General features: G+C 41.4%; 1 protein-coding gene and 1 long non-coding RNA gene across 2 annotated transcripts; one reads left to right on the forward strand and one right to left on the reverse strand.

Moving 5' to 3' along the window:
• Positions 1 to 90,725: 90,725 nt before the first annotated feature.
• EPHA4 (EPH receptor A4) lies at positions 90,726 to 197,853 on the reverse strand. The gene is made up of 18 exons (XM_055723927.1): positions 197,722 to 197,853; positions 196,861 to 196,928; positions 191,841 to 192,504; positions 155,025 to 155,180; positions 139,213 to 139,551; positions 118,578 to 118,702; positions 117,258 to 117,417; positions 116,066 to 116,177; positions 110,775 to 110,833; positions 109,876 to 109,989; positions 109,510 to 109,695; positions 105,405 to 105,466; positions 104,582 to 104,791; positions 101,908 to 102,057; positions 99,294 to 99,487; positions 96,664 to 96,819; positions 95,496 to 96,376; positions 90,726 to 93,219 (listed from the first exon to the last, which is right to left on the reverse strand). Exons 1-17 carry the CDS (start codon positions 197,810 to 197,812, stop codon positions 96,262 to 96,264), a joined length of 2,961 nt encoding a protein of 986 aa, XP_055579902.1. The 5' UTR covers positions 197,813 to 197,853; the 3' UTR covers positions 90,726 to 93,219; positions 95,496 to 96,261.
• Positions 120,692 to 121,877, forward strand: LOC129737074 (uncharacterized). Its single transcript, XR_008734494.1, has 4 exons — positions 120,692 to 120,861; positions 121,004 to 121,110; positions 121,204 to 121,428; positions 121,548 to 121,877. It is a non-coding gene; the product is annotated as an uncharacterized LOC129737074 (long non-coding RNA).
• Positions 197,854 to 288,358: the final 90,505 nt, after the last annotated feature.

A 288,358-nucleotide genomic window follows, 5' to 3' on the forward strand; every position in this document is an offset into this window, starting at 1 on the left:
AGAGAAAAATACACATGATTAAAGCCTAGGAACAAAACTGTGTGAACAAATTTTTTTTAAGTGAACAAACTGAAAATTGCATTCAGTTAACAAATTTGTCTTTTTTTGGTCAACCAAAAAGGCTACATTTCTTTTCCTTCTCTGCTTGATAGAGTTTAAACACTTCTTTCCAATGCTCAATCTAACTACTTCATTAGGGATATTTCAAAGCCAGCCTATTCAGACCTCAAGTCTTTTTGGAAAATGAAAGCAGCAAAGGACTAAACAACAAAAAAAATAAATCTGTTGTACTTTTATGTAATAGTACGAGAGTGGAACAGCAAAATTCATGTGTGTTGCCTGCATGAGAGGCCAGGAACACCGCTTGCAGCCCTGCACCTCTCCTGCAGCACACTGCGCACTGGGCTCCACAGCCCTCCTTCCCTCCCACTTACATGAAGAGGAGGAAGAGGCCTTACCTTCTCCAGAGTGGGCATGCTGAAAAATAAGTCTAAATAAAAAAAGTGAAAGCATTCATTTCAGCAGTTGGGAATCAAGCCCTTTTTTTTTTTTTTTTTTTTTTTCTTTCAACTTAGATAAAACTGTTGCATAAATTCTAGTCTAACTCACAAATAATTTCAGAATTATTGAAATTACATTGCTTGGGGAAAGAATAAAACAAAAAATTAACTGTTCTTCTTCAGAAAGAATGGCTCTGCATTCTCTTCTCTTCCTGACTATGCCACAAGCTTGTTGTCTGCTTAGTTAAGTTATTAAAATTCTCTTTTCCTGACTTCTTCTATTGTTCAGATGCTGATCATGATGCTGCCTGTCTCTAAGGGTGCTACAAAGTTGAATCACTATCAAAGGTCTTTGAGATTCCTGTATGGAAGACATCATGAAAATACAAAAAATTAGGTTTTTGTGCTGAGCAACAAAAATGTCTTTTACTCCTTTAAATATGAGGCAGATGGAAGAATCAAACGTATAGAGCCAAATCTAACTTCAGAAAAGAGAAACAGAAAATCTATGTTCTAAGGAGTGTAATACCGTAAGCAGTATTGCTGGATTTAATCAACATTCATCAATTCAGTGATGAAATATTGCTGCTGTCCAAAATCATCATTCCATCAAAAATTTTAACTCCTTGCTCCAGAAACTTAAAACATATAATTAATGATATCTTAATATTTGGTGGCATTAGTGATTGCTGTAAGTAGTTGGCCAAGGCCCCAACCAGCAGCTCTACCATCAGAGCATGGAAAAACCTGCAGCACAAGAGGAACCATGACATTGTGCAGAGCTCTTTGAGTAGCTTATAAGAAGTCATTCGGACTGGAAACATGCTTCTTTTTTTCAAGTTAATCACCACCAGATCACATTTTTTCCCCAAAGGTTAACCCACCCATCCTGCTGGGGTGGATGGTGCCCTTGGTTAACCACATTTCTCATGGAAGGTTATGAGTAACACAGCCTGACTTCAATCTGCAAAGGCACTAGACTCCTCCATAATAATCTGAGAAGGCAGCAGGAATGGAGGAAGGCTCGCACACTAGCAGCATGGTTGAACTGATACAGGTGGTCATAACTTATTGCAGATGGAAGTATATATTGCTAACATCTCTCACAGGACCATAGCGTTATGTATGTACAATACCATATACAAGAGTTTGAAGCCACAATCACTTCCTCAGAAGAAGCGGCATTTAGGGAACTGAATGGTGATTTTTTTTTTCTTTCATCAGCAGGAAAAGGCCCCAAAGGAGAAGTGATGAGGTGGTTGGTTTTTTGCATTTTTAAATGAGATGCTAAAAAAGAGAAATGTTGAAACATTTTCATCCTGGAAAGTGGAGAGACATTGTGGTCTCCTATTTTTAGCATGTAACAAGCCAATGGCATGAAAACAGTAAGGGATCTTCACTACACGCCAAGACAACCCATGTGTTTCAGGAGAAGGAAGTGCCTGTTTTTAAAACAGTTTAAAAGAGGGGGAAAGTTAGTGGGTTCAAGGGTCTAAGTTAAAAGGCCATCTATTTAAATTGCAACTGTGCAGTTTAGTTTGAAATATAACAGACTTTATAAGCTTCATACCTTAAACTCAGGAAAAGAAACCACCAATGGCTTCAATCTATGATTTTAGAGAAGACATTGGGGTAGATTGTGAAAATACGTACATCCTAGCGTGGCTGTGAGAATCTCTGCAGCTGCCTTTAACTCATACTGAAGAAGATGCCTTGCTAGGCTGGAAGCAGAGATTTTACCCAGTTGTTCCTGATTTAGGGATGTAGCAGTCCTACAAGAAAGATTACCAAACCATTAATTCAGATTCTCCTTATACCCTCTGACTGCATCCTGCTTCCCAAATCATGCTGAGTTCTCCAGACATTGTCCCAGATGCACAAAAATCAAATCTGTTCTTCCAGGCTAGGGAGCCTCTGTAGCATCACAGGGGTAGGGCTTGGATTTGATGCAATAGCAATGCAAGTTGTTCTACAGTTAACAAATATATTGGTATTTAATTCACCAAACATTGTAAACACTAGTGCAAACATTTTAATAAGCTACTGTGTAGTCATTAAATATTGAAATCTGTTCTTAATTAAGTGCTTTGTTTGACATAAAAATCCTCATTCTCAATGCAAGATTTAGCCCTGTTCCAACACAAGGGCAGCAGCATGACATGATGTGTTAGACCATCTGTGTTTACAATCACTGGCTTTCCTAATGTATATATGAAAATGAGGTCAAGCCTGAAACAGGTTGCTTCATTTAGTTAGAAGATAACTCAGGCTGTTACTAGACATCAAAATCCATGACTTTTCATAGGGCTGACCAATTACAGAAATGAACTGCTCTGTTGAAACAGCACTTCTGAAATATTTTCAAATTTCTTTCAAAAAGAGGCAGTGCTGTAGAATTACACAAATTTATCTGGGTTTTTTGCTGTTACAAGTACCTATGACAATGTGTATACTGAAAATTAGAGGAAAACAAAAGCCATGTTTTTGAAGATTTTATAAAATCTAAACCAAATTCCCCACTGTCTTTTTTGACTTTTTTTTTTCCTTCGGTCTATAGAGTTTGTACCTTCAAACAGAATTTAGATGATATACAATTTCATTTTAAAATTACATTTTCCAGGCCCATCCAAATGTAAATATCCTTTTACTATTGCTATTTCTAAATGCAAGGAAAATTACTGGCAGATTAATGGAAGATGATACTCAGCTATGCAGTCATTAACAAAAAGAATTATATCATCAAAAGCCTTACTTACATTGCATTAGTAAGGATATTGCTATTGAAGGAGGCCAAACCTGTGGATGAGGGAGAGGCTTGGCATGGGAAGAGAGGAAAGAGAGACATCACAGCGCAGTGGAGAAGTTCATAGTAATACCTAGAAGAAAACAAAGCCACTCCTGAGAACTGCGGCCACGACTACCAGCAGGCTGTGGAAATTCATAGGCAAGGCAGGAGCTCTCTGTTTCCCTTAATGTACCCTGGCAAAACATGTAGTTTGAGAGATCATTTCCTGCAAATATACGTGTTTCCTACCTCTACAACTCTATACCTAAGGGCAATAAACTTTTTCCCAAGAATAGTGAATGAAATTCAGAGGGTAGTTTTACGTGCCTAGAAGATACAAATCCCCACACTGGCCAGGAGTTATATTTCATCCTGGCAAAGAGACACCACACACCAGGCTTCTGAAATTCAACACATGAATATATGGAAGTGGGCTACTATTTCCTCACAATGTTTGGTGGTTTTATAAAATCATCAGTGCCTGTAGCCATGTGATAATTTGGCATTCTTTTAGAAAAACAGTCATGCCTCTAGCTTTCAAAGTTTCAAAAGAAAATTTTTAAAAATATAAGCTATACTAGCTCATATATCCAGATGGCAAATAAAATATAAGGAAAGCAACTGAAATGTACTTGGAATTTCTAATTATGTTGGCTTGAATTTTGATCACTAGAGCTAGCAAAGCCCTAACTTCTGTAAATGTATGAAAGGTTAGGATACCCAAGATGATGAAGAATTATCTACAGTGACTCCTAGAATTATAATGAGCAAAAGTTGCATTAAATCAAGGTAAGAATATTTAGAAAAAATAATGTTAAAATGTGGAAGATTGCAGACATTATTTTCAGTCACCATTTTTCTTTTCTTCCTATGCCTTTGATCTAGAGAGAGGCAATAAATGTAATATGAGCTATGAAAGGAAAATCATATAAAAGGGAGGCATCAGAGGCCCATTAAACACAATCAGTTACAGGGAATGAAGGACAATACATGAGCAAAGAAAAAAAAGAAGTGCTATTTTAGATTTTTAATCATGACAGGTTTTTTGATTTATAATTTTGGGCTAGTTTCTTTAAAACAACTGTGGTTTCCTAAAATCTTTTTGACCATTTGTAGACCTTGCTATACATTCTGTCTCAATATGCACAGACTTTATCAAGCAGTTTCTAGCCCATCAACTACTTGTTTTGTCATTACAAAACTTCTTTTTGCATTGCTTAACATTTAACTTCTGATAATGAAATATAAATAAGTACTTGACTATGGAACCTCACATTATTATTTTAGAGTGATCAGGTAGGATTTAATTTCATAACTGACAGCACGAATGATCAAAATAATAATTTATAGGAAAGATGCACTACAGATGGCAACCAGCACCTTATCTCCTGCAAACTGCTTCTCCGCTATACTCCCACTCTGATCTGGAGGAATACTATGAGAAGAGACAAACAAAGCAATGTATATGCTTTTTGATGAAAGAGCTAGAAAATATGCAAACTTCACTTCTCCTCACATGGGACAAATACCATTTCTGTCACTATTAAGTTGAGGTAGCAACAGGCCAAGAAACAAGACTTAAAACCACCCAGAAATATTGTATTTGCTTGCTTCATAAGAGATTCTTTTGTTTCAAACACTTTTCCGTTTTAAAACAGGAAAATTCTGTTTTGAAATTTACAGCAAAGTTTCAAAATATTGAAGCCATCTGTTTCAACATTTTTTCTGCATTTTTATTTGTTCTGTTTTTTCACTTAGTGTTATTTCTAAAGTTTTCTAAAGTAAAAAGACAGTTTAAAAATTTTTTAATGATCCCAAATAAGTTTACACTCTTTAGATTGCATCTTCATACATTTTTATACAATTTTTCTATCAGGACAGAATTTTGGCAAGCATCAGTACCTTTTTGACAAGCTGGTGTCTTTAAGAAAAAAAAATACCCAACTGGTAAAAAAACCCAAGTATGTTCCAGTAAAAAATAGAATAAAATATAGTTTATCTAGAAGGATTTGTATCCAGCAACCTTGGCTACACTCACTAGACAAGACACCTCACAATATTTAAACCCATCAAAGCAATCATTTATAGGCAATACTAGCTTTATGGAATCATATAATCTGCAAATATAAAGACAGGTCTTTATTAATTTTATATAATTATTTATTATTTTATATAAAATATAAAACTATATTATATAAAAATAAATACCAGTATATATTCAAGGAGCTAATTAAATCAGTCAAAAAACCCCAACCCTGTCTTCTTTAGCTACAATTTCACATCACCATCATTCCCTTCTTATCAGGGCTAAGTAATGGCATACGTATTAATGAATTTTGTTTCTGAAATCCCAGCACCCATTGTTGTAAGAAGAGGTCTGAAACAGTCATTTTTGTCTACATCTATGATACCTACATATGAGTGTGAGAAAACAAGCATGGTTACAAGAGAGATTTGAAACTTACATAGCTGAGAAGAATTAATAGAAGAGGAACACAAGTATGGAGAAGTGATGTGGAACTGACCATGCTGATATAAAACAAGAAAAAAATAGGTCAGTGATATTAATCTTTCTCATCTATATTTTTTTTTATCCTATTAAAAAAAATAAATAGATAAATAAATAAATGCAGGCATGCAAATTGGTAATAATCTGACTGCCATAAGCACTTATCTGTAGGACAGCATGTAATCATGCCTGCCTAAGAATTGCACAGCTTCTCCTTAAAGAAAAAAATGTGAAGCATCGAGCCAACACTAAAATATTAATTTTCTTTAATAGTAAAACCATTAAAATTTTACTCCTTTATTTGTTCATTTTCATATGTTACTTTTAATTACAATGGAACTTGGACTACTTACTGGTTTCTGTTGGATATGACCAGTCTGGGAATTCCCAAGATTTGCCTGAATAATAATATTCTATTCAATATTCAAGTTATGTTCAGCAGAGTGTAAAGCACATCTACACATAGCTTTTATTTCTTTTTGAACTATCATAACCACAATAGAAGGATCAGTGGGAGCACATAATTCATGCACTAATAAATAGAAATCGAAGTGGGAACTGCTGAAATGAAATCAGGAGTTAAAAGCCACTTGTTGTTATTCCCTGCACTCTATTGCATGACGCAATTATATAATAGACATAGTTAATTTCAGACATCCCAGGTACAGGGTGGCTATCAAATCATGTTCAGACCAAGTACTAAATTATACTGTGAGACGCCTCAGTACTTTCAATAGCACCATTAGTTGAATAAATGCTGCATAATGCAAGCATTAGTATTCAAATCTGACCATAATTTCTAAAATGAAATGTGATCGCTTTGGGTACTTACTTAAAGCAAAGGGTATTATCGTCAGCCAGTAGCATTACTAACAACGACTGAATGTATACATACAACTTCATACCAAAAAGTGTATGTACAGTAAGACTTTCATTTATTTGTTCTTATTTGTCTTTAAAATTTTCATTCAAAAAACAACTTCTATATACTTAGGGGAAGACATTTGTGATAAATAATTTCAAAAGTGGAGATCTACATCTAAAGTCTGAAGTTTTGTTTAGCGATGCTAATGAGAGTGTTGTCATAAATTTTAGCAGCACAAGAATCTACTTTTTATAATGCATTGTCACAGAAACATTCTTAAGGAAGGATTGTGTTCCCAGGGACTGAAACTTCAGCTGCAGCAGCATGCTGCTCATGTCTGAGCTCTGAGATTGCTTTGTTATTCCTCCCCTGAGAGTTCGATGGATTTGGTTCAAGCACCATTGAACGTGATGCTGTATTAATTGCCCTGGAGGGTAGCAAGGCCTTTGAACTGCGACTGAGTGATATTTTGCTATAAGACATGTGTCAGCACTTGGCTGGTTAACTCTAGGGCTGGGTTGTAGAGCATGCTGGGACCAAGTATCTGGAAAACTACTTTGCATCCTAATCTTACATCTGTTTTCTATCATGCTGTGAGATTGACTGGCCATTCTATCAGAGAAGCATCATTCTGGAATAGACAGTCTAAGTAAAAATATTGTACTGTCAAAGAATATTAAGGATATGGCATCACCCCTCATAGTTCATAAAACCAGCTGGCAGACAGAGACACCAAAGTAATACAGTGGCTGATGCGCTATCCTTTCTCCTGTAGAGGAAAAGGCTGTGTTCAACTTGGTACAGTAGAAACTAAAGTTAAAACACTTCCACAGTCCCACTTGTCCCTGTGTTTGTGTGTGTAACTTTTCTCCAAATATAACTGCAGGCAGAGTGTCTGTCACATGGTCATCTATCACATAATCCATTACCGTCTGCATTAGAATAGCACCAGGATGTCATACCAATGCTTTAGGAGTTATAGCACTCACCTGACCATTACAGACCTCCAGTTCAGTTCTGTCCTCCCAAAAGAGCTCAGATCCCTATCTCCTTTGCCTTTGAAGAGAAGTAAGCCAGAACACCACGCTGTATCCTGTCTCTGCACTCTTTTCTAAAGTCAGACCAGTTTGCATTATAAAGCACAACAAGCTTCTGCAGCTGAGGTATATGGGCATTCACCTCGTACTGAAACACCCAGGTTCTGATTCGTAGTCTGAAAACAGTTTCTGGTTTACATACCCAAGATGAAATACCTAAAAGTTACAACTTGCTTGTGCTCTGGCAATATCTTTGTATGGAAGGGATCATTGTCACAGTTTTTTGTGTGGTCCCCAGTCCTGGACTATTTGTTACATGTTTCAAACACAACAAGCTCCTTAGAGGACACAGGTAGAGAAACACCTAGAACAAAGCTCCTGATCTTCCTTAAGCACAGGAAGTTTCCAAGACTAAACTCTGACAGAATCTGGGTGGTCATGCTTGTGCACAAAAGCAGGAATTGGAGGAGTCTGCAGGATTTCAGTGAAGCAGAATCATTGTCATGGCTAGAGGCCGGTATGGAGGATAGGGAGAGTTAAACTAACTGGTGAGTTTAGGATTAAGATTTCAAGTTCCGCTTTCAGTGCCTAGATCATTTTTCTTATTTTCTCTCCTTTTTTCCTTCCTTTTTGCTTTCTTTCTGCTTCTCCTTTTCTTTCCCTTTACTTTTCTAATTTAGTCTATTAGGAATTCTCCAACAAAGCAGAAAACTAAACTTGCCACTATTATCAAAAAAACCTACCTCTCTTTCTAAAAGCACATGAGCTACACCTTCTCCTTTTATCCCTACTGATAATGTTTGGTAGTAAAATTACTCTCCTTATTTTAGAAACGTACATGAGGTTCAAGTGGATGCATAAAAAAAGCAACCATAAAGTCACAAGAGATGTTAACAATGGTACCATGTACAAATCTACATATTGACATATAAAGCAGAAAAATATTATATAAATTCCTGCACAAAATAATAAACCTTCCCTAGTCATTTATTTGATATTCTAAAATATCAGACAAAAGTAAGAAAAGACTAAGAATCCATACTAAACATTAAACCATGGGCTCTTTTTTTCTTTTTTTTTTTTTTTTTTTTACCACTCTACCAATCACAGCAGAAATATTTAGGAGAAAGAAATGTTGACATGTGAAGCTGAATATTTAACAAGGAGGTCACCTTAAGATTAAAAAGAGAATAATTTCCTAAATGCAAGATGCAGCATTTCAGATTTTACAGTCTGACAAAGCCACACCCTGTGTCATAAGAATTACAAAGTATAGCCACAGTCTTTTGATCTAGAACAAAAAGTTGTCCTTCATGTTGCTGACAATATGAACTAAATAACAGAAAAATATTACCAATGTGCCTGCAGCTTCTACCAGTGGAGAGGTGTACCTAACTTCCTTTTAGGATTGTATTCAGTATGATGACAGCAATCGTGCTTCTATGTGACAGTACAAGAATCTGGATAGAATCTTCTCTGCAAAGAGACGATACCCCATAGACACTTATACTTGATGATTAAATAATAATCCCTTGCTAAGTAAAATGTCTTAACCCACACTCATCTACTTTGCTAGGGCCCAGTGCAATTATTGAAGCTGATGGAAAAAAATTCCGTGAAAGCCGACATATGCAACAAAAGAGATAATGCCCTTAACAGGAGCAAGGGATTCATAGCACAGGATACCCAGTGCCATTGCATTTCCTCCCTTGGCCCAGATCCCTGGCTGGGGCAGTTTTATCATATATTGCAATTCAGCTGTTGACTGCCAGAGTCCATCTGTAAGTGTAAGAAGCACCTTTTCATGTCCTAAGATGTTACCTTGTTTTTAGTTTCAAAGGAAAAAGAGCTAGCTAGAAGTCTCTAAATATGTCAAACAAGAAAGTTTTTGCGCTAAGTAGCAGTATAGTCTGTACGCATTTATCAAGATAGCCCATCAGGTTGACACCTGACATGTAAATTGTATAGTAAATCTGACAGCTAAAATTTTAATGCATCCACCTAGTCCTGTCTATACACAGTTACTATTGCAATAAATTTTTTGAAAGGATCCTTAATATCCATTTCAAATCTGGCTGGTTTTTCAAGTTGACATCATATCAACCCCATTTATTTAGAACCAGCCATTTGAAGATAGCTCAATCTGTGATTAGTAAATTAATTACTGATGCAAGTGACAAGTATTATTTTGTATTCATATTCCCTGATAGTTTTTAATCAGCCAAAAAAAATTCTCAACACACACAATATATTGGACCATTTCAATAGAAAATACTACCATGCCTGTAGGCCACAGGATTACACTAAACTATCTCTCTCTTGTAGTTGCTTGCTCTGCAGGATATGTTTTCTTCTCATAATAACCTGAGATCCAAAGAAGCAATGAGTTAAGACTTCCAAGGCCAAGTCAAATACTCACAACCATCCAAAAGAAACAGCTCTGCTGTACTGCAAACAATGGAATAGGCACTTTCAAAGCACTGGTGCTATCTACAGCTTCATGTGCTAAGCTGCGGACTGCGTCGTCCTGGGTGCTGAGCAGCTTCGCTTCCTGCTGAGATCTGCAAGACCTCCTTGCAGGACCATCTCTGCATTTCATAACACTGGGCTGCAAAGTAGATAGGAGTTGTTTTGTAGGGTGGGATTTCTGGGCTGCACGTGGTCTAGAAAAAGTTAGTGTCTCTGAATTCTGTTTATACTAGCAAGGCTCTTTGGTAATAGGCAGGTTTAATGTTCCCTAGGAGGAATGTAAAGAACACTACTCTTTAATATGCCTTGTAAATAGCAAATTATAGGCTGAGGGAAGATACAAAATTGAAAACATTGCTGTTCTACTGAATAGGAATGACTCCAGCCTGCTCTAAGAATAGTATCTGTATTTATCACCAGGCTGGACAAAAAAAACCCCAAAACCACCTTCTTTCCCCACAATAGATCTTCAGTGTTGTTTTTAAAAAACATATTTACACCTACCTTGGATTAACTCTTTCGTTTTTAATAACAATTTATAAGAATCATTATCCAGTAGTGATTTGAGAGATGCAATGATAAAAATAACTCCCAAATTATTTCCCTCACTAATTGAATGGGACCTTTCTTCAAGTTTCCATTGTATTAATTTCACGCCTCTGTCTCATTTCATATCCAGACCAGCTTTTAGTATAAAAAAAAAAAAAGATTGCCTTTGGTTTTAGAAATAATGTCCTTTTCTCAGCCCTTTATGTTATTTATCATATGACTCCATCTGTTCCTTAGAAGAACCTATCCAAAACAGAATATTAGAAGCAGATACAAGAAAAAAGAATTCTTGACAATCCCATTTTATTCTATCTTTAAAATAATGGGAAGATACATGGAGAGAGAATGTGCATGTAAAATACAATGTTTTAGGGACTCATTATATCTTTGAGGACAAGTTCTATATGCCAGGATGCTTGAAAAACAGCAGAAAGAGACTTCAGGAATGCTCAGCTGCAAATGAGCAACTGCAAATGTGCAAGCGTGGATCAGGGTCTGGCAGATTAGTGTGATGTGGCTGAGGACAAGTACGTGTCTCGATAAACAGTAATAGTGAGACACTAATTTTGCTAAATTATATGGGGCCAAAAACATTGAAGTCAATTCTATTAAGATTATAGCTACAAGATCATTTTTTCATATGTAAGAACTTGTTCAATTAAAAAAGATATATTGGAACTATCAGATACCACATTTCTCAGGGAGAGGGATATAATTTTCATGGTTTTCCATTTTAAAACCTATTCTAGAACTAAATTTTTGCTGTTCTAACAAATAATTCAATTCACAATAAATCACATTCACAAAATAAACATAATTTTTATTTTGATCTGCATTAGGCATAACAAGCTCCTAGTCATACTAAACATGTTAGCTTCTGACTTTTAGATCCAAAGCTTCTGATATGTGTAAACCAAGATTTTAATGTAGCTAGAATCCAAATATTATTTTACGTCTACCTCTTACCTTCTTTCACACCTTAACCTTGTTTCCATCCAGTCTGCTTACTGGCCTATTTGTTGCACAGGTTTTCTTTTGCTACTTGAGAAAATACAGGTATTTTTCTGGCAGGACCAAACCAGCTGTGAGTTTTCATTCCCGTTGATTCAGACAGTTTAATGTCTCAAAGGAAGACAGGTTGGTGGCAAAGTTTATCTCTTCCTCTAGTACCACTAAGGAAAACAGGGAAAAAAATCTTCCCACCTCTTCACAGTTATGGTTAATTGATTTCCTCCTTCCCACCATGGTCATGGGGAAAGGCACTGCCTTCCTGTGTCTCCAGACCATCTGAGTTGAAAGGAGGGGTAGTAACTGCTAACTGCAGAGAAGCAGCAGGCTGTGCCTAGAAGACAGAGAAAGGAGGTAACAACAGAAAACCCAAATATCAGCCAAGAAAAAAAAATATCAGCCAAGAAAAAAAAAAAGATATGTCCATGCTTGTATTGCTAAAAATGGCAATCAGGATAAAGGCCCCAGGGATCTTTATTTAAAAGAATACAATTCCTAAGGTAGGTATAAATACAAAGTAATTAGCATGTAATAAAAACTGTTGGCAAGAATGATATAATACACCTTAAATTATTTGGCTCGATTAGAAGAGAGCAGTAGAATTGCTCCTAACAATAAATATTGTCCCGGTTTTCTGCTGGCGCAGTAAACTCTGATGGCAATGGCCTAATCTTTGAAAGATTACTCCTTTGGTTTCAGCATCAGTATTTGGAAAAGCTGGTCTCTGTGTTGCTACCTCATACCAGATGGTCAAGCAATGACCAGGGAAATATTTTACCTCTGCTGCAAAGGTCAGATTATTATCTTTTCTAAAGAGAAAAAAAAAATATCCCAAATTTCAGGTTTGATGCCATTTTGTATGCATATTTCCAGCTTATTAAGAAGTAGCACCAGATTTTGGCCTAAAGGTTCCCAACAGCTTTCAAAAAGTGTCCTGACAAGAACATTTGAAACCCATCCTGCCCTATACCTTGCCATCAACTGTCACAGATAATTGATCTTATACTCATTTCTCTGCATTTTGAAAACAAACAGGTTAGGTAATTGGAACACTGAAGCAAATATAATAATTCATAAATTTCTCATGCTTTATCCTGATTTTGCCTGTGCATGTGACTCATTAGTAATAAACATGTTTCTATCCAATCAAGCACCATATCTTTTCCGGCTTGAGTTGGTACAAAAGGCTATTTAGAAACATTTTGCAGGCAGTTACTACAGTTTTCATCTCAACTCCTATGTGGTCTGGTAGAAAGACAAGGACTTATTCTTTCCACAATAATTTCTGCTCTTGCTTTTTAACGGTCCATTTAAAACAAGCTGCTAAGTGATCTTGGTAAGAACCTGCAACTTTCAGATCATCCTAAGCAAGCTTAACAAAATGCTCAAGCATCTTAGAAGTCAGTCATGAGGGCTTCAGTATTTCTCTTCAGGTACCAGAACATAGTAGGAAGAAATGATGGATCCCATATGCCACAAGGACAATCCATGTATTTGCCCTACAGGACTTGAGAAATGACCAAAGGAAACACTTACCCACTTCGCAAATGGATGATCTCTTAAAGATACAGAGATGCTGTAGATGATCTTTGAATTCAGAGAGGTTTTTGGTAACTACATAAACACAAGAATTTATAAAGCCTAGCTCCTTTGTTGCTTGTTGTTATTATCATCATTTTCAAAGGCTCAGTATACGAATGCATTCACCTTAATACAGCCCACCTAAAATATAAACACAATAAAATCAATGATATTCTTTTAAAGTAAAAATAACATGACTTTACCTTTCTGTTCCTGCAGGTTTCCTCCTGAAGCAAATACTAGAAAAAGACCATTTTTCCCAAATAGAAGCAGAAAACTCACGGGGGACTTCATTACACAGGGCTTCTAGACTGCATCTGAGTGCTATTCAAAATCTCAAGATTTATGTGTATAAATTGTTTTAAAAGCTGATCAAGTCATTGTCATTGAAGCAAGAATGTTAGCTAATGAATTGGCCTTACCAGAAGACACCTGTATGTTTTATTTATAATTTATGAAATCATGTAGATACTCTTTGTATTCAAGGTATATTGATAAACGGGCTCATCATAAATATCTGTGGATGCAGCGCATCTAAACTGGCCCTAAACTGTTAAACTGGCATCTAAACTGTTAAGGATCAGGGGTTCATGTTTTCTGAAAAAATGCTACCTTTTCGGTAGAAATTTCTATGAAATAAGAATTTATACCGAATTCACCTGCAGTGATGTATGTTAATTAAAGTAGATCTACAATGTATATACTGTGTGCAAATACAAGCTTGCCTCATCTATGCTGCAAGCTAACCAAAAGCCAGTAGTCATGAATTAGCCACTGATTAGGTACAATTAGTAGAGCCCAACTGCTTTGCTTAATATATTAACTTATGTCTAATCTATTCCACTATATGAGTACTTGGTCTGGAGCTGACTCATATTCCACAGGATATAAGCAGGGACAGAAAAAGTTCTGTGCTGTGTATTTCACATAGATAATTGTCTAGCAAGTTGCAGGGAGTACCAAGTTAGGAAACTTGATCGTAATGTAAATAAACAATAGTGAAATGAACATCTGGGAAAGGGTTCACTCATTTGTCATTCAACAAGTATTGATATCAGACATGAAAGTTTAACTAGTGATGATAAGTCACTCAAAGACAAGTATTCCTTCAAAATTAAATTGCAGTTCACCAAGACAATGAATTAGTAAAAGTTTTGCAGTCAACTCAACAGCTTAGATACAACATTCTTTACAGCAACATCCTGAAAAACATCCAAACTTCTCTTGTGCTATACATTCCTGAGCGACCAGATACAGAGTCAAATGTCTGGATCTAAGAAACAGATTGAGACAATATATTAGTACTTGAAATGGAAAGAGAAAATATTTCTAAAATACCATCTTTCTGAGTTTGGAGCACTGCAGATGAAAGTTGTGTTGTCCTTCACTTTGACTTTCCCTCTTACCAAAAGTACATTACTTATGATCAAATGTCAGATTGACATGACTGAGTTCTGCTGATCTGCCAATATTACCAGCTTTTCTGATCTGATAAGATGTTCATTTCAAAAATACTTTACCTTATCAAAGAAAGATGAAGGTCTCAATGTCCTTCTACCATGTTATTTAACACTGAACATGCCCATGAATTCTTCAAGATTGTTTCACTCTAATGACTGGATTGCTCACAAGATACAAAGAAGATACCACATTTTAGAAATAGAGCTCTTACTTATTTGGTGATTTTTCTTTATTTATATTAATTTCATCCTGGTTTCAAAATGAGACTGAAAACATAAAACCTTCACACTAGTTCACTTTGTTGTTCCTTAAAATATTTTCACATCGTTAATTGACTTGCAAATGTATATGTTAATATTGATGAAGGAATTTGACATTTCAAACTATCTACCTGCTAATACAATAGAATGTAATTTCAACTAGGTTCAAAGTCACTAGTAAAAGGGGAACTCTGCTTCCTTAGACAAGAGGAGAAATACAATGACCTCCAATCATCTTTCCATCTAGTTTTAGTGTACAGAAGAGCATACTTGCCCGCAGCGGGGTGTGTGATAAAGCACCACATCATGGAGAAGAAAGCCTACAAACTTTAGGAAAAAAAATGAGATATCTTTGGAAAATGTAAAATAAAACCACTGGGAAATCTAGGTGCCTACACAGTGTATGGTTTTGTTGTTCATAACTCAGAAGTAAAAGCCAGAGACAACAGGAGGATATGCAATCTTAATAAAGAGAGCTTTAGAAAGCTACCAGCTTCCTCAGCCACATTTCCAGCTGGTACACATCAGCAGAGCTCCACTGAAGTCAAAGGCAACAAGTACACAAGCAGAAACCTAGAACTAAGCTCAACAGAGATTAGCTAAAGGTGGGGTGAACTTCACTGAGCTGGGTTTGTTTTTAATGGCCCCACCTATCTTTCCTACCAGCTCACTGTTCATCCAAATGTTTGTGTAAAACTAAATTGCAGATCTCTGCCCAAGAAACTAAACCAGGTTTGATTAAAAACAAACAGGAACTTTCGAGTTATTGCAGGGGTTTGTTTACTTAATTTGCTTCAGTCCGCACTTTGTTACCAGCGATCGTACAGCCTTCCTAGTGAATTCAAGATGTGAGCTATTCATGGCAAGCACAGGGTGAAACCTGATCACAACTTATTTGTATATCATTGCATTTTTAATACAATATTGAATTTACAAGAGGTACAGATATAGGGCAGACAAGCTGTAAATCAGCTGCAAGCCATTTCCACATCTCTAAGGTATGAACAGCATCACAGTCCTTCTCTTAGCAGGAAGCAATCAACAGCCAGAGAGAAAAGCCATGAAACATCTTAATCAATAGCATCAGGGCTAATAATTACTGTTGACTGCTTATTCTTAGTTTCTAAAGACAGGTGATATAATTTTCTGTGTTTTACAAAAGGCTGAATGTGCAGATATTTAGTAAATTTTAATAATTTTTTAAAATGCATTCAAAATATTTTTCAATTTTAAATATGTAAATGCAGTCCAACAACATTATGCTTCCAGGTTATAACGCATATAATAAAATATAACAAATATTTACAATAAGAACTCTTTCAATTAAAATATCCATTTTCAGCAGCATCTGTATTTTCTGTGAGAGCATATTGATCCTAAATTAACTTCCTCCCAACCATACAAAATATTCTTAGTTTTCCTTTCAAAATGGCTTTCCAATGACTGTTTCAGTTGATCCAAGAAAATTTTTTAGGTATGTATTTTGCAGAAATATTTTCTTGTGTCTGGATTTTCATTAAAAATGAAAAATTCCCAAATATCACGTTTTTCAAAAAATACAAATTCTATGTTTTGCTGGCTCCAGTACTCAGAATTATTTATTCCTTCAACATACAGAACAGTACCTTTAAAAAAAAATAGTTTTTCTTCGTATCATAGACAAAGGCAGATTATTCTTCACTATGAAATTACCCATTATTTTTTTCAAATTTCACTGTTGCATTTAAAAAAATTAAAAGTGCTAAGGCTCTGCTGGCAGAAATCTGGCTATATTCTTTTCACATGTAAGGACTCATAACAAAAAGAACGCTGCTTCACATAAAGCAATAAAATTTCAAGGACCTGATTCTAATATTAATCTGCCATTGTATCTGAAATTAATTACTATGTAATTATAATTAGACAAAACGCATATTTTTTTTTAACAGTATCAACAGCTGTTTGAAATTACATTTATCTGAAAACATTGGAAAACAGAAATGCTCCTTCACTATCTACATGGCACTGAATTTGCCAGCTATCTAGCACAGTATAGTGAAACCTGTTTCTTATATAAGGAGCCCTACATAACAGATATAATCATGAATATACAGCATGACTACTACAGCTCTTCCCCCAGCTCCTGCTAGGTAAGCAAGGGCATGTAAGAGAAGTATGTCTGAGAGAATGCCAGCACTCATGACCCCTTCGGTGTCAAGAAATTATCAGAAATACCTACCACAGGGAACTACACAGCTAATGAAAACAAAAATGATCTGAACCTCAAGGATAATGATAGTTCAATGTCTAATTATCCGAGATGAATTTTTGATGACACCTCCCCCGGCCAATTAGGTTGCTAGTCACCAAAGAGTGCTTTTGGCAAGGAGGGTTGAGCAGAAGGCTGGAAAAATAACAAGAGAAAATAGGACTGAAAACGCTGGAGCCAGAAGGGTACCAATTCTTCTGCCACTCTTCTCAGCAGCAGAAGTAGGCTCTGTGGGAGCCAGGAGAGCTACGACAGGTTTAAATCAGAGTGAGAAAGAGGATCAGCAGTCCTGGGAAGCTTCCCACAGCATCCAGGGTAAGTACTACCACCGCCGCGAAACCCAGTCCAAGCTGAGCGCTACCACCTCTCCCCACGACCCACAACACCGGTACCACACACAGCTGTGCAGCCTGCTCTGCCATTCACTGCCCTGACAGACAGGCTCTCTGAGCAAGGGCTGCAGTACAATGCCCAGAGACCTCAGCACTCCCTGTGTACACTAGAAATTGTGCATGCCCCTGCCACGGCCTTCAGGGCTTTGTCCATCATGTGGTAGCATGCGTGTTCCTCTCTGTGAACTGTGACACTGGTCTCAGACTTTGGCCAGAAAAAGATGAAAGGATATCAATTTGGCTGCTGGCCAGCAATAAAATAAAAAGTAGCTATAAAACAGTAGAAACTAGGTATACGAAAGGCCCTGTACTCCATGTATATAAATCAGCATAGCTCCATTAAACTTCTCGTTAACAATCCCAAATGCCAGCACCAACATCAGCCAGTAACACTTTCCTTTCTTAGCCCACTCAGGCATTCAGGGCATCATGTGGAAACAGCATTAGTTCACTCTTATTAAGCTTCTCCAGCTATTTTTCCAGCACAAGGAGAATAGTGACACGGCAACTTCTGGAGAAGACTGATGAAAATTTCACTTAGTTGGATTTAAAAACTTGTTTGGTTTAAAAGAGTTCTGTTATAAAGAACAGACCTCTGCAAACCAGTATGTCTGTATGGCAGGCTGGAAGAGTAGGGGGAAGACAGACAAAGAGAACAAACAGACGTCATTTTTCTTGATTTTTCTTCTTCCTCTTTGAATTTTACAAGTTTACAACTAGCAAAGCTCCAGTTTTTGATCTAGAGCCAGATAGACAATCTTTTTAACCAGAGCCAGCATTTACCATAGTGAAAAAATATCCACCAGAACCTTGTATCTTGTCATTTTCAATAATCCTACTGTATCCCACTAGGACTATTTTTCCCTGGGCAATAAATTTGTTCTCACCCAGTAACCTACCACCCTCTGATCCCCATTATTTCCGAAGCTTGTTACAGACAGATTTAGTTACAATTCTTTCTTTTTTTGCTATTCCATGAAGCAGAAGTACTATATCATACCTGCATAACACATTGCTCATTCTCTCTGAGAAGCTACTGAGACAGCTGGTATCTCACCGAAATGTTTATTTTAGACTTTTCTCCAGCTGATGAGAACAGTGCAGCAAAGGAGGTGATATAGGAGGTAGAGCAAAGATCTCACTAAAACAAGTCTAGAAAAAGTCTGAGGTGTAACCTGTTCCTCAGTTCTGGGAAATATAAAAAAATCATTTGTGTTAGATTTAGACTTGCTTGACTTCAAATTAATTTCTGCAATACCATCAGGCATTAATATTGACATTTCATGGTATTTGAGATGCTATTTATACTCTGTACACTAGGCGTACACCAGACAGTTTACCTTCAATGCAAGCAGCTGGCCACTCATTCGGGAAGCCAAGGTGCAATAGTGTGGCTACTATCACCTTATGACCCTTAAAGATGATTGAACAAAGACTGCGATGCCGAAATAGCTCCAGATGCCTCTTGTATTTGGAACTGACTGCAGTCACCACCTATACATAGAAGAAATCAGTGCTGCTCTGTACTGTATTTTTATCAGCCATACTAAATGACCTATCTTATGCCTGGTAGGCTGACCATGTATGTTGGCTCTATAACATAGACTAATACAATAATTTAAGTTGGAAGAGGCCCTTAAGTCCAATGTCTTCCTCAAAGCAGAACTAACTTTCAAGTTAGATTGCTCAGAGCCTCGTCCGGGTGAGTTCTGAACGGCTCCAGGGATGGTGATTCAACAGCCTTTCAGGGCCCTGTTCCATTGTTTGACCACCCTCATTGTGAAAAACAAACATACATTTCTTCTGGGCATACTTCAGAAATATCCAAGTGACAACAAGACCTAAAAGAGAGCAACAGACCGTGTTAAAAAGTTTGAGTAATTTCATGATATATAGTAAAGACTGCTTGTGAGTCTAACTGGTGGCAGTGGTATGACTGCAGGGCTACTTTATGTTTGCCCTGCTGCTATCTGAACAAAAATACAATAGTTCTGGCAAGCCCGTGCTGAAACAGACATTGCTATAGCACTAATGTGGTGTCACCAGTCTCCTGTTCTCAGCCCGACCATCCCAACACTTCTCTTTGATGCAGATGAACTTAAAATATTCTTGGGACAGTTTCACCACCAAGCTTCTATGGTTCAGTTTTCCACATTTTAGAAATTATTTTCCCTCTTTCAGACATGGGTGTATGCTAACTTCCCTTAGGCAAAAACATGATATCATTGATGTGTTCATAATCTAACCTTCTACCAACAAGAAAAAGCAAATTAACAATTTGAAAAAGCAGTTATTTGATACAACTTGATTCAGTTATGTTTATTTCCAAATAATGCCTAGGGTAGGGTTGATCTAAACCAGTGACAAGCACTGCTTTCTGCTGTATACCTAAACTAAGACTAAATTAACAAACTCTTTTAGTTTGTAATCAGGTTATAAAAATAAAGTGCGGCAAACAGAAACTAACCTGTTTGTTTTGTAAGTAATGTATGTTCTGTATCCAGACCTTAATTAGACCACATAGTAAGAGATTTTTATAGGCGGATTTTTATAGACACTTTTCCAGACATGCTGTGCTCCTGGATATTCCTTCCCCAAGCCCCAATCCACACCTTGCTAAATAACTTTTATAGGTCTAATTAAACAGGCTGGTGATTCAGTAGTAATCCTATTAAAACAACAGTACTTGAGAACTGGCGCTCTTACTATATCATCCTCCTTTCTTTCCAGTAGGATTCCATAAAAATTGCTACTAGTAAGATCTCAGGACATTTCTATGTTGCACAATCTGATGACATCCTAGAAACGCCTCACGTAATTCTGTGTGAGCTGGATTGCCTACACAGTTCAATGCAGCACCAGAAAAGACAGATTAACTCTACTGCCAGAAGCAGTATGGCAGCAGCAGAGCAGCACTGCGCCCAAGCTAATTACATGCTTTTCTGCTATACTCCTCCTTCTTATGGAACTAGGAGAGAGCAAGCATTATTCACTGAAAACACCTCCTCAGATCTTTTATATCTAATGTTATTGAAAGAGAAGATAAACCTCCGTCTTTAAAATGTTGCCTAGAATTTAATAGGAATCTATAAAACTTACTCTCCAAAATAGAAGAATTCGATGGAGAATGATTTAATTCATTTTATTCTGATATTATTAAATTTAAGGAACTATTCTATAGAAGGCATGCAGGCCCATTAAAGTTGATAACAAAGCTCCTGATACTGGAATTGAAGCCACAATTCCAGAAGATAACTCAGAAAAATCAGAGACTGGTTATAATACTCTATACAACTCTGCAGGCATTTTCCATGAAGAATAAAGTGTTGGAAAGCCCTCAGAAATTATTACAAAAAGATGATCATGCTCCAGGATTACCACTTTTCTAAGAACTCCCTTCAGTCACAAATATGTCTCTCACATAAGAATTTGTGTCTTGAATACTCCACCAGTACTATCCAGGTAATTCTGGGAGTTATGAAAGAATAGAGACAGTTGCTGTCAGTCAGTCCTGCTTTAGCCTTCCAGCATCGTCGTGGCACATTTTGTGAATGCAATATTGTAAGTTTGATTGTATTTAGCAAGCTGATGCTGCACTTTCCAAAATTAAGAGGATTTTTCTGGACTCTGTAAGAAACACAAAATTATGTGCTAAATTTTATTCTCAGTTATATAGAAGTATTTTTACTACTGATTGAGGCATTTTTTTTACTACTCTGAAGGAACAACTTCTGTGCTATAAAAGACTGAAAAAGGCTTCCTATCACACTTCCAGCAGGATCTTTAAACATATTGAAGTTATCCTCACACTTCAAACTCCACATCACAGTAAGAAGATTTTTCTTGTGTCAATTTTATCAGACATTTTTATGGCAGAAGGTGAAATAGTTTGAATAAAATAAGATATTCTCACCCAAAACTAATTCCATATTTTTAAAGGAAATTTTGCAATTCTAACATTTTTTAAAATACATGTTTTTCTATGGCTGAAACAACAATACATTTCTTCACTATGGATAAGGTTGATAGATGCTGCAGTCTAGAAATGCTTTTGTACTAAGAAAACAAAGTTGAATAGATGGTTTGCAGCCTCAGTCTCCCCAGAATTCCCTAATCTTGAGCCAAGAAACTAAAAATAGCTAGAAATATACGAATTTCCTGCAAAATCCAATCCTAACCCATATTTGTAGTTAGCAACTAACATTGTCAGGTCATCTGCAATGACCCCCAAAATCATAACACACAAACTCTACCTTACATAGTTTCCTGAGAAAGCTCCAGCCAACAAAGAGTTAAGCACTGCAGCAGCAAAACACTTCCTATCTGGGCAATCTGTGCCACTAAAATAACAATTCCTCTTATTTCCACCCTGCTCATAGGGAACCAGCAGGCCTTTTACTCATTATTATTTATTTCTTTGATCTTCTCTCCCCTTGAACCTTACTGCACTTCCTTTTACAAGTTCTCCAGTTCTTTGGCAAAGGTGTACATATCAACACCATCTGGCTGCATGTAAAGAAACATGACTACATGCTTCCCTGAAGACAAGCCTGCTGCGCTAGCCATGAGCCACTGACATTATTTCCAGCTCAGAACTTCAGAAGTGTTCTACTCAAACACCATTGTGAGCATTTCCTCACAACAGAGGAGACGGAAAAAAACCTAAACCTTCCACTGGATCTATAATAGCAGGGAATGTGCATCTCATGTTTTATGAACACAAAAATTGCAAGCTCGATTATGTGTTACCACTATGTGCTCTGCCTGCCAAGCCACTGCTCTGTTTCCGATAAGTATGCAGCCATATAATGAAAAGACAAACTATAGATCTTGTAAGTTGTTTTTAAGAACTGCTTTTTGCATGTTAAAACCATCATGGGAGAGGCTTTGCATCTTAGAAAGCATGTTGGCATACCTTGCCAGTTGTTACTATGTTTTACCAAAATATTTAACCAATTGAGTAATAATAACCTCTATTTAACATACTCGCAAGTGGTGAGCAACCTCTGCTTTCCAGCAGCAGATTTATGACAAAGTAACATTAGAAGCAGCATTCTTAAACCAAAGCCTGTCATTTGTTAGTTAATTTCCACAAGCACATATTTGTATGTCTAAATAACATAGGCAGGACTCCCATGACAAATTAAAGTTAATGGAAAGTGTATGCATCTCTTAATTCTTGGAATCGAAATAATATCAGCACTGCATGCAATACTAAATGAAAGCTCACTATGAGCCTTTTAAGCACAGCACTTTCTTCAGATCGCTACCTTTGGCTATGCAGTCCGTTTCAGTTTATATTCAGAAATTACCCATCGTTAAGCTGCTTTGACTAATTAACCAAACTGAGCCTTACATTTGTTGAAGTGTCGTAATCTGTTCAAGTCAAGCTCAGCTCCTTCTAGTGATACACTTATCAAAACCACAAATACAGCCAGAGGCAAATATTACAATCACTACTTTGCCCTCAGGACCCCAAAGGGTCCAAAGCTCAAGCCTAGACAACATATTGTCAGCAGAGGCCCCCTCTCTGCAGCGTGCTTCGTCTTGACCATATGCCAAAGCCAGGTTTGTTGCCATTTTGGCTATCGCACAGAGTACGTTACTGGATCTGGGCCTTAGCTTGAAGACTACTGATGACAATCAGCCAGCTCTGAATGAAACACGTTTACGTACAGAGAAGTGATTTGTTAAAAAAAAGGCAAACAAAATATTATGGAGGCAAATTCAAATTGATGGCTGGACCTTCATTTTGAGGCCTGCACCTTTTAAAGTAAAAAAATAAATTCAGAACTTTACTCCCCTTTACCAAATTGTCCATGACACAGAAGCATGCTGCACTTGGACACTATCCTGGCTTAATTCAGTCAATAAATTTTGCAGAGCAAAGGTCAGCACAGGACTTCAAAATAATCTCCAGCTTAATTCATTCCAATATATCTATATAAACCCCTCTGCATGTGCATGTGTAATAGTAAGGACATGTGTAAATGTAAGGACATGTGTAAGGCATGTGTAAATGTAAGGACAGAAATTTTCAGTCCACTGCAAAACCCAACTATACAAGAACTATATATATAGTTTATATATACAAGACCCAACTATACAAGAACTATATATATAGTATATCTATAACTACTAGAAATGCAAATAAAGTCCTACAACGTTAGAATTTTCAAATACATTTTTTATAAGTTTGCCATCTTTATTCTTCTAAAACTACGAATGTGATACCATAGATGCTTTCTAATCATCCTGAAGAAAATGTAGAACTGTTCTTTAAGATGCAGAGAATGTGCATCTCAAATATACCCTAAATTTAAAAAAAAGACAAAAAAAGACATAAAAAGGCTCCACATTAACAAACTTGAAGACAGATACTACCTTATTACATTAAACTGTATCAAGCACAACACCCACCTATAAAAATGAGAATAATATATCATACTCATTTTATTTCAAGACAGTCACTGATAGTGAATTTGGAAGCCAGCTGTACACAGATCATATAAATAGTCTTTATGGTCTTGTTTTATGCTAGGTTTCTGTGAATTTTCAGGCTTCTTATTCACTAATTCTTTAGGCATAAAAACACCAGCAAGTACCAAATGAAATTATCAGGCAGAAGGTTTAAAGCAAACAAAAGGAAGTACTTTTTCACACAATGCATAATTTAATTGTTGAATTCCTTGCCACAGGATGGTTTGTGTGCCAAAGTTATAGGTCACTTGAAGAAAAAAAAAGCATAATTTAAAGAACAGAGTTTCACCAAGGTCTATTGTATAAATAGGGCAAATATGATATTCAGCTCTGGAATTCGCAAAACCACAGAATGTTAGAATTTGACAGAGTAAGTAGGGGGAAGTGTCATTCCACTCTTGATTTACTCCCATTCCCCTCCCTGCAACCCCCCAATCTCCCTAAAAAAAGCCCCACACCAAAAAAAGCCAAACACAAGTCTGCTAGAGGGTACCATTGGAGAAGGATGTTACTGGGCTAGCTAACCTTTGGTTAAGCCTATCTGGCAGTGTTCTTTTTCCCATTCACTAAGTCTAGTGAGCATGCAAAAATGTCTATCTGTAAAGCGACATCTTCTTTATGTAAGACTTTTGACATCATATAGCAAAAGTTTCTAAACTGGCTTTTCTAGCTGCTTTTTTGTGTCAATGTTATCAAGGCAAATGCATCCCAATTTGCAACTGATAGTCTGTTCTTTTCAAATCAGACAAAGTTTGGATAATCATAGCTTACTAAAAATATCTGTTTAACATTTACATCTCAATTTAACTACAAACAGGCTATGTATATACGCTGACCTCACAAAAAAAAAAAAAAAAAAAAAAAAAGAGAGAGAAAGAAAAAGCTTGTCTCCTGCAGTTAGTTATTACTTTGATATTGAGTTGCAAGGTACATGCTGATATAATGCCAGGGATGGATCTGTACTGCTTCTAACTCTTGCATATGAATGAGCTCTGTTATGTGACCCAGACAAGACATTACCACTAAGGATGGAATTTATTCTTATTCAGAGAAATGCTTCTTTAATATGAGAAAAATACATGTTGATCAAGGATAGAATATGAATAATATATACCAATGCAATATAACAATTTTCTGTATGTTACCATGTAGATTATTTTCCTCCTCCAAAGCAGCTATCTACATGCCTACACATTGGTGCCATATTTACTACAGAAAATGAAAGCTCAGGCGATGCTTGGCTCTCAGCTCACTCTTAATTTTTGCAGTAGCAGATGTTGCCATAATTCTTTTTCATAGCATCACCTTTATGGTTTTATCTGCAAAGAGGGCTGTCAAATTTATCTTCTGTTTAGATCATCAGCAACAAAAATCAGATGCTTTTTGAAAAAAAGCCAACTTTTTGAGCTAGGTGAAGCATGAATGTTTTTAAATCTTGCTTGTTTATATTTCTAGCAGAAAACTAAGGGTACACGCACGCTTTGTTAAATCATGAAGTAACTCAAATTCTTTGGATTTTGTCATGTTTTCATTTTTGAAAGAATTTTCAAAAATAGTTAAGTTAAAATACTATGTAGAATCTCTCCTTTGGAATTAATATAAAATAAAGCAAATATATTTTAATTTACTACTATGTCTAACCTAACCTAAAGCAATTTTAATTTTGAATGAGGGTTCAGAGAAGGAACTGATGTCATTTAAGCAATCCCCATTAAATTCCAATGGATTAAGTTTCAGTTTAACTTTTCTAATACATAAGTATCAAGAAGTCATTGTTGCTTTTGAAGAAGTAATGAATATTTTAGAGAGACACTCCTTAATAGGTACATGGGTAATAGAGTAGATTTCTTTCCACTTTATTTATGGAAACCAATCTATGCTACAAAATACATTTAATTTGCTATTGAAACAAAAGACCTGAATATTAGGTTTATAAGCTTGTCAGAGAAAGGTACTTTAGAATCATGTAACAGCTTATCAAAATGCATCGTTTAATTTTTAACTAACAAAATGTTGCTGGAAAATGTGTGGGAAGAAGCTAATCAAAACCAGGAAGATTTTAATGGAAGAAAGTGTTCATAAAAGTGTTGAATGAAAGCCAGAGGAGTTTTTGAAAAAACTCCTGCTAAATCCAGTGCCTCGGTCAGCATTATGTATAGTGTGATTCACAGTCATGAAGTTGGGCAAACTTTTGAACAAGTTATTTTTTCTTGAATGGTTTCCCTGATTACATTACAGTAGGAAAATATGTTTACTGTATAAGGTCAAGTTAAGTGTTTTCATTTATTTTCACATTTAACAAGGTTTTCTAACAAAGTTCTGAAACACCCTAAAACATTAGCTGTTATGAGGCTGATATTGTTGCTAGGTGTCACTGTTTGCAGATGAGGATGAATTTCACTTGTAAGAGAAGATAAAAAGCCTACAATATTGGTGATACAAAATCTATTAGTGATAAAATAAAAAGATTTAATAAATAAATATATAATATTTCACATGTTTAAAAGCTAACTTGGGACAAACATAAGTTAGTAAAGGCATGCTACCTGGAAAAATGAACTGCAATAGTTCAACCAGCAGGTTGCTTTAGATGGTCTATCCCAACTCTGCTACTTTGTTCAGATCTTTAGCATGTGGGATTACAAACTGAAACAACCAGCTTAGCTGTAATACAGTTCTGATTAACTTGCCCAAGCCATGACTATTTTCCAGTGGAAAATTTTGTCTACAGTTAAAACACGGATACATTATTTACTCAAATACTTCACTGTTTCAATGATTTTTCTTGTATGAACTGCTTAAGGTCGAATGCAGCTTGCTGACTAGTACAACAGGATTTAGACAGTTTTCAGTCCAAACAAGAAAGCAATGTGAATACAGCTTTAACTACAACATGTTTCTGTCCACAGTGAATAAATGGATTTTTCACTCTTCTGCTTCTCCACACAGCTAGAAAGAGTTTGAGGATATTAGCGGCAAACATGCATCCTGAAGAATAATGGTGTTGACATTCTCAGAAAAAAAATCATCATCTAGTCCACATTTTGCAAACCATACGGACATTTCTAAGGCCACCTGCACTTCCTGTGGTTTAAAACAGTAGAAATCTCTCAAGGAGGGGCTATAACTCATTCAAAGGCACACTCATTGTATGATTTGAACATTTCTAAAATTTTATGTAAGAAAATTAACACAGGGTTTAAGGAAAAAAAACAAACAACCAAACTTGGAAGAAGTAAACTGTATCCAAACACCTGAAGAAACACATTAGTAAGTTGATGAGATTCTGATCAGTAGTCAGAGATGAGCCAGTATCACACAAATATGATGGAAGTTCCCAGACTGGAGATAATATCATCAGTACATGACAAAAAAACAAACAAACAAACAAACAAACAACAAACAAAAACAACTGTCTGACCTGCCAGCTGATACCACACTATATCTACAGAACCTGAACAGCCACCTCAGATTGTCTCTCTTGGAGTTGTCTATGCCAGTGGTGAAACACATGGAAGATCAGAGGTCAGTTATTTCACTACTAGTGGCATAGAGTAGAGATGATATAACTCATGAAGGTCAGTAAGAAAAACAATTATTAAATACAGTGTATCCTGCAAGATGTTTGGTGAAAAAGAAATAGGAAAAAGAAAAGTCTCCTGATTCTTCTTAATTTGGTTAGTTTTTACTTTCCCCAATAGTACGTCATATTTCCACCAGCCTGCTGTTCTAACTAAAGTCTATGTTCTCAGCAGTATAGTATTTAAACAGTAACAACAGCAAGAGTAATTTAATTACTTTAATCTTTAATCACTTCTTGGAGTAACACTTGCATAACAAACAAGTTTGTTTCTGTATGTGTGTATGTGACCAAGCACTTAAGGATAGAAAAATGATTTTTAGTTGGTTTTCTTTCTTAATAGAAGCAAAAGCTGAAGAGTTTCCTGAAATCTTTAGGGTCTGTAATTGCTTGTCAGCGCTGCAGACATGACCTTCTTAGTGAGGTTTTGGCTCACTGGAATGTCCTGATACTGGCAGACATACCAGCTGATTTTCAGGGGTCCTATGGATGTCAACCTCTCAGGGGGAGACTGAGAGAAAGAAAAATCTCTCACACATATATAAGCCAACCCTACAAAAAGTCTTCCTTATCAGGATAAAATACTATGGACAACTACATAGCTTGCTCTCTTCGTTAAATATAGAGTCTGCAACATCTTACAGTCTACACATCTTTTAGTAATACTTTATACGTACATTATTATTAGAGTTTTAACAGTACACAAATGTACGTCAATTTGGTGTTCATGAAAATGTACAGACTGTTAAAAAGGCTAGAACCCACTGGTCTCTGGGGAAACGTCTCTTTATGACACTCCTTCCCTGCCAATGGCCAGCTATCACATTGTGGAGCCTTTCTTGAATTCCTGTCAATGACACTGGATCATGCACAGTTTTGTAACAAAGCTAAAATCAACACCTCCAAACTAAATGGGAAGAAGACAAAGAAAAGGGAACTGGGACATCATAAGAGGAAATACGGTGAGGGTAAAGTCATTTAGGTCAGAAGAGAATAAAGGAGACTAGAAAAATATAGGAAGAAGAATGAGAGAACGGTATGGTATTGTACTGGCTCTGGCTGAGCCCCATGGCAGCCCAGAGTGCTGTACTTGTACTGGTAGCGAGAAAGGGGGTGATAACACACCAGGGGTTTGACTTCTGCCGAGCAGTGCTCACACAGCATCAAGGCTATCTCCCCAACCTTCCCACCCCTCCCAGTAGGCTGGGGGTGGGCAAGACCTTGGGAGGGGACACAGCCAGGGCAGCTGACCCAAAGTGACCAGTGGGATATCCCACACCATACAACAACTGCTCAGATATTAAAGCTATGAGAAAGGAGGAGGAAGATGGCAGGTATTCATTGCTTACATTTGTCTTCCAGAGCAACTGCTATGTATACCAAAGCCCTGCTTCCCAGGAAGTGACCGAACATCGCCTGCTGATGGGAAGTAGAGAATCACATTTTTTGTTTTCCTTCACTTTCACACATGTGATTTTGCTATTGCTTCATTAAACTGCCTTTATCATGACCAAGGTATTTTCCATCATATTTTCTCTCTTCCCATTCTGCTGAAGAGGGGGGTGATAGAGTGGCTTGGTGGGCACCTGGCATCCAGCCAAGGTCAATCCCCCACAGATATAAACAGTGACATAGATTTTTTTTTTGCCTCTTTTCTCTCCTGGCACTCACTGCTGTGTCAAGTGCACACTTGTCCCTTTTGTGAATGCTCACAATCAGCAGCTAGAAGAGAAATGGTCTGATGGCACTGTCCTGCTATGCAGCTTGCACAAATCAACAGTAGCATGAAACATTCTTTTTGGTTTAAAAAAAAAAAAAAGCACTTAGCTTCAGCACATCCAAAATCCTGAACTGGGGAAGAATACAAACACATGAACAGTTTTATTCTATTGCACACTATTAGAAGATGAAATTTCAGCCACCAAATGTTAATGTTCTCAGTACACTGCACAATTTCATTTATCTATCCTCACTTATCCAAAACGTTTTGTGACAGACTGCTTTGACACAGTGAATAACAAAAGACCCATGTTAAAGTACCAGTAAGGACCTTGGGAAGCAGCAGAACTACAGCATCGGGAGTCTAGAGCGAACGTAAAGTCTGTCCTCCCATTCACAGTTTGCTTACCAAAACAAAAATAAGAACACGTTAAAGTAGAGAAAAATGTTTCACATTAGTATTATTATGATTCACCTATTTCATTATTGCACTCTTCAAACAAGAAAATAGAGCTTCTAAGAAGAAGAACGCTTTTTTCAGGAAATCTAAGCTCAAGGATTGCTGTCAAACACAGAATCATAGAACGGTTTGGGTTGGAAGGGACCTTCAAGATCATCCATTCCCAGCCCCCCTGCCATGGGCAGGGACACCCCCCACCAGACCAGGTTGCTCCCAGCCCCGTCCAGCCTGGCCTTGGGCACTGCCAGGGATGGGGCACCCACAGCTGCTCTGGGCAGCCTGGGCCAGTGTCTCACCACCCTCACAGGAAAGAATTTCTCCCTAATATCTGATCTAAATCTGCCCTCTTCCAGCCTCCAGCCATTCCCCCTGTCCCGTCACTCCATGCCCTTGTCAGAAGTCCCTCCCCAGCTTTCCTGCGGGCCCCTTTAGGCACTGGGAGGCTGCCATAAGGTCTCCCCGGAGCCTTCTCTTCTCCAGGCTGAACAGCCCCGACTCTCTCAGCCTGTCTTCCTAGGAGAGGTGCTCCAGCCTCTGATCATCTTCCTGGCCTCCTCTGGACTTGCTGCAACAGGCCCATGTCCTTGTTACGTTGGGGGCCCCAGAATGAAACACAGTACTACAGGTGAGGTCTCATAAGAGCAGAGCAGAGGGGGAGAATCACCTCCCTCGACCTGCTGGTCACATTTCTTTTGATGCAGCCTGGGACACGTATTCATCAGATGTTGTTTTGTTGACATGTTTTCAGTTTATATTGTATCAACCTTTTTACAATTTGCACAAAACAAAATCTTTGTCAGGGACCATCTTCTCCAGCTGTTTTTTATTGCACCTGAGATTATGATCTTCTGTTCACATCATTATTCTCAGGGGAGTGTATGGAGGAGGGGGGTAAAGTTTTCATGCAGCAAGAGAGGTCAAATCTCTTCTCACAGGAAATACCTACTGTCTTCCAAGAACTATAAACTAAAACTAGATTTGAAAGTAGGATTAAGACATTTGTTGCAGACATGAACAATGTGGTCCACAAAGCACCTGGAGAAAAAGCCATGAAGAGATCATAATAAAAAGAACACAAAAACCCAAAAAAACCTAAACGTAGGGGAGGCAGGGGTGGGAAGAGAGAATTTGCCTTTGAACAGAGTTTTAAAGTCTTGTTGCCAATTGTTTCCTGGATGGCTGTGTGCAAGTTCTTTCACCCCTTTACACTTCTCTGCTCCCTGGTTTGTGCACAGTGTGTGTGTGTGTACATATATATATATATATATACACACACTAATAACTGCCCTTGTGAATTGCATTGAGATCTATAAAGAATGAAGTATGGTCAATAGATAACTAGCAATATCACATTTAAGCACATCCTTCTAATTCCAGCTCTTCTCATACCATCATTCTCTACAAAAAGTCACCTCAAGCATCTGTTATTTTTTTAAAAAAGCAATAGTTTCAAGTGATTACATTTATAATTTCAATAATGTAAGAGTTTTACAGTAAGATCCCATGCACCCAAGAATTCATTACTTTTGCTTGCAGATTTTAATAGAAATACACCGTGAATTATTTAAGCTAAATGAAACTTGTCAAGATAAATTAATTTAGTACATGTTGTGATGCGGTATATTCTGGCTTTAATTGTGTTTGCTACTTACTGAGTATAGTGATTTGTAAAGTCCAGTAATACATTTTCCCAGATATTAGAAACAAGAACCTTGGGAATGTTGTATCATTTTCATTACTCAGATTTTTTACTTGTTTTTTGATAAAAAGTTAAAGCTAGGTTATTGCACTAAAAAAAACCAAACAAACAAGTAGTGAAAATATTGAAGGGTTCAGAGGATTTCTCATGTACCTCTTCTAATTCAGCTCTAGTCAGCAGTACCTAGGAGTAATCCCAGGTTGATGTGTTTTCAGAAGCTGCTGTGCAAAAATTGTGAGATTCCATTTGTTACTGTTTAATTCTCATCACAAAGTAAGAACAGGGTCCCAGGAAAGTCAGTACAAATTTTGCTTCTGACATGAGCAAAATAGAAGACTCAATCCATTGCTTGAATATAGTTATTAGTGCCATGTGAGATGTCCTGGGGGACCCCACCTGGCTCCAGCTGACAGTCTAGCAGTGCCTGAGTTTCCTGAGTAGGTCCTGTTCCTGTACCTGTCAGCCTTATGGGGAATCCTTGGATGACTGGGACACCTAAAATAGCACTGAGCTCTACTTTAGATCACTGAACTGAGCCCAGGATGTCTCCCATTAGACGTTCCAGATTGATGGTGCCTTACACAGATACTGTTGTACATGTCTGCTGACAGCCCCAACCTAACAGATCTGATGGCATTCCTAACATAAAAATAAACATTAAGATATTTATATATAATTTACATATATTTATATACAAATATTTTTAAAAAAAGCTGCACATTTGAAAGGAATCATCCTTTCCATTCAGTTATGCCGTTAAGTCTCACAAAGGCTACATACCAAAAAAATCACAACCAATGCTATACAGGTAAAATTTGTATAAATCTCTTTTCCAAAATGTTTTGCAGGGTAATTTTCTGGAAGGATCAGGTTGCAGAAAGCAGGATTCACTTTTGGAAGTTCTATACTCTGTATTGCTGAGAATAACATTTGCTTCTAAAGAAAGAATTCTATGTCATTGCTAGCTTGTAAGAGAGATGTGGTTGTTCACTTTTATCAGAATGGGATAGTCTTCCAGTTTTTGCTCATTTTAATGGAATCTGCGAGTTCTCTGCATGTCTAGAAACCAGACAATCTATTTTTCAGTTTATGCTAGAAATGAAGCCTGTATTGAGTTTTCTGGGTAAATTAATCAAGAAAATAACCTCATTATCAGGAAGGCAGCTCAGTTTAGGAAGAATGATGCAACAGTCTTCCAGAGTCAATTAATACTCACTATCCAGGACAACAACATTTGAAACTCCAACAGTGCTAAAAAGCTGGAATTATATAATAAAATAAAGCAATCAAGTTTGTTTGGATGAACTCAGAATCAATTTTTTTTCCAAGAAAAGTAATGCGTATAGCACATACAATCTAAATTTCAAAATTGAATTTAAAAACTACTCTTTGGAACAAGTCTATAGATAGAGCAGTCATACAGTACTGTCTGAATAGTCCATAAGGCATTAACTTTTTTTCTTAGAGGTCGTTCAGTTCAAGAAGACTGATTCACATCTTGGTACAAGTAGAAACTTCATAACTTTGGCAGAAAAACACAGCTTTTAAATTTCTGAAAAGCCGTACACTCTTCTTGAGAGTAGGTATATTTAAAGATGCTGAATCAGGTTCTCTGTTTACTACAGTTGTCTTTATGCTGTACCATCTTCCCTTACCTTATCCACAAACTGAAGAGGTCACTCCATCATCATTGGACATAAGAGAGCACACCATGTTCTTCTTATATCTGACTAAATTCAAGCGCAGACGATCTCATCCAAAGCAAATGTCATGTGCAGACCCAGTGTGCCTAAACATCAGAGCTGAGTTACATGGTCAGTCAGAGCAACCTGACAGTGCTCTGGATTGCCCTCTGCAAAGTGAGCATTCCCATAGTGTCATTGACACTATTACTGCAGAGCTGTTTGCTCCTTTTTTCTTCCCATTTTTTTTCTTTTTCCAGTTTCATGTATTCCTTTAAAGACTTCTCCTGCTCTCACCCCCCTCACAGCACTTGCTGGTGGCTGATAGAAAAGTGACTGGCCTGGTACAGAATAAACTCGCCTTGCATCTCAAGGAAAATAAGACACCAAGATAGACATTTGCCTTGCATCTCAAGACACAAATGAGGTAGACTCTAAAATTATAAACGCGAATCTCCAGGTTTAGAAGAGAGGTCCAGGGGTTTTCACCAGTAATGAATACCTGTACAGCAAAAAATGAGGGAGGGATATTGCCACATACAAATGGGATATTTTATGCTGAATGAAAGGGTGGTCATAACATGTTGATAAGTCTAGCTGCCAGGAAATGGAAGGAGGAACAAAGAAAACATTGTGATTCACAACAAATCAACCTTCTCCAGTATATTGGGAATGTATGGGATGAGCTCTAAAGTGATTACATTTCCTCAACATAAATGCTAGGAAAAGGAATGTTGGGAAAGGCTGAACTGGTCTCATTCTTTGGAAAAAAATAACTTGCATTATAACAACTTTTTAACGTTTATATAATAGGTTTTCTTATGAAGAAACCCCAAGTTCTGCTCCTGGGTTGGGAAGCAGTAGTCCTAGTACATGTTGGTTTATGAGAGGAAATAGAGAAAAGAATACCATATCCAATTGATACTTCAGGGAGATTTGAAGGAGAAAGAATGCATATTTGGAATTAGGCCAGGACACTGGGGCTACTACGCCCTGTCCTACAAAAAGAGCCATTGGACTGTTAATAACCATAAGCAATCAGGCGCCTGGTTTTACGTCTGATCAGCGAGATTACACTATATATTCATTTAACTCACGCTTGCTTTTAAGTTCTCTCAGCTTCTATGGCTGGTGGGTTTAATTCTTTGTCTATCAATAAAGTGTGTTCCTTTACTTTTTATTCATCAGAAACCTGTAGCTGACTCATCTAGTACTACAGTGACCAAATCGTAAATGAAGAAATCCTGCACTGACAGAGAAAACAGATCAAGCAGCTTAACGTCCTCTTAAGATTTCTTATGTCTCTATACCATTCCTCATTTTACAGGCTTGAGATTTTTCTCAGATAAGATCTCTCTGAAATCATGAGATTCTTTTAAAATAGATTAATTCTTTTTTTTTTTTTTCCCCAAAATGGTGGTACACAGTAAAATTCAGACTTTTAAATACATGCTGATGAAGAGGACAAAATGTATACACACTAAAACAAATAAATTATTTACTTTACTGCCTTGATAAGCTGTGACAAACTTTTCCAGTTTTTGAGGAGTTTCTCAATCTTCTGTCTCCATTATTAAATTGCTAATAGATATAGCAATAAACTAAGAGTAAAACCAATGTGAGAGGGTGGGGAAAACTAGCATTTAATTGCTTCAGGAGATAATGTTCCTCTAATCTAGCAAGCTAAAAACAAGTTGTAAGGTTTTTGAACAGAAAATATCAGTTAGGAAGTAGTCTGGAGAAAGAATCCCAGTCATGTGTGCTCTAAGCTTCAAATTTGTTTATTTGTTCTGTAGTCCATATTTTATAAAACAGTTGCATTGAAAATTCAAATCTTCAGAAGTGCCTGAAGATTAATTCTGTGGAGCTCAGAAGCCTTCCTGTTTTGACTTTTCTTCAGAAACACATCCATTATACTGTCCAACTCTTACAAAGCAATATTTTCTAAGAGGACACCAATAAGCTCTCTTGCCATGTATGCTTCAGCTGTTCTGGGAAGGAAACCTGCATTTTCCAGTATTCAGCTTGAATGACAGCTTTCAGAGACCATTCTACAAACACTGTAAAAAGCTGTGGTTTTGAAGACATCTCTAGTTAGGTATTCTAAAATTTCTTGTGCTTTTTTGCAAAGAGCTTGCATATAGTTATTGCAGTGTAGTTGACAAACTATGAAGCCACATAATTTGATCAAGGCACTAGCAAATCACAAGCTTGTTTTAAAAGTCTAGTGTCATCCAAGTAAGACCTAGGCCACTTCATCACATAACATTAAACACACAATAAACCCCAGTCAAATGAATGCTCCCTTTGAAATAAGCTGCCTCAGTTAAAAAAAAAAAAAAAAAAAAAAGTTTAGTCCTGCACATTCCTTACCTGGTTCATGTCTGTTATTCCACTTGGATAATACAGTAAATTTCCAGACCATGCTACACTTCTCAAAATTTTGGTCTGTCACCTTCCTTGTTAGCTCTGTAATAGGAATGAAGCATGTAGTAACCGGTAAGACCAGATCACTAAACGATGCTATTTTAAAAGCTATATCTATAACGTTAACACCAGAGGGTAGAATTCAGGTTTCTGAATTAAAAAAAAAAAAATAAGATTAACTCTAACTGTTGTGTTAAATTACTAATTATATATTTATTTACATACCATGAGTACTGTTAACAGTCACACATCCATACTGTCCATAACATTTGCATCAAATCAGGAGGGTTATAATAAGGTCGGAGCAATATTGTGATACTCTTTGTTTTCAGAACTGAAGAACCCATCAGTTAGACACTTCTGCAAGAGACACGGGTTGAATTCACACAACCACTGTTTTCTGTGCTATTAGGGGTTTCATCTATATATGACTTCCAAAAACCCACAATCCTGCAAAGCAAAGCATATGAGCGGCAGCAGGACAGATCAAGGACAACTGTCTCTTTTCTACTTCTGTGAAAATTATGAGGGGAAAGTCCATTTAAGGCAGCACATTACGTTCATTTAGCAAATGGCACAACTAAAATGAGACTCAAAAAAAGTCAAAGCTGGGAACACACCCTGTCTGTAGCCTGTAGCACCCTGTAGCACCACTGAAAGTACAAAGCCTTGGGAAAAACAATGGTAGAAGGACCTCTTTATGTATTTCTTTTCACATAGTTACCTTTCTCTTAGGATAATTTATCCTATGTTGAACACATCAAGATTTTGCCTGATCATGAAAGTTAAACCACTCTAGGCGAGTGCAGTACAGAATACAGACCACCTAGAAATAGTAAGTATTGCAAGTACAAACCAAGTTGCCCCAGCTGAGCACTAGACCACTGAAACAGAGTATGCTGAAAGACTCCTTTTGGTCTTATCTATACTAATTAATAGAAGAATAAGAGATACTTAATGCTTATGGTCTCCAGATTTGGATGAAGCTATCTAAACTAATACTCTAAAGTTTTTATTTATATCAGCATGATTTCCAGCACCATCTACAGAGGACAGTTATTTGCACAAGGATCCAGTGCATCAAAGAAACAGAGACCACACTGCAGGATGTTCTTTACACAAATATGCACTCTCTAGATTTCTATAGACACAGGTACTTCTACCACATCCCAAGCAAAAGAAAAGTAGTGGGCATCCAAAGCAGCTTCACAACAGATACATATTGTACTGTAACAAAAACATTCTGATTGCATCTAAGTGGGCAAGCATTGCAAATTATCTGAAGCAACAACTTCACTCTTGTTAGCAACGTTCTGAGCTATTTATACTTACACTGATTGTTATCCTGTAGTCCTTGCCAAGAAGCATTTTGAGAGCCTTTTAGCCACCATTCGTCAGCTCTTCAAGAGCTAGGTCAGATGCTGAATATATATAAACAACCCTTTTGTGCTTGAACTTGAAAGGGAAATCAGTCATCTGTATATGATCTGTGTTACAGCAAAATGTAATTTTTTCCCCTGACAACGTGTTTATGGTTGTTAAGTTATCCTGATTGCCAAGAGAAATTTGTTTTCTGTGGAGAGTTCTGTAGCGTAAAATGTCACCTGTTTTACCCAACCCCCTCTTCATTCCCTTTTCAACTGATTCACAAATTAAGTTGACCCTCTGTTAGGTTGAAAAAATAAGATTCCTGAAAATTAAGAGTCTGGCACAATCCTATTCTAAGAGTCCATTTATCTTGTCTTTCCTACAAAGATAGTTTGCAGATTCTGGCAAAGATCCCATTTCCAGTAATAAAAATCCCCAAGGACTTCTGGTACCTAAGACCTTTTGTTCCTGGATCCTAACCACATTACTGTGATTAAACTATTACAGAAAATATTATTATTTGTATTTATTACAGTAAAAGGGAAAGAGCACAAAAATACTTGCATATTAAGTGCCGGATAATATTGTCACTGATGCATCTGAAGTGGCTTTGCAAGCCATAGGTTAAGTTCAAAGGTATTTTTTCTCTCTACACGTTGCTTTGTTACTTTGATCTGAGAGGGGTACTGGTATATCACACGCAGCATAGTCTTTGACTGCCCAGCAAAGTCATGGAATAAGGCAGACTATACAGAGCACGGAAATTAATCAGATTCTATAATCATCCATAAGTAGGTGCTGCCTGATACAATCATCTCTCTGCAAACTATCTGAAATTCAGCATTGGTTGTTACACATAGGTGTATAGTCTATAACCTTACCTTGCTTAATCTGTGCCTCACAGTGAATAAATTCTGAGGTACATGCTCCACATCCATTTGCCAACCAGTATTAATGTACATGTGCACCTCTCCCTGCCACTGGCAGGATGAGGTTTTCCTGGTGACCTCGAGCTTTTGCATTCCAAACATGAAGACCACTGTCTTCCCTGTAGCTCCAACTCACTCCAGTAAAATCTTTATAACAAACTGCTTCATCTTTCTCGGTGTTGAAGGATAAAGTGTGTGTGAAGAATTGCATGCCTGAAACTATTTCTGAGCACTGAGCAGTTTTGCAGATGGGGCTAGGAGGCTGTTCAAAGTTCTTGTGACATTTCCCTTTCTTTTAACCACGACTCTATTCACTAAGCAGTATAATCTTCATTTTACCATGGGGTACGCTAATGTAAAGCCACTTTGTCAGCAGGCAGGTGACACCACAATTGAAATATATATCAGTTCAATCATTCACAAACCAATGTGTGTATTCCTCCTAAGATTTAATGTCATTTTATCAATGCAGTCCTTACTTTGCAGTTATTGATACTGAATTCCAACATGATTACAAAATCACATTTTTCACTTTATTATATTTTGAATGTTGAAGGGGTTTCCCCTTTATTAAATTACACTATATTAAGAGAGTCTGAAAATCCTCTGATGCATGACCAAGGACATAGTTCCATCTGTTTTGTTTTTCTCATTCATGACATAAATGATTCTGTTTTAACCAGTACATATATATTATCACTTTAATTCAACTTCATGTCTGTCGGGTTACATCATTTCTGATGTGTGGATACTCTGCTACAGAGCTTTGCAAAGCGATTTAAGTTTAAAGTAAAACCAGCTTTTTGCATAGCTCAGGTGTTTGGAAATGAGATACGGGTACTTAAGTTACCAGTTTTAATCGAACACATGGCACAAAACCATATCAAAACCTGGCAAGACCAGTCTGGCTAAAAATAATTCTTATCTGAAAGTTGCTTGGTAGCCTATATAAAATGAATGGATTTCCTAGCAGTTTCTTAGTAATGCAGGTGTTTACACAACCAGAGCTGCTAGCACCATCGGTAGATTGTCAGCAGTCTTACCCAAATTCCAGGTGTTTAGTCTTGAACTCAAATACTGTACAGTAGACCAGGAGAAACTCTGTTCTATGTCTTAGAGTTACACCATGCAAGTTTATTGTTTCTATCACAAAAAACAAAAGACTGTGTAAAATGAGAGCAAGACTTCATGGCATTACATGTTGTACAAACACACATGTGCCTAAAATGAAGAGGGATTAATCCAAAATGAACTGAAACTTAACTTAGGAATCTAATAATCTTCAGCACTTTCAGGAGACACCTATGGAAAAAGTCAGACTGCAGTAAGCTGAATCACCTCCTAGAAGTACCTGTCTGTCTCTATGAAGCACCCAGCAAGCAGGCATACGTATAGCTCACAATAAGGGAACAGTCCCCAAGCTTCTTTGTCTAACAAACAAGTCTTCTAACCTAGAGTTCTCTACATTAAAAAAGAAGAAACAGACCATGTGAGATGAATTTAAAATTTCAAAGCTAAGCTATGGAGATTCATTGACCCAGACTGCTACACTCTCTGGTGATGGTACCACATTATCTCCTTGGTTCCTTTGATACAAATGTTGCCACATAGCAAAAGAAGAATAAGAATGCAGAAATCCAGGAGGATTTACTAGAAATATCATGTGAATACATAAATATTTTTAAAAAGGTTCACTTATTTCCTTGTGGACATTGCACTGTATTAATGACTATCCATTGGGTACTGAAAATAAAAAATAATCATGCTTATGTTGATCAGGGTATTCTGCCATTTCCTGTACAAACAGCACCTCCAGAAGCACACTAAATGAGGAACTAAACCACCACTGGTATATGAGGACATCGGGGAGAAGAGCTTTCATTAGTCACTGACCCTACCTCACCACAGAACAGCAGGCAATCCAAAGGCTTTTTTAATGGCTTATCATTTACAACGCGCAAGCTCAACATACAGACTAAGAAGTATTACCCTTCGTTTTGTTTTCAGGGAAAAAAATAAACCAAACAAAAAAACCAAAAACCTGCCATATCTTAGTTTTAAGGTTCAGAAGTGTATCATTGTAACAAAGAGGCCTGTTTCTTGCCTGCAACAAGGGGTGTTCAGATAGGAAAGCAGAGAGGAATAAATCACCTCCTTGCACAAAAATAACTTCAGTTATTTGCAGGATCTAAGCTGAAGCAGTGAAATTCTCATTTCTTCTCCTTTCGTGCCCAGGTGAAGGTTTATACCCTCATGACACTTTAAGGAATTCTCTTTCAACAGCAGATATCTTCTATTTGTAATGCTGCAGCTACATAAATGTGCGTGACTATGAATGTACATGTAAATTTTTGTTTTTCCATTAATGCTGCAGGTAGAAATTGACAGACTTGGTCTCCTTTCCCCCTAGACCAGTGATATTAACAGGCAACACACATTTACACCTCTCCAGAGATGGTGATTTTGCAGTTGAATGGCAATGAGGACAGCCCACAGCAGCAGAGGAAAGCCTGGACAATGGCAGAGGCTGGGTTCATGTACACCTCTATTTCAGAGAATAAATTATAAAACCATAAGTATGTGAGCTCTGAAGTTTAAAGCACATTACCCTTTCTCCCAGTTTAAACTACAATTAGATTAAAGCAATTTAGCTTGAGACAGAATTTCTCACTAGTACAGGAACAAAAATTAAATGTATCTATGCCCCCCATTCCCTCTCTGCTTCTTTCAGCACTTTTGCACTCCTGAATAGAAGAGAAATTGCTATCTCTATAGCACAGCAATTCTTCACGTTCTTAGTTCAGTTGGGCACAGCCATGTAAGAATGAAGTAATAAAATGAATTATTTAAGAGATTACAGACTATATATAGCAATATGCAAGGGTCTTAATGTTTTTTAACGTTTTAATGCACATTTCCCCCCCCCCCCCAGCAAAGAACAACAGCATTGTTTAAAGCTCTGCACAAATATAGGCATTGCACTGAAATCACTTTGGTGGGTTTTGGGGGTTTTTCTACCAATATAACAAAGAGTAGAATTTGTTCCATTAGCCCTGATATTTAAGGTCATTTTTACAAGTATTTGCTCAGAGATTGTGCTTCCCAGCTGTCCTCATTGTAATTTGCTTTGCTAATGTCATCAGAGGTTGCTGAAACTTGAATACGGGATGAAAAAACAGCAAAAAGCAGCTTGCTTTAAAGGTAGTTCTTTAACTGAAATGTAGCTTTTTGTTTTGAGGTTTCGGTATTCTATGTAACTCTCTTTAATAATTTTGAACTCACACATGCATAAGCAACATAAAATCATCATCAGGGTTATTACCTAGGAGACACAGGTGGGTTGCTCTCCTAAAGCAAGTACCATTTCCCAATCCATTACTCCTTCCTGTAACTCTATAAATAATTAAGACAATATGCCTGTTTCACAGGAACGACTTTTATCATGTGCCATCTACAAAGGCCTCCACAGCTTTACTGCACACCAGAGTGTGTGCTACAAACTGTACTGCTTTGATTTTCCGTGTGTATGTGGAAATGTTTGGCTCAAACATAAAAACATAAAGTGGCATGCACTGAAACTGTAAGTCTTCAGTACCTCCACTTGTAAACTAGTTTTACAGCTGTAAATTAAAGGGATTTAAAGGCTTTTGTGCAGATGCTAATAAATTCCATTCACAAAATATTTTTTCCTCTCCCTTACAGAACTCTCCCATGTGCTTTCACGTGATACACCTGTCCTCATTATGTGGGCATACACCACTGTCCTGTGATAAAGCATTCCTTCATCATAGAATAATTAAATGTCACATTTCTCTCATTCCTCTTGATTACTGAGTAAATACCTCATAGCAACAAAACAAATTGCAGTAAATGGACTGTACACAGTAAGGTACACTTCAATATTCTGAACAATATCTGACCACAACAAATTAAGACATTTCCATTCAGCATGAATTAGCGCACACATAAATAAGAAATTATATCTGTAACAAAGATAAGTTTATACTTTTCCTAATTTTGTGTAACATGTATGATATACAATGTGGAATAAAAATAGTTAAAGACACGTATATTTGAAGCATTGAATCTTGTTCAGCACACTGTTTGGAATGGTTACACAAGCTGGTTTGTGACTGAGGCACAGCCTTAGAAACAACAAATGATGAAAACTTACATCAGTTGAAAGCATTGGCTTTTGTTCAGTTGCATAAAGCTAATATAGCAGGATGTATTCCTGTACGAGTATATGGCAAATGCATGAATATGATTGACAGAATGAAGTATAAAACAATAGTTCCTCATTCTTTTTTGTAATATTTCTCATGCATAGCTCAAGGCAGCAGTAAGCTCCCTTCCTTCCCTTTAGAAAAAGATTATTCAGGTTTTAGGATGATCTCTTAATCTGCTGGTGCTGTGGGTTTAACTGGAAAAATGACGACTGCTGTCTAGTCTGTGAGCTGGGGAGGGCACCATCACAGCACTGAGCTGTTACCAGGAGTTCTGTACTGGGAATACCTCTGTGGATATCCTTGAAATATCGTAATGAAATCCTTCAAACATGCAAACTAAGGTTTGCATTCTATCGTTGGTAGTTGTGAGAAGGATAACCAAAGGTTCGGCCAACTGGACCCACGCAGCGTCTATACAAGCAGAAGACATGTCCCAAAGAATAGGCAGATAGATGCAGAGTGTACCATATTGATTAGCTTCAGGCATTTATATACCTGCACTGGATCTGAATTGCATTCCCATCCACTGTGACGAGTGTAGGGAGGTCAGTCAACCCCTAAACTGTGCACTAACTAGGTTAGGTATTGTGAATACACTGTTCTCCTTCCACATTCACCTGAACTCCATTCTTCACTGTGTCTGGTTAGGATGCTGGGCTGAACGTATGCAACATCAGAGTGCTGCATTAAAAAAAAAAAAAATATATATCTCAAAGATGTAGGGAGGAAATTAACCTTTAAGCAGCCTGTTCAGTTTATCAGCCTCTTAGGCTACTATACACACCAGAAATTTCTGCCAGTGCATCCCAGCTGGTGGAGAAGATATCTCTGCAGCCAGGTGAGTTCCCTAGGCTGCACAATTATGCTTTATATCAGGATCTAGGAACATGGAGATTTTTTGCCTTACTGCTGCCCCCAATTTAGCCAAGGTAAGGTAGGGAACCCATGTTCCCTACCATAATCAGTGATTGCTAAGGGAACATACAACATTTGCACAAAGGAAAAACAGACTGTCTTTGAAGACACAACCCCACTAATGACAGGAGACAAAAGGACACATCATAAATATGGATATTGGTTTTTGAAATAAGTACAATAATGCATTCACAGTTGAGTAAGCACATGAAAGACCAGCAGCGCACAGACAATGTTCAGGTCCTTTGCACAGAAGTGAGTTTACCCAGAAAAGAGAAATGTATTTCCATAAGCGGTTTTAATTTGGAGTGTTTTAATTGTTGGATGCACTTGTTTAGAGACATAGGTACTGTTTCTCTTTCAGAAGTTCTAAACATATAACACATTCCCCGCCCCTTGTAATCAGTGAGGTTACAGTGCCATAGGAGAGATCACAAATACGGACAGAGCATGATTTTTTCAGTGTCATTAAGTGAGGACAAATTCTAAAGTCAGGAGAGAACAGTCTTTTTCAAAAATGCAAGAGAAAGAGAAAGAAATTGATGCCGTTTAAATCACGCTTTATAAATGCTAACATCGTCACATTATCTTTATATCCAACTAAATTATGTGCGTTACACAGTAATAAGAGCTATATTTTCTGGAACAGGAAATCAGTAAAACAGTTTTCTATCAGACATTGCATCTGCTAGTGCCTCAGGACACTCAGACTGACTAATGCCAGTTAGGCTGATGTGTGACAATCATAGGCAAATTACATTTTTTCTGGTTGGTTTATTTTGTTTAAATTGTGTTAAGTGTATAAATTAAATAGCTTAAATGTATTCCTTCCAAAAAAATAAAGTTCTCCTACAAAAGCAAAAAGACTGACAGTCATGGAGTCCTCTAACTGGTGGGTGTATCTCCATGGAAGCTTGCACATTAAGCCATTTTAGTTGTCACTGAGTGCTACAATTATGTCACTTGGCTCTATATATTTATATATCTACCTCTGAAAACTACTGAGAAATCTGAGCAAACCTCCTTTAACTGAATAAATTGAAAACCCCAAGAAGAAATATAATTGCTTTGGGAAATTATTCCTAACCCTTAAAATTGTAACCATTCTCGTTGCTTTAATTAAGTGTGGTTTGGGAGAGTAGATGGCTCAAGAGATTGGTAATCAGCCATTGGTTTACCTCTAGTCCAGGTCAAGGACTCAACAAATGGGATGCTGAATTATTGCCTCTCACTAAAATGCGATTCCCTAATCACATTTTCCGGCCTAAGTGCTTGAATTCTTAAGAACCTTAGTGATACTAGTCCTCTAGCAAGCCTGAGTGAGAAATCAGGCAACGGCTCAGCTCCCAGACCACCTTTAAGCTCAAATTAAGTGTGTGTCATCCACTGGGCTGTGGGAAGCAGAGACCACAGAGAAATTCACTTCAGTCTGCAATCACTCTGGATCCACTGCCTTGTCTTTTGGACAGACAACGTTTCAGTCCCCGTGAAATAAGTGCAAAAAAGAGATTTAGAGAAAGATCTGCTGTTAGGTGGAAGCTCGACTTAGCTTCATTTATCTTTTACCCATGTCACGAATTCAGCAAGCAAATGGGTGTAGTTTATCCAAGCACTTAAAATATTTTCACTTTACAAGCAACCAACAAGCTCCTGTGCAAATGCATAAATGCTAACATCATAATCCCTTCTTAATCTGGCAAGGGGTGGATGTTTTCATCCTTTGGCATACTGAAAGGTAATATTATTGGAGAGTTATTTGCCCATTCCCTGGTGATTGAGTCTGCAGCATTCAGAATTTAACTATGGAAGTGGAATTCTTGCCTTTCAGGGTTTATTTACAGATTTTGCCAGATGAATGTGTAACCTGTGAACTATAATTAGGGATTTCCAGCTGTTACCAGAAAGCTTGGAATGCACAGCTTGCAAGCTTTGAACATATTTAAAAATCACTACTGGTAATCCTAAAAATGTTATTAAACTACTTGGGATGGAATAGCATACATTTAAAGGTGTATTAACCCTTTAGTCACTACAATTATAGCATCTGTCTGTTATAGACTATATGTGGAGACCTTTGTGTGTCTGTGAGGTATTTAAGCACAGTCTAATTCAAACACCACCAGCTCAGTATTGTATTTCTCTCATCTGCCCACTGGGAAAAACTGGAAATCCCTGATTTTTGTTCTGAACTGATCGAAAATAATTTTGTGGAGCCTGGAAGAGGCAGCCTTGGTCCTTTATTTAGGTATGTAGCTAGAAGAAACACTGAATAGAAGAGGAAAGAATCATCTCCATCCATTCCTCTATGTACTGCATTAATTACCTATTTTCCAGAAACCTTTAATTCAGAATGTTTACTGCATTTCCTACAGTACCCATTATAAGAGTTATTCCTCAACAGGTTTTGTTTTAAATACAATTTACACAGCTCAACATTCTCCAAAATCAAATCTTTGGAGAGTAGCCTGACATTTAGCTTGTCTGAAGACAAATTTGCTCTAAAAAACAACCAAAAAAAATCAACAGAAAAAGTGTTTATATCAACTAGAAAACCCAGATCTGAATTATGAAACTTTTTGAGAAGACAGATCTTAGGATATGGAAAATTGTTCTAATATTTTGGTTCATGACCAGCTCAAGCACTATTCGACATAAAAACCCACAGTTGTACCTTTACTACTTCCCAAACAAAGAACTGGTGAAGGACCTATTTATTTTTTTACTGTGTACAAAATTTTAAGTTCAGAGATGTTTGAGTTCTACACCTCAGTATTAGTTAAGAGGACTTTGTGTCTACACAAAAAGAGATCACCTAACTTTCCAAAACTCTCTCCTGCCTAAATGAACTCTTCAGCTAGGAAAAAGTGTATCTTCAGAGTAAGAGAGAGAAAAACCCAAATGACATTCTTGTTAAGAGGCAGGTCTGAATGGTTTCCATCACGGGAAACCATGATAGCTTCATTCCAAAATCCAGCCACAGTCCTGATTAACATATACTCTGAGACCATACACGTAAGTTCCCAGTGCTGGCCGCTTCAGTTTGAGCCATCTAGTTTATTATTTTTTCTCATCTGATTTCTAGTCAATATTTCCAGAGAGACATAAAACAAAAGCAATCAAGAGGTCCTTTTAAAAAATACAGACATGTGTAAGCTTCCATAAATTTTTTTTTTTTTCCTCATGTTACTAAGTACAGCAATTCAAGCTTTGGCTGTCTGCCTAAAATTACAGTTTCCTTAAGTTTTAATTCAAACTTTCATCTATAAAATTGATTGTGCCATTAAAATGAAAGTGACATAGTTACCAACTACTCTCTATAATTAGATACTGTTAGGTGCTTCCTGTTACTTGAAAAACATTCTTCATTTAATATACAGAGAGAGGTAGTGTTGACTAATGAGCTGCTCCATTACTAACTTTTACCATTTAGTAGTAATAGTTTTATCAGAGCTGCAAACACTTTTGAATAGCTAGAACTTTGTTTTGAGAGCTGAGCTGAAATGTTCCAAATACAGTAAAACTCTGGAGCACACATGCAATATGGATTCTTTGTTCACCTCCTATACAGGCTGAAAGAGACAACCTAGACATAAATGGCCATTTGTTCTCATTACTGATCCCAAAGAATATTGTGAAAGAATGCAGAAATTAATCTAAGTATCCTGGCTATGTGCCAGATTGGATAACTACATCCTCTACCTTAAACATCTCTATTTCTCTCCACTCTTTAATTTCATTTTAATAAATTACTCATTTCCCCAGTTATAAAACACTGCCTAGTGCTGCTGAGGAAGAAAGACTATCACGTTCCTCTCCAAGGATGGCTGCAGAACAAGCCTTACCTCCCCAGGGTCAGGCTGACTGGGGAGACAGCATCCCACCCACTTGAGTTGCTCCTCAATGGGAAATGCTGACTAAACCTAAGAGACAAGCAAAAGCTGGGAAGACCAAATCTGAAACAGTACATGAAACCTCTATAGGTAGGAGAATGTTCCAGCCTAGGAGGGGAAAGAGCTCACTGCCATATAAAAACACAGATTGTGTTTGCAGTTGTGGAGCCATATTCTCATCAGACTTTGAACATCTTTAACTTCAGGCTGTGGCCACACATTCTTAATTTCAGCTGTGTCAGCAGAAGAGGCCCCAACAGCCTATGTCCCCATCATAGCTTCCCTCTACCCTCTGGCTACTGCTCTCTTAGACCTCCCAGCTAAGCTACTTCTCCGAGTGCTTGTTTCAGCCAAAGTAAATCTGATTAGCATAAACAGCTTAATAACAGGTCTTTGCTAACACTAATCCAGTCCATGTTGACCGGAACAGGGTTAGAGAAAAGCGTAGCTCAGCTGCTAGATACCAGAGGACAGTGTATTCTTTCAGGGTGACAAAGACAGCCACCTGGAGGCTAGTCTTTTCTTCCAGCTTATCTGCAGCCAAAGAAGGATCTAAAGACAAGCATTACTGTAGACATAGCCAAAAATGTATAAAGCAGGATGCTCTGGCATTAAACTGGAAATCCCATCTCTTGTCATAAAGCAGAGTTCAGATGATTAAATTTATACAGAGGTAACGTAGCCACACGTAAGGGCACAGAAATATTGAAACATAAGTCTATAAGATCAAACTACTGTTTGAAGAGATCTGACTTTAATAACAGAGGTCTTTCAAAAACCTTTTATACCTCTTATCATATTTTGTTGGTTGAACTGAAGTTTTCCACTGTTGCCACATCCTATTAACACTAGAAAAAAATACTAAGGAGGGAAGGGAAGTGATTGTCAAAGGTGAGCAGCAACAAGGAAAAAAAGAAAAAAGAAAAAAAGGACAAGAGCCAAATATATGTAGTTCAGTAAATAGCAGTGATACAGTGCAAGTAGCTATCCTGTTCTCTAACATCTAGTTCACATTTTCAAAAAGTGAAGTGTGCACCCAATTCCTAATCAGTTTTCTGGACTGTACAAACTGAATAATCCTGGCTACATGACCTTAGAGGAGACTATGCTTTTCAGTAGGATTGAGAGGTACAAATGTTAATGGGATGTGACAAACCAGAGAGGAAAGGAGTTGTCACTTTGCTGTTTTTCCTGGCTGGAGTAGAGGTGATCTTTCCCTGCCTTTCCAGAATTTGGCATCCAACACCAGGCTTCATAGCACTTAGAAGTTACGCTTTCAGCTCGTCAAATGGCCAGTGTATCAGATCCACTCAAGTTTTCCAGAAAGGACACAACACTCACAATGTTATTACTCCAAATAAAATGGCACCCTGGGTTTGTCAGCATTAAGTAAGCTCATTGAAACATCAGTTCAAGGCTGGAAATATTAGAAGCATATCCTAGCAAAAGAAGGTTGAATACTGAAGGTGGATTGCAAAGTTGGAAACAAGGTTACAAAATAAAACGTCAAGCGAAGAATTTAAGAGGACTCGTTCCTGAGTCCCTTCCAATTAAGCCTACATTTTTCCCTTTCTTTCTTTACAACAAACTCCCAAACTATTCACAAATCTTAGGCTAACAATAGCTCTGATAATTTATATTTGCTTCTACCTTTTCCTCATGAGCCTGGCTTTTCCCTTTCTTCTTTCAGTACAAGTAAAGCATTTGGTGACTGGTGCTGGAACCAATTCAAGGCAAATCAAACATTTAGGGTATCTCTGGAAAGGAAGACAGATAAAGGGGAAAGGGGAGTTAACTTTCAAGACTATTAAAAAAAACTTTTATGAATCCAGTATCATAGGAAACGTTCACTGGATGCACATCCTGTCTCTGGCTCAGTTTAAGCTCTCCACAGGGACCAAACACAGCACATTAATAATATAGATGACAGAACTGGCATGTAGAGTCTTTGTCTGAACTGTATTCCCTACTCTCTTCTTGTCAGCTTTGAGGCTTGCAACAAGTGGGTTGCTTCATCCATCACTCTCTTTTATATATCCACAACGCTAGATCCAGCAACTAAAACACTACTTCAGATATTTCTCTTAAGTGTGGCAATAGTACCAGAGTTTAAATAAAGATGTTTCTCATTTTCTTTTCTTTTTATACACTTTATGTTCACACCAGATTTCTATTGTTTCAGTCAGAAAGAAGTGACATTGATTTTCTTCCTTATTTCTCTGTATAGCTTTACCCAGGGCACCCAGTTTTTGATTTGCAGTGCCAGTGATCATGACTAAATGGATAGTTAATCCATTCTGTAAACTAGGATGGCAGCTCAGTTCCTTTACCCTTTCTTTCAGAAGACATTATCCATGCTATCATAGAAAGAAAATTCTCTTATGAAACCATAAAAGCCTGAAAGCTGCTTTCTAACTTTCACCCCTCACTTTCCCTAAGAGCAGCTAATGGTTCTACCTATGTGGGCTATTAATTGGCTCTTAGTATCAGAACAGCTAAGCTCCCCGCAACCCTTAATTGTAGTTACCCTCACCACACTCCTGAGGTAAAGCAGTGGTACAATTTCTGCTGTACTAATAGGAGGCACAAAGAGTCTGTATAACTCTCTCAAAGCATTCATGAGGTCTGTGGTTGAGGCAAGGTTTCAGTGTTCCCTTTGCAAGCCAGGGCTCTTTTCCCTTCCAGAACCAGGCAGCACAGAAGCAGGGGAACTTATTTGCTCCCTCCCCATCACCCTCCTGCTCTTCCAGTTTTGATGGATAGGAGGGTCATATATTGGCAGTTGTCTATAAACCCCTTATTTTGTGGGCAGGAGGAATAAATGGTTCTGTGTTGCTGAAGGAGATGTTGCTACCAGTTCAGCAAGTCTGTGAATACAATCATTTCCTGTAGCATTTCCCTCAACCCAGCTAAAGATTCCCCCAGCCACAGAATAGACACGAATAGCACTTCAGCCTCTCTGGAGGTCTGTCATCTTTGCCATCAGTTCATACTTTCAGGAAGAACCAGATCAAACATGCAAGAACGTGGTTTTGTATAACATTTGCCAGCCTCAATACAGACTTATAAGGAAACTTCTGGGTTTCTGGGCATTCTGTAGTTATGGCAACTTAACTTAAAAACGTAAGTGTCCTGTCACAACTGAGACCATTCACCATTGTACTGAAAAGCATTCTGTTGTACACTTGCATTGGTAGCAGGCTAAGCACTCCCATCAATAGTCCCATAAGCAGTTTTCACACTTGTACTATCCAATTTAGGAGGGAATGTTGGTTTCATCTCAATTATATACTGTAATCCTCTATTTAATCCCTTCTTTCAGGTTTTACTGAAATTTATTCTATTCAAACTCTGCCTTTGCTGTTAAAGATGTTACTATCCAGTATGGGCATATGCAGTGCACTACTTTCTTCTTAGATCACACCAGATGCTTTCTAGGTTATAATTATTCCTTAGGCAATTTTTCACATTTTTTTTAACAAATGAAAGTAAAACGCTGAGCAAATTGTCCTGCGGCACCACAACTATGTAAAACAAGTTTCCTAACCATTTGCATCCTCCATTCTTTAGTGCTCCTCTCCTTCACACCCTTTCAATATTACACCTGCCTTCTCTCTTAGTTCATAGAAAACTTTTTAAACCAGAGAGATTAGTAGTTGCTGCTGTCAAACTTTAATTACATGTGTGATGACTGTCCAGCTGGCTGCTGCTTTCTGGAATGGCTAAGATGCCAAGTTATAATCATTCCGCTTCAGGGGGGACATGCATTCTAGCCTCTTCTGAGCCACCAATATGCACTGCTAACACCTTTGGAACTAATATCCCTTTATTAAATTTGGCTGAAGACGGCCAGTGAGTTCCAAAGCTACTAAGAACTTAAAGATGGACAGATTGACAGCAGGGTTACATGTATTTGTCTTGAAAGCATATTGCATCTCCCCATAACAATTCAGCCATTAGCTGTCTCTAGATTCAAGACAATGAGACAGGTTTAATGACATTCCAGTACAGTCAAAAGACACACATTTTAAAAGCATATGGTCAATCAACAATGATTATCCTTACTACAGTAAAAGTCAGTGGATCTGGTTACTACTCTGCCTGGGGGTGGGTAGCCTTCACTTCTGTCAGAAGCACAAAGAACAAGTGTCATATGGAAGCTCCACATTTAGCTTGTTTTGAAGTTTAAAAAATTGTCCCACCTCCCACCATATCTATGAGATTGCAGTGCTTTCCACACAAGCACACAAACCCCATCTCTGCCTTTGCCAGCCCAACTAACTATAATGACAAATACATTCCAGTTGTCATTATAATCCTGACAGGGGCAGGCAGGGTAGTTTAGGTGAGCAGATTTTTAAAGTAAATCCCTCTTTAAGCTTTACTTAAAGGTTCAAAATTAGTTCCGAGTTAGCTTTTCATGTCCCTTTTAATTTCTTTCATCTTCTGAAAATCTTGCTTGTGATGAACAGAGAGAAGCAAGCATTTCAAGGAAGCTAACTCTGGTTTTCTTCAGAACTTACTACTAAAAACATTCCTAAAGCCTCCATTATTTCTCGTGTAAATAATAATGAACGTCAACCTTATCAGATCAAGGTTGTTGTGGTAATGATGCATCCACTGCCTCCAGATCTTGAGAGCCTCTGCAGTGAGGCCTATGCTGTTCAAGTAGGATATGATCTGATTGTAAGCAAAAGTACTTTCTAACTTTACACATTGACTTCCTCTGTTCTGCCAATATATCTTCCAAACACATGTATGTCAATAAGGTTGTCCAGGTATCACTGGGTAGGTACACAGAAAGCAGTGCAATCATACAATCAATATATATTTTGACTTGGTTCCCTGTGCTTCATAACTACATGGTAAGCAGAGACATGAGGGACAACACAGTACTCGACTGCTTTTTTATAAAAGACCTTAGAACTTCAACACATTTCTTAGAAGCATGGGAATTTACAGTATCCAGATGATAGCCAAAAACCAAGTTACACTTTATGTTTACTTTTTATTGAGATAAAGTTTTGAAAGACCATCTAAAGGGCTTTAAAAAAAAATGATGTAGGAGCAGTAGTAAATAGGGACACATACACTGATAACAACATAAGTTTTCTGTGGGGATATGTGTTAGCAGAGGTATTGGAGTGTACCAGTTTCTGACTGTAGCCTCTTCCTGTGTACCTCAAGCAAAGTGAATTTACCTTTTTTGCAATTTACCACACCACCATCAAAAAATCTGGGTATTGAACTTACAACCAGTGGTCAGCTCTGAAACAGAAATTGCAGTGAGGTAGCAGAGTATAGAGGAGTTTTCAGGAAAAGCAGAAGTGCTGCCAGGACAGAGGGGCATCTTCTTGGAGAAAAGGCAAACAGGATAGTAGAGCCATAAGAAGATGACAAAAATGAATATTTTACTCCTAAAAGAAAAAAAGAAAGATTTAGAACCAAAGAAACAAGAAATCTAGGAATTTTTTTCTAGTAAGTTTTCCTCCCAGAAAGGGGAAAGATGGAAGGAAAGAGAGGTTAGGACAGTAATAGGTCTAGTGAAGTTTTCTGGGGTTTCCTTCTTTCATAATTCCTGAACAATGCTTGGAAAAATTTTGCATTTAAACCTTTTCCTTTGTAAAACTATGGCAGAAAGTGAGGCACTCCCCCAGACCAACAGGGATGTAAACTTTGAGCTATTCAGGATTTTGTTGAAGCTTGCAATCCTGCCAAATATGGAAGAGTTAAGAAAATGTAAGCTGTTTCTTTGTACAAATCCCACGTCAAGCAGAACCGCAACACTGTTGCCGTGCACAGCCAGAGACAGGTACCTCTGTGCTTAATCCATTGGGTTTATTCTCCCAAAAGGAATTCTCTGCTCCTTGATAGAACACTAATCTTCCATAATCTTACAAGATCAGGTTACCTGTTTATGCCCAGAAACTGTCTCTATCCTTATCCTAGCTTGCTTTCATGTCTTCTCCCTTTCTGAACAAATGCATTGTTTTGTGTCTGAGCAGGGGCTTACAATGTGTTTTCTCTTGTGAGTGGTATTGACCCAAAGGCATTTAGTACACCCTTCACTCAGACTCTGAGCAACATTTAGCATCACTTAGAAAAGGATGGCAATAAAATCTGTCACCCACAGCCAAAAAAAAAAAAAAAAAAAAAGCTAAACCTAAGACAAACTCCAAACAAAATAAAATTATGAAGACACAGAGATCAGCACATCTCCTTATATTTACCTGGAGGGGAATTTAAAACTACAGCACGTTTTGGAATGAATGAAAGGAACACAACAGAAAATGCAAAGAAAGTAAAGTTCCTTATAGTGTTAATTTCCCTGACTGCTTTGCACATGCTTTGAGGAAGATGCAGGGCAAATCGTTTCAAGATCACAGCATTCTGAGGCAATAATGTAGCTCATTTTGTCACCACTACAGATGGCAGGCTGTAATGAGCCCACGTTAATGACTACTATAGATATTCTATACACAGATATGCAATGGTGCGCTGTGAGATGTTGGCAATGAAAACAAATGCTGAGAGCCTTGGCCTCATTTCAGGTTTTGTTACAAGCACAAAACTCAGACCCAGTTTGCTCAAAGGTGGACATAAGATTAGTACATTCAGGAGAATTTGGTCCAAATTTAAAAAGCAAACACCTATTAATGGGTTTGTACCAAATCATTTCCTCTCAGATAAAACCAGGTGAATCTCACAGTTTTTTTTCTTGAACTGCCACATTCATTTTTGGGAATTATCTGACCGAACATAAATGACAAAACTGGACACCACAAAAACTGGAACTCAGAAGCACACCTGCTTGGATTGCTTTTAGAGGTCACAGAGACGTCCTTTTAGCATATAAAGCCACACAGAATCTTGCATAAACATGCATTTTAACTACATACAGGCAGGGCCCCGAGCACACCAATAGATCCTACCTGCACCTGCAGCCTCACCCAGGACCTGCACCCACACCATCCAGCAGTGTAATCTAAACTCAGCCCACCCATCCAGCAGTGTAATTTAAACTCAGGCCTAAGCCGGCAGTCCTGGCCTGAGCCGTGTCACAAGTATACCTGTTCCCTTTCTCACACCTGAGCTGCTGCTGTTTACACCGCCCACAGTGACCACAGACCTGTCACCTTACTCCCACCTGATGGTGGCTGGACTGCTGCTGTTACCACTCTGCTCTTCCAGCTCAAGACTGAAGGCCAGGTTTGAGCTTAAATAAGGCTCCTGAATGCCCACGTGAGGGTGGAGGTCTCAGATGAAGCTCATCAGCACAATTAAGGCTTATTGGTATACTCAGGGCCCTGACATATCCAAAATATGTGAAAGCTGGAAAAAAAGCCAAACAAAACCCAAACCAACTTGTACTGCTTATAGTCTTTCCAAAGAAGGTATTTCAGTGACAGCCTCCAGTCCAGGGAAGATAGAAAATGGCACCGTCTGGGGATGGGAAATTATTTTTCTCTTTGAAAAAAGGCTAGCATTTCCAACAGCAGTTAGGTGAAATGTGCTATAGAAATGCCTCTGACTCAACAACAGGCAGGCAACCTGACAAAGGATGTGCAATTACACATTTGCATGCAAAGCTGAAGCTACATTTTCAGCCCGTAGGTCACATCAAAACAAACACTACTTTACTTCTTCCTGAAGTAGGAGATGAGTGAAGGCCATACCATGTTGGTATATGGCATCTCCAAGAGCTCTATCACATGGAAGAATCAAATTACATTTGGGTTGACCAGCTATGCTTTGTGGAATGGAAGCAATTCTGAAGGACAAGAATTTATCATATGAAGAACTGGCATTTGGGATTAGTAAACGAAGAGGGATCATTTGAATAAACTACCAGATGGGAAACACACTCGTCATTAAGGTCCCCTTAACCAGCTCCAGCTCAAAGCTAATCTGAAAAAATGGGTTTGGACACAGCACCAAGAATCAACATCAGTAACTCAGGTAACAATGGCCCAGGAACCAGCTAAATTAATCTGATGCGAGGATTATAAGGGTGTCTGATGTCATAAAGTTCTAATGGAGGAATTATTGACCTTGTATAATTTCTGTCTGAAGGGGTGATAAACTAATCATTTGTCACAGCCACAGGAGCAAAATTAAAACAATGTGAGAGTACAAGCTGAGAAGCTTGGTACAGCTATGAAAATTCATTGCCTTGATATTAAAGACATCTTCCACTGCTCACTGTGAATAGTTTCACAGAATCTTGTTATCCTTTATTGAGCTACTGAGTGGGAGTGATTCTTATCTCTTTTCCAGTATCCTTACAGTGATGTCAACCTTTTCTTGTCAATGGAAATAGTTCTGATTTACTGCTTAACCAGTATAAAAACAGATGCACTAACTTTCCAGAAATGATATCTATATATTTGTAACATGGGCAAACAGAAAAGTTGTTTCTTTTTCAAGCTGCCACAATTTATTCCCAATAGGTATAAGGCTAATGGACAAACTTCTTAGACGCTACCTGAAATCCTCTTGGGGGAACTGCTTTTTCAATGTTAGCATCACTGTGTTTCAAAGAGTATGTTGTTCATAAAGCACACTTTTCCTGCTGCAAAAAAGCTCAAGACACTTAAGCCCTGCCTTTTACCTGAAATATCCCCCAAATATTTGTAGTGCCTCCTGTATAATAATAGGTTTTCTATATGAGACCCATGTTATACACAAAAAATACAGTAATTGGGGTTTATTATCTTAATAATTGTAAATTCCCTCATCTAATTGTGGTTAATTTAACATGTCTCTGTAATGCACTCCTAAATTACTAGTTTATAAAATAAATAAAAACAAAAACCAACCAAACAAAAAAAATGCAAAAAAAACCCCAAACCATGCTGATTCCAGGTTTCCACACATAGCATTAATTACCTAGGAATGTCTCTGAGACTTCCTAGAGCAGATTTTTCACAATTTCTTTAGTATCCCTGTACAGACGTTTTAAACATACTGTAGCTACTCCAAGTTCATCATCCTTGTAAATTACACAAACCTTGTAATTGATATTTGTAAGCACGGAAAATCTGGAAGTGAAAAGAAATATTAGATGGCCTCCTGCTTTTAGCTCACAGATCTTCCACTTGAACAGATGGACTGAGAACTGATGCTATAAAGAGATGCAGATCCCCTCTCCACTGAATCCTGGGGAAGTGACTGAGAGTGCACACAGCCTAGTCGTATTCTCTCCGTATGCTTATTTGTTGCTTAGGGAGATTTACTTGTGAGTCATGCAGTAAGCAGAACTTGGGGGGGTGTAGAAAATGGAATTGGGAAAACAAAACTATGCAAAAAAAACTTAAAGGCCTTCCTAACAGAGTAGAAAAATTATTGTAATGACTAGTAAGAGCATATGCAAATACCCAGTAAGCCACAAACTGAAAGGTATAACTAGATAATTCAGATATTAAAGTGAGTTCTTTCCTCCCTCTCCCACCATCAGTGTGAGAGCCAGAAGCCTAGATCCTGAATTTGCTAAATAAAACTGTGTGCGTACACACACACACACAAAATTGCACAGCTCAGTATATTCTGGACACAGATAACAACTGTTAGGAAGCAGAATGTAACAGGCAGAATATTTAATGTATGTCACAGTGTAGTGTAGAATCTGAGCATCTCTTCCACTTCCTATTTCTCTTGTGGTACCAGAGTCCAGTGTTCTCTGACAAGGTTCTTTTAGATATTCCATACTTGGAGGGTGCAATGTCTAATAATTAATTTACTTATTTAAATACAGCTGATGTTGCAGAGGATTTCTGATTTAGCAAAATAATAAAAAATACACTGAATAACATAATGTAACCATAACTTACACTTAGAAAAATATATAGCATTTGTAATACACAGTTTGATTGCAGTCCTAATGTGATTCCCATTACCAGTCTCTATGCTCACCATCACAACACTGGGCATCCATACTTGCCAGGAATGAATACGTGGCTTGAAGCCAGCTCAAACACTTTGCTTTCTTCAGTTTTTATATTCTGTGTTGGGCTGAGCAACATATTCACTCCCCACATGCTGGTCTGGCTAACTCAGGGAGACATTCACACTCTTTTAATGAACTCAGGGAGTTTATCTAAAACAAAGGTCATTTTACAGACACCTTTGTGCTGAGATAAAGTCAGCTTATTGTAACAGTTGTAGTCAGTCATATCCCTGCACTGTTCCCTGGGCTTCACAGGCACATCGCTGTGGCCCATCTTCCTCTGAGCCTTCTTCCATTTCAAGGGTGTACTGGTCAGTCACACAGCTCGCAATCCCTGTTTCTCAAGATACGCAGCATCACTTTCTTCTGAACAAGTTGAAATATGGGAGGGAGGCTGGGCAGCTTCCACCCTTTCTCTCAGGGAAAGAATGACATTATCTTGAGTGAAAAAGTATTTGTATCTGCTTCATCAAAGAAAGAGTACACAGCAGATCCACAATTTACACTTTAAAGAGTTTATCACCCATTACAGTGAACGGTTCACACATCCAAAACCTAGTTTGTGCCAGCTGCAGACCTGGAAAGGTGTTGCTGGACATCAGGTATCCTTCAGCCACATTGTGACTTAGGTCAGAAATATTTTTTCACAACCACGACAAATCATTCTTGGTAAAATAAGGTTGTTAGGGCTATGACTTTCAGACTTTTTAGGGCTATGTCTAATACATTTGAGTCTTAACCTAGTTGTGTCAGGTACAAAGAGCACAGATTTGAGGACAGCAGTAATACCGATTGCTGAACAAACAAGTTATGCACCAACAGAAGCTATGACCACGTAGTGGCAAAAGCTCTTGTATACATCTCACCGTCACTAGCAGACACACCTTCTAGCATAAAGCACTTTTGTGCAACAGCAGAAAACTGTAGGGGCTTTCACCACTACACCTTTTCCAGTGTCTTTGTTTGCCTCCAGCTACTGCAGAGGTTGCTGACAGCCTCTCTGTATCTCAAGGTGAAAGCACACAGGTGAAGGAAAACAAGACTGCCAGATACCTCTGGCACTCTCACAGGCAAATGTAATTCACAGAGAATGACCATGACAGTATTACTGCATGTGCTTTTGTGAGTAGTCCCACTGCAGACAAGGTGTCTACTCAAAAGAGTGGAGTTAGTTGCAAAATTTGACAAATATCTATTTACACTTGGAAGTCAGTAACAGAACAGTTAGGAGAAAGCTCTGCAATCAATTAATTTTGTACCATTCCAGAACTCAAGCTAAAGAACACACCAGTTGGGTTGTACCAGTGTTGGAGGCAAGGTCTACCCTATAGCAGCTACAAGCCTGATGGGAATGCTCTAATTGTCCTCACTGAGGCCCTAAACAGCGCCAGGCATGGCTAAGGAAGGCTTCTCTTTGTCAGTAGCAGTCCCTTGGACTATGACCCCAGAAAAATCCTGACAAAGCTTAAATTGTACCACTTACAAGGTATAATGCAAGATGCAGCTCCTTGTTCACCCTAATTTTATTATCTAGGACAATGGCAATTGACTGATGAGCTCTCAGGACTAGCCTGATTTAGGAAGTTGTACTGGTCTGTATGAAGGAAGAGAAATTATATGACTTCTTCCTGCTGGAATTCATGTATGGATGGGGGGTGGGGGTGGGGGTGGAGGGTGGGCAGGAAAAAAGAAAAAAGAAAAAAGGAAAAAAGAAAAAATACTTAACTGAAAGGCAAATGATCCATTTAGAGAAGAGCAAATTATATGTATGCACATCAGCGGGGCCTGAAAAGAAACAGTCTTGACCAGCAGTATATAAACACTTGGGCAGAGGAATGTTATGTTGATAAAAATACTGAAAGAAGTACTGAAATTTAGTCCTTGGCTCATTTATATATATATAGTATATTCCAATTCCCTTTGATCAGCCACACTCTTCAAGGTGTAGTTGTGATGGTTTGAGGCTTTTTCCCCAAAAATCCATGACAAAGCAAGCAAGTTACTGAATCACAGTCTTAGAAACTAGTAACTACATACTGGTGAGTTTGTGCCAGCCAAAGTACATAAAACATAACAATTGTTCTTTCCCCACCCACTGGCCATTTTCCACATTCCAGGTTTCCTTCTCATTTCCATCCTCCTTCATATTTCTTTATCTATTGCTACTGTTCTCTTAATTGTTGAGGAATTTGTCCAACTTCCTTGAAAAAGTCACCTTCTTTATCTCCTCCATTGGTTTTGATCTCACTTTAATTGTCAACTCTTCCTACCCTTGTGACTGTCATGTACTTGATTTTTTTTCCTCCCTTCTTTCAAAAAACTGTTGTTTCCGCAATCACCTTTTTTTTGGAAAAGCTTCCTAGAGTTTATCAGCCATGACATTACACCAAACCAGTTATTTGTTAGACCAGAGTTTAATAGGAGAAACTGAGCTCTGCTATTTATACGGTTGGATTGTTTGGATATGGTCCTGTTGTTTTGTTGGTTTTTTTTAGTTCTAGACTCACAAGGACATAGTAGCCTATTAAATGCTACAGAATGACCTGGAAAGCCTATTAAAACATTCACATTGTCTACTATATCGTATAAAGCAGTTTATAACAACTTCTTTCCTATAATATCTGAGTGTCTTATAATCAGTATTACAGCTGTACTTGTAGCATGCAGCATGGCATATAGCAAATGAATAGCCCTGTTTTACAGCTAAGACAGATACAGCTCTATATGCATAAAAGAGCACGCAGCAGCTTTTAGGTATGCAAGGCAGGCTATTTGAGACTCTGCGTTCTATGGCAGCGGGTTAGTGACCCTGTGTGCCAGGACTATGTCCCCACTGGCAAACAGATTGTTTTCTGACAGGGCTCCTAAGACACCTGCATCTCCCTACAGACTGTGATGGACCACTGGAGACCAGCGTACAAGGAATGCTACCCAGTGAAGCTGACTCAATGATCAGCTTTTGTCTGGTTTGCTCCTGGAGAAAAGGCTATAGGAACATGCTGTGTCTCCTCTGTTCCCTGTTGCAGCTATTATGACAGTCATCTCATTTCAACTAAATTTTTTATAGCAGAAAGATATCTCAAAAGAGCATTTCCTGCTGATTTCAGTCAAGTTGAAAAAAGAAGTATGTCCTGAGACCTGATTCTGAGAAGACTTATATCACTGTATCTCCTCATTAGACACCAGGGAATGTGCAGAAAATTTATAAATGCCCAGCCATAGGAAGGATTCATGCTTCTCAGGTACCAAAGGAAGAGCAACATAAGATACTTGTGCAGGAAACTGTAGGATCATACTCCATAAGGAATGAGGTTTTACTAGTGCCAGTACCCAAATAATTGCATGGTTGCAACTGGTGCCTGAACAATTAAAAAATAATAATAATAATTCAGAATAACTCAGAATTTAAATTGTAGCTTATGAGGTTCTCGCTGACAAAACAAAACATTCATCCTAAAATCAAAATATTTTGTGTCAAGCTGAAGATAAGCTTTCTGATTTTAAGACATTTAAGAGAACACACTTTCTTATGCACATCTAAATTCATGGCAAAAGTGGCAACTTGGAATTGTGCTTTGTTTTGAAACCATTTGCCTGTTTTGATCCTAACTCAGTAATTATTTTTGTTCTACTTGAACTCCCTTTTTCAGCAAAATCCCACTGGTCTTTAATTTTTGTAAAATTGTATTCCACATCATTTAAAAAAACCCTCAGTTCTGAAAAAAACAATTCTCATACATTCACTACTGCCTCACTGGCCAGTTTGTCTTATAGATTGAGACAAAAAATACCCGTGGAACAACTCTAGTGGGTAAAAAAATTGCCAAGTTCAACCTTCACATTAGGAAACAGGAAAACAGAATGAGATTTTTGGATGAGCTTTTCAATGTGCATTCTTCATCCAGTGCTACCACTTTTGCTTTAGATCACACAGAGGCAAACATCAAAGTCAGTAAAATCTCTCATCTTTATCTCCTGCCTTGTTTTTCTTTCCTCTGTTCACAATAGCAGCCCCCCTCAGTGTGGGATAATTCCCTGTAAAGATCTGTCTTGCTCCCTGGTCCTGTGTTGATTTTCTCTTTTCACACCACAAGCATCCCTTGAGTGGAATAATGCCCTGTAAAAGCTTAATAGTATGTGCTGCATGTTACCTATTTATGTTTTGAATTCCCCATATATTCTGAAAAAGTCTTAATTTCTAGAAAAAACTGTGCATATAAATAGGTGGTATTCTGTATAAAGCACCACTAGCAGTAAGTACTTGAACTGTTAGAGGCTGAGAGACAGGTGTACTAAGAATTTGAGGACAGACATTCAAATACTGTAGGTACACACAGCTCACACCTACTCTCATCCCAGTTTCTACAAGTAATAATAAGCAAAAATTAAACACAGTTGTGCTTACCCCACCCAGAGTGCAGGGGAGAAAAGAAGAGGATTTGATCTGGGATGATATTTCTATCTGTTATCTTCTCCAGCCTGCTGTTCAGGGAACAGAAAAATTAAGTTGCAGGGCTGTACACAGACAGCTCTCCATAATGTAGAGTAGCAGGAAGCCTGGATATGGTAGATAATGCAAAAGCATGAACAATATAGGCACTATATTCTGCAGAACACAGTGCTGAGACCCCAGACAAGCTCAGGTCCGCAAAAGCTGCTTAGCTCCTGCTCAGCTAGTTCTCATACTGTGTTCATTCCACTGCTTTTTCCCATTCTATCAGCACTATGCATGCTCATTTTCTTTTTAGCTAAAACCCCTTCATCACCCACAAGTGCAAAAAACAAGTCCCAGCAATGCTGGAGTTGGATGATCATTTTCAGTTACACGTTACTGCTTTACATATTTTCTGTGGCAAATCAACATTTATTCAGAAGTAATTTTCTGGTCTCAACTAATGAGCAATGAGTGTGACAAATACTGCTGTTAGTGACTGTGCTTTTTGAGGCAATTTCAGAGTGCATGATATCTGTGGGAATAGCCAAGCATATTTTGTTTCTCGTACATATAACTTCAAGTCCCAGTGATAAAGTCCCATTAAAGATATCCTACCCTCTTGACTGGGGTTTTTATCTTTGCTAATGTAATGCTAGTGGCCCTATGCAATATGGATGTCCTTGGACTGATTTAATTGGGCGGAAACCTTTGAAATATGCCACAGGCTAATTCTCTTTGAGGGTTAAAACAATGAATCCCTGTAGAAAATAATATATTAGTGGGTAAAAAGATGAATTAATGGCAGTACTCAAATATATCTCTACAGCAACCAGAACAGCTGAATTAATAACATACCAGGGTTTTATTATGGCTCGAGAATTACAGCTATGATGACACTATGAGTAGCTCAGCCTTCCCCTTTATTGGACCTTTGTAGACATGGTAATCCTTTGCCCCTGGAGAATTTGTTCTCTCATGATGATCAAGCAAGGTTACTCCATTTACATGATCATCTCCTCCCTTAACCATCTCTCTCTCACATGAATTTCTCCCCCTTCTCCCTTTCTCCCCCTTCAAGTTCACACACAGGTCACACACCAAAGTATCTGTGTTATACCTGGACTCGTGCAAATCAGTAGCTTTGAATTTCATTGCCCTAACTTCAAATTCATAGTTTTCAAGGGAATAAATGAGCTCTCCTTCTGCTGACAAAAAGTTTCTTGCAATAAATATAAAGGCATAAAAAAATCCTTCTTAAGTAATACTAAGAAATCAGGATGGAAACTTTCCTGTCACGTGCCTTGGTAAGAAGCTGGAATGGTTCTCTGTACAACCAGTGTAAATCTGGTATCCTTCATCTGGAGTAACAGTGGGCAGGCTGCACCTTGTGTTTCTATTCCTTTAATCTAATTGTCCAACGGAGGCCTCCTTGTGTGCTTCTGACACCAGAATATTTATCTTAATGTACTTTTTTCTGCAGCAAGAGTTTCAGGAGAAAAAATCCATCAGCTACAGCATTATCTTCAGTTGGCTAAGTGCTTCCTTGATTGATACGAGTGCCATCTTGTATCACAGAACCAGGGAGACATTTTTACCAGTATGTCTAGCTCTTGCAAGCGCAAGACGAGGCCATTGAATACTATACACATCTCCTAATATTATTTCTCACTTCAGTCAAAAACTTTATGTTGTTTGCCCTACAAAAATTGGTTCAAGCACCAAAAAAATCCAAACAAACCTCAAGAATTTTAAGAGGATTTGATTAACTTGAGGGACCAAACGGATAAAAGATCATTTACTATACTTTTAAAATCTCTTTATTTCAGTTTGCTGGAGAAAACAAGGGCTTTGGGTGGGACTAAGAGGACCTGAGATTTCTTGGCCAGTTGTTTGGGTTTTTATTTTTCCCCAGGTAATTTTTCTAGTTAGTAGAGGAAGCATTGAGTGTATTTAGAAATTTGTGTAACTACTTTTGATCAGCTCAGAATCAGAGCTGCACAGGGCTGTAGGCAGAACCACCATTCAGCTTCCAAATGCCTGGAAGAACCTGAAAGAAAGGAGGACAAAGACCTGCAAAAAGCAGCAGAGGCAATGGTGGAAGGAAATGAAAAGAGGAGGCAAGGAATTTAGTGTGGTAGCTTTACTTTAAAGCTAAAATTACTTTCCACTGCACTCAAACTCTTTTTACCACACATAATGATCACTTGGCCACATCTCTAGATATTTCTATTCTGTTTCATAGACATTTCCTGCAGATGGGGATTAGGCCATTTCAATCATGACCTGTTCACATAACAATTACTCAGGCAAAAGAGCTATTAAAATCAATGGGAGAGTTTGGCCCATTTAGAGAATGCAGAATAAACTCTATTACTGCTGGCATTTACCTAAATCTATGTTGTTACGGGTACTGAAAGGCGTCTTTTACTGTGCAGGGTTTCATAGAGGATAATTTCATCTTTAAAAGACTGCTATGTTAGGAACAGATCAAAATTACTTTGGCAAAAGCAATGCCTAGAGCTCTCAGGGTGAGAGCATGGAGCTTGGTTTGGCTCCAGACTTTTTCAGATATCCTTGTGCCACCACTAACCTCTCTGCACCTGGATCCCCACCTGCCCTATACTGGGTTTGCTTACTTATTGGTCCTTCTTCAGAGAGGAAATGGTGTTCGTCTACACTACAAGCAGGTATGAGTTTGAAGCATGCATAGACGTACCCAAGCTAACACCTACAGGAAAAACAGACCTAGTGGTAACAACAGTAGAAAAAAAGCCACAGACAAATGCAACAGCTAGAAATTAGTAAATCAGTTACTTCAGACTAGAACTAAGCCATATATTTTTAAATAGATAAGCTAATTAAGTCATTAGAAGACATTACCAGAGGAATGTTTTAGTTTCTCAGTCAGTTAAGTCTTTGAACTCTCTACATTTGAATATGTTTCCAGTACATTTCCCCATGTACAAATCTTTTCAGATGCAGTATCACTCAAACTGAAGTGGTAATCTTCATGCCAAAATTGCTAGTTTGGGTGCTCTGACCTACATCAGCACAATGCCAGGTACACATTAAAGAAGGTCTCCTCTTACTTCAGAAACTGGGAATTTCCTAATTAATTCCTGAGTGAAGTTCCAGAGACCAAGTAGGAAAACACGCTATCAAAAAAATTCCGGTCAGCTTTGTAGATTGACACTGCATCATATTTTGTATAACTGTCTGAATTCAGGGTGTTTACGTTAAACACCACCTTAGTAAACCTCCTTACCAGTCACTTACATCCATACAAGGAAATACCTCATTTAACTTTGCAAATAGATATATGCGAGACTGAAAAATCACATTAGAATTGATAGCAACAGGCCAAACAGAGAGATAGAGGGGGAGAGAGAACACAAGAATTGTCGCTCATTTGAGATAGGGCAAAAATGTCATCCTTTGCTGTAATAAATACTGCCTGTGTCAAAGCAATGCAATTATATACCTTGAGCAGAAATGTGAGTTATTACGAATCTGCCCCAGGCCAGTACGCTATGAACAGTGCATTGTCAGTGTGTGAGTGTAGTAGGAGCTGGTAATCTTCAGAGATTACAGGTGAGGGGGCAGGCCTGCCATCTTAAACTAACAAAATGCATGTTGTCTTTAGCTTACAGTTCCTCACAAACACTACCCTACATTCATTTTCAAGCCATTGTAAATTGGACCCTCAAAATCAGGTTTTCTTTGAGGTCTAGAAGTTGAGTTATTGACACTCCTTGGGGGAACAGGCTACTAAACTTTTGCATCAGAGTAATCTGGAATGTTTTGCGTGCTGTTTTCCGATCAGCTAGTTTGTCTAATGAATGAGATGTGAAATGAGTTCCTAGGGCTCAGGAGAAAGCTGAAGAAGGATTTCTCCATCTCTCTGAAACGCATAGCATTAACCCTGCATACGCTATTGCATGTCACTGTGTAACAAACACCTAGAGAAACCAATCCATCACCAAACCTTCTGCAAAGCATTAGCAGCCAAAAGCAATGGAAAGGGCAGGATGACCGAATTCCAAGAACTTTTAAAGAAAATAAAGTTTGACACACTAAGTTTTTGCCAGCATAACAGTGTCTGCTGGTGTTCTAAGGCTTTGTGCTGAAAAAAAGTCCCATACAAACACAATGCAAGATATCCCTAGGGCTATAGGTTGTTTTCATCCCAGAACCATACACAAGATACTGGCGAATGCACTTTTTTGCTGGTATAAAGAGTCCACACTAGGTCTGTTTGCCTGTGCAGGCATGTCAGTATTGCTAAAAAACACTGAAGGTGCTTGAAACCACAGTCTGAACCTCTTCCACAGCTAAGTCATTGCAGGAACTGAATAAGGACTCAGATTAAAGAAAAGAAAAAAAAAAAAAAAAAAGTTTCTCAGTTGTAAACTGCAAATGCTTTGTCACGTATTTGCATACATAAATGTAGAGCAGAGCATGTGGGTGCCACCCTAATATAAATGTTTCTTATAAGCTATAATAACATCATATTTCCATATATAATGTCCCATATATAAGCACTGAAGGGTTTCTCCCCAAATTCCCAGGCCTGCCCCTACCAGCCAAGCTAGGCTCTTTCCTTCTCATGCAAATGTTGTATAAAAAGGGTGTGAGCAGAGCAGGGAGCCGTAGTAGAAAGATTCCCCAGGCCAAACTGGAACTTCACTAACATCCGTGACAACCCTTGGCGTTATGCCTGTAAAGCCAACCTCTCTGCTACGCAGCTGAAGGTGCATACTGAGTAAGAGAATGCAGGACCTGCTACTGGTTCTCTTCCTAGAGCCAATAAAATTGACAAGGGTGAAGAGTTTAGAGAATTCACGGACAACTCAAATGAGGGAAGCCATCAGATGTGGGAAAAGGCTTATTTTTCTAATTGAACAGGATGAAAGAAGGCTTCCAAAATGGCATAAGCTTTCGGAGAAAAGGGAGGAAGCCAAAGCTGGCATTACTGTTGCCTCAGGTATCGTCCTTCTCTCCAATTACCAAAGATACTGTTATCATCAAATGCCATCAGTCATATTTATGCATTGATATTTCTAGATGAGTAAGATGCCCCCCTTTCTGGGCTGTATAAAAATCAGATTATATCTGCACAACAGTATAAGCATCTAAAATGTTTCCCAAACAGCAGAGGGATGACTACTAAAATGTATCAAAATCATTTATTGAAACAAATCTCCATCAGAAGCATAGCATTCAGAGCCAACAGTGATCAGCACTTTAAACAAGTGTAAGCAACAATAACTGTAGCTGCTCAGTAGGTTCCCAGTATCTCAGCTTCACTCAAAGTTCGTATTAAGGATTCTCCTGTGGCTCACACAGTCTTAGTATTTAGCGAGCTGCATTCTGATACAGAGCTTAAGAAGAAACAAATCCCACCACTTTGTGAGCAACTCTGAAACCAAATCCTTCGAGTATTATCCACTGTTTGAACTCTCTCACCACATAGTTCTTCAGCAAATAGCCTTTGTTACTAAAGTCACAGTTAAACAGTGTTCCTGTTTGTCATTTACACTCCATAGATATAAAGAAGTATAGATAAAAATCTGTTAGTACTGTATGGCACCCAACCACCATTCACTGGCAGTAATTAAATCCTGCTGTAAAACTGCTACAAATATTTCTCAAAAGCAGGAACAGATGTTTTTTTGCAACCAAGCAATGACGAAAATCTGACAAGCTCCATAAACCAAAGATGTGGGCACTTCAGAGAAAACTTCCTCTATGATTTTGTTACCATGCTGTCTCAATTTGCCAGCAATATTACAGAGATAAAACACGACCATTTTCTGGTATTATTATTCTTGTCTTTAGTAACACAATAAGTGTCAGGGGAACTGTGGAGGAAAAAAATAATAATCACAATAATGAGGCACAAGGCTTACAAATTTACATTTCTGTTTCCAAACCATAATAAATTAGCACAATCACTCAGACATAGTTATGATTCACAAATCATAATCTCATATGGCTTTTATAAACTATGATTGTCTAATTAATATCGGTACTTACAAACATCTCCTGGCTACTCAGTGCTACATTTTTGGGGGGAGGTACTGAAATTCAATTACAGCACATGAGATGTTCTGAGCTGTGCCCAAGCTGTGAGACAGTTAAATGTATTTGAGATGCGGTGGGGCAGTACATACTGCATTTTACTGGTTTAGGTTTGCTGCAGAGAGAACCTTAGTCTTTCCTTCAAAACATGTCACTAAGCCACCCTGAAGAATTGCTTTACAATAAAGCAAACCTCCCCTCCAGTTCCAGAGTGTGTATGTTCACCATGGCGTTGTCATGATAGCTTGTCAGTAGGGTGAGATGAAGAGATCTATTTGATCTGCAGGGATGTAAATTAATAGCAGATACACCATGTTCAATCAAGAGTCACAGTAGTGACTGAAAAGCAAGATTCTCAACCAAGCTGGCTTTAATCCAGTGAAATGCAGTTTAAACAAAGAAGAGGAAGACACAGATCAGCTTTTCAAGAATGCTTAGCACCCGCAACTGAGGTAATATTTTTAAAGAAACAGCTCAGATGCAAGATAGGCACCTGCAAAAACAAATGCTTCTGCTCGGTGTCAAGAATTTATGAAAACTGGGTCATTTGGACTAAATGTCTTAACAGCAGCTGAGCCACTTAAAAAATCTGACATGTAAATTACGAGGAAAATATAGTGCCTGTATAGGCTCTTTACTGAAAAGCATGATGACACCAGCTATCATTTATTTAAACTAGTGCATTTCATTATGTCAGTGCGATTGCTACCCTGGTACATATCTTATTAGTGCTTATTTATTATCAATGTTAAGGAGGTTAACTGCACTGTTATTTCCTCTACTACTGGGTTTTATTACATGTCTGAGGCACAGAGTTTTGACTAAGCTCAGGCAGCAAAGGAAGTAACACAGGCTGTGGCTTAATAAAAAATATCCTCTAAAGGAATATAGCAATCAGGTAGGGAAAAACAAAGCAAATTTCTTTTGAGGAATATCAACAGAGGAAACCTAAAGCATCCGGTCTGATGAGAGCTAGATGAATAACCCATAAAGGTCATTTATCCAAGAAACTGAGTAATTTTTTTCTGTTGTGAAATATCTGTAGAGAATGTGATCTTTGTTTGCTTGGCAAATTCCCAGTGTTCTTTGATTTAACATTATGGGTTGATTCCTATCAGTTGCCGTGGAAAGTAGTTTCTCATTGTACAAGTAACATTAATTAGTTGCTGCCTGGTCAGAAAAGTTACCTTGTACTACTGCTGATCTATCATTGCATGACCTCAAAAGCACTTCCACTACTGATGCTCATAGTCAATTGGAACATACACATGTTTAAAAGCTTTCCCATCAGACCTTCAAACACTTGCCAATGTGATTTCAAAGGAAAATTATATCAATAGGAGTCCATCTCTCAGAAGAAAATCATGGAGGGGGAAAAAAGAAAAAAAAAGTGTTGCATTAGTAGTAGCATTTTTGTGTTATTCATCCACTAAACAGGAGCTCTGGTACAAGAAAACAGTATAACAGTTAAGCTGCCAGCACACAAGTAAAGATACATTAAATAGACCACAAAAATTTGAAAAAATTAAGGAGAATAGCTACAATGGTAATCAAGCTGTAAACCAACAGCTGCAATTTTCTGTGCCTTTCCTAACAGTTGATGGTGAGTGCTACATTTTAAATTCCTTTACATATTGTTAAAATTAGATTAACTCACATAGATTTTTGAAAAAAAAAAAATATAGTCTTCTTAAACAGACAGGAAAGCATGGACTCATTTCACAAAATAAACCGCTTGTTTCTGACACAAAATTATGCTTATCCTCTTGTAATCTCAATTTACATGAGCAGGCTCATCTGTACACACAACAAAAACAGTCACTGGAGTTCCTGCAATATGCAAGCCAGGAGTTGGACCTGATGTTTCTTAAGGGAGAAAAATAAATCCTGGTTCTCAACAGGAAAAAAGGTTTGCTGCATGTTATGAGAGACATCTTGCAGCTTTCTGTGTTTGCTGAGACAGCAGCTAACATGTGACACACAGACGGGGAATCAGAGTAGCCACCTCAGCTGCTGCATGAGGCTTCTGGCTAAACAGACATTTTCCTTTACAATGATACTGGGAACACTGAAGCCTGGAGCGCATCTCAACCAGCGGTTGATACAATGGCTACTTCAGCTGTTGATTTTTACGTAACGTAACACTTGGGAATACATTTGTTGGACTTACTGTTGCACACTCAGAAAACACCTTTTATCTTCACTCCTCTCAGCTTGACTCCTTCAAATACGTGCATACCTATATCCATGGATACATTTTGTATGTATGTCTGTAAAATAGCTCTTACCTTTCAACATCGCTTTCATCAAGTCCTAGGAGGAATATAATCAGGATCAGCCCCCCCCCCCCCCCGCCCCAGCCTGAGGAGAGGCACCGGCTGCTGGGAAAAACCCAGCACCCTGGCAGAGGCAGGCAGGCAGCCCCAGAGGGGCATGGGGGTCCAGTGCACCAACCCAGCAAAAATAGCTGAAACAGGGGAAAGAAATTATCCCCTTTGCCTTCAGTTAGTACCCAAGCACGTCGCTGAACACCATTTGCTCCTGAGTGCTGTGGTTCGTTTTGCTGTAGGACTGCTGTGTGATTTCCATGAGCTGGGTCAGTTCTGTGGCATTAATACAGCCTCACAAGCAGCTATTACTTTCAAAAAAATCATTACTAGGCTTAGGAAAAATGCCTTGTGCAGATGAACTCACTGCTTACCTTTCCTTTGTGTTTCACACCCTGCCGGCAGCGTGGATGGACCCTACCAAAGGGCAGGCAGCGGGTTTTGGAGGGAAGCACCCTCCTGCCCCCCAACAGCTTTTTAACAAAAGCACTCACTGTGCTTGTTAACCCCAAACCAAATAAAATCACCCACTGGCAGTTAAAATACAGGTCACAAAAGACCACAGCACTGCAGGAGGCAGTGGGTCCCCTCACCCCTGAGCTGGGCCCGCAATGCTGTGGTGCCTCAGCGTGGGTCAGCAGCCACGGCCAGCCCTGTGCAGGGCACCCACTGCCACCTTTTGGGCTAGAAACTTTGTTCTCCTGGAGGATAAAAAAAATTCTCTCAATTGCCCCAAATTCTGCTTTTTCCTGTTAAATCAGCCTTTCCATCACCAGCCAGCCAGCGCTGCCCTGGCAGGGTGAGGTTCCTGTGAGGCCACTGGGCTCACGGGCGAGTGGCTGCCAGGCTTGGGCGAGCACCTCGGCCCCCCAGGATGGGACACCCCGGAGAGCCTGACCCCACCACCGCAGCCCTGCGGAAACTTTCTTGGCAATGCATTCCCAGGGAGAAAGCTTGACTACGAATAAAAAAGGGTCTCAGATCTGTGGTTTGCTCCTGCTGGAAGGGGTGGGCTGAGCAGGGAGCGGGCAGGGCCGGCAGCCATGGGGTGTGCGAGGGAGGGCTGGCGGCGGGGCTCAGTCCCCCACACCCACTCCCAGGGGCTGCCAGGCAGCATCAGGCGCACACATTTTACTCCCAAGCAGGTTTCTGTCACTTTTCCTCTCGTTGCTCCTTCCCTTGTAAAAATTTCTGCTCCATTTTGCTCCTTTTTTCCTTGACGTACTGCTTAAGAGGGTGTTACGTTGTACCTTCTGCTCTTCTCCCCTCCACATGGCTCATTTCTTTGCCCTTTTCCATTTGGTGCCTGCAGGGCTGCCTGGCTCCATGTTTCACCAGTTGGAGACATGGCTACTGCTTTTGCTCCTTCGTCTGCAATAAGGCAGAGGTGTTAGAGACAAAAAATATTGCACAGGCCATTTGGGCAGTCCCTCCAGGAGAGATAAAAATGCTGCCTATTGCAGGTTTATTGGTTCTTTAATTAACACCTACAGGATCAATTTTCAAGAATCCCCCAAAACCTCACTTGGGATGTCATCTGAAAGGCTTAAAGGCACTCCAGAATATTTTCCCTAATATTCAAATTAGTTTTTCCTTTTTATGTTCATTCTACAGCTCCTAATTATATCATAACTTCTATGGTGTGACTGAATCCTTGTTTTTCTTCTACATACATCAATTACATTATTTTGCATTAGTTTGCTCCTTAGCTGGCATCCTGCTAAGCATGTAATATTTATCAGAACATTTTACATTTACCTCTATACAGCAGTCCTTCCAGTACACTTTATTTCTCTGTTATCAGTATTTTTCAGGTCACTGATATCTTTATAAGATATCCCAAACACAAGTATGTGAGGATGCATGCAAAGATGTCAAGGCCTCAAGATACCACTTTGAAAAACTGAGGGCATCTAATCTAGGGGAAAACAGATTGCCATTAAAAACTCAAGGAGTTAAAGCCAGACGCAATCTATGGTTTGTTTGCTCCAGGACACATTCCAACAAATGTAACCTCAAACTGTGCTAGCCTTTCTTCCTGTTATATCACATCACAGATCAAAGCTAATTTTATGAAAACAATCGATCCCAAGTCTTTTCTTGCTTTACTTAGTAAAGAAAAAAATCATTTCTTGCAATATACTTCCTAATTTGGAGCATGCCGTAGACAGGTTTTGTACTCCTCTATATAAGTTTGCATTTTTCCACTGTATATTTCATTTTATTTTCAGCTCAAGAGTCAAATCTACCTGTGGAATTAATAGTTTTCACTAGATAAATCAGTTTTTGTCTATAGGCAAAAGCAAAGGGGGGGGGGGGGGGTGATGGAAAAAACAGAGAAATAAATCTCGTAAGAATATTCATTCAAATTTAAACACAAAGATGTTCCAGGTATATTAGCATCTATGATATCTTTGCTTTCTACCAATACCATTGAAACTGAGTTTTATGAATGCACGGGAAAGCAAATCTTAACTTTCTATACATGACCACTCACACAGGAATCTGATTAGGAGGGTTATGTTCATCTAGTTAAGTAAAAATAATACCATAGACTTTATGTCAATCAGTCCAATAGATTCACACAGAGCAGTGTGACAGTCAATTCCTTTCACTGCAGGACTGAATCCAAAATGAATAAACAGCCTGATAAGGACTGCTAAGTATGGAAATAGTTAACTACAGTGCAAGCAAAATCCATGAAACATTTAATCAAATCATTGTAAAATATGAATGAGCTTTAAAAGTAGTCAGAGACTGTACCCAAACACCATGAAAAGAAGAAAAAAGGAAAAAAAAAAAAAAGACAACATTGGAAAGATACTATTCACAGAGATTTACGTACTTTCTTCCTTAGGAGGTTAAGTTGGGCTACACAGTGTTAGACAACAATCAGGTGAGAAGACTTGTGAGGTAAAAAAGAACAAGACTGGGGGATAATAATTTGATCTACTCAATTTTGATGAGAAGCATGAAAAGAAATAGATGGGAGGAAAATCCTACTGGAAATCTGGATAAGCAGGCCCACAGGGAGCTTTCTAACCCCAGGAGATGCCCAGCCAAGCGTCATCATACCAAGGAGCACAGAGATGCTCAGAGCAGCCAGTTTGACCTCGCTGGCATTGCAGGGATCCTGCAACTCCCTTCCTTTGACCTTGTTTACTGCCTGGGACACAGGACTAGGGGTGAACCCTGCTGTGGATGAAGGCAGCTCAAATTTATTTCTAGATGCAGAGCCCAGATTTCCAAATTTCTTCTCTTCAGGATGCCTGTGCTCTGCTTACCTCAGCAAGCTGGTGGACTTCACAGCTTGCTTGCTGCAGACAGCTGCTATGCAGCAGTTGAAATCCTGTTTTAAAGCAACAATTCTTTCTGGAATAATGCAATAGAAAAACAAATTTGGAAGCAAATTATTCTGTTGGATTCAAGTGTTTCTTTCAACAGAAGCAGCCCAGCTGTATTGTGAGCCCTACCATATGGATGGCGTGATCACATTACCATTGTTCTCCTTCCCTGATTAAAATGGACACTGGATATGGAGAATGTATCTCTCAAGCCATTATGGATACTATATGCTGTAACAGAGCACTGTTCCTATAACATCTCAAAGGGGACATGAGAGATCACTTTCTTGCCATTCTTAGGTGACCATTGTTAAATAATCTATAGGCAAACAGGTGGTTTGTCATACAAGAGGGGGGGAAATATCTTTTTCTATGACCTCCAGTGTTACCTCAGTGAAACACTCAGAGACTTTATTTATTTAGATGCTTTTAGAAAGTGCCTGAGCCACCCAGGTGAGAAAAGAATGAACAAGTGTCCTCTGGAAAAGGAGATCCTGAACTAGGGTAATACTGGCCTTAACAGAGTTGTGCCTACGTTCAAGATGTGTCCCGCAATTTTCAGTCTTCCCAGCCTAGCAAAATGCTATGCATTGCCATACAGGTGATTCCAGGTTTGATTTTCATTTCCACTTCCCCTTTGTCTGATGAAGGTGCCAAATCTGCTTCAAGATAGTAATCGAAACCACATTCTCACTCCCAACCATGTTCTCAGCTCATTCAGTCTTCAAAGACAGAGTGTACCCCACTGTGAGGTCAAATTGGCAGGGGCTCTAGGAAAAGGCCTGGCAGGATGAGAAACACCCTGCTTTTAACAATCCAGAATTTGCCAGTTACCGTAGCAAAAAGAAAAGCCCAGGAAAAGCAAAGCACTTCTCAAGCCTTTTCAGGACCTGCCTTGCTCCATGCAGTGCAGAGCTGAGGAAATTCTTGCTTGGAAGCCCAGTTGATAGCACATAGATTAATCACATTGGTGTGCAAGAAAATAAGTAGGTGCATAAATTCCTTAGCTATGCTGTGCATTTCCCAATGCAGACTTCCTTCACTTTAATGCTGACAAGCTGTTGATTTTTTTATTTTAATTATGAACTGAAATTCCTTTTGCTGTCAGCTATAAATATAACAAACAGTCTGCTGTTTAACTTCAAATTCCATATCACTCATGCAAGTTGTAAGTTTAGTCAGCTTAGTATCTCTGAAATAAAATATTTGCCGGCAGGAAAATGAAAGGTTATCTCATATTAAATTAATACATAGTGATATGACTTGGTAGTGAAAATTCCAGCCGGATGACTACTGTTAATCTTGTAATACCATTAAACAAATCCACAGTCATAAAGGGTTTCTCAGCCCATTTCAAACAGTAAAAATGAAGGTGGAAAGATATTCTTGTGATTAAAGAACAGGTTTGTGAGCCTAACCATCTGACTTCTGTTCCTTGCCTTGTCACATACTGTCTGGGTAACATTTAATAAAATAACAACCTCTCAGTGTGCCTCAGTTCCTACTTTGTAAACTGGGGATAACCAAACATTCCCTTTTTTATGAATAGAAAAGAGTATCTTTGGTAGAGAAACTAACTGACGTCTTTAAATAACACAAGGGGAGCCTCAAAGACAGGGATCTTCTGACGTCTTAATAGAACTAACCTATAAAAATAGTAAGAAAATTACCACTGTTCTCATCTGGGGCAGAGGGGCTACTGACTGTGGAAATTAAGCTGCTAAATGACTTTATTATTATTATTATTATTATTTGATACATTCCCAAATGTCAGTGTCTCAGGCAGACTGATCCATTCTGCAGCTGCGGTGTTCACTTCTGCCCTGCTCTGTGAACGAGCTCTCCTCCTCCTTTCCCTGCCCTCCCCTCAGGTCCTTTACCTCTGTCTCCTTCCTATGTCTCCTTCACTCTATTTTCAAGACTGTCAGGGCTACAAGAGGTTCATGTTCAGAGCCTCTGACGCACTCAGAAGTCATAAAAAGAGGATGTCTGCCTTCTGCAGAGAAGCAGATAATCCTTCATTTTTCTTAGGACAGCAGGTTTATAAGAACTTGCTTTAACACACCTTGTCAGCTACTGGGATCAACAAATCTGTGAGAAGGAAATGCTGTTACCAAAAATATCTTTGAAAATCTGACTGGCATCTTTTTTTTTTTTTAATTTTATTTTATTTAAGAGGAGGAACAGAAAACCTAGCCAAACCCTTTGCTTACTTGACAGACATGCTATAGGGAAGAAAAAACGTCTCAAAAAATGAAGCTCTGTTGAAAGGCGGTACAACGCCTCACAACTCCAGTGAGTGGCAATAGGCAGCGTGGAAGAAAACAAGCTTGTCTTGAATTCATGAATCAACAAACTGGTTTCTTATAATAATTATGAATCATTATAAACTTTAAACTTCTAACTCATTATATATTATTAGCTGCTAATTCAGCCCTTCTCTTTCTTGTCTTTTGTCTCTTGGGAGAAATGGGAAGGTGTTTCAGAGCTGCCTTGGAACCTATCCCTCATGGTTGATTGCTTCAGTGCTATCCCCAGGACCATCTAGTTACCATCTCAAACATGGTTATTACTGTAATTTAGAATGGTATTAACAATTCTGTTAATCCATCTATGCTGGAAAAAAAAATGCGTCCAGATATAACCGCGCACACTGAGAAGGAAGTTTTTATAGCAAAACTATACTTTCATATCTATTATTCTGTTCTGAGCTTTTGAGGGTGGGATAAAACCCTGGCTTTGTTGTAGTCTTGCAATAGAAAATAAAGTGTTTACTAAGCAGAGGTAAGCCTTCCTGGGAATACACATTGCTAATCATCAGTCTTCACCCTTACTCCAGAGAATCAATGTCACAGACCGGGTGAAGCTCTTTCAGTGAAAGCAAGTTATTTTCAGGGTCATGAGGCCTCCTATAGCCTCAGCAACGTCTACAGTCTGTAACGTCATTTAAGTAAAATGTACAAACACAAGTAAACAAAACCTATTATTTTTACTACAAGTGAATGTATTTCCTTTAGAGAATAACTACTTATAAGCTCAAGGTAGAGTCTGTAATTTTTGCATTTTAAAAAACCTGTCACAACAGGTACGCTTACAAAAGACCATTTCCTGCTGGTGAAGTCAAGCAAGTAAAGAATATTTTCCAGTAATTTCAGAGAAGGCAAGCAAGACCTAAGACCCAGCCCTTGTGTGAATTTAAGCATCTAACCCCAAAAAGTTTGAAATTCAAGTGAGGTTCCTAACAAACATAGATGCACCCAACCTGAAGTGTCATAGATCTAAAAAAAGCATGTTTCTGATGAGAGAAACCATCTAGATTCTCTCACTACCCATATTGCTTCATAATGCTTTGATAGCATTAATTGTCCTTGGTGCAGACCTGGTTGGAGATCACTCAAAGGAGCTGAAAAGAGCCTCATGTATTTGGTTTCTTTGGATCTTGAGTGAAAGAATACAAGTCTTGCAAACAGCCTATTTAGAAAAAGTTGTTAAACTTAATTACAAGCACTTATCCTGTCTTTTTAAAATGAGTGGCTGCATAAAGTACTCAGCCCCCGCAACCAAAAAAACAGAATCAAAAACACCACAGAACCTCTTTAGTTCCCAAAGGTCATTTTGCAAAGTAACACATGAAAATGCAAAGAATTATTTGGAGTAGGGTATATAAACTTTTAAATTACAACTAGGGCAGCATCTGGGCTAATGGCATGAGCATGGACATCTGTCTATGGACCAAGCAATGGAAAGCTGTTTTACAGGCCACTGGACAAGCAATTTCTGTTATGTCAAGGCAAATATCAACCTTTAACTTTCATATGATACTCATTAGTCTGTTCAGATAGTGCATAATACAGCCGAACCAGCAAAAAGATTAGCTGCAAAAAAGCATTATTTCTTTAAAAGTGTTAACAAAATTAGTCAAACTTCTTCATTCCAACTGCTGTATCTATTTATCTGAATCTAAATATATTCCTGAGAAAGTAGCTCCAATGGTATGCAACAAAATGCTATGCTTCTATTAAAGCTAGGTGAAAACAGAGAGGAAATTAACCTAGTTTATCTCATTATCAGTGTGCGCTTCAACTGTATCAGGTCCCAGCCCTGCCCACCTGTACCAACACTTCTGTAATTGATTCCTACAAGTCCTCATATGCTCTGGCTCCCAGTTCCATTTAAATGCAGATGTGGACTAATGGAAGGGCTGCACATTTCTGAACAGAAACTCAGGGAAAATATTACTTGCCTATTCAGCGATCTGAAAGCTTTTATTCTTTCCCTTAACAGCCTTTATTTTGTTGTGTGTATTTTTTTTTTTTAATTTAAACAACATGGGGGTTTTTCCACACTCTGTTAAAGGAGGAAGGGGGAAAAGAGCTAATTATATCTGAACTGAAGTGTAACCATGGCCCTATTAAATAGGTAGCAGTTATGGGCTATTGATCGCAGTTCACAGGAAAAGCTTGTCATGTAGTGTCAAGAGGTTAATGTAATTACAAGAGCGGGCAGCAGGATCAGCTGTGTCCTCGAATAGGCGAATAACTAAAAGCTGCTTTAGAGACACATAATGTTGTCAAAGCATAAATAATTCATCCCAGCATTTGAGAAGAAATTACTGCTCCGTTCCAGCGTATTATTCAGCCATTAAAATCCTGCCCTTGTAAAGTCTTTTGATGTAGTCATATTTTCAGTTCTAAGAGCAGTTTTGGAGCATTCAGCTTTTATTAAGCCTTATATTGTGCAGTTTTCAAAGTATTAAAAAGGATATGAAATAGACTTACAATTTGTTTAATAACTGCATTGCGATTCAGATAAGAGGGAGAGAGCTGTGTGGATTTATAGAGTGCCTGTCCAGCATGAAGAGGAAGCCATGGCGTGATGTGATGGAATTTTTAAGTCCCCTAAGCTGGCCAGAATTAAAAGGGCTTCAGCTACTTACGAGCATTGATAGCTGCTGCAGTCTTCACAGCATTTGGTGACCCATTTCCTCGAGAGCCAGCTAAGCAGTTCTCCTGTTACAGCCCCTTGACTCCAGCTCTTTGCTTGTCCTTCTCAAAGTCTGTGGCAATTTGATACTGAATGGCTCCCACTCTTTGTATTTGTAGCCTGAGCCGTATCTTGCTGTTGGCCGTGATGTGTACAGTTGCTCACATTTGCTGTCAGGGTGTATGGTGCTAATTTATGTTAAATTACAAGAAAAAGGCCCTAAGTAATTGCTTCTCTACCAGACTGCAGATAGCCCCATGCAGATAGGTAGTTTGGTGGAATGACAGAAGAGAGAGAGGAAGGACAGGGTGTTAAAAGGATCTGCTCTCTCATCAATCCTCCTGTCCCCCTACCAAGTTAATCTGATGCTCAGGCATTTCTGTTACACAGCCAAAGCGCACAAACTGCCCTTCTCTAATAACTCCTAAATGAAATTCCCAGTTCAAATTTGCAAATAAAAGAGAGCTTTAGGGAATCAGCCCATCTATTCACAAATTTAGGGTTGCTGTGACTTCGACCACACATGTGAAGGAAAAAAAACCCATGGAATATGAATATATAATTTTGTTGTCTGATGACTTTTTATTCTAATATTGAAACAGAAAAACAATTGCTTGCTTGAGAACAGGCTAAACAGTTTGAATCTTTAAGGAGAAGGGATGTGGCTTGACAGAGAAAACAGGCTTTCATTTCAAGCTGACCGAAAGGAAAGTCACCCTGCACACAACCCCGCGACTGAGCTCTCCCCACCATAATTATTCATCTTACTCTCCTGCCGGAGCCTAGTCCTTGTCCTTCCCCTGCCCACAAATGTGACCAGAGCTGGAAACCTACAGCTGGAGACACGAGCCTTACCCTCCCCTCTGCCAACACCACTTCTGCAAGAGCATTGCCAATATCATGAAGTCTATAGTGGGCTTTCAGATAACGATGGCTGGCTGTGAAACACTGTTCATTTCTTATTAAAACAGCAGCCTGTATTTGGTATACTAGAGAAAACAATCACAGAATGAAATATTGCAGCTCTCAGATACTACAGGGGATTGGCAGCAATCTGACACAAAAGAAAAAAAAAAGGAATAAAAATTTAGTAATGAAGTCAGTCCAGCTAAAAAAAAAAAAAAAAAAGCAAAATAGAAACTAAAGGCAAAACTGAGAAGACCACAGCTGCATGAAGTGGAAGCTTAGAAACAATTCTGGGGGAGAAGTTCAGCAACACAGGAAAACATACAGAGAAAACCTGAAGAAAGCAAAAACTTAGATTGCCCATTATTGTTTGCCTTATGAAAGCCCTTAAAACACCACTATTCTGGTGTAGCAGTTTCTCTTCTGGCTTATTTTCAAGAAATACAAAACAAGTGAAGTCTTGCCAAAAACTGCTATTCTAATTTTAAATCATCTTTTGAACAGGACATCCCTCAAAGTTAGACATTTTGACAACACTACCAAAAGAGACCACATTTCTATGGTAAGTAACAGCTAGGTTTTATCCAGACATTTCTTTTCAACAACAAAAAATAAACAAATTTTCAGGAAAAAAAAAAAAAAGCCTCAGGGCAAGCAAGTTGGTCCTCACCATGAACATCCTCATCTTTGAGCCATGTATATATTGTTTTTCCATGTCTGCTTCCAACGCGCTGGTGTACGGATGTTTGCTGTGTTATGAGGGGAGTTTGTCTTGGCTTTGTGTATATCTTATGGTGTTGACAGTGGGATTTTGATGTTTCTTGCACTATTTCATTCAAGGCCTGGAAAACAGAGCCAAGTTTATTCCTAAGGGATGCTGAATTAGTATCTTAAAGTCACCATACATGAGTAAGATAATTAGGAATGTGTCGATGTTCTGTATACACAGGTTACAACTCCACATAGATAAACAGAAGAAACGACAAAAACAAGCCTAAATAGCAAACTAAATGCAGCTTTCTTACGGTTCAAAAGTTATAACCCATGAAAAACAAAGATAAACAATGCAAAAATAGGAGCTTTATGCTGTTTCTCTGTCCCTTAGGGTTTGTGTGGCCTGTGGCAGCCCTAAAATCACACCAAGTGTGCATAGGGATAGCTAAAGGCTGATCCCACATTGACTCCATCAGGTGGAGATTTAGTCCAGCTGAAGATCATGCTTTTTGTCATTCCTGTCATTAAATCTCATCACCCCCAGTCAGCCGGCTTGGTTCCCACCTTACAGCAGCGTTTGGCTTCCTTGAACATATCCTGTGATAAGCAAGGATCAACACCTGCTTCCTGTGCATGTCACATAGTAAAAAAGAGATCTATGCATGTGCTCCTGTGTTTGGTTAACAGCAGCTCAGTTGCCTACCATGACTAGGTGAAAACACGTTATTCATTGCCACAGGTTGGACGTAAACCCAAACTCTTCTTAGGAAACAAGCCAAAACCTGAAGTTTTTTCCTAGTTTAGATTCGAAAATTTGGCTGTTCAGCAGTTTTGAATAGTATCTGTGAAAAAAACAAACCACTAAAATTAAACAAAGGCTTGTTCAGAAGGTTTTTGACAGTTTTTTCCCGAAAGCTAGTTCCCTGTTTCTAGTTCATAAAGCAGCCTGAACACCATCCCTCCCACAGGGGAGCAGTGGCTGAGCTGAGGTTTTTTTACTGTTAAGAGATTCACTAGGTGGCTGAATAAAATAACTCACAGGTTAAAATATTTCTTCTTTTGAAGACAATGATACAACTCTCAGTGGGGCTGGGATTTAACTTGAGGATTACAGATGCTGTGAATCAATCCTCTACCAACTTTAGAGGAATTAGGCCAATTAACACCAGCCAAGGGCACAGCCCTTTCATTCTACCCAGAAAGCAATAATATCCATTATTGTTTTTCCCAGCCAGCACTCTGCCATTCTTCTTCACCACCATTTCCCCTCCATATCCCACCTTTTCTTGTTTCCCAGTTCTGACACTTGACTTGCAGAGCCCTCTGAACCCTTAAAAATATTTGCTTTCTAAAAGCTAATAGAAATGTTTAGATTTTTGCTTTGTCAGCAATCTGCTTTACTCATATCCAGTTAAAACAGCTAAAAAGTAATCTCCCCGTCTTCAGTGAGGAAGGAGCTGAGCTTTTCAAATATACAAATCAAGTGAAATAACAGCACAGGCTGCCAGCCCCAGATCAGATGGGCATGGAGGGACCTGTGCAATGCATCCACATCCCAGGCCACATCCAGGGACATCTCAGGTCCATTGCCCACATCCTGAACTCTGCAGCACACAACAGACTTTGCATTCTTAGAATATCTTTTGGTTTGATAATTAGGAAATATAGTTAGGTGGGTTTCATTCATCAGAGTGAACATTAACTTGTGACTTAACTTTTCATTATGACAACTCTAAAAATTAGCAAATTGTCCTCTTTGAAAAAAAAAAACCACCACCTTTGTAACATGCCCTTTTCCATATTTTTTTTTTTTTTGTTATAAGTTTTTCTTCTGCTCCTTTTCTCCTCTTTCCCAGCTTCCCTTTTGTTTCTCAGCCTGGCTGCAGCTGTGCCCCAGCCACCACCTTCTACTTTCAGACAAACTTTTCACAGCCCAGAGCCCAGACTGAAGCAAAAACAACCTCCTAACTCGTCAGGGCTGCCCAGATTTATACCTGCTTGCAATGCTTGGTCTGAACTGAAGAGCTGCGAGACAAACTGCACTAGCTCTGTGCTGTTTCATGCTAGGAAAACCCCCGTTGACTTCTTAAGCCATCTTTAAGGTTCCACACTTCTAAAAAGCTGGGCCATAGAATATGAACAGGGTTTTTCAGTTTTGTGGGGTTTTCTTTCAAATTACAGTTTCTCACTGAGAAAGTGTGATTGATTCAGGCAGCATAAAAAAATCCCGTGCAACTCAGCTGGCCAGTCACTGAATTTCTAATAGCGATGCATCAGAGGACAGTTCACAAGCTGAATGCTTGTCTGTGCTCTTCAGCAGATCCATTAAAACAATCAGGTTTGTTTTACGAAGTGATAGATAAACAAAAAAAGCAATACTGCATATATCAAATATCATCTACAGATGAGCACACAGCTGAAATGCAGCTGCTTTGACTGGGTTCCACTTGAGCCAAAGCCCCAGAACCCAATACTGATGCTGAAGAGAAAAGAAAAAGCTGCAAAATTAATCAAATGAAGCAACACAGCTCCGATCCCACCAGTTCAATCATGCCTGAGTTAAATACTCAACTGCAGGTCATCTCATCTACAGGGATAACTGCTAGGTCATGCAGTCACGTATGGAAGAGGCATGCTTTTTTTGTGCAGACTCAGACTTTACAATGGACACAATTTGTTCACAAATAAGACCTCCAGCTGCGCAACTTAAGATTCCATATCCTGTTCCTGCTGAGATACATCAACAACATGAGATATTAGATATTAAAGATTATGAGATAAAGCAACATGGCATTCTGATCCAAAAAGGTAAGCTTGTAAGTCCATGAAAATCCCTTTCTAATACAAGCAGAAAGGGCTTAGCATTAGCATAAGTTTGTTTGACAGTCAATAAAAATTAGAACCATTAAGGATTTATATTCCAGCAAGAAAACAAAACTTAGTGTTACAAAAATCATCTGGTGACTTGTCCTGTGCTAGGAAGCTGTTTGGGTTATGTGAACACTTCGAATTGCCTGGGCAGCCCCATGGCTGTTGACAGTACCACATACAGCTTCCCAGCCACCCGTAAGGGGCAAATCCATCCTCAGAACACGAAGCACATCTATAGGAACGTGTGTGATGTTTAAGAGCTGCTTTCTTTGTGAACAAAGGGAGGAAGTGTTCCAGTACCCAACAGCACATTGTCTTTATTTCCTCAATGATTTAGATCGAGCTGCTTCTCATTTATTACTGAAATATGTTTGTATCTGCATTAGATACATAGATGTGCTCTCTGGACACGTGACAAGCATGAGCCTCTCTAGTCCTGTAATGGGAGCGGGGCTGCCAGGAAATCATAGCGCATCCAGGCCTTGGGAAAAATGGAAAATCCTCACCAGTGGCAATATAAGAGTGAGGGACAAGGGACATTTAATGGTGGAAAGGAAAAAACCTGACATAAGTGGGAATTGGACAATAGGAAATATGAATAATTTGGGATGGGGAAATGAAGGAAGCAATCAAAAATACAGCAAGCCAGGACTTCATCAGACAGACTTTGACCTGAGATTGTCTGCATCAAGAATGAGCACGCTAAGGGACTGAAGAACCAAGCAGAGGTCAAGAAACCCAGTTCTGGCACTGCTGATAATAGTGGGTGGTGTAATTACCAGTTAATGTGATTTTTCAAACAAAAACATCCAGCTTGCTTGAGAGAGAAGGAGAATTCCAGGTGAAACCTGCCAAGCATACCTAGTGATTTTCTAATGACAGTCCAGACTAGACCCTTGGTTTATTTATTGCTCTATCTGGTTTCTTTGATCAATACAAAACAAATCTGAGCTCAGGCCCAGAGCTGACCATATACACTTCTGGAACACAAACCAATTCCATTCAGCCTTTCTTCCTCTGCTGTGAATAACAAAAGCTTATTTCAGTTGGCTCAGTGTTTAACAACAATTAACTCTGGAAGGAGGGAACAGAGACCGTATCATTTTTCAACAAACTGCAAAACTATAACTTAAAAAAAAAAAAAAAAAAATCAAAAAAGCCCCTGCTTTCAGTTAAAATACATACACAAACAAACTTAGCATGATTTTGCAGGTGTTTCTGATTTAAGCCACATTTATTTGTAGTTTGCTACTTTCCCCCACACCTTTAAGTAAACAATCTAAAGGCTTGCTATGACACAAAGCATACCCACCACAAAAGCACCAGCCAAGGCATCAGATCTGCAGCTTCCCAGCCCAGAAACGCCATCCCTCAGGATGCCCCAAGATGCGCAGAGCTTGGGTGCATCCCTGGCTGAGCCTGTAAGCACGCTGTAGTCAGGAAGGGCTTAGGGCCACTTCCACAATTAATTCCCATAGAGACAGCTTTTGCATCTCCTGATACTGTGACAACTCCCAGACATGCTACCTGGCCAAAAGAGGAAAAAATGACCTTGTATCCTCAGGCAACTGTCTCCTTGTGAGTTCTTCCTCCCCTTCCAAGCAGCGGCTGGCTAGCTAGTAGAGCCAAGAGCATGGGAGCACTGTAATTGTGGCTTGCAACTAAAAGAGATGCCCAGCAGCTGGGAAACACCACCTTGGATAATTTCCACAGCTGGCAAAGGCTAGATATACATTGACCACTGGAGGTTTTATACACCTTGCAAAGGTAATGTTGAAGAGAACCAGTTGCATTTACTGCAGATAGAAGCAATAATAACGTAGCTGAAGTCAAGGTAGCAAAAAGGTGCAATGTCAACAGTGTATTTGTTTTTTCTCCTTAACCACACTACCCCTATGCACAAGTAAAAAGTGGGCCCAGAGAAAGAATCTTACCAACCCAATCACTATCATTTTAATTTGTCATCATTCCCACCCAAACTCTTCAAGTCAAGCTCAGGGCCAGATTGGTGTGACTTACTTATGTTCTTCTATAAGACTGAAGACTTTGTGGTGTGGTTTGTTTTGTTGTGGGTTTTTTTCCTATTAAAATGTTTGCAACAAGATATTTCTTATTGTTATTAGAGAAAAGACGCTGAACAAGGAAGAAGCCTGCGCTTTACAGGGAAGGTGATTGCTCCCAGGGACTCTGATTGCTTGTGGCAAAAATCCCCACAGGTTCAGAAGCATTTTTTAAATGTTATCCATCAATCCCATGAGAGTCCTGGTCTCAGCCCATCACCAGATAGCTCTGAAAGCCAAGAGTGATGAATTAGTCCTGTCAAGTGAGGGCTTGTATCTTTGGATCCAACGGGTTGCTCTGTGTCAAACGAAGAGCATCCTTGTGTGTTATGCACAATCATTGCCAGCTGGAGTTGTCTTATTGTGTTGAAAATAAACAATAATGACTTTAATGATTTGCCCTAGAACACACACTGGCAGCAGCATTGCTGTGGAAATTGTACTTCAGTACTTGACAGGTTCATTTTCAGTTGTGCAAGTAAAAGTAGTTGTCAGTAAAGTGAAAATGCCAGTAAAAATCTGACACTGGTATTACAAAACCTGTCTGAATTGCCTGCTAAGGGTGGTCCTGCGACAGGCAGGTCCATGTGCACGGTGAGCTCATGGTCACATCCTCCAGAGCAAACTCTCGCTCAGCGTGTCGGTGCAAGGTCAGACACAACCTCAGCAGCTGCCTCCAGCAGCAGGTCTGCCAGAGGCAGGGGTGGACCAGTGGGGAGAGCAGAGGTGCAGCGCTCAGTGCTGCATCAGCCAGAACAACGCTCTTTTCATGCACATGTGTGTATACAGGGCAATTTCATAGACACATGGCTAGATAGAGACAGATTTTGGACTACTTTGTTGGGATCCAAGAAGTCTTTTTGCAAACTCCACTGCCAGATGCTACCAGGCAATATACCAGGAACTTTTTACTGGGAAAAACTTCTCAAACTCTTTTCAAAGGATCCAGAAACTTATTCCTCCCACCATATCACCTGTTACTCAGTAAGAGAAAAAAAACACCCACGCTTAATCCAGCACAGCTCCTGCACACCCGTCTCTGTATTTTGCTTATAATACTTGGTAGTGTTGAATTCAAGCACAGGTTTAACGCGTAACTTACAAGTTATTCCCAGAATTGAGAGAGTTGTGTAGACTTCGTTGGTTTTCAGAACAGCTACCTCATAGAAATGCCACAGTCAATCAATTAAGAAAGCTAAAAGTAATCAGTCACCCACAGTTAATTTGATTTAGCAGTTGGTGAATGCTTTTGTTCTTGGATCAACTACACTCACTTTCAAAGCTGATTAAAAACTTTTGATGATCTCTTCCACCTGTTCAGGATGACAAACTGGCTCCAAAACCAATCACCTCCAAAACCCTGGGTAAACCAAAAGTAGCTCTTAGCAGGCTGCAGCCTGGTGTGAAGAGAAAAACAGGTGAAAAGTGAAGCAACACGTGTGTAAGAAAAGTCCCTAGACACCAGTTTTTGAAGGCAGCTAACGCTTAGGAAAGCAGAATCCTTGGGCACAGGAAGAGTGGAGATGCTGTCTGCAAATATTTGGTAACTGCCAGTGGCTTGTCTCCTCCCTGCCTCACCCAGTGCTGCAGGGAGCCCCCACACAGGTGCACGTGGTGTGGAACGGTGTCGAGGGTGAATCTTCAAAACTTGAAACAACAGAAACTGAAAAGAGCAATAGCCAGCTTATTAGGGTGCTTCCCCTCTGTGAGGGATCAGCAATGTCATCAAAAGATTCCCACAGCTCCTGCAGGCAAGGCTGAGCTGCTGCTGCCCCTTTGGACGGCTGGGTGACTAGGAGCAGGTTGTGCCCCTGTGCACCTGCCCAAGCCTGAAACTCATGCAATGGTATCAGGGGGGTCTTCAGTTTTCCATTTCTTTCCTCCATCTGTGGATACTAGAGGTCAAAAGTTGGTGAATGATACACAGATGTCCTGCCTCCTCAACAACCATAGTGGAGCACTTTGAAAGAGTCTGCAAAAATGACAGAAAAGGTCTCCGAGGACATCACGTTGCAATCCTAACCATTTGGCCAAACAAACCCAATCTGCTGTCATAATATGAACCTGAAAACAAAGCTGACAAAGAGAGGAGTTGCAGGACTCCACAGAAACCTTCCCGTCTGTTGTTGGATACCATTACTTTATATTCTTAAACATGTACTTCAAATATTTGCATGAATAATAAAAAAGACCAACCTGAATGTGCTATCACTACTTGAGTCATTGCCAAAACGCACTTCAAACTGTATTTCCTGGTGAAAAATATGCATAAAAATTACCTTAGTTTCCTGTAGCATGCAGCTAAGATCCTTAAGCTGATGCAAGTCAGGGCAGCCCAAGTTAAATCAGTTCATACCACGTGCAGGACCAGATCAATCCATTTATCCTCATTTTCTTACTATTGTCAGTGTCACCCTCCCTAGGACATCCACGTTACGCTGCTTCAATCAAACCAGCAGCCTCTTTAAGTGTGGAAGAACATCGTCATTCAATTTTAACCTCATTTTTTTCCAGAAGCATTTTTTTTCCCAAGGGAAGTTTATCCAATTTTTCAAAAAGGTGAAAGTAAATGCTCTTTAATACTTGTTGTATATTGTGAATCTGCTGGCTGGAAAGTCCCAGGTAAGTGCTAAGGCACAGATTAATGAGGTAAACAGATGAACTGGGCACTCCCTGGCTTGCCTGGGGATTCTCGTGCTGAATTTTTAAGTGTTTGAGTTTCCAGGGGATCCCATTGGCACATGGCAACACGATGGCTCCCAGCTCCATAGCTCTTCTGAAAATGTGAGGCCAGAGTGTTTAAGGGGCTTTTGGATTTAAGTCTACTGAAAGCTCTCTCTCTGATGCCTGCTCACCTCCCAGATGTTTGTATTTTCAAAGCATGTATGACTTGGTCAGCCATCTGCTGCACAGCCTAAATACTGATGCTGTCCCAGAGCCCATGACCTTCCCTCAGCCTCCAAATGAGCAGGAGCTCAGAGAGCATCTCCCAGGATAGGGGACACCCACTCATCCCCTCACTTGTCAAAGAACCCTCCTGTACCTTTGACCCTGCTCAGCCCAGGTGACAGGAGGTGCAGGACCTGGACCTGACAGGAGGTCAGACCACCATGGCTGATAAGGAGGTGGCAAGACAACACCTTTCATGAAAGTCAACATCCCAGTAACACTTCGATTGTGCGAGAAGGATTGGCTGTGAAGGCCACGAGAGGCAGGCAGGAAGAAGGTCCTAGACGGGCAGGACCTGCCTCAGGCAGCTCTCACCAAGACTGGCTCAGGGCAGGGTATGCAGCAGGCTCCAAGGCGTGAGAGGCACCAGAGCAGCACAGCAAGTCCCTCAGTAGCTTTCCAACCTCTCCAAACTCACATGGCCTCTTGCTGTGACGGTTAGCTTCTCAAAACCCCTCCCCCAGGTGATTATGATGGAGACACTTTGGGAGCTTCATCAGCAAGATACTTAATGCAAGGCGGAAATCCAGCTGGGAAGCAGGAGTGCATTACGTGAGCTGCTGCACCCCTCGGCTGAGCAGCTCCAAAGCATCATTAGATGTTGGCAGTAGGCACCCACCTGCACCTGTAATTGCCTAACAGCCCCAGATTTTAGCTGTTGACCTCAGGGAAGGCAGGTTACCTTGGTAGAAATGGGAGAAGGGCAGGATTCCTGATGGTGGTTTTGTTCTGCTGACCAGCTCTTTTTTATTTATTTTAAATAAAAAAAATATGAATGCCAAAATGCCTCAGACCATTTAATTCCTGACAACATTTTATAGAACAGAATCATGAGTAAATTCAAGAGCACTATAAAGACAAGGATTTCATTATCTTTTGTTGGTCTGGTTACAGGCTAGTAATCCACGGCAGATTACTGGAATATAATTGCCCTATATATATATATATGTATGTATGTATGTATGTATGTATGTAAAAAAGTAAGTTAGTGTAGCATATTCCTGTGACTACTCTCTCAATCCAGTCACAGAGAATACATTTTGCTAAGCTGATTGGAATGGAATGCTTTAGGTTTTAATTTTACTTTTTAAAGAAAATGTCTCCATATTCATGTAACTTTCTCGGAGGCTCCTGTAAACAAAGAATTCTGCTCAGGGCCGCTGCCAGAAATAAGATATGTCAGAGGTCTGTAACCCATTCAATAGAGAATCAGTCAATGGCCCAAGGGCACTTCCTTGCGAGGGAAAGGGTAAAATAACTGAGGTCAGGGCCTCAAATGCAGCTCTAGTTTTAACCGTATTGGTGACTTAAAGCATAACATGCTTTTTTTTTTTTTTCCCCTTCCCAATTGTCAAAAAACATTTTGTTTCTCCTGACACATCTACAACGGTCCCAATGTCTCCAGATAAACCATGTCTGTTCTCCACGCTGCTCCACGCTCTGCCCATGGGCAGCTATGTACGTTGTCACTGAGATGCAAATATATAAGGCTTTAGAAGTAAATAGGTTTGCTTGCCTCATGCTACTGCATAAATAAATATGTGGAGAGAGTGAGGGGGCAGAGAGAGAACAAATGTCTTTTTGGTAAGGAAATAGTCCAGTAAAACCCATATAACTGGAAGAAAATGAAACCACTGCGGTAAAAAGTTGTGATAGGATGTTTTCTTAGATTGGGGAGCTAAAAGGAAAAAAGAGCAGAGACTCCGAAAGAGAAGGGACAGTCCCCAAACATTCAGTGCTCACTGCACATTTTCAAACAGTTGTTTCTTAAAAAGATGCAAAGTTTTTGCTTTCATTTAACAATAAAACTAAATAATTGTAAAATTTATTTGTGTGTGTGAAATGGGATCTGTATTTCAAGCCATGATACATTCTCTCTTAACAGACCAACTGGCTGAACAAAGGCATCAGAGACACACCCACTTGGCTGGCTTGCTCTCTCAGGTACAGAAGGACACAATGAACTTGCTTTTGAAATGCAATAACCTAGTCCCATCAGCGGGATTTTCTTGGGACCAGCACTGTACGATACAGTTCTGCTGGCATCACTGGAATCTTTCCCAAGAAGAATGTGGTCCAAAATATTTTCCAGAGAGACAAATCAAAAGCTTAAGAAAATTCCTAGAAAAGCCACCATCCTTTCTGCCATACCTGTGAACTGTGCACATGTATAATTCAGATAAAGTGCCAGAACACCTGTATGTCCTAAAATAAGCAGCAGCATTGTAAAGTGACGGTTAAGGACACTACACCCTTGGCACTCAGGCTGCGCAGCACACGCCTGTACACGTTACCATTACACAGCAATATCCTTTACACAATATCCACTCTCAGTATCTGGCTTGGAGCCCTCGTCGCAGAAACTGCCCCTCTCCACCTTCTGCTGTTCTGGATGCTCTCACACCTCTGGTTTGCATTTTGCCCCTCCGCTTCTCCCTCCCCTCCCTCCTGCTCCTTTCACTTTCCCCCTCTCTGGCCACTAGTTTCCAACACCAGCCCACCAACCCGCACAGACGTAGCCCACAAGCAGAGCAACAAGTGCAGTAACTCAGCAGGGAGGTCGTGGTTCCCACATCGGAGGCGAAACCCTGGCCCAAAGGAAGCTGTGAAAACTGTAGGATTTCTGCCAAGGTGACATCTGGCCCCAGGCGGGATCCCGACAGGGGAGGGCGACTATTCCCAGCCGATCCCAGGCGTGCACATGAAACAACATTATGATCCTGCAGGTTTTTCTCAGGCACAGCGCCCACGGATACTACCTGGTCTCCAATGAAAAATCATTGAGATCATTAAGACGGTCAGCCTGACTGCAGCATCCTTCACACACTACAAATATCCAGCACACCACACAATCCCGAACAGTAACAAGAAAAAGTAACTTGCTTTAAGGTACATGTAGGAGTTACACGGTTTAAATGAACTTCAGGAGTGCGTTCCTGCGAAATGTGCTGAAGAGAATTAACTTCTTTGGGGCAAACATCAGGATTATTATTCTGAGTTCTGTATTCATATCTGTTGTGGGTGAATCACTACATTAAAAAAAAATACAATAATTACAAATAGTCCATTTCAGGTTTGTACAGCAACTACTTTATTATTTTCAAATGCAAATGTTTGCATTGTTTTCTATTTTACAATTTTACAAACTAGGTATAAAAGACCATAAATAAATGACATAAGTTATGTGTACCTAAAATTCATGGAGGGGGAAAAAAATTACAAATTAACACAAAATAGAAAAATCTATATATCTAACCCAGAGATCGTTCAAATGCACGAACCAAGAAATGCTGTTAGATTTTTTCAGTATGAACTAAATTATAATATGCCTCATACATTCTAATTTTAACCACAGTCCTTGCATATTCCAACACACTTGCAGTGATACAAAAAAATAAATGCACTCTCTTTTTATTTGTCTGATTAGTATTTCAGAATTTTTTTTTTTCTGGTTATGAAAATGTCACATAAAAGAAAAATACTGCTTTTTAAGTCCCATTTACTGGTTACTAACCAGTTTTTTGTATTTTATACATATATATTTTCAATACATAAGATCCATCACAAAATTAGTACAGCAAGAAACCCGGACAAACATCAACCAGTGGTGTGTGAGCAGGACAATTTCTTAACAAGTAGAGCCTTATCGTGCGAGACAGTCCTGGTGGCAACCTCGCCCCCAAGGGAAGCGGTGCCGGGGCACCCACTTTCCTTGCAGCACCCACTTTCCTTGCACCCCAGCTCTGCTCAGAGCAGGCGGCGATGGCCCATGGTGGGTGGCGTGGCTGGCACCTCCCGGCGCCCTGACCATGCCTGGCTGCCACCGCCAGCGCGGGTGCCCTCGCTGGCCTTCCACAGACCTGCTGCTCCTCCTGCGCCAGAGCCGGCTGCACCGCGGTTAACGATGAGCGCAGAGGGTCGGTGAGGAGGGCAGAGCGGAGGAAGCAGGAGCAACCTGGGGACACCGCTTCACAGCTCCTGTGGGAGCGACCCCTGTCCCCCAGCAGTTTGCTGGGCTGCACTGGGCACCGCGGCAGACGCCAGCCCCCTGTGGCTAGGAAGCAATCGGGGAGCATCACCTGCCCCACTCTTAATACCCAGTGCGCCCTGGGCTCTAGCACACAGCTCCGCTCAGACTCGCTTACACTAGGTTAACATTGAATTCCCCAAACACAGAAAGCTTCTCTAGGTAGTACCAGCAAGTTGCAGCACTGTTCCTCAGGCCACGGAAGAAAGAGTGCCTTCCACTGCGCTTCACCAGCTCCTCATCACCCGCACGAGGAACAGGACACATTTCACAACTCTCGCTAACTACTGTAACCTTACAGGTCTTGTTGCATTTTTGTTCCTTAACTGTGCTGGGAGCAAATGAAGTGTTTCGATTATTACAAGTTTTCACAGCTTGCACACAGAGCAAGGTGCTTCTGTGAACGGAAGAATTGCATATATTTATTCGCATTCAACAAGTCTCTAAAATCCTCTTTTTGCAGGTAAAAAAGGCTACTTAAGAATTCCGTTCAGGGTTACCAGTGGATGGATATGCAGGTGTTGCCTCCATCACCTTGCCATTGAGAAATTGGTCGGTCTTGATCATGAACAGGGTATTAGTACAAATAAATGACACTTAGGAAAATCTTTAGCACCCTTACAGATCCTGTAATCCACAACTCCAAAACTAACTTGAAATTGTCCCGTCTCAGGCTGCAGAACTACTCATTAAGGTTAGTGTGGCAGCTAAAAGATACACCTATAGATACAGAAATTTAAACATTTTTTAATGTGTGTGTTCTTGCTACCATTGCAGACACGAGCTACTGGCCTGCTCTCACATGGCAGGGAACTCCTGCGCTTCCAGAGGTGTTTTCGGCACATTCACAGGCGGTTCTACACACGAGGTGACTCACACACAAACACAGGCACACAAGCACACATACGCACCTTTCAGAGGAGATAATAATCCATTATCCATTCAAGGAAAAAAAATATATTCATATCACTGCAATGGCACGTTTTGTGTAAAATGTCACTTCAGCAATGTATATTGGCAGCTCACAGGAACTGGGTTCTTTGCTGCGGCACCGGGCCTGGTGTCCATGGTAGGATGGGTAGTGCTCCGTCATCTGCATTCGTCCAAGATGCAGCAGTGACAGCCAGGGGGATGAGGAGAGAAAATAACAAAATATATAAATAAAACTGAAGGTAGGAAGAGAAAGCAGAAGGGGAGGAAAAAAAAATATCCAGAAGTCTGCAGGGCTTTGACAGTACATTCCTCAAGTGACAACTGGGTGCTGAGTCTTAACGAGTTAGTTATCTCTCAAAGGAGAAAAAAAAATGGAGTGGGTGGCATGGAAAAAAAAAAAAAAAAAAAAAAAGAAGAAGAGAAAGTAAAAGTCACACTCTCTTCAGGGACTGATGGCTGTTCAGCGTGTGTTTTCCAGAATCAGTGCTATGGAAGACGCAACTGTGGATCCAGAAGGCTTCATGTCTAGTCTATGTTCCTCCCTGGTCAATATGATCAATAGGACGGGCTGTGAGGCCATGAAAAGCAAAATCTGATTTCCCTGCACAAAAAGAAAACACAAATATATTCAAAATCTCTTTTGATTCCCACAACAAGAGAGACACCCACAGCTGCCCAACTGCCTCCTCTCCCATTCCCCAGCAGAAGTGCTGCTCCATGCAGCCAGCGCCTCCTTGGCTGGTGGAATCGCTGATTCACAGAACAGGCAAAGACCTGAACTCATCTCTGCCTCCATGAAGAGGGGACACGGCAGCAGGTTCATGGAATTACACCTCTCCCCAGTGAGGGGGAGAAGGATTTTGAAAAGGACGCAGGAGAAAGTAGGAAGAGATGCAATTCTTGCACAAGCGGGCGGCTGAACATCAAAGGCAGGAGGCTGCAGCGCATCGCCGTGCTCCCACCGGCTGCTCCGGCCAGCGAGACAGATACAGCCAGCAGGTCTCAAAGGGTGAGAACCCTCCACCTTCCTTGTTCCTTTCCTTTCCCTCACACTATTTCAAAGCCTTGCTTCCATGACACAGCTTATAAACAGGTATGGTTTTTTTTTATATATATATATATATATATACACACACACACACATTTCTGTGCCACCTATTTTTTTAAATCACTCTCCTCCAGCTAAAATCACATTCAAACGGATGCCCCCTCACTGGCCATATTTTATCACAGTGAACACAACCATCAATGGCAGTTCTGAAAACCTGGCATCTGAGCTGCCTTCACAGTTTTCACTCTACAGGGACACAGTTTTTCACTTTGTGTGGAAAATATTGGAGTGTTTTGAATTACCATTACTAGACTCCAAGAAAGCAATTTTACAAACAGGCCAGAAAATTGGGTATATTTTGGTTTTGTGCAAAAAGACAACCTCAACGGAATGCAACAGATTTACAGCAAGAGGAAACTTCAAGACTTTCTGCACTTAAGAAGCAAAATAACCTTTGCTGCTGAAAGTACACGAGTGTCAGGTCTTTAAAATGAGTAATCACTTCTTATGTTGCCTGGCAAAATGAATTTAAACATGCCGGTTTAAGTAGTTTTTTTAAAGAAATCTTAAATTTCTTGAAATGGAAAAGCTTTTACAAGTAATACCGCAAAACAATTTTTACTAAGCTGTCATGACTTGACAGGATCCACATTTAGCATCCCATATTCTGAACAAGTTGTTCTCTGAGAAAGTTGGGGGTGAGGGAGAGTTAAGTGGTTAAAATCAGCAAGTTATTGTTAAAAGTGACAAAAACTGACGTGAGTGACAATATGGTAAGTGTGACTTGTCCAACTGAGTGAGCTCTTTTGGATTTAGAATAAAAGCAAATTATTAAAAAAATCTGACGTATAAAGCCACTAAATAATTTTTGAATTTGCTGTCAGGTGTGGAGTGGGACCAAAATACTATAGACCAAAAAAACAGTCTTAGCACCACCTTTCTGACATTGTGCCTGGCACAGCTGAAACACGACATCTGTTCTAGAGGATGTGTCATGAAAACCTTTCTCATACCCAGCACGGCATAAGTGGGCCTGATCCTGTCTCTTTTCTAAGCTCCTCTCATAACTTTGGTCCTCGAAAGGACTTCAAAAGGAATCTAATTTGTACGCTCTGTTCAAAAAGAGTAATAAAAGTTTTAATATAAATAAAATTCAAGCCTAAATGTGTTCAGAGCTTTACCAGATAAAAGCTTTGTCCTGTGTGACCTTACTGAGGACAATCACATTCCTGTCGCAGTCCCCTCCACCTAGCAACCCAGGGGATGCTTTCACGCACTCAACTTTCCATCTGTTTCCTAAGAGGAGCTGAAGGGCAGCTCTTCAAGCAGCTCATGCTCCACCTTGTTTGCCGTACTTGCAGAGGGGCACTTAGACCTTAGCCATGCCGCCCACACCTGGCACTCACACTCACAGCTGCCTTGATAATCCAGCCTACGGGGCCGGTTTCAAAAGTGAATTTGATTCCCACAGCCGCTAAGACTGGATCGCCGTGTCCAAAGTGAAACGTGTCCAAAGCTCCTAGCACTGAACCAAGTGCACCCCAAGACACACTCCTACACCTTGTCTGCACACAACATCCTGACAGCAAGACCAGGGTTTGAAACAGTGCAATTTTCAGTCATCAGATAGAGAAAACAATGAGAAACACTCAGCGATTAGTCTGGGAAACCAGCACAGGTTCATACAAACCAGCTGGGAACCCCAAATAATACATACCACAGCACTACTTTTTTTTTTTTTTTTTTCCCTCCAACAGCGATGAAATCCTAGCACAGTTTAAGAAATAAAGCACCATGAACGTGTTGGACACCGTACATCCACTGACCTTCTCTCCATGTGGCAAAGAGAATCGCTTCTTGAAAGAGAAAAGAAGTCTGAAAGCTCCACAGCCACGATTGTCACGGCTGACTACCGGCAAGATGTTCACAAAATGTCTTTAAGTGGTAGGCTTCAGCACGGCACAACAACTGCCAATAATCTCCCCAGAAGTCCAGTTTTGCCCAGTAATCCACAAGGTGGGTCATTTCATGTCTCAAGCCCGTAAATGGGTAGATCACAAATCAGCAGGCACCGATTAGCCAACTGATATTCTCACTGAGGTTTCTGCAAGGTATCAGCGATGCATCAAGTCCACAAAAAATATCCTAGGGCAGATTCTTCATTCCAGTGAAAGATGCACAACGGTGGTTTCACCCACAAATAAAACACTATGGTTGTAATCCTACAGGTCACAGGGAGAAGGAAAGTAATTTTGTTTTTTAAGCACAGTATCTGGCAGCAAACATAGCATCAAAACTTGAATGTGACTTTATATTTATATAGATACATGTATTTTACATATCGTTGATCAACAGAGAAGTATGTTCCAAGAAACAATTTGTTCCAGGTCTGGTTTAAAATGACGACTTGTCATTTCTGGAGGCCCCCCTCCCAACACACACACTCGGTTTCCGCAATCTGTACATCAAGCAATGCTGCAGATCTTTATTTCGACGGGCGAGGAGACGAAGTAAAAAAAGTGCAGTTCTTCAATTAAAGTGCATGGATGAGGTAAACTAATTTCAAGAGTTTTGAGTTTATTTAGTACTGGCTCAGACGGGAACCATCCTGCCGTGCATCTGTTGCATTTGGGTGCGCATTGCTTGAACATTGCTCAAGATCTTGTTCTGGTGCACAATGGCAGTGATCCCAATCCTTGCCAGGTCACTGTGGAAAGCAAGAGAAGAAGCAGGGGGCTGAGAACCGTGGATCAGATGCCGGTGCAGAGAAAAATATTAAGCGTCAACCACAAGCAACACAGCAAAAGCAAGGCAGATGTACAGAAATGTTTAATTAAATAAGTGAAGGCATTGTGGAGGCATTTTAAAGTTATCCTCCATCCAAATGAAAGGCATTCCATTCCTTTAATGAGTGTAATGATATGCAGCATAAAGCAAAAGAGGATGATTAAATCCAGATTTACCAGTTTTTTTGCTCTATCGCTGAATACTTACTCCTGGTTCATATGCACCACAGCCTCTAGGGTGGTATAGCCGGCAGCTGTGAAGTTATCCTTGTATCGCTCCATTTTAATGGCTTGGAGCCAGTCACCGACAGAAACAACCGCCGAGAACTCGGGGGAGCTGGGATCCAGCAGGGCTGTGCTAGGTCTGGATGCCAAACAGTGAAAGGACAGAGAAATGGTGTCAGCTGCATCATGAATCGCAAACCAAATTATCCCCAACGATTAGGGAAAGCAGGGGCAAGACGTTGTGCCCAGCGAGACTGGTGGCTCTCTGCACAACAACATAGGTCAATGCAAGAACCTTAACAAAACACAAATAGGCCAATTTTTGCTAAGAATGAATCTGACCTTAGGTTTCCATTTTTGCTTTCAGATCTAATTCGAACCACAATGCTGCTTACAATTTCTACTTCAGATGCAACCAAGTTCATAGAAAATGCTTTTACGTCAAAAAACAAAGAAGATGGCAATGCTGGAAGGCATTCAGCCTACTGGGTCTGTATCTCAGAAGCAGCAATGCACAACTTTGCCAATCCTGCATGTGTCAGACCTCAGCTCCGCAACTATAGAAACACTGCTGAAGTATGTGCAAAGGAACTGGGAGCTCACAGCCTGCCAGACTGGTTTGGAGAGCAAAACTCAGGGCGGGTTCAGAAAAATCCCATTTCTAGCCAGGTTCACAGGCATGCTCAGTACATTCAATCAAACTCAGGACAGCAGGGAGTTAATCCCCTCTTTAATCAATCCATTCCTGACCAGTGCGTGTGCCAGGAGTGGCGGGAATCATGCAAGCTTTGATCTTTGTTTCCACGGTGGAATGTGCTTCTCATTTTCCCTTGCACAGATTTGTGAATAATTATTTTTACAAAATTTCCTTCTCTTATTAATCTCTCATTTATTATTTCATGTATACTGTAAATCACAGTTTCATTAAACCATTATAAATTACTATTATCTATCCAACCAAAACAATTATCATTCAGCAATTTATTTGAAAATGCAGAGCATCAAAGATTAGGTGTGCAATAGCATAGTTATGTCTTGCCTAAGGCACCGAGTACGTGCTGGTAATACTGGGTACAAATCTTTTGCTGTACTATCTAACACAAGACCAATGATGGCAACCTAATTATATATAATTATGCTTCACATATAATGTTGTATAATATATTAATAATATTATACACATATTTGGAAATCATATTCCAAAGAGAAGATAAATAAAGATCTCTAAATAGCCATGAACATGAAATGACCTTGAATAGGCTATTAACTTACACACACACACACACAAAATGACCTTGAACAGGCTATTAACTTTTGTAAAATCTATCCATTTTCAAAGAGCACCTGTACATTGGAAAGAAAGCAAAATGGAGGAGTTCATACTGTGATTCTCAAATCAAATTACCACAGCAGACCATATTGTGATTCTCACCATGTAAATTTTTTAAGCCTCAAGGGTGGATACATTTTTGCCAGGCTACCAATGCAATTAGGGAAATCCGGGAGATATGTGGTGATAGTGGCCTTACAGGGTTAATAATCCATCTTCTGATAATGCACATTGTAAGCAAGAGTCACAAAGGAACTTCCAGGTTTAAAAATGGAAAAAGCTTTTTTCCAGGATGCTGTTCTGTTGGAAGCTGAAACAGAACCTCTGTTACTCCTTCACTAATTCAAGAAACTTATTTTTGTATTGCCCGATGGATATTTGTGTACCTTCCCATCTACTGAAAAATATTTTCCCATTATCTTCCTCTTTTCTTTTAAGCTCCATCTTTGCTGTAAGCAAATTTACCTGACAAAGCAAAGACATTTGAAAAAAATAGAACAAACCCTGTGTAAAGTAGTAAAGCTCCTATTACTTCAGCAGCGCTTCACCAGCTTAAACAAACTGCTGATCTGTCCCAACAAAGATATTTTGGGCTTACCCTACAACTCTGGGAGTTTCCTTCCTACCATACTTCTTTTGCACGTACCAGGTATACCATGCTCAGCAAACCAAAAAAAACAGAAATGTAATGCAGGATCGGTGGAGACATGAAACTGGCTTTCCACAAAATTAAATTCAAATTCACATAAAAATTAATCCACACCTTCCTGATGTCTGCAAGGCGTTGGCTGTAATGCCGTCATACTCATTTGCAAATCCTACACAGATCTAGGGTTTATAAAACTTGGTGATGTATTTTTCCTGCAGAAAACCACATCACTCCTGTTAGCTACGCTGCATTAAGGCTACGCGTTCGAGCCCTTTCACTGGAGGGGAGAGGGAAAAGACGCAGCAAACTTTGAGCTTGCCAGCATCAGAACTTTTCCAGGACGGGCTTAAAGCTGTGCTCTAAACCTGGGTAGTGTTGGTGTGATACAACAGCTCTGCTCACTTGATTTCCTTCTCACAGAGCTAGGAGAGTCTGGGGTGCCTGGCAGGGTTCAGCAGTGTGCCAGCACGACCCCTCTGCTCTCTTGCAGGGTGCAACATCTGCTGTACAGTCTGGCGCTGCAGAGCTGCGGAGCGCGCCTCCAGCCCAGCGCAGAGGTTTAGGTGACTTGCAGGTTTGCCTGTCACCTCCACTGTGCTCCCTCGTACATCAGCATTACCAAAGCCCAGCTGACCTGGAGCTCTCGCTGCCTGTCCTCTTCAGGCTGTTGGGGTTGCGGATGAGTTTGTCCAGCATGTTGACGATCTGTCCGAATTTAGGTCTGTCACTGCGTTCCTTCTGCCAGCAGTCTAACATCAGCTGATGGAGAGCAATGGGGCAGTCCATCGGGGGTGGCAGCCGATACCCTTCTTCAATGGCTTTAATAACCTATAAATGGCACAATTAGGAAGACATTAGAGAACATCAGACACTACTCACATCTACCAGCTGAGCATCATTTATCCTAGGGCAATCCAAAGCACGGAAACAAATCCACAATTAAGTGAAACAACATGGAAAATTGCACTCAGACTCAGGCAGTTGGTGGTCTCAGAACTGTCATTGCTCTTCAGCAATTCAAAACTAAAAGGGTACAGCATCCAAAGTAGGCATCAGATACAGCAGGGTAATGTATCACAAAGAGCACGTGGGATACAGGGATAACAAAACAGCCCAGGTTAGAATTAAGCAACTATCCTTGTTGGACAGAGAATTGGAGAAGCAACTGCTCCACAGCAAGTCTTTAATATCTGTCACAGTTTTGGCTTCAATATGTTGAAGATGAAATTTTATCCATCATTTTTAGGATGCAGTAGATCGCCCCCTTCTCCCTCTCCTCCTGGGATAGCTCATCTCTGTCAGTAATACAGGCCTTGTAGTGAACCTGTTCTCTCACCACTGCATGCTCTGAACCAAGAAATGCAGAGATGGGAATTCTTTGTGCAGCTTTATCAATAAAGTTACAGAAGTCCAATGCAGCAGCTTAAGTATGCGCTTCATATTTAACAGAAAACAGAAAAACTCACAAGCTAAAGTCATTTCAGGCCCTCCAAAAAGGGCTTCAGGGTTCAGGACTCTGACGGTTTCTTAGCACTCTCAGGAGAACACAATGTGGCCAGGACTCAATTCTGATACAACAGGGACATGACCCAGAAGCCTTCAGATCTTAATTAATTTATATGACTTTGCTGGCAGGATTCACCATGAGACTGGAGACCAGGAGTGCACAGAGACTGAACTGCACTAAATTCCATTCTGGGTTTGTCCAATTAGTGGCTAAAATCCACTGGGAGGACAGGGCGAGGGATACACTTGCACTATTAGCAGCTATTCAGTGACCTCAAACGAAGTGACACTCACTACTCCAGAAAGTACGTAGATCCTTTTGATTTCTCTTGATTCAACAGACGCTGAGAGTAATTTGAAATCCACTTCTGCTTTGTTGTGAAAAGCACTGCTCTCACCGTCGTTGAGGAGGAAAAAAAAAATGCTATGTCTATGCCACGTACTAAAAAAGAGAATGCAAAGACGGCACCAGTGGCTTTCAGTGTCCTGTTCAAGCCAGCTTCTTGACATGGTCTAGCACCACACAGTAGCAGAGTACACCAGCCTAACATGCTTGCTCTGCATTTGTTGCACTGAGTTCCACTGTGCTGTGTAAACATGCCTGATATAACCGAGACACATCTGGTGTTTTATTTTCTTGCTAAGTCTTGATGACTTCCTGTTAGCAAAGGAAGGCAAGACTGGGTGCCAGAAGAGACACTTCACATCAGAAGGAAATTAAAATTACATCCCCCGTTTAGATTAAATGCCATCCGCATCTAGACACTCTTTGAAAATGTTCAGCTCTACATAAGAAAGCAGATGACTTGTAAAATGACTTAACCACTCCCTTGACCATATATTCAGATTAACATTTTCTTCTTCCTTTTTATGTTTGTAAATCCCCTGGGAAAAGAATTATGGATAATCTATGCCTCATTTTCACTGGGATATTTTTTTTTTTTCATTTAATAAAAATTCTATTAGCAAAAGCTCTTATTAGCATTATTATTAAATACTCTTCTGGAATAGCAGCCATTGTGCGTGCTCCCTCTTGGAATACACTGAAGTAGTCCAGATGGTATGGTTAAACAGGACATGCATAATTTAAGAATGGTCATTTAGGAAAGCTGCTTTTTAATGTCCTCGGGGGGCAGCTATACAATTGTCACAAGGATGCTCTGACGGATAATCAGAAGGGGATTTCATATGTGTTCTTTTAGATATCCTACAAGAAATAAAATCATCTGGAAGAATTATAAGCATGCTGGGGCTTGAAGAATTAACTCCTAACAGGAAGCCCCATTAGATTCAAGTGTTTCCTCTTAAAGACTTTCAATAAAGTTGAGATTTAATATCAACATTCAAATCTGCCTCCTTTTGACAGTATTACCATCTGACAGTTTAAATATATTTGTTCTCTTTCCCCCATTCTTCTTTCTTACTTTAACTGCTCATAATATTTTTCCTAAAATTTAAAAAAAAGGAAAAAAATTACCTGCACAATTTATAGGCCCTACCTTGCGAATCCCCTATCCCCTGACCGTAAACCAGGCTTCAAGATCCAAGGAAGTCTTAGTTCCAGAGAGGTTCCCTAAGAAAACAGGAATCTACCACCCATGATATCCTTTGAAAAACGTGGAGTAAATGTCTTGTAACCATATAGCAATTGACACAGAAACACATCAGCAGACATCTAAGGACAGAGATAAAGGTGCAGGGAGAGAGGGAGAAAAAAGGAAGAGGAAGCTCAGAAGACTCACATCTTGATTGGACATATCCCAGTAAGGTCTTTCTCCGTAGGACATCACTTCCCACATAACGATGCCATAGCTCCACACATCACTAGCTGATGTAAATTTACGGTAAGCAATTGCCTCTGGTGCAGTCCACCTGATGGGAATCTTGCCACCCTGTCACAAATAAAAGAAACCACAGGCTGAGTCACTGACCCAGTAATGTGCATGTCTGACACTGTTCTACGCTGCCATTAAAAATACAAAATGGTTCTCTGTAAGCAATTCCAGAATCCTTCTTAAAAAGGCATCCACTTTCTCTTTTGCTTGCCATAAAACTGTCAGATCCAACCAGGAGGCAATGCTGCCCATCTGTTTTCTTCAGTCACAAGGAGGCGAACCAGTAAATGGTTACATGTATTTTTATCAGCCCTCTAAGAGATCTCTGCTTAGGGCTATGCTGAAGCATGAGAACAAGCCAGGGGTTTTACAAAGTATATATTAGAGATTTAGTTGACAAAACAAATAAGTACATGCTGTTAATTACTATTTCCTTGCTTGCCTGTCTGACCTGTTTGGCCTGTTTCAGAAAAATGGGATTATAAATGTTTTGCTTTTCAAAAAGGTAAAATAAAGAGAGGATGAACTGGGAAGATTTATGAATACCGTGGTGTTTCCCATGGGCAATATCCCAACCCCTACCAGAGATGTGAGATGGCAAGCAAGCCTCTGGGCTCTCTCAGTCCCTGTGGGAGGAGCTCAACATCACTCCATGGTGCAAGGCTGCTTTTGATACCTGTTGGAGAGAGCTGCCTCTTGTTGCAATACCTCTTTTTAAACAAATAAAACAACCTGGGCATCTGATTTGGGCCACTGAGGTCCTGCACTGTTTTAAAAGGAACTCACACCATCCTGTTTATCTGATTTTTCCTTAGCTGAGTGATCCCAGGCCAGAGATTTCTTCTTTTGTTTATGCTAATATGCAAGGTGTTTTTAATTGAGCTTTTGGTTTCCTGCAGTTCCATCTGGGGAATGACTTAAGCTGAACAAAGGTTTTAGGGCTTTTTCATTTGCTTTTATGCTTTTTTGATTAAGTTTATTTTGGTAGGGTTTTTGTCAGCAATCTTCTAGATAGTTTTTATCCATAACTGAGGGCAGCATGTGCATGCTTAATGGTTTATTGTTCTAATATCTCTCGCAAGTGTTTAATACAGACTTGTTCCAAAGCCAAGTGAAATCAAAAGGGGTTCTCCTGGCTTCTTTGGGCTTTGCATCAGGCTTTTTTTCAATGCGGTTGTAGCAGTATGTGCCTTGTGTGGCTATAGGATGCTCTCACTTTAATGAGTTAACACTACTAATAGGGAGCAGTACACCTCATTCTCTTAAAAAATGATGCTTTAAAAATTGCATTCTATTGCACCGACTCTGGTTATGAAAGCCTTCTTTCAGACGCAGATGCATGGACATGGTTTATACATGGTTGCTGTTCTAAAACTTGTCAACAAGGTCTTTTTACTTAGCTGCTTGAGTACAGTGGAGTTCATTCAAATTTTCCTGATCCTTCACTACTGATACCAAATGAAGACAATGCACTATAAAGCAAATGTCATCGATTCCCTGCAGTTCACTCTTGAGAGCAAACATAATACTACATCTCCACTCACTAAATTCAAAGGGAAGCTTTTCAATCATTTCTGTCTTGCCCTTGTGTGTTTGGATAAATTTTGATTTCCCTGAATACAGCTTTTCAGACCTCTGCTTCTGCTTCTTCAACTTGCCACCCTCATGAGTGAGAAATACCAAGGCTGGCCAGCATTTAATACTACATGTGTCTATCCTTCCCTGTAATGAACTGTGAATCCATTAAAGGATGAGTGTTGAGATTAAACCGCAAAATCTGAGTGCTGCAGACAAACTCTGCACTAGGGAGAACAGATGGAGAATGGCAGATATTTAAAAACGAAGAAAATAAGCAATTAAAAAAGGAGATTTTATAAACTCCGACTTTTTTTTCTTCGCACACATGTTAATTACAGAGGTATTGGTACAAAGGCTGGTAATGGTTGGGATGTTGTTTTGTGGCCAGAAGTACTTGCATTAGTACTGTTCCACATGCAGCATATTAAAATGGCTTTAGCAAAATTAGTTAACAGTGGGATGCTGAAATATAGATAAAATGAGAAAGAAACAAAAAACAGGAATGAAGGCCTCACACTTTTCCCAGTCCAAATTATTTAGGACAAATTTATGACCAGCTTTGCGATGTGCAAAAGTGGATTTATCTTTTTTTAATATTTTTTTGGTGGCATATCTAAACTTGCTGCATCAAACCTCAGTGGGACTAGCCACTTGGAAATCATTTTGCATGTCTCTAGAAGTCAGAAGGAATAGAAGCCCAAGCTCTAATTTCTGGCATCAGATTCCTGTCACGCACTCCAGCACACTGAAGGAACAAGAGGAATACATGGGTCACATCCTCAGAGAAGAAATACTGATGTAGCCACTGATGTAGCAGTAACAGTACATCAATTTACACTAGCTATGGAGTCTGGGCGAATGCTTATTTTTAGGTTGTGATATAGGTTTTCACTTGTGACTGAGATTATTTTAAAACAAACCATTGTCACCTCCCACATAGTCAGACAAACCCAAAATGTAGGAAAGAAAACCAGCCCACTGGACATTTTCTTTCCCTCCTTACCCGTGTGGTGTAAGCTGCTTCAGGGTCATCTTCCAGGACCCGGGACATGCCAAAATCAGACACTTTGCAGACCAGGTTGCTGTTGACTAGTATGTTTCGAGCAGCTAGATCCCGATGCACATAGCTCATGTCAGACAGATACTTCATCCCTGAGCCAATGCCACGAAGCATCCCCACCAACTGGATGACTGTAAATCTGCCATCATTCTTCTGCATATGGGGAAAGGAAGAAAATCACTGAGCATTAAGCTAAAAGCTACATTACTGCCATTGCTGAAATTGGCAAAGAGCATATCTCTGGATCCCCATCTTCTCTCAAATAAAATGCAATGCCGTTTCCTTGCTCTCCTGACTAGTGTCTATAATTCACCAGTAAAGTAAAAACGCAGAGGTTCTGTCACAGCTTCCAGTGATGCAGTATCCAGTTTGCAATGAATCTGGTTTTAATGAGTCTATAGCATTGCAATGCTTTCAAAAACGGAGCAAATCAGAACTCTTCCTGTTAAACATGGATTATTTAAGACCTTGCAATTTTAAACATTACATTGATTCTATATTCTTCCACTTTACATTCATTCTGTTTTTCGGTAGGAGCAACGCCAGAAAACAGAATTTCCCAAGTACAAACATAATTTCTTTACAAATGCTGAATTTTCAGTATCTTTCTGGAAAAAAAACACCAAAAACAAACAAAAAAACCCCAACAAAACAAAAAACAACAACAAAAAAAACCCACAAACAAACAAAAACCAAACCAAAATGAAAACCAGAAAATGTCTCCCTATATAAAATCTCCTTTGCTTATCATGAAAAAATCACCTACCCTGAGGAAGGCATCCAAGGAGCCATTCTCCATGTACTCAGTTATGATCATTACAGGTTTACCTAGAGTTCGCAGAAAGAAAAACACAATTCCTTGATGAACACCAATGTTAATGGGATAAAAATGGGTTGCACATGATTTTACTGCCAAGACACCTGGCTTACACAATCTAATTTAATTTTAAAAGCAGCAAGCTTATGCCTCAGCTGTAGGGAGCAAGAGAAGAAATATTATAGGACAGAAACATTTAAAGGGCCCCATCTGGAAGGTTAACCCTTTGGTTGACTCATTGACAAGGTCTTTAACTAAAGTGGCTACTGTTCTCTAAGGAATATAGGAACTGATAATTGAGAGCTAAGAACCAAAGATCTGTTCAAACTTGACAAAATCTTTAGTGTAATTAAATTGCTTGCAGACTAGAAAGCCTTCCTCTTTCAAGATGGAATTTGTGAATGTTTTGGTCTCTCTGCCTCTTTTGAAAGATCAACGCTTTAGGCGATTTAGAAGCTGTCAGAAGCTACAAGGTATTCCAAGACAACTGGATTCAAGAATGAAAAAAAAAAATACAAGCTGTTCCTCTCAACTTTCTCTGTCCCAAATTTGTATCCCATGTCTCTCGTTATTTATAAATGAGTCAAAGCCATTTGCTTCGCAAAGTCAACCACAGGATAAATGGTTCAATGAATTGTATCGCATGTGGGGCATCGTGCTTCAGCAGCACTCAGCTTTCCACACTGCAATACGGAGAGCCAAGCTGGGCAATCTGAAGAGAAATGTAATGTAATTTTACTGACACAGGGATGCTTTCTAAGCACTCTCCTGCCTAAAACAACAGCAAATACATAAATAATGCTTGATGTTGTCTTTAAGAGCTTTACAAAGCCATACAACACTGAAACTGAAAACATTTAGGTACATACAAGTAAAAGTATTATTTCACAGGGTTAAATCATGCTGGGTATTCAGCATCTAGACATTTGCAGAAACAAGTCCAATATCATCTCCATTCTACAAGTGAACAATGGTGGATGTAAAGAAGTGACTTATCAAAGGTTCAGTAGCAAAAGCCCATCCCCAGATAAGCACTGTCTAGCCCACCTGAAGCCAAGGGAGCGTCTGATGATCAGCGCCGGGCTGGCATGGCAACCCTTCCTCCACTTAGGCTTTAGCTACAGGAACTATAGTTTCTCCCTACATTAAAAACAGATGTCCCAGAGGAACTCTGCTTTTGTACTTCCTTGAGCAGGTCAAGGGAACACTATGGGGAAAGAAGGGTTCAATGGACCTGTCACCTAGACTGTAGATAGCTCAACTCTGTCTTGGCATCAGAGGTATCAGAACTACTCAGCTTTGTCTTGCTTCAGCCACCAGCAAGTATCTGCTCCAGAACAACCAGATGTGAAAATCACCCTACCATGAAATGTTACAGCATTGGAAGTTTCCTTAATCATTACTACCTCAGTGTGTTTTTCACCAAGATGTTTTTCTCTTCATTTCTCGGGGATTTCTGTTTTTGAAGTAACCTTCTTTTTTTTTTTATTAGAAAACAATATTCTATAAAGACTGACAGTATTGAAATTTTTCAGTTTTCAATCATTTATTTCACTTAGATCACCATCTATGTGCAATACATCATTTACTTCATTCACCATTACTTTTTTCACCTCTTCAGTCCCAAACCACCCTTTGCACACCTTTTACCATTTCTGCTTCTCCTTCCCTTCCCAACTGATATCAGAACTCTTATTATTGCTTTGGTCCCATGCGTATTGGCATGCCTGTGAAATGCCAGTCTGGCAGCTGAACCCCTTCTGATTTGCATGAATGCAGCAGAGAAGTGATGGTATTGCACAAAGCAAACTGGTCTAGATGAAGGGCTTAGTGACCTTGGCCGAGTACTTGCACTCTTAAAGGAAAGTGATGCAATAAAACATAATTCTCCCTCTAATTCACCTTTGCAGGCATTCCTTGGTAGAAAGAGAAAAACTCCAACCAAATCTGCATATGTCACTGTTTCATTTATCCTTTGCAACTGTGACCAGAACCCTTCCACTGAACAAATACAGCTAAATGAGTTTTAATTAACCTTCCTCAATCAAAAGATACTATGTCAACGTAGAAAGGAAGAAAGGGAGACTCTTTCAGTGCATTAACATGTAATTTCATTACTCAGGCACTTCTTTAGCAGGGGAGGGGGATAGAGAGAGGAGAAGTTACCATCAGTGACTCAATTATTAAAGTACTTGACTAGCAGCCAATAATTTATTCATGTTTTTCTGCTGCCTCTCTCAGCCCCCATCTACACCAGTATTTATCTCACATTTTAATTTTCAGTTTATTAAATGCATTCATTTATCACAGCATTCAGAAAACCTATGGAGAAATTGAGATAAATGTCTCCTTAAGTAGCCCTGTTTACCAAACACACCAGCTCCGAGGTAACCAAGCTGGCGTGCTGCAGAAACATCGCAAGCCAGGCAATGAAACGTTCTTGGGTCAGGTTACCACCTCCTCGGTGAAAATTTCAAATCATTTTAATTCAGTGACAACTGCATTATGCAAATGCACCCAGTCATTTATAACTGCTAGAGCTGTAATAGCTCAGGGGGTTCCAGCCTCGGTGGGATTTCAACACAAAGATTCCCCTGTTGCCTTTTACAGAGGTGCTAGAAAAATCACTGTCTGCAGCAAACACGGCGGCCTGACCGCAACCCTCCCTCTTTGTTATGACAAAAACAAAAGGAGAAAAAGAGATGCAGACCTTCAAAATCTAAAGAGAGTACTATCTTTTCATCTCAGTTTTGAGGGAGGCCCTCAGTAAACAATGGTCAAAATTAGTCCAAACCCCTGTTTTCCCCAACAGACTTTGTCTTGAAAAGCAAACAGCAACACGCTCTATGAGCCATTTTCAACAGCTGTGAGAGAAGGCAGACTAGGAGAGGGCAACACAGATGAGCAAGGGGAGGATTTCCAGAAACACAAGTGGCAGAGTAAGCATCCAGCTCCCACCGACAATTCAGGAGGGACAGGGTTTTTCAATGATATTGATGGCTTTGACAACCCTCTGTGGGAGATACTTCGTTCTTCTAGTAATATTTCTCCTCCATGTCTAATTTTAATTCCTTACACTATTAATATCCTGCATTCATGTTCATCATGCACACCATCAGCTGCAGAAAATAAGCTTCACAAATCCACCCTTTAACAGAGCTCACAAGATTACTGTCTGCTTGCTTTGCCACCCTGAGCACGAGCCCCTGCATCCAAAGGGTCTTTCAGGATCTGCGATCAGCGCCGGGCTTTGCCAGCATGCTACCTAGGGCAGTCAGAGAAGGGGCAGTAACTCCATCATCGCAGCAGCACCTTATCAAGTCCAACCCAAGCACACCTGTCACACAGGTGTATTTTCAGTTCTAGTCTTGAAACAGCATCCAGCGAATGCTGTCATTCTTTTTTCTAAGGCAGGGTTCATGGCACAATGAACGCTAACAGACTTAAAAAAACCCCAAACCAAACAAACAAAAAGATCAGCCAGGTAAATTCTGCAGAGTGAAATTATCACACCTGTAAATCAGAGAAAACAAATAAGCAAGTTTCATGCTGAAATAGCTGACTTCATTTCAAAGGCTTGCTCCTTACATCTGTGCTTTACACCTTAAACATATGACTCCATAGTTTTGTTTTGGTATTTTTCCCCCAACCATTTTAAATTCTTTGCTCACCATCTGCTTTTGCCTATCCTGTAACAATCAGCTCGGTCTAGCAAAGATGTGAAAGATGCCTGTTTGGCATAGCAAGAAGGGAGAAAAAAAAAAGTTCACCCCTGCAGTATTAATTCCCCTTACAAAATCTTGTACAAGCTGCCTACAGATAGAGTATCAGTTGAAACCATAAACCCATTTATAGCTGACAACAAGATTAATGACTTGTCCTGCACTGATTTCCTCCTATTAGCTATCAGTGGATCTGTTCCATCTGTCATTTCACAGGAATGAGAGTAAAAAGGGGAGGAAATAAAAAACAAAAAACAACCAGCACACACCAGCACATACTTAATTTCTCAGTGACTTCCAAATTGGCCTTGTCATGAAAATGACCTACTTACATTTAGTAACTACACCTTCCAAGTGAATGATATTGGGGTGGTCAAATTGTCCCATGATGCTGGCCTCGCTCAGGAAGTCTCTCCTTTGTTTATCAGTGTAACCAGCTTTTAGAGTCTTGATAGCAACACAGATCTCTCTTTTTCCTGGTACTTTGAGGCGTCCACTGCATACTTCACCAAATTCCCCTTAAGGAAAAAGGCACAAGAATAAATAGTCATGAACATGAAGCACATGCTTATGTTGTCAAACTGTTATGTCAGTTCATTTGGGGGAACTGTCATGCAAAAATCATAGGATCCCATGTTTCCTAAAAGCAAATTTAGAACTATATTTACAGAAAAAAATGCAAAAGTTCTGGCACTTACCCACACCAATAACTTTTTCAATCTTTATGCAGGAGGCATCAATTTCTTTGGCAAATTCCCTCACAGCTTGGTTTGGATCCTCATATGTAAAAGGATCCACATATGTTCTAACACCTGCAAGGCAGAAATGTTTTATTTGAAGTCACTGATCTACATGCTGCTAAACACAGAACATATGAGACTGAAGCCTTAATGATCTACAACAGCAAAGAGAGTGTACAATAAAAATGTACTGTAAGCCAGGAATGACTGATGAAGGAAGGAAGGTCTTAATGTATTTTTCCCCCGATGCAATTTTTTTAATGTAAACATTTAATATTTCCCAACATTGATGTAAGGAATCAGGCTTTTGCCAATAAATGAACTTCACAAATCACCAACATCACTCAAAGGCCAGTAGCCTGTCTATGGACCTGTGAGACACATCCCATTTCCCTTCTGGGAGCCAAGAAATTCTGAGCTCAGGTCCTAGGTTTGGTACCTGGATGACTGAGATGGAACTAACAGTAGGATTCGGTCCTAGAAAAAAAGGCAGCAAAGTTCACATTCCCTTTCCTGCGGGATTGCCTCCAGCCCATCCAGCAACTGCTTTAGCAGAGTATTGTGGGGTAAAGTCACGCCTAGATACCGCTGTCCAAGGACAGATATCTTTCAGCAGAAAGGCACAACGGAAGAATTTGATGAACCTTTCTCCTGCCTGACCCCTCAAAACATTTTACCCCGATACTTCTATTTTGCCTGTTACTAAAGCACATAGTTTCAAAGAAAGATGTTTTCAAGAGAGGAAAGCAGAAACATATTCATCTCAAGAGGAATGTCATCCCTTATTTCCCAAGCATCAGAACACAGGACATGTTTTACGAACCACATCAAGAAACCGAAGCACCACTGCCTTTTACCTTGGTTCAAGTGTTTCTCCTCATCTGCCTCTTGCTTAGCCTTACTGTACTTGCTGCGTCTGTCAGAACAAAAAAAAGGCGTTACAGTTCAAAATAAATATCTTACTTTGAGACAAGCTCAGTCTTCTCGACCTGCTGAGACTTGAGCTGTTTGCACCTGCCACGACCTGTGCTCGGCAGCTCCCCTACAACAGCCCCTGACACAATATCCATTTACCAGCAGGGTAGGAGACTCCTCAAACTGCTTTAAGTGTTATTGGCATCAACAAAGCATCAAGAGAAACACCAATCTATTTGCATCTTGGCATTTAAAAAAAGAAAAGAAAGCTTGTGTTTTGGCTACTTTTTCTTCAATGTATATTTGCAATTCTGTGCAAAAAGGGGCCAAATTGCTTTTTAGCCCTATCATACAGGGATTTCAATGCTACAACAGAGTGTTTTGGTAGATTGATTTTCAAACATAATTAGGCCAATGCCAACACACTTATTTAACTGCAAATTTAAAACTGGAAACAAGTCTATTAACACAGAAATCAGGATGGCAGCAAAAAAAACCCTATCAAACATGCAGATCCCAAAGATTTTGTTTATTATGTTAATCACTGTATAATTGAAGGGGTAAACAAATCCCAATGGCAGAAGTCCTCTACTAACCTTCTGAGTTAGATACAAGGTAGTATAGCATTTTAATTCTATAGATTACTACTTCTATGCCTATAGACATGATATTGTGTCCAGTTACGTATTTAATTAGTTCAGCTTTAAATGTCACTGGATAAGAAAAGTTAATGCAAAAGGTTAGCTTGTTAGGGAAGATACTAAGGATTCAGCTCAGCCAAACGCATACTGGGACTTGAAGTTCCCCAGCATCTAACAGTACGTAGATGCAGAGATTTGATTTGGGCTTTTAGCCATCATTCTTGAAAGTTCAGAACCAGGTGTAAGAACAGACACTGCCGAAGAGAAGGGCTTGGTTGCTTCCTCCTGGGTATGCCTGTTCTTACAGCAGTCCAAGTCTCCCAGGCTGTCAGACTCAGGTTAGCTAACCGGGATGGGCTTGGGCTGGAGTGAAGAAGAGGGAAGGCAGAAGGAGAAAGCAAGGCTGGAGAACAGGAGGTAAGATTGGCACTGCCTGCAGCGTGCAACCTGCTGCCTGGAGTGGGGCAGGAGATGACCAGGCCTGCCAGGGACACTGGGTTGAGACTAGGTTAGAAGTCTGGAAACGGTGAGCGGGTAGAGGAAGAAAACAGGAGTGGGTGAGAGAAAGACCTATCTGGAAATTTGAGTTAAAAGAGGTCAAAAACTCACAGATAACAAGAAGAAAACGTGGCTGCGAACCTCGCTTGCAGCAAGTCTTCCCGAGTCTCACCATTCCCCTCCCATCAGCAAAACTCATCGGCCCATTAGCACAAAGCACCTCACTTCCCACTCAGTGCCTGGCCTGTGGGGAACGGCAGCTTCCCATCCCGTCAGCGGAAAGGACATTTCCCAGCCTCTGTCTTTGCAGTCTCTTAACACTGGGTGTTAAACATGCTATGCCAATAACAAAAACTATAAATTAACCATGAAACAGAAGGAGAGGAATATGCCATTTGACATGTGAAGACTACCCGATCTTTGAACCGAGCCTCACGGCTTCCAACAACATCATCATGACTTGTGTTCAGACATAAAAAGCAGGTACACATCCAACCATAAACGGTTGGGAGCTTTTTTTCTTTACGAAAGTCAATTAAACGCAAATGGCTCCAAATCACAAGAGCATTATTAAAAACCACACTGGATCCAAACATCAATTTAAACCATTTATTTGCCCGAGGACTTCCAGCGCTGGTATAACAGAGCTGAGTTAAATAAAAGAACTATGCTCTGCTCGCAGTCACTGAACTGAGTAAGGAGGAGGCAGCACAAATCTCACCCAGTGCCATATGGGACCGAGTCAGCTAAGGGGATTGCAGAGATGATTTCAGGTATTATACAACAGCTCTCAGAGGAAAGAAAAAAAAAGGAATTAAAAAAAAAAAAAAAAAGAAAAAGATTCCGCATTTTAAGCAGGACCCCTTCAAATTCATTTTATTAATGCTCAGGCACAGATGGGAAATATGAAACAAACAGGCTTTGCATGAAAGCATTTTGAGTACGAAAAAATGCTCTTTATCTTATTTTTAAGAGTACCAACACCCTAACAACAGACAAAAAATAACCTCCCCCCCCAAACCAAAAGACATACAAAAAGCAAAGGGAAACAAAGGGATTACTGTTCAAGCAATATAATTGTAGCTTATTAAGTTTAAATAATACCTTCCAAACTAACTACCTACTTCCACTTCTGCCTGTGTCACCCGTTGACCTCTCCCGCCTGGCTGGGGGCAGGCCAGTCCGGCCTGCCATTGTCCCCTGGCACGGGCACCCCTCGGGGGCGGCTCACCTGGGCGGCAGAAGGGAGCCTTTGTCGCAGGTTGGAGCCCCGTAATTACAGGGATTTTGGCGGTGGCGATTAAATAGCCGGCATTCAGGAAAAGAACACAGAAGCTTTCAGGAACCGTGGGGGTCAGAGGCACAGGCAGAGCTACAGGTGGGGGCTGGCGATGAAGAGGAGGTCACAACAGAGGGTATTAGCACGCACTGAGGTGAAACGGCACGGCCCCACCGCCCCCACCGCCTGCCCCCCAAGCAGAGGGGCTGGGCGGCCATGGCGCTCAGCACCAGGCTGGCAGGGCACCTGCTCCAATGCCACCGGCAGCTGGTGGCCAAAGGCATCCTGCTGTTGACGGAGCAGAAGACAATCCATCTATCAGAAGACTTTCTGACAGAAGCTTTCAGATGCCCAGAGGATTCTGCAGGGCCGCCTTACTCTACCCAAGCCCTCCTAGAATGTGGCTCTTTCTGTTTTACAGTCTCCTAAATCCTTTACAACTCCATTTGAGATATTGTAACTTCACTCGACGTTCCTGCAAGGCAGAGTTTAGAAACACGCTACCTACCGCACTCTGCTCTACAGATACGCTCACCTTAACCTCAGTAAGTTTAAACTAACGTGTAGGCAGACTAGTTCTCCCATTAACACAAATGCTGTGGTCACGGGATGGAACCAAACAGTCTGAGCTGCCTGCAGGCAAAGTCCTATGACAAATTCTGTTGTAAAGATGAATTTGGGGATTTGAGCAATGACTTGAAAAAACGTAATGCTAAATGAGTACCAATAACTCGGGGTTCAAAAGTGGGCACCTACAGCATATGCCCGGTTCCCACGTTTGCCTCACAGATGCAGAGAAGCTACGTCTGCGGGCCAAAGCACGGGTCTGATAGGACAAATATGACTTTCAGGGTCATGGTTAGATTACAAAACCTCCACAGGGGAACTGTATGGACAGAAAAGCTTTTTCTCATCTGAAGTCATTTTGGAACAAAGTACAATTATTTTGCTATTAACTTCTGCCGGCATAGGAACATCATGAAATATCCCAAAAGCCTACACCTCTAAATGACATTGGTAAAGTGGTTAAAATTGTTAGAGTAATAGTGAATACTAAAGTAGATTCTGTTTATTGAGAGCTACTTCCAGCTGCTGGAGAGCTGTGTATTGAGGAAGGCTATTAATTAGCAAGGCACCATGCATTAGTATGCACAGAGCACTTTTGCTGTCCTAGTATTTCATTCATCTTGCCATGTCTTTCCCCTTCCACAGCCTCTCCGAGACCTAGTGGTGCAAAGCTACGGGACACATCTGTACTCACGGCCACCAGGATACTTTTATCTCCCTTCCCACCAGTCCTTGGACCAGCCTTTTTGTCCCTACCGCCCACCTGCTCTTTGTCCTGCCTTTGTCCAAGCTGAACACTTGTGGGCAGAGATAACTGCACAGGCGGCCCGAGCGGTGAGGAGCCCGGCCGAGCGCGCACCCGCATCAGCGCGTCCGTCAGCTACCTGGCTCCAGGCAGCCTTTCCTTTGACAGCTTTATGGCCGATACTAAAGAGAATCAATATGAGGGCAAGGGGTTGACATTTCATTTTCTAAAAAGTGATCCATTGAGGGCCAATCACCAAGCAGTGTTTATCAGCCTTGAGAAGCGACATTTTTTTATAGGGGGAGGAGAGGAAGGAATCATCTCAAAGCAGCCCGACAGGCTCAATTCTCCAAGGTGGCGACTCATAATTAGAAATCCAATGCATCCTGCTATCAATCCTGCCTTAAATAATAAAGTGATCAATAAAAGTGGAGAGGAGATTAAGTCATCAAGCTCAGTGATGCTATTTTCTGTTGCAATGGCTTTTAATAAACCTGTCTGTCCGCATTACATTTTCGTATGTTCTGCTCTTCTTTCTTCTTGCCAGCATGGAGGCTTCGAGTTGAACACCCACAGAAAGATATAGCAATGCATGCCTACTTTCCAGATATTACAATCATAGTGGCTTAACTGTTCTTTAAGACAATTTAAAGTAAGAGAGCAAATCAAAGAGGAAATTGTGCATATTTACGGCTGATGCCATTAAACTGATCAACAGAGACTGACAAAACGTGCACCCCTCAGATCTCAGGCTTCAGGTACAGTAATGACACATCCATTTTTGTCTCAGAATTACACTGAAGCAAAATCATGCTGATCTTTTTAAGTGAGAGTGAACACAAAGATGAAGACAGAAACATTCACACTGTGTTTCTGTACACTGTTCTCCCATTTGCAGGACTGTTCCTGATGCCTGGGTTGAAACTGGGAGAATGAACAAGTACTTGGTAGAAGATTATGGTCTTGCTCTGATGAAATAACCATCGATCCAGTCTGCTGTGTTACTGCATATGATGCTGAATGACTGTGGCCTTCTGTTTTACAGTCATATCCACTCACACTGGAAGGACTAACCCAAAAGACTAATGCAGACTCATACAGACTTACACAAAAATCACAGCCATAGCAGCCTGATGGCTTAGCCCACAACAGTGCAGTTGTTTATTCCCTGCCTATGAGGAGTCAGTCCAAGAAAATCTACTGTACCCATACCCATTAAACTTAACTTCAAATTACACTAATCACAAATCTCTAGCTGGCATGCTTCTCAATGCCAGTTATTGGAATCAGCTTTGCATCTGAAGGGCAAATAGAGCTGGAACTATTGCCATTACATCACATGCTGCTTGGTACTAATGTTGAGAAGATCAAAGCTACATGGGAGAAGGCTTGTAATGCAAATTCACTGTTTATGATGCTAATCAAAGAATTTAGCTTTGTTTGGAGGAGACAAAAAGCTCCCTCATGAAAGAGAGAGAGGGAGAGAGAAGCTTAAGTTCTTACCTCCTGCTGATGACAAAGGCTGCAATGAGAATGACCACAAGAACAACACTGCCAGCCACTGAAACAAGAAGCACTGTGGGATTGGTACCATCGCCAATGATGGGGGAAGGAACTGGAAACAGAAAAGGGAGCATTAGTGTCAGACACCCTCAAAAAATCAACTTTGGTAACACTCAATGAGGCTTTCTGGCTTGTGAAGGCAGTTTAGAGTAGCACTCAAATCTACTTTCAGGCCTTTACTATATAGTCATTTGACACAATTTTCCAACAGGGTGCTAATGAGCTGAAGACATGATGTTTGATAATGATTTGGGGAACTCCAGTTCACTGGGAACAAGGACTCCCTCTCCTTCTCCCTTTCACTGTTGCTTACAGGGTGTAATGGCTATTTTTTGCCCGCCTTTCTAATTGCTTTCCACTCTTCTTTCCTCCTCTTTTTTCTCTTAGTGGGGCCAGATGATCACTCCCCAAATGATGCAAAGAGAATAAGTTATTTTAAAATGTCTACCCTCTTCCTGCTGGATTGATTATTTTCAGCTGTTAACATCCTGAAGAATGCTGCCACTAACTGGCACAACCTTAAATTGATTTAAGCAAACCTGTATGTCCAACATAGAACAGGCTTGGTCACATTGCCTTCCTGTCACAGAGAAGCAAACATTTTGGGGACTAAATCTGCACATTTCTTTGAGTGATGTGAAAAGCTCTACTGACAACGTAATTCGAACATTCTGTCTTTATATGACTGCCTAAGGAAAAGCGCAAATATGTGAGCTGATGTAGGACACCTAACTGATCTATGTCAATACCTTGCAAAGAGGAGTAAGAGGGTTCTATTCTCCTACAAACAAGATATCCCAAACACATGTGCAACACCAACATGTACAGTAAACAAAAAAGGTACATAAATCTATCAAGCACCAATGGCTTCCAAATGTTTATAGGCTGTGTGTCTCCTTATGCCACACCAAAGTACTTCCATTGCTAGAATCTAGAATGCAGCATATCCAAATAGATGCCTCAGGTCAGATTCACGACACCCCTAACAGTCACGTGGCCATGGAAGAACATTTTCCCAGAACAGGCACACCACAGACCAAGCAATCGATGGCAAACCCCCAGCATGCAGCTCAGTTACATTTGCCCTCTTTGCTCAAGGAAAAGAAAAAGAAATCGGTGGGCATGTCATTACCTGTGTTCGTTGTGAACTCAAATGGTCCACTGAAGTCTCCATATCCCGCTGCTGTCCTGGCCCGCACGTGAAATACATATGAAGTGAGGGGGTTCAAGCCTTTGATGTCAGTATTCCTGGAGGCTGTCTTCACAATGCGATAGCTGCGCTCGTTTTGGTCCTAACAACAAAAGAACACATTGGTTGATCAAGAAAAAATGCCTCACTGCACCATGAACCGTGGAACCTCACTTCCTTGCCAAAACTGTCATGATGAAAGAAGATGAGTAACAACAATGGAATTCGCAAAATATGTCCCGAGGGCCTTGCTCAATACCCCTAGCACTGTGTGCTGCATGAAGCTCTGAGCAAGCCAAAAAAGGATGATGAGGGCATAGGTATGATGCTTATATATCACTGATTATTTAAGAAATCACACAATTAAATCCTTTGGAAAACTGCCAAGCCTTCAAATAGGATCCTCTTGATGAACAAGCAACATTTTACTCATACGTGCTGGCACTTTATTTTTCTTCCTACCAGCCATGAGCCATATTAAAAAAGAAAAAAAAAATTAAGAAAGAAAAGACTTAGAAAATGTCTTCCAGAAAGTTCAATCTTAAAAAAATTCTATTTTTGGCTGGCAAATCCACCCGAAAATGTTAATAATCTAGCTTCCCTGCAAATCACATGCCTTTTTCTGTGCGCTAGGGAAGAAAATAAGTGATTATCTTTATAAAAAATATTAGAAGTACACATGTGCATGTCAGAGAGAGAGAGCTTGCACAAGAAGAACAGGTAATCATTCCTTTTTGCAGAGAACCTTCAAAGAAAATAGCTCTTTTCACAGTTCCATACTTGAGAAGTTACTTGTAGGAATAGCATCTCCACCTAACTTGGAAAGCAAGAAGAATCTAATTTTCTTTCCTTATTCTCTATTAAAAGCCATCTAGCCCACACTATCACTCTGAGCGGAAGCTATCGGCAAACAGATATTATTATTATTATTACTGTTATATACTTCATTATTATACTTCTGTCTGTGAAGTAAATCTAATGTCTCACTTCTGCCCAACATTATTGATTCTCATTATAAATACGCTTGCTACGAAAGCTCAGCTCCTAGGTAGGAAAAAATAACAAAATAAACTTATACCATACAGTTGGAACAGCCTATGAGTCTCATTCTTTCAAGCGACTATTCAAGTGCACGAAATCCTTAATTGCATTTTATTAAACTGAATCTACTTGGTTTCAAATGACGGAACCATAATGGAACGAAATAAAAAGCTCTCCCCAAACCCAAACAAAACTCCTTGCTTGTCCACCTCTGAACAGTACCTTTTCATAGTATTTGACTTCATACTCCAGGATGACTCCATTTGGCCTGTCAGGTTCCAGCCAAGCCAAGGCAACACTGTGCCTTGTTATCTCCTTAGCCTGGATCAAAGCAATTGGGGATGGAGCTGCCAGAAGAAAAAAAAATAAAAAATTAGTTTGAATGAGGAACTTATATTTTTAATCATAGCTTTCACAACACAACCACTTGCAGAAATCGTGTTTTTCTTGCAGTGGAGGGAAGTTAGAAGCATTAAATGTTTTTCCTGTTTTCTCTTACAAAAATCACATTTAATCCTCTCTAATAAAGCTCATTCTTGGATTCTGGGCAATACTAGATAGGTGGGTTTTAAAGTAACAATACGGTTGTCTAAACACTGCAATGTTCATCACACCTAGGTATAAAACTCTGTAAGAAGCTAAGGTACTAAAAGATTCTGCCTTATTTTTATCCTTTTTTAGGCACAGTGCATAGACTTCTACTTCTGTTTTGGTTCACAGTGACTCTCTTCTTCCATCTCCTCAAATTAACTGATGTTACTTTATTAGCTATTTGCTTTACAGGAACTATGAAATTCCTAAGGGACCAATATGGCTTTCTCTAAAGCTGAGAAAATACTGCCACTGAATTAAGTAAGACCAGAATAAAGCTGAATACATATGAATTTGGACCCTCCCATGAAAACTAGGAAACTTGTATTTCAAGAGTCTGAGCCAATTTGTGCTTCGTAACTTGCCCTGCTTACGTCTGAGTCTGTGAGCAGCCACTGGAGAATGGGGAAGCTCAGCACCCAAGAGCCAGATTCTGGCTTTGATGGCTCTTTCTCAGCCAGAAGATATCAGAGATTGGTCCATTGTGTACCAAAATGGCATCATCTGACCCTGCCTCATGTGGCGCTGTACTGATGTGAGGAATGGAAAAAGCAGGATTACACTGCCAAGGGTAAGGGCTGAGCAATTTTGGGAAAAACTCTACCTAGCAACAAGCTAAACTCAAAGATCCTTTAAACTGTATCTGTGTGCAGTAATAAGGGCTGCAATGAAGAAGATAATGGAAAACATCTCATCGTGCACCCTATACTTTCAATAGAGCCCCCGCTAATGCTGAAGTTCAGGGTTTTGACTGGCTGGAGGACAATGCAGTCTCCCTTTGACTGTGACAGCAGCAGATTCGTGGCTGCGCTGGGGGAACGGGTTTTCTGAAGATTTATGAACCCGGCTGCCCCTTTCTTGCTGTTGTGTTGCTGTGTGGTCACGTCTCTAGCCAGCTGTTATCAAGCTCTTTTGACGGTGACAATAGCTGGTATAAATGGCGGAGTCTCCAGGGATAAAAAGGGACATTCGTGAAATTTTTAATCTTATCTAACAAAGCTGTCCTGTATAACCAGAGATTAGAGGTCTTCCTAAATTGAATATATTTCTTCTTTTGTCCCCTGAAGCTGTAGCCATGTTGCTCTTCCCCCCCCCCCCCCCCTTTCCCTTTCTTCTTGTTTCTTTCCCTACCCTTAACTTTGGGATGACGATCCATGAAAATGCTGGAGAGTAAAAAGTATCCTTGAAACACATATCCTTGAAAACTACCAAGAAAGACAAATAAATAAAAGTCACAATAAATGAAAAGAAAATTGAATGTCGAAAGCCTCAAACCTACTTGACCATATCAGACAGTTCTGACGGAAGTGAAAATAACCAGCAGACACTGCACAGCCACAAAAGGGTGTCTTCTTTTGATGTGAAACCATCAGGGAGCTGCCTCCTGATTTACTATTTGACAGTTTGGCATCTCTGTTAGAAATGCCTCCAGAACCTTCATCTCTTTTTCCTTGTCTGTCTCTCACATGCAAAGGCAAATACTGGATGACAGAGGAGACTATAAACACAGCCAACAGGGAGGATCCAGGTGTGCTACATCAAGTTGTATCTGTGGCATGACTGAGAACCTGCTTAATAACCTCACAGTTCCTCAACTGAAAATCAGGCTTTTTTACTTCCCTTTTGCAGTAAGAATACTGCAAATTAGAAATCAGATTTCTTGCCCTAAAACACACACACATGTGACATTACTGATCAACCAACCACAAAGAAATCTGCTTGATCAGTGCCTCGTGCAAGGCAGGTAGGCAACGCTTTTTACTGAGAATCTGTCACTTATGCTGGTCTGACCTCAGGAATTGTAGAAAGAAAGTTCACTTTCTTCCCTTTATCCTCTTTTTAACTTCCTTGGTTTTCCAATTCATTTCTGCAGGCATTTATATTGGAATTTAGTGAATCCTTCAATATTGGGCCGGTAAGTGCTGTATGAAAATGCTTTTCTTCTCTGTTGTAAAATGGCTATTTGCAGCAGAAGAATATATATATTAACTACCCTTTCTTGTGAAAGATGCTTAGCTTTATATATAACAAGTGCTTTCTCATGTCTCTCAAAAAAGGACAGCTGATCTTAGGCACTACACCATACTGGAATAAACAACCTGCTCCCGGCCTCCAGGGCACAAAACAGACTTCTACATCAATTCCTTTGTTACTCCTTACAACTGTAAGAATGGCTCTATTTTTTTCCTTCCTGTCCTTTATATGCAAATTCATCCTACTTGACTTTTAATCTCTTCTTTTGTCCTGTATTCTGCAGATGAGCAATTTGTTTCTGAGGGTTTTTTTGTTTTGACTGTACATCCTGCCTCTGCATATGCCATACAGAAATGCTAAGAGTGCTGAAGTCCAGCGACAGGATGAAGTACCAGAACTGCAAGAAGCTGTCCAGGAGCTCTTTGACATCCCTGCAGCACAGACCAGTAACGGCCTATGCAATAGGATGGTGAGCTGCAACTCTGCAGACCTTAACAAACTGGGCTTGGTAAGCACAGGGAGTACTAATGGTTATCCCACTGCATGGATAAAGTCCTCCCTTGCCAATTCTCTCTTATTTCTGCAAATAGCCCGACCATCAGGTTTATTTGTTTCCTTGTTTTCCAGGATCCACCAGTTGACCTGAGTAGCTGAAGGACCGGGCTTCTGGAAAAACAACAGGTCTGGGTCCCCTTGGACATGTATTACCAAAGGGGCTTAAGAGTATGGTCAGTAGAGTCCAGGACAAAGAAGACACCACCACTGCCAGCTCGTCATGGAAATGTGGGCAGCAGCCACAGCCTTCTGGGTGAGCTTCTGCAAAATATTTACTTTCATTGTTCTTCTCCCTTTTGCCTTTAAATTGCCTCTTAGGGATGATGTGAAGATAAACATGAAACAGGTTGTAAAATGATATTTTGATCATGAGTGGAATAAAAGACAGAATCTTCTCTTCTATGTGCGTGGGCTAACTGTTCATTATATACTTGCAGTCCTAGACAAAAAATGCTGAGGACAGCCTGACCAAAAAGAATACACAATTAAGATGTTCACAATAAGATCAAATAATGCTTTTGGAAGAAAGTGGGAGATCACTTTTTCTTTCTCTTTTTGCACTTTCCTCCTCCCTCCTCCCTGACATTTGGAAAGGAACAGTAAGCAAAAACTCGTTTCTCAATCATCATTGCTTACAACAGCAAGTTTTTCTCCCACGTGTGCACAGACTGTACACACCAAGCACCAGTTCTGCCAGAACAGCCCATTTCACAGGGAAGAATGACAAGGTATTTTGGTGCCTAAAAAGGGGTCCCCTTGAACAAAAGCACAAAGTGTAACTTTCCCTAGTTCAAAGCTCCGCAGTTCCTCTCCCTTAAAAAAACCCACTCCCTACTGATGTGAATGTTGCAATTTTCTTTTATCTACTTCCTCAATAACCTGCCATTAAACACCTACTACTAGTTTTATTACTGCGGTTCTAAGCTTGCGGCCTACAGAGAGAGAAAGAGCACAGATGTACTACAGAAACTTCACCCAAATGCCATAAAGCCATATCCCAAGGCTAGTAAGTGTTGAATTGTAACAGTTTTGAGGCACTTTAAAAGATGGCAGAAGCAGAGTGTCAGTTTTTCATTACTGGTTCAAATTAGAAGAGGAGGGAGAAGGGAAAAAAACCCAGGAAATAAATAGATGCAATAAAGTCTCTGGCATGTAGGCATCCATGAGTGAAAACAGCCCTTTATAAAACTACAACACGTGAGTGCTCAGATATCAAAGATACACAATGCCCAGTGTTTTATTGAAGATGCCTTCTTAACCACAGCAGGGTTTACTTTCCACTCCCCATGATTTGAATTTAAATGGATCATGTTTACTCAAGGGGTCTTTCACTGATTGAAAAATATACCCACAGTTTGTACATTATCTCAGCTAAATTCAAATAACATATTTAAATTTAATTACTTGAAGCTTAGGGGTTTTCATGCTTTTCTTTTTTCCCTCAATTGCACACAACAACACTTATTTGTTCTTATCAATGGCTATGTGCTTTGTCAAGCATCAAAATTAAATGCTTGAAAGCACTAATGATGTTACTGTGATTAAGGGTTTTTACCTTCCAGGGTAGATACTAAAAGCCTGCTCCATTATTAATTACATTTTAAAAATAATAATAATAATAAAAAAAACCACCACCAAAAAAAACCCCAAACACAATACACCAAAAAACCAACACAAAGATTTCTGAGAATCTAACACTGAAAAAAAGTCCTTTTAGAAATCAAAACAAGGCAATAAAAGATCTTCTCTTAATTGGGACAAAACACATTTAAGGGAACCTGGCACATTTCAGGTTTTCTCTTTGAATATTTACCTTGTAATATTGTGGGGGCTTACACTGAATTTTGTAAATTATATTATCAAATAGTCTCACAGCAGGAAAAGGATGTACAACACAGAGAATCAAATATGGTTTTAATCACTTCTAAAGGCAACATTCTCCGGGCCCAATTCTGGTATTTTTACACATGTAAGAGAGCAACCTAACTCTACTACTTGATGACTTCACATCAAGTGAATGGAGAAGCTTCCAGCCGTATTTAGTCACATGGACCAGAATAAATTCAGAAGAAAGCCGTTCTGCTCTTTCCTAAAGCGTTCGTGTTCAGTTCTGCTTCCCGTTGGTCCCCTGACCCTTTTACCCACTCCTCTCTCCTGCCTGGGCAGAAATGCTCCTCTGAGTAACACCACCCCCATGCTCCAAGCACAGGTCGGAGTATATGCTCTATGCTATACACATGTGCTTAGCATATGCATAAGCCATGAATGTACCTAAGGGTAAGCACATGAAAGGCTTCTGCACACGTGAGCCGGTGTGTGCACAGATTAGATGTCTGTGCACGTCTGAAGACCTGAGCTAGAGTCTGGCATTCCCATTCCTCGCTGCCAGTATGACAGCTACACCTTTCTCCTAGGGACCGGCAATGGTCTGTGGGCAGATGTGCACTTTAAAAACTAACCACAGGTGTATTTTATTTTTTTTTCATTACTCCCTTTGTGTAAGTGGAGCAAACACTTGTACTAGCGATGACTGGGCCGGGTTAGGACTTGGACAAGGATCTAGAGGCCTGATTACTCAACCAAGCCACTGGAAGCCTCCCAAGACATTCCCGAGTCCTCTGTCTTCCCACCGTCTGCCTTTCCCTCCCCCAGGAATGACGACTGGTGAGGAACACCTCCCAGCTTGGAAACTGAGACACGCCAAGATTCAGGCCAGCATTTTCAAGCTTCAGCATTTAAAGCAAAGACTTTAAATCTACGCCACTAGAGTAAATTGCCCAAGGTTATCCACCCACACTTGAAAATCCTGGCCAATGTAACGTGGGAGCAGTGTGACAGCTGAGCCTGACCTCTTTCTCTCAATCCCTTCAGTCTGCCGTAATACTTCTGAACTAAACTCTCCCTCCTTGTTACTAGAAATTACGCTGCTCAGGAAAAGCATGAGCCCAGCCACAGGATACTCTCACAGGACACGTTCATCCCAAAATGACAGGCACAAGCGATCCTCCCTTTCTCTCCTGGCTCCGCAATCCAGTCACTGCCAAAGAGCTCTGAGAAAAACAAGGGACAAAGCTCTCCAACCCAGGGACCAGCTCACATCAGTTATGTTTGCAATGGTATGTTCATAAAGAAAGGGGCTAGAAAATGAGATTTTAAAGACTGTTAACACAGCATTATGATGTTTTAAACATTTCCTCCATTTTAAAGTTTTCATTTCTTGCCTCTCCCAAAAGAACCTGTGCCGCAGATCTTGCCAAACCACAAAAGCTGGCTCTGACTTGCATCAAATCAAAAGCTTGAAGGAAAACCCAGGCTGTTAGCAGCAACAAATAGTAGTAGTTGAGGGTTCTTAGAGTGCTATATTTTTACCACGCTATTCCAGCTTCAGTTCTCGGAGACAGTAGCTGTTGAGGCTCCCGAAAGAGCCTGTGTATTTTCTGGGTTGCATGTCCAATTCCGCATCAGTTTTAGCACAGACTACTTCAGCATACCAGAACTGCTCCAATTTAGATCAAACCAATTACAGGAGCTGAGGTCTGACCACAGTTCCCTGTGGTTTACATCAGGAACTGTAATGAGACAGGGGTGATGAAGAAGATTTTGCACACCCAGGAGACAGCTCGTTCTGGCTATTAATTTCTGAGGACCAGCTCTCGACAGCACCACATTATTTTCAGGTACTGGCCCTCCAATTCTGAAAGCCAAATAATGATGTCAGCTAATGCAATGCAGGTCTGGAGTAACTCCAAAGATCAGAATCTGCAACCTGCAATCCTAAAGATTGCCTTCAACCAAAAGGCTATAGAGTCTACATAGTATTTAGCAAGAGATCTGTATTACAATTCAAGCATGGGGTCTGTTTAGTCTGAAAACTGCTTTTTTTTTTTTTTCTTTCTGCTAGCTTGCTAAGAAATCCTGTTAGCATGTTCTGACAAGGATAACTTAATGGTTGCCAACAGAAACATGGCAGAATACTGTGTATTTCCTGTAAGTACGAAAGCCAGCTTAAAACAAACAGGAAAACAAGTCTTTTAGTTGGAAGGCAATTTATAAAAATCTGTCTGAACATTACAACCACTTCAAAAAAGCAGCACTCAAACATTTCTAAATGCTTAAACTAGAACGATTAACACAAGAAGGGTGAACATACTCAGCGCTGTGAATTGTTATAAGAAATTCTAGAGCTATAAGCAATTTGTTAAGATGGGGAATTAGTCAGCAGCTGTCTGACCTGAGCAGGTTTGGAGCCGCTGGTCACAAAGCAGGTCACATTGCAGTTACTCTTCCCTCTAGTTGAGGTTAGAATCTGACCCAATGTAAACAACAATAAATTCTGTAGCCTAAAGAAGCCAACACTGATGCTCTACTGCATTATACTGAATTGAGAGAAACAGAGAACATGGGCCACGGAGTCCGGACAAAGAGAGATTGCTGTAACTCTGAGAGTCCTCCTTTAGGGCCCGGAGCACTCATGCTTCCAAGCAGAAGCCACAACCCAAATTTGGGTTGAACACTTCTGGGAAGCACATGCTGTAATCATCCTCTTCCTTCCCAGGTGCCAGTGCAGCAAGCACAGACCGCCCAGGAACCACTGATGCTGGGACACCGCGTACAGCACCCCAGGGTACAGCGGCGCTGGGGGAGCCAGAATGAGAAATTAGAGACCATAACCTCTAGTTATTAAAACAGATAATAATGTTGGAAACAGGACATTCCCCAACCACTCAAAATATGTGGTCTGGAGCAATATGACCCACTTACCACCTTCTCCTCAGGGCAACTCTAGCTCACCCCCGCACCCTGCTGTTCCTCCTGGGAAGCCCGAGGTAGCCACCAGAGTTAATTCCTCCCCAGCAATAGCCTGTCCTTCACTTTTGTATTGCTGCACAGCAGGAGGATCTGCTGAGCTGCCTTTTCAAAACAAACTCCTCCACTCCCCCTCCAGCCCCTTCCACAAGGAAATCAAAGCAACCCTCAAAGACACATCAGATGTCCCCAAATGAGACCCCTGTCCCATTCTCTAAGCCCTTCCTGAAGTCAAGCAACCGTCCAGCCGCTCCTCCTCCTATTTTCCCATCCTCCCGCCCACAGTCAGAGGAGTTAAGACATGTCTGCATAGATTGCATGAGTCAACAGAAAAGGTGGGTAGAGCTGTTCTTAAATTGTACAGGACCAACAAAATAACTTACTGTATCTGTGCCCTGCAAACCACTTCTTGTGCGCAGCTGTCAAACCACTCACAGTAGCGTATCAACAATACATAAAACAATACTAAAAATAATGAGCCTACTCTATGAATAGCCTAAAGGGGCAACCCTTTGTCTCACATTGCAAAGGACAGCTCTCACCTGATGCCTCATGTCTGTATCTATTAACAGAAAGCCTTTTTTTCTGGTCCTTGGTCCTTTCTTATACTTGCCACCAAGTTACCCTAACAGTTATGGCATAAAACTTTACCCACTATGGGGCAAATATGTGATTTGGTACCAAACACATCTCCTAATGCTGTTCTTGGTTCTTGCACTTTACATTTTATTCATTGAAACATGGATATCTAGATGATATATATATATATATGCATATATGGACTAAATAACTTCCTTTGTCGCTTACTTTCAGCATTAAGAATATTAGATTTTGTAAAAAGAGCTGCTTAAAAGCCCTTATCCTATATGCCACTTAAGATTGAAAATACTGGAGTATCTTCTAAACAAAATAAATAAATGTTATGACTCACTTTGATATAGCAGTATTCACTGTTTTAATAAATAGATTTGGCCACATTGCCTCATCCTGGCTTCTGAACTGCTACAGTAATAGCACAGCGTTACACTTTGCTATTTGGGTTTCTCAGATCAATCAGCCAAAGTCAGAAATGGCAAGAATCTTTGAGGAAGAAAAGGTAACACCATTATAAACATTTTACTGCAACTGTGATGCACAGCTCCAACAGCAACTGCAGTCTGGGTCTCATACGTGCCCTCCTGAGCCTGCAGCACCTAGAAGAGTCAAAATCCAGAACTCACCCAACAATAAAAATCACAATTCCCATCTTAACACTTAGAGTAATAAATTGTTTCAGCATCACCAACGCTAAGGAACTTTATTTACTTCAAGCTCCTTGACACAGAAAAGGCTGGTGCAGAAGGTTTGCATTTATATTGCAGCTGAACAACATATAAATTTTAATTATAGTTGATATTCAGAGCATTCAGCTGGAACTCCAGTAAAGCACCTTCTGTACAAAGGTTAGATGGATTTGACATGATATGATCTCTGCCTCCGGGCTCTTGAGATACCCTTGAGCTTGAACCAAGGTTTAGGTTTTGTGAGCTCATGTTAGCACTTTGTGAAGGACACTGGTCCGACAGCACTTGGAGATCCTCAGTTCTTCCAGGATGCTGCAAGACATCCTGCCATACTCCCCCATCCACGTTCCTCTTCTTCAGGGGAAAAAGATACTCTGTGCTTTTGGAAAAGCACCAAAGAGAATCGGACCCCAGCCCACCTAACTCTCACACTCTAAGCTCTTCTAACAGGTCCTCTCACTAGAACCGAATTAAGTCCCCTTTCTCTTACCTGCAATGGGCAGATTTCTTCAGGAAATGAAAAACCATTAATTTGCTCAATGACAGAGAAAATGATATTCTGCACACAGTGTTGCTGCAAAAAGCAAAGCTACCTGAAGTTTGCTGTTCCATACAAAAGAAGAAAAAAAATAAAAATCCCTGACGAAGGACAAACTGGGCAAGAGTCTTAAGCTTCCTGAAACACATAAACCTTAAAATTAAAATCTTAGTTCATGATGTCAGTTACCAGTTACATCATAGGTGGCACATAATTAAACTTACAAAGGGGTTTCATTATTTTGGTTTTATGCCGGATATGGAAAACCAGTGCATTATTCATTTAAAAATTGTGTCAATTAGAAAAACCCCAAATGGAATAAGCAATTAAATATTAAAGGTGGCTGCCTCAGTGGAAAACAATCAGCAAGATAATTGGTAAAGTTTCCTGTGCAATGCAAGTGCCATTACAAAGTCCGAACAACTTCAAATCTAAAAAAGTAAAGAAATAAATAAATAAAACCCCCAAAAATCAACCTCATGAGGTTATGAAGATTTGGAGCTGCACAAAGAAATCGGCCATGTTTATTTCCTGGAGGAGTCGTGAGCTACAGTTTGGGCACATAAAAGCCCGTGAAAACAATAACCCCTAATTAGCTCAGCAATCGCACAGATGGGTCTGCGCTCCATGTCTGGAGCTTCGTTTTCAGTCCCAGATTCCCAGCAGACAGGAGGACACCGAGAGCCCACCCCAGCTCCTGATGAGGAGATCTCTGCTCCCCTCCAAGGCCAGGGCCCTGGCAGGTACTGGCAGGGTGGAACGGAGAAGTGCCTGGGATGGGGACTGCAAGGAAAAATATAATCTTCATTCAAAGCCTGCAATTCAAAAATCATTTCTTCTTCCAACAGCATGCAAACCACTTTTCAATGTTATGTGTCTCCTCCTTGTAAGGTTCCTGGGTTTTGTCATCAACAAGTCCAAAAATTTTATTGTCTTCTCATTTGCTCTAGGTGAAGCTGGTAACTTCCATCAGTCAGACTGAAAACAAGCTAGGAACCCCCTGTGCTACAGAGCCCCTCTAACCTAGGATGTTTGCAGCTTGTCAGTGTAACAAATACAAATAAAAAGATTCTCTGTTAATGAAAAATGCCACATCTGCAACCGGTGCCAAAGAAGTCTCCCTTTGAGCCCAGCCCACTCTCTTCAATCAGTTCTTCCCAGTACTTGCATAGTCGCAGTTTTAACGTTCAGCACAGGCAGCAGTGAAAGCAAACAGCTGAACCGCTCCTGGAAAGGCACCACTGGGTCTGCACATCATGTCTGAAGTACAACGGAGAGCCCACAAATCTCTGCAGCTCCTACAGGACTCCTCTTGCCCACTCTGTCCCAGAGCGCTTGGGGAGCTTGAAAAACACAGGATTTAACGCTCAGCCCCTTACACATTCCAGTCACTTTCTGTCATTTATGTGCATGCACAATATCCTGATAAACTAGAAGGGAGGCTGCAGCCATTCCATCTGCATTCCCTTTTATGCTAAGAAAGATAAATTGAGGCTGATTCAGAGGACAGATTTAAAGAACGCAGTATGTTACCAAGACAAGCGCAATCTTCCCAGGGAGCCGTTGTAGTGGCTTGTCTTGAGATCATGCCTTTATTTGTTTGCTAAAATAAATGGACACCACACAAAACTCAATTCATATACGAGACATTTCTTCCAGCCCACTGTACCTTCCTATTTTGCTTAGCCAGAACTGTCTTATTTTATTATTTATTGATGGGATCATTTAATGGCACATAGAAAATTAAAAATAATAAAAAGCTAATTAAAATCTTCAGTGCTTTCCTTTTAGTCTTCAGTAATCTATGGAACTGAGAGACATTTATATCCAAAGCACATTACAGTTTAAAGGTTTTTCTGTCTGTAATAATCTGTGGATACTTTCAATGGATTTTAATACAGACAAAACCAAAGAGATTTTATGGAACAGTAGAAGTATTTAATAAAAAAATCAGAATCAGTCAATTGTCGTTTTAAGACCAGGTGATAGAATTGGATAGCAGGGATAAAAACCCTAATAAATTCTGCAGGAACTGTTCAGAAGACTGAGAAAGAAGTCATCATTTCCCTTTAAATTAACAGTAGGACTTTTCCATAAGGGATGTTTTGAATTACAAATGACCAGAGGAATAAAATACAAATGCTTCATCTTCCTACACCTCTCTAGACTGTATTTAAAAAAAAACAAATCCAAAACCATGATCAACTTTTGTTATTATCAGTTTACAAATCACAGCTTTCAGAGACCCCGAATCCATTCTCGGAGGGCACTACTAGGAGTTCTGGGACTTCGGTTCTTGAATTTAGTAATGAAGGCAGATTATCTTAATCTAAGGAGATGCCATGAAATCCTTCAAGTAGATGCAGATAGAGGCTACGCATTTGCCTGCTTTGTTTGGGAGGGGAAGCCCACTGGAACCCTGCCATAATAATGAAGCGCTCCCTGCACACCAGTTCACATGTGGGGCTAAATCTGAAATGACATTTCTCAATGAAAGGAGCAGTATTCGCTCGTGTGCTCAGCATTTTGATGTCTGCCAAAATCTGGCAAACATGATTATAGACATCCAGCAGGCATGCCACAGCTCTATTTAGTCCTCATGTTTTAACGCCACGTTATGCAAAAAATAAAATAAAAAATAAAAGGCTGCTTTGCATTGGCATTCTGGGAGTATGACTGCATGCACAAGGATGGACTCAACACGTTTTGCAGTGCCTCATACAAGGATGGAATATCCGAACCCAAAGGGGGCTGCTTTACCACACTTATGGGGTCAGTTCAGCATCCTGCCCTCCAAACTGTAAGCCAGGGCAGAAACTTTGGGCTTCAGGGACTACCAATGTTTACTTGTGCTACCCTGCATGGCATTTTAATTAGTAACTGTGCGGATTTAAAACCTTTGAATGAACACACAGGGGCAGTTGTGCAGCCTAGCTTTTGTGTTTCCACTCTCTCAAAAAAATCCTGTTTGAGGACATCAGCAGGGGGTTAATGGAAGCTTTGATAAAGTTCTCCGAAGCCTTTTATTGTTGCTCAACTACAGACTGGACTCTGCTGTCTCTCTGGCTGCTTTCCAATTAATTTAGCTGCAAAACAACTAGAAAATTTAGAAGCCCACCTAAACATTTGGTAGCCACAAACATTCTTGGGTAAAAAGTCCTTCCACATTAAAATATCTTCTTGCCAATTGCTTATGGGAAGCGCTCAGACTGGACGACAAGCTCCACGAATGTGAAATATCAGCACACTGCCAGCGAAACAAAACACGTAGTTAAATAGTCCACAGCATATAAAAGCTGCAGCACCGTATCGTCATCTCTGTCAGTTTGGTAATATTCAACTGTACCAACATCACTGAGACCAGAATTTGATCCGATTTGACGTCTCCTAAAGGTAAATTTATATAATTTAAATATGGTCAACGCTATCCAGTCCTGAAATTAAATGCCTTTTACCCCAGGAGGATATGTAACTAACCTCCATTTCTCATAGCAGACCATGAGATCTTTTTTAAAATGTGACCAAACTTCTATTTAAATGCTGCAATTACTTCTTGGCATTATCTGACATGCAACTTGTCTAAGCTGTTCACTGAACCCTGAAGCTGGTTATTTACTAAGGATCTTTAGAAAGCACTTTTTTTTTTTTTCCTTCCGACCAAGACTTGTATCCCCCACCTTGAATACAAATTCATGGAAATGGGTGGTGCAGATGGCTTTGCCAGCAAGCAGGCAGTTGTTATTTTAATTATTATTTCTTTGTGGAAAGCTGTAGTTACCTTAAAATAATAATTTAATCCCCCTCAACAATAGTTTTCCCGGTTTTGTTTTTAAGATGGGAGCACGTATACTTATAACTACGCATTTATTACAGACCATCAGTTAAAGCCTGTGCAAGAACACAGAGTTGTTAATAAGAAACTCCCACTTGCATCTGCCAGCTTGGAGAAGCTCATTACTCGACACATTATCTTACGCACATAATTAAACGTGCAGTAGAAGAAATCTGAAGTGGTCAACACACGGTATCTCTGAGGCTCTGAGAAATCTCATGCTCAGCACTGAAATTTGCCCATTCAAAATTATTCCTCGCTGTTTGCTTCCATGCAATTCCCAAATTTCTTGCGCTGGGAGCACTTATCTTCTTTCTAGATCTCCCACCACATTTATATTTGAAAGGTCTGTGGTTTCCCAAAATACGTTGTTGGGTTTGCTTCAGAAGTCCTTACGGCAACTCCCTCCAACGTAAATCTTCAGACAGCAAAAGCCAAAACACAACTCCCTGGGAGAAACAAAGCAAGGGAAGAACGAGGCAGGTCGCTGTCCTGCACAACCCAGCAGGTCGCCTCACCGGTTATGGCAGATGAAACCCTACAGCAGCTGGCACCTTGTCATAACCTCTCTGCTTGGAAATGTGTGTACAGGCAGGGATTGCCGCTCATGTCTAGCAGATAAATGTGAAGCCTTAGAAACCATACTGGTTTAGATTCACAATGAGAATGAGAAAGTTACGTACAATTAGCCTGGAATTCGGCAAGATGCTGCAACAAGTCACTCGGAGTGTCACACTCATACATTACCCCTTTTTCAAGTCCCTACCTACTAGTTTTGAATCTCTTTCCCTATTGAATTCACACTTGACACAGCTCTGTCTGAGGAACAAGGAGACTGCTGATCCACCATCCTTAGTACAAACACCTTTAAAGCAAAATAAAAACACCCCTTTGCAACAACTCCCCTTTTCCTTTGCCTTGAAATTTTGCAGAAAAAAAAGAATGTAGCAGCTAAAAGTATCACAGGCACATCCCATGCTCTGGACATCTGGCATGTTTCCAGATGTTTGCCAAGAGATTATTTTAAATCAGCTACGTGCCAAAGTTTCCTCCTGGGTTTGTGTGCCTGTAAAAGGACTCCTGGAACATGCTACTTGTATCCTGTGGCTGCAGGGAACAAGTAACTGGAAAGGGTGGGACCATACTGGTAGCAAGTGAGTAAAAAAAAAAAAAAAAAAAAAAAAATTGAATTCATTTGACTCCTGGATGTCCAGGAAGGCTGCAGCCAGGTAACTGCTGTGCCCAGTACCTGGAGTGCCACTCGTTCCCGTGGGCAGAGACACAAACTCGCCCACCTTCACAGCTTCCAGGCTGGGCCATCCAACTTGCTGCAAACCTCAACACTTCCCAAGTGGTCCAAAACACTCACATAGTAACAGCCTGTCTCAGCACCTTAATCCTGCCATCCACAGCACCCTAAACCTCACCAGCACTACCCTGTCCTCACACCACCCAAGGGAGCCAGGCGAGGAGCTGGGCTGGAAAACCCACCGGCCATGAAATGGGAGCTGACCTGCAAGAGCCTCCTGATACCCTCAGCAGGCACTGGGGAACGGTAATACCAGAACAGAAAATTACTGATTTTACCAGCTTATGCTATTTAGAGAGTCTGTGAAACTGTGACATGACAGTATGATGAATCTTGTCTTCAAGTTCACAGAGCTCCTTTCCCTGGCTATTTGAAGATGACGTCTTCCTTGGGGTTATACAGCCCTGCAAAATTATGTTTCAACACAACAATAAACAGTCCAGGACTACATTAAAAAAAAGGAAAATTTTTGCAGGAGTTCAGCATAAAGCTGTAACAGTCTGAACAACTAGAGACCTTGCTATTGTTTTAAGCGAAATTAACTTATTTTATCACCTCCCTATCAACAACATTCTCAGTATGCACATAAATATCACCACAGACAAAAATAAAAAAATAGTGTGTTCACTCTCAGCAAACAGAAAAGATTTACTATTTATACTGAAACCAGGACTGCACTCAAAGAACTGTTCAGAGAAGTTTAGAGAATCAGATGGATTGATCAATCTTCAGAGTATCGGTTAATTGTATTTTCCAGTAGTAGTCTAAGGGTATTCATACAGTCACCTAAAGAAAGGTCTGCGACTGAGATCAGCTTAACAATGTCTTTTGATGTTTCACTACAGAGCAATTCTTCATAGATAAGTTACAAATATCCAGGAAAGTAGCACATTAAAAAGAAAATACTGAAAACCTGAGGTTTCCTGGCCTTGGCATGTGTTGCTTTTGATCGGCCCGAGCAACTATTACTTTGTCGATACGAGGAGTGCACGCTGACCAAGGGCAATGTATGTCCATGAATTTTTACTGACTGCAAATTCAGCTCTGCACAAGCTAAACCACACCGGCAGAATACAAGACCTTATATGCATTTTCTGTGCTGTTCTGCGTAACACGTGAGGAATGCTAATCAGCATTTGAAAGGAAACGTGGGCTTTCAAAGAAGGCCCACCAAAACACAAAATGGGAATATATATTCCCCTACCAAAAAGTCCAGTAGAACTCGTGAGTCATCTGGAAGCGAATGACTCCTACTTCTTTCCCTCCCCCCTGCCATTTCTAACTTAAAACTCAATCATCCTCAAAGGATCGGGATCTTTCAGATTTTTTTTTCCTTTTTAGTAATGGAATTAAGAACATAACCAACAAACCAACCTAAAAGCTAAATAAAGCTTAACAACAGCTGACATTTTCTCTTCCTAGAACTGAATGTATTTCAGGTTCATCACAGTCTGGTTACCACAACTGCAGCCTGTCCCAGAAGAATACTCTATTCACGCGGGTCTTCTCGGTGGTGCTCAAGTCATGGTGGCACCGTGACCCATTTTAGCTCCTGCCTGGAAATGGATAGTGAACAACCGCAGGGCTCTGAGTGACGGTGAGGGACCAGGGGAGCATACAAAAGAGGGGGAGGGGGGGGGGGGGAAAGGACTGCAGCACTGCCAGCCACATCGCTCTGCCTCTCTGAGATGAAGCAGCTTTGAGACAGGCGAACAGACAGCTAGACAGGCAAGGTGTGGGGGATCGCACAGACAAAGGAGCTGGGGAGAGGAGCAAGAACAGCAAGAGGAAAAAATGGGACAGAGAGCCTGATATATTCATAAGAAAGATCAATTCTTGATCCTGAGCACAGGCAGCTTGCAAACATTCAGTCTGATGCAATGGGAGAAAGAGTAAGTTTGTTTATTTATACTGTATTTTCATCCTAATTGGCACATCCTGCCTCCACCTAGCTGTGCTGGTCCACTTAAGGAAACACGGAGGCCAAGGTAACCTAACAAGGTAACAAATCACCAGGCAGTCTGTTTATTCAGAAATACCAGCCGTTTTGGCTCCAACAAGCAAAGGAGCAAGAAGGACACCCATCCCTCATAAAATGCAGACAAAAAGAAGGAAACAAAGCAAACAGCATAATGAGTTCGGCCTTTAAATCTCATTTTGAGCTTGTGGAGGCTCTCCCCCCTGCCTTATGAATGCCTTTAGCATCCATGCAAAACCTTGTCCTTGCAGTGCTGCCCCCTCGGACACGCACAGAGCCGAACTTAGCAGTGAGCCTGGCTGTCAGGCTGGGGACCGAAGCACCTCAGCTGTAATCTTTAATAAAAATATAAACTGTTCAGCGCCTCTTCAAAAAACCCAAAAGCTGCCTGCTTGCTGTGAACAAGGTCTCTTTATTGAGAGATTTACTTTTAATTTTGAACAGCTTCGCAGCATATCCTTAGCAGAAAAAAAGAGCGAGCCCAGAGATTTTTGAGCTATTCAGCCAACTGCCTGGTGGAGTCTCTCATTGAAATTAGCTTCTCCTAGCAGCATCGCATGAGAATTGCTGGTTTGCATCTCTTTCACAAGTCATTTCACATTTTTAAAAGATGGACAAAGTGATGATTTCATTTGATTGAAAACAGAAAGCCACAAAAATCACCACTGCTGGTGGAGACCCTTAATATCAGCATTTCCCAGTACCCACTGTGCTAAGGGCACCGGCTCCACATTTCAACAGCTCAGTGTTCCATACTTCGCTTTTTTAATTTCTTTTTAATCTTATATGGGAAAAGAGTGTCAGCTCCCATCTCAAAAAAAAAAAAAAACCAAACTATTCTAAACATGTAGAATAGCGAGCTGAATTCAACATTCAACATTCAGAATTCTTAAAATGTCACAACATTGAAGTATTTCACTAGGAGACAGAAATTTTAACTTGGTTCAAAGCCTGGAATTTCACTTCTCTCATTAAAAAGAGAAAAAAATAAAAGCTATAAAACCCAGGACCTTTTCAAAGGAAGCAGGCAAAATACTTTTTCAAATGCTTTTTGATCCTGCTTTGAATGGCAAAAGCTTATTTTCATTTAAGCATTTTTCTACAGTATTGGAAACTGAAAAGAGTTTCTAAACAAAGGGAGAAAGTAAACTGCCTCGTTTCATTATCTCCAGGAGTAAAATGGCAAAAGTAAACAAAAAAACACCTGTGCCTTCCAACAGCACCTTTCATGTCACTGCAACACATTTCTTCAATTTTGTGCTGAATATACCAGTAACTGATTTCTCATTGCTTTCTGTACGTCTCCAAATGCATACCTTCTATAGGGGCTGGCAGCAATGCAAGCAAACATACAAATATTTGGATTTCTGATTCAGACATGAAAAACTGCATTCTAGAATTTCTGTATATTTTCTTCAGATTACATGGTTGCATATTTGGAAAGTCAACTTGAAACTGCTGTTAAGTGGACGGATTTCCTCTTCCCTTGCATACTTATAACCCTTACTGAATTTAACTCTAAGATGCACCTCTCGCAAACAATGCCAGCAAATTCCCCAGAATACAACCCAAAAGCACTGCTCATACCTAAAGAACTAAAGAGCCACATTAATAACAAATTTTTTTTATCAAATGTTGGAAAGCACAAGCACAGATAGCAAAACCAATAAAGTCATTTACAGATTTTCAGTGTTCGTAGCTCATTTCTATTAGCAAAACAGGGAAAGAGTGTTATTAAAGGAGCTTGGCTCTAACCTGAATTTAGAAATTGCTGCAAGGAAACCAAGGTAGCTTTACATCAGTGTAAGAAAGGTGCAAGATCAAAACTAAGCCTGTGGCAGTGCTCTATCATGACATGATTTCTTTATAATGAAATATAGTGAAAGAAAATTAGTGGCACAAGAATTTTAATGCACCCCAGACACACATTTACAATGATTAAACAGATCAGTACTTGTAAAACCCAAGGGTCCAACTTTACAAACCTTTACTTAAGCAAACAGTTTCACTGAAATCAATGGGATTATTTGCATATGTAAGGACTGATTATCTCCGTTGAGATCTCTAGGTTTAGGCTACACATTTCTGTTTAGATCTTCTAAGCAGCAGAATATACAAAATTGTATGAAGAACTGGAGAACGCCAGTACCTTGGAATTAATTTTCATTTGTATCAGTACAGTTTTCTCCGGCCCTCTGAAGCATTTGATAGACTGGGCATGTTTCAAAATTGGAAGTGTTGGCAAAAATACAAATTTCCTGATGTGAAGAACTGCTACTCATGGATAATAAACAAAATCAATTCTTATTTGCATATTCAATCAGATTTTGGTTTGCATATTAAAGCGTAAGATGGTAGAATTTTCACACGGTAGACTGATCCCACTTACTTATTCATGCATATACGCATCCACTAATCCTTACACATGCCAAAATCAGTCAGAAATACTCTCTTTGCTAGGCATCCATAGCACAAAACACTGTCCCTGCCGCTGTTCTCAACCTTCTCTTTCCGTATAGTGTATGACAGCATTCTCCCACAGCTTTCTCCCAAGACTCTGTAACAGCCCCTGTTCTCTAGTAGTCTTCTTTTCACCAGGCAGAGCAATAGTTTGATTTTTTGAATCATAATTTAAAAGCCATGCTGTCAACTGTATGTGTAAAGAACAAAAACCACTGGACTAGGTTTTCAAAGGAGCTTCAGCATGGACTTGACAATTTTGCTTGTAACTGTCACTGCAAAACTGAACATATCTCCCACTGTTAATATTGAAGTGCTCTGGACTACAACTAAAATTTGTAGATTTAGACTATGCATACCTATTTTTCACCCACATCTAGTAAACAGAAATCACAATATTTACAGAGTCCAGTACTATCAAAATAGGCGATATTAATACTGTACCATACACGAGAAGTCTAACGATAAATGATAACCCTGTAAGCTAGCCTCCAAGGTGCTGAATGCCTGCAGCATCTGTGGGACTTGAAGGCAATCAGTGCTGTAAGCGATTAGATAACAGGTTTGACGGTCTTGTAGCCAGTCTGACAGTCTGGATAACTAATTTGCATACAGAAGAGTGCCATATTTAAATGTATGTAATTTTGTGCATTAAATTAAAAATTCAACTGGAAACCTGTGCTTGAAATCTTAGCTAGCTGCATACAAGAAATGTTTTCATGTAATTAAAGAAATAAAATCATACAAACGATCATCAAAATGAAACTGTGATCTGCTGCAGCAGCCTTTACTAGGGCAAGCACAGGGGGCAGAAAAAAGTAGAACTGCCTAGGGTACCTGAAATAATCAGGTATAAACAGAAATAGTATTTCACTCTCCCGGATGAATGAAAGGCAAAAATCAGCCAGCACGAAGATGAAAGCCCATATAGGATTTCTAAAGTAATGCCAGCTCTGATCAATTGAAACGTTGTTAGCAGCTGGTTAAGGAGGTATTTATTTAACAATGGGACAGAATCTAATTGACTTTGCAGGAGAGAAGGAGAGCAGGCAGGCGAGCAAGTGAGACTCATCTTTCTGAACCTCACAGAGCCCTTTTTGGAAGATGGCAGAAGCACAACCCTGCGCTTCCCAAGCACCTATTTCGCCCTCTGTAAACACCCAGGGCCCATTTGTGTCCATGTGCAGGGTCTCCCCTACAAAGGGCCGAGCTACTGGTGGCCCTGGCTCTGTCCCCTCGCAATGCCAGGGCAGCCGTGCTGTTCTGCTTCTGCAGAATGCCTCCCAGCGTCCTCGCAGCATGCTGCAGCACCGCTCTGCTCCCAGCTACCGCAGTCAAACCCTCCTCTGTTTTTCTAGATGTAAAGAATTTAAACTAGCCATATAAATAAGCAGGAAATAAGGGTTTGACCCAGTTATGCATCTTAGGGCTCCCTGCATTCATTTGCTAATGTTAAATGCAATGGAAATCACAGCTTTCCTAAAAAAACAGGCAGGAGAGAGAGGAAAAGAATTTGCATTCAGGCTCCTACCTGCTTGGTTAGTTGTCACAGTGACTGACACAGCTTGGTCCTGGCTTGGATTTTGTTTGGACACTCCATTCACCGCCCAGACTTCAAAGGTGTAGTTAGTGTGTGCCAGGAGGTCGGTAATGGAGACCTTGGTGGTTTTCAAGCCATTCTGCTGGGGGCTGAAGTGCACACCGCTGCCACAGGACCGGCAGCGGCTCAGGTCACCCGCACCGCACCGCTTGCAGACCACGTTGTAGGAGATGTCTTCCCGACCACCTCTGTTCTGGGGTGGGCTCCACTCCAAGTTCACAGACGTCTCATTGACATTGGAAATCAGGTTCTGGGGAGCAGACGGAGGGCCTAGAGAGAAGAAGCTCACATTTTTAGTAACTGCAAAAAGCTTACATAGCACCTTCAGACTGAAGGTCCCGGGTGATACTGAGCATGCACAACTCCCAATTATGTCAAGGACAACAGAGACCACACATAATTTTACTTCTGTGTGTTCTTAATAAAGATGAAAAATGAACTGGTAAGTCAAACTTTGATCCCTTCATCTGATGAATTAACAGTATTTTCCAGCTCTAAATGATCTGGAAAGCCCAATATTGTAAATAAACAGGAGTGGAGTTTTTTCCACTTTCACCATTTATACTTCTGATGAAAAACTTAAAAATTACATATTTTACATTCATTTTTCCATGATCCCCTAAGCAAACCATCAATCACACAAATTCCTGCTTCAGTTGAGATTTTCAAGGTCCCCCACTACCTACCGACAGACTCTCATTGAAATTGCTGATCTCCTGGTATTTTTTTTCTTAAGAATAGAAGTGCAATATTTTCCAGACAAGTTTATGTCAGATCACATTCAGGGAACACTGAAGCCCATCAAGCACAGAGCTGGACATGACACTTTGGGATGCAGGAAGGAGATCTGAGTAGAAAGCAAGGCACAGAACTAAGGCTCTGAAGGACAGAGAATAAGGGTTACAATAGGAGAATGCCAGAGAATGTGAAAGAATTGGGAAGGAAAATACTATGAAACAGCTGAAAGAAGAGCTGATACAAGAAAACTGGTCAGGAAACAAGAGACCATAGAGAAAGCTTGGAAATCAGGCTGAATCAGAGACACAAGGACAGCTGTTGCACCACGGGAACAGGAGACATTAAGACTCAAACACACTGCCAAACAGTTCCCAGCTGGTTCCAGCACAGGGACTATGGAATTTGGGGATGGAGCCAAAGGCAGGCTGGGGAGGACCTCCCTGAGCAGAAGGGCAGAGCTGGGCACAAGGAAGGGGTGGCAGCAGCAAAGCAGAGCCGAGCCCAAGGGACACAGCTCCTCCCGGCACCCTCAGCAACCCGCTGGGACCATAATGGTCAGTTCTGCCCCACTGGGCGAAGAGCCTCCAGCAGTGCCCTGCCTCGCACCGTAACCAACGCAACAGGCAGAAATCTTATTTATATGCTTAAATCTCCACAAGCCCAAAACCAACGAGCAAATTGAAAATGCAAAGAGCTAATCCTCTGACTCTTAATTTAATTTCAATACAGTTCAGGTGAGACACACTTTTCGTACCCTTAAATTTAATGAGGATGGTTCAGAGCAACCCCGTGAAACAGATGGGTATTTCATACATCACGAAAAGCTTCACTGACCAGATAAAGGCAGCCTCTTTGGGGCAGAGCACAAGGGTGCTCTGGCTACACACACACACAGATACTTTGGGACAGGATAGAAGGTCAATACTGTATCGAACAGAAATGAAACAGACCGAGAACAAAGCTTGCAAAATATCATGATCCAAACCAGAATACAGTACAAATGGAAGTCCTTAATAATTACTCGTAGTTAGAGCTTTAAATACAAATATCATTCCTAGAAAAATACTGGACATTATTTTGTAGAAAGTCACAGATTCAATTTTTGTTCAAGACACAGGAGAGCTTCCGAAAGCTTAAATTCCATCGAAGTAGATTTTGATGGTTGGAAATTAAAATAAGTTCAACAAGATTTCCTGGTAGAAAAGGAAGGGAAAGAGAAAGTTCTGGCAAGTTTCCTTCCAGGTTTTCCATTTCTGTTATTTGTCAAACATTTTGAAACTGGAAAAAAAAAACCTCAACCAGCACCAACAGTTTCATTAACTGTACAAATAAATCAATCATAGGCTCTCATATTCCAAAGGTACAAACACAGTCATCAGGGTAAGATGGGAACCAAATAAATTATGGTGAAATTCTGCTGAAATTGCAAAGAGACTCAAGTGTAGCAGCAAAGAGGTTAAGCCGTTCAGAGGTGACTACGGTGAAGATTATTCTGGCTGCCTCGATTCATCAGGTGCATCTAAAAGCACCTGAGCACGCAGTGGAGGAAAAGGTTTTGAAGGCTAAATCACATCCTTCGGTCTGTGCTTGAAGCTGCCAGGATGTAATACATGTTTAACAGGAGACAGGACTTTTTATTTTAGGAGAGGCAGGTAGGTTAAGAAAAGAGTCTTAAATTACATAGAGGTCAAATGTATCTACTTATCTTCAGTATCTATATGAAAGGACTCTGCTGCAGGAGTAGCTGAGCAAGGTTGTTTCTCTGTGCTTGCTTCAGAAATAGGAAATTAATATACTCATTTTGAAAAGAGGGAAATCCTCCCTTCCTGCCAAACTCCTGAAATAGTCTCTGAGTTAATCAGGGCTGACAGGTAGAATTACTGCAAGAAGAGAGAACCTGGGCCAGCCTCTGCGATGGGGAGCCCTCCTGCCTGCTGCACCACCGGCTGCCATTCATGACTTTTATTTATACACTGGCAGTGTTTAGGAATCCTAAGGACAAAACCTTTTACTCAATGACCAGTTACCAAACACAGTAAGAGATGTTTCCTGCTCCAAAAATGCTTAGAAACTAACAGAGAAAGAAAAGGAAAATAAACTAGTTTTAATCTGTGTTCGTCATGTGGAAACTGAGATAGAGGGAGATGCAGTGAGACGACAAGGGCACACAAGACGTGTCCTGCACATCTGGGCATCAGTCACAACTCTTCCGAGTCTCAGCCCCGTGCCTCTGCCCCATAACCAGCTCTTCTTCCTTGCTTTTGCCAGGGAAAAAAAAGCTGGGTTTGCCGGCTCCCCTGAGCTGGAGAAAGCAGTTTCTGCTTAGCCTGCAAACACACAAACCTCCTTTTCAAAAATACACTCTGAGTGCAATGAGGTGGAAGAAACTCCTGAAATCATGCTCGAGTGGCAGCACGAGAACTGCTGAGCAGGAGCCGATCTAAACCCCTTCTACCCCAAAACTCCCCAAACTGCCCCACGCCAGGGTTCTCTCTTCAGGGCAGGCAGGTGCACAAGGTGACAACATTCAGGAGAGCAAACAAAAGCCTCTGGAGGAAACCAACAGCCTCAGCAGACTGCAAACCTAAGTCCATGCTGTGCAGCAAAGGTCTGACCTCATCAGAGCGGCTGCCGGAGCTGGTGGAAGCTGAGGACGTGTCCTCCCAGAAGCCACTCAGTACCTGGCAGCAGCAAGCCCTACACAGAAACTGCTCCTGTGGGAAATCACAAGAGCTCTACAGTGGAAAAAAAAGCAAAAGGTGTTTTCTTACAGAGCGATCACTTGCTGCAATCACCCAGGCGAGAGCATCGGCTCGGAGTGCAGCCAGGAGAGCCAAGATAAGGTGGTGCCAGTGCAAACACCTCCCCTCCCTGAGCAACGCCCGGCTCTGCCAGGTTGCCCTCATTTCAGGGGGATATTCGCAAAGGAAAGTACTCCCCGCGAGGAAGGTTCATACTGCCATAGTTACAGTCTGAAAGATGTGCCTTTTAGCTCAGATATAGCAGCCAGTTTGGGGTTAAACTCTGACTTACTCTGATGTCCATTAAGATATTTTCCAAGGCTCTAGGTCCAGTTTCACATGGGAAAATATGCCAGAATGAATCAAGCTCCTCAGAAGCAAAAAGTCAGTAATTAGTATGTGGGACAGGGCATTGCAGTGTCTAAACAGAGACGCAGTGAAGCGGAAAACCTGGGAAGCAGATGCTTGCAGGTCACAGAGATGAGTGCACCACCTCCAGAATGAAAAGGAAGATGCGGGGGAGTCTCCAAATGGTGGGCTGACATTACAGTGAGGGGAAAAGCAATTTCTTTTCTTTCTGGAGCCTAATCATCAATGGAGCTGTTGGCACTGGGAGTGGGGAATAGTTTCAGATTGATGGGCCTGGTTTCAGATGTTGAAACACAGGGCGTATCTGCTCCTTCAATGGTGATCAGGATTTGCTTTGTTTCTGACAACAGAGCCACTGCCGCTAGATAAGATGAAAACCCTTTCAGGGCCCTGGCAGGCTGAAAGTGCCAGCACAGTTCCCACACAAACTCAGCTAGAAGGATCCCGCAGGAACAGCGTCCTGCCAGCCAGACCACTACCCTGACATAAACCCTCTGGCAGAAAAAACTAGCTATGGGGCAGATGAGAGGGGAGACAGGCAGCTATGCCTCAAACTGATGCCAGCGCCTGCGATTTTGTCCTAAGTCCCATAATTTACAGCACTTTTCCTAAAACTGCTGCTGATGGAAGCATGCCATAGCATGAGCCATTTGGCATTCTGGAAGCACGGAGTTAAGACTGCCACACTGCCCAGAAGGTCTTAAAAAAAGCGACAGTTCCTACAGGGGAAAAAAAAAATATATTAGAGACTTTTTATTTTGACAAACAACTAATTTTAAAATTCATTTGATGATGTTAGGAAGGCAGGTGCTCTCACTTTCCGTGCCCAAGCCAACAGAACCTGAGGCATGGATCCACAGAGCTGCTCCCACTTTTCCCATCAGGGACTGCAAAGAGGGCACGGTTTGTTCATGGGGCCTCGAAGCCGGATCCCCCACCCAGCCCATTTACCAGCACCGTGAGCAGACACAGGGGGAGCTCCTCCATGGGAGCGCAGGGAACGGAAGTTTTTAATTTTATTCCTTCCTGGGGCTCCATAAATCTTGCTTCACAATAAACCCATCAAAATCAACTGAGCCATGAAACAAATGGAAAGGCCCTGGGTGGAGCAGTTCATGGTGTGTGTCAGGGCTCCGGGAAACACCGAAGAGTCTGTTTAGCAACAAATAATCTTTGTCAAGCTAATCTTGCTATCTTCCTCAACCCTCCTATTAGATTTACTTAAATTATTGGGCAATGCCGATTGTTTGGCTTTCTCTTGCTGCAATAAGCTATAGCCATTATATCTACCCGTTTCTTACCCCCACAGACAGACAGATCCGTCTGTCTTGAGGACAATGTTGTATCCCACATCCAATGACTATTCAGAAAAACAGAGCTTTTAAGGGGTTAAAAGGACGAGTATTACCCGTACTAAAAGGAGTGATGTATTTTAGCACTCTCACTACAACCTCATGCTGCATTTTAACTTTTCATCCATCAATACTTCTGTCTCTGCCTTCCCACAGAACACTCTGGTTCCTCTCCAGTCAGCTCCTGCACATGCCACTGCAAGACTTGAAAAAGCCTGATAAAAGCCATGACGAGCACATGTATCAACACCTGAGGAGCTCCCTCCTACCTTCCAGACCACAGGACAACTCCGTGTGCTACATGACCTGTGTGCCACATTAATACATGTGCCAGCTCCCTGTGGATTCCAGGTCTCCGTGAGCATAGTTAGGGAGCCTCTGTGATTCATACCAGGGATGGAGCCTGGTCCAAGCACAGAAGTGACTCACAGCTTCCACAGCGAAGACCCAGTAATGAACTTGCTATCCAGGATGGAACTAGCACCAGTGGGGTGCACATGGCACGGGGTCAGGGCTGTGAAGCGAAGCAGGCTGCAGACCAGCACCGGGCATAATGACATTTCAGTAAACTGTTTATTTGCAAGGTATGTACTTTGCATTTAAATCAGCTGCCCTACGCGCTGAGGGACCATCAGAGGTTGTTGGCTCAACCATCAACAGGTTATTTGCCTGTTTTTTGGGTACCATCCTGCTGAGGAAGTTATCCCAAAGCCCCTTTCTTCCTGCCATCAAAGGATAACAGTACAAGTGCAGGAGGTTCAACCTAGTGGGGCACTGGTAATAATCATTCAGCCAAGGAAAAAGAAAGTCTGCCTTTAACTCTGAATGATTTCAAAGGCAAATAGCATAAAGACAATTAGCTGCAACTGAGTGAATATTCCTACTGCCCTCAGGGATCGGTCTTGCCCAGCCCTTCATGCACGCCAAGGGGAAAGCACAGGCGCCAGGACCCTCGGTGTGCCCACGACGGGGTCTAACCGGGGTGCGCCAAGACGGTGCGCCAGGACTGCGAGTTCAGCACCACCACAAAGCCACGAGTCCAAAGGAGAGAGCCTCTTCCCTCACAAATTCCGTATACCACAAACCCATCTCAAAGAACGTGCTGGAGCTGGGCTCCTGGAGCTGGAGGGACTCGAGCCAGACAGGCAGACAGGCACGGTTTGTCAGGCGTGCAGACAGATTCCAACCCAGTCAGCCGACCCTTTCTCCCTACAGCTGTAAACCTGACCGATCTACGCAACTGAAAAATACCTGTGGAAACTAACCCTGGGATCTGAAGGTAGAACTGCAAGTGCACCATGCTGAAGAACCGTATTTAAATGGTTATGACAAAGGTTTTAATAAGCCTGGTTTTACATCTTCCTTTTTTATTCCTGATCTGCCCAGCAAGGTGCTTCTCTAAAAGTCTCTGTGGGTGTACGCAGTCAATTCAATTACAGTTCTCTACAACTGGACCAGACAGACTTGTTTGACATAAAGAATACTGTCTTCACTAAACCAGTTAATTTAGTTCAGCAACAGTGCATGGTTAGGAGGCGTGGATTAAAGGGCAGTGAAAGGAGAAGAGAAAGAAATGTTTCCCAGCAAAACAGCTCCTGAGTGACTCTGCTGTCCCATAAAATGACAAGAAATAAGGAGGAACTTGCAGCTTGGCTCTGTGCTGCCCCAGAATGATAGGATGCCAAAATCCCACTTTTAGACAACTAGCAGCTCCAAACTTTAGGCAAACAGCTTTTATTCACCAAAACTACAGGCAAGTAAAAAAAAAATAAAATCCTTTTTTCTTTTTTTCAGAGGTCCCATGGAAAAAAGCACCAAAGCTAAAGTTGTGGGCTTTGGTTTGGCCAATTTTATCAGACCCAAGTAGCCACAAGATACTGTTTTCTTCAACAGAAAAGCAAAACCACCACAAAGCAAACCAAAAAGCACCTCAGCACAGGGTTCTGACACTTAATGCCTTTAAAGTTAATTTAGCACTTACAAGAAACCCGCTCTGATGGCACCCAAAATAAAGCTCTTAAGCCACGAACAGCCATCTGCCCGCAATCTGCCACAGCCTGTCCCCTGGCAGAGGGCTCCCTACCAGCAGCCTCTTTCTTTGTGCCAGCTTCGTTCTCGACCAACACTGGTAGTGGATTATTTTGGCAGCAACATTACCCATGAAGGACTAAACTGATATTATCAGTATCTGGACTGTAACCACATCTGTTTACTACTAACCTATGGTACGGTTAATATTTATTACCATGCAAGATCTACCTGCGGGAGGAGATCTATTAAAAATGCAAGCTGAAACCCACACTCTCCATGGAAGTGCTAATGGAGATATTCCAAACATACAACCTCAAGAAGGCAAGCCTTCGTTAGGAGCACCCAGCCAGTCACCAGATCAGTGCATCTGAAATGCACCTTCCTTTAAAAGCAATATGCTTTCAAAAGGTATGTACATGACTAAGTAACAAGCACGATGAAGCTTTTGAGCCCTGGAAGGAGAAAATTATTTAAAAAATAATATACTCAATCTGTGTGTGCACGTGTGTAAAAGCACATTTCTCTATCAGGTAACAGATGTGTCTGCAGCCAGGGCAATGGATAATTATTTTCAAGTGGGTTGTCACCCTGCATTCAGTCTGTGTTCGCCTGACAGTGTGAAATCGGAAGGAAGCTTCATTGGCAATTCCCACCAGGCATCAGGAAACCTCAAGCATGTAGGAAAGACTTTAATCTTCTTTAACGATTCCTGCACTCTCCTCGAGGAAAATATCACCTCTCTTTGAGGCAGAAAAAGTAGACCTTAGCTTAATAAGGATTAAAAATTATTCCAACAAACAGCAAAAATTACACAAGAACCTGCTGCAGTTTGAAGCTTTCTAACTTAACCCCTGAACTGAGAAAATCCTATAAACATACTGCTAAATGCAGCGGAGCACCAGCTTTGCTAATCAAAGTCAATCAGGGAGACCAGCAGGCTTCAATGGGCTTTGGACCAGGACTGACAAAAGGATCCTCTTTATGAGCCTGCTCTGGAGACACTGACCCTCTTCATCTCTGGTGATTTCAAAGGGAACTCAGGGTATTCAGAAATCTTGAACTAATTTGCTACATAATAAACAAGATTCATGCAACAGGGAAGGTTGCTATGACTCACCGTCATTTAAAAAGAGCCTAGTACGAACCAGCCTGTTTTGAATCGGCAACTTGGCCTTGGCCATACTACAGAGGAGCATTTAAGTCTTTGATAAGTTACAGGAGCAGCAGGCACCTGGAAGTAAGCATCCAACGGTCTAATAGCAAGAAAACCTAACTAGAAATGCACTATCAGGAGCTGTGAAAAGTTTACCACACCTGCTATCCAAGATCTGAAAGCCAGGTTTTGTGCACAACGCAGCAAGAATACAGCGAACAAATAAAGAGGTTTAAAACAAGAAAAGATCCATGCAATGAAAAACTCCAAATATCTTTGGAGCATACCTACAAAGCGCCATGGAATGTCTTTCAAGTACATCGAGCACCTTTGAGGGGCTAGCTCAGGCACGAAGAGGCAGTACGACTCTGCTAAGGCTCTTAAGTTGCGTTGCCAGCATCCCCACCATGACCGTGCCGCTGCTCTCTCAACAAAGCCTCCCGATGCCGTCATGGTACAAATAGCCTTTAACAATTCTAATCAATACTCTTTAACTTGATCATGATCCTAAAATTCATCTCCCTGGAGGCAGGGCTGAGTGTGAAACAGAGTTTGCTATTTTCAGAGCGGATGCAAAGAAAGTAATTATTAAATAATCAATGTCTATAAACTCTTTAAGTTCCCTCACTAAAATGCCTGGCAAAGCAGTGCCATGCACAGCCTTCAAGAAGAAGTACTTTGGCCCCCTCTCCATCTCATAAAGCTTCATTAAACCTGTACAACTGTGGAGCTGTCAATAATGTTTCGGCACGTGAGCTGCGAAGCCCTTCAGATAAGCTTTTGTTGTTGATCTTTAACCATCTGAAAGACAAGTTATAATGCAGAGTAAACACCTGGGCTGTGTAAGTTTAGGCTTAGAAATAAAGCCCACACTTCCCTGTGACAGTTGTATATGTTGCTGCCACTAATTGCCTCTTTCAGCAGTTGTGGACAGGTCTCCTGTTGCTGTGGGCTAATTTACACAAACACTGACAGTTCGGACAACCCTCACTTCTTGTCTGCCTGGCTATTCCTGACCATTTATCATTATAGATTATGTGTTTGTACAACTGGTGAGACCAAAGTCAACAGCCTGCAAGATGCGGCAGCCACTTGAAATATCAGTCATCTGCTCTGTTTTCACCACCCTTCTTTACGTGCACGGTTAGCACTACAACTGGGTTTTAATAAGGCAACTGATTTGGTAAACAATTCTTAATTTATTTACTCAGGCAAGACTCCTTTGACTTGAGTGGGAGTTCTGCCAAGCTAGGGATCCTGGACCAGCGCCAATGATACAATGCCCATTTTACTGGCACGTACAGTTTCCTATTTACTTGCCAAAAGAACCCTGGTTACCAGCTTCACAAAAGGCTTTGTTCCTTTCACCTGGCAAACAATCCAATCAATATTTCCTCTTCCCTCCAAGGCTAAGGGAGTGAAGCGAAGAGGTGCAGTTACCACTGGCAGAGGTGGGGGAAAACTGATGCTTGCAGGTGCCACCCCTGTGGGCTCTGGGTTTCTCTTCCAAAAACCACCGTGTAAGAACATTTCACATTGCCACCTATGCTAAGACACATTATTGCATCTACTCTAACACACTGCGCTGCGGACAACACCACCTGTGTTCACTCACTCTTTCAAGATAAAAAGAATTCCACTGTGGATTCCAGAAAAGTTATCTGACAGTCTGACAGGAAAGAAATCCAACCAAAAAATAATTTGTTCTGTCATTGGCCCAACTGCTGAATTTCTTACTCTGTTAGCCCTCTAATTCACTTCAACAACTCTACAGAACTGGGTCCTGACTAACCAAATCAAAGCCCCTCTTAATTGAGTAGATGACTCTGTTAATTTAAAGCTCTGGCCAGAAAATCAGAAGACAGCTAATAAACGTTCTGCTGTATTTAAAGGAGCGATGATTTTAAGTCTACTGATTATAAACACACATTGTCAAATTACTCCCTTCTCTTCAAGCCATAACCACTCCCCTTCTTATTCGATGTTTTCTCAATTCATTCAGCCCGTCACCGCAGACAAGGGGAGACAGCCTTCTCCTTTGAGATTCCCATCACTCACAATCCCTTTCTCTCGGTCTGGCAGCAATGCAGCAATGGATGGTCTATTTTCCCAGCCTACGTGGAGAAGAAAAATCACTCTCTCCATACTGCCTGCCCACTGTTCCCTCTGCTCTTGCAACTGCCATACTGCACCTTAAAAGACATTTTGATGTACTGTGTACATAATGAACCTTATATGATGTTTTAAGAACAAAATTTCCTTAAGGTACGGACATATATAAAGAAGTGGAAGAATTATTATGTCGTAACTTCTGAAGATCAGAGGCTGTATTGGCACATACTTCTTATTATACAGAATGGGCTCCAAGAGCAGAGGTTAGACTGAAGCAGTGCCAGGACAAGTGTGCAAACCCTGGGAAGGAAGCATGGCGAAGCCGCCCATGACATACTAGCCAGCACGACTGCGCATCGTACCCTACTTTCTTGTTCTTCTAAAAGCTAGAACAGTGATAATCGGCGTCTGTCTGGAAATTTGGAAGAGACACAAGTTAAGTTGAAGGAAAAAGAGCACATTTGTTTATTTAGAAGTCTAAACAATCATAATAAACATATGCTCAAATAATCAGCTCCTGTGTAATTACTCATTTGCAAGAACAGTTATTAGGTAGGTAAATTCACTCTTTTTTGAAAATGCAGGTCAAATATTTATCTCTGAGATATATTAAATGCAACACAAGATTCCGTTAAGGGCTTATATTAGACTGCAACATTTACAAAATTGAAGTGTTCAGACCTTTCAGACCTTTTTTAAAGCCCTGACCTTGGAAACAAATAAGGACAGTGTTATTTTAATGTGCATTCAAATTTTAACACCACAGTCACACAGCTCTAGTGGAATCCACACTGAGTTTCCACTGTAGATTGCTCATCATTTCATTATGGTTCATTATGCTGATAACTGTCAGAAAGCATTAGAAGCAGGAGACTTGAGTAATAGCACTGAAATGGTAATTTAAAAACAATATACTTTCTGGAGGAAATACAGCAGTGCGCTAAATTCAATTAGAAGAGGCAAATGTAAAGACAAGTAAGTGATGTTTGCTGTTTGAAGTCAGGCTCTTCGATTTCTTGATAACCTAAACTGGAGAAAGCCCTTTTAAAGCAGGCACTTTTCTCTTGCATCTCACTAAATTTGCTCTCATTATCTCCAAGCTTCTCCGGTATAAACTGCCTTAAATGCAACCGTTTTAGAAATATTTCAGGCCACGCCAAAATATCAATCAATCAGTCACTGTTTGGGTGGCACAACAGACTAAATTATTCAGGGTCATTTACCAAGACAGGTTTCAGGCCGGACACTCTATGCCGGTAATCTCTCTTTTGTAATGGGCTCCCAATTAAAAATCATTAATAATCTGAATCAAACAGACAATATAAACAATACAAAACCGTCCCGTTCTCATTCATAATGTGAGCATTGTTTGTTAAGAAACAGTTAGAGAACTCAACTCATTAACAGTGGGGACACAAGACCAATGCCCATTAACTTGGGTGAGAACTGCACCTGCCTGCACCAGGCTGCAATCCAGAGAGTATCTGCTTATGCAGAAGGAAATTCACGGATGAGGACCATGATTGAGACTGATTGCTTTCCAGCCTCAAGGATTTGTGTGCTGGTACGGCAATTTATTCTCCATTAGATTTCTAACCTTATGAAAATCCCACCCTCTTAGCAAGAGCTGAAATGTAATGAGGGTCTGAATAGCTGCCTTAACATTATTTTTGCAATACTTCCAAAAGGGAAAGGCATCCGTGTTTACCACAGTTTGTGCTCAAGCTTATTACAGGTCAATCATATCATCTCCAGCCAAAGCACACGGCTGACAAGCCCACCATGCTTCAGAGCTGAAAGTCTAAATTCCCAAATCAGGTCAAAGCAGCAGATCCAGGGCGGCTCTGCTCCTCAGTGGTGACAGACACACTGATGATTATCCCCATGAGACAAGCTGGAGGGAACAGATGCATCAGTAAACATGTGTATGTCAGGGTGTCTATGCCTGGCCTTCCAACACAGCCCAGCCCACCCCACCACCTCCCACGCTCATGGCCCACCACATTCTGCTCCTACTTGTACAAGCTTCAAGCCAGATGTAACAACTCACTCTAGCAGAGCTAAAACAGCAGAATGCTAAAACCGGAGTTTGAGTTACTTGTTTAGATAGGATGCCTGGCTTACCTGAAGGCTAGGCACAGTTTTTACAACTCAGCAATGGATGGAGATGTCAGAGTGGTGTCATGGAATGAGAAAACTCTCAAGACCCACTCCTGAGCAGTGCATCAGGAAGCAGGTATTTCTTTTATTACTTACCACAGGAATTGTGAGAAAGGAAAAGGAAGAGGAATTCTCTAATTCCCTTTCATCCACTAGCATCATCAGGCTAATGGAAGGTTGTAACAGGCTTCCTCTCTCAGCCTAGAAGGTGAGATAAGTGACGAGGCCAGCCAGTTTATTACTGAGGAAAATCAATAGCCAAGGGTGAAAGCTTTACAAAAACACATCCTAAGAAGGCTGAAGTTCTTCATCTTAAAAAGTGTTTAGAAATAATAAAGAAAGGATCAATCCACAGTCCATTCCAGGTGTTCTCTCCAAATTACCCAACGTTACTTTTATTCACCTGGTCTAATAGTTCTCCAAGTGAACAGAAACCTGATTTTACAAGCCAGTGGAGCAGAGTCTATCTTTTTGCTAGAAGAAGAGATCTCATATACTGTGTTTTATTTCTTCATTAGTGCCCCGTCACACTGAGCGATTACTAAATGCAGGCCTGAATAAGAATACCAGGGTTAAAGAGAGCATAATGAACAAAGAAGGTGCCTGATTATTATGGCTGTCAACACAAGGGAATTGGGTTTGTCACCTGGTTTAACCAACTGGTAAGAACTGATTAGAGCCTGAATCCATCTGAAAGAACCTTTGATGTTTACGGTCCCCTCTGTCTCCACATCTTGTCAGGAAAGGCAGGCAAACAGGGAGCTTCCCCCGGAGGGGCTGCCTTCAGCCGGGGCCTCTGAACACCTCCTGGCGCTTTCCACCAGTGCGTGGGCAGGTGGCTACCCGGGGTGGGGGGCACAGCAAATGGATGAACCCCCCCCCGCAAGCCCCTTGCACCCCACTCCTTGTGCAGCACAGAGGTGCACCAGGCACGCAGGGCTGCTCTTTGTGCCCGTGCAGGGACGGCCACCGCAGCACCGCTCAAACACCGCTAACATGGACCTCGCAGAGGGGGTGCCAGCCAGCACAGCAGTCAGCGCGGGAGCAACGCCGCCCCACAAACCAGCTCAGAAATAACCTCTGCATCTTCCTTCACCTTGGGTCACATAAAAAGAAGCTCTTAAGCTACAGGAAAATACAAAGCTATGAAATGGGACCTCCAGAGACAGGCCTGTTTTCCAAGACCAGCTGTCCATGGGATTGCGGCGTTGGCTTGCGTTTGCATGCCGAGTCCCCCTCGTCTGCTGTAGAGATGAAGGCCGAGGCCAGCACCATGGCCCTTGCCTTCTCTTCTTCCCTTTTCATATTTTCAGGGTAAAAGACCAAGATGAGGGACTTCAACTTTGACTGACCTCCAAAGACAGCAATGGGGACGGGTGCCAGAAGCAGGCCCAAGACTTGACAAAAAAGGGCTAAGCTTGCAGGGGTACGTTTTGCAATACAAGCAAACATAATTTGCTTACAATTCCCCCATCTGGAAGTGTTTTGCTCTCTCCTCATACTTCGCTCACTGCACGTGCCTATTTAAATTCAACCAGTTGATTACTAATTTGATTTCAATTTGGTCAGGATATCATTCACTAGGAACAGGGCTTTATGAGAAACTTTTGCTGGTATAATGTTATTTAGGGTGTTCCTTCGGAACAATAGTTTTATTGTTGCATAAAGATATTTTTCCTATCAAAATGCTCAAGCTTTATGTCTCCTAGTATAGATTATATTATAAAAAGCATGTTCCTACCCACTTCAGCAAGGTTTCACAATACAGTTAGACCTCCATCCCCAGTCAGTGTTTAGCAAGGAATATACAGACCTCTCTGCTTTCCTACTAAGCAAAAGCAGCTGCTCCCGGCTATGCCCAGACCTGCCTAACCACCACCCAGCAAAACTCGCAGCTGAAAAGGAGTACATGACTGAAGAACAGCTGGAATGAAGAGGGAGTGGGGAAGGGATGAGTGCTGGCTTAGTTATGGACATATTTTGTTTCTGCCTTGTAAGGGAGAAATTAAGATTTAAATAAATGTGAGTCATCTCTCCAAAATGAATTTAGAATATATTAAAACATTACAAAAGAAATATCTCAGCCTTCCCTCACTCACAGACACAAACACACTCTATACCTCAATATACAGCTGAACTCCAAAAATCTGGAAGCATTTCCAATAGCTTTCAAGGAAAGCCACACATTGATATCCCCTGGTAAAAGACATCCCTTTCACTTATTCTTTCAAACTGCTCTGCTCCTATAGAAGTGAAAAATTAAGAACTAGATGACCACAATTCAACACCAGGGCATTCCTGGAATCCCAGGCATTCAACTGTGTGAGCCATTAACCAACACACAGGACAAGGAGCCGCTCCAGCGGCCTCACGGGTGTGCTCTGTGTGCTGCACCTCTTGTTCTCCCTGCTGAAGGCATTCTGGTGGAATTAAAGCAAATTCCACTTACTGTATATGATCTATTCATCTACAAAGGATAAAACAAACCATACTTTGGGTGTTTGTTTCATTAAGGTTTAAGATTCATTATTACCACCCCTTCCAGGGCAGCACTTTTATGTTCCTAGGGGTCACCAGCTGTATTTTGAGCAAATTAGATATATAATGAAATATATTACCTATTTACCCTAGGTCATACAATTTGAGAAAAGCTTTCACAATTTCTACAAATATCAAAATTTAAAGAGATGAAAGGTGATGTGATCTACTGGACAGGTCCTCAGACTAGAACTTAGACCTGTATTTTATTTTCAGCTCTGTTACTGAGGTGTGCGAGTCACTCCTCTTTTGCAGCTTTGTCTCCTCCCAATCTCCTGCTTTATTTAGTCTGTAAGCTCTTAAGGGTCAGTGCAACCATGTCACCATTAGGAATTCAGGGCTGAGAACTAACACTTTATCTCCCAGAAGCGTGAGCCAAAATGCAAACTGCATCCACAAAGGGCTGTAAGAGCTACTGAATGCTGTGCTGTGGACGACACTTCTTACGGACACAGATCTCCGGGCAATATTTCCTACGTACACAATGAAAGAAGATAGGAGAAGAAATGGATGATAAAAGGGGAGGAGACTGTTCAAAGACCAACTTACGAGTGCAGGGCATGGAGGCAGCATCATTTTCAGCTCGGAAAAAGCCCCGATCGCAGGTGCAGGAGGTAGAGCCTTCCCAGATGGAGTAGCTGTGAGGCGGGCATTTGGCACAAGCAACATCTGTCGAGAGAGCCTTGTAGTATCCAATTTTGCAAGCTAGATGGAGGAACAGAAAGGGAGAGTATTACTTGCCCAGGCTGTGATCATAAATTGCTAGCTTACTTATTCAAAATCAAGGCAGGAGACATTTCAAAGAGATCTAATGATGTCCTCTTAGCCCCAGGTGAAGAATTAACAATCATCACACTCTTAATGAGTAATCCCATGTCAGGGGACACTGATTTCTAATTCCAACAAGAGCCATTTTAAAAGCTGGCTTGGAGATGGTAACAAAAAAATAAAATAAAATTATACTCGTCTATTGACACTGCCAGAAAATCAGCTGCCTCTTTGTGCCTGCTGTGGAGTTGCATGTTGCTTAACCCATGTCCACCTGCACCCACACACACAGACACAGAGCATGACAAAAGGGGTGCAATTGGTTTATTCTATGACCGCTTAAGGAATGGCAGCTGACAGTCAGACACTGCCAATTTTTAAGAGGCAGTGGGACAGGAACCCACTGCGATTGGCATGCCTCACATGCCCGGAAATGGCACGTCTCCCTCCTGGCAAGGCAGCATCCATGTGGCTCCTTCTCCCCAAGGGAGGAAATCAGCAATGCTCTCCACTCCTCAAAGGCAGCGCATAGCAGGAGCTGCACCACTGCCACCAGGTCCCGTGGGCAGTTGGCAAGTTTTTGGTGACATCATCTTCATAAATGCAAGACTTACTCAAATGGCTACTTTTACATCACTTGGAAAAAACTCATTAGCATCATTAATAACACATTTTCATACTGGCTAACATGTATGTCATCCTAGAAATTTCTCCCTTGGCTACAGATAAAAGCCCACCTTCACCACTGGCTTTCAGTGCTACAGAGAACAGAGAAAATACCCAGGCATGCAAACATGTAAAAAGGAAAGGTTGTTCTCAGTATTTACTGTGTGACTCACTCTCACATCTTGTCATTTATCACCTACGTTACCTTTAGGGTTCCCCTGCTACACACAGGCTCCAGTATGCAGGGCACAGGCCCCCGCACAGCCGGGGCTTGCTGTTTCTGTTTTACCCTTCCCTTGGTCCCCCTCGCTCTTTCCCTCCTTCTCTTACAAAGCCCTCCAATGGGAAATGGAGAGGGATTTTAGTGACACATTTATAAAATGGCAAGCCGCTTCACTCTTATTAACCAAAGCCATTTATGGAATTTCCTTAACGACTCCTAACTTTATGACGTGCCCTGTGCCATCTGTAAGAGTGCTGGGAGATCAGCCCGCTTCCGCTCGCCGTGGCTGTCACCGGACCAGAGGACCTTATAAAAACACATCGCCCAAGTGACGAAGATTTATGCTTCCAGAGTTTACATGCATCACATTATTAGATAAGGTTCAACTTGCAAGGTGCTTTTTTGGCCATGCTTCAAACGGCCTTGGGGTTTCAATTAAAATCAGAAACCACAGCTTTGGCAGGGAAGAATCACAGGGGTCAAACCCAGCCTCCCCACATCAGAGACAATTAGTCCCTGAACACAAATACAAACCCACTAGGTACCGCCGATCAGCTAGGCAGTTGCAGTACACAAAGGCAGCTCATGTAGAACAGCTTATTCTGCTTGTGATGTGAATTGCTCAGGGGAAGGAAGAAAAAAAAATCCAACAAAAAAAAAAAAAGGAAAATTACCTTTCATTTTTTGATATGATTTGCAATATCTGGTGAGTGAGTTGTACTATCGCTACACATCCTCTTGTGCCTGGTTTAACAGCAGCAGCAGTCAAGTGGCAGATGCTGATCTGAGATATTCCTGGTTTTCACTGTCACGGCTCAGATCAGAAATACACCTAAGCCTGTATATGACCAGGACAGACACCGACAGGCAGAATCTTGCTGCCATGTATAAAGGCAAGGCATGGAAAAACAGAATACAAGACCAGACTGACTGCTCTTATCCACAGAATTCTTTCTATTAGTCAAGGTTTTTAAAATAAAACATGTAAACTCTAAGATTACTGTTAATATGAACATCATTGTTCACAGACTTTATTAAGCAAAGAGCCAACCTCAGCACCTTCCTAGTATTGAAATACTTAGATGATAAACAGTCAAGTACAAGGCTGAAGATCCTGCTCGGGCTGTAATATGCTGTTGGAAAGGTAGGAAAACGTGATGGGTAAAGATTTTTGCGACGATTCCGCTTCCTCACTGTCTTCTCAGATCAGTGGTTTTAAAGGGAATAGATGGATACAGTCGGTACTGCAAGGTCAACAGTCTGTAACGGAAGGATTTTTTTCCCCCTCGTTTCATGCACCATATTTTGTTTTCTACTATATTAAGCCAAGATCATTAATATTTCAAGACCTGAAGAAAGCTCTCCAAACACAGTGGCTGCTCCTAAAAAGCACACACAGCCATTTTGCTTTAAAAATCACCTACTCCTGAACACTTAGTTTTCTTCATTTTACTGTGCTCATCAGAGTTTCACCACGTCTCAGCACATGACATAAAAGGACATTAGAGCATGTGTTGCATTAAACCAGTAGTTCTTTGCCCCTAAGAGCTCCATGATACCATCACTTAAAAACTCGAATCTAATCCTGTAAAAGCTGGAAGTACTGCTGACACACCTATTACAACCAGCTCCTGTTAAGGCTAAGGATGGGCTTTTTTTGAAGGTTAATGATTTAGTAGGCAAACAAGAAGCCTGTACACAACCTATTCCCTGAAAGTCTTTATTGCTTGCTCATGACAATTCTTCATGCAGCTGCTTTTCTAGGAAGGATTTGCTGGGCGAGACCCAGGATGAATGGAGTTCTTACACAGTTTTCGAAAGATACCATTGTAAAAAGATTAGTTCACATGTGCAATGCAAACTTTGAATTCAATTCCTTAGCTTTGCCTTAATTAGTTCTTTCTGTTAGGTTTTGGGTGGGTTTTTTAAGGAAAAAAAAAAAAAAAAGAGAGAAAAATCTTTTCTCGTATTCAGATCACCCACAAGCATAGCAAGGTTGCAATCATCTGCACTAGATCTAAGGAAAATTGTCAAAATCATTTGCAGCATGAAAAAGCTCAGTTTTTTCCTCAGAACAAATCACATTGATTTTAAACGGACATCAACCTGAAACACTTATGTTGATATCTTTGAGTTCTAATGTTAAAACCTATTTGATTTCTATTTCTCTTAAAGCGAGAGAGGATTTGGCAAACATTGTGGGTCATTATTATATGCCTTTATGCTTTTTTTTTTTTTAATTACCAGTGTGATACATGCTAAACCACAAAGCCTACTCTGAAGAATTATGGAACTTTAGTAAATCTGGATGTAAATTTTCTTAAGCTGTTTTTCAAACTCCATTTTCTCATTAAAACCTGAATTTCAGACTCATGACTTTCTCACTAAAAAAAAAAGTGAAAAAAACAGAATTTACGAACTCATCCCATAGTGAATGGGATTCTAGTCACATTCTTTTTAGTCACAGCTAAAACAAAATATATGTATTAAATTGTTTTTAATGATTTTTAAAAAAGCTATGTTTTTTTCTGATTTGGGAGGGGGGGGATCTTTAAAAATATTACGCTTGCAAATTTAAAGTTGTTAAAAAAAAATCCCCCGGCGCTTGCTCTGAAATTGTTCCCTTATCCTTGCTGAAATGGCAATGAATCTTTCCATCATAGCTTGGAAAAGGTTTGACATGCTTAAGAGTTCTCTAGGAAAAAAAGAAAAAAAAAAAAAGAAAAATATTAATGTCTTGCAAAGGCTTTTCTGAAGAAACCATCCCAATCTCTTTGTTGACAAGTTCCTGAATCATTAAAAATGCAGTACATATATATATATATATATATATATATATTATATATATATATATATATATATATATAAAAATTCAGTGCCTGCTCCTCACCCAGGAGGAGGCTGAGTGGGACTCTGAGCGGGTGAGGGACAGGACCCTGGGGCCGGCAGGGCTGGGCACTGTGGGCAGCAGGTGGGATGGGGAAGGTCCAAGCGCTGACGGCCGCTGGGCAGGGGCTCTGGCAGCAGCCCGGGCACCCAGGGCAGCAGAAACAGTCTCTACCTGCTGCCTCAGCCTCTGCCGAAGGGGAGAACTCACAACAGAGAAAAACTCTGTTTTCCCGATTGGGAGCTAATAAAGAGAACAGGGTGGCTAAACAAGCACAGAAACAGAGTTTTGCTCAAGTAAACGTCAGTGAACTTAGAAGAAAATCTGACAGGGATGTTCTGAAGTGCTGATTTGCAGCAGCAGCTAAACAGACTGGCGGGATGACAGTCCTGTGCAGGGGAACATGCACAGCAAGGCTGGACTACAGAGCTGTCGCCTGTACATCGCTGTGCTGAAGGCTGAGCCCTCCAAACGACTTCTGCTTCAGGAACGGGCCCTCAACCAGGACAGCGTCAGCAGCCAAACACAAACCGTGCTCCTGCTGCACCCCTCCTTCCCCAAAGGGACTAGCGCACCACTGATAACATTTACTAGCACATGCAAGTGAATAGTATAGCTAGAAGTCTGTGGAGTTGGCTGAAATTTCAGAAACTATGCATTTAATAGTTTCTATTTGCTGAAGCAGAAAAGTGTATCAGCTACATACTCATGAAAATTTCAAATTTCCTTGAGATTCAATTTTGAATCAAATCTCCTTCCACACACAACAGAAAAGGGGAAAACTTTTTAAGTCAACAATTGTAGCCAACTTTAACAAAAAAACCTGAAATAGTATTCTTGATGAAATGAAGGACAAAGCAAAACATTTCAGAACAAATATTTCAGTATCAGGCTTATAAATTTCAGTGACAAAACAAATTTGTGTTTAAAGACTTGAAAAAATACTTTGGTAGCATATTTCATGTCTTTCATCGCTGGTTACTTTTTCTACAGCTCTTCCCTGTCTGGAAATATTTTAAGCTCATGTTTTAACTACACCCTTAGGAACAAAAGTTACTTTTATTTTTTCCCCTCTAATGTTGTTCTTATTCTTTCAGAGGACGGATTTTCTCTCTCGAATTGTAACAAAACCACATCTGCCACATAAGTAGGCTGCATCTTCTCAGCTCTCTTTTACTGTTATTACCATTTCTGAACAGATTTTTGTGTGTTAATTATAGAACTCAATTGTTTGGATAGTCTCTTTTGATGAGCTTTCTGCCCCGCACCATGAACCCCTCCGTTATTGTACAGCTGTTTTACTTCCAAATGCTCATCGGGGTTTTCTAATTGTCAAGCTGTCCCAGCGACTAGTTCTTTTGACCTAAAAGTCAAAGAAAGGGAGTCACCCTTGTCTCCCCGACATGAATACCACAGGAGTCCCAGTGGCCCCCCTAATACCTACGAGACAATGCCTTTCCAGATCATTGCCACTACAAGCATAATTGGGTTTTGGGTGAAATGAGAAGATTTTAAATAGGATGAATTAATGAGTTTCTTGTAAAATTAAGTCGTTCTCCTGGTCCAATCTAATTACTCACTGTAATGCCCCGGAGGGTGATAAATAAAGATCCTTAGAAGCCAGGATAAAAAAAAGAAGCAGCTTTCTCTGGAGCCTTTCTTAAAAGTCAAGTTGCAGAATTCGATGTGACGTACCAAATGCTGTTTCCAAATAACTTCAGATTCCTTTGATGTTCACATCATAAGATCTTTGCCTCCTGTTAATGACTGTACAATTGCTACAAATTAAAAAGAGTTCCCCATATTTAACGCATATCTTTTATGAGAAAACCAGTATTTCTAAACATGAAGTGCATATTTCTGCTGCACAAATGACACTAGGAAATACACGCACTATCCCACTAGGGAAAGAGCCTAGACTGACATCAGAGCACTTTTATTCTGTGATTGGGGACAAACCTGGGAAATTCAAAACAGAAATAAAGGGACCTTGAAGCACAAATATACTACGATGTGAAATCCAAACTGTTTAAGCCACTGAAACTGTGCACGCAGGTATACTTGCAGGTACACATGCAGACCTCCTGTGCAAAGCCACAGCATAAACTGAGTGGCGGAGCTTTTCACACAGCCGGTCTAAACAACCTAAAAAAAAAAAAATAAATCTTTGGATTTTTTTTCCCCAGTGTAGCAACCTTGGCTACAAGTCTGCAGCTTGTGCTGCGGTTTGATGGTTTTGTTTTGGTTTGTTTGTTGTTTGTTTTTTTTTTTTAAATGCTGAGGACTGACCCCGCGATGATGGGAGTGCGGGAGCCCTGGCAGGAGCGGAGGAAAGCACTGGCGCTCCGGACACCCACAGGGATGCTCCTCCGCTGGGGTGAACCCGGCTTCCTCCAGCAGCTCCTGCAGTGGGAACGGCAGTCTGGCAGCCACTCACCGCAGGTGATGTGACCCTGCTGCTGCCGCTCACCTCGCACCCACATCCCTCCCAGAGCAAGCTGCAAGCAGAATGTGACCCCTCTCCCCACACTGCCCCAGGGGAGCCCAGCCTGTGCGCCATGCAGCTTCCACTGGGCTAGGAGAGGCTCACCTTCCTCTCCACCAGCCGCTCCACCGGGCTAGTGCTGCCGGAGGTAGCAGCTGTGCGGTCCTGCACTGCGCTGTCCCCTCCCAACCTGTGCAGAATGTGACCCTTCCAAGGCTGAAGTCCACATCCTCCAAGGGAGACCCTTATCTGGCTGGATTTTCCCCTAATGTAATAACTAAACGTTAGAAGACAGACACTGGCATGTGGCCTCCAGCCGCACACCACCACAGAGGCAACTCTCCATCAGCCACCTGCACCTGCCCCAGCCACTGCAGGAGGACTCAGCCATGCTGGACCAAGTGGTGGCGGCTCTGCTGCAGATGACTGCTACAGCCCTTTGGGCCATCAGGAAAGGCTTCACCGCAGACAGCAGGACAAGGAAGAGGAGGGCAGCATTCCAATGCAGCAGCTGTAGGTATTCACAGCAGGACTCAAACCTTTGGCAATCCAGTGGTGCACTGGCTGATTGCATCCACGCTGAGGTAACGATCACCTCATTGAAAGGTGGCCAGATTTTCTTCTCTGGTTGGTTTGGTGGGGTTTTTTGGCTCCTGAGAGACAAGAAATTCAACTGCCTACTTCAGTTTCAGAAGTTAAAAGTAGTGAGGAGCAAGGAACTTGAGAGATCTTTGGTGTGGAAATGAATCACAATCACCACCCAAGGTCTCTTCTTGAATCCTCAGGAGAAAAAAGGATGAGGCATGCACTGCAGAGTGCAAGGCACCCATCGCCACAACTGGTCAAAGACAGCAGGGACCAGCTGTGCACTGACTATGGCCAAAACCCTCTGCACTCTCAGGTACATCCCATCAGGTCCCATAGACTCATACATGTCCACTTAAGTGCCCCTTAACACAGTCCTCTCCTGTACCACCACTTCCACAGACTCCTCTGGACCTGGAAGGCCAGGTGGCCAACCTTACCAATGAAACACAAGGCAAAAAAGCCTTTAGTACCTTAGCGTGTTCCATGTCCTTGGTCACTAGGTCTCCTCCCGCACTAAGCGGTGGGAGCACATTGTCCTCAGCCTTCCTTTTGGCGCAGGCAGAAGCATTGTCCTTTGTGTCCTTCATATCCCTCACTAGGTCCAACTCCAGCCAAGCCTTGGCTTTCCTAACTCCTCCCCTGCATCCTCAGGCAATGGCTGGATTCTACAGTCCTCCTGGGCACTTCTCTTCGGTCTGAGCTGTGCCAGGGGCTCCCTGCCCATCCACCCTGGCCTTCTGCTATACCTACTCTGCCCTCTGCAGCTGCAATGGCACGGCCATGTGCTTTCAGCAGCTTGTCCTTCACAACCCACCAGCTCATGTGGGTTTCTTCACTGCCCTCCTGACAAGTACATTCCTGAACAAGCCAACATCTGCTCTCCTGAAGTCGAGGTCTTAAATTTTTTTTTTAATATACGTGAAGTCCAGTGAAAGAAAACAGAAATGAAGAAGTCACTAGCTCAGCAAAGGGCACGCACAACAGGATGGGACATCTGATACAGCAATCTGTTCAAGGCAGCGCTACAGGCACAAACAGAACTGCCAGGTGTATGGTACAAGAACTGGAATGGGCTATTAATTCCAGCCAAGGAAGCCTTGTTTGCCCGAGTATCGTTTTCTTCATACAGCCTTCAGAGTCAATTGCCAGACTTTATCATGCAGCCCTGCACTTGGACACCGCACACTGTGGGCACAGCCCTACGGCACCGCTGCCATCATTACACTTCCAAATCCTCCCTGGAGGGACAGAGTTTGTATTTTTGAAGCGCTACGCCTAAGCAATATCAGTTCTCCTGGGTTTTACACAGAGAAATGCTATGCTTGTCTTCTATAGAAACTTTCCAAACCAACTTGTACCTCATACAAAAGAAATATAAATATGCTGATAACCCAATCATTTTAAAAGCTGAAACCTACTTTATCAGGTACCCTTTTCTAAGGAAACCAGACAGTCAAAAGCATAGAAGAAAAAAATACATGTACAATTGACATGTTAAATAAGCTCAATAGACACACACAGAAAAGCCCCAAAATGAAAAATTAGCTTTTATTCTTAAAAATTACTACAAATTATTCTGAACTGTGCTACACAGCTTATAGATCACAACTGTTAAAAAACCTCCCAAAAAATATAGAAACTTGAAAATCTTATATTTCTGTGAATTGATTATAATAGCTTATATGCAACACCCACTTTTGCTATAGCTGTAGTATTGGGGGGTAAACAGCTGGGGTTAGTTTGACATTTTCCACATCACAATTGCTACTGAATGTCAGCAGTGCCCTGATCTTGCACCAGCACTGCCAACTCCGCCTGCATACGCAGCTTCCAGACCCATGCTAGAAGGGTCAGCTGAAAAGTCTCGTTGAGACATCGTAAAAGGAGAATCAGCCCCCCGACAGTATTTGCTGCATTGGGTTTTTGTCTGAGATTTAAACAAAACCTAAAAACCTAAAAAAAATCAGGGTCTAGGTGAAACAATTGCTGGCTGAAAAAAAAAAAAAAAACCCACCAAAACCCCTTTCTCAGGAAGAAGGCAGCACTTTCCACAAGGAATGAAAATCCCAACCTGCTCTGCTCTCTACAGGAAGATATTTGCTAGGACTGGCAATCGCAAGTGAAGCGGCCGGCACTCCACCACGGGAAACAAAGGACCGTTTGTCCTTGCCATGTCTTCAGGAGGCATCCCGTCCTTTCCAGGCAGCTGTAGCATCCAATTCAGCAGAGTATTACAACTTCACATTTATGTGCTTTAATGAAGAGGGATGTACTGCTGAACTGAGGACTCGGCACCTCAACGGTTTGCATTTTTATTTTTATTCTTTTAAATATTTAAACAATAAACAGATGCCCTGTATACGATAAAGGCCCCTCTTCTCAGACACTGCAGTTGAGTGGCTGTGCACTTTTCAGGTGCAGAGAGCACTAACACTGCTAGCACACTTGTGCAAGGGTGCTGAGAGCATCTTTAAAATATTACTGTCCAACTCAAGTGTTCAGACATTCTCGATTTGAGTGCTCAAGCTGTCACTGTGCTCTGTCACAGACTTCATCTAACTTTGAAAGTTTAATCACCTTTATACAAGCTGTGAGATTTAAGAGATGAGTCAACTAATCAGTTTCAAATAATTACTCAATTAGAAAAACAAGTTGATGGTTTCCCTTGAACAGAAGCAGCATGAGGAGAATCAGAAAACTAACAGGTTTTTAAGCAAACCTAAGAAGGGGGTTTTAAAATTAAAAAAAACCAACACAAAACCCCCCAAAAAACACAACCTAGAAAACTGTGATTTTTGTTCTTTAGGCAACTAAATTTTACGGGGCAGGGGTGGGGGGCAGCCGGGGTGGGGGGGGCGGGAATCACTATTAAAGTTTTACAATATACTCCAGTGAAAGCTGATTAATTGGCCTGAATCTCCACATTAACAAGCCCTAATCCTCTTGTCAGGAGACCTGCCTACAAGCTGCTCTCCCCAGCAGTGTAAAAGCACTGATGGGAACAGAGATCTGTATCTCAAAGCACTGTCCAGCCAGCCTGGGATTATCTCTCATCTCCTAAATCTTAACAGCTCCGTAGAAAGGCAATTAAACTTCCAAAGTTAGATGAAGTCTGTGATAGAGCACAGTAGCAGCTTGAGCAGTTTGACATGGAAAGGTCTAACACATAGCTCCAACAACATTACAGTTTAAAACCACTATTTGCTCCTAACACAAGCATCAGCTGGCACCAGTTGAGGGTCTTCTACTTACAAAGAAAAGTGTATTCTTAAGGTATTAAAGGTATTTTCAGTTATTTTAAAAGTGCTTGTATTTTATACAGCCTAATGAGACATTGCAAGTTGGCCGAAATAATTATTACATTAATACCCTTTAACGAATTGCCTATTGTCAAGAATTTGTGGATTGATCCTGCGCATAAATCCTTTAATGCCGTCTCCTTTGTGCAAGTGGAATTTCACTCTGCAGCAGAACTCGGCATAGCTATAATTTTTTCTGCTACTGTTTGAACTTGTATCATGACTATGATGGAGCCATGTCATGCCAGCAAACTAAAAACTACAGTGGTTTTTCTGGGCGTTTTTATTCTTGGGTTAACTGTGAACAGACCGGAAAGGAGTTCGAGCTCATATCTCCAGAGCTATAGCAAGATGCCTTAATATGGTTTAATCATCATATTCTCTCTAAATGGCTGTATGGCATTATTTAAAAAAAAAAAAAAAGCGCTATTTTGGTCTCCCCAGAGAATTGCTTCACACAAAGGTTTTGGAAGATGCCTAAATATAGACAGTTCTGGTGAGATCCGGGTCTATGCAAGATAACAACTCTGCACTATTTTTGACCATTTAACAAAGATGCTGGGAACACAATGGCTTCAAACACACACTGCTTTGGCTCTCCTCACCACTACAGAAAATAGGCAGAGGTGCTTATAGAATCATAGAATCCTTTAGGTTGAAAAAGACTTTTAAGATCATCAAGTCCAACCATTAACCCAGCACTGCTGTGTCCACCACCAAACCATGTTGCTCAGCACCACATCAACACGTCTTTTAAATGCCTCTGCTTCTGAGAGACTCCCATCAACATCACTGTAAAAAACTATCAATCCTCTACTAAGTAGTACATCAATCAAAATAGTGGCGTGCAAATCATGATCCATTAAGCACTTCACACTTGATTACCCATGACATTTTAGAGAGGGTCATACATTGATGAGTTGCTTCTCTCTTCTTTGCCCTTTGCTGTTTGGAGTGCATGACCACTTTTAGTTCATTACCAATGCAAAGTTTAGCACAAAGCTTAATTTCAACAAGAGGAAAACAGCAGCTCAATTGTTTAGCCTTTTCTCCTTACATTTGCTCAAGTCTTATGTTTCTCTATCCTACATGGCTCACACATTTTCAGAAGAAGTGTCAGACATGGGGCACATGTGGGTGGACCCTTGTTTAAACATGGTGTTCACTACCAAAGACATTCTGAAAGTGGAAGAGGAAGATTCAAACCACTCAGGATTTCTCTAAATATCTTTCTTCCTCCATTTATCCTAGATGTGAAAATCAGGCTGAAGATTTGCTTCTCGTTGGGCTAACTCAGAAAACCCCAAACACGCAGTGAGGCATCTGGAAGCCATCCTTCTACATTTGTTCTCACTGATGGCTTGATGCTTCACAACGAGGTGCAATCTCATTGTTACAGCGGACACTGAGACAGTCACCCAGGTCTAATTCCTGGCTTTGACACAGATGCTGAGGACAGCTTGCCTGACCTTCCTCTGGCACTCACCAACAGTGTGTATCACAGTATTAGGAGGAAAAAAAAATCATTCACCTCCTTGCCAGCTGGTCTGGCCTCACCCTCTGCTCAGTAACTTCCAGCTCATCTTCCTGTGGATCATGGGAGGTTCCTGGACGCAGATAACCCTTTCTCACAGGACTTAATAGCAAGAAAGCAGCAGGGAGCAGCGGAGCAGGGCTGTTCCTTTGGGGCCCCTAATTTGAAGGGTGTAACTACACAGACACCCAGAGCATAAACTTCAGTATCCCTGCCTCAGTTTATCCACTTACAAAGTGGCAATAAAATTCACAATAGATACATCTAAAAACTGCTGTGAGGTTTAATTAAGCAATAAGTGCCTATAGAACTCTTGGAGATCTCCAGATAACAAGGCACCAGTACAAGAAAGGAGATGATTACTTCTGATGAAACAAAAATCTCATGGCAACAACCTGGCACACTCAGTAGGGAATATCCAGGGCTCTCTCAACTCTCCCTTTGCAGCCTCGGTAGAGAAAGCTTGTGGAGATTGTTTACCTGCTCTTTTGCATCACAGGCTTTGGCAGGATGTTTGAGAGAATGCAGAGAAATGCCTGCATGGGCCAAGTGCTCAGAGCTGTGAAACGCAGTCCCTGTTTAAAAATCAAAGAGCCAGGAATCTGCTCCTGTCAACAAGCCTTTCAATGGAGAAGAATAATTTAGCAAGAATAGATGAAATCTCCCACCTTAGGCTGATCTGGGTGGCTGTGAGGAGAAACGCGTTTTGGCAGTTCCCACATTCTTTTGTCAAGCTTCTGTTGTCTGGGAAAGTGTGGAGCGCCAGAAGCCCTTGCAGGTGAATACCTTGGCTGTTTCAAGCTTACTTGATTCAGAGCAATAGCATGTTTATCTAGGATGTTTGGAAAGTTATTAATGAGATCAGCAAATCCTTTCCATGTATAAATTATAAATCACCTTCAGCAATGCCATGTAAATTACCAAGTCAAGTGAGAACGTGCTTATTTATCTGTGACAGTCTTTTATCACTAATAAATAAAAGCAAGAGGGAATTATCTGGGGAGAAGCACATTGCTCATAGCACTGAAGCACAACCTGTTAGGTCACGAACAGAAACACCGGTGCAGCAGAACCCCTGTTAAGTTGCTTATCACAACATCCTGAAGGAGATGCCAGCAGTGGCACTACTGCAACCTAGGAGCAGTAAAACAGCGCGTTTGCTGTCCAGGCTTGCTGTCCAGGCTGCGCTGCTGACCCTGTCCAGGTGCACTCCTAACAGTTCCCACCACACTGGTGCATCAACACTTGCTCTGCAGAGAGCAGATGTCTTCCCCTCACCTGCACTCAGTGCCTCTTCCCATCATCACACCTCCCTGCAGAGTGAAGGAAAGGCACTGGATGTACAGAGGCTGTTTTGGGGGACCTGTTTTCACAGCCCCAGCAAGCAAGAGGTTCAGAAAAAGAATAGCCAGAGAGATACCAGTTTTATGACTGGCTGCTGTGAGTTCTGGATAAGAAGAATTACAATCTGAGCTGGACTTAGCTTTTAAATCCTCTCCTATCCTGAATTCACAGGACACATCATGCACTAATTCCTTTTAGCTGATGTATGGTATCTTTACATCACAGCTCTGCCCATCCATCTTCTAGGTCCAGATAACCCACTGATTTACAACACAGCTGCTGCTCTAAGCCCAGTTATGCAATGGGTCTATCACCTGGTAGAATTTAAAAGTAGGTTCGTTTATGAAGACAGCCATTTGATGAATGCTTTAAGACAAGCTTTTCCTCAAGAGTTCTGCAGAAACTCTCCCTTTGTATAAGAAGGTACATTTAAAAATTAAATAAAACCCTGAGGAAAAGAATTGCAGAAACAAAAATGGTTGTGATAGATCTCTTCTTCCCCAGCTTAGCCTTTGCCACGCACCTCCAAGGAAGGCTCTTGAGCAGACACCAGTGGAAATGATGAATTAGGAGAGGGGTGGCAGGGACCCTGTGGATCCCTCCCAGTGAAGCATCCAGAGTATGAAGCCATCAGTACCAGAGCAAAATCGCAGTGGCTGAAGGGTTACACAGTGGAGGTGCCTATTGCTCCTGCAGGAGATGGAGCTCACACCCTGGGCGCTGTAGGAAGCACACACACTGAGGCACGATAACGCAGTTTCAAGATAAGACTGGCTGCAGCACAAGGAATGAACCCACAACTGACCCAGTCACTAAAACAAATGAAGACTGCTCAGGTGGCTGGGTGAATGCTAGCCAGCACTGACGAAGGAATGATGTGTTCCTTCCCGCTCTCCACGCAGACCCAGGCAGTCCCATCCCCGGCAGGGGCACTGACGAGCTGTCCTCAGTGGGGCTTTGTCACACGGCCCTGAGCCTCCTGTGCCCCCGGCCGCCAGAGCGGGCACCCACAAGGCACAGCCCACGGGCTGGGATACACAGCCCAGCCTGCCGAGCCCCCACCCCAGCAATGGTGATGCACAAGAAAAGCTTCCTTTCAAATTCCTGGTGGATGTTGCACAGCTGCCAATTAGGAGAAAGTGACAAAACAAACACAATTTTGCTTCTAATCTGGAAAAGCATCCGTCTCCAACAAAATATTGGCAAATAGACCTAACAATAACATCCCATTTTGGCTCGGAGGCCCTCATGGCTGACATGATAGAGGTATTTATTCAAATATCTACGTGATATGTAGATTAGTTCAAGATAACTAACAAAGAAACTAATTGTGGTAACCATGGAGCTATTTAGAAATGGCCAAAAGCACCACTGACTTCAGTCCAGGCCACAAAAATTCACTCGAGCAAAGAAACCTGGCGGTGAGTCTCACACAGGCTGCGCAGGCTCCAGAGCCGGCGCGTGACTCGCGTCCGCCCTGATCACCCCACGCTCTTCCTGATGCGATACGTTATCAGCACCTAGCTCTTATGAGTGCTACTTTTATCTGCTCTCACTAAACCATATCGAGATTTAATTTTGCCTCAACAATTAACAGAATGCAATCCGCGGCATCCAAATGGCACTTAAGATAACTCAGGAAAGTGAGGTTTTAAAATATTTTTTTGGTGATCTTACACCGGTTAAGCAAATAGATGGTTTGCATACCCAAGTATATTTTCAGTACCTATCTTTCACATTTCAAGAGATCCCAAATTCACACAGAGTAATCTCCACTTCCAAACTTCAGCCAAACAGACCTGAGGCAGAAATGTTCTCTTTTTTCTCTTCCTTTGTCAACTATCAGTGGATTCGTGCCAAATTAAAGTGAATCACCCTGCAAAACTTCACTGCCCTCCCGGTGTGCCCGTGACTGTCAAGTTTCATACAGTAAGGCACCATACAACTGCAGATGGATGATCCTCAGGAGCAGCCCCAGCAGCCATCTGTGGCCACCAGAGCTCTCCCCTGTGCTCACCTCACAGAAGGGTGACCTGCACCCTGCTTTGACCACCAAAACCCAGTCCACTGTGGATCTGTTAGGTTGCCCCAGCCACAAGTCCCTCAAGGACCACCGTTTGCTTGAATTTTCAAGCGCTTCAACACTTCAGTACCAAATTCTTTATTAGCCTATCAAAAAAAAAAACCACAGGAGAACCTGTTCTTTCAAAAACTAATGCTCAGGATCAGCATATTAGTTTTCCGTGTTCCTTACCTGCAATTACTTAACACTTTTTCTTGCCTGCATTCGTTCCTTAAGAAACATACACTCAAATAAACAAACCCGGGACTTTCTAACAGAACCAAACCACAAAATTTGTACATGATCAAAACTTGAGGCAGTTAAGAAGAGCAGGAGGAGAAGTTCTTGCTGCAAGGAATTAGTTATGGTGCATCCAACGTGTCAGGTTTATTTGCTAGATGTATTTGTCCTTTGTGAAGGTGCAGCCGAACAGTGGCCACTAATGGGTCAGTAAATTTGCACTGTGCCAGGCAAAGCCCTGAACACATGAGATCAGCAACCACCTGGGGAAGGAGGGGAGATGGTTATTTCACTGTATTTTTCTTATGCATCTGCTCACATTTTGTGAATGTGCCACTCAGAGCTACCATTTCAGTTGTGCCCAACACAACATGGGACATAAGCAATCTTCTGAAAGACCCGTATGAATCACCTTTGGCAACATTAAGTGGGTTTTGATGTTGCAAATGCTTAGTGACTTTACTCTGAAATACACAAACAGAACTGTTCCTCCGCACAGCAATTTTAGGGATTCAGAGGAATACGGGGTTTAAATTTTTAACTGAAGGAGAGTGATTTTTAAGCCTAAAGCAGATGCCCCCTACTCAGACTGGCTTAAAGCAATAAGGCAAGAAGGAAAGTTGCTCCTGCACAGTAACAGTTGCACCAGACTCATCCATGACCTTAAAAACTAGCTCACCAAGACCCCTGGCTGAAGGTCTCCGGGGTCCACAGAGGTGAAACAGGAGCCCCCCTGCCCAGGCTGTGCCCTGCACCAGGCTTGCAGTGGGCAGGGGCACCCCGCAGGCTCCCTCCCTGCCAGGAACATGACCCCCAACACAGGGACCGACAAAGCCAAGTCCCAGTATATGAAAAAGTTTCCCAAAACTGCTGTTAAGGAGCAGCAGCCTCAGCATCCAAATACTTTAATAGTTACCTGAACACTTGCAGAGCTGCCGCTGACTCGTATGCCAACTGCACTCGAAATTCTGCAACTGGGGATTAAACGTGCAGTCTCAGAGCTCATCTGCCTTGTTACACACACATAGCCCATGACAAAAAGCTTTTGCAATTCAAAGCACTCATGGATTCAAGGTCAGAGTTTTCCAGTTTCAAGAGTTCTTCATATGTGCAAAGTCTAAAGCACTGATACCAACAGATTGAGTTTTAGCATCTACCTCAAGAAAGCAAAGATGAAGGCTGTCATTATTTCAGCTTCTTGAGGGGGACTTCCCTGCCACTGTGTGTTAGTGACTTGTTGAACAAAATGTTTTGCAGTAAATCACATGGAAACGTGAACTCAGCAAATGCCAGAGGCAATGACAGGCGGATATAAATGACAATTAGAAAGGTGTGTCCAGATGCTTGAGGTATGAGCCATGATAAAGCGCCTGTGAAATTTCACCTGCCCAGATTGGGACAGAGGTTGTGACCTTTGGAAAAAAAATTTTTAAAAAAAATCAGATGTGCTAATTAGAAAGAAAACTATAGGTCTGAACAGACATCCAAGTATTCCAGCCTCAGCATGGAATAAAACCTACAGATTGTGGGAATTAGTCTGAAACAGACCTCATTAAATGGTCACAGCAAGGTTGGAGAAAGACAGTACAAGCCAATGGTTACTGCAAGCACCTCTTCAGCCAGTGGGAAGACCGAATTCTTTTCACATAATCACTCACTTGCACTCAGGAGCTTCTAAAATGGATTTACCAGATTTCTGTTCACCTTCTCTGAGCTGCTTTTGACTTTTTAGAAAAAACATGGAACTGATAACAATCCCTGCAAATTTGAAGAAAGAAAAGCAGACAGACATATACTTTAGCTGATTAAATGTTTAACATTAACAACATCCATTACCATCACCAGCAGCTAGAGATGACTTACAAAAAGGAACATGAAATTGCATTACTGCATTCAGCAAACCTCCAGTAAATGCTACTTTTCACAGTCAAAAATAGTATACCTTACCAGGCCAGATTTCATCAGCCCATTCTGTCAGCAGTAAAAGCTGTTTTCTAGGCCACAGCATTTTCCATTAATGCAATCTGCCACTGCATTTTTAGAAAGCTAAGGTGAATGTGTGATACTGAGAGAGGGCAGTTGGTAATCCAGAAATGAAGGTCTAAAACTCCTCATATAGGGCAAGGTCAAAGAACAGCTGCCTATGGAAAACCCCACGCAGAGGGACCTGCATGCCACGTTCTAGTTGTGTATTCCCAGGAGCTTTATACAAAGGATATTTCAACTAAGCAGTAATATACTTCTCAACAGACGATTTAAAAATGTGGAGATAATGACTTCTCACATGGCTTTATTACTGCTTGCGCTTATAAATACATCACCTGGGTAGTTTTATCTCTCCCATTAGTTGATCTTTAAAAAGTTCTGATTATTAGTCACACTGTTCTGAGTGTTACATCTGGTCCTAGGTAACAGAAGAAAACAAGCCAAAATAAAACATTGTGGTATTTTTGAAGCACAAAAGTATTTTTGTAACAGTCACCTAGGATAAAATCCTGCCTGCACGTGTCTAAGAACTTTGGTACTATACAGTAGTGACAAAAGAGCTGGTGACGGGTTTTGATAGACACAACTATTATAAGCTACAGGCAAACTAAACAAAAATTAACAAGCTCCATAAAGCAATTAAAATCCAAAGCGTAAAGTAGATGTAATGACTCAACAGCCTGATCACTGCTCTCATAAAACCAGCCTAATAACACATAGTCAGAGTCTCCTCGCATTGACATCAACATAAATTTAAGTAGCAAATTGAAATTCTCATCGTTAGTGGAGTTCCACTGACATGAAAGTTGTACAGCAGAAGATGACAGCTCCAAGGGCTGTATGATGGGAAGACTCACAGGAAACTGGGTTTGTGCAGCACACCAAATCTCAGTGTGGTTATGTTCGGTGTCCCTTCGCAGGCCAGAGGCCAGCTATCAGCAGTTTGCTGCACGATCAGGGCAGTACGGGTTGTTTTATCACAATCTCACTCTCTAAAGACAATTAAGTGGGCACTGTCACTCACCTGAAAGTCAAAGCACATCCTGCCAGTGAACAAAGCCTGGAACGATGACCTAAATATTCTCCAGTGGGTTTAAAAAACAAACAAACTAGCAAACAACACCCCACCCCCCAAACCACAGAAGGGAAAGAACAGCATGTAAACTGCCAAACTCCACATTTTAAACCAGTCTCACTAGTGGGAGGACAGCCCCCCTCCCTCCACCCCCCCTCCTGCATTGGCAATAGTAACACTGCTTACACCTTCTATGCGATTCATTATCGTCATCTTCATGCTAGACTTGTACCCTGCTGAAAAGTTTCAAAGATGTTGTAAGACTCAATACAATAAAACAACTGTCCTTGGTCTCCCAGATAACGAGCAAGGCTTTTTTTTTTTAGTGTGTAAAATAATCAATATGCATTCTATGCATAAGACATCTTCGTATCGTTTCTTTATGAAGGCAACTTCAGCCCTCACAAAAGAGGCTGTTCATAGTCTTAGGTAATGCAGAGTATATTAATTGGGCAATACCTCACACGTATTTTGGAATGCTAATTCAGACGGACCCTAGTTCCACTGGGCTGGCTGGTCACTCGCTGACTATCTAGAGGGGTGGCAGTGCATTGGGAACACAACAGCACACTTGGAGGTGAGTTTCAAGAACACTCGTATGTCACAATCTGGCTCAAGCGGTGCCCCCAAACCACAAAATCAGATGGGTTGAGTTTTAACGATCTAGTTCATGCACCAGATGCCATTGATAGTTTGGGATCAGCTTTTAACTTTGGATGGAGGACGAGAGTTCAAAAATTAACTAGACAGTCCCTGCCAATATCTGTCACCAAGCCTCTGCCAGGAATGAAGCAGCTATTATTCACTGCTTATGCAGCTCATATCAAAGTTAGCCCTCAAACTCATGATATTAAAGAGTCCACGCTACATAGTAATTTGGGACACCACCTGCCTTCAGCAAATGCAAGCAGGATGTTTAGGCAAATGCAACAGCCCATGAATCAGAAACCTCCACAGCTTGGGTTTGAACAGAGGAGCTCAAAGCAGCTGAGGATTTGCATGAATGCCACTGCACCCTTCCTCCCACGCACCTGAAGCCCTCCCTGCGGCTGTACCCTCAGCAATGCCTGCAGAAAGGCTGAGGAGGGAAAGTCAGGTGTGGCTCAGGCACCACCCTGCGATACAAACCGCTGAAGGGTGCAGAGCAGTGCCCCTCTGAAGTCACTCGAGGAGCCCACAGCTCCAGGATTAGAGGCAGCCTCGGGTTTCTTCTGATCTGTGCCCATTAGCACCGGCTTCTCAGGACCGTAAGGCCTGCTGAGGCCCTCCGCCTCCTTCTTCCCTCTTGGGACTGCAGGTGTTGACTCAGCAAGGCTTGGGGCGCTCCAGGCTGGGGACAGCCTCGTGGGAAGAGGCAGGTTTTTACAGTGCTTACCAAAGTCACTTTTTAGCAAAGCCCAGTCCATAGCCCCGCTCCTTTCCTTCCCTATTTTCCAGACCAGCGTTAGTCAAACACCTTTGCTATCCTAAACAATTTAAGTACCTCAATTTGCCCAGCTTATTTTGTCCCACTAGAGCCAGCAGCTACATAACATGGCTTGCCACCATATTCCCCCTCATATATTCACCCTTACATTGTCTTTCCTCTTTCTCAAAATGCAGCTTTGTTAAACCACCAAAAAAAAAATGCAGATAACCAGAAAGACACTTCTTTCCTTTAAACACTTTCCACTGCCAACAGACAAACTTTTGGCGACTTCCGTTTTGAAGGGTTGAGCGATCATGTGTCAATCTAAAAAAGCCCACTTTCAAGTTCTGATTTACTTGCTTCTTCCTTATGCACACAAGCCAGATGCACAGACATTCTGACAGAAGCCCCCACTCGATCAAAGCTGCCCCCTCGCCGCGCCGCCGGCTCCGTGCTTGCCTGGCACTCACCCAGGGGTGACACCGCTGCCGTGGCTCAGGTGAGGGCTTTTGGCACCGGCACCTCACTCCGCTGACACATCCTTCCTCACTGCCTGGCACGGTCACCGTTGACCCCAGCCCTTATTTCCTGCTACTCCCTCCCTGTCGCAACGCCATTCCCAGCAAGAGCTTTAAGTAACAGCCTGGGGTTCAAAAAGAGTGACTAATTCTTTACATTTAGGCCATACATGGTGATCTCTTCACAGGCAACGGCACTGACAAGCCCTTCCTGCAATACTCCAGCAGATGTTTTTCTGTGGAAAGGTGTTCCTAATCATATCTTAGGGCGATTAGAAACCCAAACTGTTTTTCCCTTTCTCCTCCTAGTCACCCAACGGCTGTGCCCTTGAAGTAAAGCCACCCCAGCCACCATGCAGCAGGACCAGTATGGCCAGCTGCCCTGGGGAGTAAGGAAGCAGGAAGGGCTGAAGGATCTCAGCACAGGTGCCCAGAGAATGGGACTTCAGCTGAACCTGCTGGGATTCAGCAGGGTTCCCCTGAAAATGAGGGCTCAGGCAGAAATGGATGGGTCAGAAAAGGACAAAACTAAACAGATGAGCAAGAAAGACTGACTCCTGAATGGGGAAGAGCACCCCAGTGGTCAGGGCAGATGACAACTGGAGATGTCAACATGCTGCCCCCATAAGTGTTCAGCCTTATTCAGACAGGGTTAACTGGAGAGGCACTACAGAACAAAACACCTTCAACCCCCTCGCATAACAGAGTGAGGTCCTAATATCAGGTAAACAGGGTCACTGTAAACTTGTATTTTATTGCTGTATTTTATCACTCTGGTATTGCAGAACAACACATTCAGACTCCCGTGAGAGCACTACAATAGTCTTCATGAGTTAAGAAACTCTAAAATGTTAATACTAAAGTCAGTAGGATCTCTCAGCTAAAAAAAATATACTTGCTGTTTATTAAAAACTAAAATGCTGCGATTTGCTAGCAGTCACGGAATTCAAAGGGATAATCGTGCTCTGGCACTTCACTAAACTCACGAGTTTACACTAGCAAACAAAATGAGCGGCGTAGGTTGAAGTTACTCTTTGATCTGGTAAAGAAATCCATAGTGATGCAGGTTCAATTACAGCATTTAAATTTATGACATCTACAGCGCTGTAACAAGTTGGTGACAAATGCCAATTTCATCTAGGAAACATGCATTAACATGCACAAGCTACAAAGGTAAAAAATCAATTGGCTCTGCAGATACATCAAAAGATATACTTCGGCAGTTTATACAGTCTATGTGTATTTGTCAATAGATTTGATTGCAGTTCTAGTTACTATAAAAACCCAAGTATTACAAAGAAATTTCTAGTTTGGTATACTGAAAAGTAGAATTTGTTTCACTGATAGTTGTGTGTGCGCACTTACATGCATATTCACAAATGCAGTCATTGTTACTGCCGAAGTTTCATTTGCATGCAAAATACCTCTGGTGCAAATTACCAATAACATAAGGGAGCCCATGAAATGTTAAAAGACTTCAAAGGATGAGAGAAAAACTATTTGCATTTTGGGCCTGATCCAAAGCACATTAAAGTCAAGGGGAGTCTTTCCATTGGCCGCAACAGATGTTCTGACTTGAGGAAGTTTTGATGCAGGTTATTGACATAACAGTAGACCAGCAAGACCACAAAACCCACTTTCTGAAGAAACCGAAAGTTAACTTTGCTAAATACTGATTTACTGCTTTTTGTCATGGCAGTTGTCTCTCAGCTTCTCCTGGGACAGTCTCTGCTGCCACTCCCACCGTCTGCAGCACATCTTTCTGTTCAACACCCCACATTCCAGTTTTTACACCTACACATTCTTCTCTCCTGTTGATAGCTTTTTTTAACTCTTTCTCACTCTGTAGTTACTTAATTTCCTAATAGTGTTACCTAATTCTACAGAAGTGACTTATGAGACAAGTACCTATATAGGACAATATAAAATCTGCCAAAATATGTTTTGATAGATTGCTACCTATAAAGCGTATAGATATCAACTGCTTTCAGTCTTTGAAAGACTGCTAGTGGTTCTCATAACAGAACTACTAGCTGCTCTCATCTATTTGAGAATAATCAGCTTAATCAATATTCAGCTTCAGCAATCTCTGTTCTAGTCCATCAATGTTTTAGTGCAGCTTTTCATTTGGCCTAAACATAATAATGCCTTCTACACCAGGGCAGAAAAAAAACCCTGTTCATTAAGAGGACAGAAAGCACAATGCAGTAAAAGAAAGCAAGTGACTGGACTTGCAACAGTGTGGGTACCAGGCAGAGAAATAACAGCAAGTTTAGTTAAATAAGCTTGAATAATTTGTTCCTTTCAGAACAGAACATTTTTCCTGGCATGACACAAGAAGAAATGAACTAGTAAAAGGAGCATCTCTAGCACAAACGTTATTAACAAATGCCATATCTATTCTGTATGTCACCAGTAAGCAAAATCAAACAACCACAATAGAACAAAAAAAATGTGCTAGGACATAGCATACATTTTTCTTCCTCTCCATACTTCAAAGTCATAAGCACTCCTCATATTTCATGGTAAAAGGTTTTATTTCTTGGTTCCCGCAGCTCAGGTAATGATATCGTAACTCAATGGTGGTGCAAAGCTCACTACAGCTCTGACCTCGTAAACAATTTTAATATCCCTTCTCCGCATCCCAACAGATACAGGACTGCACCCGAGCAGCCAGTATCTCCTCCGTAGGTACTTCCTTATTCAACACGTAAGCGAGCACATGCGCTGCACATTAAAACCAACCTGGATGCAAAGTGAAGGTTTCCGTCTGCGTGAGGGAGGCCATCTTTCAACAGGCAGGGATAAATTTGCCAAATACCTGAGGTGCGTGGGAGGGAATGCAAAATTAAGCCAAAACACAACACAGACTCAAAGCAAGGCGCACGACACTGCATCTGCTACACACATCTACCCTGGGCTGCTTGAAGTGTTAGAAGCGGCGTGTTGTTTCAGAGCGATGAAAGCGGTACTGCTGCAGACGTGGGCGGAGGAGAGACCCAAAGAGAAGCAGCTTTTCTGCTTACCTTTCCGGGTGAGCCAGTAACAACAGGCAGAGCTCCTCATGGCTGTATCGTTACCATGGGCTCAGATAAGGAGGGGACACAAAAGCCAGTGAAAGGAAGCTACAAACCTCATAAGTAGAGCCGTGACCTTCTGGAAAAGCCAGGGCCTGTTCAGTGTCACTCTGGCTCTGTGACAGACAGAAATAATCTGACAGAGGGTATCCAAGATGCCTGAAGAGGGTTCTGGTTAGTTAACTAGAATACTGAAATGCAGGGCAAGAGCTCTAGCAGCCGAGAGACCTCTTCACACTGAAGAAGCTTCTCATGGAGGAAAAGTCAAGATACAGCATGATCAAGTCTCTATTTCTAGGTCAGACCTTGAGAGCTACCTTTCAGCTCTGAGATGATGGTGATCCCATGGCAACTGTGTAAGGGCATTTACCACAAGAGATGAGGCTGGACCCGACCCCAGTTAGTCTGTTCCCCTGCCCCACAAGAGGATAACCTGTACTTAAACCATGCTACCAGAAGTTTAGCTGACTAATTCTGAAAATCCTCCAATGCAGAGATTCCTCTGCATCCCCAGGCAATCTGCACTGGTACTACAGATCTGATTATGATATTTTTATTTTATTTTATTTTTAAGTCTGGCCTAACCTTCTCTTTTTGCAATTTAAGCCCATTATTTCCTGCCCTTTTACCAGCTCCATCTTTATAGCCAACTTCTAGGCACCTCTGACTAAAGAAGAAAGGTGAGAGACATTTCAAGATATCTTCCGCTCTAAGCAAGTCCAAACTTTGAACTCAAAGCAAGTCGGGCACTAAGTGCTAACAAAGGCAGAAGGGATGCCTTAGTCTCTTAAGCCTGCATGAGGACTACAAATCCATCAGTCAAGGTCTGGACTAGCTAAAAAGACACCACCTAGTATGTCAGTTATTTCCTTCTGGAATAAGGCCAAAATACACTAGTTGACGTGAATAGGCAAAACAGATTCCACTGCTTCCTGAAAAATCTCTTTGAGAAACAAATTGAAAAGTACTCCCAAAGAAAATCTATTTCCCCTTATCACGTGTACTTGTTGTCGAAGGCCTGCCTGCAATATTAACAATGCTGAGATCAGGGCAATAAATTTATTTTGAGAAATCAAATACAGAGTGAATGAAGATACAGGAATTAGAAGCTAATACAGAAAGAAGAGGCAGGTCAAATCAGCACCGGGCTATCTTGGCAATTTTTCTGTAGAACATCTGTAATACTTAATAAAATTAATTTTATAACAAGCTTCTGGTTCTTCAGGTGGTCTTTACAACTACAAAAAAAACCCAACACCCCAACAAAAAAGCATCTGGAAAGGACAGGGGTTATTCTCCAAAAACAGCTGCGAGGTCTGATCTATTTCTTTGGCACGACTCATCCATAGCCTCACCGCTGTGGCTTTCAACTTCCCTGTACGGAATCAATCAGAGCAGTGGCACCAACCAGGTCTAAGTCTCCAGACTGTGGAAAAACTCCTGGGAAACATTAAGAACCTTTTCCCGATACCTGCCAACACTATGGCAGGGGAGAGGAATAGCTTTCATCTTTTTCAGCATAGAAGCACTAGGTAAGTTGCCAGAGTATCACATTTCCATATTCATTTCAGATTATAATGAGCTAGTTCTGCCCTCTGATACACTTCAACAACCCCTACTAACCCTGTCCGAGTGACACAGGTATATTTGACATAATTGCATTTTAAAGCCCAAGGAAGGTCCTTGCACTCTGAGACAGGCAACTTTTTTCCTTGCCCTACCCGCAAGTCCCTGTGACACAATCCTTCTGACATATTGCAAATCCCTGAAGAGTTATTCCTTCCAAACAAGTATCTTCCTTGTTATTTAGCTGGGCTGAAGGGCAGTTCACCGTCATTTATGACAGAGGCACAAAGACAAGTGAATAGCAATTACTCAGCATTTGTTAAAACGAAGGCCTCACCTTTAATAATTGCACAGTCACATTTCTTTGCGCAGGGTCAACCAGAACTCCGGAAGGGAGGCTTGCTGATTGACACAAATATGTTTGTATTTCAAAGGGCAAACTACAAAGTCAAATAAAAGGCAGTGTTTGCACAAGAGTTAACTTAGCCATTTGGCATTCTCAAAGAGCTCAACAATCCCATGGAAAAGCATCTCTCGTTCGCTCGGCTACAGTACATTTTTAACTCCAGCTTTAATACAGGTGTACAGAGAGGTCGAATTACCACGATCCCTGCAGAAGGCTTAGCTAAACGCACAGCCGCAAGAGAGGAGTTAATGGTGACCTTCCAAGAAGCACAGCAATGTGGTAGGCAGAGCCCCTTCCCCCCCAGCATCCCCCGGTGAGCTGGCAGCTGCTAACACAGTGCGAGTTAGAGCTATGGGGGTCCTCCGGCTGCACGGAGAGACAAGCCAACACCCAACAAAGCAGGGAAGCCAGAGAGGAGACCTCCTTTCTCACACCCTGATGACAGTTTGTCTTGAAGTGTAAGGACCAGCTCTGCACAGTCACTGTTCCAGCACAGCCTAACGAGAAGGAGATGCGATACTAAGGCCACATACTGCTCTCGGGGCTGCACCACTCCTGTCAAGACAAGGGTGGTCCCCTGCAGTACTGGATCAGACCCACGGAGGGTCTCCTTCAGCCTCTGTCAGAGCCAGCGCTGTTCCTTCACAGTGGCCAAGGTCTCCTGCCCCTTTCTGGAGCTGCCCAGCTGCCCTCCTCGGCAAAGCTGCAGCCCAGCACCTTCCCCTTCTGCTGCCGCTCCACACTCTACCGCAACTGACTGTAGGTGGATTCTGTTCTCTTTCTCTCACAAATTAAAACGCTCTATCTATCCTAAAGCTATAAATGGGTGCTTTCACAGTGCCCACAACCCTTTGAGCTCACTTTCCCAAGCTACTGGGCGTGTTGAATTCAAGGTTACCAAGTACATTAATTCTAAGTACGTTAAAACTGGGCACTGAGTGCACGTCTTCAAAGAGCCACCAAGAACTTTAAGGTGAATCAACTAAATGGATAAAGGATCTGCACACAGGTAGATTCAGCCAAAAAGAATGGAAATAGTCCTGCAGGTGATTAGCAATGCACCTTAAGTTACACACACTGACTTCACCTCTTTAGTCGATTCCTTTTAACTTTCCTCCACACATAGACAGGTCTTTGAACCTCAAAGCATTACAAAACAGTGTACATTATCAGCTGTGCCTATAGGTATGCTTGTGTACCCCGCAGGCACTAAAGTGTCATGTCCAGCCTAAAATACTGAATCCGGCATTTTAATCTTGTACGGGTTTTTTTTGAAGTAGCCCAAATCTGGGCCAGCCTGACAGAACTGTCTGGGATTAGCACAAGAGGACAGCTACTGCTTGTGCCACGGGAATGACTTTAGCAACAAACTGCAAAAAAGTTCTTTCACATTAAGTGTAACTATTGCTACTCTGAGATTAAATATTACCTGGAAATTACACTCATTAACTGCAGAGTCCTTGATTAATGAGCAGGTGGAGTGCGTATAGGGACCTGGTCCTGATTTCAGCAGTCTTATTAGCTCTACCCTGGACACTTCTGATCACCACAAAAATAAATGAGGAAACCCAAGAACTAATTATTAGCGGACAAAATGTGTCAACCTAATAATTGTGTTATGGTACTTCAGAGATTAAGGGGAGGTTGGCAGATGTGCAAGATGCAAACACCAAAGCCACTAAAAAGAAACAGCAATAGAATTCAGCTATCTTCTAGCATCTCTGGTGCGTGATACCACAGGAAGCCTCTCAAGAAACAGCCTCCGTTTCAGAATGGGTCCAGTGCAGTTTTGACTACTGTAATCATTTGTTCATTGTTTTAACATTGATGGACGCAGGAGGAACTTTCAGTGCCCACTCCACTCCCAAGGAGAGGCAGAGGGGCAGCCTCTCCCACCAGGGCACAGACGCTGAGCAGTGCCCAAAGGCCCCAGGGAGGTGTTTATCAGAGCACAGAAGCCTGGCAACCAGAAAGGCAGGGGCGAGCAGCCCCCCCCGAGTTGCTGGAGGGTGCTGCTGCACCTTTGGAGCCGCATAGGCTGGGGCTGCAGACAGCACACCAGGGAAACCAGAACCATCTTCTCCAGTTTGTTGGCAAACAGTGGTATCTAAGCATCTCCTGCTATACTTATCCAGCAGCCACTGCCCCCAAGCATTTCTGTGAAACAGTAGGGACTACCCACACACCCTCTTTTTAATTTGTGTTTACTTCTCTTGAAAAAAAAAAATAATGAAGAAATCTTTCATGCACAACATAGCTAAGTACAATAAAACCGAATACTCCAGCATCTGAAGAGGAGTTCAGGCAACTTGTGCCCTGTGACTGATCTCCTGTTTCTCCCTACACCTTCCTTCTAATCCTCTCCATAATTACACAAGCTGCCTGATCTTCTCAAAGCTACCAATTCCCCCAAGTCCATCTTCAAGTTGCTATCCTTGAAAGAGCCCAGGCACTGGATCAAGCTGTCTCAGCTTGATGCAACCCACAACGCTATTGATGGCTGCCCTGAAATACATGGATGCAGCTGGCCAGACCCAGAGCAAGGGTTGCCCAGACCCAGACCCAGCAAACAACAGGCAAGGGGAAGGTATTGATCCGATCCTTTTAACATGCTAATTTGCCTAGTGGCTGCTTCAGTCATTACCAGACTGGACACTTCAAAAAAAACTGTTTTCAAAGCAGTGATGTGTTTTTCAACTGCGGAAAACACTTAAAACTGAAAACAAATGAATTCAAGCACCAAGTTCACAGAAGCGCTGGTTGGTATTCTTCAGCTCCCCAGACAGGGATGTTTGATGTATGGAAAGACAGACTTGTTAATTAATGCTATTAAAATGTGGCCTGGCAAAAAGCCTCTGGGATTTAAAATAAGAAAGTCCACACCCTTTAAGTGCACACTTTTATATAAAGATAGCCTGTATTAGTATAAAAAAAAAATAAGCCATAAACTCTTGAAGTGTTCCACTGATTTTCCACCACCACCACTTCTCAAAGTAAAATGCAGTTAAAAATTAAATACCATAATTTAATTTTCATAATTCAGCATCAACACTAGAGCACATTTTGGCCTTTCTTAGCACTGATCATAGGGAAAATAGTTCAATCCCTTCACACTGCTGAGGACACACAGCAAAGGCCAGACAAAACCCGTGGTGTGACAGAGGCATTATTAAAATATTTCAGAAAGCAGCAGCGTTACTGACTAACATCTTTGCTACCAACACACAGTCTTCAATTACTGGTTAAATACAACATGAGGAATGGATACAACAGGATTTAATTAACGGTCTATGGAAGTACTGAAATATGTTATATACACAAGATTTGCAGACAGAACAGAAATCCATCGAGTGTTTTGCATCCGTGTTTGTGGCTCACATCATGCTTCTAGTAAAATCAGGGACGAGCTGTGAAAGCCAGGAGTGCTCTCAAAGCTAAGGGAGATAATGAGTTGTAACTGGGACCCACAGCATGTTATCCTGCTTTCAAAGATTAAAGAGAAGAAAACTTGAATTTCCCTTCAAGTATGTCTCTACTTACAATGCTAAAGTCAGCAATGGCCAGCAAGCTAGAAGAACTGAACCCTGATGAAGGATGAGCCTCAGCGATGGAGCTCAGCCTGCTCCTCTGGACCCAAGCCCAGGGCAACCACAACCTGCTGAGCTGAGCCCTGGCAGCACCTGCAGCACCAGCCACCCCCTCCATACCCACCTGCCCCCCAGCAGGAGGCAATTTGGGATGCCACCGACCTCTAACCCCTGGCCACAGGGGACAAAAAGCCCATGGGAAGCCACAGAAGAGTGCAGGCAAACGGGGGGAGCAGATTATCAACCTGACACTGGCTCTGGAGCAGGCAGCGTCATCAGAGCATACTTATTCACAGAACAAGGCATGAAGAGATAACACCAGAAAATATGAACAAAATGGAACTTGTTTCCTTGCCACTAAATTGTTAGCTTTATGGGACTTCATGCTGAACAGTATGAAAAAAATCCAATTTGCTTTGAAGCGCATTAGTCTAACATCCTAATTATTGTTTACATTGCCATTTGCCTTCTATTAAGAATTGAATAATTATCCAGCGCTCCATAGTTTAAAAATACAAGCAAACAGGATTATCTGGGTAATTAAGACACTGTACGGCAGCTTTGTACTGTGGCTGCACAAAGTATTCACATACACAAGCATAAGCAATGGTTATCGATCGCCTTAGCTCAAATGATGTTTAGGGAGTTCCAGCATGCAAGACTGGTAACTCGTTAGAGAAAGGTGACCGATGCCTTTTGATGAGTGTGGAGGGGGGGAAGCTATCTCGCAGCTAGGACACTAGACCAAGTTCTTCCTTTTTGTCTTAGCCACAGGCATGCTGTATGCCTCTGGGAAAGTTACCTAGCCTTCCTCCATCCTCTGCAGCACCAAGAGCATCCCACCTCCTCCTGCCCGGGAGCCTCAGTTTTCCCCAGCCTGCTGAACCCACAGCCCCTCTGCAGCCCCTGCTGCACTGCACTGAATTTTGCAGATTCCTGGAGTGAGATTTAAACCCACCCACTTAAAAAAACAAAACCGAAAAACAAGTAGACCAGCAAACTGAGTTTTCTCTAGGCATCCATGACTAAATGAGCCAAAGCAAACACCAACCATACAGTATAGCTCCCCCCGCCCCCCAAACCTTAATAGCCCATCCATATTGTACTTTAACCAGCATGACCTCCCCTTCTGGGTTACTATTAGGACAAAAGCAAAGTTTTTGCACATCCCTTTGTTGTTTTAAAGGGCCTTTACTCCATTTAATTGCACCACCAGGTTTCACACTGCAGAGTTTACTACCCCTGTGAAATTACCTTCAAGTTAAACGCTAATTGGACATCCAACAAAAACTAAACCACCACCCCAACCTTGTTTTTCCCTCTGGTTTCTTACAGGATGTAGCCCAAACACCATCAGGGTCCCAATTTCATACCACTGATTTATAAAGACACAAAATGAAAAACAGTTCTTTAAAGAAATATAGTACGTTCATGCAGCATGTGTTCTAACTTATATCAATAAACCTTTCAACAAATCCGTTCTGAACAAGCCTGCGTTTTGGGAGCATTTAATGAGCCTCAGCTTTATTTCAAGCCAAAGGCAAATTTAACTAAAGTTGAAATAAAGAAAAGTTAAAAAGAAAAGAAAGCCACTAAAACCAAAAATAAAACAAAATATGGGTTCTTGTGTAATCATGAGGCTTAAGAAAGCAGAACTTTTCTCACAGACTATTTTCTTTTGATAAATAAAGACAGCAGTTCATTTGTGCATGTTTACCCAAGTGCTACCAGCCCCTTTTCTCCTTCGCACCAAACTGTAAATGTGGACCAAGCCATTTCTGCAGCCAGGCCAGCAAAGTGAAGGGCATGACACCAGGGCTGAGCAGGTCCTCAACTCAACACATCGAAAACGCTGTTAAATGTAATGCCTTCTCACACATGTGAGAGTGTGTGCACTTACAGCACAGGTGGGATCCCGCCTCCTGAAACTGGTTATCCCCCCAGCAGAGGATGTAGCTAGCAAGAGGGGCTTCATGGTCACCAGCAAACATCTAAAGAAGATGACAACCAAGGGCCTGCAGCCCCAGCAGCCACGAGAAATGGTGCTCCCTGTGCCTCCAGCCACCGTTTTGCAAAGGTGGCCAGGGTTTCAGTGCACAGTGCTTTCCCATGTGCCAGCTGGAAGCCAGCAAGTGGGCTGCAAAGACCGGGGAAAGAGTGATGATCATAGCCAAGAGGAGACCTCAAGACATGAGGAGCACACTGTGCAAACATTACACTCTCTCAAACAAAGAGATCAAAAAAAAGCAAAACGTAATCCATTTGCATAAAATCCAAATCTGAGCTCTGCATAAACAGAAGGAGATTTTGGCTGGTGTTTCCAAAGGAAGCTCTTATCTCCTTTGTGAAATGGGGAAATGGGTGTGCTACTTTGCATGAGGGTGTATACAAAAGATGTAAATGAAGAATTTGCTGCATGCAAAAGGCAAAGCAGTCGACAGCTGCCAATCGCCATTCACAGGGAGAGCTTCCTTAGTCTCCAGCAGGAGGAAAGAGAAGCAAACCAAGATGTTTGCTTCCCAGGGAGGTGAAGCAGTCTCTGAATATTCATAAAATGGCCATTTAGTCATGGGAGTGTTAATTGTCTCTGATTCACAAAACTGTGTGACCTCACCTGCTCCTCGAAACATATCAAAAGGATGTGGCATAATGGAATGAAACCAGATAAGATATTTATCTCAAAAGTGGGGGGGGGGGGGGGGGGGGCGGGGCTTTTTGATGCAGTCTCAAAAGACTGAAGTGTACTGCTGAGCATTTCTTTAATCACTTCTCACAAGTGCAATAAAGACCAGGCTCAGTGAGGCATATTATTAGACAGATAAATAACCCCTACCCAGCCAAGATCTAAATACTGAAGTCATCACACACAAGATGAGTTGTATGAAAAGTTTTGGTTTGCCCCTTTTAAAAAAAAACCTCAACAAAACACACACCACACACACACACACACCAGAAGTTTTATATGCTCCACAAAAGGCTACCCAGACCTGCCATGAAATTCATACTACGACAACAGCTCATCTGGCCTTGATTCTGAGGACCGTGCTTTTTACTAGTCACATGCAGAATGAGGACAGACTCCTCTGTTTACCAGCAGAAATTCTGTAAGGAATTCAGGAGGAAGCAATCACAGTCTTTCTCCAAGGGATACATGAAGGGACAACTGCTTGACAACTGTAGCTTGACTTCTGATGGGGTCAGGGAGGAGAAAAGCAACACAGAGCCTGCAATAACATTTAAATGGAGATTTTGAAATGCACCAGGTGGTACAAAAAAGTTACAGAGCAATCAAGCCTCGGAAGATCTATTGAGCTACATGAGAACACAACACAACCAAATCATTCCTTCAGTGGAGAACCACCTAAATTTGGTTCAGACAGACTGTGTTTCAGTATCGCTCCCATGTCCCTCCTGGTAGCTTCCGTCTTCTCAGCTCCTTTAAAAACCTAACATGTTGAGTCTGTGCATTTTTTCTTTCCCTGCCAAATATAATCAACCTGAAAAAATCCTTCTGAAATCTCAAATCTGTGCAGACTTAGTCACCCTTCTGATTACCCTTTTGTGCAGCCAGACTGTTCATCAGTGTTATTCTGACAAAAAAGTTGTCTATAACTAAAATGGGAAAGTACACACAAATTACTTCACTTCCCCACCCCTACAAAACCCACCATCCAAAAATCATATCGCAGAAAAAAATATAATTAGACTGTACCCTGCTGGCGTAAACTGAACTGCTGCTCTCAATCACAGCCACTCTTCAAAGCCTCAGAGATAAAAAGAATCTTCTCATTCAAATTATTACTTCTTAGGAATGCTCTTATCAAAGTTTGAAGGAAAATTCTAAATACAGCAGTGATATGAAACCAGGACCGAGCCATATTTTAAATGACACTGGATTTTCTGCCAATTGGCCGATTCACAACTCAAAAAAGCAAGTGTGGATGAAGACAAAGCTGTTGGCTCTCATAACCTTTACAATATCACAGTAAAAATCTCAACTGTCTCACATATTTATACTAAATGGCAGGTCTAAAATTGAGATTTTTAATTTCACAGCATCAAAATCATCACAGATGGCTACAGTCTATTGCTTCTTTAATCTGTCTTTTCTCTCTTCCTGCTTGTTTCCCCCCCTCCTGCTTTGAGTTAAAAGGATATGTGTTTTATCATAAGGAAATCATAACTAAATCCAAACCACATTATATGAATGTGTAACAAAACAATTTACATAACAATGATGCATACAAGTTTAAAATTACTTTATGTCTCAACTTTGCCCTAAAGCGCTAATTACCTTAGCCTTGAGATGTGCCACTACTTGAGATAGTCATGTTCCATCAACAATATTCCATGTTTATGCTCTCCTAAAGGGATAGCCAATAACACAGGAAGACTGGGGGAGAATAAATCCTAATAAGGAAAAAAAACCCCACACCAAAACAGCAGCAAGTTGGGGTTTTTTTTAGCATCAAGTTCACAGCTACAAGTGCAGCTGTAAGCAAAGAATCAGCACTCACCTGATTTCTACAGATCAGGACCAATTTTGCAAAACTACTCCTGCGTCACACCTGTGAAGCTTCCCAAATAAATATGGATTAATTAATCTGCTCCTTTCCCTTTCTGCCCTGGCTTTTTGCATATACATATACACACGGATATTCAGCAAGACAATTATCATCAATAACATCACCTGGGAAAAAGCAAAATAGCAGTCAGAGGAAGGACAGTTTTTTGTCACCATATTCAAACACCTCCATTCCACTGACAGAATTTATTTTAAAGTCCTGTTCAAGGTCAGAGAGTCATTAACTCCCACTACAGGAACCACCTTAGATGTGAAGTGACTTCCCATTACACTTCCCACACACCAGAAATTAAGAAAAAGCAGCTCAAGGAAGATGTATTATTTAAAAATCAAAATGTTGAATGAACTTAAAGCAATTTTTAGGGTAACCCAAGCGCCAGCTGCTCCATCGCAGCACTGTGCAGCAGGAGGCAGGTCCCAGGAGAGGACAGGGAGCTCCGAATTCTCCCAGGAATCTCCCCAACAAGTGCAAAGCCCCGATCCACTGGCCTAAATTATTTCTGCCCACCGAGCTTTTGTCAAACATTGAAGATCTTAATCAATCCTAACTCTGACCCTAGGATCACAGGGGAAGATGGATGAGGGAACGGACAAACTCTGACCTTTCCTTGTATTTGTCCTGCCACAGTCAACCTACTGAAAAACAATTGAGGTGGAACCTGCTCACCAGCCCCAGTCCCAACCCCCAAGTCTCTCCCCCCACCCCCAACCCTCTGTACCAAACCCACAGGAATCCTCCTCACTTCATCCTCCTCCTCCTCCTCCCTGCCAAAAACCTGCCAGAGCAGAACATTTGCTGAACTACGAAGTTAAGTGGGGAAAGAAAAGGGGAAGCCTCATTCAACAGTGTCAAAGGCCAAACTGCTTTAACAGCCTCGCTGGAAACCAGAGAGCAAGCCACAGAGCTCTGGTAAACTTCACAAATTCGTGAAGAAGAGCTTCCCAGTAAACTGTTGTGGATGAAGAATGGCAAACGTGAGGAAAAGGAAACCACAAATAAATGCTGATGAAATGGGTTTAGCGCTTTCAAATTACGTGCTGGCTCAAATCCTCTCAAAATGACTAACACAGGCCAGCTTTGCTCTGGAGAGCCCAACAGACTGAACATTTCTACTTCCTTTGTAAATATGGCATCACCTGATCCTTCTTTTATTTGGGAAACAAAGAATTAGGTTTCCTGAGCCCAAGCTTCCCCAGGTGCAGCCAGTAGGAAAGCTGATATTCATCCCCAAGGTCTAGTCCAGCACCATAAAAATAAATTAAAAAAAAGCATCCTACTACCACCACTGCTCACCAGCAAAACCTCAAGAGATTTCCCTTGAACAACACAGGATTTGTTAGGCATTAGCTCATCACGTCTGGGCCCACTGACGCCGAAAAATGGTAGATCTGTGTCAGAGTGACTCACTACTGACCCAATAGGCCTTCAGGAGAAGGCGGAATAATCTCTGTGCAATAAACCAAGATGCTCTCCCCACCACCATTCACCTCTTCCTCTCACAACCCAGGCTGTAAAGGTATCAAGAAGCTTTGCCCAGAAGCTACCCAGCCATTAGAAAGCAACAGTACGTCCCCAGCCAGCAGTACCACAGCCGCAGGTTTGCATGTTCAATGATACACAGGTTTTCAATTTTCCATTCAGGGGATTAAAAAAAACAACAAAAAATCCCACCCACAAACCAAAAGCACACCAAAAAATCCCCAACAACCAACCAGAGTAATTTACCCCAGGCAGGATGCTCTGTTACCAGCTCATCTTTCAGCTCTCTCTACAGCCTGTGGTAATTTTGTTGCTGATCTGACACACTTGGGCATCTTCCATACAGCAAAACCACCAGAATTAAAGGCTGAAGCTTATACTCGATGTTTCTTTCTTACCAAAGCTTAACTTCCATGCATCATAAATGAACTTCATATTGACTGTAAATCATCATTTAAAAAAAAATCAAATAGGACATTCAAAAGACACTGTTCTCTTAGGAGCGCAGCACAAAAGCAGGCAGTTACTTGCTCTACTATCTTGTTCTCAGTCTCAAGATGAAAAAAAGTGACCTACTGAAAAACACACCAAGGAGATGTGAAGCAAAGTCATCTGGCACTAAAGAGCCTTTTCCAAAATCATGGTTCCAAATCCACCAAGGAATTGAGCACCATCAATTCAGCACCCAGTAAAATCAAGCCCACTGACCTGTGCAAGAATCCATTCAAGTTTGATCTTAATTTATGCTTACAAGAGCAAGAGTTTAGAAGCTGAAGTTAAAGATATTTTATTTATAAACTCCCTTCTCCCCTAACCTTTTATGACTTCTTTTTACAGAAAGGGGAGGTGAAGAGAACACATAGGTATTGAGGTTTTTCTTCTTTTTAGGATAATCTGTCTTTTATACAAACTTTAATCCCCAATTCTGCAGCACACAGGATGGTGTGTGTGGGAGGGTGGGGTGAAGACTTTTAGCATTTCTAAGAGTATCCTAGCACCTCTATTATTAAGCTGACAATAGAGACCCTCTAAGAAATTAAAATATTTAACAAAGGCAGCAGTGTCAAATATCAAAGGGTTTTTAGTGCTAAAAATCTGCAACAAGTAAAACACCAAAGACTTCCCCTTCCCAAGGTGGGAAAGGGATCTGGCTAAAACTCCTGCTTCCCCCCCCCCCTCCCTGACCGGTTCTTACCCCACTGCATTATCCGAATGAGACTTTGCCAGAATTTCCTGTGCTTAAGTTCACTTCAGATAAAATGTGAAAGATTTGTCTTTTTAATTGACTGCAGCTCAACTACACTGTCTTCCAGTCATTCACATTTTGGTGACTACTGTGAGCCAATTCAAATTTAAGCGCCTGCTAGAAAATGTGTTTCACCTTCTGCCCACTGTGCCATTTGCACTACGTAATTCTTAGCCTTGCCACCTGGAGCTATTGGACTTCTTCATTAAACCCCTCTGTCCCACTACATCCCACAGGGGCTGCTAATTACTGGCATTACTCCATTTACTCTCATCTCCGATTCAATTATGCATTCAACTAAGCCCCAATGAAGAGTACAATATGGCTCACCCTACCTTGGCATTCACCATTGCGTTCTTCGTAGCCAGCATTGCACAGACAGTTGCCAATGGGCACCAGCCATTCACCATCTGCCCCACAGTACATTTTTGGCACATCCTTCTCTTCCGAGTTATTGACGCAGGAGCCGCGAACCTCCACCAGAGAGGATGTATCAGCCCCAGTAATGGTGTCTGGAAACTGTGCCAGGTTTCGAACTGTCAATGGGCACTTCTTATAGAAGACACGAACAGACACCAAAGCAATGCAGGCACCGACATCCTGAAAAGCCAAGTAAAACCCCTTCTTGCTGAGCGGTCCCACATCCCTTATCTCTGTATTCAGCTTCATGATCCTATCGCCAATGTCCACCTGGGTGAAGCTCTCATCAGCAGCAATGGTGTCAATCTTGGCAAACTGGCTCTCTCGAATAAAACGCTCCTTATCATTGTTTGATTCATAGTAATAAAGGTTGAAAGTCTCTTTGCAAGTTCCCATGACACCTGGCAGGCTGTTGCAGTCTCTTAGCGTGAACTTGATTTCAATATATACCCTCTGAGCCCCCTCACGGGGAATCCAATCAGTTCGTAACCAATTATTCTGACTGGGCTCCATCACATTGCAGACTTGATAGGTGCGGATCGGAGTATTCTTCTCATCCATAATGCTTACTTCCTCCCACTGTGAAGAGGGAAAGGGGAAGAAAAATAGATCAGCATTAAAAGGAACAACAGAGCTTCACAGCAAACAATCTGCATTTCCACAACTAACACAGAAATTGTTTTCCTCCAACAGAAAAAGTACAAACAAAAAAAAATAACAAACCCACCAGCTGACCAGGCCATAGCCAGGAACTCGGCTACCTGAACATTAGAAGAACCACCTGTTCAGGAGAAACAAGCTCCAAATCAAGGAACACTGAGGAGCAGCCATGTGTTTTCAAGGCCCTCTGAACCAATCCAAGAATGCTCCATCGACTGACTGCGTGTATTTGCACTGCAGTTCTGTCCACAGGCCCCTGCCAGGGTCAGGGCCACACACGGTACCTGCAGCTGCACAGCACTGACACTGCGGCGCGTCCTCTGCAGCAGGTAATGCACAGACCCCACCTTATACATGAGAACATCACACAGTGAGATCGCACGACTTAGTTACACAAAAAGCACAGGGCAGAGAGAGTAACATCCACATTTCTGGCATCACTACCATGTATTTTAAACTCTTAAGCCACCCCTTATTATTTCTCTAAGCTGCCAACTTCCCTGAGCTAGCAATATTCCAGACACACTCAGCAAACAGTCTTTACTTTGGAGCTGCGCAGGAATAGCTGTCTACAGAGAACAGAGTCCTTGACTCACATGGCACTTATAGATCGAGACAGGTAAGGAGAGATCATCGTCAGTCTACCAGCAACACTGCCATAACTTCGCTATCCAAACAATGTTTCTTGTTAGCAGGAAGGTGGGAAAAGAAGGAATATTATACATTTCGTCCTAGAGGAAATGTGTGATTCACATTCTCAAAAACCCAAAAGGTTAGCAGAGAGGGTAAGTGCTGAAAGATCAGAGTAGCAACATGCTTCACAACTACACCCCTCAAAAATCCAGTTCAGGCATCTTCAGAAGTGCCAAACTAACAGGCATAATTATGAAGCAACAACAATAGGTGCAATCCAGGGAAGGTACTGAAAGAAGCTATCAGTCCCTAATTCAGTAGTTCAACATGATAAACTTAGAAAAGGAAAGCAGGCATAACCAGCCGTTCTGAAAAAAATTGTTTTATGGATTATCATAGACAGAAGAAAGTTTATCACAGTGCTGTCCTGGTAGGGAGAGATATCTTTCCAGAAAAAAAAAAACCCCAACCATAAAGCTTCGGTATTAGAAAAATCCTTCTTAAAAAAAATAATGTATTCGATAACTATTGTCTGGGTTGCAGGCAATACAGTGAGGTATATAAAGTTTTCCAAGGATAACAGTAGTAACTTTAAAGAGACTTCCCAGAAGCGCTTTTCAGAACTATTGAAGCAGTGGCTTTGATAAACAGAAGCCTTCTTAACATTAAAGGGCTTCTTGTATAATATCCTACATTCTTCTCACAAGAATTGCTCTTATGCAAGTGATTTTTACTTAAAAAAATTCCAGCTTAGCTAAATCCCTTTATAGAATGACAGTAGTTAGCACCATGAGTCACTAGAAGCAGAAAAAATAATATTTTATTTGCTGCCTAGAGATAACTGCAAATTAAAATGAAGGGGGGGAGGGATCAATACTCAGCATGTCACTCCTTTTCACAGAAAAGGAAAAAATAAACCTTAAAAAGTCATCTATCAATGTAAAGTGTAACATGGTGTTAGTAAGAAGACAGTTGTTTAATTTACGGCTGCCACAGAGTTAGTTTACTGTTACAATATTGTCTTTATGATCCATCACTTTCCCTTCTGCTTATCTTCAGACTGTCTATGCTACCTATTGCGTGTGGCACATCAGAAAGGAAGAAGCAGAGGGAAACAATACTTGTTGAAGGGATTTCCTTTAGTGCATTTACACAATGGAGGATGCTGCTAGAGGATTCAATGAAGAGACCACTGAGGTCAACGGACAGACTGCAACTAAATTCAGCAAGTTTCGGATCAGGTTCTCAACACGCCCTTGTCTCCTGACAAACATGCAAATATGCAGAACTGAGTTTCTTATTTCATAAACACATGAACACAAGACAAACCTAAGCGCATCTTACTGCCAGAGCTGAAAAGAACTACAGACAGCCCCAAATTTCCAGCCACCGTAAATGATTTGTAGCTCTAAGTATGTGGTCAAAGCTGTAACTTTTTGCTTTGAAGCTGACATTAACTTTCATAATTCAACTCTTCCCACAGCTTAATGATGCAGAGTAAAACATTCTAGACACAAAACCTGCTTTTCAACTGTGAAATGCAAGAGTAAATCATTAATTACATTTATAACACAATTCATTAATTCCTCCAGGGCTACTATATATTTGATTACTGCCAGTCACTGCTGAATGACTATGTTTATCTCCAGCCCTTCTTATCCACACAACCCTCACACTTCAGGAGCTGCGTGGTATCGCTGTAGAAAAACACCTTTTTTAAACAGACAATAAGGTACACACAGTTAGAAGAAAAACCAGCACTGAAGGAAAGAATATTCCCAGGAAGATAAAGGAGTTCACTTCTGCTGCTTGCAATAAATCTGCAGCATATGAAGTTAAAATAAATGCTTTCCAAGCACTGTATCCCAGAGACAGACCATGTACTCTTAAATTTTTCACTACTGGCTTAAAAATAGAACACACGTGTGCAGGTTTAGTGAAACGAGTCACGTCCACAATAAGAACACACATTTCTTTCTCAAGCTTGCCTGACGCTTTCAGAGAAAACGTGGGGGGAAAGGGAGAATCCAACAGCCATTAATAATATACAGCTGTCCTCTGATCATCAATTCTACTACTGACTTATTAAAACTTGTACTTTAGGTCCTGTTCTAATATACAGCGTAGATATCCCTTGGAGAGCCATGTGAAAGACCCTGTCTCATTAACTGACCTTTCCAAGGAACAGGCTTAACAAGGAAGCCCGACTCTCCCTGAGATAGAGCTGTACCTTTCCACACTGTCAAAAGATGAGGGCAATTGCCTGCAATCAGCAGTGAATGTGCACCACTGGCGCTGCCAGAGGCCTGCCAATCACCTCCCCACTCTTTGAAAAACCGAGAAAAGAGAGAAAAAAAAAATGAGTTTCAGGGACAGCACAGCGTGCTTAGGCAGAGCACAAGCCAGGTCTGTAGTCAAGTTCACCCAGAACAACAATAGGGGAGCAAAACAATCCCCCATTCTCCCATGTTATGGTTATTCAGGGCTTATGCATAATGCATCACCAGCCAAGGCAACCTCAGATTCCTTCCACTCACTGCTGTTTCCTTAGCTCTGCTTCTTCCAATTACGAGTGGGAACACACACAAAAAAGTAAATTTGTAGTTTTCCTGAAGAATCCAGTGCTTTTCTGTGCACAGGCCCTGATCTTTCAGTACTTTTATTTTTCAGTCGGTTTGATTTAGTTACTTCTGCTTAAGCATACTAAGCCGCTTTACTCATTCCATAGTAAAAGGATTTGAGGTGGGTTTTCTTATATTAATGTTTAGTGTGCATTGCTGGCATTTTTCTTAAATTGTTCACTTTAAGAAAGAAAAGGCCTTTCTAATTGCTTATTAAAAAAATAAATCCCTCGAGATCCCATGAAGTACAGTCTCCACCAGATCCCCGCAACTCCGAAGTCCAGCCTTCTCAGCAGTTTCCCACAGAGGCCCTGGGCACCCTGCAGGATGGGGCACAGCTGGGGGAGCACAAGGGGCCCATCCGCTAATCTAAAGCTAAGTTAGCTGAGATACCATGCCTGCAGCTCACTAAGCAAAGGGGCTCTAAGCCCCGGCAATGGGTGTGCGAATCTCTTAATGTCATCACATCACCATCGCAAAAGAAAAAAAAAAAACCCTCCAAGGAATCACCATTAAGCACCAGGTCCTTCAGTTTATCTGTTCAGAGACCAAAACACATGATGTTTACAACCCTGAAATAGGACAACTGTCCCGTCACGCCAAGAGGTCTGTCTTGTATATTGATTCCCTACTCCTTCGTCCAGGAATAGAACAGCAATTGCCCTGAACATCTCCCAGCCGAGACGGCCCACAGATATAATAATTACCATCAAGAATGCCAGTACAGTCGCCAGATCACATTTCTTGTTGGTATTTGTTTTAAATAGGCATCTAAGCCCATGCCTCAACCAATCTCCCAATTCTGAAACCTCTTTTCTGCCCTTTTGGTTTCCACTTCTTCCATGACAGAACTATCCAAAGGGAGTATAGAGTTTCTCCAACAAAGAGTAATTCACTCGGTAAGCCAGGGAGGAAACCCGACCTCCTCACCACAATCAACAATAATCGAGCCATTAGGACTCTCTGAAAGTTACTAATCACCCCCTTTACCCTTTTGATCAGATAGCGCTTTAAAACTTACCCCTCCTTCCAGGGGACTTGCTATCCACCCCAGCTCGCCCTGAACCGATCTGGAATCCAGCAAGGTAACTGCAGAAAGGTACAAATAACACAGGTTAGATCCCAGCCGCCGAAAGGCAGTCGGTGTTAGAGCAAACCGTTCACCTGAGCGCTTCCAGATGCTGGAGCACGATCGCACCCACCTCCGACGGGAAACGTTCTTTCCGACTGCGCCGAGGCCCCAGGACCGCGCAGCGCGGGCCGGGTCAGACCCGCGGAGCCGCCCGGCCCGGCCCCGGCGGGCAGCGGCAGCGGGCACGGTGCGGACCCGCAGCGCCACGCTCCCCGGGCACGGTGCGGGCGCGGCGGCACGCCAGCGATGAGCGGGGAATTGTTACTTGCCGGGAGCTCGTCCCGCAGCGCGGCCGGGCACCGGCGGACCCGGCGGGGAGTCTCCGACGGGGACGGCGCCCCCCGCCCAGCCCAGCCAAGCTTCCCCCGCGGAGCCGCCGCCGAACCGTCCCGCGGGACGGGCTACGGCACGGCCCCGGGGAACGGCGCGGAGCCGCCGAGAGCTGCCGGGAAAACCGGTTGAATGAGCCACCCTGCCGGCGCGGGGCCGCCCCGGCGCCACTCGCGGGAGCGCTGCACCCCCGCGGCCCGGCCCGGCACAGGGGACCGGCGGCGGCGCGGGGGGACACCTGTGCCGCCGCCGCAGGCGGGCCCCCGGAGCGCCGCTCGGGCCGGTCACCGGCCGCACGGCTACCGGCCGGCGGGGAGCGGTGCGTCGCCCACCGCCCGCCCGGAGGGACGCCGAACTTTCCCCGCGGCGCCCCGCCGGGGGAGCGCGGAGCCCGGCCGCGGGACGCGCGCGGCGCCTCACCTTCGTTGGCGGGATAGACCCGGGAGCCGGTGACGGCCCCGCACACGCCGACGAGGAGCGGGAGGAGGGCGCAGAACGGGACCCCGGCCATGCCGCCGCCGCTCCGGCCGCTCTATCCCAGCGGAATAACTGCCTACATGGGGCGCGCGGCGGGCGATAGACATTGCCAAGGGGGCGGGGCGCAGCCTGCCCGTCAGGCCTCACCACCAATCGATGCGCGCCCCGCGCCGGCCGCCCCGCCTCGCCCCGCCTCGCCCCGGCCCCCCGCTCGCCGGCGCGGAGCTGGCTGCGGGGCCGAGGGGCGCGCTGCCCCGAGCCGGCGGAGCGCAGGGGTCCCGCCGGCAGGGGGGCGCTCCGCGGGGGTCTGTAGCATTAACAGTGTCCGAGCACAGAAAAATGACAAAAGAAGGGGAAAAAACCAAAAATAAAACAGTTCGGGGCAGCGATCGCTCTCTGCCCCGGTGCGGCGGACCGCTGCGGACGGCCACAGGCACGCCGCGCGCGCGCCCCCTCCGCGCGCCCAGCCCGGGGCGGCCCCGGGCCCCGCGAGCTCCCGCCGCCCCGCCCCGCCCGTCGCGGCGCCACCGTTGAGCAACAGCGCCACCTGGCGGGGGCGGTGCGCCCCTGGGCGGCCGGTGCCCCGGTGACGGGGGGGCGGGAGGGCGCGGGGCTCGGCGGGCACCGCCGGGAAGCGTTTTTCCCACCGAGGCCGGGGAGAAGCGGGCAGCGGGGGCGGACCCGCAGCAGCTCCCGGCGGAGCTCCCCCGGCCACGCGAATCGCTGAAGCTTTTGTGCACAAGGGCAGCGACCGTGCGGGCGGCTCAGAACAGGCCGGGGCCAGGAGCGCTCCCCGCCGAGCGCCCGGGGCTGCGGGGCCGCGCACGCCCCGCACACGCCCCGTTCCACAGCTGCGCACGGGACCCGCACGCAAATCCCCCCGTGACTCCCAGCCGCTCCGCGGCCGGTGCCACCTGCGTCGGCCGGTGCCGGTGAGGCAGCGCGGAGGGTGTGCCCTCAGCCAGGGGCGGGCAGCTGCACCCCGGCTTTGCTCCGGACGCTTCGACCGTGCGACTTTTTCGAAAATACTCCCGAAACGCGCATTCACAACAAATATGGAGTTTTTAAAAGTCGGCGGAGCCCTCGGTACACCACGCAGCCCGAGCGGCAACCGCTGCCGAGGCCCAGGGGCCAGCGGCCGCCCCCCAGAGCAGCCCCGCGCGGTTCGGGGGCTACCGGGGCGGGGCGGGCCGGGCTGCAGCCGCCGCTGGCTCCCGGGGCTCCGCCCGAGCCGCTGCCGTTACCGGTAGGGCTGCCAGGGGCGGCCGGCGCCGCTGCTGCTTCGGGAAGCTCCGCAAACGGCAGCGGGTGCGGAGCCGGCACCACCCTCGGTCTTCACCTGAGGCACTGGGCGGGGGCGCTGCCTCAGTTTCCCCCAGGTTAGCGCGGCAGTAACAGCCCCCTTCACCGAGGGGGGCAGCCCCCTGCGCCTGGCCGCGCTGTCCCCTCGGCTGGGGACAAAACCCTGCTGGAGTCAGCCGGGAGCGGTGCGTGGGCAGCCCCGGGACCCCCCGGCACCGCCCTGGGCCCCCGGCATCGCCCCCCGGTCCCCGGCATCGCCCCGGACCCGCAGGCGGAGCGGGCTCCCGCCGCCCCGCGCAGGACACGGACCCGTCCCGTCCCGTCCCATCCCAGCGCCCCGGCCTCGGGAGCGGCCCCCTGACTCTATAAAGACGTTTCTTCTGCCGGCGGTGAAACGAATTACTGCCGCCGTTAAGTTTAGTTTAAGCACGGAACCCCTGCAGAAGCGCGATGAGTTAAAAATTATTTCGAATACATCCTCAGGTTCGAGTAACAATTTTGTGCAACAGCAAACACGCCTGTTGTGAACCAGCCGTTTTCTCTTTAAAACACTCTGCGTTTTCCCAAATTCAAATATCCGTAAAATACAAGACTTTTAAACACTCTTACTCCTACCTTTTACTTCAAAATATAGAGTATCTTTCACCTCTTTTTAATTTTAAGGCAAGAGCTAGGTAGGAACGCAATTTTTTGTTTTTAAAACTTTTTAAAAGGGCTTATTAACGCAGTATTTACAATGAGGTTTCTATGGTCTGAGGCTTGGATTGTTTTCTTTTGCCTTATACATTTATTTTGGAGTACCCACTAGCAGAACTGTAAAGACAACCCTGCAAAGATAGCTGGTGTATTTTTCTGTAGAAAATAAATCTTTAAAGCAGCTGCTCGGATAATGGGAGTTAGAAAACAGTGCAGCACAGTCACTGCAACTGTTAAAAGTTACACTTCCTGACTTTAATTATCTACAAGAATTCTTGGCCTAATGAGGAGGAAGAAAAGGATTAGTTCCTTTTTTATTATTTACACAAAAATATAGGCAGTCCTCAATTAAAGCAATCTGAGTGTTCTTGTTTTCACATCTTTGATGTGTCTGACAGATCTACTACAAGTCAGGATAAACTTAATGGGAATGGTGGAGCATCAAAACATCTTCTTTTTTTAATTGAAGTTATTCTTGTTGCAATGCCAGAAAAGTCAGTTGTCATTAAAAAATGTTAAATACTTTGAAACCTTAAAAGTATTTCTATTATATTAATGCAACTTTAATTTGATAAAAAAATGCCCATAAAATAAACACAGACAAAGTAAAAACGGCCTGCAAATGTCATAAACTAAAATGTTCACAATTCTACCAAATCCACTTTATTTTGGCTCCAAGAAAAGGGTGGGTTTTTTTAAGAAACCTTGCCAAAATAATCACAATTTCCTTACTTTGTGTCATTTCAACGAATCGTAAAAGCCCAGCTTGGTTTTAACAGATGTCATTGATACTTGGACTAAACTCTGTTCTCAGCTTCAGCAAGTAACACCACCTTACAACAAAGTACCTGACATCAAAATTTATTCCTTAAAATTTTGTTACAGCCATTAGATCTGTTACATTTTTCTTAACTGCCTATTAACTGGGCAGCCTGCACTGCTGCCAACCTGCCGGCTCACATTATTGTAACTCACTATCAGGAGTGATTCGGCTTTGATGGGATCTAATCATGTTTGCACCATAATCAAGTTTACACCATTTAAACGGTCAATTTAATGCAGCTCGAAAAAGCTCAGCCAGCCTCTCTGATATTCGTCTCAGATCTTATATTTGTCTCAGCTCCTTAGTGAAACTACATTCATTTGCAGCACACACTGTAATAATTATGACAATGTGTTAAATGTTTGATCCTGGCTGCTTCATAGAGGTCAACCCCAGCTGAATTACTTAGAAATCTGTTCATAGGACTTGAATGGTACAAACAGGCACACGAACACACAAACATGGAGTTTTTGAGAAACCATAAGTCATCTTGAAATGTAAGGGCTGGAAGTTTGCTGTATTTCCTACTCATTCACAGTTTGTTTTCCTTTTCTTTTAGAACACCAAGGGGATATATTAGTATACAAGTAGCTGGGCACTGACACACGTGGTTTGTCTTGGATATATTTCTGTAGTTAATATCATTTCTAATAGAGCGTTCCGAATGGATATCAAGTGTCTCTTTCACACACATACGCTTACATTACATACATACAGTCGCTTTACATTTTTCCCAATCATAAACACAACATTCGGAAGTTAAACACATTACAGCCCCTGAAAGGGCTGTGGTTTTGGGTGAACGTTCTGTTCTGTTTTCACTTTATCTTTTCATTCTACATTTTTCTACGTCCACCTACTCATGCTCGTCCATCTCCCCAGAAGCTTTCTGCTGTCAGTCAAGTGACAGCCTCAGTAGGAAGCTCGATGTGTTCATGGGCCTCCTGAGGCCCAGCACTACATCTAGTTGGGGGAGCAGGGGGGGGAGAGGAAAAAGAAGAAAGGGGGGGGGAAGAAGCACAAGCTCTTCCTTTAGTATGCAATTCCACAGCCTGCAGTAAAAAAAAAATCACCCCTCTGAAAAGCCTTTTCCTACAGAAATGCAAACCCACTTACTCCACTCCCACACAACTTCCACACTACTCGGCTATTTGCAAAAGAGTGTAAAATTCCACCAGGAAGTGAACACACACCCACAGAGTCTCATTCTTCAAGGGAACAATGCCCCAAGGGCGCACCTTTATCAGGTTTGGCACCAGAGGGTGACTGCCGGCTCCTTCCCGGTGGAAGTGCTCGGATGTGCCTAGCCTTTCCCTCCCCGGATTTACTGATTCTTAAGGGACCTGTGAGTATTAAACATTTGCCGATAAATTACTTGACAAAAGTTACCGGTAACTATTTGAGAATAGCAGCTTTTTGTTAGATACTGAGTAAGAACTCATTCCTCAGGTCACGTTTACTTTAGATGAAGTTGCAGTCTGTAATACGAAAAGCCATAGGGGGAGAACATCTACGTGAAGGTAATATGCATTTCTATAAACATCAAGCTGGCAGAATGATTTTGTTTCAACTGGGATTAGCAGGAGTTTTGCTGCTGACCTCAATAAGAAAAGGATCAGGTTTATAGCTTATTTGCAAATCCACTCTGCAAAAAAGTGAGCTTTAGGCACTGCAGATTATTTACACTTCCTTTTCTTAATCACATTCATCATTGCAAGAGTTTCCTATTTATTAAAGCCTTGATGCTGATTACAGGACCTGTGATAGTGACTTTATTCAGACTAGGCACACATGGCAGCTTAACGGTAGACAGACAGATGCACAGATGTTTTGCCTTTTCTAACCAACAACGTTAAGCAAAACTAGAAAATCGTGAGTTAAATGTAACAGGATTTTAATGACAATTGAAGTAATATCATTTATTACATTGCTACTGATGACACAACTCAAATCTCATAGTTATTCTAAAATTTGTAAAATGCCATTATTAAGCTCCCGAGAGGAAATCCTATTACAAAAACTATTTACGAAGCTAGGAGTGTTTACGGTGCAGTTTATGCTTCCTAAAATAAACAGACATCAAAGGGCACTGGCGAAAGGTAAAATCCGAAAAGCCGTACAGACGGAGCGAAGAAAAGAGAAATAAATGCCCCAGGATGTCAGACCAGGCATTACCGCTTTTCACCTAATAAGCAGAACAAATGTCATAAATACGAGTGCCCACCCCTGCAAGGTAGGTGTCAGCTTAGCGCGCTGCAGCTCTCGCCCTCGTTAAGACCAGGGGCAAGCAGCAACCCGCAGGTTTTGTCATGTGAAAGTGTGACCAATAAACCAGTGCAAATAACTGGATGAGGCTGCAGGTTGTTTGCAGCGCTAGCACAGATGCTCGGCAACCCAGAGAGGAATGTGCCTGCCTACCTTTCATGGAAAGGTTATTTAAAGCTGCGGAGGTTAACAGACACCTTAATTATTACAAACTGCTTTCGAGTATTGCTGGCTTTGTACTGCCATTCCTTAGCAGCTGTGCTGCTTACTCATTCAGCATCATTTGGGAGTAGCGTCAGCTACCAGAAAATAAAAGTTACTGGGATGAAGATGTAGGACTGGCGCGCGCTGGCCTTGTGTGCTGGCAAGCGGCGTTGGTGGGAGGAGAGGTGCTGGCAGCGGCCAGGGCCACCAGCCAGAGGGAAGGCTGCACAGGCAGGCTCCTCACCACGCTCCTTGGAGCGCCTGCAAGAGACAGCCAGCTCGATGCGTGATGGGACCAATGCCAGCGAAATAGCCTCTGCCAAAAAATTGTAGGGAATCCGTTTGTAGCAATTTCAGAGGAGCCTTAGTCGAATTTGAAGGCTAACATCTAAGCACAGAGCATTGCAAACTGCATCCAGACTTCTTTAAAAGCACACGGCCATATTTTTGCAGTGAGAAAAAACATTTAGTCAGATTTAGTTTTTCTCTTTCAAGAATAGGGTCACAGTTTAAAATTTCTGAACTAGATTCCGTCCTGTGCTAAGGTAAAGTTGAATTTTGGTAGCAGCTTAGTTACTAAGCTTTAATAGGTAGGCAGAATTGGACCCTGTATGTGGAACAGAATAAATCTAAATTTAATATCAATGAAAAAATAATGTCTCCCAGATTTGTTTTCATAGTGGATTTTTAGGTTTTCTGCCATAATTTACTGCAGGCATTACTTTAAAAAAAAAAAAAAAGATACAGGATTACTTTCTTTGCACCACTAAATGTTCTGTATAAATACAGATAATTTTTGTGCAAAGTCTCTGAATTGTCTTTTTGGTAAAATAATTGAAAGAACAGATTGTCAGAGCTCTAATTCATTTTTATCCTGTGTGTTGAGAGACAGCGATCTTTTCAGAGATTATTTATGCAATGATGGTACCAATCAAACTGCACCAGAGACAGCTTCCCTACAGAGCACTGAAGATTTCTGGCACTTCTAATAGCATGTAAATCCTAATTAACTCAGATTAAACCATCTTATCTGAAATAGTCCACCCATTATTATGAACAAAATGATTGCAACCATATAGAAGAAAACTATTTGCGTTTAAAGTAAGAAACCAAACCAACCTATCCTTCTTTTCAAATGTGTGCTATTTTTTTAACAGTAGGGCAGAGAAAAACTCTTTAGAATTAAATATAAAATCCTTCCTTTTTGTTCTTAAAAGTGGAAAGCATTTGTGCATTTTTTTCTATGCACACAGGCATGACTGATACATTCGCAGGACAGCAGAAAGGTTAAGATTGGGAATTTACATCTGGGAGAAGGACTCTGCTCCGAGTTTTGCACAGACTTCTTTAAACACCTACTGCAGCAAAACTTTTGAAGTTGGAGATAAGTGATTACCTCAAATGCCCACCTTAAAACAGTGATACTAAATAAATATCAGGTCAGAGAGAACTGTAGGTGTCCCGTGGCTGTTGCTCCAATATTGCAAAGAATATGGAGATGCACAGTTTTGTTTGGTAACATCTATAAGGCAGTGTGGGACTTGTGGTCTATAGGTTGGCCAGCCTTAAAGTAATAATGACGAGCTTACCTCAGAACCTGAAGCGTTGGCTGTGCTTCTCTGCCCTGATTTCAGAGAGGCTACAGATACCAAAGAATGGTGGTTTGTTATCTAAGAAATTATTTTTCTATTTTAGGGGAACCACTAATGGGAAAAGTGAGTATATGCATATGCGTATGCATGTGTTCTAGCTCAGTATTTGCACACTGATTTTATAGCAGAATATTGCAAATTCTTATTAACTGCATATAAACAAAATAGTAGGCAAAGAAATTAAACCTGCAAGAAAGACAATGGAAAAAACCCACTCCTTGCTTTTCTCTTATCAAAGCAGCAGCCATTATTTTCCTCAGTACTGTCACTGATCTTGGAAGAGTTCGGGGAATAAGGTAGTTTGTTGTGCTGGGTAACGCTGCCACTGTATTTTCTTGTTCTCTTTTTATTTATACCCATCTGCTGGGTCTTGTCATATACTGAGATATTCTTGTATAGCTTCTAGCACAACCAGATCTCAAATCCACTCTCAGGGATCTGAGCGTCACTGCAGCATTAAAACAAAAAATGTGCGCAGGTCTGTACCTGCATTATGCAGGCATGAACCTCATTTTAAGAATTTTTTTCATTTATGACATACAAATTAGTTCCTCTTCTTTCACACACTGATGGCACCAACAAACAATTTCCCTTCGTTTGCAACCACTCTTTGTCAAGTCCCATTCCCCTCTGACTTTTCCTTCAGCACTAACCACCTTATCCCTTTAATGCAAGTCTGCCCCAAACCCTGAATGAATTTTCTTGTACACAGGTCTGTAACAACAGTAAAGAGCTCTGAATTTTCTGAATTCTACCTTAAGGCAAGGTTTCCACTAGAAATGACTTTATTGCTTTACTGAGACAGTCAATTGTAAGACTTTCTTAACACGTATGCAGCTGATATTTCCAGCAATATGCTTTTCCCCAACATTTCCTCTTGCAGTATCCTGAGGTAAACAGCAAAAATATTATGTTTGGGGAGAAATGTGCAACCACTTCAGCTTTTACAGGCACAAGAATGCCACCCTTCCCCTCAGCTGTCTCCCCTGCCCATTCTTCCTTACTAATCCTCATTCACATTACCACATTGGTCATAGTGTCTAACGCAGACTAAAATTAGTAGTGCAAAACTTGCTTACCCTACATGAACAATGGGCTCAATTCTAAGGAAGAGCGTGACTATCTATTTGCTTTGACCCGTTGCGATCCCTTGTCCCCCATTTCAAGGGCTTGCACAGCACCAGGAAAACAAAACCCAGCCATTTGCAGTGTGTTGGAAACAAAAGGAAAGGATTGCTGGTCATTTTTTTGTGTCCACTCCCTTCCGCACAAAAGGAACAAGCATAGTAAAATTAATGTTTTTCTCCTCCCTTGGTTACTATCTGAAACTTTCATCAAAATATATCTTTGGGAGGGATCAAAGTAAGAGACAATGTAGATTTGTTTGAGTTTCCCCCACCATTCCAAAATATTCAAAAATGCCAGCAGGATACTCAAATAAAGAGCTGTAAAAGTAAAACAGATTCCCAGTGGTGACATCTGTTAGCATAAGGATTATTCAAACATCTCTAGAGTTTTCCAAAGAAATGCCAGGATGGCTTCCTACCAAAAGGCAGCTCAGTCTAATATCCTCCTTGGCTAAATCTACATACAAACCGTGTTTCTATATTTTGTTGGCACTAAGACACCCACATGCTTGTCTTGACATGAAAATAAGAAGAGATTTAAAGGGAATCTGAAAATGTGTATACTGGGAAACCAGTTTAAACTGACCTTGGGCTTAGGGAAACATCTTTCTGTGAAGCTGAACACAATTGTCGATGTAAGGTTTGGTAAAGAATACATTTCTGCTGAAAGCAACTTTACCCTTTGGTACAAGACAGTTTCCATTTAAGAGGATACCAGCGTGATCAGGTGGTCTATAAAGGAATCATTTCTGTCTCTTTTGGATAAAATTACTTGTTTTGCCTGTGAACACAAACACACATGCAAATATGTACGAAACCTGAATAAACACACTGTCAGGCACATGGGTGGAAAAAAACCTGAGAAGGACCCACTACAAGTCGTGCTGTAAACAGAAACAGAGGCCATAAAGCGACTCCAAAGTTGTTCCCAGCCACGTCATGTTCCATTTTCCTCATACCTCTGAGGTGGCCTATGCAGACCACCTACAAACAGCCTTGTGGAGAGTGTTACGTACAAGACATGGGTATTATTCCATTTGTATTAGTTTAAGAAGCCAGCTAATGCCAGTGGAATTGCACCAGTAACGATGTGAGGTTTAACACCAGCAGCTCCACACCCCATGTGGAAATACCACGATGGTTTCATTACACTGGGAATTTCCTAGAGCCCATAAACTGATGAATAAACTTTACCTGAGGATTGCAACAATATTTATAGCATCAAGAATGAATCCATTAGAACTCAATGTTTCTGAAGCCTGAGCGTAGTTACTAAGAAACTTAATTTGAGAGACATTTGCCAATACATCAATGAAATTAAATATAAGAAGACAGCATTTACCCTGATTCCGATGCATGTTTGTGATTTCTCCTAGATATAAATAAAGTTTCCTCCTTCAATTAAAATTTACTTTAAAGTGTTCTTTAAGAAAACATCTCTGAAACGTGATGTCTCCTTAAGAGTCTATCACTCACATGAAGCTTTCAGAAATAATCATTGCAACTTAAAAGGCACTATAGGATATTTAGACTAGAGTTATCTCACAACATGTTAGCTGGCTGCTTTGTTATTTGAGCTCTAAATGTTAAACACGTGGAAGCAACATAAAAGGATCTTCCCTGAAAAGCGCATTTTCCAAATTCTCTCTATCTGTTATTTAGAACCCCATAAAGATCTGTGTGTGTCTACCCATCTGCAGCCACATTTATTTTTACATGTTTTTGAGTGCATATCTCTCAGTGTCATAAGGTCTTCATAAATAAATCAACCTACTTAGATCTGCATGCTTTGAATAACAAGTCAGCCACCAAACCAGCAGATGGATACATTTTTAATTAGGTAAGCAGTCAATGCCTTTTGGTTTGAAAACTCGCTTGTTTCTCTTAAGAAGACAGAAAGTAACCAAATTAAATCCAAAATTGCAGTGGGGCAGCATAGTGGTTTTAATCCGCATGTAGCTGCAAATCAGCTTAGAGCCCAGCCTGTGTGACAGCTTGAACAAATGCAATATTTTATATCAAGCAAACCTCAAAGTGAAATATTTAAGGATCTTGCAAGAATACATTGTAAACAATATGTATTTTTCAATAACACATGCGGTTACTTATGCAATCTTCTCACTTGAGCAAGACTCTCTGATCTTAATTCATTTACTGTGTTGCCTTTGCAATCTCTCAAGCAAAATATTTTTAAGCAGCAACTTTTAATTTACATAATCAGACATACTTTCCTGAATAACATGGAAGAATCTCAGAATTAACAACATCTTGTACTGCTTAAATAATCCATGAAAAGAAACTTCAGCAGTTCCAGTTAACTTCTTCCCACAAAAAGGTTTTCAGTTTTGGACTTGAAACAAAATTTAGCGTGATGGATACACATCTTATCCATACCGAGCTTTCCACATTCCTCCAAACATCGCTGGCTCCGGAAAGTCCAGGCAAATACTCCAGAACACACCAGCTTTGGGGTGAGGGCTGGGCCATGCTGGAGAGCCCCAAAGGAGACCTCCATATGCTGAGGAGTTCCAGGACACCTTGCTGCCCACCGGGAAAGGGTCAGCCTGGAGCTCTCGCTCCCGCTGCCCCCACCTCGCCTCTCCCTTCCCTGCTATGTTTTCCATATTGGCTCCCATTTAACCAAAACAAGACCTTTTCTGTCCATTTAATTCTTTTTCCCATGAGTTTGGAACTTTTCCTGTGGTTTCCCAAGTGTTCTTCTCTCGCTTTTCTGAACTAGTGAAATGAATCAGCTGAAATGACTAACACCCTGGAGAACGCAGCAGCCCTGGCCATCGCACCTCTTCCCCAGCTGGTGGAACGGGGTAAGAGGAGACACAACGGCAACCCTGACTGCTCTGACAAGGCTGGCATTCCCAGTTCTCCATTCAAGAAAAAGGAATGACCAAGAGGTAGCATTATCTAGTACACAATTAAGATTGTCTCAGTGTGACCAAGTAGTCCAGAAGATTGCCCTTTGAATGAAAAGGCTGCTTCTGGTAGTAAGTGATGGCTTCTCCATGGGCAAATGGCTGCCTTCTGCTTGGCTAAAACCATCAGTCCACCAAATTCCATGTGTACGTTCAGCCCCGTTTGCAGCTTTTCCATGCACAACACCCAAAACTCTCAAAAGAATTTGAGTGCCCAATACAAGGGTCTTTTGTCACTACTGAGGTGACAATTTTTTTTTTCTGATCTTTATTTAGTTTTATGCTTACAAAAAAAAATAAATTAAAATTCACAGAGTAGAGAAAAACTCCAGACATAAAATCTGATACTTAAACAAAATGGTTTAAAAATAAATGGACCAGGTTTAATCTTTGATGTCACTTCCTTGGATTTCATGATACAACACCTGAGGTGAATTTTTTCCATTTTATTTCAGCAGGCTCTGTTTCCTGCGTATGCTTATGGTAAAATAGTAACCAAGTTTGCCACATGTTAAATAATAAAATTTAGTTCTATCATTTCTTTCTATCCCTTTAAGGTTCTTTTCAGTTGACTAAATGGAAAATACTATATCTCTGTAGCTGACTGGAAAAGAAATAAAGGTCTGACTCTCATCCCACTTTTATGGGGTTTGTGCTGATGTAATTGTACTGATTTCAAGGAAATTGCTTCAGATTTGTGCCACTAGTTAGATCAGAATATAGATGTCAGTGCACCCTGAAAATACCCAGCTCTGCTAAAATGTTCAGGATTACTCTCAGAGTTTTACATCCTGAAGTCTAATTGTACTGTGTGAAATAACATTTATTAAAGATCAGATAAGAAGCATAAAGATGGCAATTATTTGAAACTTTAGGATATAATATTTGCCCACTGGTCTACATGGGCCATTATGCTTAAAAATTGTAGTAGTAGAGGAAATAAAATTTCTCTTATATCTGGTATGGCTTTATATTCTTATTTGAAATTAAAATACTGTAAGATGGAGAATATTCTCAGAGCACACTGAAGCCAATCTGCATTGTTTAGAATTCTTTTTAGCTGATAGTTACTGTCCTGTGCTACAATTTTCCTTGTGCCTCATTTGAGATATGCGTTTTAGCTCAGAACCGAGAGGGAAGGAAAATGCTGTAATTTTGCAGTTGCTCCTGATGAGAACTCATCCACATTTTTGTTTAAAAAGCAGAAAATTACAGTGGTCTACACAGTGCCCCTTGAACCTCGGTTCCCACATACACCACCGGTGCTGAAGGACTCGAGCGCAGGTCTCGGAGCTCTGTAGGCTGCAAGGCAGGGGAAGGAGAGAGGGGCACCATGCCCATTGGCAGCAGGGGGGATGCGAGGACTGGAAAAAATGCCTTGAAAATGTCCTTGCTATAGGTTCAGCTCTAGGCTGTCAAGTTACAGCTCAGTATAACAAGATGAAGGATAATGTAGCTGGAGTCATTCGCATTCAGGTATTTTTGTAGTGGGATTTGGAGCCTTGTGCTCAGGCTGCCGTATGGACCATCCATGTGCCATCGCTCTAACGCAGAGGCACGGACCCTGTTAGACAATGGCCACAGTCATTGCTTCGCTGCTTTGCACACTTTCTTGGTAGGAGCTGTGCAGCCAGTAGTTCATGTGTCATTCTAGAAGCAACGGCAGAAAGATGGAGCCTTTCTATCCAAATGGAGGGATTTATGATTTATATTGATCTGATGATCAATATTGGAATAAGTTAAAGGAGGATAATGCTTGCTCCATTTAACAGGACTTCCAGATCAGTGTTTTGAACCACGAGAAGAACTGGAGTAAATTTCAAAACAATGGTTTTTGTGCTTATCCTCCAGCCCTACTCTGAACTGCTCTACTAGATCCTCTTTTCAGTAAAAGTGTATAAGAGCCTGAGGAACACAATACTATTGCTTAATTTTGTCTGCCTTTCATTAAAATTTATATGAGTTTATGCCATGCCTTTTACTGTTTTCCAGCTGATAAATGTTTTTTTAATATTGTGCACAGATCATTTTGCTTATAATCAAGGAAGGGAAATTAAGTTTAACATCTGAGAGCTTTAGGCAAAAATGTCAGGCGTGGACCAGATGACCACATGAGAGTTGCAGACTCTCTTTGTGCCCCAGCTTGGTTGGTATTGTTTTGATGCTGTTGCGCTGGAGCAATAGCACTAACGTAATTATGAGATCAAGCAACATCTGGCGGACTTGGCACCCAGCTCACAATCAATTGTTAGTTCGGGTCAAAGGATGAATGCGCCTTAAACGCACGTTAGGGTGCGCAATCATAAAGCTTGCATTAGCAAGGAAGGAGGAACAGCAGCATTCTTGAGTTTCATCGCCCAACAAAATTGATGGCCCACAAAAGAGCAGTGGCACAACACACAAAAGTGATGATGCCAGAGAGACTGATGCGCTACAGGCGGTATTTGACATCTTCTGGCTGTGGGCTGTTGTGTGTTGTGATTTATGTCACCGTAATGATTGATTACTTTCAGATCATTCCCATTCTACCATATCTCTGAGAATTTCCCCTCTTCTTCAAACGTCTTTTTGTTCCACAAGCCCTAGGCTGCAGATGGCATCAACCCACGCATCTCCATTGTTTGAAGCCTACAAAACTCCACCATTCTTTGGGGGAATGCTCATAGTTGAGTAGCTAGTGTCCAATTAAGTCCTGAAACTGTGGCTGCGGGCACTTTAACCTTTATATCCCTTTGCTCTTTTAGGAATTTCATTGCATTCAACAGTTGCAAGTCAACGATGCCTAAAAAAGTCATCAAGAAAGAAAACCAGAAGGAGATACATTTTTCAGGCTATGGGAAAGTGCTTCAAATGATGGCTACAGCTGTCTCTGTCACACCTCCATAAATGTTCTTCTGATCACGTTTCAAAAAATGAATTATCACGTCTGGCATGCACCATTACAGCAGACTCCATGTAAAGGCAACAGGCTAAATCTTCTGCATGCTGGGAAGTCAAAAATGTCTCTGATGCATAAGATGCTTATGCAATTCATTAGCTTTCTCTGATATCTCAACCATTCTGTGTGACACATAAAATATCAATGACTCTATATTCATGTGATGGGAAAAACAAGAATTCAGGGCTTGTATCAAGAAAAGACTGAATTTTTAATATCTTTTCTATTTTGGCAGATCTAACATGGCACAGTATCAGGGGAAGTAGTATAGTGGTTAGTTAATATCTTCAAATCACAACAAACACTATGACAGACTTTATGAGTTTCTATTTTCTTCTTCATTAGGAAGCAATAACACCAAGAAGAACTTAATTGCTGCTACTTTAGTCACTGACAAGATATCCAAAAGGACTACAAGTGGATGCATGCTGCCACACCTACCCCTTTGACTCTCTTTTTCCACAAAAGGCATTTTCTCTCACTGCGTACATGCAGTACTGCTGCCCAGTGCTCCCTGGAGCTCTGTGCCCTCCCTCTTTCCCTTCTGGAACCCTTGGGAGGTGCAGAGGGACGTACCACAACCCCCCAAATCCTTCCAGTTGCATGTTCCTCAAGCAATGTCAAACGCTATTACCCAGATAAAATATTAAGAAATATCAGAAAAAGCATTGTTTATTGTCCCTCAAAGCCCATACTGCTTTGTAACAGTGTCTGTAACATGTTTCATTTATCAGCAGTATCTGTTCTGAGTCAAATACCTCAAAAAGAGGGATCAGCTCCTGTGTATATCTAGTAAGGATGTAAGATGTGGAGCAAGCTGAGGCCCATCAGTGCTGTGCAGCGGCCACACAAAGAGGTTTCAAAGTTGCCATGTTCCTGTCTGATGAGAGTCCAGTAACCACCACTTTCACTGTACTGGCACCATGGCAAAGTCCACCTACTGTCAAAAGCTACTGAAAGCTTCCAGCTGGACCCAAGGAGGTCTGGTAACACCAGAAAAAATACCCAAAGGACTCACATTGTGGGGGGAAAAAATATTGACTGGAGGAAGAGGACAAGAGCAATAGGTCAGCTTGTGATGGCTGAAGTTACAATTGATTGCCCTGTTTCTTAAAAACTAAATTATCTTAAACTATGCTATTTAATATTTACTTGGACAGAGTTAATCTCTAAGTTTCAGTGCTGCTCATCTCTTGCTTTGTTTAATTTTGATACAGGTAACTAGGGATGCAAGATATCTGTCAATGGCTGCAAGCTGGATGTATCCTCAGAGTGAAGATCAGAAGCACTGATCTGGATTTTCCTTTTTTTTTTTTTTCCTTTTTTTTTTTTTTTAAATAAGTATCTGAGGAGTTCCTGTGAAAGTATTTAATGTAAGTGGGTCACAAAGAATGAAAGCTGTCCTTGGACAGCCTTTGAACAGGCACAAATATTTTTTCCTCCTTATTTCTTTTTTCAGCAGAATAGAAAACATAAGCCCCTTTCTGTAAGCAGTATTTCATTTTTAACAGGCTCTACAACTCCTCAGAAACCATAAACAGTGCTGAATGTAATTCAAATAGTCTTCAATACAACTCTCTGGGCCTGATTCCCACGTAAACTGAGGGTTGCATTATTTTTACACCCACTGTGAAACTGCTTTCACTGTTGGAATCACAAGCAAAGCTTTAGTCTTAGGGAGAATGCAGACCAAAATATTTCGAGAAGGGAGGAACACATTTGACATTGCCAATTGAAATGGCAGGTCCCATGCTGCAGAGACAGCACTGCCACCCACGAAATGAGAGGTTTGACCCCAACTGGTATCGAAGCCCTATATTGACCTTACTGTACCAAAACCCAGCTCTCATTGGTTTACTTTACTTAAATGTTATGGTTGTGTAGAATGTCTTACATGCAAGTAAAGGCAGAGAAAGTTTTTCCAAAGCAAGCAGATGAGCCCCCGCACCCAGCCATGGTGAGCAGCTGCAGCCCTGGCCACCCTTCTGCAGGGGAGGAACAAGACCGTGGTGTCCCACAACATGCTGTAGTAACCTAGCTGTTGGTCACAGTAATCTTAAATTTTAGATAAATTCAATATAACCTGGGTTAAATGTGTCAAGAAAAAAAGGAGATATATTTAGAGAATGCATCTATGGCTTTCTTTTTGCCATACTGCCTTTTAGCTGCCTTCTGATGCCCTTGCAGCCGTTCACAGTTGCCGTGAGCTACTGCAACTCTCAGGTAATAATAAATTATTTGAGCTGACTGCACACTTGCACAGCTGGATGAGGTGCTGGGGAGAAGAATCTCTTTCCAGCTGCGATTGGCCCAGAAAATAAGTCTGGCAGCTTGCTCTTACCAGCAAAAAAACCCAAATAACCATTTGGTTATAGGGCAAGGCAAAGTTTGCCCAAAATCTAGTTTACTTCATTGCTAAGAAATGAATTGTGTTTTCAGAGACAGCTCTGCACCTTTCACCAAGGCTTATGGCTAAGCATCAAAATTTCAAAGACTACGTAAAAGGTAGAGACTTGCATCGCATGCAATGCGTGCCCTCTCTGCTGCACAGCTACATGCTCTTCTCAGTACTGTTTTAATGAAAATCATGAGTATGGCTCTTATTCAGCCGAGCACTTAAGCCTAAGTATTCACTATAAAAGCACCTCTCGACTTCCTCAGGACCATTCGTGTTCCCGCCTTTGGCACTGAAGCACTTAGTTGAACCAAAGCCCATAGCATTATCTAATGAAAATAACTAAATGTATTAGACACACACAAAATTTGTGATCACCATGCCTGTGGAGCCCATTTTGTAGAATGGATCCCATTTATAGAATAAAATGGGACAGAGTTTTCTATTGTTATAGCATCTGAATCAAAATGAAGAGACTGAGAAGTTACACATAGAGTCACAGACTGGCTGAGGTTGGCAGGGACCCCTGGTGACCCCTTACCCACCCCCCCTACTCAAGCAGAACCACCTGCAGCAGGCTGCCTGCATCCACGGGCATACTCGTTAGTTTGAAAGCATCCGTGAATACTAGCAACACCTTCAAGCTAAACAAAAAGAAAAAAGGCAAAGCGAAGGCTCACAGGAGAACAGAAACAGCAGTGGACCTCACAGAATAAACTCTCCCCAGTCTCTAAACTGACAACATCTTAAGATGATACATCATAAATTACCTTCGCCTAAAGACTTGACAGAGATTTTCCTGTGAAGCAATATCTCCTTCAAAAGACAAAATCTTCTCTCAATTTAATCTGTATACCTCTATTTCAGAAAGATCATGGGGACATGACAGAAGATAGAACTGGGTCTACTTTTCTGAAGATAATAGGAAAAGCTGTGCAACATTTTTTTCTAAGTAAACTAATTTTTTGCCTGCTGAAAAATACACATTTTTAGTTCTATTATTATACCATTCCTGCAGTACCTGCAAAATGCTTGTAAGCAGCAGAATCAGTCCACTTCTTTATCATGGAAGGGAGAAATGTGCTTATGCAGAAATGACCCTTTGAAGATATTGTCTGGCACAGTACTGCACCATGAGTGTTGATAGGGATTTTGTGATGGAGACAGTCTATTGTCATGGAAAGCAGGATTGCCACCACAGGTTGTACAATTCACAGATCAATATGAGATCTGACACAGAGAGCACTTGTGCTTTCAGTGTTTGATTCAAAGTCACAGTCAGCAGAACCTATGAGCAGGGATGGGCTCTTCCCAAAAATGAAGCAGTGAGAAGAATGAAGGGAGTGAAAATACTAATTTCTAGACTGCACGTGCTTCCCAGGTTGCCTACAGCAGGTGTTTCTATACAAAGATAGAGTAAGCTACTGTTAAAAAAAAATAATTCATCATCTACGTGATAAACACAGTTCCAGTAATGCTTCTGTGAAAATAAGCCTTAACAGTAGGCTCAGCATACATGCTTTCTTTTTTGTGCCCTCTTCCAAGTGGAAATAAGCTTGACAAGTGGACCTGTGTCCGAATCTCTAGTTCATGCTGACAGAAAGAGAGAGAGGTTGCAATAACAATCACTCCTAAAACTTCCTGGGTTTCCACACCTCCACCACATTTGAGATATTTGCAGAGAAGGCACATCTCATCTGAGAGCACAGAAGGAATGACCAGTGTTCAAAGTGTGTTCTCGGGGAAAGAAGAATAAATCTGGAGTAACTCCACCAAGAATCAAACAGTGTTCTGATATATATGACTGGCATATAGCTCATAAAATCTTTCCCTGGGAAGAATCAGCATTTTGCAATTTCAGCTCAGTCCCTGTAACTTTCCTTAAATACTCTTCTAGACAACTTATTTATTTATTCCATTTATAAAGGATGCTCTGTTAGGACCTGCGGACACCTGTACGTAACAGCCATAAAAATCACAAATACATTTGCAATCCCTGACTGAACAGAGTTAGTGAAAAGAAATTCTCCATGTTCTGTACAATTCCTCAATGCGTTAAGCTATTTTAACAGAAGTAATTGTTTTTCTTCCAACTGCACCTGTAACAAAATCACTACATTTACTCTTGAAGATGTCTGCCTGAATACTACACATCTCCCAGGGTTAAAGAGCTGGGTTTTGGGGAGTTTTCCCCCAGATCAGAATCTTTTTAACATAAAAGGTTCAGAGATTTTCTTTGAGCTACTTCGATGGCTGCAGCCCTGCATGGGGTCAGGCAGCAATGAGCAACCCTGCCATAATGGTAGGCTTTCTGCTATTCCCCTTCCAATGCAGAATAAATGTCCTTTCCTCACTCTGTGGAGTGCTCGATTTGCCACAGAATGGTTTCTTTCTGCAGAATTCTCCAGGCACACAAACCATTCTGTTCTGGTGAGCTCTGCACGTCTTATTCATGGTAATTATGCTCACATCTTTGATCTCAGATGAGATCTCTTGTGCATATTTTGTTCTATTTATGTCTTTGATCTTGTTACTTGTTTTTCCCCCTTTCTTTCCAGTCGCCTGTCTTTTCATTTGAAAGACATTCATCCTACATCACTTTAAAGACAAAAGGTGAAACACTGACGCATGTATCCTGAGTAACCTTGCAGAATATACAGTAGTACTGAGTAATTTTTTGAGCAGAGCACATCTGGGTTTTGTCTCCCAGTTTAAACAAGCAGTAGCACATCATGCCGCTGACACCAAGAATGCACCTAGGCAGCTGAAAGCGGTATGTGCTACCGAGAAGAGTATATTAAATAATAATAATAAAAAAAAATAAAAAAAAAGAGCCCTGTTATTGTGATGACTGCAGTGACAGCAGATTACCCTGGTGGAGAGGAGATGCTCAGGACCCACTAGTGTGCATGACAAAAATCTGCTCTCCATGGCAACAGGCAAGTGGCAGGGGGAGAGCGCACACAGCATCCTGCAGCCCTCCCCGCTGCCCTGGCCAGGCTCCGCAGCTCTGCTGATGGTGTAAAGCTTCAGCCTCCACAGCACCTTTACAGTAGACTTGCCCCACAACAGGTATTTACAAATAAATCAAAGGAATCAATAAATATTTGTGACTTCTTGGGTGCTTGTATTGCTAATACTAAAAGCCTCACAGTTGCCCCGTCAGCATCCTGCGCAGTGCTGGCTCTGGTGCTTAGCAAGGAGCTCCTCAGTGGGCCCGTAACATGTGCCAGCACTAGCACTTGAAGTCAACAGGATTTGGATTTATGGTTGAGGGTGAAAATGCAATACTGTTTTGCTAAAGCTTTGTGAGGTATCAAAGCAGAATAGAGGAGTAAAATTTCCAGGGCTCAGAATGACTATAGTAAGATGACCTAAATTTACTAGAGCATTTCTAGTAAGGATTTCAGGGATTAAGCTGAAAGCCTAGATGGATCTCCAATTACAACAGAAAAAGCATGAATGGGTAAGAGGTACGTAAAACAACCTTCTCAAACCCCAAATTCAGTCAAAACTCACAATCACGTCTTTACTGGGAAACAATTGGCATTTGTCATTGCACGCTGCTGCGCTTGCTTGGCTAAAACTGCGGAGGACTGACAGCAGATCAACGTGACACAACCATGACGAGCATCCTCTGCTCTCCTTTACCACCTCACAGAGAAAATCTTATATCAATAATAAACACATAGCTGTCACAGGAGGCTACAAGGCTGGTTAAGGATGAATGAAAGTTTCCTTCTGAGCATTTATATAGATTAATCAACACTTTTGCACTAGAATTTCTCAGTCTATGGGAAACGTGTGGATGAGGGGCAGAAGAGTTCATCAAGAAAGTTGTTTCTAAATGCCAAAGTTTATTTACCAAATCTCAGTGCGATTCTCAAGCAGCCACATATGTTCATACTACGTTCTAGCACTGAAAAGCTCATAAATCCCTGTTTGGCTTCCTCTGAAGCACATTGAAGTTATGGTAAAGCTACTATGTTACAGTAACATAAAGCTACTAGTGCCATAGTCTCTGCTTGCAATGTACATGTAATTAATTTCTCTGAGATCTCAATTACCTCTCTACTCATCCTGTCGAGAAAGTGGAGTTATTATCTCAGCAGGGAATATAGTGTCACATTGCTTACTTCGCACAGGTTTCTCTCCATGTGACTAATCCTTCACCCATGGATATAGAGGTGCAGGTTTTAGTTGCTAAAAGGCCTGTGAAAACAGCAGGCAGAAACTGTAACTCCCAGGTCATCCCTAATCCAACAAAAAGCATGAGCAAAATCTGTTCTTCAGTTTTGTTAATTATGCATAAACAGGAATTAAAGGATGGTGGACAAAAATTTCATAAGGGTAGAGCTAAGAAGATGCAATGTTATTAGAATACTACAGTTTTGGAAAAGAGAAGACAGAAGCTTTGAGTAATTTCAGTCTCTTTGATTGTCTTAATTCCAGCAACACAGAGCAAATGCTTGTTTACTTTGTGCTGGAATTTATCCTTACCTCCTCAGAAGCAACGCTCATATTTTCTCCTGCCTTCCAAAAGCATATCAGAAATCTCACTCTCTTATTGTATACAAGCATTCTCCAAGCTACTTTCACTTTTTTTAAAAGCAGAACCAGTGGATACTTTGCAGCTAACACCTTTCTGTTGGCAGGATCCCTCCCCCTGCAGTTGATGTGCCTTCTCAACCTGAGCTGCAAATTGTGCAGCAATTATATCATTCGCTGTCTTTGATGATGTGCAGACGTCCCAGGTCTTTTGCAACCCAACCCAACACTCTGTGGGAAAATCCTTTCTGTTTAAATTTAAGATAAATGGAAAGAAACTTCCATGTGTGTAACTCCCATTTAAAACGTAATGTTATGGCATGGGAGCCTGTAAATCCTTGTTTGATTTGAAATCAAAAAACAAACAAAGATGTTGTAAATCCTCCCATACGTGTTCTTCCATGATCCCAGTAATATGGGTTACACTACGGCATTTCAGAAACTATTTCGTATTTTCAGTCATTGCTTGGTCAGACAGGTTTCCCTAAATCCATTTTTCTTGCCCTATTTTAATCACTAAATCATTCAAAATTAGGACAAACAGGATCTCAGGAGGTCTAAATTGAGACCCCTGTCCCAGAGCAGAACACCATTCCAGACAGGCATTTGCTAAGCTTTTCTCGAGAAGATCAGCATCACCCCAGCCAAGTGCTGTTTCAATACCACTGCCATTCCCTCTCCCCCAGCACCGACACCTGCCCACCGCGTGTGGGTTCCTATTCCCCGCCTGGCCTCTGCCCAACACCTCCTCTCCTGAGCAGCTGGGGAAGAACACCCCCCAGCTCCGTACAAGCTTTTCTTGTGTGTCTGCAGCCCCCCCTCATTTACTGGGGCTGAGATGGTTCCAGATAACCCCAGCAGCAGCAGCCCCAGGCAGGGTGCCCAGTCCCTGGGGTGCGGTGGTGCAGGGTGCCTGGGGCAGGGGGCTGCCAGCGCCAGGGACCCCTTTCAGCCTGGGGTGCTGTAAACCCCTATTTTTTTATATTTATTATATATATATATAAATATATAATTATATTATTAGAATAGGGTAAATCCCTATTTTAATCTGCCTTTGGCAGCTTCACTAATTACAGCTGGAGAGAGGGCTTAGGCAATACAATCAGGCTGTAAAACTCCCAGCTAAAACATTTCCTGCAGTCAGTAGCATTCGACGTGAAAAATGAGGCGGTTTGCGTCTAGCACTGGACATAACACAGCGCTTCATCCGTGCCTGGGTCGCGCCGAGAGACAAGCAATGCCAACGGGAATTCCCAGCGCTGGGGGAGCGGTGGGCGGCTTCGGGAGGGTGCGAGGGTCAGAGCATGGCAGCAGAGACAGGAGCAGCTGGAGGCATGGAGAACTGCCAGGAACTTTCTTGACCTCGTAACATTTCTGGCGTTTGGGGAAATGACATAAACCACAATTTTCATTTTTATTTTTACTTCTATTTTTGTACGTGAAGAACAAAATGGTCTTCCAGTTGAATGTTTTTAAAATTTTAAGTATTGTTTTCCTGTGCTCAGGGAATATATAGATACTCTCATACATTGAACTGTATCTTTGTATGCATCATATAGATGAATCTATATTCAATACTCATCTATATATTCTATATTCATCTATAAAATTTAGGTTAATACACTGCTCTAACTTGCAAGTATTTCAACACAATTTTAGACCTTTTCCATAATGGAGTATTACCAAGAACCTGAACTCATTCAAACAAAAAGAAAATTTAAGCAAAATAGCTTTTTACTCCCCAGGAAGAGCTGTGGTCATTTTAGACAAGATTAAAAAGTTCAGTCTTCTCAATACCAAATTTTGGGATTTTTTTCTTTTTTGGCAGAAATTCTCAGTCAAAACATTTTGGCTGCAACGAAAGGGGTTAACAACTGTTAATGCCTTTCAACTGCAAAGATTTACATCACGATCATTTCTTTACTATGCGAATTTCATGCCTTAGAAAAGTATCTTAATTTCAGATTGAATACAATAGTTCAGCACTATAATTACCCCCCCTTTCCTTCTCTTATGGAAATAAAATTCATAATTCTTCCTGTCATTTTTACATATTATAGTCATGTCACCAGGAGTTTTAAAGTTTCTTTTTTAAGGTAGTTACTGGTGGTATAATAAAAGAGAGAAAATTAATTTCCTGTAGTTTGAATCAAAGTGCCCCAGTGTCTCAAGATGCAATGTTACAGTAAAACTGTAAAGTTAATGGAATATTAAAATCTGTCAGTTGAGCTTCTCAGGGAAAAATAGTTCATTGACTGAGGATTGAGAGCGTGATGGTAAAAGGGGCTATGTAAATCACCAATTAACTGCTCAAAATTAAAATGTCAGAGGAACTGTCCTTTCTGTTTACAGAAATAAGAGCTGTATTGCAGCAATCAGAGGCTCCTTCTAATTTTTAGGTAAATAACAATTATGGATTCTTTTTAAATATCATATGGCAATAACAGTGCTCCAAACACAAACAGTTTTTCTGTGCCTTTGCTGGAGTGATTAAAATGTTGAAGGCATCACAGCAAGTCCCTGAGCTCCTTGACAGCTGTCATTGCTATTGAACACAACTATAACAGCCAGGGAGAGCTTTATTGGTAAACTGTTCTGCGTCGCCACAAAGGCAATCTCGCCATTTCACACAGGCATCTGTTGCCATATTTTGGAGCTTTATTCCTTCCCTCTCAGACTGAGCTGGTGATTTGGTGCCATGTGCAATTTCTCCCTCTTTATCAATACCATTTGGTGAGGTTTGTGCCACCAGAGCTCGGAAGGTTTTGTTTCCAGGAAAATGAGCAAGGAAAATACATTTTTGCCGAGTATAATGGTCTCTTTCTGCGCCAGTCATGTGCAACAATAAAGCTGAGGGCTTTTCAATAGGGAGTGGTGTGACTTCAGTGTTTAAATATAAATGCACAGAGTTTTTATGAGAAGTGCTGCACCCTTCCAATTTACATCTTTTTTTATGGTAGGAAGAGGAGAAAGCTTCACCACAATGAGCTGCAGCTTCAATAAAGACAGATCAGACGGCCCCCACGTCTGGCTGTGCACCGCCGCACAGCCGCAGCCCCGGCCGTGCCAGAGCCCCCTGCCAAGGGCAGCCCCTTCTCCCTCGCCTCCTGGAGCTGCCCTGCCCCTCACACCACTGCACCCCTACAGCTTTTCGCCTCACAAACGCCCTCGGGCACAGGGAAGCACGTTTGCTCTGCTTTCTGTATTTTACAGACAGCAAACTGAGGCAGAGTGAAAGGTGATTATGCGTTCAGAATCCCCCAGGCAGCCTATGACAGGGCTGGGAGCTGAACCTCAGCTCCCCAAATCCCTTCTTTAATGGGGGCACGTTCCTGGCCTCTCTGCCAGCCTGCCCCAGCATCTCATCTGCACCCCAGGCAAGCCAAACATCAGAAACCCCCAATGGTGGGTAACCTACATGCTGTCCTACATGTGGTACCCAGCTCAGCCACCTTCTGCGGGTGGTCCCGCAGGTCCCTTACCAGCGCACCCCCAGCATGCAGCAGCTGCTCCCTAGACGATTCCTGCACCTATCCCGGGTACATTTAACACCTCTTCCTTTCCCACAGCTACTCCACATTTGGAGAGCAGCATAGCTGCAGGGATGTAGCCACAGCAGGTAGCTTTAGGCAGCAGGAGGGACACAGTGTCCCAGGGAGCACAGGGAGGGAGGCTGGGACAAAACCAGAGATTAAGCTGCACTGAATATTCTGGCCAGGGAAGTGATGGAGCCCAGATGTGTCAAAAAGGTTTGGATGTTTCTGCTGGATGCCCCTGGAATGATAACCAGGTTGTAGGGTACAGCTTTCATCTGCTAACAGCTGAAACACTTCTTGGCTTCCCCCCCATAGTGGAAAATGGGAAATCAGGAAAGAGTGATGTCAATCACAAAGACAAGGACTGCTGCAGTATCTAAAATATGTATACATCTTTGGGTGCTGAAAGCAGTTAATAACAACCTGTATTTATACAGCTCTAATAACCCAAAAAGAAATCTTAAGAATAGCATGATTCAAACAGACAATAAAAGTAATTTTTATTCTCTCAGTCCAAATAATGCACTCCTTCAAATCTCTTTGCACAAAGCAATAAGCAATTCTCTTTTCTGAAGAAGTCATTGCCTGAACAACATTTTAAAGTTAGAGAATTATGATGTCTTTTCTATGTTCTGCACCTTTAAATCTGTCAGGCTGCTGCTATCCATTTTAGACTTACTGTGTTCATTCATGTGTGCAGACACACACATTGTGTCATGGAGACTGCAGCATGTTCTTTCCTGTTTGGTGTTTTTAAATATAAGATTAAGTTATTCAAAATGAAATGATCTATTTATTCTTTATTGAAATATAGAAAGCTTTATCCAGCACTGAAATGCATTCGTGTTTAAGGTGCAGAGTGAGAGCTGCTCAGCAGCACCAAAGGAACACCAGAACTAGATGTGGTTAGAAAATAGATTTTCTGTCCTGCAAAACAGTCCAAAATTTCTTCTTCTTTGCTGTTGCTGTTCTGAATCAGGGCAAGAAGCTAGATTTTTAAATGTTTTCACATGGTGCAATTCTACAGGAAGGAGATTATTTTTTGTTCGGTATCAGTCCTTGTAAATTTTATGTAAAATGCACATTTGAAACCAAAATTATTTTATAGTGACACATTTGCACTTCAGAAATGACAAAACCCAGTACATTTGGATTCCTAGTAAGTTCCCACTTTTTTTTTGCCCAGTCCCCATTTTGCGAAGAAGGGCCTTTTTGTTAAAGTACTATTTTCTACATAGGAGCTGCTATTTCAAAAAAAAGAAAAAAGAGACCAGATTCAGGTAAACAGAAGCTTCTGAACAGTTAAAATTGTCTGTCTGCACAATTGAAATGCAAGGACAGGACCTCAACATTCACTCTTCCCTAATTGCCAAGTGCAGCCAGTAACTTCTTACAACTTGCCAGAGGTATCTCCAGGTTTTTGGGTGCTCCCCAGAGATCCCCTAACCCCAACTTTCAGATTTGTTCATTTCACTGTTACAAAGCATCATCTTAAGTTTCAGACTGTCTCAAAAAGCTCTAGGAAATCCAATACCATTCCAAATAATCAGCCCCACACTGGGTTTAAAAAAAAAAAAAGTGAACAGAAGTACTGTTGCATTAAAATAAATGGCTAGCAAGTGGTCTAAATAAAGAATTGCTATCTGATGCCTGAAAACAGATTTGACTGAAAAGGTATGCTTTCAGACTAAGAAAGCAGAAAAAACTAATTAGACAAGAAGCAACCGTGAACAAACATGTTAGCAGAATCAATAACTGGAACTGATCAGCTATTTCTTTAATTGTGCCAGCTGGGCTCTAGCGATGTGCTTAGAGGAGCATAATTACCCATTTTGGTTGTACAGCAGAGTTCTTTTTCTTCCCCTATTCTTTTATTCACCCTCCTTTCTTTTCTTGTACGTTAGAAGCTGGTCATATGCCATTAGAGAAAGAAAAACAGAGTTGAGAAATTAGTGGAAAATGGGCCATCCTTATATGTAAGATGATATTATGTGAATAATTAGAAGTAGCCCTGAACAGTTATGCCAAATGTGACCTAATAAGAAAGTGAGCCATCAAGGAAATGTAACTTATTTCTTAATGTAAAAGGACATTGTGTGTGCTGTGTGCAAAGCAGCCCTGTAAAAAAAAATATAAAAAAAATAAAAAGAAATAGCGATCATTCTCTTTCATATTTCAACATGCGTACCAGGGATTGTTCTAATTTGTAAGGCTGTGACTGATCCAGGCACAGAGTTCTGCACTGAAGTCCACGCTGTACAGCTGCCTGCTACTATTAGAAAGAAACCAGGACAGACATAAAATAAAGCACAGAAAGGAGAGGGAAAGCAGAGAGGAAAGAGAGAAGGGGCTCACTGATTAATTACCAAGCCAAAAAAACCCCAACCCACCCTTCCTTGACTGATGTTTACCCATCTGTAATTGACAGCAAAACAAAAAGATTTAATAACTTCAAGGCTCTTATGGGCAGCTCCATGGAAAATCCATAGCGGTGCAGAGGAAGCTTGGCTTTTTTGATCTATAGCAATGGCTAAATGGGTCTCCATTAGAGCAATGGCTACCCCGAAAAGTGAAAATTAAAAAGTGAAATATACATTTAATCAGCAACAGGCTAATATATCAAAAGAGTCAGCCTATCCCAACAAGGGTCCTGATCCAAAACACATTGACGTGAGTAGAAAAAAGATTCATGCCCACAAAAGCTTCAGCTCGGAAACTCGTCCAAAGCTGATCTAAACCCTTTATACAGCTGAAAGCCTCAGAAAACTGACTGGTCCTATTTTCTGGTTTCAGGCAGGTCACCCCCTCACTGCAGGAGCAGTCCTAATTGGTGACATGACCCAGAGAAGCCCAGCACCGTGCTGGGGGGGGACTGGGTGGCCCAGCAGCACCCTGCCGCCTGGCCGGGCTCCGCGGGCAGCTCCCTGCAGCGCCCAGCCACCCCTGGCTGTGGCATCGCCCCAACACCCACCGCTTCTGCTTTCCACCTCCCTTGGGCACGCACCTTTCTGAGCTATAAACCGCACACCTGAAGGGAAACCCCTGTGGGAGCGCAGTGGGAAGCTGAAGAGAAGTAAAAGGAAGTAGAAAAGAAGTGAGACCCTTTGGGAACGAGATGTAAGAACAGACACCAGTAGCAGCCAGCAGCCTTAACCCACAATCCAGAAAGGCCAGAAAGCACATCAGGGCTATTTTCCCAGCAAAGCCATGGATGGATGCTGCACGCCAGGGTCCCTACAACCTTAAAAGCCAGCCAAATGCATTCAAGTGCCAGCAGTCCCAGGGCTGGCTTAAGTATTCCAAGGAGGCTTGTGTAGGTTAGTATTTTATCTGAGGTGGCATTTCTGTGCTTAATTTCATTTTTCTAGCTGAAGCAATTTAGCTTTATTGTGTGGCGCATATGTCTTTTGATATGGAAAAGAAACTTTTGTGAGGCGATATTCAAAGGGGTCTGCATTTATGTGGGCAGCTACCTCTGGCAGGCATCAGTTCTTGATGGAGAAGAGTAGCAGATTTTAGAGCTAATTAGGGAAATTATAAAACAAAAAGGCATTCTCTAACAATGAAAGATTCTTCAGTCAAGATCAGTCAGTCATCCTGACAAGGAAAATAATTTAAGATTGCTTGGTGAGAGAATAAAAATGTATTACATGGGGTTAAGTCCCAACAACGTTCATGTTATCTTTTAACATAAGTGTCTGTATAGGCACTTAGCATTATACAATATACACAGAATATCATAACAGAAGATCTCAGTTTCATCTTCCAGTCGTTCAAAAAGTTTCTAAGCCCCTGATCATTTAAATCTTTGCTGATTATTCATCACTACCACATTTTCAGAGAGGAGATACTAAATTAGCTACTTACTATGGATGATATTCACAATGCTGCTGAGCACAGTCACAGAGCCAGCCTCACAGAAGCAGGGGATGATAACGCTTTCTGTGCTCACCCCAGGTATGATGAGCTCCATTTCAGCACCAAACAGGCTGGCACAAAAAGTGGTTGTGGGGCTGGGCTGAGGAAGAATGCAAGTATCAGTCATGACCAACAGCTATCAGCCCTAATGTAGGTGATACAGAGCAATGTTCCAAGGACTTCATCTTTAAAAAGCCCAGTTATACAAAAAAAAAGCTCAGAAGGGAGAAATTTGCCCCAAATTAAATCAAGGTATTGATTAGATTTCACCAGAACCTATGTTTACACTAACGGCAGTCCTGGTTTGACTCTCCATCCCTAGGCCCAGTTAAGGTTCATTTCCACAAATGTTTTAAGAGATGGAAAGCCAGCAGAGCTCTGCCCAGGGCTGCCCCAGTGCCAGGAAGCCCATGCTCCCACTGACAGAGCACGCCAGTGCCCCGGTGAGGTGTCCCAGGCAAAACAGGACTTCGACGAGCTGAGAGCAGCCTGGAGGAGCATGCTTAGGCACATGGAGATAAAAGTTTTCTTGCTCCTCCTTTTCAGCAAGGACTACCCTTCACTTTCGTCCTGCGGGGGTGGGGGGTGGGGGGTTGACTTCATACGCAGGGAGGAGGTGCCTGAAAGACTCGGGCAGAAGCAGAGTCCCTGGGAAGCCTCATGCAAGGTGGCCGGCAGGTGGGACACCAGCCCCTGGCTTCACAGATCAGCAGAGTGGGCTGGCTGTCCTCTGCCACCGCACTTCTGGAAAAAAAGCAAAGCTGAAGGCTCCGGATCATACAGTATCGCTTTAACTCCATAAGAGTTAAAAATTCCTCTTTGACTTTGCGTGATTGCTGTTTATATGGCCACGGTCCTTGGAGGCATCAGCTGAAGTCGGGTCCCCACTGCGCCAGGCGCTGCACCAGCATATGGTTAGAAGCAGCCCCTCTCCCCAAGGGCTTACAGCCTAACTGCACTAGACAGGCCAAATTAACACCGCTCCTGCTTTCCAAGTAGGAAGCTGTGACATAGAAGGATTTCAGTAGGAGCTGGGAACCTAAATGCTTCTAAAATACGGCTTTCAAGCTTTCTGGGTCTCAGAAGCAGAATAAAACTCTACCTTCTCCTCCTATGAAAATACAACCTGACTTTGGAGTGACCTTCAGAGCCCGGGATACAAAGGGAGCATTTGGGCTCGTTCAGAGCATGAAACCTGGCCCCGGTCACACAGCCTGCCGTAACAACCTGACAGGTTTTACATCTCTAAATGCCAAGGTGAGCATTTACTCTGAAAGGGGAAATGTTTTAAAAACCAAAACAGCTCTGAGAACTATTAAGCAAAGCTGTCATCAGTAAATTATTCCTTTCTGCCGGTACGTTTTTTTTCCCCTCCTGTAGTATGATCTGAGAGCTAAGTACAGCAGTCAATATGTAGTAATCAGGCTAATGATTGTCTAATAGCTAAATTAGAAGAGTGACTCTTAATCATGCAATTGATGCCAATAGTCTAGCACTGAAATCCAGACATGAAGCAAAACTCTTTGATTACACTTCATGTTTTTAAAGACCTAATTAACTTTTATAAGACTTCTTGATTTTTAAAATATCTTAAGTGAACGAAGCGTAACATTAAAACTCTATAGAAAGCGGCAAATGTGTTTCTTTGACGTATCACTTGCTAGGTCTACAAAGAAGGTAGACCTCCATACAAAACTGTTAAATTTTCATAAGATTCCATAAAATTATGGAACCCAGAAACATATATAATGTTACAAATCTTTTGAGATTTGTATTAATTTTCTATAAATCTAAACTCTCTAATAAATATAATTTAAATGGTCTTGCAGAAATACAATCCATTAAGCACTATGTAATCTACTCCAGGACCATCTTACAATGAACCCTAAGTGAATTTGTCCAGTTGAAGCTTAGAGAAAAGGTAAAGGGAAAATGAAAAAAAAAAAAAAAAAAGTAAAATATAGACAATATAAAACATGGACAAAAAGACAAATGAGCCTATGCAATCTCCATTCTGTGCACTAATTTATTTGATTAGTCATGTACCAGTTCTATAATTCGTAGTAGGAAAGAGCTTCCATTAAATTACAGTGATTTCAAATCCTTTATTACAAATCTGTTGAACTACTTCTAATGAAATAGGAATACAGAGATTCTAATTTTAAAACAACAAAATCTCAAAATCTACTTTGCTGAAATTACTGACGATGGAACAGGGGAACCGTCTGGCCTCAAATAAGATTATAGTTCCTGATGCTGCCAAAAAAATAAAAAAGGTCTAAATATCCTACCAGAGAGTTGCTTGCAGTCTGGATGATCTTGCAGACTTCCTGCCAGAAAACCGTCTTAGAAGCCAAGAGGAGTTTGCCACAGTAAAAAAGAAATAAGCTATAAAACATACATCTAATGCTCACAGAAATCAGTGAGCAGTCTTTTGGATTAATATAGAAAAAATCAGTGTAATTAATGCAGCTAAAGACCATTCTTAGAAAAATAATTGTTGGCTTCAAGCAAATTAACTGCATGGGTACAGAAAGCGGGATTTGGCCCATCACTGCTGAAGAGACCTAGGGAACACCATGGCAACTGAGCAAATTGCTTCGAGGGAATGGGCAGGGAAGAGATTTAACAGCCTTTTCCCCTGCCTACATATTGAACTTGCTGAAGTTCTGACACTCACTTCAATCATGTCCGGTATGCTTTCCACCGTGGGGAAGCTACACCCTCTCACTTTAAAAGAATTTTGGGTTACTCTCCATCTGCCCAGGTAAAGAAAACAAGATCCTCAGGTACTACAACATTTCAGAAATCAGATAAAGAACTGAAATCATATGTTTCATGGATTAGGCTGTCTCTGAATCAATTTATATTGGGTATTTTGCTGGGAGACTGATCCAAATTCCATACATTTTTTTAATTACTGGAAAACCACTTCAGCCAATTCTCCCATTACGGATGGCATATTTCATCGTTGTTCAATATTAAATCATAAAGGGAAGAAAAAATTAATGGTGAGGAGTAGGAGTTAGCATTTCACTTCCCTGCAGTGACTGCAGAATTTTGCTGATTACTCTGATGGGTCACTGAATTGCCTTCAGATAACTAGGTCCCAAATTCAAAAGCATTTATTCTATTATTATTACTTAAAAATTCAGTCTTCTGTTTTTTTAACAAAGGTGCGAGTCAAAATAGAGTTTTATAATATGTTATAATATGTTTTCCCTGGCCCCCTGCCTGCAGTTGTTTGGATAGCTGGCAGAGCGTGGTATCTGACAGTACAGGAACATTGTGGATAGTTTGCCATTCCTATGGGGATCTATCTTTGGCAATAAATTTGGACTAGATGTCTGTTAGTAGAGTGTGTCAAAACTGTGCCAAAAGCACTTTTGGACATGTAATAATAATAAATGAGTGTTGCACAGCATTAGTAAAGGAATTCTAATACAAGTTGTCCATCATATCACAGTAAGTTCTTTACCATGTTGCTGGATTTATGTCTCATAATAAATTAACTGTATCAAGTACTTCATTCTGTAAGTTCAGTAAAATAAACACCCATAAGTCTAGGTAACTTCCATGCCAACAGAACAATGCCCATATGCCTGCACATTCCTTTAGCGTACAACTCAAACAAACACAAGTCTAAAAGCTAAATTCATGGCTGGAGCAGGAGGGCATGTTGGAGCACAAGCCGCAGAGCCAGGCGTGCTCACACCAGCCGTCAGCCGCCCACTAGCCTGAACTTCTATAGAAATCCTCAATTAATGGCATACATAAAAGTTTGTTCCACACTCCATTTTGCTGGGTCTGGAACAGCCGATCTAAAAGGGCTTACCATTATATAGTTTTCCAGTCTGATGCAGAAATGCAGACAACAAATCTCTGCAGGAGAAATATGGCTTAATCGCTATGAGAATCATGCCAATCCTTTAGTACAGCAGTTGGTGTTTATAAAACAATAGCTACTGTTCAAAGCAAGCAAACAGATAAGAAATGTTGTGTATTTAGTGAAAAGCCTCATAAATATGAGAACAGGTAAATACCCAAACGGATTTTGGCATCTCCCAATTCTGAGAGCATTTGTGAGAACAAGTGTGTTGGTATGATAGGAATCTCTGAAGATGCTGAGGTTTGGTACACATGGTGGTACCACCAAATGGCCATTACACCCTAGGAGGCACACATGGCAGCCCAAACAATTATTATGCTCAAGGGAAATTTAAACTATAATTGTAAGTGGAAGAGTTGAAAAGGACTTAATTTAAAAAACGGAAAGTCACCAAAATCCAGACTTTGCAAAGGAAAATGCACATTACTGCTACCTGCTTTTTTAAGAATACTTAAATAATTTGCTCTTTTAGAAGGGGGGACAGTTCCAAACAGGCTCAGTTATATCCATGATTAAAGCAAGTCATGGTTAAGGATCTATGATTCGGCTTTTACCCAGTAGCTTTCCTATCATATGGTCTACAGACATGAGAAACATCTCACAACATTAGGTTTGAAAATGCTGGCCAAAGCTCAGGAACAAAAAACTTTAAGGAACATCAAGAACTCACCCTTTCAAAGCCAAGAGAAGTTACAGGTGAGCCTACCTGCCAAAAACCCTATTTTTAAAGCTGCTTAAATATGGGTTGGAAAACGTTCACGTTTGAGCAGCGACTTGCAGGCAGACTGCCCAGGGATGGTCTGAGGGGTGCATGCAGGAATGCAAGTTGGCTGAATCAGACATGCAGCACATGCTGCCTTCTGCCAAGAGGCATGTCTTCTGGAGGTGCAATACAGCAAAGAACAACACAGGATGGTGTGTTTAAGATGCTATAATTAGCACTGCATGCTTCACAGCAACATGGCCTATGGACAGCAAAATTATCTGGAATTTCTGTTGTGCTGTGTACAGCGACGTGTTCTTCCCAACATGAATCACCCAAGGAGGGAATTCCTTTCCAGTTCATTCCAGGCATTTCAAAAACACCCTACATGGCCTTCCAGGAAGACTCATGGCCAGCAGCTCCACATGGTATATAAGACAGGCTGCCCTTCTCCACCCAGATAAGAGCAGATACCTTCTGAGAGAGACTGCACACTGCAGCTCTCTGAATGGAGCAGCAGGCAGGCGTCGAGCCAGGGCGCAGCTGTGATTGATGTGCACTTTGTGTGCTTTGTGGCTTACTCTATGATATTTCTAAAGGAAAAACTTCGGTGGAGTGACTAGCACGTCAGTTGTGCAGTTTCCATCACCAGCAAAGGGAGCTGCACAGCTCTACTCTTTCAGACCCACTGAAAAGACGCACCACAGAGCACAGTGACCCTCAGTCACACGCCTCCGTCTAGGTTGTGCCAGCACATGGGCTTGGGTTAGCCAACAATGTATTCAGGAATAACAGCTCAGCATCACATAATTTTTATTTGTATAGGTGTTTTTCTTTATTAGTTTATTGTACCAAAGGAAGTGACGGTGAGGGTTGCATCGTGGCAAATGGCACCAACCTCAGCAAGAAAGGCAGAGTTGGAACCTCCCTCTACAGCTTACACAGCAAAGGATCATGCACAGTGAGTCCAAAGGGACTAACACGGAGCAGAGGGAAACTACTCCTGCTATTAACAGCCATCCAGTAGCAACCAGCAGCAGGACCCACCTGTTAAAACACTACCACCACTTGACGAAAATGGTCACAATTTTCACATAACCCTGATTTTACTCTAGGAGTATGCATCTCTCAGGTCTGCTCTTGAGGCAGTGTAGCTGTGTGCTGCCCTACTACAGGGAAACAGAAAAAACATAGTTTATGTTGGCAATTTTTGTTGTTGTTAAGAACGCCCTTCCTCTTGTAGTAGGTGTAAATGTATTTCAGCAGTTAAGATGTTGGTTCAGTCAACTGAGATGGAGTAATTTTATTTCAATAAATGGTATTTTTCAACAGTCCCAGATGAATATTTGTATTTCTCATAATTGCTTAGGAAAGAAAAGTCAAAATGTTATACTGCGAAAGTGCTCTTATTGCCTTTTCTTTATAAATACTGTCGTTTTAATTGAGATACAACTTCCACACTTTCCTGCAGAAAAAGCTACACATTTCTGAAATACATTTCTTTTAGTGCTAAAGAACAAACAGCAGACATTTGAGCAAAAGTCATATTATTTCACTTTTTCATCTGAACAAATATACTGGTTTGTTGTGCCTCTAGGAAAAGTATGAAGGATAGAGTGCTGTGGCTCAGCTGTTCCTGTGGTCTCTTCTGGACATCTATTATAAAGCTATTGGTGACAGTGGAGGATTGGTCTCAGAGTAGCCCACCTCAGTTTAAATGTTAATAACTATTTTTCCATGGTCACTATGTGACCAGTTCCTTTCTGTAACATTTGTATTCTGACACCGATTTAAAGCACCTTTGGTCATATCAACATCCACAGCAAGAACAGATTCTGGGCAAACCCGTCACCCTGCAATAGGAATATAGGTACCAGCAAAGCAAGATTCTCCCAGGAAAAATTGTACAAGCTGCTTCAGGAAAGCAGAGTTTGGATGAAACACCCACCTCTATGCTAGAGCTTTTACTAGTGAGTGTCTGAGCTCTGCATGCTCCTGACCCTTCCAGCTATATTGACAGAGGGTAACAGCAGAGACCCAGCCTACCTGCTACCTTTTCTCCCTCCAAAACAGCCAGGGGAAAATAAGTCTCAAAAAATACAAATACATCATACTGGCCAAGAATTTTATGGAAGAAGAGAAGGTCAGAAGGTTCTCTGCAGCCCCTCCAGGGCTGAGGCAGCACAAGCCCTCCTGTTTTCAGTGCTCCATCTCCCACTTAGCTCCATGAGATCAACGCTGAGTTTGCCCTTGCAACCACCTGCTGGGTGCAGAACACCCCTAAACAGGATGGTTGGAGATCTAAACACCTATATGGTAGGTGCCTATAATTAATTCTGGATACACAAGCACTGTTTCATCCAAGCTTCTGGTAGTTCATTTTTCTTGTCGTGTGCCGAATTACGTCCTTGGGTTCATGTGCATTTTAGTCCCTAGCTCAGAGTGCTTGCATGCCCACTGACAATGGGAAATGGGAAAACTTAAGCCCTGCTTCATAAATCTAAAGACTGTAAAGGCCACATAATAGCATTACAAATTTCTTAACATAATTTAATTTGCATACATGCAACTCTTAAAAACTCTGATTTTCCTGACAACCAGAGCTGATGTGTTTTGATTCTGCTTTTATTGTGTATACTAGCATCTATTAGTACCATCATCATAATATATGCAGAGCGATTAATTCATGAAGTAAAAGCTTTTCTTCCCTTCTAAAAGCCACTTAAAGTAAACTGTAAACATCACAAACACTCTCATTCAGACTGATTCAAAGTTCTTAACTGGGGCCAAGAGGCACAAGATGAAATGTCTGCAAATGATGATGGATGGCTTCAGGCAGGGGTTGCTCAAATTTGCACTGGAACCACTCCTAGCACCTTGCTAGAGTACAGCAAGCTGAAAACCATCAGCAATCATTCCAGATAGGTTATAATGCCTTGCAAGTTCATGGAGTCCTTCTTGTATGCAGCATCTAGTGTCATCAAGAACATTAAAAATCACCTCTTCCCAAATTCATTTGTCCTTTGCATCATTTATGCATTCAGAATAACCCTTAAGCAAATTTTGGTATTGTTCATCAAGTGTCACGGCATCTAGTACCACAATGCCTCTAATCATGATCAAACTTGCTGTATTTTAAGGAATATTCAATCTAACAAATACTGTGAACATAACAGTGGGTTTTTTTCTACATGTGATCAGAAATATGTTTTCCAGAGGTACTTAATAAGCTTGACCACTTTAGCCAGAGATTAGCAAGGTACATAAGAACATGTATAACTTCAAGCATATGTGCTTTACCCCTGATTACAGCTGGGCAAGTCATATATTTAAGTTAAGTGCATACTTAAAGTCTTTATGGAAACATGAATTTAATGCATGAGAGTTTGAAGTTGGGGTTGGTTTGGGTTTTTTTACTCCTCCTGTTTGGACTGATTTCTTCAGCACTTCTATCATTTTTGACTGATTATTACCCAATTTATTTTTAATTTAACTTCATACATGCCATATTTCCTTTCAGACAGAACACTTAATTTCTCTTTAATAGATTTCTGTCTTGAAATACTGACCTATTTACCCCTGGAAAGAAGTAAAATATAGGCTCTGGTATAATGCCTACTGAAATAGGTCTTGAACAGGTGCAGGATCTGACACACATAGAAGCCAGTAAAATGCAAATGGTATTTAGTTATTGAGGCAAATGGCAAGCTTTAAAGCACCACCTGTGTATATTTTGCAACATATCATGAAAGTGGTGAGAACCGTCCTCATTTATTCATGCATTAACTTGTGACATTTGGCTCAGAACAAAAAGCTGTAGAAAAGGCTAAGTTATGAGATGTCAAGGAAAAATGATATGTCACGCTGTAAGATGGTGCACTTTATATTTTAATGTTCACTTCAGTATTATTCTCAGTCCTGTAGCAAGGAAAAAGTCTGCTTGGGGTGGGGGGCAGGCTGAAAGAGGGACCCCAGAGTTATGTTCGTCCAAGTACATTCCTAGCCTGATTTTCCCCTCCTCTTTGTTAGAAAAACACAAAACCGACGGCCTTTTTGTTCCCTCGTTTCTGCAATGCAAGCTTTTCCATCTCCATCTCCACCAAGCCACTCAGCAAGAGAGAAATCCACCCCCTCCAAGAGGCCAGCGTAAGGCAAATCACACCTAAAATGTTACGTGAGGTCTGTGAGTCAGCAAGGTGGATCCCCCACCGGCACGTAACGTGCCAGAGGACAACTAATCCCTTAACTGCCGGTGGAGCGTCCTGACCTCACACTTCCATTAATGCTACAAACTGCCTGAGAGGCAAATAAATCATCTCCCGTGTCAGCATTTTATATAAAGTTGGGTTTTATTTACTTGTTATGTATTTAGACTGTTTTAATAGCTACAGAACCATATTAACATAAGAAATTGCAATGCTGCCTCACTATTTACTTCAATATATTTACCAGTAAAATCTGACAGCTGACAGCTTGTGAATGTGATGGTAATGTAATCATTACATTCACACTGGATAGAACGCAACTTTCTGAAAACGTGTGATAATATTTTCAGACTTAAATGATGGTTTAGGAATAAAGACGTAAGTATTTGTTTATGAGCAATCTATCCACGTTCATTAGTAATATTCCTGAAGGCTTGCAATAAAAGTTATTTGAGATTAATTAGAACAGAAGCAGCTAATTTGTCTGCCCGATTGGTTATCACATAAACCCTGACTTGAAATAGCACCTAAATAAAACAAATATAAACCTGCCACAAAGATGTGAACATGCTGTCCCAAAAGGCACAACCACTTAACTTGTGTAATTGTCAGTACAGTCAAGAAAAGCTGTTCTAAGATTTGGTTTCCGACACCAGGTTATACAGCATGTCCAAACAGAGCAAATTAAATTAGGCTGCGTCTAAATTAGACTTCTTCCAATAGCAAGATTGCTTTACATCAACAGAAACATTGATCTGCATTAGCAGCATCTACTGAAGATGACAGCAGAGCCAAGAGGAGATTTTAGAAAGCCACTTGTAGATCTGATCCAATTTCCCCCTTCCTTAAAAGAAGACCACACGTAACTCTCATTGAGTTCAAAGAATACAGACAAACTCCGTTGTTCTTGTAATACTCCAATGTTTTCAGGAAAAAGTTGCCTATTACAGTCCATTCTGTTCACCCCATCCCTTCTCGACATAAGCCAAATCTCTCTATTAGTGCATTTATTTACAGAGCACTTGAGCAGAACTCTATCACCTAAAACCATCTCTAGTGTCTCAGGGTAATAAGCCCTAACGTGAAGAGATCAATGTCAGTTTATACACTTCTCATTAGAGCAGTCTAACAAAAAGAAAAGCCTTTAAAAGTCTCTGCTGTTGAGCTTATTTTAGGATATCAAAAGATGACCCAGAAGGCTTAAGTTTCAAGATTTCCCTGCTCCATCTTTTCAAGACTTCTTTGTACATCACGTAGAAGCGGTAGGGGGGCAGGGAGGAAGGGGGGAGGCGCTTTTCCCTGAGGGACCTGCCAAGTCTCTTTTAAGGATGTGCTTCTGAAAGCTGCGTCTGCAGCTACCACCAAATTCCACAGGAGCCGAGGCTGACGGCCAAGAAGAGGGTCTGGATCCTGTATGGAAACCGAGGCCTGACTGCGGGAAGGAGAGGCTTTTCTGAAATGAAACGTTTTCACTTCGTGAATATCTCTAAAATGGGCTGTGTATGCGAAAATCCAGGCTGCCAGTTATCGATCCGTTCTGATCGGTGACTCTGCAACCAACAGCATGACAGAGTATTGCAGAGAAACCAGACTGTTAAAATGAGGGCCGAGTAAATGCCTGGGGAGGCTGGGGGGGGGGCAAATCATCCTGAGAGAGAGTCTCTCTGCTCTTAGTAGTTGCCAAAGGTGTTACGTGCACTTAGCAGGCAGATGGCTGTGACCTGCCCTGCTCTACCTAGTTAACAGATCCATGGCAAATATCCATGAGCTCCTGAGTGATATACTTTTTATTTATTTTAAATTTTAAAGACAGTAATTAAGGAGGAGGGAGGCTGCATGTGTTTATTTAAGTATGGAGTCTATATGCTCTATCTTGGGGGGAAAAATCATTACTGCTGCCTGTTCAGAAACGTCATGGAGCAGAATCACAATAACCATTTCTTTGATCTCCACATTATCAAAATAGATTCAACCTTTTGTCACAAATCTACGTTGTACAGTTGCAGAAAAAGCTGACAAATGATAACAAGCACAGCAACAGACTTGGACTGAAACATATTTCTGAAATTTGCTGTATTCTGGAGAAAATCACAATATGCTAAGCAGTAGTCTGTGAACATCATGGAACTATTTCTGCTTTATTCTTCATTTTATTTTAAAAAAAGAGATTGAAGAAAGAATAAAATCCAAGACAGTCAACCACAGCTGTTAATGAAACAGGTAGCAACATCCAAAGGGGATGACTGATGCAAGATTACTAACTCTCTGTATTAATTTTAATTGAGGATCATTACTTTGTGGTGGGGGAACGTTCCTGAGCCTGTTGTAAGGTACTGACCACCCCACCATCATTCCAGTAAGTCACTGAGACATTAGTTGCTGCACTTGGACAGATTTAATTTTGATCTGTCTTTTCCCTCTGTCTGCACTGTCCCTCCTGACAGCACAAACCTCCACATGGGGTATTTATAGGTGCTTCCTTGAGGACGGCTATACTATGCCTTAACTCAGTAAGCAAGCCACAATCAATGAAAGTACACTGTTCCCTGGGTTAACCGATGTTGTACACATGACAAGTTTTGTTCTGATTTTCTGGTGAGGTGCTGGAGGGGAACTGCTTTGCATGGACTCGTGTCTCATCAGGCATGATGCAAAAGCAAGACACAACGGGTAAATGCATCACAGGAATCATGCCCTGTTTTCTTTAAAATTAACGGGGTTTTGTTGATTAAAGCTTCATCTGACTAACATCCTCTTTCTTGTGTCCATCTTCTATAAAGAATTCAGGTAAGGCAAGGTCAGCTGCTCACAGCTAATTAATCATCTAGCTGACTGCTAAGTATTATTTAAACCGTGCTAACCACTAAATGACCTTGCAGTGTTTTTCTTGGCACCATCACGCCCCTAGAAAAGGTAGATCGCTCCCCAGCAGACGTACCACAGGTGAATGTAACAAGTGGTCCGGAAGCTAGATGGTAAAGCGTTCAAGAGACCATGTTTTGCATAGATGAGAAAGACACGAATGTATTGTGTACTGAATATTACAGAAAATCCACCAGGGATCAGCAGATTGGTGTAAAATGGAAAAATAATGAAAAATGAGTTTGCAGTAAATGGTTTGCCTCTCTCCCACTAGCAAAAAGTCCACTTTTATTAAATGTAGAACCTCATTATGCATCTAGGTAATTGCCTGGATGAATCTGGGACAGACAGAAAAGTTAAAAACCATTGGAAAGTTAATTTGAACATTCGGCAATGGCTCAGAAATATTTCTCCAGTTTTGAAACAGAGGCCTTCCCTAGTAGATTAAAGTCCTTTTCATCCAAAAATAGGTTAAAAAACATCCAGGAGAAGTGCAGCTGAAGAAAAGGTCAATCTTTCCTCAGTTCTGTCACCCCTGTTTTGTACCATAAAGAAAGAGGTGGCACAACATGTGGAAAAAGAAAAGGCATCAGAAATCCTGGAGGAAACTGCAGCCAGCTTCCTTTAAGGGAAGAGGGAGAGTATGGACGGGGCTTTTATTGGAAGAGCAGCCCCGAAATGCACGGTCCCTGCTCTGCAGGAGTCAGGCATTGCTGCACCAGACTGCAAATATAACCATCAAATACACATCAGTGTTTTCTCCCCAACTTTGCATATTGCCAGTGAGAAATAACAATCATTTGCCAGTGCCTAAATCAGCCATCAGGGGAAAGTCATGCTGTGTAACTCTGAGATGTATGTGCAAGAAAATCTAAGCTATTTACTATTATATTCTGTAATAAAGGTGCTCATTATTTTATTAGAGACAATAGATGAACTGCTTAACATAGAAAGGTGACAATCAGGTGAAAAGAGGGAGGTAATCAATAATTAATTATGCATATTTGAGGGGTTGCTTATGCAAAAATCAGGGGGAGAGAGAAAAGATAAAAATCAAATTACAAAACCATGATCAGAAAGTGAAAACAGTGCTGACTTGTAAATAAACCACAAAAAACAAATCAAACATTGTTATGTGTTACGGAAGGGATATTTAAAATGAACAAAAATATATATGGTCTCAAGAACTAACTGAAACCAAGTGAGTTCTCAGCAGATTTCTTCTAAGAAAATACAGTACTTTCTGACTTAGAGGACAGTTTTTGAAAGGATAATTAAAGCAGCTTATGATGAGAAGTACTGCATAAATACAAAGACATGGGACTAATAAATAATGTGCTTGTGGAAATGTTGGTTTTTATTTTCTGTGGAACCTATAAAATTTCCACTAATTTATAATCTCATTTTGTTTCAAGGAGTTACATTTGTAATAATAATTTTATTAAGCACATTTGGGAAAAAAAACTCTCCGCAACAGGAACAATACATCGTACTGCGTCTCACAGGCTACAGGAAAATGATTTTCAGGTACAAAAATATATCTCATGAAACATTTTCCCATCAGGTTATTAGCATAAGCATATTGGAAAGGGGAAGAAAATGCTGAGTTGGGACATGGATCAGAAAAGAGTGTAAGCCCTGCCTTAACTGTGTTTCTGAAAAGACACCTTAAGTTTAAGGTTTTTTTGTTGAAGGAATTCCATATTGTTGTGGGACCTACGTAAAGCGTGCCAAGATGCGTCCTGGATTTAAGATAACTTTTGCTTCTGCAGACCCAAACACAAGGTCTTGCTGTTACAGATTTGCTAATAAGTTAAGATTGATTGACTTTATTTGATTTTATAAAATCAATTATGTAATAGAAATATAGAAGGATAAGAAATATATTTTAATGAAACTTATAGTTATACAGTAAAAGCTGCTATAAAAATCCTCTGTACAGCCCCGTACTAAGGCCAGAGGAATTGGTCAGAATCACCTAGTAGGAATGTTTAGAACTTAGATGACAGACTTAAGATTCGAGATGATTGTTTATATGTAACATAGGAGAATGTATTACAATGTCAAAATGAGAATTAATGTGAACTGGGGAGAGTTGAGTGAAGCAACCCATAGTTGCTGGCCAAGAAACAGTTACCTTAAGTGAAAGGTAATTCCGGCAGCGGGAGATCGCGACCATCAACTCATGTACCACCTACCCAAATCGTACCCCAGACCCATCTCCGGACCTTTCTAAGCTTTACTGAGCAGAATCGGATATGGGAGGAGAGTATGTTAATGATTTACGGGAAATATTATGATTATGCATGAATACTTAATGAATATGTATGAATCAGTTCTATATATGGTGTCTGATTTTGAAACTTGGTGTGCGTCGATCGTGAGAGGACTCACTCACGCACCCGGCCGTCAATAAAGAAGTGTCTGCTTATCTACATCACATTGGTGTCAATAAGTTCTTCATTCTGAGATTTCGGTAACATTGCTGGTGATAAATCTCTCGACAATTTAAGTTAGCTCATCTGTAACAGTGCAATGTCTCTTACTCCAAAGAGATACAGGAGATCCTTGGGTCAGGGTTACTACTGGTCAGAGCAGATTGTCGCAGAGCAATGCTAGGTCCCAGCTCACTAATTCTGTGCAAATGATGCTAAAGCAAGTCAGGCAGTAAGAGAGAGAACTGCTTGTCCTCCATTCTAACCGTTGTGGAAACCAGAGTACCTGACTGCTTCCTTCTGCAAAGGCAGGATTAGCAAAAGCCCATCAAGGAAGGCAGCCTGGGAAACTACAAAGGAAGAAAGGGAGTACATAGAAGATGAAGAAATTGGCCCAGAGCTATTTGACAGAAAAGACGCCATTTTCTCCAGCCCTGCTGGAAGGAATATTTTCCCTTTGGTTTAAAATTAGGCTTCAAAGCCTTGATATCTGTAACGCATAGCTCCATTAAGATGACTTAACTGTCATTCACAGAGATCCATCCTCCGTAATCTCTGTCTTCACATGGTCTTTTTGACATCTCTCCCAAAAGGTCTGAGCACCAGATGCACAGGCTGGCAGGCAGAAGCCAGCTCCAGCAGGGATTACCCCCTGGATTACAGCTGTCCTCCTTGAGGGCAGAGTTTTAGCTGCTAACCTGCACCATGGAGCTGGGTGCTGCCCTGCCAGCGGCACACACTGAATAATTTCCCAGAGGAACTTTTCTAAGCAGCCTGTCATTAGCCTGGGTGTCCATTTCAGCAGCGACTATTCATCTGGCCACCCAAGTACCTAATGGTGCTTCATCAAACTGTAACTAAAATCTGAAAATACACATATGTTTTTTAAACACGACTATTAGTTCCTTTTAACGCTACAGACAGTACACAGCTGTTTTGAGCTAATGGATGTTACTTTTGTTGTAAGATTGCTTGAAAATATAACAGATCACATAATGGCAAACGAACAAATACATTTTTATCAGCATCTGAAAAGAGTCATTTATCTTCCGGGCTATGTACTGAATCATGACACCAAATGATAAGTTTTATCTCTTTTACTGTCAAACTCAATCTCAGTCAAGCCCCAAATTGCTAAGAATACAAGTGAAGAGTGAGCTTTACTCCCAAATGAAAATATAAGAGAGGCTAGCTAGCTGGCCTTTCCCTAAGTGGCTTTAATCTTTGTGAGGTTTGGCTTAAATGAAAACGTATGGCAATGTCATCCTCCAACAGTCAAGCAAGAGACCCAGCACAATTCTTCTGGCTGGGAAGGTTATCAGCGAGCAGTGTCTGTCTTCCTCCTCTGCCTTCACCTCCTTAGTTTTCCTCGAAAAAACATCAAGCATTCCCCAGTCACCCAATCCCACTCTGTTATTCAGTTAAATGCATAAATTTCCTTTTATTATGTCTTTTAAACAAATCCAACTTTCCATCATACTGTATAATTAAAACTTAATTTTGTGCTAAACCTTGATAAATGATACCTAATATAAAGGCTGACCCCTTGGAATAGGCTAACATTTAAGGCTTTGATGAAAACCAAGTACTTATGACCTATAAAGCAACAGCTGTAATATCTTCACTTAACTCATGGATAGCTGGCTCATTTAAAAGACATCATATCACAGAACTCAATCATTTCCTTCTGAATTACTTCAGAAAGACCAATAAAATTTAATAGTGACAAAGGTACCCCATATGGATGTCCTAAAAATGACTGTTCACACCAAAACAGAAGCAAAACAGCAAACATACATTTTAGCTGCAGGGTGCAACCCCTGGTGCTAGCTATCCCAGAAAGATTCTTCAGTAAAGGGAAGGTGAATTTACACTCTTGCAGTGATCAGCCTAAGATCTACAAAAAATCCCCTAAGCCTACCTTAAAATAAATATATCTTTAAAAAATCAAAGACTGCTGACACAGAAGCAAGAGCCTGTGGCAGAAACAGAAGTGCAAGAAGATTTATGGTAGGCTAATTTCATTTGAAATAACCTGTTTTCAGCCAGCTGAAGAAAACAGAACCCAAAGGAAATTTAGAGGAAATAACCTTTAGGTCAATTTGATATCTGTTTCACTATGTGTGAAGAAACATCCTTCACAAAACCTGGACCCTCTAGTCCTAGGAGAACTGATAATCAAGAGTAATGCAGAGCAGAAATTGTTGATTGTCATGCTCAACAACGGACAGTCACTGCTATCATATAAAACGCGTGGGCACAGCACTCCCTGAGCGGCCACTACACACAGCCTTCGGGGGGGCACGAGGCTGAGAGGGTGGGAAGTGCTGCAGGGCCACGGAGCTCAAGGAGATGGCTGTGCGGATCCTGCTCCTCCCAGCAGCATCGCTCTCCCCCACCACCTCTGTACCCCAACTCACCTCCTCGCCCGGGGCTTGCTTTCCCTTTCCTCACTCTCTCTTTTGCCAGCCAAGGAAAGCACGTACCAACCGCCTGCTTCCGTGAAAATGCTGCTGTAATGGCAGCACCAGCTACCTGCCAGGCTAAGCGTGAGCAGAGCCAGACAGCCTGTTTGTAAGAATCCACAGGTTTGTTACTGCATGAGGCTGACGGACGGACGGGGAGGGGGGATTAGCTTTTAAGGGGCAGAATCCCTGACTTTTCCATCTTTGATCAACACTATATTCTGCATATAGGCTTGGGTTTGGAGCGACGAGGGCTCCTCAAAGATTCTGCTCGGTGCAAGAAGCACAGAAGAATCCAGGCACGTACGTTTTATTTTAGTAAGTCACAATTTTAAATTGAGAATATTGCTGCTTGCTTCCCTCCTAAGGATTATAGAAGTGCTTGGAGTTGATCTAGAGTCCAAAATATTTTCTGAACACATTTTCTCTGTATGTTCCTTTATTTGTAAAATAACAAGTAAATAACTTCTCTGATACTTCTGCCAACAACATCAGAAAATAAACATTTTCCTGCTAATTTATTTGGTTTTATCTGCCTGTAGTTTCCACAGAAACCAATGTCACCTGTGATTATCTCTGTTATGACCTCCCATGGCAGTCAGGTTTGCACTTTTTGCCATAACCTTCCATACAGACTTTATTTGTCATGAATAATAGAAGTCCCACCACATTATGTATCTCCATTTCATAACGTGATTCAATATCAAGAATGTTGGCTTTTGGAAAAAAAAGTACCATTTTAGAATAGCAAACCCTTGAAAATACTTCCAACCTGGATTTTGAGTGCTGCATAAGTCATTGCAAAACCTCTGCTTAATTAAATGAACAAGCAATGTGGATCTACATCAATAGGGAAATGGCAAAAAACACAAAAAATTATTTTAACAAGTCTCTGCAGGGAACACTAAGAAACAGGTAGCATAAAGCAAAAGAAAGAAGAACATCCCACAAAATTCTAATAAGAAAAACCCAACAGTCATGCACTTAGTCTGAGATTATGTAAAGTAGTTCTAATTATTGATCTCAGTTACACACCATGTAATTTTCAATTTTACCTACTTTGTTGCTTCATAAAGAGGAAGTAGAGTGTAAGCTATTTTAAGTCTAGCTATTTTTGAGGAGGAAAGAGGGAGAGAACGAACATCTGAAGTAAGGTGCCAAGTTCTATATGCTTTTAAAAATAGCTGTGGGGCAAATTCTCCACTCAGCACGTGCAGCAGAACTTCATTCTTTCTAAAGATCCGATTTCAGTTGCAAGATGCATTAACTCTGCACTGATCACAAGCACCAAGATTCCATTTTGGGTGATGCCAAATTTTCTATCCTGAAAAATTTTGTTTAAATATAATTTAATCTTGATGTTAGTTACTTTGAGGGCAGATGTGGTTAGGAAGTGCCTCTTCCAAAGCTTTGCCTCAGCTGCATATCTTCTTTTGCATGAGGGGATTCCAAGCCATACCTGCCTTCTACTTGGAAATCCCTAATCCTGTGTAAAAGTCTTTCTCCCAGGGCCAGGGCTATCCTTCTGGAAGTATCCCAAACGCATGTCATTGGGATGGGACAAGAAAAATGGGACTGCTCACCCTTCCCTGCAAAAATAAATTAAAGAGCAAAAAACTTGGATGGGGGTGGGGGGTGGCGGTGTCACTAAATCAGAGTCATTGACCAAAAATACAGGGATGCCACTCTGCATAATCCACACCCGATCACAGCTGCAGTCCCTTGTCTAGCCTATCTCCCTGACCCCAGCAACCTCAATTTATTTCCATACCTTTCTTCACAATTGTCTACAGAGCATCTTTCCAGAAGATGTGCAGCTGAATTTATTCTGGCAGAAGGAATTGATCATAGTTAGTCTGTTAAACTACTAAAGAGTGAGCAGTACCACTCTTCCTTTTCCTCTTTTGATTGCTTTTTTAGCAGACAAAATGACAAATAAAGAGAAAGGGAGCACCCTGCTTGATTATCTGAGAAGAGGACCCTACCTTCAGGAGAAGTTTCCACGCTCCGGATAATACATTGCACAGAGCATCTCTACTACCTGAAGAAAATGACTGAAGACTCCCCTCTCCCATTTTCCTGCTGGCTGGTTTAAACAACTGTGCTCAACATGCTGCATGGTTTAGACCCCATTCTGAAGCAGCACTGTGCTTTCCCCATGAACTGTTGGGGAGCCTGAGGATTTGTAGCCACTCTGACTCATTTTCCTAGAGCTATCCCCAAGCTGAGCAAAGCTACCCCAGTGATTGTGAGAATCAAACTTATCGCTGCGAACACATATTATAAACACTTCATTCTGCAGGTCCCAGTTAGCACAGACACGACAGAAAGAGTTCCTAGTAACATGGTAGGAGATGAATGCTCAGCTTAAAAGTAAAATTACTGTTTCTTTGTCATTTTCATTCATAGCATGAACAACCCTACTCCAAATCAAGCACAAGTTTTACTTCTGTCTGACACAGAAGCAGCTGCACTGTGTTTGTCTGATGAGCTCTCACCACCCCTAGACCTCTAACCCATTCTGCCTATTCCCTTTCTCCTGCAAAAAGCAGAGGAAGATGGATTTTAGCAGCCTTCTTACTCAGTCCTAGAGGTAACCTCCTGCCTTCTCTCATTGCATCGGCAATACCTACCATTTGAATATTTCCACATGCAGTCGTGAACCTGATTTCACCACATACTTACCACATTGTTCTTTCAGGTCAGGCATAGAAAACCTACCAATCTCCCCGCCGCCACAGCAGACTTTCCAGTCGGTCCTGTGTTCAGTCCTAGGAACAGCACGTGTGAATTATCCATACCGATGGGCATATATTTTGGCACAGCAGTTTAAAAAGTCAAAGAAAGCATGTAGAGCCTAAGGTCATTGCTATTGTAAAACAAGCTTCAAAGATACTCATCACAAGTCACAGAATAAACAGCAGTGGAACTTGTCCTGCCTAAAGAAAAATGAAAGAACAATGATTAATATGTTGTAATAGACCTTTTCATCCTTATCGCTTCCAGACTGTGGAATGTTATTTCTGGCACAGAAATTCTTGGTCAAGTACGAAGAGTCATCGATTGGATAAAGTGCTTGATTTAGCCCATTTTTATTCTATTACAGAATGACAGAAAGAGGTTTTAGGCAGGATAAAATCAATCGGGGGAAAAAGCAGAACTTGGCAAAATAGCTATGGCTTGAAATGAGAATGATATATTTGTAATGCTGAATTTTAGGGTAAGGATTCATTAAAAAAAAAAGGACTAGAAATCTACTGTCAGGCATCAAATAAGTATGAACAATAACAGATTATTTCCCCAAAAACAAAGCTTTGCAAACTGGTGCAAGCAGCTTCTTTCCCTTGAGTTGTCATACAAGGGTTCCTCCACAGAGGTGCCAGAGCAGGAGGCAGCATCTCCACTGGTCACCCCATTCCCCTTCTCGTTGTGAGACTTGGGCTGCATGAGACCCGGGAGCCCTGCAGGTCTGCACTACCCTCCTCCCTTCCCAAACAACAGGACACGTTACGTGCCCCTCCGTGGATGATCTTGACCACCGACCTCGTACAGAAGAGGGGCAGGGGAGGTTGGAGGAATAGTTTCCCTTTATGTGTGCAAAATCACAGTAATACCTGACAGGCTGAGGCCAGGTTTTTGGTCATACATCTGAGGCTGAGAGAGTTCTCTTCCTCTCCAAAGGTTATTAATTGCTATTTATACGAAATAATATTACAAGGTCCAGGTCTAAATTAGGGTCTGTACACTCCACATACCTGCAGTCAGGCACTTTCAGTGCCTTGAAATGTTCAAAATGTATCTTTTAAGGAAATTAAATTAGGGCAGTGGTAGAGGGAGTGCAACCTTAACAGTTGGAATATTTCAGGACACTTCTCACTATCATTTATTAAAAAAAAAACTCTCTAGGATACATGTTCTATCCCAAGTGCCACTAATCTACACAGATTTAACTAGCTGGCCTCTTGTGCAAGCACATTACAGAGCTTTCCTGAGGCACAATTTAAAGATGGAGATAATCCTGACTTTTCAGATCACCCAAGGAAGAGCATTCCTCTTGGTATGGACAGATTGGCCATAACCAAGCTAACCAGATGTTCCTCACAATTAAATACATGGTGGGAGGACATGATCTCACCTGCAGCACCAGAAAGTAAGGTGTCTTTAGAGAAAAACAAGAGCAGTAAAAGTAACCTGCATCTATTAACAAAAAAATCACAGCCTCGTGATGGTGACAAATTTGGCAGGGTTCCTGTGGCAGGCAGGGTTCACTGTCTTTGGGACAACCCTACTTTGCTCATGCAACTTCTCCCTGCTAAATGTGGGCAGCAAAACCGAACTGTGCCCTCCGCAGGTTTTTCTCCCGGCACTCCCTAACTGGGGGGGCTTTGTCCCGCTTGTCTTCCCACCCCCTCACCCAGCCAGCCAGGGCTGTAATGCTTTGGCACAGAACCAGCAAGGTAAACACTCTGCCAAACGTCAAGATCCTCGGGAAGAGTCAACACAGGCTTATTCTTCCTTCAGTTCTGTGATCAACACTTCCACAGGGAGACTGATAAGACAAGGGGGCTGTTATTGTTAAATACAGCAAGTACACATGGGGTAGATTAATCTCCACTTTACTCCAGGGTAACTGATAGCCTAAGTCAAGTTAGAGAGATAGGAAAATGAGTTTCTTTCTTTGCTTAATATTACATTAAGTTTCTTGTTCATCAGAACAGGAATGCAGCTCATAGGGGAAAAACCTACTTATTCATAACTTAAGGAAGGGGATATATGACAAGTGGTAAAGTCACAGGAAAGGGTGGAGAACACAAATATCCCATCAACTGAAGAGAGGAAGGTTTCTAGTGAATGCACAGAAAATTGCTCGAAACTGGAACCTCTGAAGCAGGGAGACATCAGAAGGTCAGAGAGGACTGCTTTTGCCCTTTCTTCTAGACCGCACCTCAAAGCACTGAGAATATTTCATTTTCCTCCATCTAGTTGTCTTCATTAGCTGAATTTCCCCCTGCACACAGTCCTCTGTCCTGAGAGCTCACTGGACACTTTCGTGCCCTTTAACCACAGGCTCTTCCCTGGGTGAAAGAGGATAGCTCAGAGGAGCCCTGCAGTTCCTCCTACCTGCAGGTGAGCCGAGCCCAGTCCCAGCTCATCACGCAACAAAGCCCTTGCCCTAGGATGCCATGGCTTAGTGTCTTTCTAATGCATTTGCCAGCAAGTTTCTGCCATCCTCCTCCTCTCTGCACTTCTCCTTCCACCCTTTTCAAGCCCCTGTCCTCCAGGTCTCCTTTACTGGGGGCCAAGGAGACTGAAAGGGGTGACACTTTGCCCTGCCCCAGAAACCACAGAGGTAAATATCACCAGTGTTTCCTCAGAGCACATAAAAGTCTGTATCACAGGCTCTTTTCACTGTGCACCAAGGCCAGGGCCAAGGACAAACTGCTTTGTAAAACAGAGATCTAGGGGAGAGGGAAGAGAGGGTAAGTCAAGCTCTTATTGAAGTCAATGAGCAGGATCAAACCACTAATCTGGGTAAACAAAATACAGAAAATGACATTGATTGCAGATTGGCTTTAACAATGAATAATTGTGCTTTAATGTGCACATAAATGTGATAAAAATCAAGGCAATATATTCAAAACAAAATAAAAAATACAAAGGGGTATTTTACAACTAGGCTCCATTACCATCTATCCTAATGAGATTAAGTAGTAATTGCTGTGTCAAGAAAAAATATAGTGGGCTCGGTGAATGAAAGATCATGATAGGAACCCATTGTATTATAGGCTCAGGTCTAGCTGGAAAGAAGTGATGGGATTTTTCCAGCACCGCACAAACAGGGGGTTTTTTTATTTTTAATTTTTTTAGTATCAAAGGCCTTTCCCTGGAAATGTAATTCTTAACAATAAAAGCATTCCTCTTTAAACATACTGTAAGCCCTGCTGAAGCTATCTGCAGGCTTTTCATTCTTTCACTGTAGTACAAAAGTATCTTGAAATCAGTAGGTTTTTTTAAGCAAGCTTTTCTGGCTTGTTTTCTTACTGAGGATGCAAGGTTTCTAGTAGTGGGATTTTTTTTAAGGTATTACACTTGATCATCTCAAAGTGCAAACTTCAGTACCGTCTAACATTAATGAATAATGGATAAAAATACTAGATTGCTGAGGTTATTTGAACTTGCATTGCTGTGAATGTAATACAGGTTTGTTTGGGCTCATAGGTTTCGTAAAGCCTTTAAGAACCAGACGTCAATATCACGCTAGAATTCAACAAAAAATTAAGCAATTACACTTTTAAAGTATCTTTGAAAGTTTTGGCATTAATACTTTCTTGGACCTATACACTAAGTACGAGGTGAACAGAGGACAACAGTTGAATTGATACATTTTCTATAGCAAGAAAATACTGGATTTCTTTGTCACAGCATTAAATTGCATTAAGATGAAAATAGCAAGTCTAGAATTAAATAGCAGGTAGAAGAAATTCATGTTTCCTCCCTGATCACTTTGTTACTGAAATCCTTTAGGCAGGTGAGAAAATAAACAGCAATTTTCTTCGACACTAACATGTAGAATAAGCTATACCACAGAAGGCTTGGTGACAATATTAATGAGTGGTGACATTACTTACATCAGCAAAGTAAATTCATTTTGACAGTAATGGAACGATCTCTCTGGAACATGGTGATGGACACTACTTGTAAAGCTCACCTTAAGACATATTCTAACAGCCCACTTGTTCAAATCCTGTATGTTGGTACAGTGTCAGCTCAATGTAAATGCGGAACACGTTTCTACCAGCAGCTAGCTTCAGGCAGCAGAAACAGTTTGGAACAGAAAGACTTGAAAAACAAAGAGAGTCGAGCTGGTGCAAAAGATGAAAATGGAATTCAGGTTTGGTCTTCCTTATTTAAGGGACCAAAGCAAGTAGACTTCAGTGACAAAAGAAAATAAAAGAGGAAAGAAGCAGAGACTGCTTCTTTTGTTCTATTAACTCAGCTGGCACTGATGAACTCATCCCTCTCCCATTTTCCTGCCAGCTGCCTCTAAACAACTGTACTTGACAAATTACGTCAGCAAGTCAAATCTCATGCCTTGTGCATGAGGCTCCATCATTTGATCCCATACAGCTGCTGCAGGTTTTGTTCCCATCTGCTCCTTGCTAAGGGTCCATCAGGCAACAGCCTTTTCACTGGTAGAAGCAGTGATCTGTCAAGAGCCACCACTCTATGTGGTGGTGAAACCTACCACTTCTAGGCTATGAAATCCCATATGAAAAAAAACCAAAACAGTCTCCTTATTTCTCATTGTGGTCCCTTCCTCATCGTGTGACTATGTCTGCTCTGTTCTGGGAACCCACCTGTGGAATATCACCTCTGGGAAAAATAAGCATGAGTGTCCTCCTGGGGATCTGCCTCACTCTACCGACATCCCTTTCTGGAGGTCCTGTATTAACTGTCCTCACTCTCATACCTTCAAAAAGCATGACCTACAAACTGCTCAAGTCACTCATCACCTACTATATGGGAACAGCAACAGGCAAGCTAAACACTCAGACTATAATGGCATCCTAAATGCCATTTAAAACACAACAAATTAAAACACCTTCTTGCTTATATGTTTTCAGGTAGCTATTTCATGATCAAAATATCACTAATATCACAGACTAAAGAGCCAATGCACCTCCAGTCAGAAGTATGGTACAAGAGGGAAATATAGCTAACTGCTACAGCTGACCCAACCAAGAACTGTAAAATTTTGCAGGAAAAAAAAAAAAAAAAAAAAAAAAAGGCAAACAAAACAACCCTAAAGATTCAGGGTCATGGTGACAACTATAACAAAATAATACATATTTTTGGTTATCTTAAACATTCTCAGTTGCTTATATACTTTCCTTAAGACACTTACATGATTTTCTATTTTTATGCACTGGTAATTGGAGTTTATGATTTACATATTACAGTGCAGTAGAATCCAATTATAGCAAATCTACAGAGAGACTGTATTTATTTCAGGAGAAGATACTGAGGAACCATGTCAACACGTAGCAACATAATGACTTGCTCACTTTCTGGCTTTCATGCAAAACATTGTAATGATTAGGTTTCAGACACTGCACGAGGATACTTAAGGATGAGCTATAAAACCATTCCACATCTGTGTTTGTTTTATTAGCAGAACCATTTCTGGGAAAAACAGGAAAGCAAATGCTGATCCAGCTGCTAATTCTGGATAACTCTTTTATGTCACTAACTGCATTACCGAACGCTACTTCTTGCAATCCTTTCTCCATGTCCTCCTTTCTCCATTAAGTATAAATTTCTTGTCATTTACCCCATCAACACTGAAGCATAATTATAACTGATGTTAATTGCATAGGTTTTACATTCTATATAAATTCAGTTATGGAAAAGATGGTTTGTCGATGGTAGATTGACAGATGATATAAAGAAAATTAATAAAAAACAGAGAGCTTGTATACATTCTGGGACAGGCCAGGATGGAAAGGAGTAAAATACACTTTTTTACAGGTAAACATTCAGTTTATTGATAAAATTATCTCAAGTGACTATCACCTTGATCTGAATGGAGCTGCTTATATGCAATTGCTGCTCAAGACCACAGCTATTACTAGAGCTCATCAAATCTCAGAGTCCAAAGCTTTGTTTCTCACTGGATCAGCAACTGCAAGTCACCCCACATGCATAATTTTATACAGGTAAATTCAGGGACTATTCAGTCTACTCTGAATTGAGATATGCTTAGCTGATTTTCTGATGGACTTTGTGGGAGCTGAGATTACCAAAGCTGCTGAGAAAATGTGGGTATCCAGCGCTGCTATTAATTTTTAAAACTTCAGGCTGATGACCTGAATATTTCAAATCTTTCCTTCCTTGTGAATATGCTGTCTTCAGGAAAATATTTTCACATGTAACTGTTGTATTTTTTACGTATCTCCCATCCTTCTTCACAAAAAAGCTGGTATGATTGTTCTTGAGTCAGTCATTGTAACAAGCTTGTGCTTGATTAATTAATAACCCTAGTAAAGAATAATCAGGGAAGTGTGCTACTCCTCCCTCCCCCTGACCCCCATTTGAAAATCATAGTGCAGCATCAGCTGACTGCAAAGCCAGCTTGAACAATGACACAATGACACTCTGAAGTTGATAACTCTCTGTGCTCTATTCCAGAGCAGCAAAACTAATCATGTTACTCCTAAAAGCTCTGTTGTATCTTTAAAATATCGGAAAACATACACCATTGTGAGAAAACTAAGTGCTGTTTCTCCATCTCTGCCAGTAGCTTCCCTTTCAGCATCTTGATAAAATTAAGGTCCTGTAACAAAGCAGGCAAGGGAGCATCTGTGGCAGGATTTGCTAGCACTCGTGAGCAGCTGTGTGCACTCTGACTTTATATACTTTTCCCAACAAAATTGTGCATAACTGAAAGTGATGCAAATAACAATAAAGCTTGCATTCAGGGACACTGTAATATCTTTGTAGACAGATAGATTTTTCTCCCTGAGAATGATGAGAAATGACTATAAAATACAAACCTGCTTCATTTCTATTACAAAAAAAATCAAACCCAATGCTGCCAGCTAACCATTAACTGAAAAATAATGAGGGCTAATGAAATAGCAAGAGTCCAGATCTTTCAGTGCTGAGACAGGTCTCTTGAGGAAACTGAAAATGAATTAGCCTGAGTTTGACAGCAGAAAAAAAGGCGCCTAAGACACTGGAAGGTGGGGACAAGGCTGTCAGAGAAGGCGTAGAGAACAGATTGACAGACAGCCTTATATGAAAAAGAGTAATTTAGGGGTTAGAGAATAACTCAGAAAAATGTTATAATAGTTAGAGATCATTTTAGAAAAGTAGTGCTAAGCAGACTCTGTCATTCCAGCATCAGGACTGTTCAATGGGCCTGTATCATCATGGAGAGGGTCAGAACAGATGACCATAACGGTCCCTTCTGGCCTCCAAATCTGTGACATTATTAGAACCATCCAGACAATATGCTGCTGCAATTTTGTGCTCCCATGTAACTCAGTAAGGATTCTTCCTTTTCTGTGTTAAATAAAGCTTATCCACAGAGTTGTTAATACCCCCTCCATCTACTTCCTAGTACATAGCTAACATGATGGTCCCAACAGCTGGGCTTGGACCTCCCAGCTGCTTAAAATAAAGGTCCAGCAAAGGCTGTGGAAACGGGTGCAAGTGTCTGTGGGCTATAAGCTCTTAGCCTAAGGACCCTCTGGTGTTAGCCCTGCTTTGTGGGGGGGATTGGCCTAGAAGAGCTCCAGAGGTCCCTTCCACCTGCATTTTTCTAAATATCTTAACACTGGAGCAACTAAATAAAGTATACATTTCTCTGTTTCACCTGGAAGTGATATTACTGTCTGCAGTTTTATTTCTGCATTTGTTCAAAATTGGCCCAACCTGAACAGTTAAGTACCTCTTCCCAGATAAAGTCTGGTCAAGATCCAAAGGCAGACAGAGCAGCACGCCCTCCTCTAGAAGGTACCTCTTCCGCTAGCCACAGTTGGAACAGGTCTGAGGAACAAAGCCTTTACAAAACATATCTGTAGTGCCTTGGTATTAAAAGCAAACACAGTCAAAGGAGAAGTAGCATCGTTGCCATCTGTAGTTTATACAACAGATGAGTAGTTAGAGGACTTGCAGGACTTGGCTGTTAAGCTGAGATCTCACATCTCCTAGGACAGCAGTGTAATCCCTGAATGACAAGGTAAGGAAGTTTCATTCCCACCCCAGGGGCTGTGGCACCATGCGGAAGGAGATGATGCAGTTCATGGTGGCAGAGGGCATGCAGGATGGGGCAGGTTCCTGTCAACAAAGCCCTCAGTTGTCTGGGGCAGAATCACACATTTTGATGCTTGGACATGAATGGTTGGCACAAAGGGGAAACAGGAACCAGAGCCAGGACACATGGAAAAACAGCCCTGGTTGTTCTGGCTCTATAGAAGGACATGCATAAATCTCTGTCACAAAGTATGCAATTTCTAAGATATTTGGCTCTAGACAGGACAGCAAGAGTCCAAACACCAGAGAAAGTATGAGTCTGAGTCTACCTATTTTTAAAAACACTAAGTAGCACCAAGTATTCTGATGAAAGCATGCTTGATTTTGGATGGAGGTGCACACAAAAAGGCATACACGTTCAAATTAACATATCCTCACTAGAACAGGATAGCTATTCGACAACAGACTGAGGCCTTGCAAGGATCATCTCAGCACCTTCAGTGAAAAATAAATGGAGTACCAAACAATATAGTGCATACAGATCTTTTGGATGAGACCTGAGAAAACTGAGAAAGGCCTTTCATCTTAACCTCATGTTGTACTTTTGATCGGAGAAGTCTACATTGATGTCTTTGGTTAATAATACATCCTCTCTCACTAATAGGGCTCATTCACAGCTATCTTAGTGCCTACAAGGCACTGCATTTCCATGATGTGTACAGCATGTGCTCATAAAATGCCTTACGGTCAGTTTGATTAAGAAATGCTACAGATACACGGGGCTACTCCTTGTTTATGATACATGTCTCAGTCCAAACCTATCTGCAGCTGGGTCTCTGAATTCCTTGGGAACAGCTGGGATCATTAAAAAAATCTCAGAAACCCCCTTACGGCATACAGAGAGCAAAAAAGAAAGCTGAGTAGGTGTAACCTTCCTTCAGAATTACTGCCCCACATCATGCTGTTTCAGTAACTGTTTCAGTAACCCATAGCAGTTTCATGCTTATTAGAAAGGTCATGCCAATAAGCTCTGCACCTTTTATTCAGTTTCATAGGTCAAGACATCTTAGCTAATTGAGAGTCCTCCTGGATAATCTGCTTGAGTACTTTATTATGATTTTGTATAAAGCTATCAGATGTTGCTCCTGAAGATTATTGCATAAAAAAACTGAAATAAAACCCTAACTATTCTGTTTAAGCACTTAGACACCTGCATGAGATTGATATTTCCAATAGTTCTTGGACTTAGCTGATATTGCTATATCCTCTACTTGGGAGGTTCTAGCTAAGAGCTAGTGGGTATCCCATCTTGGCACGCACAGTGTTTCCAAGATCCGAATGTGCAAGCAGAAAAAGGTCTCTTCCCTGCCATGTGTTCCAATAAACTGGCAGGGTGATTTCAGTCTTTGGTCCTTTCTCAACACAAAAAAAAAAAACCCAACAATTTTTACAGAAGGAAAAGACACAGCAGAAGACAGGACATGATTTTCTGTCTCGACTGCACTTGTAAGAAAGGTACAGAAGGAAAGGGGCAGCATTACAGTGATCCACATAAGACCAGCATGTTTTCTAGAAACCATCACTTGCCAGTTGTGCGATACACTCAGTGCCTTCCCTACAAGGCTTGCAGCAGAGCTGACATTGTTGGGACTCATGGAGTGTAAAAAAAGTGGGGGGTGGGGGGTGGGAATGGAAGATAAGATGCAAAAGCCTTAGTCGATCCCTGGTTTGCAGAAATGGTAGGAATCTCTATGATAACTTTCATTCCCAACTGCTGAAATTAAGGCCTGTCATCTCACCTGGCAATTACTCTTAAGAGCATAAATGTGAATGGCAGCATCTGAGATAGAGCAGCATCTTGGGGTTTCCAAAGTTCCTCTGAAGGACCTGAAATGTGAGCCAGCTCATGCAGATGAGTGGATCAGCTTTCCCCAGGAGTTCTCTCTGCAGGGAATTTCTACACACAGGGTACAGAACACGCACCCCAGAGTGATTACTTCTCCTCCTCCCTGCTCCCCTCTTTTTGTAGCACTGCCATGCCTTGCCCGTTCCAAAAGAGTTTGCAGGATGCCAGTACAGACTCAGAACAGTATTTCAGCCAGAATAGGATGTATGATAGCTTTGAAGTTCACTGCCAGAAGAAGGAACAAATGAAAAACCCAGGATTATTCAAAGCTATTAATTTTGCCTCATGAGTTTAATTACTAATCACTGGAGGTGGGAGAGAACAGAGTGAAAGAAAATCAGTGATTATCAGCCTGCAACATGTGGGTAGTTGCCACCCTCACAATTAGAGTGGCTATGACAATAAGTCTGGCATTTGGGTCAGCTGATACACAGCTTGAGGTTAAAAAAGATCAGCACCTGTACTGGTGTAAGCAACTTTCCTCTTCATTTTCCACCAGGCGTTCCCACCCCTGCACCATCCCCACAGCTGCCACAGGTTTTGGGGCCTTTTGATGATATTGTTAATCCAGATCATTCCCTTGTCTGGTTTACCAGGCAGCCCTGCAAACAATTTCATCAGTACAATCAAAAGGGATAAATAAGATGACAACTAATGTATTATTTGTGGGGAAAAAAAAACCAACACAAAACAAGCAAAAAAACCTGAACAGTTACCAGGAACAACCCTAGATTTATGTGAGGGAGTTGCTGCCAACACATTAGATTAAATGCTTATGTTGAAAGTTTTGAATGAATACTAAAGAAGTTTCGTTTTAACAATTCCAGGTCATTACATTTGAAATTATTGCTGGGAAGCACATCCAGAACGAATCTCCATAGCAAAAGTACACTGAAGTTAGGGAGTAGTTCTGAGAAAGTTGTTTACCCCTTTAAAAAGACATTTGTTTTAATAGGAAGAGAGAAGATTATAAATAGTGCAGCACAAATCTTCAGTGTAGGAAAGAATCAATGCAAAATCTCAGATAAGGTCTGCAAACTGCAGTCGCGTGCATCAGAGCCAAGTCCCGCTTGCTCTTACACAACAGCCTTATTGACAAAAGCAGGATTTCTCCTGTGGGAAAAGGGGATTCCGGATCTTTGTTTAGAACATCTATAATTATGTTAGCAGCAAATTATACATAATTACCATTTTATTGTCTTTGAATGTATCTATCACTACATTTATCCCTGGTGGACTCAGAGATTCCAATATTTGGCAACCTCAGGCCCTTTCAGTGCTCCCAATAACTCTAACGACAGTCGGACTGGATTCACGTATAATCAGAGATGATAATGCAATGTGGCCATGCTAGAAGTGGGAGGTGCATGTTTGCTCCTAAGCCAAACACAGCAGGGAGAATCTGACATGCACACAGACAGAAAGCTCTTTTCTTAAGAAAAGGTGTTGCAAATAAAAAGTCTCAGGCAAACAGCACAGACCAAATGCTGGCCTTTAGGTGAAGGTACTATAAAACTAGTGGGTATCATCTGTGCATGTCTGTGGACAAAATTAAGGTTTTTTACAGTGCCACAAGACTGAAATCATGGGGGATTCATGAATGGACTCCCTGAAACTAAAATGAGGGTCAGATGAGGACAAAGTAGAAAGCAGTTCTTTGGGTTTTTTTCATTTGAAAGGACTAATTCTAAAAATTCAACACATATATTTATGATAAAAACCTCATATATTTCAGAGTAAACCCTTTTCATACAATATTAAAGTTTAAAAGAGTCTTCTGTGATTATTTCCACTAAATAAAAATACCAGAAGAAACGTCTTTACCTGAAACAAGTTCTGAAGCATCATAAATAAACATGCATTCATGGTGCTTAATGTTGGACTGTAATATAAAGAGAGGAAATGCTAATGAAGCAAGCTCTGTTCTACAGACAAAAATACAATCTTGCTAAAATAGTCTTTATTTCTCTATCAAAAGTACATGTGGTTCTATGCTAATTCCTGTTCTCTGTTAAAGGAACAAAAGCATGATTATTGTCAGAATTTATTTCTAAATAAAGATGAGTTGCTAGAGGTGCAGGATGCTCAGCAAACCGCATTTCAGAAAAGAATTCAAACTGCTTTGGTTTCATTGCCTTTTTTCCCCTCTTAAGTTAGCTCAGATTAACAAAACATTTCCCAAGACAACACTGGAATACAAGGTAATATTTAGTTAGACCTAACTCCATCAAAGCCAGCATCTGCTTCCATCGACTTTAGTAAAAGTGCTAACTTGCAATTTAACCTTAACATGCAAGGCAAGGTGCTTGCACTGCATAAGCTCTAGAACAATGTTTGGGTATGATGAGGCTGATTTACAGTTAACCAAAACACCAGATGACACAAACTGGTCTGCTCCTGGGGCATTCCTGGGTAACCAGATGTTTGGCGGTTAGCATTTGTACCCACAGATTCACTGCCTTAAGAATCTGCTCCCAGATGTTTTTGTACAGTATACTTCAAACTAAGTTATTTTTAAAATGTCTCTGTTCCCTATGAGTAAAGCCTACAATCATCTGTCAATAGCATGAAAGAGTTCTTTTTTGTGTGCATTTGCATTGTCTAATTAACTTTCTTCAACATACACAACATTCCTCATGCTGTGAGATATATGGGAGGTAAATCAGTACAAGATGGCAGTTTTTTGTCTCTCCTGGAAAGGCAAATTGCTTCTCTCAGTTACAGTTTTTCTTCCTCACTGGACCAATACACACAACCGAGAATTAACTTATTGCAGATGTAAACACCATTGTGCATCCCCCGGTGGGTTCTCTGCCCAAGTCCCAGGATTTTGGGTTTTGTCACTACCTGGGTACAGAAAGTAGAGCCATTCTCTCTCACCATCTAATCAAGGTAATAATTACAGGCAGTGGATCTGAAGCTAAGAAGAGGAAAAAGGCTTTTCAATCACTGCCTCTGCATTTCAATCGAAGCCCCATGCTGTACAACACTGGAGAACAAGGTGTAAATCAGCTTAAGAACATAGTTCTGCATTCAATGCGTTGTGGTTTACAGCTCCCAAATGACCTTCATCTATCTTCCTTAGCTGTAGAGGTGTATAATTGAACTAAAGAGAGGCTTGAATAATGAGGTTGAGAGTGGCAGCTCGGCTGCTGTTGCTTAATAGTGTACCAGCCTTGCACTTTGTTTTCTGATATGTAACAAAATACTGTAGTGGGTCCAATTCTTCAGGGTGACACTTGGTGATAGTCCCTCTTAAAATAGAAAAGAGCAGGGGTTTTGCAGGCAAAAAAACTATAAATCTTTGGCTGCAACTAGGCTCCCAAAAATACAATTATATGAACCATTTTCTATTCAATATCTGCTCACAAAAGCTCAGAGAGACAAATTGCAATTATCTGCTCTCCTTTCAGTCATGGAATCTTTCTGGTTTTTTAACTTTTCATCTTTCTTGTGAAAGATTCCCCTCTCAGCCCAGAGGAGTACAGTGTGACACTTTCTAGCAAGACTGCTGTACTGGGACCTCGCCAGAACAAGCAGAGATGAAGTCTCTGAGAGCAACCTCTCAAGCAACAGGACCTTGTTTTCAGATCATGCTTTTCCTATATTTATGGGTACTGGAGTCATCCTTTCTCTCTGTTAGTGAGGTTAACATTAGAGGGCTGCAGTCTCTTCAGACCTTCTAACTCTCCTTACCACCAGTTCATTACTGATAACTGCACTGGAAAAAACGTCTAGCAGTCCGATAGCCCTGGATCAATGCAAGATGTCTCCCCAGTCAAGCAGCTGTTAAAAACAAATGTGCCTCCTGTGGCATTTTTGTTGATTTCATGGACACTAAAAGACTCACTCATGCATTTACAGCACCAATTAAGCAGTCAGACTGCTAACTGCCTCCACGTTACACCAACAGTACCTCCAAGTCGGTACAAGATCTGAGGAGCCCAGAGGAATCTGGAGCAGGGGCACCCAGACCTCAGCCAGCATCCCCCATGGGCCCCCCCCAGCAGGAGGCAGGGTGGAGGGGGTGCCAGCTCTCGAGCCAGCGAAGAAAGCCGAAGAACAGAAGGAATGTCAGATGCAGCAACTGACTTCTGGAGAGACATCTTCCCTGGCTGAGGAAGTAAGTTACAACGTGCTTTGCTCATGTTTACATCTCATGGGGAGAACCACTACTCTTCATTCCCAAAATCACCTCTGCGAGACCCCAGGAAGCACTGTGGCAATGTTCCCTCCAAAATCATCAGTCTACCTCACATCTGACATAATATGATAAAAAATTACAAATTGTATTGCTTCCAAAATTTTCACTCATTATTCTACTCTCCTCCCTTCCCACTTTTTTTGTCTGTCTACCTGACAGGGAGCCCCATAACTGAGCTCTTAGACAATCTGATTTCTTACAGTTTCATCAGCAGGGTGATGAAGGTGACAGCAATGAGGCAAAGCGAGTTTTGGAAAACAGCAAGACTAAGTTCTGTTGTCCAGGAAAATGCCAGGAGGTAAGATTCATTATGGGTTTTTTAATGCAGCAACATTTCCTAGAGTGAGAGCATATACACTTGAGAAACACAGAGTCCCAAGGAAAATAAACCACCAGCCATTTGGATATTCCACAGGGAAGTCTGCCATGCAAAATTTGACTTCAAAAAATAAAATAGATTTAATATATAAATGACCCAGTCTGGCTTTGTCACCATTGATTGCTAAAATACACAGCTCTCTGAAAGGAAAAAAAGTGGACTTACCAAATTTATGTTATTGCTGGCTCTAGTATTTCAAGTTGCCGTTCTATCCCACATTAAATACCTCCAAGAATATTAAGCAATCATCATGCCCACATAACTTTATTGTACCTTGTAGAAGTAAGCTCCAGTTGGCTTCACTTGACTCATATGTTAAATTTTCTTTACAATAAAATAGTGGTACCAAAGCTGCAGGTGTATCAAGTTGTACTGTATAAAGTTTTAAGTTAAGTACTGTAATACATAAATGCTTGGCAGATTAAGTAATAGTGAAAGCCTTTAAGGGCAGTCTGATGTAGAGTACTGACTTAAAAGAGTAGTTCTGCTTATTTTTAATGGGCTTTTGTTTGCAAGCAAAAGTTGTTCAGTCTACTCCTAAGTCTTATCTAAAACACAGTTCTGAGAAAACTTCCCTCTTAGTGAAGACCTGACTGACGTAACAACTAAGCATCTCTGTGTTAAGGTTTAAGTGCATTAAAGAAAGCTGAGAAAATACAGAATGGTAAGAGTTACAGCTTCTTCTTCACTGTACGACAAGTTGACCAGTGCAGCAAAGGCTGGTATCTCATTTGTGATATGGGATGTGGCTTTGGCACAAATCTGAAAAAATCTCGTTAGAGAAAAAGTAATAAAGGTGGTAATACTGTTTCCCTTGGGACTCTTAGCCCTTAAGTACAAGAAACCTGTGTAGAAAGAATAAGCTAGGAAGCCTTCATCACTCTCAACTTCACACCTCCAGTACCTGCCTACATAGGTTAAACACAATACCACGCTCCGAGCTGATGATCTCCTTACATTGACTCTGACAACTGACCCTCCTTTATAGGAAAGCAGTACTGGATATTATTTTTGAACACACTAACACACCTGGTACATCTGCCCAGGAATAACGGAGAAACCGTCACTTTTCTCTCTAATGGCTTATGTCACCATAAAGAAGTGCAGAGGTAAAATTTACTTCGGATATCTGTTTGAGAGACAGATTCTGCTCTCAGCCCTTCCCATGTGGGTTTGCCACAACACCCTTGACTCCAGCTTGGTGGAGCTACTTTGGATTGACACCAGTTTACCTGACGTATGGGCTGTGCCTGTGGGCTGCTTCCTATCAGCCTACAGCCTGTGAAGGACTTCAGAGAACTGAACTGAACAAAACCTCCCATCCCTTCCTTCATCACAGCCACCACTTGTAATGACAACGACCGGGCTCAGTTGCTGTAAATCTTACACATCAGAGTGGGTTTCTCAAGGTAACCTGTCCACACAAAAGAACAGGAAAGCTACTGGTAGGTTCAAGCACACAGGGAAAGAAAAACATTTGCTTTTGCAGGACCGTGCCTTGCACTCAAAAATAAGAGAGAAAGACTCTGGTATTCCTCCTCTTCCCCCATGCAGAAGGGGAAGTTCCCCTCATCATAAGTTTCCAGAATCCTGAGCTTTGGAGATACTGCAACTACCCAGTTATGATGATCCTGGAGAGGTTTATGCTCTCTGAGATGACTCAATTACTGCCACTACCTTATTACACATGAAGTTCTCAGGCAGGCTCTTAGTTGGCCCAATTTACTGCAGTTCTCCTGAACTCAGTGGAAAATCCTGAACATTTACAAAGGATGCAATTCTTCCCTTTCCTGACAGAGGCAGAAGGATAGCATGCATCGAGGACCTGAATCATGAAATGGGAAAACACTTTGAACTGCAGAATCAAGGCGGGTATTTTATTTATCTGACTTTGGTCCTCGGGAAGTTTCTCTAGCTACAGCAGGCTCAGAGGACACGCTGCACCCAGGGCAACAGCCTATTCTGTTTGCAGCCTGGCAACAACGATCTTCAGCCTTGATTATCAATACAGCACCCACATTCAGAGCTTCAGCTATACCAGTGACCTTAGTAGGTAAGATGGGAGGGAACGGGGGCTTGAATTCTAGCAGGCAACATCCACTGACCACATAAAGTGATTTTGCAGCTGTTAGAAGCCACGCGGACCTGTGAAATCTCAATCAGCAGACTCACTCTGGCTGGTAGACAGCTGGATCACTGTCACAGACACAAACATCTTGTTTAGTTGCACCTCACATGAAGATTTTTTGTTGTAGGAGTGGCTACTAAAGGCTTGGAAAAACTTTATATGCCCACACACACACACTTCTTCCTTCTATGGGGAGAACACAGTAAGGGGAATTCTGGTTCTTGCTTTTTCCTTTGCACATCCAGAGATATATAGGTCACATCACTGCCCAGTGAGTACTTACAAGCAAAGATATACAGAAGAAGTCCAATCACCTGTACTGGCTACAGTGAGTACTTACAAAGCAAAGATATACAGAAGAAGTCCAATCACCTGTACTGACTACAGCCAGAAACATCAGGCACCTCCTTATCACACTGCTCTTTGTGAACCAGCTTACCCTTCTCCCTTCTCACATACTGTGCTGCACATCATGGCAAGGTTTGTCTGAATGACTGAGCTGCTTTTGCTCAAACACGGCCTGTGACACACAAGCAACCCCTGCCTACTCCAGACAGGGTCCATCAAGGAGAGGATACCTGGTGGGCTCTGTCGTTAGAGCCTCCCATCTCCCAGTTTACTATTAAAAAGCCCACACCTACGCTTGACCTCTGCCTTCCATTGGTATTTACACTGAGGCACAGAAGAGCATTCCACTTCTGGACATCTCTCTCCCACTGAAAGAATCACCAGGACCCAAACCTTCTCATCCCCCCATTAGCTGAACACACTTTCCCTTAGCGGTGTCCCTTTGAGAGGTGTCCTCTCCTGGAGCTGGAGCCAGGCACCAGGGTCTCCACACACACAGATGAGCTCCCCACCTTTTTGATGGTGCTTTCCACGTCTGAACAGCGCACTTCAAACCACAGTCAAATAGAGTAACACGTTATTATAAGCAACCGATATTTCAATCAAAAACACCAAAACCTTGTCTCCATTTTCTGTGGAAAATCTTGCAATTCACTGCAAATAACTATACTAGTATTTAGCCCCAATGGACAATGAGGTCTAGACATTTGAAATAACTAAAAACCCCTCTGCCCTGCAAGGTCATCTACAAAAAAGAGCCACCAACATTTGGCAAACTGATCAACCTTTGCCAAATGTTGAATGCAGACAACTTGTCAGTCTGTCTGCCTGTTTGTTTTTGTGGGATGGGGACTCTTGACTCGAATCAGGAAGAAAACACGAAAGAATTGTTATATCTTTCTCTAGGAATCCTTTGAAAATAAGTGCCTTTTGGTGCCTTTTGGGCCTTTCCAAATGCAAACAAGTTGCTCCTGAAAGGAAGCACCATAAGTGCTCTCTGACGAGAATGTTTCAGCTGACTGCAAAGGCAGCCCAAACTCCTCCGAAGGCAAAGGATGCACAGCCCTCTCCTCACACCCACCCCAGAAACACACCACTGGGCATCTGGAGGCCAAAGAGACATGATCCCCCTCCCTCTAGCACAGCCATCTTTCAGATGATGTGAAAGAGTGATCAACTGAGCAGGGGCGCTGGGCTCAAAACATGCCACAGATCCACAACTTACACATGAGAAATGCACACGAGCGGTATCTAGTCCCGTGAATATGCAAGGCTGGTGGAAATGTATGGAAAAGGCAGATGATTGACCCTGCTAAAACCATACTCTGTTGCTTACAACAGTAGATTTGGCAGGTCTGGTTGAACTAATACTCTTCCAAAACTGTTGTGTGGAGACTTACTGCAAAATGATTTATCTGGGAGATTACAAAAGCAAACCACAAAAATAAAAGCATCTGGAATAGTGCTGCAACATTAGGGAAGCCTGACTTACCAAGTCAGGTCCTGAATTGCTGCTGAATTCAGGAACTGGTAGAATGTCTACAGTTTTAATTAAAATCCTTTCCTTGTTGGAAAAATCCATAGAAATAGAAAAGTCCTGTGGGCAAATTTCTAAGAGTTTCTGCTTTCACTAAAACTTCTAATTAATGCTTGATTTCCAAATTACTTTCCCATCTCCACAACATACTTCCAAATCAAAACCAAAGTCCACGTGATCTTCCTGAGAAACACTACCATGTAAGCTAAAGCTGCTCCCAGCACTTGGCAGTGTCTTAAGCTGTGCACTTAATTATAGAAGAGAGAAAAAAATGACTTTGCATAATGTCGTCGAGAGAGTCACGTAACTCTGCATTTCATTCTAATTATAGAAAATTGTATAGCTTAAATGTGGACAGCATAGAGTCCTTGGGTATTAAGCTGGACTAACTCTATGCTAAATTGGCTATCTTAAGTCCCTGCTTTTTAGCCACCCTCCCTCTTTTCCTCTTCCTATAATTTGAAGACCTACACCATAACCTTAGAGCATGCACACACAGTTAAATATAACTTCTAAATATAATTTATATATAATTTCTAAAGAGAGAAAGGATTGAGAAGGGATTTAAATTACTATTGAGCCAAATTCTTCATTTCATCTTAGAGGTACTGATCAGTTTATCGGTTTTTTTTTTAATGGATAATTACAGCTCCACGGTAAAGACTTACAGAGCACTCATAAGCATAGTACTAAACCCGCTAAAACATCCATAAACTTTAAATATTTTCTTATTTTCTTTAATGCATTTTTTTCTGCCATGGATTGCACTGAAATTTTCTGCTAAGCCTAGCAATGCACTGACAGGCCCCACTGCTGATATTTTCCCACCAACAAGTTTTAGGAAAGAGGACAGAGCAGTTCCCAGAAATCAACAGTGGCCTGTCTTTGCTCAGTGTAGATCAAGAGCAAGTCCACCAGAATCAGCGGTATACATTTCTAATTTATATGCTGGTATAAATTAGAAGAGTAAAGGTCAAGGATTATGAAAAGGTGAAAGTTATCAATTAACTCTCAGTGTGTGATTATTTGTATTACAGTAGTCCTTAGAGGCCAATGGAGACAGAGCATTCCTTGTGATAAAAATCACACTTCAAGAAAACTGCTGATTCAAAGATCTTAAAAGAATTTACCATTATCAGGATTCTGTCTGCACTTTTATCAAATTAAAACTAGAGCAGTTGTGCACCTTTGTTTATGTTTCCTGAATATTTTCTCTTTTTTGAAAAAATAGGAACAGTTATCAGGTAAGAAAATGTTTGCCCCTAGTTCCAGCACGTGTGTTTTCCGTCACACCCAGCCTCCCAGCAGTGAGCAAACTAGCACAGATCCCAAAAGGAAAAAACATTTTGTCACAGTTTACCTAAGAGCTTTCCAGCTGATGTCCACCCTGTCAGAGGTAGCTGCTACGACACAGTGGAGATCCATTTGCATCATTGTTTTTTCTAAGAAATATTAAGACTCGGAGAGGAATGTCATGCTGTTACAAAACTAACATCTAATATTAGCATTATTGTGGAAGCCAAAGAGGAATGCTCCTACCACAGTACGAACACAGCCTTTGCAGAACGTCACCCAGAATTTTGATTCTTGGCCACACTTCTGGCTAGACATCAGTAGATGGTCTGGTTAGGCTGAGGCGGTGCGCAGAGTACAATATAAGAATTGAAAGTAACTGATTCAAACTGATTGTTCTCTGGAGACTAAGCAAACAACTCGATGGACTAGGCTTTCAATGCCAATGATAAAAAGTGCAAACATTTTATTCAGCAGACAAGTTTGTGAAGAGACTGCCACATACATTTGTCAATTGTTAAAATTTCTCACTTAACAGTTCTGCCTCTCTCAAGTTAATATTTTCCCAGAGCAGAGACTGAAAGAATTTAATGATCACAGCACCCTTTAGATCTTCTGAGAAAAACAAAATTCTTGCCAGGTAATTGGCATCAGCCCCTGTTTACCAAATGCTCTTCAGCCTATAACCAATAAATGATTAACAAGGAACTTCTCAAGTCACTTTCCAGATGTTGTTTATTGAGACATCCTTGCGCTGCAATGACAAATGGGGCAGAAATAAGCAATGCACAGCTTGGCAAGATCCTGCCACTCAGCAGAATATCCCCAAGGCTGAATAATTTGGGTGAACACCACTGTACAAAGGTTAGATCTACTTTCCTTTATATAAACAGAAATGTGTCCCAGCTGGTACTCGTTAGGTTTGAAGAACGGAACACTCGTATTTTCTCAAAACAGGTAGTAACAACCAGCCTTTAACGCAAGAGCAAAGGGTAACACTTCAGGGTAATAGTGTTTGATGTGCCTAATGCTTTATTCTCATTTTGCTGTAGAAGAAATCTTAAGATAGCCACAAAGTTTGCTAGAATGAGCTGTGAAAAGTTACACTAATAATGGAAGAGGGAGGTAGGTTATTTTTTCCATTATTTTGCACCTCATTATACTCCTAAAAATAATAGTGTTGCTGTAATGATAATTCCAATACAAAGCAATTTATATGGGACAAAGCTGCATACATACTGCACCGATGTGAGGATGACTGTATTACGAGGACTGGAGGGACCCAAGTGACCACTAGAACCAGCAGTACTTGCTACAGTTAAAATGTCAAAATTCATAGCAAGGGCTGTACTGCATTAGCATCTATACATGCACAGTGCATGTTTGTAACTATTCCATATATGCACAGGGTGACAGAGCTCTAACCTCGGAACTACTGTGATGAAAATTCTGAAAGTCATTAACAATTCTTTTCCCAGGCTATCAAATGGGCTTGGATTAAGGAAAAAAAAAACCAAAAAAAACCCACAAAAAACCAACAGATTGCATATGTATTGATATAATAAAGGTTAGCAGACCTGTTATAATAAAACTGTAATTGGAGCTGATCTGCAGGGGACAGGCGGACACACGGGCAGGGAAATGTACATCTTGGTGACCAGATTTGCAGGTACAGTGTTGCATTAAGATCAGATGTTGAAATCTACTAGCTGCTTTTGCAAAATTTAAATCTCAGAAGCCTGAAATCCTACAGAAATTTGCATATTTTCAGTACCCTATGTTAAAATATATAATGATTCAGGCACATTTGAATAAGAGACAAAAAGAAGGATAATAGAACCTGTCTGGTTTGGGATTCAATCAAGAACTGGGACCCTCCCTTTGACTGGGATGTGATTCACTACTCTGCATCAGACAAATAACAGAAACGGTTCCTGAGATAAAGGGGGTGTTTCAGCAGCCAGAAAACAGGAGGGAATAGCAGCATCGCATCGCAAAAAAGAGCCTCTTCCTTCCCCTCTCCCACACCCTCAGTACAAACACTTTGTATATGACAACAGATCCTTTTCCAACACCTGCAAGTGACCTGTGGTGATGCTTTAACAAGCCTCACTGATTTTGTCCTGTTTCAAATCCCTGTGACCCTCTAATAACAAATAAGACTTGAGGATGGGATAGGCTGGAGTGGCAGGCGAGCCAGTGCAGCCTCACTTACCCAGGTGCAGTATTATCTGACTTCTGCTCCCTGTGGTTTCAGCCCTGTACTGGCAGTCCCCCATCAATTTCACTGGCACTATCTAGCCCCAGGGGATTTAGGATTTAGTTCTGCTAATCTCTGGATCCCATATAACATTAGATATTTAGGCTGTGATCTCAGGCAAGGATTTGTCCCTAGAGTCATATTAGATTACTAAGCCCCTGGGGAAAAAAAATAATTAAGAAAATCCATAATGAGGAGTATCAGTCAGAGATATGTTCTATGCCACAAAAAACAACTGAAAGGCACAAAATAATCTTGTTTAAAAGGAAGAATAATTTCCTTCTAAGTGGCAAAATGGCCACGTGTAGTCTGCAGGATCAGCTGGAAGCGGCTGCAGGTCGCTGGACGCAGAGCGGGGCAGTGAGGCCAACCGCCGGGGCTGGCTGGACCACACAGCTCATCCAAGAGCCTGGTTTGCTGGGCTCGGTGGGGAGGTGCTGGTAAATCCTCTGCTGCCCAGACTGGAACTGGGTAAAGGTTATTAAACTGCTTTCATTCCCAGCTACACCACTGTCCTGCTGTAATAGCACTGTCAGCTTGCAGATAAACAGTGAACTCAAGGAGGCATCATCGTCTTCGCATTTATGGAATTCAAACACCTGTCCAGCTCCTGCCCATCCAAATATACACACCAAAATAAAACCTAAACTCCAGTCCTGTCTCTACTCTACCACTGGCTGAGATTCCTTCTCATTTACGCTAGCCCTAAGAGGCACTTGCCAGGATCCTGTGCTGAGAATTGACCCTCCTTTCTCATCTCACTCCTGCAAACAGGCCCCAGGCGTAGCCAAGGTCTCCCAGCACGTGATTTCTCTGGTGACCTCTAGATGCTGGAGTTTGATAGGTGATGATTCCACTGCAAAGCACTTAATCAATAAATCAGTTCAGCTTCTTTCTGAATCAGGTACTGACACAACAGCACACTAAAGAAGGGCCTGAAAGAACTGTGTGATAATTTATCGATTATAAACAACCCAAGAGCCATTGTCAAAAGCAGCAGGCATTGTTCTTTCCAAAAATCAAATCCATACTCTAACGATCTGTTTTCCCTCATTAAACACTTGAAAGGCTTTCTTAGTAGCACTTTTTAACTACACGGATGTCCTATTTCATTTTGACACATACAACGTGATCCTGGCATTCTCTTCAGTGTATAGTTGCTTGTTTTGTTTACTGTTATTTTACGTCATATATTCTCCTTTGTAGTATTCATTTATAAATAGAAAAATCCATGTACTTCTTTGTCTCATCTGTCTTTAGCGACAAAATGTACAAAACAAAATGTCTGAGTAGCCAAAGAGAAGTCACACCAGAAAGAAACTGAGGAAAACAGCAGAATTTGTTTGAAAAATATTTGGAATATTCTGTTCTGATTTTCCTTTGAGGTTCATATGTCTCACTTCTTTGATGGAAAGGTAATGACTGCAGACAAGCATGCAAGCAGATGTGATCCAAGCAGATTGCTTTGATGTATTCTCTTAAGCTTATTTTAAGCAATATCACCTGAAAATGACACTTCTCAAAAGTTGACAAACCAGGTTTCATTTTTTGCCTCATACAGGGCTGGTGATTTCACCTCTGAATAGCTTCATGACCCTTCAGGGGAACTTCAGTTGTATTTACTAACTCTTTGACTCTACAGTGAAGTTATTTTCGCTGTAGAAACAGATCAGTGGGAATAAGCTTCTGGGTTCTGCCTGGGAAAGGTAAGTGGATTTGGCATTAACAAAAAATTAATTTCAGTATCAGACAGGACACCTGTATCTTTCTGCCTGCAACTGTTCAGTGTTGAAATTCAAGAATCATCATAAGTGAAAAATCCTTTCTCCCTGGGAGAAGCCCGAGCCACACTGGGCTGCAGAAGACAGAGTTGGATGCATCTCAGCACTGTGGACCACTTGTCATTTCCACAAGAGCTATGGCCGACTTCAGTAAAAGGCTGTATTGTGAACAGCTTAGAGAGCTACAGTAGCCAACACTGACAAGAGAATTTGGTTGATACAGCTGCAGGATGTTTAATATAAACTTGAGCTGCTGCCACCTAATTACCCCTTGTGTATTTCTTGTTTAATGCTCTTAGGATCAAGGGCTGTTCCTCAGAGCTCCTGCTGAGATGCAGCCTCCCAAATGTTTTTGAAGTATGCACATGTTGAAACTTGGTACCCACAACCTTACGGCTGAAATGAGCTGAAAAAGTACTTTGTCAGCATGAGACATTATTGACCCTTACAACATACCACGCTATTTCACGGTGAAACAAAAAATATGCTAATTGGGAAAAGTATATAGTGCAGTCAATAGAGTTACGATAAAGATACATCAGTATAAACAAGATCATGGTCTGGCCCATTATTATTAATTATTTCCAGTAAGATTGGTTTGTGTGTATGAATACATTACTGAACACAGCTTTCTATTTGCTCTGACTTTATGTGCAGTGCACATAGTTAGATCTGGCAGAGAAGCACAGATACAAACAGAAAGGCTGAATGAGAGCCTGGGAGCTTCTGGCTTTGCTACCCGTTCATCGTAGAACCACATGGAAATAGCGTAGCACTCTTTGTTCATGGATTCAAAGGCCTTTCCTCCCCATATATGAAGCACAAAGATTCTGAATTATTTTCAACCACTCCCACAGCTGTTTCAGAAGGGAATTAGGTAATGTTTGTAGGGATCTTTGAAAACAAAGCCCTGCATATGTGCTAAGTGCTATCTTTATTAGTTTCATAGGCAGGTCTGCAGTAGAAAAGCCCTAATAATTTTATTGTGCATTCCTGAATATTTAACTCTTCACTCCATTTTTTTCCTCATGGTAACATAGCTGTTCACACTGCCCTTGTATTAGCTGACTTCCCTCAAATAACTGAGCAAACAAAGTGGCAGTGTTTGCCACAGTCCTGAACCCCTCGGGTTTACAGCCTACAAGTGGGCTGGCAGCCCTGCCTTGAAATGATTCACTTTCCACAAGCACCCGAGAGAACAGATTAAGTCAGAAGAAAGGAAAACTGAAAACCAACATCCGTTGGTGCTTTTTTTATTTCAAAAGTGTTTGAGAGAGTGAGTGGAAGGAAGGAGTCTAAAGCTCCCAAACTACACTTTAAAGTATTTTACTTAAGTGTCAAGGACAAAAGCCCAAATGTCAGCTCTTCAGGGCTTTTTTCATGAATCACTGCAAATAGAGCCTGAGACAAGAAGTGGAAGACAGCAAAGAGATGTTAGGAAAATTCTCACGAGATTTGCACTGCACTTTCATCATTTATAGATGTATCAGAGCATGCTTTTAAAATAGTTCTGATTTGGTGCACTATTTGCAACACCGTTCTGCTTATTATCATAATTAACCAGTAATTCCTTCTCTCAGAATTTGCCTCAACTCTCCAGTCTTAGAAGGTAACTACATGGGTATTTCCTAACAGCATGTTGCTAACAGCTGGAAAGTGCTCTGCCTGATGAGCTTCCCAATGCCCCCTTGTCTTAAATAACTGTTACTGGCTTTGTTTTACCCTCATACACACTGAAAACTGGAAACACTCAGTCCTGCTGACATTCTGATGTTAAGCAGTACTCCGCCCAAGAAATAGATCTATTAAAATCAACATAAAAATGAAACAAATCAGCACCACTGCTGGGATTTAGCTTTTTGGGTGACAGAGAACAGAAAGCTATGCCAGGAATGAGGCCCTAACAATGGAGAATTCAAGTCTCTTCTCCCTAGGGAGCACGGACAGCTCTCCAGGTCATCCAAAGAGCTCCTGCAGCCTAAAATATGAAGGACAGAGAGACTCTCAGCTCTGTTCCCATGACATGGAGCCACCAGTTCAGATGGGAGCATGGCCTGGTGTTGCCAGCTCCTGCTCTCATTGCTATGTGGGGACACGGTTACTCAGACTAACCTTATTACCACAGAAGCAGGAGCTGGTTACCCTCCAGAGCCCATCACCAAACACTTCCAAAAGGTAAGGCCAGCTTCAGTACTTGTCCACATGCCATAAAATGAGCAAAATGCTATTTAAAAGGTTTAGCTTGCCTCAGGTTGTGCCAGGGGAGGTTAGATTGGATATCAGGAAAAAATTCTTCCCCAAAAGGGTCATCAAACACTGGAACAGGCTGCACAGGGAAGTGGTTGAGTCACCATACCTGAAGGAATTCGAAAGCTGTGTAGATGTGGTGCTGAGGGACATGGTTTAGTGGTGGGCTTGGCAGTGCTAGGTTAACAGTTGGACTTGATGATCCTAAAGGTCTTTCTCAACCTAAATGATCCTACGATTCTATGTTAACAATTTAGAGAGGAAACTGAGAGAGGCAGAAGGAGAGAGAGAGAGTGAAAGGAAACACCACACTTCAGAAATGAAGATTCCAACATCAAATTGTAAGGTTGGCATAAAAAGACTGGGGGGGGGGGGGGATAAATCATCCAAACATGATAATTTTTCAAAAAAGCTAATCAAGTTCCTGGCAGTGGGCTAGAGTTGGCTTGTAACAAGCTACAAAGGCTTCTTCTATTCAGTCAAAAAAGAAAACCTCTGATACTATTTTACTTTGTATCTGCCTTATTTTGGCACATGTTGCTGGAAACTCAAACAAAAAGCTGTAACTAGGTAGTAAATAATCTCAAGACTTTTCCTCAGGTCGTGCAAATAACCTGTGTGCAACATAAGTCAAAGGTACTTTTGTGAGAAGAGCACTTAATAAGATTTATTCAAACTGCACTTCCAGTTTCACATTCCTTTAAATTCTTCAAACTCAGTATTCTTTCAGTAATACCAGTTAGAGCTTCACTGTTTTGTGTGATGTAAAGCAGAATTACTAGCATTTAGAGAGGAACAGGAATCCTTTTTTTATATTCATTACTGGACTATTACCAGTCACATCATGTGTACATTTGAAAAGATCCATCTGTACAATATATATAGGCACAAACACAACACTGAAAGGAATAGTAATACTCTTCTAACCATCCTCCTTATGGCTTCCTGAGGGAGACAGCTATAACTTTGCTGTAGCATCACCTTCAGCTGTTCAAGTGTCAGACTGTGAGTTCGCACTTGAGGAGTTTCCTACAAGCTTTTCTAGCTCATTTGCCAATATTAGCAACTACAGAGCGTAGGCACCCAGTTCAGGATTGAATCTCTCCTTAAGGATGTCTGACACTGCACTTGGGAAATGCCTTGCCATGGTCTCTCAGACAGAAGATAGCTCTGCTTTGTGACTGCACAGCAGAGGGAATATCCAGGGTCCTGACTAGGGCATTTCAATGCTACCCAGCTATGCCAATCCTGCTGATACTTCTGATACTGAAAAATCAGTAAAATTGAAGCTCTTTTGCTAAACCAGCTTGTAGATAAAGTCCAGAGTATATTCTCATAAATGTAATTTAACCTCAATATGCTAATCCCTGCCTGTGCTGAGAAACTATATTGCTGTTAGCCTCAAAGACAGCAAGCTCTATTCAGTGAACACAACTGTTAGAGGAGGCAGGAGGTACGAAGCATGTACGAGGCTGTTCGGACCACACTCCACCATCTCTTCAGCTCCAAACCAACCGATTTGGGCAGTCCCTGGGAAAACCTCTGCCAGAGTCTGGCAGCAGAAGAGAGGGAGCCAGGAGTCCCATGGAGGCAGAGGCTTTGCACACACATTAGCATATGCACTACAGAGCTTTGAAAGGGAAGGAAAAAGAGGGCAGGGCTGCCGTTTAGAGCTGCTTCAGCAATCCAGTAAAGCTGGTAATCAAAGACAGCAGAAAATAGTAACAGCTAATGCGTAGTAGCATGGTTTTCTCAACAGCAAGATGCCTAAGGAGAGGCTGTACTACTCTGGACACAATTCTTCATCTATCTTTACTGAGCATAATTTAGCTGTGAATGGCTGCAGCAGAATCTGTGGCTGAATTCCTGGCTCTCAGTGGGAGCTGCACCAGCACAGACACAGAGCTTTCATTCCCTCACTTGGACTTTTCCAGACCATCTCATCGCAGCAAAATTAAATTGCATAGAAAACAAAAGCCAGTAAAAACATTAAACACACTAATTAGTCAATGGAACCAATGGTAGGAAACCATTTATTATAAGAATTAAATAATGATTCACAATGAATAATTTATCTAGCAAATTTAGTTTTGGTTGGTCGGGGTTTTTTTCCCCTGCTGAGAGACAAGTCAGCTAACAATTTTGTAAGCCACCTTAACTCTGTGGTTTGGTCCCCAGTAGTCAGCTGTTTAAACCAGTTGTGACTGAGCAAGAAGCTAGCTTATACAATGGGGCAGATGAAACTAAAATAAAGGTTCTTTACGCACCTGAATTTAACCATTTGTGTTTATTTTGTAACACTGGCTTAGCAGGTATTATCATCTCATGGCCACATTAAGCACAACATGCCAGGACTCCTCCCTTCCCCTTCTTTCATTCAGAAAATGACTGCAAAGCTCAGCAACCTTCATGCCAGATGAAAGACTAGAACCAAAGAAGAGTCATTATGATCTGCAATATTGAACACAAGGCACAAATAACTCCCACATAATAACACTATAGATTCCAACCCTTCCTTCATATTTCATTGCTCAAATGACAAATAAATGAACCTATCAGAGTTCCTAGGATGTATCATAAAGTGAAAATATTGCAGATAGAATAAATAAAGCATTTTTATTGTGGTTAATAGCACTAGAGTGGCCAGAGTTACGTTTTACTAAAAGTCCCCATTATTTGAATCAGTGTTGGACTCGCTATGAGTGGTCCCACCTTTCTTTTCCGCAGATTGAGCATTTGATCTCACCTTTCCCATCTGAGGAGGTTGCAGCAGCTTTGCCTGGCACTCAGCTTAAAGAGAGCCAAAGACAAGACAAAAGCTTCTGCAGCACACAGCAGGACTTCCCAAGCTGTAGGACCTGAACTACAACCCACATGCAGAGCAGATCATTGTGGTTTGCACCCCAGCAGAGCCAGGAGCATGAGCCTCACCACCAGAGGTGAGAATTGCCTCCGCTGCTCCTCCTGAGAGCAGGACCTGGCCACTGCTGACAGTAGGCATGTGGTACAAAAGCTGTTTGAACAAAGGGAAAAAACTACACCAAGTCTGACCGGCCACACAATGCCCACAGAACTTGCCCAACTAAATACGTGATTGTTCTAGGAGATGAGATTACAGAGCAAGGCAGAAAAGAATGAAGATTCCTCTAGGAAACACACTTTTCCCTTTGCAGGTACTGACAACTCCTTCGTAGTTACACATACACAAAAAAAAACCCTTGCAAGCACAAATTTTGTAATAATCACTGCTGCTTTTTAGTAAGCACTCGCTTTTGACTGGCATGTCTGAAAGGCACATCAGCTTTCATATATGCTAAGCAGTCCTTATCCTGATTAGTCCTCCCTTTTTTTTTTTCTATTCATAGATCAGATAACATTGAAAATACCTGCACACAGACTGAAAAGACATTTGAAGGTTTAGCCTTGCTCATCTTTCTTCAAAGGTGATAAAATGCAATACAGCATTTCGTTAGGAGGCTTAATACATGTCTTCACATATCAACAAAATGTTTCTGAAGTAGTAGAAATGTACAGGTTTCATATATTCCCAGCTTATTTCCACATAAATTTACTTCAGGTCAAAGCGTGCCTGATCTGAAGTCCTCAACCCATGGTGTGTAATTTGCAACACTGTCTTCATGTCAATGCTCCACTGCCACAGGGCACAAACGTACCATTTGGCCAGAAAACCTCAGCAAAATAAATTATTCCCAGCCATGCTTACAAAGGTAAACACAGAGCAGTAAACACTGGGGTCTCCCTCAACGAAAGGTCAGGCTGGAGCGTCTTCTGCACGCGTGGGGCTTGATGAGCTTTAAATAATAGGGATACAGACAGTGATTCTGCAGTACAGACCTGTTGCATCTAGCTTCTCTTCTAAGCCTTTTGCTCTCAAACTGAGGGAACCTCTTTCTGATTACAAGGAAAAGCATGGTTAAAATGCAACGAAATGCATCTACACAGCTGCATACAAGTCCAGCAGTCTAGGTCAGACCTGTGGGAAAGAATGTAACTTTATACTTAGAACTGAACTTTGAGCAAAAAGATTGCTTTTGATTTGGTATTCAGAGTATCTTTTACCTTCTGAAATGCCACATGCTGACTTTGGACCTTTCTCTGCAGTGAATGTTGTCAGAGACAGAGCAGTATTGTTGCCAGACCCTGTACCCATCATGGGATGTGTCAAAGAAGGATTACACTAGACACCCCCAAACTCTGACCGAGGTTATAAGATCTGCTTGAAAAATGCTGGGAGAAGAGCAAAAGGGGAAAAGAGCAATAGACACCCTTTTCAAAAGAAATCAGTCACTGCGGATTCAGTGGGAGCACAAGGATCACTGTTTGGATAGCAGAGAAAGGGTAACCACTGCAGAAGAGGGAAAGGGAGATTTGCACTGCACTAATTCAGTTAGGAAAGGGGCCTGAGATCACAGGGAGCGGAGCTGCACGGTACTGAGCACTATCTCCATATATGTACCTAGCAGGCTGCTTCTAACTGCGGGGTGCCCATCACTCCTTGTCAGCTGGATAAATCATAGGCCAAAAAGTATACCAAAAATGCCCCTCAATTCACCGATCCACTGTCGTCCCAGGTATGGTTTACACCAGATGAATATCAACGCCTTTACTACAACGTTTTTAGCCTGAGATGATTAATTTAAAACAGACACATACAGCAAGATGTTTTTGTGGAGACAAAGCAAAATAGTTAGGCGATATCATCAGTGTCTTTTCTGCAGCCTTCTCTTTACGATAAAATGACAGTGCCTTGTTTTCATTTGGGTTTTAGCAGGAAGACTGCTGACACATACTGGTTATCCCACAATGAAATAAAAGCAGGGCTCCCATCCTAAATGTAGCACTGACACTTGGAACAAGAAAGCGAATTATTTAATTTCCAATACTTGCTTTCAAAGCACTAAATTATTTAAAAAATCCTTTATAGTGAGCGTAAGAAGATGATACTCATGAGACCTGTTTTTTTTCCCTCCAGTTCTGTGACAGGATTCCTTTTAGGCTCTGGGAAAGAAAAGTTTCTTATCCCCTTTGTGCCTCCAGTTCTCGTAAAACATAAATCAACCATTGGCACCCTTAACACAATTAACATTAGATACAAAAATAAAAGATGCTAATGCTTTAAGGCAGTTCTTAGGCAAGTTAATCACAGCTATTGCCCCCACTGCCTTCTAGAGACAAATGTACAGTTAAAGTTTATCAGTGCCCTGAGAATTAGATTTGTTCCCATGCTCATAGCAGCATGATCGCTGCCCTACATTTTAGTTGTCTGCCAAATCATAGCCCCTTTTTGTTCTTCTGTATCATTTTATTGTCGTGGTTGTTTTTTTTGCTTTGGGCTTTGTTGTAGCGTCATGTTTGCTGATCACACACCAGCTTGCTGTCTGGGAGTGCATTGTTTGATTTAAGCATCTGTTGCTATTCAGAAGGGGCCGAAGAACAACACATGGCTGACAGGGTTCCTCCTCCAGGTACCGGCTCCCCAGGAGCCCAGCATGTACGTGTCAGATAAGGGGGAGCACAGGAGGCAGCCACTGCCACACGCCCCATGCTCCGGGGCTGAGACCCACGGGATGCAGGCCAGGAAGAGAGGAGAGGGTGTAAAGAAGCTGGGGTGCTTGTTCTCGGCCTCACCAGCAGGATGCTGGTAGACAAAGGGATTCTTTCCACCAGATTAAACTTGCAAATTTCCTACCTTGCAGGATTGGCATTGTAATTCAAACTCTGTGCCACTGAGAGTTAATGATTTACCACTCCTCACAACCCACACAAACTGACACCAGAGATTTGTGAGCAATTAATTGATAGAGCATTACAATCTCAGATAAGTAATAAGCACTTTTACTCACAAAGCTGCCAGCACATGTTGCATAGCTTCCTGATTTGGCCCAATCAGTGAAATATGCACCGAACTGCATCTGTAATAGCATTATTCACCATCTAATTATCATTATTTGCATTTTTGATAGGTTAAATGCAGTGAATGGGATCAGACACACAGGAAGCACTCGGCACTGGGGATACAGAAATAGTAAAAGGGAGATCTCACCTTTGGAAAGTGACATTGCCAAACAGAATACGTCCAGAATTCGGCCTAATATACAATGGTGAAGACAACAAAGCCAGAAAATAAAGCAATAAATCAAGGAATGCAATGCCTTGGGATGTTAGCATGCCTCTGGGTTGAATCAAGACATACAGGTGGAGAGAAAAAGAAACAAGCTAGCAACAGCCTAGATCTTAGCATGCCACCTTTGACAGCAGCACCAGTTCAAGGAGCTCCCACCTACCCTTGCCCAGTCTGATTGCTGCTCTCAGGTCTCAGTGCAGCTCTCTTGTAAAAGATCAGGAATGAATACTACAAACTCCATAACCCAGCAAACATATCATAAAACTTAAACTGTTCCTAACTGTCAGAGTAGTTAGAAAATTATAAAACGTGCAGCTTGGGAATCCCCTCTCTAGGCCTGAAGGCTTGGCTGAGCAGTAGAGGTACAATGAAGAGTCTAGTGCTAGAGCAGGAAAAAGGGTTTCAGATGTGTCCCAGTCATTGCATGGATCCTATATTAAGCAATTTTGAAGAAAAAGCATAAAGTCCATGGAGCAGAGACCAGAGTGCCCCTGCCAAAGAAAAATCCCAAATCACTAGGGCACAGAGCAGCCGTCACCCTTTGTCTTCCCCTCTGCTTTACAAATCATCTCCTGCACACTTTAGTTCAGGGCACTCAGGCCAAGGCTGTGGACAGGGTGGGTGCAGCACTCCCTGGGCTCCTGGCTCCCCATCTCAGCTCCTTCACTGTGCTCACCCCTGGATTCCCCACGAAGGAAACCAGGACATGCAAAGGGATGGATTTCATCCCCACATATGGCTGTGAGGATGCCTGAGGGGAGCAGGACTGTAGGGGCACAGCACAAAGCCATCCGCAGGGGCAGCCCCGTTGCCCTGGGCTAGCCCAGGAAAACACACACAATCCCCTGAAAGTGAAGCAGGAGGTTCTGACTTTCCCCTACCAAAAGAGGGGAACATTCATCTTCCACACCTTAGCTTTCTAGCCACCGGGCTGCTGTGCAAAATGTCCATCGCACCGACATGACTCTCTTGGAAAGAAACAAGGAGTGAGCAATTTCTGCAGGCAAAGGCTAAGGCAATTTCCTTTGTGGGCCATAAATCCCAAGTAGAGAGAGGCACCTCCTGGTAGCACTGAGAAAAGCACCTGTATGCCCTACCTCTCAGGGGCCCGATGCACCCTCTCCCTCATCACGTGTTTTATTTGGGTTTAGCATCCACTCTGACCCCATGAAACCCATCCTGAAATAGCCAGAACATTTGCCTTACTTCCCAGCACCTGACTCAGAGCTGTGAAGTCCATCCCTAGCCCCCCGCTGCCTAATAGGCAGTGGCTACTATGCTGGTGGGTCTGAGATCCAACCTCTCTGCCTCAGTTTCCAAGCATAAAATAGGAGTGATTCTGTTCCTGTCTCTGAGTGGTTTTGTGGCACAGATACATATTCAAAGACTATTGGCCTTGCAGATACAGCAGTAATGAAAACTCTACAGACACCAAGGGTAGCTGACAAAACATTTTCATAAAATGCAGAAAGACTTCAGCCCCAAATCTGCAAATAGACAGTTTCATCACAGGCTGAAATTGTTGTGGAAAGGTCCAGTCAACTTTCCACAAAAGAGCTCAATCAGGCAGGTAAACAATGTTACACTACAGAATGAGGATGCAAGAGCATCCTTCACCCAGCAACACTAATGAGACAAACAAGCAAGTCCACTGGGTTGACCCCAGTGCACAGGAGCCAGACCCCTGGAACAGGTTGCCTTTCTGATCATCTTCCATTTGCTAAATCAAGCAGGATTACTAGGACAGGGCCACAACACTTGAAACAGACTGCTTTTCATTTCTAGACAGAGTCACAGCAATCTTCATGGTTCTGATGTATTAGTTATGCAGCTTCATACTAATTTGCTTTGCAGGAATTCTGCACTAATCTGTGTGTGCAAACTGAGCAAAATAAATGTCTTCAAATATCCTCTCACTGCAAGATTCTGCTTTGGTGTCAAACCTGCTGGGGAGCTGTGAAGAGAACTGTAGAAAACAGTGGTAAATACTACAGCAGTACAAATTCATCCAGGCAACAGCCTCAATTCTCCTTCAGCTCCAGCCAGTGATCACAGCCAATAATTTCACTGGCCCTGGCAACAAGGTATAAATTTCAATGGATAATCAGGTTCAAGAGGTTTTCCTGTGGACCAGAGGCCAGGAAGCAGGACTACACCTGACAATCAGAAAAGGAATTGTCATTACCTATTTTCAGAAAGCAAAGCTTATCAGTTGTCATTAAAAAATGTGTATTTAACTCATTTTGTATTTCTACTTGCAAAGCCAGCAAGAAAAAAGAGATCCAAAACCTAAACCAAAATATTTAATTTATTCCACTCTGGATAGGTACAGACTCTTAAAATATATAATCAGCTAGTAAAATCTCTTCCCATCTTCACACCAAATTCCATTCTTCCCAACAGCAGATAGCACCAAGAACCCCAGGGAGGGTCCTCATTGTGATATCATGTTCCTAAAGAAATCACTACAAGAGAATAGCTACAGTTCATAGAATTAGCCACACACCTGCTAGTGGCAGCATCTCATGGTGATGGACATCCTTCTCATGCCAAGGTTTGAAGACTTGGGCAAGTTGCTGCTCCATAGGCTGGCATATACCAATACCGAAAGTTATTTAAAATCTGCAGTTTCTGGTCTATCTTTGACCTTCAGGACCTCTTTTGATTCAGTTTTTCTTTCTCACAGCACTTTTAGGTAGCCAATGATGATGTGATTTTATAAATCTGGCATTGTCCACCTATCCAAATGTTTACAGTTTGATTGTACTGCATTGTACTCTTATATATGCAAAGCATTGTGCCTACCAGAGAGATACAGCTGATGTCCTTTGGCATGTTTACAATACTGTCCTAGAGTAGTGGACCAACCTCTGAAACATAAAAATTCAAGATCTATGAACTCTGTCATGTTTTTCAGCATTACATGGTTTTCAGCATGTTAATTATTTCACTTCCAGGGATAATCATGCACATACTGCAGTTTGCATCTGTGTCAATGCAGACACCATCTCTCACATGAAAATGTCCACAGTGTCAAAGCTCGTGTATGTACTTCTGCTTCTCTTTTAGAAGGGAATTTATGCTCCTCCAGTGCAGATGTTCCCCTTTCCTTCCATGAAACCCCTGTCTAAAGAGAAGCCAAAGGGAAAAAGGAAGTAACATCATAATTCCATTTTTTTTTATTATACAAGAAGCCAGCTTTCCAGGATTACATTCTAGCACTCAGCTCTATAATGAATTATTTACCCTAGGAACACAAAAATGCTTTATTTAAGATGACAGAGAGCCTGTAAGTTTGCTTCTTATATATGCATTGACTAATTAGATTAATTAAGCATGCATACACTTCTGAACAATCAGGCAGGTGGCAAATCACTTTTAAGATGACTTATATGATTCACTCTATCATCCTCACACTTGACAAATGACATCCATTCCAGCATGAAACTGGGGCAGAAAATAGCCTATTATTTGCAATGTACAGTACCATTATTTTCACATTTTATTTACTTCTTTAAAGAAACTGTAAGACAAATAAACAGTTTTCAGCAGCAAATCTCTTTCGTATGAGCACCTAGAAATATAATTCACGGTACTGTATTAAAACAACAAAACCTGGTAAAGCTATTAATGCCATGACTGAAACTGAAATCTGAGATAAAGGAACTCTGTTGTATTGCTAAAGAACTACGCTGAAGCTCTCGGACAGAGACATTGCAGCCCACTGAACAAACACAACTCTTCACTGTGTTTCAACCTCCATGTGTGCCCCTGCACATCCTGCACCAGGAGGAGATGGGGCAGAGGCAAGCTTTCTGCTGGCAGTGCTGCAGCCAGCATCCACCAGGTCCGTGCTAAGTGAGTGCCACCCTCTGCCCAAGTCTAAGAGATGCTCCAGGTCCCCCTGTCACTCAGTCAAGTGACAAAGCCCAGCTCCAACTTCAGCAAGTCTGCATGCTCAACGATCTCACCAACGATGGAGCCTGCAGCAGGAACCAGAGCAATGGTACCAGGAGCACAAAGGTAACATAAGCTCAGCAAGAATGGGAGTGTAATCAACACTTGAACTGGTTATTTCCAGAAACCAAGGCAGGCGCCGAAAAAAAACCCAAAAAAGCCAAATCTGAATGGAAAGGATTTAACAGAGTCTTTCCCCATCTTTATGAACTTAAATGCTGAGGCTTTCACTACGAGTTAATGACTGGTTTGCACTACTCCTTTCTTTGTGCGCTCTGTCACTAATCAGGAACAGCGAGCTACCTCAAAGCCTCATTACTAGCCAACAAAAAAAGCCAATGAATCCTCAAACAGAAGTTTTGCTGTAGTGGCATATTGCCATTTAGCTAGAGGGAGGCAGGAGAAAGCGAGTCAGCAGTGACATATTCTGTGCATCCAGCTGGGAGAAAAAGAAAACCCAAGTATAATACCGCATCTTATCGGAAGTAGTTAATCTGACATAACTTACTTAACAAAAATTACAGTCTATTAAAAAGGCATGTAAGCAATGCAGCTGAAAACAAGTCTACACGGGAATCAGCTAGCATAATTACGGCTGGCTAAAAAATAGGAGAGACAGAAGAAAAACTGCATAATTTACCAGCTGACAAATGTTAATGACAAATAGAAGAAAACAGGTCCTTGACAAAGAAGAAATAATAGCTGCTTACTTTGTAGTTTCACTCCAGAACTCAAATATTTTTATCGTGCAAGGGGGTGGGGACAGGGGACAACACACACCATCTTGCATCTTTGTGCAACTAACAGAGCAGCACAAAATGGGGGAGTCTCCCTGATATGGGTTAGTACCATCTTTAGTTTAGTGCTGGTTACACACAGGTTGTGTGTGAAGAAAATACATTTACGTCTGCAATCTTGCAAGATTAATATTTCTCTTCATCTCCTAACAAGCGTTGTGTAACATTAAGCATATGAGCAGTCCTTCTGGAGCCCCACTTTAAATTCAGGACACGCTGAGCTACTTTGCTGGGCTGGAGCCACAGGGTTGCCACAGGGATTGCGCTCTATCTTTTCTGCAGACAGATAAGAGGGCTGTGAGGATTTAAGCATTATATCCCGCTACCCACAAATATAATTTCGGGGGGGGGGGGGGGGGGGGGGGGGAAGTCATTGCCATTTTCAGGTTTTACATTTTTGTGCTTAGTTTTAGGATAATTTCATATATTAGAATTGTAACAGAGCGATTCTAACGCAGGAGCCTTCAGGCGAGCACCTCTAGGATGGCCTGCACAGAGGCTGGAGGTCCCATGCTTCTTATTAAACTTTTTTTCCACCACCACCCCTCACATTAAAGGCAGTCAGCATTATTCACCGTAATGATGTAGCTGCCACATGAAATTTAATCCTGGATGGGATCAAGGCCATGCATTTGCAAAAGGAAAGCTGTACCGCAGCTGAAGATTCTTGGACATTGGGCGCTGTACAAGACTAGGGGGGACATACATGCCTCCAAGTAAGAGAGCAACTGATTTTGTGATATTGGAAACATGCAGAGTTATCTTGGGAAGGAGACATGCTAAAAAACAATGTCAGGCCAGGACTAGCAGCTTGATTTTTAAAGGTGTATTGGCACCTAATAGGCAACTAGAAGGATTTCTTGCATCATTAGGCCTCCAAATACCATGGCCTGAGGAAGCAAATATGCTGATTGTGATCTTGAATATTGTTCATGTCCTCCACTCTGGAATGCCTCCACAATCTGACTGTCCCCTAGATGAACATGTTTTGTTCAAATTTCCATTATGTTTTTATCTGAACCTAATATTTTATCTGAAAAAAAAAAAATCTAGTATGACAAGTAATTATTTTTACACACTCACACATTCACATGGTCTTTCAGAAAGCAAATTTTCCATAGCAGAAGGCAATCATTAACAACACTCAAAACTCTTATTCATAATTAGAATTTGTTTAAAAGTGCCTTATCAGACACCTAAATGTGCAGTTCTGTTTGTAGAAGACATCTTTTCAGGTAAAACAAATCTTGGTTAAGAAAGCAAGGGAAAAGAAAATAGGACTAAAAGTGATATGAAACAAGCAGAAAGTCTGGAAATTAGTATTAATCAGAACAGTCTTTCATCATATGTGATTTGTGAGAACCAAAACTATCAATGAAATTTCATAACCAGAAGGGACAAAAAAAAAAAAAAAAAAAAAAAAAAAGAAACAAGAAAAATAGCTGGGAAATGCTCCAGATCTGGTACAAAGGGCAACAATCCACAGAAAGAGAGGCAAGGGCTGCAAGGCAGACAACACCCAGCCCAGCATCAGAGCATGGTTGTGTCTACCCAAGCTCCCAGGCAAACCAGCTCATATTCAGCTGTGCATGCTCAGCCTTCGACCTAGGAGGGCTGTAACGGTGTAGGTTAAATCACTCAGCCTCATTCTTCAGAAAACCATTTCACACTACTAAATTGGAGGTTACAGAAAGCCCTGAGGATTCCCAGGGGTGCTTCAAGCATCAAGAAAGAAACACAGTCCAGTGTGATTTTACAGCATGATTCCCACCTACCCTTGCTGAAGAGCTGAGCCTTTATATTTTCAAGAAAACAAAACACTGTATTATTTAAACTGAAAGGTACTTTGAAGAAATTAAATACCTGGTGAACACAAGAAAGTTTTTCTTGAACAAATGCTTCTCATGCACTGATTTGTCCAGCAAAGAATGGGGGAAGTAAGCATGGGAGGAGAAGGGCCTAGATAGCTGGTACGACCCTCTTTACTGTCCTCTGCCTTGCCTTACTATTCTCACTCTGCATCTTCAACATCTTTACCAAGTACTGTAAGTGTGTTTTGACAACCTCTGATAACCACAAGGAATTAAGTATAAGCGTTACAAATATATGTTGGCAAAACACGTGAAACACCACGTATGTAATAACTTCAGCAATTTTGTTTAATATACTCTAGCTTTCAAATGTTTTGCCGGCTTGTCTGAGTAAGCTGACTCCGGCGTGAACACTGCAGGTTTCACTGGTTGGAATTTTTTTAAATTCCTCCCCCCTCTCCTTTAGAGGTCAGTCTCTCAAGTAATAGCTTCTGCATTTTAGCTGTCAGCAATATTTCCTCTTCTTTTCTCCTGCTGCTCAGGTCAATCATCTTTTCCCACTGAGGTTGGAAAACCTGCCTGCTTCTTTGCTTTCTAATTATAATCTCCAATTCATCTTCCTTCACTTTCACTCAATTCTTGAACCACGTTGGTCTTTTTCTTTCTCTTTCTGCCACTATGCTTTTTCTCTTGTCGCAAGGGTTTTTATACAGCTAACCAGGATGATACATAACCAGTAACTAGCATTTAGTTTCTATTCATAAGATCCTTGTCCCTTCTTAAGTGTCACCCTGCAGTTTAAGCGCACACAGCTGCACATTTATTATGTGGAGCGAGCTGTTAGCAATTTCAGCCTGTAGCAGAGGACCACACGTGTTGTGCCTTCCATGTCTTGCTCCTTCTTTCCTAGCCTCCTAAAGCAACCACAGGTCCCACTTCCAAGACCCCACTCAACCCAATGTCGAGCAGCCAGAGGAGCGCCTCCCAGCTGTGACTGGGATACTGCCTGCCTTCACTGAGGAGCTGCCAAAAAAACAGTGCAAGAAGCCACCAGAGAAACCAGGTAATGGTGCACACAGTAGAGCCATACTTGGTCCTACAAGCCCAGGAAGCAGCCTACCTTTTTGTTACCGACAGTGTTATAAGCAGTCTCGCAAGAGGGGTTTAAAAAGAAAGAAGATTCAAGAAAGCTTAATACACAGCAGCTATCCATGCCAGAGGATTTAATGGTCTGATTTTTTTAATAACTTTATCAATATAGATGTGTATTAAAGCCTTTCTGGATATATACGTTTCCATCTCATGAAGCAAATTAGCCTTGGGAATTGCCAATAGACAAATAATTCTTTTTAATACCTGTCAATTCGAGTTTTTATTAGTTTTTATAAATAACACAGCCAAAATACTGGTGTTATGTAAGGGAATTTAATCTGAGTATTTCTCAAAGACACGTTACATTTAATTGACTTCATGCATCACATTGAGAGCTTTCCAAGCCATCAGAAATGGCGACACCGCTCTTAGGGCTATCAGGTCAGGGTGAATGCCAGGATTTCTCAGGTAACTCTCACAAGTTGCTTCAGATTTCTTCAGCAGTCAGTTTTAAACCAGCTGGGTTTAAATTCAGACAGTATGTGAGCGCATTGTATTTTTAGCGTGTACTGCCTGAAAACCTTGGTTCTGGGGGCTTGGTGGGAATGAAGATGGCCTTCAACCTCATGAATCTAACCTGGCTACCCATCAGGACACACGGCAGAAATTTCCATAGCTTTGTTTTATGAACTCCACAGTACCACCACAGGGTATGCATCTTCTCCAGAGCACTGGGGGAGGAATGGCCTCTCCGTACAACTGTGCTGCTCTTCTTCCTTATCAGCCTGGACAGCCTGGTTCCACCCAGCCTCCCAGCCTCGGAGGAAAAGGCAGCAACAGCATTTGCTTGAGAGGACAGTCAAGAAATACCAAGTGTCTATTTGGAGCTCTCTTTCTGGAGCCAGCTGTACCAAGCCAGAACTCACTTTTCAATCTGTTAGGGCCATTTTCCCCCTCCTGACAATTAAAGCTAATATAAAGACTAATAAAATTAGCCCTTTGGAGCCAACAAGTCCAGAGATCTCAGTGTTACAACAAATACAAGACGCATTAGTGTGTCTTATATGGATTTAAAGCAGTCAAAGAGGTCTCATGACTATCAAGAATCAGGAAACCTAGCCACAAGGGTTTCTTTAACCCTCTTTATTAGAACCCAAATTCTTTCCATGCTACATTTTTACAGTAAAGCAAGCAGAATGCTACCACCAAATGTGGTCATAAAATGGAAAAGACCGAAAACAAATGACATATCTCTTGTGGGTTCCCTTTCTGGACTACAGTTTTGTGCAAAGTCAAGTTCTCATTAACACTCAAAAAGTTTTGAACACCAACTAACACTGAGTGAGGGGAAACCAGAATTCATTCCATCAATTGTATTTGCAATATACTGTGTAACTAGGTCTACAACTAAAGAGTGAGTACAAACTTGAAACAAGAACAACATTCCTTTGGCAAGGACTGAAACAAAAATAAAGGTACAGTATGTCAAAGAACAGAAACTCTAGAGAAAGCCATGGAATGCACATTTAAGTGAAAACTGGTGCGTTATATGGGGACACTGAAATAAAACATCACATAAAGGTAATGATCCTAATCCCAGTCAAGCCAATAGTAACATTCTTCATTATTTCAGTGGGAACATGTTTCCACCCAAATTCTAAGTGTTTCACACATCATAAATTTAAAGAGCTTATTTTTTCCTGCCATCTTTCAACAATTTCTCAGTTAATAAGAAACTTGCAAGTTTCCTTATCACAAAACAGAAAAAGAAGTATCAAAATAAATTATAAACTGGTGTTCACAATTTACAGAAAAGAAGCAAAGAAGAAAGTCCAAGGCAGTGCCCAGAAGATCTGCTCACACAGCAAAGAAAATGGAGAAAACCACATCAAATCTCTGCTGAGTTTTCCTAGTAGGTTAATTCTGAATGATAATAGAGTTTCAAAATTAGTCTGTGTAGGCAGGTGTAATCATTACCAAGACTGATTGACTGTAAAGTACCAGTGTTCAAACCTTAATTTAAATCTCTGGTAGAATTCATATTAAAAGACATATTAGACGGTCCCTGTTAGACTGCTGTGAACTTTCCATTATATAGTCTATAAAATATTTTCCAGTGGACTGTTTGCTGTCTTAATTATACAGTGTGATATATAATCTATATCATTCCTAGTTCATTCTCTCCTTGGCAATTTTCCAGCAGTAAAATAATAATCCTGTTGTATATTTTCAAGTCAATAAATAGCTCAAAAATAAAATAAAATAAACTTTCACCTTAAATGTCCATTTCTCCTCTTTTGTTTGTGTTTCTTAAAAAGAAAGCTTTTTAGTCTGATAGAAATTAAAGAACAACCAAAATCAACAGTTCGAAGCCTATCAAATCTAGAATAAAATTATAAAATACGGTTTTGGGGGTTGTGTTTAAAGCTGAAATTATTTGGGTTCAAAGGACAGTGAATTCATTAAAGAAGCTACTAATAAAAATCATTCAGGCCTTTTATTTAGTTTTTAATATAAAAATTATTTTACATTTGCATTACAAGCTCCGACCTTCCTGAGGGAACAGTTATGACTCTGTATATAGGGTATGCTCCCTGGAACACAGAAGGGTTATTGTGAAGGTAATCAATCATGCCAACAACCCAGCAGTCTTGTAAACAGCGAACAAACCTGTTAGCTCCAGGTTCCCTTGCAGCTGCTTTTTTATTTGTGCAGTGTATAAATACATATGTATAATCAATATTGTAATTAAATTCCCACACTCTAATACTACTGTAATTCCTGGTAGATTAATTCCTAAAGTACTGCACCTGGAAAGAGTACAAGATGATATTGACAGCTCTGTACTTTCTAGAGCCATCAGAAAAATGCTGTCAGTCACAACGGACTACTTGTGCCGCTCTGATGACTGGTTAGGGGCTCCATTACAGCTCTCAGGCATTTACAGTTACTTTTATTCCACATAGATGTTAGGTGTCAGAATAAAATTAAAATAGAGATAGCATTAATAATAATGGGAAAACAGGAAAAATCCCCCTGCTACA

Source organism: Falco cherrug, chromosome 11, assembly GCF_023634085.1.
Source record: "Falco cherrug isolate bFalChe1 chromosome 11, bFalChe1.pri, whole genome shotgun sequence".
Lineage (NCBI taxonomy): Eukaryota > Metazoa > Chordata > Aves > Falconiformes > Falconidae > Falco > Falco cherrug.

Bases quoted from the DNA above. Each gene is read 5' to 3' on its own strand.
- EPHA4 (XM_055723927.1), bottom strand. From the start codon at position 197,812: ATGGCCGGGGTCCCGTTCTGCGCCCTCCTCCCGCTCCTCGTCGGCGTG. The intron at 117,418-118,577 runs GTACTGTTCAGA...TTTTGTTGTTAG, and splicing joins AAGTCAAATACTATGAAAAG to GACCAAAACGAGCGCAGCTA. The intron at 109,696-109,875 runs GTAAGTGCCAGA...TTTTTCCTTAAG, and splicing joins TGAAAAAGTTATTGGTGTGG to GGGAATTTGGTGAAGTATGC.